General features: G+C 34.9%; 26 protein-coding genes, 2 long non-coding RNA genes, 1 other non-coding gene and 3 pseudogenes across 38 annotated transcripts; 17 read left to right on the top strand and 15 right to left on the bottom strand.

Annotated features, from left to right (window-relative positions):
• Positions 1-2,128: 2,128 nt before the first annotated feature.
• Positions 2,129-5,574, bottom strand: LOC149399366 (suppressor-like protein). Of its 3 annotated transcripts, none has more exons than XM_089613506.1 (6): positions 5,477-5,574; positions 3,679-4,860; positions 3,211-3,567; positions 2,974-3,101; positions 2,753-2,886; positions 2,129-2,574 (listed from the first exon to the last, which is right to left on the bottom strand). In XM_089613506.1, exons 2-6 carry the CDS (start codon positions 4,782-4,784, stop codon positions 2,401-2,403), a joined length of 1,899 nt encoding a protein of 632 aa, XP_089469632.1. In that variant the 5' UTR covers positions 4,785-4,860; positions 5,477-5,574; the 3' UTR covers positions 2,129-2,400. The 3 variants fall into 3 exon arrangements, with proteins under 3 accessions (XP_089469632.1, XP_089469631.1, XP_089469630.1); XM_089613505.1 differs by having other exon boundaries at positions 2,131-2,574; positions 2,753-2,889; positions 3,679-4,912; positions 5,477-5,573; XM_089613504.1 differs by having other exon boundaries at positions 2,131-2,574; positions 2,753-2,889; positions 5,477-5,573.
• Positions 5,575-7,821: 2,247 nt separating this feature from the next.
• LOC149399365 (protein SKIP34) lies at positions 7,822-8,334 on the top strand. Its single transcript, XM_089611288.1, has one exon. It carries the CDS (start codon positions 7,893-7,895, stop codon positions 8,193-8,195), a length of 303 nt encoding a protein of 100 aa, XP_089467414.1. The 5' UTR covers positions 7,822-7,892; the 3' UTR covers positions 8,196-8,334.
• Positions 8,335-10,210: 1,876 nt separating this feature from the next.
• Positions 10,211-14,737, top strand: LOC149399364 (Xanthine/uracil permease family protein). The gene is made up of 10 exons (XM_089611287.1): positions 10,211-10,967; positions 11,337-11,434; positions 11,512-11,682; positions 11,764-11,864; positions 12,354-12,489; positions 12,563-12,613; positions 12,731-13,021; positions 13,561-13,795; positions 13,877-14,157; positions 14,243-14,737. The coding sequence occupies exons 1-10, from the start codon at positions 10,436-10,438 to the stop codon at positions 14,462-14,464; spliced, it is 2,118 nt and encodes a 705-aa protein (XP_089467413.1). The 5' UTR covers positions 10,211-10,435; the 3' UTR covers positions 14,465-14,737.
• A 49-nt stretch (positions 14,738-14,786) lies between these two features.
• On the bottom strand, positions 14,787-18,712 carry LOC149399363 (U-box domain-containing protein kinase family protein). Its single transcript, XM_089611286.1, has 8 exons — positions 18,544-18,712; positions 18,354-18,466; positions 18,147-18,274; positions 17,600-18,050; positions 16,923-17,063; positions 16,210-16,749; positions 15,216-15,962; positions 14,787-15,099 (listed from the first exon to the last, which is right to left on the bottom strand). The coding sequence occupies exons 1-8, from the start codon at positions 18,710-18,712 to the stop codon at positions 14,902-14,904; spliced, it is 2,487 nt and encodes an 828-aa protein (XP_089467412.1). The 3' UTR covers positions 14,787-14,901.
• A 3,275-nt stretch (positions 18,713-21,987) lies between these two features.
• LOC149399362 (uncharacterized) lies at positions 21,988-25,287 on the top strand. 3 transcript variants are annotated; one of them, XR_016296751.1, is made up of 10 exons: positions 21,988-22,238; positions 22,339-22,398; positions 22,497-22,625; positions 22,760-22,920; positions 23,435-23,569; positions 23,653-23,807; positions 23,984-24,086; positions 24,257-24,422; positions 24,549-24,656; positions 24,980-25,287. It is a non-coding gene; the product is annotated as an uncharacterized LOC149399362 (long non-coding RNA). The 3 variants fall into 3 exon arrangements; XR_016296752.1 differs by lacking the exon at positions 23,435-23,569; XR_016296753.1 differs by lacking the exons at positions 23,984-24,086; positions 24,257-24,422; positions 24,549-24,656; positions 24,980-25,287 and adding an exon at positions 23,898-23,923.
• A 19-nt stretch (positions 25,288-25,306) lies between these two features.
• On the top strand, positions 25,307-26,779 carry LOC149399361 (uncharacterized). Its single transcript, XR_016296754.1, has 3 exons — positions 25,307-25,845; positions 25,954-26,023; positions 26,100-26,779. It is a non-coding gene; the product is annotated as an uncharacterized LOC149399361 (long non-coding RNA).
• A 1,528-nt stretch (positions 26,780-28,307) lies between these two features.
• TRNAA-CGC (transfer RNA alanine (anticodon CGC)) lies at positions 28,308-28,380 on the top strand. The gene has a single exon. It is a non-coding gene; the product is annotated as a tRNA-Ala (tRNA).
• Positions 28,381-43,508: 15,128 nt separating this feature from the next.
• Positions 43,509-48,431, top strand: AIL7 (AINTEGUMENTA-like 7). The gene is made up of 10 exons (XM_089612948.1): positions 43,509-43,801; positions 43,940-44,135; positions 44,697-45,207; positions 45,468-45,550; positions 46,633-46,641; positions 46,743-46,831; positions 46,940-47,013; positions 47,110-47,160; positions 47,266-47,342; positions 47,648-48,431. The coding sequence occupies exons 2-10, from the start codon at positions 43,970-43,972 to the stop codon at positions 48,106-48,108; spliced, it is 1,521 nt and encodes a 506-aa protein (XP_089469074.1). The 5' UTR covers positions 43,509-43,801; positions 43,940-43,969; the 3' UTR covers positions 48,109-48,431.
• A 3,434-nt stretch (positions 48,432-51,865) lies between these two features.
• On the bottom strand, positions 51,866-57,694 carry LOC149399358 (Protein kinase superfamily protein). The gene is made up of 8 exons (XM_089613049.1): positions 57,104-57,694; positions 56,283-56,849; positions 53,606-53,866; positions 53,233-53,384; positions 53,057-53,136; positions 52,551-52,686; positions 52,316-52,465; positions 51,866-52,241 (listed from the first exon to the last, which is right to left on the bottom strand). Exons 1-8 carry the CDS (start codon positions 57,114-57,116, stop codon positions 52,083-52,085), a joined length of 1,518 nt encoding a protein of 505 aa, XP_089469175.1. The 5' UTR covers positions 57,117-57,694; the 3' UTR covers positions 51,866-52,082.
• Positions 57,695-66,067: 8,373 nt separating this feature from the next.
• On the top strand, positions 66,068-68,802 carry LOC149399357 (UDP-glycosyltransferase 91A1-like). Its single transcript, XM_089613694.1, has 2 exons — positions 66,068-67,209; positions 67,989-68,802. The coding sequence occupies exons 1-2, from the start codon at positions 66,408-66,410 to the stop codon at positions 68,624-68,626; spliced, it is 1,440 nt and encodes a 479-aa protein (XP_089469820.1). The 5' UTR covers positions 66,068-66,407; the 3' UTR covers positions 68,627-68,802.
• A 1,734-nt stretch (positions 68,803-70,536) lies between these two features.
• On the top strand, positions 70,537-75,850 carry LOC149399356 (UDP-glycosyltransferase 91A1-like). Its single transcript, XM_089613323.1, has 4 exons — positions 70,537-71,427; positions 73,237-73,851; positions 75,172-75,398; positions 75,458-75,850. The coding sequence occupies exons 1-4, from the start codon at positions 70,632-70,634 to the stop codon at positions 75,740-75,742; spliced, it is 1,923 nt and encodes a 640-aa protein (XP_089469449.1). The 5' UTR covers positions 70,537-70,631; the 3' UTR covers positions 75,743-75,850.
• Positions 75,851-76,878: 1,028 nt separating this feature from the next.
• Positions 76,879-82,748, top strand: LOC149399355 (UDP-glycosyltransferase 91A1-like). The gene is made up of 2 exons (XM_089613695.1): positions 76,879-77,818; positions 81,923-82,748. Exons 1-2 carry the CDS (start codon positions 77,038-77,040, stop codon positions 82,540-82,542), a joined length of 1,401 nt encoding a protein of 466 aa, XP_089469821.1. The 5' UTR covers positions 76,879-77,037; the 3' UTR covers positions 82,543-82,748.
• A 360-nt stretch (positions 82,749-83,108) lies between these two features.
• On the top strand, positions 83,109-85,433 carry LOC149399354 (UDP-glycosyltransferase 91A1 pseudogene; annotated as a pseudogene).
• Positions 85,434-86,720: 1,287 nt separating this feature from the next.
• On the top strand, positions 86,721-89,004 carry LOC149399353 (UDP-glycosyltransferase 91A1-like). Its single transcript, XM_089613566.1, has 2 exons — positions 86,721-87,676; positions 88,287-89,004. Exons 1-2 carry the CDS (start codon positions 86,903-86,905, stop codon positions 88,920-88,922), a joined length of 1,410 nt encoding a protein of 469 aa, XP_089469692.1. The 5' UTR covers positions 86,721-86,902; the 3' UTR covers positions 88,923-89,004.
• Positions 89,005-91,366: 2,362 nt separating this feature from the next.
• On the top strand, positions 91,367-92,890 carry LOC149399352 (UDP-glycosyltransferase 91A1 pseudogene; annotated as a pseudogene).
• A 4,541-nt stretch (positions 92,891-97,431) lies between these two features.
• Positions 97,432-99,276, top strand: LOC149399351 (UDP-glycosyltransferase 91A1-like). Its single transcript, XM_089613224.1, has 2 exons — positions 97,432-98,538; positions 98,718-99,276. The coding sequence occupies exons 1-2, from the start codon at positions 97,550-97,552 to the stop codon at positions 99,100-99,102; spliced, it is 1,374 nt and encodes a 457-aa protein (XP_089469350.1). The 5' UTR covers positions 97,432-97,549; the 3' UTR covers positions 99,103-99,276.
• Positions 99,277-101,068: 1,792 nt separating this feature from the next.
• Positions 101,069-103,035, top strand: LOC149399350 (UDP-glycosyltransferase 91A1-like; annotated as a pseudogene). Its single transcript, XR_016296705.1, has 2 exons — positions 101,069-102,036; positions 102,394-103,035. The product of XR_016296705.1 is annotated as a UDP-glycosyltransferase 91A1-like (transcript).
• A 1,798-nt stretch (positions 103,036-104,833) lies between these two features.
• LOC149399349 (1-deoxy-D-xylulose-5-phosphate synthase 2, chloroplastic-like) lies at positions 104,834-109,647 on the bottom strand. 2 transcript variants are annotated; one of them, XM_089612051.1, is made up of 9 exons: positions 109,508-109,647; positions 109,218-109,373; positions 108,916-109,080; positions 108,497-108,647; positions 107,746-108,017; positions 107,399-107,675; positions 106,342-106,931; positions 105,505-105,792; positions 104,834-105,283 (listed from the first exon to the last, which is right to left on the bottom strand). In XM_089612051.1, the coding sequence occupies exons 1-9, from the start codon at positions 109,604-109,606 to the stop codon at positions 105,134-105,136; spliced, it is 2,148 nt and encodes a 715-aa protein (XP_089468177.1). In that variant the 5' UTR covers positions 109,607-109,647; the 3' UTR covers positions 104,834-105,133. The 2 variants fall into 2 exon arrangements, with proteins under 2 accessions (XP_089468177.1, XP_089468179.1); XM_089612053.1 differs by having other exon boundaries at positions 109,218-109,376; positions 109,514-109,647.
• A 6,630-nt stretch (positions 109,648-116,277) lies between these two features.
• Positions 116,278-119,318, bottom strand: LOC149399348 (Exostosin family protein). Its single transcript, XM_089613783.1, has 6 exons — positions 119,070-119,318; positions 118,681-118,995; positions 117,517-117,803; positions 117,122-117,354; positions 116,673-116,830; positions 116,278-116,534 (listed from the first exon to the last, which is right to left on the bottom strand). The coding sequence occupies exons 1-6, from the start codon at positions 119,220-119,222 to the stop codon at positions 116,433-116,435; spliced, it is 1,248 nt and encodes a 415-aa protein (XP_089469909.1). The 5' UTR covers positions 119,223-119,318; the 3' UTR covers positions 116,278-116,432.
• A 605-nt stretch (positions 119,319-119,923) lies between these two features.
• Positions 119,924-121,829, bottom strand: LOC149399347 (tRNA/rRNA methyltransferase (SpoU) family protein). The gene is made up of 4 exons (XM_089610943.1): positions 121,565-121,829; positions 120,843-121,143; positions 120,586-120,636; positions 119,924-120,516 (listed from the first exon to the last, which is right to left on the bottom strand). The coding sequence occupies exons 1-4, from the start codon at positions 121,783-121,785 to the stop codon at positions 120,139-120,141; spliced, it is 951 nt and encodes a 316-aa protein (XP_089467069.1). The 5' UTR covers positions 121,786-121,829; the 3' UTR covers positions 119,924-120,138.
• Positions 121,830-122,015: 186 nt separating this feature from the next.
• On the bottom strand, positions 122,016-128,315 carry LOC149399346 (methylmalonate-semialdehyde dehydrogenase [acylating], mitochondrial-like). 3 transcript variants are annotated; one of them, XM_089612093.1, is made up of 21 exons: positions 128,092-128,309; positions 127,874-127,963; positions 126,922-127,466; positions 126,586-126,680; positions 126,396-126,470; positions 126,138-126,299; positions 125,986-126,064; positions 125,743-125,897; positions 125,331-125,394; positions 124,823-124,902; positions 124,417-124,482; positions 123,965-124,015; positions 123,718-123,860; positions 123,539-123,629; positions 123,382-123,462; positions 123,215-123,292; positions 123,068-123,106; positions 122,920-122,963; positions 122,722-122,800; positions 122,567-122,618; positions 122,016-122,491 (listed from the first exon to the last, which is right to left on the bottom strand). In XM_089612093.1, exons 3-21 carry the CDS (start codon positions 127,460-127,462, stop codon positions 122,199-122,201), a joined length of 2,268 nt encoding a protein of 755 aa, XP_089468219.1. In that variant the 5' UTR covers positions 127,463-127,466; positions 127,874-127,963; positions 128,092-128,309; the 3' UTR covers positions 122,016-122,198. The 3 variants fall into 3 exon arrangements, 2 of the variants coding, with proteins under 2 accessions (XP_089468219.1, XP_089468220.1); XM_089612094.1 differs by having other exon boundaries at positions 123,068-123,103; positions 128,092-128,307; XR_016296527.1 differs by lacking the exon at positions 122,016-122,491 and having other exon boundaries at positions 123,068-123,129; positions 128,092-128,315.
• A 3,281-nt stretch (positions 128,316-131,596) lies between these two features.
• On the top strand, positions 131,597-136,959 carry LOC149399345 (Di-glucose binding protein with Kinesin motor domain-containing protein). The gene is made up of 19 exons (XM_089611849.1): positions 131,597-131,980; positions 132,063-132,361; positions 132,443-132,614; positions 132,700-132,770; positions 132,876-133,059; positions 133,177-133,286; positions 133,383-133,482; positions 133,565-133,651; positions 133,724-133,900; positions 134,191-134,464; positions 134,566-134,727; positions 134,832-135,047; positions 135,128-135,165; positions 135,256-135,419; positions 135,517-135,768; positions 135,842-135,907; positions 135,991-136,065; positions 136,154-136,225; positions 136,329-136,959. The coding sequence occupies exons 1-19, from the start codon at positions 131,782-131,784 to the stop codon at positions 136,800-136,802; spliced, it is 3,192 nt and encodes a 1,063-aa protein (XP_089467975.1). The 5' UTR covers positions 131,597-131,781; the 3' UTR covers positions 136,803-136,959.
• A 6,145-nt stretch (positions 136,960-143,104) lies between these two features.
• Positions 143,105-144,758, bottom strand: DOF4.7 (DNA binding with one finger 4.7). Its single transcript, XM_089610310.1, has one exon. The coding sequence runs from the start codon at positions 144,381-144,383 to the stop codon at positions 143,334-143,336; it is 1,050 nt and encodes a 349-aa protein (XP_089466436.1). The 5' UTR covers positions 144,384-144,758; the 3' UTR covers positions 143,105-143,333.
• Positions 144,759-151,160: 6,402 nt separating this feature from the next.
• LOC149399343 (putative inactive nicotinamidase At3g16190) lies at positions 151,161-153,827 on the top strand. Of its 2 annotated transcripts, XM_089611496.1 has the most exons (6): positions 151,161-151,548; positions 152,200-152,289; positions 152,369-152,482; positions 152,567-152,801; positions 153,048-153,164; positions 153,518-153,827. In XM_089611496.1, the coding sequence occupies exons 2-6, from the start codon at positions 152,242-152,244 to the stop codon at positions 153,592-153,594; spliced, it is 591 nt and encodes a 196-aa protein (XP_089467622.1). In that variant the 5' UTR covers positions 151,161-151,548; positions 152,200-152,241; the 3' UTR covers positions 153,595-153,827. The 2 variants fall into 2 exon arrangements, with proteins under 2 accessions (XP_089467622.1, XP_089467621.1); XM_089611495.1 differs by lacking the exon at positions 151,161-151,548 and having other exon boundaries at positions 152,095-152,289.
• A 718-nt stretch (positions 153,828-154,545) lies between these two features.
• LOC149399342 (putative mannitol dehydrogenase) lies at positions 154,546-157,229 on the bottom strand. Its single transcript, XM_089611493.1, has 5 exons — positions 157,030-157,229; positions 156,783-156,896; positions 155,503-156,016; positions 155,044-155,197; positions 154,546-154,944 (listed from the first exon to the last, which is right to left on the bottom strand). Exons 1-5 carry the CDS (start codon positions 157,131-157,133, stop codon positions 154,730-154,732), a joined length of 1,101 nt encoding a protein of 366 aa, XP_089467619.1. The 5' UTR covers positions 157,134-157,229; the 3' UTR covers positions 154,546-154,729.
• Positions 157,230-157,787: 558 nt separating this feature from the next.
• Positions 157,788-159,614, bottom strand: LOC149399341 (putative mannitol dehydrogenase). Its single transcript, XM_089611494.1, has 5 exons — positions 159,372-159,614; positions 159,127-159,240; positions 158,528-159,041; positions 158,286-158,439; positions 157,788-158,196 (listed from the first exon to the last, which is right to left on the bottom strand). The coding sequence occupies exons 1-5, from the start codon at positions 159,470-159,472 to the stop codon at positions 157,991-157,993; spliced, it is 1,089 nt and encodes a 362-aa protein (XP_089467620.1). The 5' UTR covers positions 159,473-159,614; the 3' UTR covers positions 157,788-157,990.
• A 3,429-nt stretch (positions 159,615-163,043) lies between these two features.
• LOC149399340 (putative mannitol dehydrogenase) lies at positions 163,044-164,540 on the bottom strand. The gene is made up of 3 exons (XM_089612264.1): positions 163,634-164,540; positions 163,390-163,543; positions 163,044-163,294 (listed from the first exon to the last, which is right to left on the bottom strand). Exons 1-3 carry the CDS (start codon positions 164,063-164,065, stop codon positions 163,089-163,091), a joined length of 792 nt encoding a protein of 263 aa, XP_089468390.1. The 5' UTR covers positions 164,066-164,540; the 3' UTR covers positions 163,044-163,088.
• Positions 164,541-164,670: 130 nt separating this feature from the next.
• Positions 164,671-166,477, bottom strand: LOC149399339 (putative mannitol dehydrogenase). Its single transcript, XM_089612263.1, has 5 exons — positions 166,245-166,477; positions 166,014-166,127; positions 165,415-165,928; positions 165,174-165,327; positions 164,671-165,083 (listed from the first exon to the last, which is right to left on the bottom strand). The coding sequence occupies exons 1-5, from the start codon at positions 166,343-166,345 to the stop codon at positions 164,878-164,880; spliced, it is 1,089 nt and encodes a 362-aa protein (XP_089468389.1). The 5' UTR covers positions 166,346-166,477; the 3' UTR covers positions 164,671-164,877.
• A 3,825-nt stretch (positions 166,478-170,302) lies between these two features.
• LOC149399338 (putative mannitol dehydrogenase) lies at positions 170,303-172,060 on the bottom strand. Its single transcript, XM_089611419.1, has 5 exons — positions 171,880-172,060; positions 171,667-171,780; positions 170,892-171,405; positions 170,648-170,801; positions 170,303-170,553 (listed from the first exon to the last, which is right to left on the bottom strand). Exons 1-5 carry the CDS (start codon positions 171,978-171,980, stop codon positions 170,348-170,350), a joined length of 1,089 nt encoding a protein of 362 aa, XP_089467545.1. The 5' UTR covers positions 171,981-172,060; the 3' UTR covers positions 170,303-170,347.
• Positions 172,061-176,477: 4,417 nt separating this feature from the next.
• Positions 176,478-178,346, bottom strand: LOC149399337 (putative mannitol dehydrogenase). The gene is made up of 5 exons (XM_089611362.1): positions 178,133-178,346; positions 177,929-178,042; positions 177,206-177,719; positions 176,956-177,109; positions 176,478-176,863 (listed from the first exon to the last, which is right to left on the bottom strand). The coding sequence occupies exons 1-5, from the start codon at positions 178,231-178,233 to the stop codon at positions 176,658-176,660; spliced, it is 1,089 nt and encodes a 362-aa protein (XP_089467488.1). The 5' UTR covers positions 178,234-178,346; the 3' UTR covers positions 176,478-176,657.
• A 9,127-nt stretch (positions 178,347-187,473) lies between these two features.
• LOC149399336 (putative mannitol dehydrogenase) lies at positions 187,474-190,785 on the top strand. Its single transcript, XM_089611116.1, has 5 exons — positions 187,474-187,703; positions 187,831-187,944; positions 188,663-189,176; positions 190,053-190,206; positions 190,301-190,785. Exons 1-5 carry the CDS (start codon positions 187,606-187,608, stop codon positions 190,501-190,503), a joined length of 1,083 nt encoding a protein of 360 aa, XP_089467242.1. The 5' UTR covers positions 187,474-187,605; the 3' UTR covers positions 190,504-190,785.
• Positions 190,786-197,776: 6,991 nt separating this feature from the next.
• LOC149399335 (putative mannitol dehydrogenase) lies at positions 197,777-201,647 on the bottom strand. The gene is made up of 5 exons (XM_089611117.1): positions 201,304-201,647; positions 201,063-201,176; positions 199,070-199,583; positions 198,415-198,568; positions 197,777-198,291 (listed from the first exon to the last, which is right to left on the bottom strand). Exons 1-5 carry the CDS (start codon positions 201,366-201,368, stop codon positions 198,092-198,094), a joined length of 1,047 nt encoding a protein of 348 aa, XP_089467243.1. The 5' UTR covers positions 201,369-201,647; the 3' UTR covers positions 197,777-198,091.
• Positions 201,648-203,759: the final 2,112 nt, after the last annotated feature.

Here is a 203,759-nt window from a genome sequence, read left to right as displayed (position 1 = left end):
TACACAATTAATCAAATCTGTCATCCCAACAAATTTGTCTGCCCATATATATTGTTGAAATACAGGAGATACTTGTCATAAAATCTGATAGGGGCCTATCTATGTAATAATTTATGAAAAATGAAGGATGAGTTTACTTCATATTTTATTGTTGACCAAGAGTCTACCACTGCGTGTGAATTTGGTTTCGGTAGGCCCCTCTATATCGTTAGATCATCAGATGAGACCACAATGGGTACTGAGATCTTAGCCGTCAATTTCCCTATTTGACTTTGTCGAAATACATGTGTTTTTCTTTATAACCCCTTTTTTTAATGTCTACGTCACACCGAAATTGAACTTATAGAAACAATTATTTGAGATTTTGTTATTTCAATTTGGTATTTTTTTCTAAATAGTTCAACTAATGTGATAAGATGAGACAACATGAAAGAAGTTTTGCGATCCCATGGAAATTTCGAATGGACAAAGTATCCATCTCTTTCTTTCTCACTTCTGTTCTATCTTCCAAATTCCAATATATAATAATAAGAGGGCGATTTTAGTGGAAATTTGCTTGTATTAATCCGTCAAAATATTTCCCCATGCACATTTTCAAACCAACTGCCATGACAAATATAGTAATACAAACAAAATTACTACTAAGCGCACAGACTTACATATTCGGAAAGGTGAAAATGAAAGAATTTGGTATATTCTGTATTTTATTAGTGCAACTTGGATGCACTTAGCCTAGGTGAAAATTACGCTACTAACGTCGATAAATAAAAAATAAAAACTCTAACAACAACAAAATAATGATATCATATTTATAAGGGTAATATAGTTAAATAGCCTCCCATATTTAGACAGTTTTGGATTTGGTCAACATTTTGTTAATTTCGGGTTAATAGACAGCCCAATTTATTTACACATATAAAAAATACCAAAATAGCCTCAACTGTTCCCACCCATTAACATGCTGAAAATAAAAACATTTAATACAAAATATTCTGATATAATTGCTCGCGGTTATTACGGACGTCATTAAGATCATTAATTAAGATCATTAAGAGAGAAGAAAGAGAGCCGAGAGAGAGTGAGAACCGAGAAAGAGAGATCGAGGGAGTGGGCACGAGGAGGAAGACAACGCCTCCGTCGGAAATCGGCGGCTACAGTAGCAGAATCCGGGAGGGGAGTGGTGATTCCACCGAGGCGCGAGGCTTTCGGTGACGCCGAGCTGGACTCCGGCGAGACATGTATCGTTGCCAGCCTGGCGAGCCGCCGCGACACGCGGGTGATCCACATCGATCCCACCACCGGCGCACTTGGCCTCGATCCCGCCGGCGATTTCGAATCTGAGAAGGACGCTGTGGAAGAGGTGACGCGGGGATCGCGGTGGACAGCGACGAAGGCGCGGGCCATTTTAGGGTACGCGACGGTGGGCGGCGTGAGGCTGCTGCTGGTGGCGACGAAGGTGGCAGCAACGATCCCGTGTCTCAAGGCAACGATCTATGATTTTGTTTTTCTCTCGACTAATTTTGGTTCTCGGGAATTTTGTTTTCCTTTATAACCTGAGAATCAAGTTTATTCTTGTTCCTGGAACGCATGTGCAGATCGACAAGCTTCTTGCTGAGAGAAGTTTATGGTTTTTTTTTTTTTTAATACAGTATGTTCGTGTAAATAGATATCATATTTACAGTATGTTCGTGTAAATAGAAAACATATTTACAGTATATTCGTGTAAATACGAAGCTTATTTACAGTATATTCACAGTAAATACAAAGCCTATTTACAGTATATTCGTGTAAATAAATTGAAAAAATTCTGGAAATATTTTGGGCACGAAAATTCTGGAAATTATGAATATATGGAAGACAAAATAATATCAATGAATGAAGAATATATATACAGATTTTATCCATAATGAATTGCAACGAAAATAGAAACTAATTATCTAAAGTCAACGCTGAAAATTTCTAAATACATAACAATTAACGGGCTGAGAACTTTCAAAATCTGCTCAAAATTCAAATTTCAAATTTGAAAATTTCCCTATTCGGTTTCAATATTTAATTCGAAATTAAAAAAAAAACTGCCTAATTAAAGCAAAAAGGTAAAACTAATTCAATTAATAAGCTGCCACGTAAACAAGATGACTATTTACGGGAAATTAACGAAAGGTTGGCTAAAACCAAATTGCTAGAGTTTTAGATGACTAAACAGCTAATTATTTGTATTTATAATTAGGGGAGTTCCCATGGCATATTTGTATGATTTTCCACGGTAAAACACCCCACCAATTCAAAACCTAAAAACAAAATAAAACCTATATAAACTCAATCATTCACTATCGGTAGGTAAGGTTCGAGAATTACAAACAGCTATAACATAAGACAAATGCAATAGTAATAACAAGACTATTTTGATTTGGAGTTGAGCTTCTTGGGGTCTTGTAGTTGCAAGCCCATAAGGCCAAGCAGATTTGAAGCCGGGCCGGGAAGGCCTTCTTGGGATGCAAAGGAATCGAGTAAGCTTTTCACGAGGTTCACGTCCACATCCACCGGACTGGAATCCATCTCCGCCGGCCCCGCCTACAAAAAGTCAACCCCTTTTCAATTCAAGATTGCTTCCGATTTACGGAAATCTTTTTCAAGCCAATTCGAAAAACTTGCAGGTCAAAAGAAAAGACTCTTTTTGTCGGCATTTCCGGCCGGATTTTTGCAAACCTTGATTCAAATAATAAAACATAAAAAGCAGGCAAATATATACCTGAGATTGTCCCGAGGCTTGTTCCTCGGCACGGGCAAAACTTTTCGGGAGTGACGTCCCTTTTAACTCTTCGTTCAAAGCATCGAAATACGACCGCGTAAAATCGGCGTTTTCGTTCTCATCTTCCTCCGAATCTTCTGCGAAACACACCACCGAAGCCACTCAAAAGAGGCCTTACCGAAAACGGACTGGAAAACAAACAAGCATAAAAAAGAACTTACCGAAATCCATGTCTGACGAGCCTTCTTCATCTCCATCTTCTTCTTCTTCATCATCATCTTGGGGATTCATTATCGATTCCATGTCTTTGAAGAAACGCTCCACGTCTAGGTCGACGTCTTTCATGTTCCTTCATAGAGAGAAGCATTGCAATTAAAATCACAAAAACCAACGAAGCACGTCTGTAATATTCATAGCATCTTCAAAAGTTTAGAACTTTAAAAGAGGAAAAAGCGAACCTGTCATTCTGGGGAACCTCGGCGCCTTCGTAGCTGGAAACCTTACTAACAAAAGCTCTCATGTTTTTCACAATTTCCCTCGGATCCATCTCGTCGTCGACGTTCGTACCTTCACGGCCACCACATTCCTCAGATGTTTTCTTCTTCATCTTCCTCTTATCCTTCCTTTCACATTCCGCGTTGTAAAGATCGAGCTCCTTTTGCCTCTCCAAAAGCTCGGCGTTCAGCTCGGACTCTCCATCGCGGAGCCAAGAATCGTCGTCCGATGGAGGGACCTCCACAGCCTCGAAATCTTCGGCCGAGTAAGGCGTGGCCAGAATCTCGTCGATGCGCTTCACCGGAGCGCTCATGATCTCACTGTTTAAAAACAAGGGTCAGCTCAAAGGTAAATACTTCGGATGAATTACATTTCCTGCCCCGACTGTTTAACTTGCTTCAATTTCCCCCTAGTCCTTGAACTATGAGTACCTTGTGGCGGAGAAGGCAGAAGAGTTGCGATAATACTCTCTGGCGGCGTCCACGAGCCTACGGTGGTCCTGCGAGCCCGGGAGCGAATCGCCGAAGAATCCGCTCTGCTCCAAGCTCTGCCTGAAAACCTCCCAAGCTCCACCGCCGGAGCTCTCGTTCTTCCTCTGCTGATACGCCATCTCGAGACCGCACGTAATCTTCATCCCGATCTCGGCCTCCTCCGCCGGAGCTCCGCCGCCGAGCCGCGGCACCGGGTAGCGGCTCGGAGCCCGGAATGCCTGCCCCGCCAGCTGCGCGTACATCGCGCGAGACATCTTGACGGAGACGAGCACGAGCTCGTCCCCGTAAAACCTCTCCATCTTCGCAGCGGACTTCATGGAATCGACGTCGCGGTCGTAGAAACCCTCCACGGCGAAGGAGATCAGGCACGGCTCGCGGCTCAGCACCGCTGCGGCCGCCGGAGGAACCCTGACCCGGACCCTGTGCATGTCTCTCCTCGCCTTCTCGGGGTAGTCCGAGACTCGGCGGCGGATCGCCGCCTGGACCGCCGGAGCCGCCAGGGTGGCTCCGGCTTCGGCTTCGGCTCCGGCGAGGAATCGGAGGGAATCTTCGAGAGTGGGGTTCGGGAGGAGGGTTCTCGGGACGATGTGGAGGTCTCCGCGGCGGAGGAAGACTCGGTTGTGGCTGGTTTCCGGGTCGAGCCACCGCGGGAGGTGGTGAGCTGCCTCGATGAGGAGAAACTCGCCGTCGGAGTCCCAGACTCTGACGGAGATCTCCGGGAAGGCGCGGGAGGCTTCGAGGAGGAGGAACACGACGAACCACTCGTCGGCGAGGTTGTCGCCGAATCGGAGCTTGCCGCGGAGGTGAGGGACTGCGGCGGCGGAGGCGGGGGATGGGGAGAGAGAGAATGGCTCGTGCTGCCATATGTAGTCGGAGGTGAAAGGGGCTAGGGTTTGGAGGATTCGAAGGTGGAGAGTCGGGATTGGGAGAGAAGAAGGGTCGTCGGGGAAGATTGCGTAGAAGACTGTGTCGTCGGGGGTTCTAGCGGCAGTGTTGAACGGCGTTGACGATGAGGCTTTGTTTGTTGGTTCTGCAAAAGAAGCCATTTTTTTTTGGGAGCCTCTGTGCTCTCTAGTTCTGAGCTCGTTGCTCTTGCTTTGGCGAGTCTTTTGGCTTCTCTTTCTGGAAACGACAAAGGGATATGAAACGACTATCAGTGGTTTCAAGTGTAATCCTGGCAACGCGATATAGAGCAAGTTATATTTTTTTTTATTTTGCTCGAAAGATAGAGCAAGTTATATGGAGCCACTATGGAAGAAACAAAGCACGTAAAGCTACAAGTCGTAAATTTATCAAGCAATCATTTTTCCACTCTCAGTGTCATTGCATGAATTCTATCAAACAAGATAACACCATAAAGGTATGTACTTTAAATTCTACCAGACATTTCCTCTCAAGATGTACAGTGAATTTTAAAGCTTTTCTACCCAGACGCATATTATCAAACACATGGTGAGCATCGAACAACGAAGTAATGAAATGCACAAAACCATATAGAAAAAAGAAGAAAACGTATTCTTAACACAATAAAGCTACCAGTCATATATTTATCAAGCAAAAATCATTTTCCCACTGTCTCGTTGCATAAATTATATATAACAAGAGAACACCATAAAAATCAGAATGCATATGATTTCACGGAGAAGTACTCATAAAAAGAGCGCATTTTAACACAACACTAATTTCGATTACAGAATAAATTAACTTCAAGATATTTTGAGTGAAAGAATGGGCTAACTTTTGACAATCAAAGTGGAATCGACGTTTGAAGGTGGCGGAATAGTGGCGCTGGTTGGTTGGGAAGAGACTAGAGAGCTCGGAATAAGAGAGGCGGAATATATTAGTTAATTTATACTATTATAAGAAAAACTCATTTATTATTGAAAAATAGTTTTTTTTTTTTTTTTTTTTTTTTGAAAAAATGGGATTTCCATTAGATAGGGGTAAAACACCCACAAATACAAGAGAAGTACATCTTAATACGAGGAACACTATCGACCTAAATCGAAGTGAATCTAACACTAAAATCAGATGAACGTCCAATCTTATGCATGCTTCCAACAAGAGGAAGAATACCGAGCACAAAAGAAATCGAGCCCACATATGGCTCTTTCAAAATATCCATAACGGATAATGGAGAAATCCAATCAACCTTGATCCAGTGACCAAGTAGAAAGAGATTCTTCAATCTGCATAGAGAAAATTCTAACAGGAAATCTATACCGAGGAGGACAGTTATTCCACCTCCATAGTAACCCAAAACAACAAAAACACAACAAAAACATAAAAACTTCTGTCCGGGGAGGATAGCTAATTCGTCACCAAAAAAACTTAATACAACCAAAATGCAAAAACTAAAAAACTTAATAGACAACTGAAAAAACGAAACTAAACAAAAAAATTCCAAATTCGCACACCAGCTTCGCACAAACAAGAATCCATGTACCACTCTTAAGCTCCAACAGAACCGATTGTCCGAAGTCGGGAACTGGAGGATAGGAGTGGCGCTCATCTAGGCTGACGAAGATCTCACCGGATAGAGATGTTGAATCGGGATCGACGGGGGGACACCGATCTGAAATGAAAAAACCCAGTGGAGACCGGAGCCAAGAGATAGGTTGGATTTCGTCGGAACGCTTCATCGAGGGGCGGCGGAGGCTTGGAGCAACGTCGATGAGGAGTGAGGGATCGGGGGAGGTCGGATCTGAGGGAACACCCAAAATCGCCAGTGGGTGAGACGAGATCGAGATCCACTGCGCCTCAAAAAAACGCCCACCAACAGCACCAAGAACCACCATCCAAAGAGAAGTGCCGGACTCCCAGAGGCACGGTTCGGCGTTGAGGAAGACCGCCGGAGAACCCCGACCGCAGCAGAGGCAGATCTGGATGAAAAAGAAAAAAAAAAGAAAAAAGAAAACAAAAGCTTCTGGGTAAAATGAAAAAAGGCCTCCCCCCAAGTCTCAGCCTTGCCACCGTTGTACGGACGGCCGGCGCTTGGGGGGAGTGGTGGCTGAGAAGGAGAGTGGGTTTTGAAACCCTAGTTTATGAAACTAAGAAAGAGAGAAACCGTGGGTTTCTGGAGAGAGAAAAGCGTTTTTGAATTATGAATGGGCAACCTTGAAATTGAAATTGCTAGTATTGAAAAATAGTTAAATACCACCGAATTTACGAAATTTCATTTTCTAAACCTCATAAGCTTATTTTCAACTTTTTTTTTTAAGGTTAACCGTCTTGAATTATTTGGTAAAAACAACTTTTCATAAAAATTATAGAAGCGTTTATGAAAAATTTAACGTAACTTTTCAAAGCTGAAATTCGTAATTTTTGGAAAACAACTTTTTTTATGCTGAATCTACTTATATTACTAGCAAAACTAATCTTAAAAATAGTAGTATGCTTTTTTGAAAACAACAATTTTTTTTCAAAATAAAATTTATAAAAAGCAAAACATCATCAAACGAAACAAACAAATAAAAAAGAATTTTACTTACAAACTTTCCTAAATGAAATTTTTTTCATATTTGTAGACAAAAATATTATTCTAATTTTTTTATACAATTTTTCTCATTCTTTCACTTTTCTATCTCTTGGTTTAACTTCGTTCCCACCTCCGACTATAAACAAACATGCACATAATCAATGTTTTAGAAAAAAAGAATTCATTTTAAATTATATCATTAAAAAAACATCTTAAATTTCATCGAAACGAATTAAAAATAATCAATTATAGTAACTAATAGACTTAAGGGCAAAAAGCAGCTAGTTTATGTCTAGATGAGTAAAGAGTTATTGTTGCTCTTAAATCTGATTAATTTCGTTTAATTCCGATTAAACTAGTATTTATTATTTATTAATTTTTAAATTAGTATTTATTATTTATTAATTTTTAAACTAGTATTTATTATTTATTAATTTTTAAACTAGTATTTATTATTTATTAATTTTTAAACTAGTATTTATTATTTATTAATTGTTTTGCGTCAATAGTACTGTTTATTACATGATGATGATGACGACTTCACTAAATTCAGGATCAGGACTAAAAGAAATCCCAAATTGAACCACTGTGTTTCTCTATGCAACAAGTTACCGAAAGGAAAAAAAAAAAAAAATAGAGAGAGAAAATTTACAAAGTCCTCCTCCTCTTTGTAGACATGTGTTACGGTCAGCAGAGACCCTTCGACGAAAACCTAACCCCATCGCGGACCGTCCGTTCTCCGGCGGACGCAGCGGCGGTGGCGACGCTGCGCGGTCGGCTGGCCGAGACGGAGGCACGGCTCGCTCTGGCGCGAGCGCGCGAGGCCGAGCTGAGCCGTCAGCTCGATGAGATGAAGCGATTCGTGGTGGTCATGGAGATCGTCGAGGAATTCCTCAGCCGCCGATATATCCAGCAGCGAGACCTTGCCCTCGCTCTCCTACTCCGACCCCGAAATCACCTCTCTCTCGCCGCCGATTAGGGTTCTTTGCCCTCTCCTTCTGATCCATTAGGGTTTTGTTTTCTGATTCTGTGGATTTTAAGATTGATTGTCTAATATGTGAATTAATTGTATACTTAACTTGAATTATTATGGAATTCGAGTGTCAGGATTTCGTTTCTCTGGTTCGATGAAATTCGTCTTTTTTATGCTACAGTGACTTGTTTGGAAAATTGATCAGAAGTGGAGGATATTTTAGCGAGTCTTCGTTTTGAATTGTTTAGCCAAATGATGAAAGCTATTTGTTTGATTTTAGTTTGAATAGCTAGCGTTGACTTTTGTACAGCCATCGGATTTTGACCCGGGATCGAGTGAACTTTGAGCTCGCTCTGGGTAGTAATGAAGGACATCAATATGATCTTTAAGTGTCTTTTTTGCAAAGACGTGGTTGTGAGTCAGCACTTCGTTTTCTTATTCATATGACAAAGCATTAGCCATTAAATGAAAAGTTGAGATCGCACATTTCAACTTATGTTTCTTCTCTTATGTCACAGATCACAGGGGAAGAAAATACTAAGCTTTAATTTATTTTTGGATTTAAAATTGTACACGCCTGTAATTATTTTCATTCATAATCCTTCAGTTTTACGGAAGTGGGCAAGCAATGGATTGATTACTTGTATAGTAAGTTAATGAGTGAGGCCGTCTTTTTGAGAGAAAAACTGATGTCTAAGAAATGTGGATCTCTAAGTTCTATAGTCGCGGCTTAAAAGTAATATTGAATTAGTTGGCTTGATATATATGTTTATCTATTAAATAGTACAAATCTTTTCCGTATGTATAAATGATTCGTTTGTATTGATTTTATAAGAAAAAATGTGATGAAGTAGCCTTTTGCAAAAGCTTAAGTTCTATTTAGTTATATAGTCGCTTGACCCATTTTATAACTATGTTTTTATTTATTATGTGTATTTAATGGTACCAATCTTTTCCGTATGCTTAAATGATTTGTTTTTTTTTTAATTGATTTTAGAACTTTTGCTTCACTGTAGAATCTTGTTGCAATGTATGAAATAAATTTCAACATATGAAACAAAGAGAAGCTTAATCATTGGAAAATTAAATGATATCTTATGTGCGAGGATATCAGGTTCAATTCCCCGAAACATCATTTATCTTTATTATTTGCTCTCTACAAGATTTTTTTTTTTTTAATTTGAGTTTAAATGTTTTAAGTAATCAAATATATAAATAAAATATAGTAAAAAGAAAATGATATCTTATGCAAGTAATTAAAATGAAGCAGTCTTTTTGTGAGAATATGCCTACTAATATACTCGGACATTCAAATAATGGGATGCTTTTTTTAGATGATTGAACATGGATAATACTATTTTGGATCAATTAAACAAAAAATAAAAGTTTTTGATATATTTATTACTAAATTTGTCACATAAAATCAGATTCTATGACAAATTTGTTATAAACAAATGAGATTTTGTGATAAATTTTTGGAATTTTGCGATAAATTAATGGAATTTTGTGATAATTTTCATAATATATATATAAGGGAAAAATAAATTTAGTTATAGTAAAAAAATTAAAGATAAGATAGTAATATCTATGTCGGATTCTTAAAAAATATTAATGTAAAAGAGAAATGAGAGAGACAGCTTAACAACTCATATTTGCAGTAGGTTAGACACAAACCCCAAAATCTAAATCTAAAGAGAAATGACTAATTTGTCAAACGGGATATTAAGCCAAAATAATCACACCACCTTTTGAAATGACTATTCAACAGCATATGATCATTACAATTTTGTGGTATACAATTGATTCCAAGATTTTCAATTCCATGTTTGCCAAAAACCCCTACGTCACTTAGATAAGCCCAAAATAAATCAAAAGAGGTTTAAATCAGAACTTAGATAAATTACTAACTAGTAATTATCTTAAGCGTGTTAGAAATAAATCTGGATAGGGTTTTACTACTCATTGATGCTTTTATAACGGAAAATGATATTTTTTGTAATTTGGTAAATAAATAAAAATAAAAAAATAAAAAAAAAACTAAAAGACAAAAAAACTTTGAAACCTCACTCACTCACTCAATCCCTCACTCACTTTCCCATATAATCTCGTTCTCATTCACACACAATCTTTGCACAGACAGACACACCAACACGATGACAGTCTTCGCATAGAAACAAAACACTCTTTAATGCTAATTCGCCGAGCTCGCAAGAAGAAGAAGAAGAACAAGGACAACGAAAACATCGATGGATAGAAAGAATCCGAGGGCGTCGGAGGGTACCGGAGAAGGGGACGAGAAGAAGATCGCGGCGTTCGCGCCGAGAAGAGAGCACAATCCAGGGGAGCTGAGATCTTGGGCCAAGCGAACCGGGTTCGTCTCCAAAAACTTCTCCGGCGAGACCAGCGCCGCAACCGAGAGGACTCAGCCTCAGAGCCAGAGCCACGGTGACTCGGAAAAGGGGTTTAGAGGGTTTCACAGGGGCTCCGGTGGCGGCTCGTCGCCGAAGATCGAGATCGACCCGGTTTTGGGTCGGACCCGACCCGGACGAGGAGGGCTCGAGAATGGGAACGTGATGGAGAGAGAAGAAGCTGTGGTGGTGGTGAAGGAGAAAGAGAGTGAGAGTGAAAAGAGAGATAAAGGTGGAGTGGAAATGGGAGTGAGCGAGAATGGGAATATTGGCGGAGAAGAAGAAGAAGAAGGGAGAGAGAATTTTGATTATGGAGATAGAAGTGGTCATTCTCCGATTAAGTGTGGCCTCAGAGATAATCCGGGTGTTGGTTAGTTTTTTTTTTTCTTTTTCTTCCTCTTAAATATCATGGCAAGCATAAGATTTTTTTTTTCCCCTTTTTCTTTACTTATATTAGTGGTGTTTGTTATGGAAATTGTTTTATGATGGGTGTTCTTTATGTGTGTGTTTATATGGTAAGTTGAGTGAGTGGTGAAATGGCGTGAGAGATTTTCCTTTAACACGTTGGAATCAAGAAAAGATTTTTTTTTTCTCCGCACACAAAGGAGCAATCTTGATGTAGGTCTCTAATACAAAATTGTCTATTAGAGTTCCAAAGTGTATTTATAACTATAATCTTGTCATATAAACTCGAAGAACATATGATAAAGATAAAGTACCATTTTGTTTTTAATCGCAGTGCCTCTAATTTGTTACGGGCTTCAACACTACTTGTCTTTGGCTGGCTCGCTCATATTCATTCCCATAATCATCGTCCCGGCCATGGGCGGAACCGATGTACGTCTTTCACTTTCTATCCATCTTTTTTCTTCTTTATTTGGGTACGTTTCGTAACTCGTATGAATGAACGACAGAAAGATACTGCGACGGTGATTTCGACAATGCTTCTTCTTTCTGGAATTACGACGCTATTGCACTCATTCTTCGGGACCCGGCTCCCTTTGGTTCAAGGAAGCTCGTTCGTGTATTTGGCTCCGGCGTTGGTCATCATGAACTCTAGGGAGCACCGAAATCTTACCGACCATGTGAGTTTTAGTTGAATGGTTTCTACATTTGATCATCCTCTTGTTCTTTATGCATTTTTTTCTTTTCTTTTTGTAATTCAGAAATTCCAGCTTATAATGAGAGAACTACAAGGTGCTATTATAGTCGGATCGTTATTTCAAAGCATCCTTGGGTTTAGTGGCTTAATGAACCTTTTGCTAAGGTGATGGGAAATTTTTTTTTTTTTGGTGTGTCCGCGCTGATATATCTTTTGTTCACGAGCCCTAAAATTCATTTATGTCACGACCTGCGAGCCGCGACGTTCTAACACCTGTCGTTTCAAAATCATGTATGGGAGCTGTGGGTGGCGGAGGCACTAGATGTGTCAAGTCGTAGAAAGACACGTTGTCCCAAACCCAACGGCCTTCGAACACGTCGCACCCGTCGGAGAACTGGTCCTCGGGCCCCACTACGACCGTTGGTCTTTGCCTTAAGTTTTTAGGAGTGTCTTATTATGTTTTTTTTGGGGAAGGCTTGTTTTGTACGTGAGTTTACTAGATGAAGCTTCTGAATGATTGTACCTCCTTTGAGATGCTGCGTGAGAGGGTCGAGTCTTTCTACTACTTGACACATCTAGTGCCTCCGGTGTGAGAACGCTCGCGGGTCGTGACAATTTATTTCTTTGATAACAATAATATGATGATTGTTGCAGATTGATAAACCCGATTGTGGTTGCACCAACTGTTGCCGCAGTGAGCTTAGCCTTTTTCAGCTATGGGTTTCCACAAGCTGGTAGTTGTGTGGAAATTAGCCTCCCATTGATTCTCTTAGTCCTAATATTCACTTTGGTAAGTGACTTTCATTCGGATTTTGATTACCAATCTGTTCTCTTCCATCATGTGTTTTCGTTTTGTCTTGAAGTACCTCCGTGGGTTATCGATCTTCGGGCATCGCTTGTTTCGCATTTATGCGGTAAGAATTACCGCTCCAACATTCAAAAACTTGTTCAAGCTTTATTAATACGTTACCATGATGAGTAAATCCACAATTGCTTCTCAATTAGATTTTGACGATTTCGAATCATGTCAGGTTCCTTTGAGCGTGATCATAATATGGACGTACGCGTTGTTTCTGACGACGGGCGGGGCGTACGATTACAAAGGGTGCAACGGGGATAACGTTCCGAGCTCGAATATATTGAACGACGCTTGTCGGAAACACGTGTCAACGATGCAGCACTGCCGTACCGACGCCTCGAATGCGTGGAAATCGGCGTCGTGGGTCGGGATTCCGTACCCTCTTCAGTGGGGAATCCCCGTCTTCCGCTTGAGGACTTCCCTCATCATGCTCGTCGCATCGCTCGTTGCGTCCGTTGATTCCGTACGTATTTCATAACTAACTAACAATTTCTTTTTTTTCGATGAAGAGATTCATGCTTGAACTTTTTGATTTCGTTCGGCATCCGTGGCCTCTCTGTTGTCCGTTCATATTTGTAGTGAAAAATTGCACTTTCTGAAACAGATAGCCAATTGATAAATTTGCTAAAAAAATCCAACGTTTCTACGAATTTAGTGAAATAGCGAAAAGTTACGAAAATGCACATGACTAGGTGTCATTATATTTACAACGGAGACGAATATCAAAAAATGTTAGATAGTATCAAAAAATTTATAGCTATTTTGCTAGAAAAACTGGATCGTTTGTTTGACTATTCTGCTTAAAACTTAAGGCATCGTCCATTTTGCTTATCAAATAGTTTCAAATGGCTATTTCGTATAAGTTTTTGAGTAAATTTTTTTTAACAGTTTCAACTATGAACAAGCTCTGGGGCCACCAATACCAGAAGCCCTTGTTTAAATATGAGTGTATTTCCTTGGGTCAAGAATTTGCATTAAAAGGCTTTCTTTCGTCGTCTTCAGATCGGTACCTACCACACTACATCAGTACTTATCGGCGTAAAGGCTCCAACTCCCGGAATCGTCAGCCGAGGAATCGCGTTAGAGGGTCTCTGTAGCATATTAGCCGGTCTTTGGGGTTCCGGGACCGGATCGACAACCTTGACAGAAAATCTCTACACTATCGAAGCCACAAAGGTCGCGAGCCGAAAGGCTTTGCAGTTCGGAGCTGGTTTCCTGATTTTATTTTCACTCATGGGTAACAAAAACTAGCCGTCACCGACATCACATATCGCTTTCTGGTTTGGACCCTGGTTTAATTCCTCGCGCGTTTTTACAGGGAAAATCGGTGCTATTCTTGCCTCGATACCCGTGGCATTGGCAGCGGCAACACTGTGCTTTACGTGGGCTCTCACGCTGGCTCTGGGTCTCTCCACGTTGCAGTACGCTCAAACGGCGAGTATCAGAAACATAACTATAGTCGGGGTTTCGCTGTTCCTTGGTCTATCGATCCCCGCGTATTTTCAACAGTATCAACCGGAATCGAGCTTGATACTTCCCAGCTACTTTGTTCCTTACGCCGCGGCCTCGGACGGACCTGTACACAGTGGCAATGACCAAGTATTTCACTTAATTCTGTTACTTGTATACCCCAAAAAGCTGCTTGTTAGAGACCTAACTGTTTTTTTTTTGTTCTTTTGTTCAGATTGACTTCGCATTAAATGCGCTTCTGTCTTTGAACATGGTTGTGACGTTCTTGATAGCCCTTGTGTTGGACAACACAGCGCCTGGGAGCCGGCAAGAACGAGGAGTGTATGTTTGGTCGAAGACCGAGGAAATAAAAAGTGACCCATCTTCGCTCGCGGACTATGCTCTGCCCGGGAAATTCTGTAGATGTCTTTGTTTTCCAAAGTGCCTTGGGGTTTGACACTTTGTATCTTTGTGACACCAAGATCGAGTGAAGAAGCTTCGTGTGGTCTTTATAGCACATCGTTATTTTTTACACATTAGAGAAAAATTCTTGCTGTGTTCCAGGTTAGTTAAATCATTTACTTTGATAACCATTTAATCTGTATTATTGTATACTAGTTGAAACATTATTTTTTTATCATTATTTTTTTCTCCATTGTATCAATCTATGAATATATTATTGTGTATATAAATTGCCATTCAAAATGATGAATATGTGCATTCTTGTGTATATCGTTGCTGGGTCTGGTATTCATTTTTTTCTTCTTTTCCTCAGGCGAGTATGTTTCAGTAATCTATTCTCTATTTTGTTGGAGAAAAAACATCATCAACAATACTAGCTCATCAAAATTAGAATAAAGCACTTGGGGAATATTTACAAAACTAGATGGCTATTTATGGAAGTGGGATAGATCTTTTGTTATGCCAATCCTGAATCAAAGTTCGAAGGCCGTGATTTGGGGTAAGGAAAGTATGCTTGAGCCGCAAGTTTGTCATCGGCGATGTCTCGTTTCCCATTCTTAGCCACTCCTCTATGGCCTCGAGCTCATATGAAAATCCATCAGAAGCTACATGAGGGTTCTTCATCACTTCCTGCAATTCATTAGTAGTACCCGAATGCAAATTAGATTCTTTATATGTGTAGAGATGTGGAAACAAGTTGGAATTTTTTTTTTTTATCAGAAAAATGAGATAGTTTGGTAATTAACCTGAAATATAGGGCATAGGAAACAACTCGGGGCATCCACGGTGTCGTCGTCTCCGTCAATAGTTTGATCAGCTGCGACGTCGGATTTTCCATCCACGACCACCTTATATTCTCCTTTAGCCACTAAATCCGCGGCTCTCTCTCTCAACTCATTGAGATTTTTCATCACTATTTCCAAACTCAAATCCGTTTTGGGCCCGCGGTTACTTGACAAGCACTTCAAGGCGAGATCCGCTAGTCCCTCCGCCAAATCCATCGGCCACTTTCCCGCCATTTCATCCATATCGCGGACCAAAGCAGAGCGGTCCATAGTCATCGCCTCGACAAGCCCGGCCCAATTTCTCCCGGTCAAGAGATGCATCAAGAGGACCCCGAAAGCCCTGATGTCCGATCTAACGTGGAGCTCGGTCCCGCTCCGGCTGAGCCCGAACCCGCTTATCTTGGCGACCAAGTTTCGGTCCAAGAGGATGTTGGAGAGCCTGAGGTGTCCGTGCACGATGGGCTTGGGCTTCGTCGTGTGTAGAAAGCCCAAGCCCGAGCATATCTCGGCGGCGACTCGAACTCGGTCATGCCATCGCAGAGTTCGAATTCGCTTCCCTGAGGTTTTTTTGGAGTATAGGATGTCCCTCAAGAAAATGTCTCTCAAGCTACCATTGTGCATGTACTCAAACACTATGCATTTTAGGTCAGCACAAAATCCCACCATGGAGACCAAATTCGGATGCCTTATTTGGCTCAAAAGTTGTACCTATTTTATCATAGACGAGTTCAATATCTTTAGGCGCCAAAAAAAAAAACATTCAAATCTACTTTTGTTATGAACTAGAAATAAAATACCCTTGAATCCATTGGTGATATGAGTTAGAGAGATGACCGTTGGTAATTATTCCTTGAATTCCAATAATGCTCAATTAGAAAGAAAATGCAATTATTTCTTTTACCCTTTACATGTGGTATGATTTAGATAGATGACCGTTAAATGAAAGAAAAGGTACCTTAGCTTGGAAGTCTTGTTGAGAGTTTCCATTGGTAGAATCAAGCATTTTGATGGCAACCATGGAATTGTTGATACGCCCTCGATACACCATCGTCCAATCGCCGTTCTGTTTCAAGCGGAGTCTCTCGGAAAACCCGTTCGTCGCAAGCCTAATCTGCTCGGCACTATACTCCTTGAACCCGCAGCTAAGCTCAGCTGATTTCACGGCCGTTCCTATATCGTCCCTCTCTCGACAAAACACGATCCTCCTCTTGAGCACGTCTCTCTGCTTCCTCAGCTCCTCGATCTCCCTCATGATAGACGAGCGAGCCTTCGCAGCACCCTCTAATTGAGCCTCCGCGTGTGCCTTGGCCGATGCGGAGGCTCGTAGCTTCTTCGATAGCTTAGTCTTCCGATGCGTCAACGAGTTTAGCTTCATTTTGCTCTCCTCGATCTCCGATGCAATGTCTCCGAGGCATTTTCTCCCGGAATCTAACTTGTTGCTTAGCTCGGTCCGGATCGTGACCTCTTCTTTGATCTTTGCCTGAATTTCTTCGGCCTAATTGAAATGGAACATAATAAAATGATTAATAGTTTGTCTGTCTCATCTCATTCTTAATGCATGAGAATTAATCACTAATTTTTTCTTACAAATTAAAAAAAAAGGTCACATTTTTCTGACTAGAAAAAGTATGTTATATACTAAATAAAGCAAGAATATAGCATTAATACCCGGCGATTGCATAACAAAGTTGCCCTTTTTGCTTTTGCCCTTCTCTCAGAATTTGACTTCCATTCAAATCGGTTTGCTTGGATTATCTTCTGAGCTTCTTTCAGTTTCCTCTTTAGAGGTTCTATCTTTTCTGCCCCGGTCTGATAATAATAGCGTCAAAGTTCATCATTTGTTTATTATAGTTTGAGGAAAAAAATATATTTAATAATGTAATATAATAATCGAATGCTATTATAAAATATCCAAAGCATGTCGTTTAGAATTAATTCATTCTTACAAGGCTAAGAGTGTTTGTCCACGAAGAAAAATTCAAACAAAAAAATTCCCACAGAATGTCCAAATTTTAGGTGTATAATTGAAGTTACAAAATAGCCCTCTAATATCCGATTATAATCACAATCATATCCGTTTACGGTCAATTAGAAGGATAAGGAAGGAAAACTTCAACGGTAGAAAAGAAAAAAAGCCAAGTGGATCCATTGAAAAATAATTCACATGATAGTCTAGATACTCCAAATTATTTTTTTAAAACAGGGTAATATAACATACCTATTTGTTAGGAAATAAAATAATAAATAAACAAATGTATAGATAGATCAACCGCAATTATAGCCTACAAGTACAACCATTTAAATTAATTAAAATAAACATATTAATTAAATTTTGATTAACTTACCAAATTCAAATCCGCAAGCAGGTCTGGGCTAGCCAACTCCACTATTGAACTTTTTTGAGAGCTTTGATCTTCATCCGAGTTATTCAATGACAACAAGTGTTGGAAATACTCCTCAACCTCTTGTGCATAGATTTCCCATTGGTTTTGTATGCTTGGCGATTCGAGGTTGATGGACGAAGAAGAAGAGAGAATATTCCGGCGGGGTTTCGGAGTTTTTTCAAGTGAGATCATCGCCGGACTCGGGACGAAAATTTTCCCGAGCCAGTCCTTGAAGCTTCCCTTGTTGTCTCTAAGCTTGGCAACCATGACTCCTTTTTCATCTTCCATGATTCCCTTGTCGTTCTCTCCTCTAATGGAAAATTGTTTCCCTCCATATATTATGAAGAGCTCACAAAAATCAGGCTTGTTTTTGTGCACGTAAAATGACCCACTAATTGCATTCTTGATTTTCCTACCATACAATATACACATGCGAAAATCAATCAAACAAACACAAGAGAGTTTCAATGCATTATTCATATTGTTATTGGGATTTTAATTTAACTACCATGATGAGGACTTTAATGATGAAAATCCAATGACCAATTTCGTAATCCCATGCCCAGAAATCATGTCTATCATGACCTTGTGAACTGGATCATCACATTTTTCAACTTTAAACAATTCAGCCTTCACCTATAAGAAAGAAAGAAATAAAATGAGGAACTATAAATTAATTATAAAAAAAATTAAAGCATAAAAAAATCTCTCAAACCTGGCCACAAAAAGATATGTACTTGGATAACAACTTGTCAATCTTTTCTCTCTCGTATGTCTTGTGAACTTCCACTTTCTCATCACTAATAGAACTTGCTGGCATTTTCCCCACTGAAACAAAAATATAATTAATACCTTTTTTATTTGGATATTTCAATAAAAAGAGACAAGAGTTGAAGATTGGTTACATGGAGTGTAGATAAAATCCATGGAAATGTTGCAGGCAACATGGAGAATTGTGATTGAGATTGGCTGAGAATTCCACTTCTTAAGTGTCCACTCTAAGGTTTTAAACCCATCTTGTAGGTCATTACCAAGTACCACATAGACCTTAATCTCTTCTTCAATACTATCCATTGTTTATGATCATTGACTAGCTAGCTTGGATTTGGGCTTACAAGGAAACAGCCAAGCAATTTACATATAGTTATAGAAGAGGAGGAAGAAGAAGCATTTTATTATATTTAAAATAAATTAATAAACTACTATAGTGCTAAGAAAAAGACATTAAAATTATTGAGTTTTTTTTGCACTGTTGACCACCAAATATTTCAGGTTTGACATTTTGGTCCTTTTCCTTTTTTTTCTCTACCTCTATCCTAGGCCTTGGTGACATTTGAATACGAAACTTGGTATTTTTGGCTCTCTTTTCCGATGTTTGCATTATGGATTATATATGACTGTCCGATGGCTTCATTTGATGGAAATTTTGATGGGCAGTAGGAATGCCGACAAAAATTTTATCAAGTTGAATTGAGAATTTCTCCTACTTTCGACTAAAAAAAATTCGTTTTTTTTTTTTTACAGAACATTGCTGTCTAGGATTTTTAGCCATTTTCGTAGGAAAAATTTTCTCCGGCATTTCCTTGAGGAACATATCTAAGCTACTAATCGCCAATTTTTTATCCTTATTTGTTCCCTTGATTTTCATCTAAAATTTATCCGAAAAGGGCTACACATATATAATACATTTTTAAGGCTGAATTAGTGTATTAATCATGCCATGTCATAATGTGCTAATAATGCTAAGAAATTTGTACCAGGCCCCGAATGTTAAATTAGAAAAGAATTGAAGATCGGATGTGCAAAAACACCTTTTAGAAAATGTTGAGAAATTAGAGGAGAAGGTAGCCTTTAAAACCTTTTAATTGATGATAAATAACATCAAAATTACGAATAAGTCTTCGTTAAAGCTTTTAGCATGTTATGTATGTTTTGTGACAACAAGGCAACCTAGTTATTGGACTTTTTTCTCTGTCTTGGTGGGAGAAAATCAACGTGGGACATATATAATTTTTTTTTTTTTTTTCATATGAAGTAAAAATAGAGGGGAAAAACAAAAGAAGAGGGGAGGTATCATATAGGGGTTTCAATGTAAATACATGTAATGTATAATACTTTTAGTTGTATACCCTATAATAAAATATATACCTCTACATAATTTATACTAAACTCATATCTAGATTATACCACCTTAATATATCAACATAACGTAACACATCTGTTTTCAAACATGAAAGAAGCAAGAGTACGGTCATCTAACTGGTTGATCGTGTTTTTCTTTTTGTAACTAATAAGAGCTTATTGATGAATATAATTTGGTAAGCAAAAAATTATTAATTTAATTGGGGATATTAATTATTGATAGTTTATTGATGCATGACACTGCACAAATTGTAAGTCCTCAAGGAATATGCTTGTTTGACCTTTTATAAAAGAGCATGTCTTTTGCCATTGACATCTATATTTCTTGCTTCCAAGGACCAATTACCTCGATGCTATATTGTAAGGGAACCATAAGAAAATTCAAAGAGCATATTTATTTATTAAATCGTGATCTGGTTGATTAATACAATGTATATAAGACTCCTAATTAATTTACTACATAAGAATATCCTTCAAAAAATTCTTTGGGATACCGTTTTGTTTCAAAGTGATGACACAACTCTTTAATTTATTCATTAAATGTGATGATCATTGACATATAATATTGAGCAAAGTACATATTTATATGTGTATGTTACGTGTAGAATCATTATAAGCATGTTTTAAAAATTTAAATTTGCGTGTATTGCAGCGCATAAGCAAATATGAGTGAATAATTATTGTCACGTACACTGCATCTAACTAATTTATTTTACTCTAAAAAGTATTTGTGTTTCAGAAATTAAAAAGAAGGAAGTACAATTTTTTTCTTTTTGTTAACCATCTTAATAAATCATTTTCTTTCAACCAACTTCCAGAATTAGATTATATTGATGGTCAAACATTTAATGACCAGACGCCACGTGTCATTATCCAAAAACCCCGGCAAGACCGTCTTGGTAAAGAAGCCCAGCTCATCTAGTGACCATAGACTGGGCTTGAGCCTGGCCTAATGGGGATAAGATGGGCCTAATTAGAGTTGGGCTTCGACAATAAATGCAGGTTTGGGTTTTGTTTTGGACACAATCTTCCTCGGATTTTGTGAACTATTACACAATCTTTTATTACCATGGTATTTATTAGACAACTAATTCAACTTTGGATCTACTTTATATATTTTGTTTCATTTCATACGGGATTGGAAGACAACTTTGAAATATCTGCTTGCTCAAATTGGGTTTTCCTGTGAAGTGGACAAGCTTAAATATCTTCCAAAAAAAAAAAAATATTACACTTTTTCCTCATTTGCAATTTATAAAGGTAAAATATCTAGAGTATCCCTCATGTTTAATCGAAATGCGAGATTTATCCCCTCTATTTCTAGAAATAATTCTAGAAATATCAGACATATCCCTTCAGTTTAATATAAATGACATATACCTCCCCTAAAAAAAATTTATATTACAAATATCACAATTTTCGTTTATTTTTTACAAAAAAAATAATTTGAACTCCTCAAAATACCCTTAATAGAATAAATATTTATTTACTATTTTATTGAAAAAAAATCAAAATCTCTCTTTATAAAAAAAAAACAAAAACTTTTTATAAATAAATTTTTTAATTTAATTTTTTTGTATATAGAATAGAAGATAAAAAATTATTTCATTAAGGGTATTTAGGGGATTTCAAATTATGTTTTGTAAAAAATAAACGAAAAATGGTGATATTTGTAATATAACATTTTTTAGGGGATGTATATGTCATTTATATTAAACATGAGGGATATGTCTGATATTTCTAAAAATAGAGGGGATAAAGATCGCATTTCGATTAAACACAAGGGATACTCTTGATATTTTCCCATTTATAAATGAGTCCCTTAAAAAAAAAATTCAAATTTTCAACTAATGTCTTAAAATGAATACTAAGCAGTTTGTTGGACAATATTATTTGTTTGTTGTAGTTTCTTACTTGGTTTGTTTATCGTTAAGATTATACAAATTGTCATTTCTTTGCAAACTATGTATTATACTCTCTTTTTTGTGCTTGAAGAACTAAAAAGATAAGTTCTATATATTGAACTCAAAGAAATAAAGTTTGCGAAGAAAGTGTGTGAATGTATTAAATCAGTGTCCGATTTTTTTTTTTTTTAAATGTAAAAAATATTTAACAAGTGATAGTCAAGTCGCCAAGAAGGTCAACAACAAAAAAACGATAGCCGTTAATGAGGGTGCGAAGTAACGATTATAATCCCGTTATGTCGAGGTATCATCGTCTTCAATGCAACTATGTCTCGAGTGTTAATCTCTATCTTTATGTCTTTTCTTGACTGGATTTCAATCTTATGGATTGGTGGGGATAAAGCATGCATTTAGAGCCAAAAAACTAGAAATCGAGACAATAACCCTTCAAAGTTAAGACAAAAATGAGTGTGAGAGGAACATGAACGAGCAATTTGGCAGCGGCAGAGGAGCGGATAAGGGAGTCAGAATCTTCAACAAGGAATCTGTTTCTGGTTTAGGACCATTTTAATTTTTGGTCCCGAGTTTTTTTTTTTTTTTTGGTTTCTATTTTTGTTTCGATTTGATGTAATTAAATGTGTATTAATTTTACAGGACGGATGACAACAAGTCTACCTCAAATATGTGCGTTTGAGTGCTTCAGCGGGATATATGGTAATCGAGTAATTTATTTTCTAGAATCCATGGAAACACCTAATCTCTCTCTCTCTCTCTCTCTCTCTCTCTCATGTTTGTATTTGTTTGGTGTGCAGAAAATGATGGCGCGAAGACGGCATACACAGACATTAATCAACACATCGAAGGAGACAACGTAGGGACCGTGGCTTCTGATCGTAAAGCTCTGCGAATGCGGTCAAGTTGAAGAAAATCCCCGATTCAAGGTTTCTTTTTCATTTATTTATTTTTATTTTCCTTTTTGGTTTTTGTTAGTCTAGTTTGATTTTCTCTTTGCAATTTATTTGTTACGAGTTTTGTTGATCATTTGCATGGCTTTCTTAAAGTGGCGTTATTATAGATTGTTTGCAGTTGACTGCTTCGTGAAGTCAGTCCGGTCTTGAATTCGAATAACAGCCACTTAACCTTCCGATGTTGGTCTGTAAAGGACGAGGAGAAAGGAGAAACACAAGGCGAAGAGATTTGAATCATCATATTGTCGAACAAAGAAAGCTATAACTAGTGAGTACCCTTTTATTTTCCTTGGCTTTTTCTTTTTGTGCTTCTAAGCTGGGTTGTGTATTAGAAAAGATGGTTTGAGATGATACAGTCAGATTTCACAATATCTATTAATTCGATTGATCAATTGTGGTGCTTACTTAGTACTTGTTTCGGATTTATCTATTTTTTATTTTATCTGAAATGTTTTCCATTGCATTAAGATTGAGATCATGAATCCTAATTCATGCCTAATCCCTTAATTAGTGTTAATATTGCTTATGTCTTTTCAATTTTTACATAAATAGTTTTGTTTGGTCTTTTTCTGTGGTTTGAATTTGAACTTAATCATCTGTTTTTTTATTTTATGTGAAATGTTTCCAGTGCAGTAAGATTGAGCTCATGAACCTTAACTCACGCCTAAACCCTAGATTATTGTTTACATTGCTTCATGTCTTGTGATATCATTTGTTTTTCTTTTCAATTTTCCATCTATAGTGCTTTTGTTAAGTCTTTCATGTGGTCTGAATTTGAACAGACAGAGGATTTATGTCAATCCTGTGGAGAAGGCGAAATTCTTTGTTCATGTGACACGTATTACATGTACCATTCCAAATGCTTGATTTTGCCACTGAAAGCTGAGAATCCTGGAAAATGGAGATGCCCTGAATGCGTATGAATGCTCAATCACGTCGTCGTTCGCATGCTATTTTCCGATTCATGATGATTTTTTTTTTTATTGATTACTATTTTCAGGTTAGTCCTTTGAATGAAATTGATGAGATACTGGGTTGTGAAATGTGACCCACTGCGGCTGATGACAGTGACACTTCAAAGCTTTGGTCGACTCAGATTTTGGTGAACCAGTATTATATTAAGTGCAAAGGCTTTTCTTATTCGCACCGCTCATGGTAATTATACAGTAAATTCACATGGCTCCTAGTTGTGAATGATTTTTGGATTAAGTTTCAATTTTGAGTGTTGTGAATACTTATGTTCAGGGGCCAGAGAGAGAGAGTTCCTCATTGGAGTTGTTATTTCCATTGCCAAACCGAGTGGACGTCTGTTGACTGGATTGTTCTTGCAGGTTTATGCTTTTCCCGAACTTTCTAGAATGAACTTCCCATCTTCTGCTCCAACAAGTCCTTTGGTGACAATTTCCCCGCTGCGTGCTTCCTCTTTGACCACATGTAAACTTGACCTTGGGCCTCTTCTTATTATCTTGTTTAGTTCCAGGGAAAACAATACAGAGCATTACATTTTTATATTTTATTTACAATATAAAATGTATATAATGTTTGATTGATTTATTTATTTATAATGTTTTCTGCTGCTTGGCATGTATGTTGGTGCTTCACAGGCTCGCACTGTTTGCCAAGAACTCCCAAGAAGCTGAAGCTGAAGAAATCTGCTCGGGTCAGTGATAGCAAGCAAGAACGAATCAAACTCGATGATATCTCTTAACATTATACAAGATGATAAACCTGGACTCGGCCTGACTAAAACCTATAAAGTGGGAAAGCAAGGTAATACCTTGTACCATCTCTCATGATTGCTGGGTCTTTTTTTTTCTTTTTCTTTTTTTAAATCCTTCATGATTGCTGGACTATATTTATTTTGGGCTCCAGCTCAATGATTAGATCTAAATGTAGATTGTGGATGAAGGTGCTCATCTCAAGTTCAAGGATTCAAAGCTATTTTCATCATTGAAGCTATACTCTAGTAATCTTCATGTGCTTTCGACTGGAACTCCACTCCAGGTTTGTTACCCTGTGCTAATATTCTATGCTCAATTCATCTTGGCTGTTATGAATCAGTTCTTTGTCTTGTTTTGATTACAGATGTTCTAAACAAATTTATTGCTTATTGCATACATCAAATTATTTACCCAAATTTACTCATGTTATATTGATCGACTTGCTTTTTGAACAATCTTGATGAACTATTTATGCTCATTAACTTCCTTGATGGTGAGTGCCAAGATGTTTTATAAATTGAATTATATTGGTTGCTTTGCTATTGGTTTTGAGATTAGATTTATCTGAACTCCTCTATTCAGTATTTAATGTTTATTGTGTTACAGTTTGGGAGTTTGGCGGAGTTTCAGGAGGAATTCAAGGACTCTACCACTTTGTGAAAAGAAATGCGGGCTGTCAATACAATAGGGGAAAGAAAAAAAACAATGATATGAAATAGGAGCATTAGAACAAGACTATTAGAACCTAATCCAAGACCTAAAATAAGAGGCAAAGACCGATATTTCCTATCCGCAAGACTTTCATTTATTTGAGAACCTGTGAAAGGACTCTTTTGGAAACATAACTGTTTTTTATTTAACACACTAAATAAAAGTTCGACCTCCCAAGGAAAATCCCGAATCGGATCCCAAATTGACGGTTATGCACTCTTCGAATAGGAATCCATTTTCTGACAGATCCTGGCTTTCGTGCTTTGGTGGGTCTCCGAGATCCTTTCAATGACCTATGTTGTGTTGAAGAGATATCTATCTGATCCGATATCATTTGCTCGATATAAAACAAGAGGAACGGATATAAAATCAGACTTAGAAGTAGATCTTGTCTTGTTTTTCATAAATATTAGGATAGAATTTGATAATTTGGTCTCAAGTCCTCACTTGATACATGCTAAATTTTGTCAGGCTGAAAAGTTTTAACCTTTTATTTTGTGGTATAAAAAAGGGCTTTCTGAAAACCTTATGAACTTGTAACAATCAGATCTTGTAGTTCTGAGCATGAAATTCGACATAGTCTAAAGTGTTTAAACTCATTGCTGATTCCGCGGGAGTGAAAAAGGATGCCATGAAAGAGTTACCTCCAAAAACGAAACTTTTATGATGCGGGTTGAGTTGAGTAGCAAGCAACAGGAATATTAGAAATAAAATCTTTCTTGTGACTATCAGATACTATGTCGCTGTGGTGGTGCGCACAGGTAAGGAATCCAGGTTACTAAAACAAAGATTTTTCATTTATATCTTTTAAATGTAAAATTTCGCAAGACATATTTTTGGTTGAACACAAATCTCACTTATCAACGTAGTTATGGAATTACGCAAGCTCTGATGTCATCCTTGCATGTCAACCTTGTTTCTCGAGGGGCTCATACTCAGGTGAGTATAAATGACACGATCCAATTAATCAATCTGTTTAAGATCTAAATTTGTGCTGTGATGGAACTGGATGCAGGAAGAAATTGTGTTTAGTATGGAACTGCGAATCCTGATGTCAGTGTCTCGGTGTCGAAGTCGATGGAGTTTCATATAGTGGCACATTTGTCATTTTTTTATCTATCAATTATCTAATGAAAATCCGTACTTGATATGTTTGTTACATCAGATTAGAGAATCGTACTCGCATTTACAGAGGATGAGATCACAGACCTATATCTCTAAATTGGACTCGTTAAGTAAATTTTAGTAGAGAATTTTTGCTCGTCGTGGAGCTAGTTCTCAAATGGCTTTTTGTCTTACAGATAAGATGAACATCTAGAATTGGCTTCGGAGGCTTTAGTGTTTTGTCCTTGTCGTCCTTTACGGTTATGAGCGTCTTTTAGATGTTGTGGGGATGTTTTTATACCATATGTGTTTGTGATGGACTGTGTAGTGTTTTTTTTTAAATTGGAAATGGACTTTTTAGTTTTGCTTTTATATATCTAATACCTTACTTTGATATTGTAGTCTAGGTATCTTTTTAGGCTTTGTTGGTCAATGAGTCCCGCCAATTTTTTTTCTCGATGTTGCCTTGTTGATTGTTTCGACTTCTTTACGCTGTCTTTACGCTGTTATGTTCTTATTTACCTGTTATTCAACTTTTTGTTTATTAAATCTGATGTATATAACCTTAAAGTACTGTATTTTTGTATCATCTGTGACCTAATCAGTTTTGACTCTACTCTTTTTTGTTGTTGTTTCATTTACTTGTTCTGCATCATTATGGCTGTTAATTTTGTGTACCTTAACATTTTTGTGTTGAGATCGTTCACGTCTTTTGGTAAAAAAAAAAAAATAATGTCAAACTTCTGTTGTATTTTTTTTTTATGTATTACTTCAGAATGTTACTTTTGTTTAGGTTCTTGTTATTGCTTTTTTTTTTTTTTTTTTTTTGTATGTGCTTTCTTCTCTGCTTACTTTTTTTTTCTTTCTGTCTTTAGTCCTTGCAGTAAACGGTATGACTTTAATCTGAGTTTTTGTTGTGTTTTACGTGCGTATTTTAGATTTTCTGTTGACCACGCACTTTGTTATTTTGTTTATTAAAGTCAATTCGGAGTTTCGGACCATCTTATGCTTAGAATAAAGCAACTTTTATGTACTTATTTTCACAAACTGATTACTGATATATCTTTTGTGGGTATCTTTATCCTATATGGTAGAAAACATATGAGGAGTTTGTTTTACATTCGTGCTTGGGTCTGATACTTTTTATAGGAACTTATGTAGGGATTTTTTGCTTACAATTTATTTATAAGTTAATTCGGTGTTCTGGGAAAAAACCAATGTGCCATTAAGGATTTTATACTATTAAGACTGTGTAATTATTTTTGTAGCCTTAGTTTTGTATTACAGTACCTTGATTATTCTAAGTGAACTTGCTCAAAACTGACTAATCTCTATTTTCTTCACCAAATTAGGTACAGTCCCAAAATCAATCTTTGAAGATTTATTGACATTCAAAAAAATTATTGACAAAAAAATCGATAAATCTTAAAAAAAAAAAAAAATAGAATCTTTACAAATTTATTGATATACATAAATTTTATTGACAAAAATGTCAAAAAAACCCTAAACCCTAAACCCAAATTGTGCAAAGGCTTCTAATTCTGCAAATTGTGCTAATTCCAGAGAAAGAATTTGCAAATTAATAAAACCTGGTGGTCGAATTGACTCAGTGAGTTCTTATTATCAATATACGAAGAGACGGCATTTCAAAATTTACAAACGGGGTCTTTTGTTGAATCTTTTTCATGGCTCGTTATTGTGTCTGTTAGGATATGCAAAACCTCATATGTTATTGTGTCTGATTCTTATTTCTTTGCTTTTATGGTGAACGCCCAAAACCAATCACAGGGAACAGTGAAGCTTCATAGGGTTTAGGGTACAAATTTTTTTCCCAAACTTACAAAAAAAAAAAAATAAATAAAATGAAAAACGCTTCGAATGCATTTTGTAACTTCACATACACATAGTGAACGTGAGCATTCATCAACTAAAAAAACAATTTATAATCTCTCTCTCTGTGTGTGCGCGCGTGTGTGTGTGAATATTAGTCAAGAGACTAACGATCTAAGGTTATGTAATAGCTAAAAGATTTGTCAATTTGTCTGAAACATATCCATAACTCTCAAGAAGATGAAAGAAATTCTAGTAAAATAATTTGTTTGTGGAGTTTCTTCAGCAAGGGGGTGTAGCTCATATGGTAGAGCGCTCGCTTCGCATGCGAGAGGCACGGGGTTCGATTCCCCGCACCTCCATCTCCTTTTTTAATTATTATTTTTTTTATTTTATTTCTCGTTACATTAAATAAACTGATTCATCGTATCACACTTTTAGGAAGGATAGAGATAAATCTCCTCCGTGATCTGTGAAACCTTTATACATCCTCACCTTCTTCGGTCAGTGTGAGGAATATTATACTTACTACAAACAAATAATAAGATTAAATATTACTAAAGCCTATGAATAAATACTATACTTCAAATCCCACTTTTTTTAAATTACAGTTTTCCATTAAAAGTATATATGCGACCATGTATTTTTAAAATTCATCGGTTCTTCTGCAAAATTTGTTTACTACATTAAATTTATCTCTTGTAGAGAAATATATAACCTTGTCTAATTTAAAAGATACTATGTGTAAAATGATTTAAAATAGCCATTGTTTATTACTGTAATCATCAGTTAGAAATCAAACGAAAAGGGATAAATCTTTCTTGGGCTAATTTCGTTGGGCCTTTTGAATAAACAATTTAGCCCAATTTCACTCTTCGATTTAGAGCCTGGTCCAGTGCTTTCGAAGAAAAGAAAAAAAAAATTATATTGCTATGTTGGACAGGAAATGCTACGTCAATAAATTAAGATGTTAAAGAAGTCAACAATATCTGCTTGGAATAACTTAACTGGAAAGGAAGACAATAAACTAGTCTGTTACGATAGAAATCACTCAAAATATATAAAATTACGACATTTCCGATTCATACAAGTTATTTGCTTTTAATAAATAGATGGATTCGTAGAAGCACCGTATTCATATATTCAGGTTCCATAGATGTCTTTATGTTTCCTAGTGCTTTCTAGTACATACTTAATTTACTAAAATTAGAAAAACATGTTTATCATAGAAAGTTGATTTACATATATATATAATGTTTCCTAGTACTTTCTAGTACATACTTAATTTACTAAAATTAGAAAAACATGTTTATCATAGAAAGTTGATATATATATATATATATATTTACAGTGAAGAGATTTAAATCAGTAAAATCAGGAAAACCATATAAAAAGTGTCATTAATTAGGATCAACAATATAATAAATATGGCATCTATTTTATATAATTCTTATATTGTCGAGGGTGATCAGATAGTAATAGCTAACAGGCGAGGGTTTTGAAGTAAGAAATTGATAACAATGTCATAATTCATAAATAGACGACGCCAAAATAAAAGGGCAAAAAGCCAAAAACCAATGGGCGTGTGTGTGCATGGCTGTAACTGTAAAACCTAGGCTGAGAAGTAAACAATATCTTATAGGCCTGGTCCTACGTCACACGTTATTTTCCACGCTCAATGATATCATTTTATTTGTACAGATTTTAACACTCATATAATCTCACTGTCTCAGTTTTCCAACTACTTTGATTCTATTTCTTTTCACACCGGTTAATATCCTCAGAAAGTTCATACTTAAACCTACATGACAGCTTCATATTTCTGAGCCCAGGATATTAAAATAATCCCCACCACGCTTCTTCTCGTTTTTTTCTCCTTCGCTATCACTTGTTTTTTATCAATCATATAATTATTATTGACGATTTATCGTAATATATTGATAATATTTTTTTGCTCACAAAAAAAGTGATATAAAAACAAGTAATATATTGATAATCGACTATCACAATTTAAATCTTTTAAAATGAATTCTATAATCGTAATGTTTTTTTTTTTTTATAGATTTCTACAATCTATTAAGACCAACATTTTTTTATGTTATCTTTCATTTTTCTTTTTGATTTTATCAAGATAAATGAGATTTTTTTTTTTTTAAATCTTATCTTGATTGATGAAGTGTACTAACAACATCAAAATGTTGTCCAAGTAGTGTCTAAACGACATCATAATACATATTTATGTGGAAAAAGTGTCATATTTATTTCACAAAGTGTCATAAAAGCATTGTAGTAACATCACAAAGGCATCGGAATAACATCGCAATAAGCGTCAAAATTTTATCTTACGAACATCTAAATACTATCGATTAAGCATAATAAAAGTGTCGTAATAGTTTCTAGTCAGCTTATTCTTATTTTTAGTATTGTGTGTTTTTCGACCGGAGATCTCTCAGAACTTTAGGCGCACAAGCTTTCATCAAAAAGATTATGAATTGTTACTTGATTTTGGGATGTCAATTATTGGATGGTTCTTGCTTGGGCATCATTGCATTTTAAAAGTTTATCCCTGATTTTGGGATAGGGTGATGTTTCGGCTAATCTTGAGTGGCTTCAGTCCTGCATTTAGCTAGGTCTCGGTGGCTTTTAGGCGACTCTTTTTGTGGCTTGCTTAATCGGCTTAATTTCGTGGAATTTCAATTGCATATAAATTGCTTCATGGTAATATTTTAATTTGAACGGAAATTATTTAACGCAACAAAAATGTTTTTTTTTTGTCTATTTTTCCGATACGAGGGAAATTACTAATCAAATTAACTGAAATTGAGTGTATGATATAGAGTGGTTTAAGTCAAAGTGATAGGGAGGGTATGATGAAAAATTAATTAGAAGAGGCATTCATAAAGTAAGAAAACATAGTTTTAGACTAAAACTATATATCCGATTAAGCCTTTGTATGTGTGAAAATGATAGTCCACCAATTAATATTAGCGATGATGTCGAACCATATTACCAACTTTAGCAAAGAACAAACTTTTTTGCGTCCATGCTTGTTACGGAAACGTGTTTTAGCTAAACTATTCAACCGCTCATTGTCAAAATGATTGTAATACTATTTATCTACTTTTATACACTTGAAATTCTATAATATAAAGCTGTCTTATATCATGACGTAATATTATATATCAAGAAGCAGAGTATAACAGATTTGAGAGGGATAGTGAGAGAGAGAGATTTAGTTTTGACTTTGTATTGAGTCTATTGATCAAAACTGAATTATCAGAGTTTGTTACAATGTATTAATACTGTGACTATGAGACTATTCGCAGCCGTTGATTGCATAGCTAAATCTAACGACTCTAAGAGCATTTACACTTATAACTTAATATTATATATCCAGTATTATGTGAAATTCTATAAGATGTGCATTTGAACTTTGTCTTTGTTACAAATCTAATATGAACGCCTAGTGGATTTGGTAACACCGATTTTTTCCACGTGTTTTATGGCCTTTTATGATAGTTAAGCACACAATACCTTTCTTCAGGCCCGGATTTAACAAGTGTTTCCACACGAGAAAAGAAAAGAAAAAAAAAATGACTAAGCCCATCGAATTCATACCATCAACGTGCAAAGTCTAAGGATCAATTAGTCAATTTAGTATGTGGACGGAAAAATGAGAAATAGTTAACAAATGTTTAGTAACATAACGGAATAGTAACATGTGTTAAAGTAATAAAAGAAATGAAAAAATGGTATAATATAATATAAAAAGACATAATTATTTGTGTAGATGTGGTTGTCGGAGAGAGGAAATGCACGTGCGTCACCGAAATCATCGAGCCAATATTTTGAACGATGAGATGCTGCGCACGTGCCTCTCGGTCAAAGGTCAAAAAAGCAGTGATTGTATTACACGAGTTGTGTGGGACCCCCCAACCCGAATTGAATAATAATATTTATAATAATAAGCCAAAGATAAGAACGATGATTAGGATCGTCTGCTCTTTTTGTTTCTCTTTTTTCTTTATATTTATTTATTTAATTAAATTTAAAAAAAAAAAAAAAAAAAGGAGGAAAGGTTATGTGCACTTTTTGGGACCATTGATATGTGTTATTTACATCGCGTTTTCACCGTCCAGCTCATTTTCAAGAGACATTCTATTTACAATTTGATGTTATTATACTAATCAAATATAAATATAAATCAAACAAATAATTTACGCCGATGTTAAATTTATCAATTGATAATCACCGTACAATTGCTATACATTTATTTTAAAGAGCCATTCTATTATCAATTAGAAAAATCAAACTAAGAAGAGGAACGCATAGCAATAATTTAAATTAGATTTATAACGTATAATTTTTCATAATTACGATGAAGTTCCTTTGTATTCCAATAATTAGTCGCTTTTTTATTCTTATCATATTGAATTGTTTCTCTATCGAGATGTTGTTCGTCTTTTCTGCAGAGTGGAAAATTTAACATTATTACGTGATATTCTTCTCAAGGAGGGGAAATGAAATACAATAGTGGGTATATATCACGAAAAAAAGCAGGGAATTTGTGTAGACAAATAATTACATAGAAAATCATTATGGTCGCTAATAATAGCAACTACGACCCATATACTTTAATAATTTTGTGTAATTATTGATGTGAGATCTGGTGTGATCAATATATAAAGAGCTACGTTACACATATCATAATCTTTCAAGATTTACGCTGTACTTGTACACATACTCAGATACTCTATATTCTATATGCCTAAAATATTATCATGGGTATGATAATTGCTGAATACTGCCACGTGTTCGCGACGTGGCGACTTGATATGTTACCTGTATATACAATATATAGATGTACGTAGTGACTAGTGATCATGTTTTCTCTATATGATCTCGTTTCTTTCCTGTTATATTTTACTCTCGTTTCACAATTCACAACTATACAAAAATTAACTCATGAAACAAACAAAGAGACGTATAGTTTAAGTGATATGTGTGTGTGTGTATATATATATTATTACATGTTGTGATTGCACATTCTCTTTGTCTGGGTTCACCACGTGTGATGTCACATGCCGTTTAGAAAGGACGTAGTAGTTGTACAACCAAGTCACCAAGATATGCAACTTGTTTATATATGCATACATTTTATATTAGATATATTGTCAAAGTTTGGTTATGATTATATATTCATAGTTATTTATATATAACTGAAACAAAGTAAATTTGCTTGTGAGATCTCTCCCTCTCTCTCTCTCTCTCTCTCTCTCTCTCTCTCTCTCTCTCTCTCTCTCTCTATATATATATATATATATATACATATATATATATATATATATATATATATATATATATAAAGTTAGTTTTGATCTGTATCCATTATTTTGAATGTTTTGGGTATACATTCTCAACTCTGTGACATCCAATTAGTCAAAAGTGGATGAACATGACTACGCAATGATGATAATATATATATTTTCTCATTTTCTTTCAATCATTCATATAATTGTGAACCAAATCGAATAAAAATCATGTTCAGATATATTTATTTATAAATACCATATATAATTAAAATTTAAGATAGACTACGTCTACAATTATATGGAGCTACAAATATAAAATATATCTAGAATTGGTGATCGTTCCATTAAAGCGACAATCTTAGTGGAATTAGGTCAATACATCAAATTTTTCCTGAATAAAAACCACTTAGTCTTGTACTTATGTTATCACATTAGTTAACAATCAGAAATTTAAAATAGCTTTGACGTAATCCTACATTTTTACTTTAATTCCGGAGAAAAGGATCTTATTCATACGAACTGAATATATTATTATATACACACCGATTGTATTTGTATGTAGTTACTTTTTTTTTCCCCTTACCTTAGCTGTTTTATTGTATATCGATCATTTATACTTTTCTTTTATATGGACTTGAATATTTTTTTAGACATGCGTATAATAACACTTTGACTACTGATGGAGACGAATCAAATTTATACTACATATATATCTATATATATGTGTGTGTATATGTAAAATAAATAAAACAAAGCTCATATATATATATATATATATTATATATATATATATATATATATATATCTTACCATCTGAACAGTTATTTGTGGTGACAGTGAACAAAAAAATTGAAATTAATAATGCGTTGACAAATGTTGATGTTCAACTTCGTTACTAGAAAAAAACCCGTGATATTTTATGGTATTTCCTATAAGCTTACTATTTATTTTCATTTTTATTTATCTTGAGCAGCATATATAATTTTTTTAAAAAATCAACCACAATGACTCCATTCATAATCATAACGGCAAATTGGCCAAAACCAAGCTTACAATGTTCGGAGGGACCAACCCCATCCAGAAAGAAACACCGCCAAAGTTTAAGCATATCTTAACTAACAAATGAGAATAAACATAACAACCCCTAAGAATAAGCAAAAACTCAAATCTATATAAAAATAAAGTACAACAAAAACTTTGATCTCTTCATTAACTAATCCGATTTCAATGGAGGGCGTAACTTGAGCGTTGATGACATTGATATAGCTTGAAGGCAGCGAAAATAGATATAAAAAAATAAAAAAATTGAAAGCAAAGACTAGAAAAATTTAGCAAATTTCACTACACCAAAATAGTGGATTATGTGTACTTGACAACGGTTCCTCAATAATCGTTGTATAAATGTAAACGTTTAAAAACGCAATAATCGTAGAATTTGGAGTGATTTACGCGGCAAATTTTAAAATCATCACGAATACTCCCATTCACGAGGCTTTGTATTTGCAGAGCAATTTTGAAAAATTAGCGTGAGAACCCATTTGAAGGAGGTTAGAACTACGGTTACTTAAAATCATTGTGCAAAATAACCAGACAATTTAAAGAAAAATTGCATTGTTCATCGCGGTGAACACATAAGATCGCCTAAGAAACACATTTGCACAAAGCTTTAACAAAGACTTCTGTACAAAACGTCACAAAATGAAGAAGCATAAAATATATTCAAATATTTCGCCGTGGTCAAATCCATATAAAATACACTTCACATGACATATTTGTAAAAAAAAAAAAATTGGAAATTAGTCACTCCTATTATTACTAAATTGTCGCATCATCAAGTTTTTGTATAAATTGAGAGATTTCGAAAGAAGAAAAAAATAAGAGAGTTTGAGATACATGTAGAGAGTTTTAGAGAGAACGAGAGCAATTATGAATGTTAAAAATGAGAATGAAAATGATACTTTATGAAAAAATGTGAGGATTAATTTCTTTTGAACATGGGCAATTATAAATGTTACTTTATATACACCTCGTAATTAAATAAATATAGGCAATACTGTTTGTGAGATTCGATCGGTAGGAGGAGAATTGATCTTGCCACTTGTCTCAAACAAGATTGAGTTTTATTTTCTTTATTGTTGTTTAATTATTATAATTTTTATCTGCATAAAAGAAGTCCATATTAGCTGTGTCCCTAACACACACACACACACACACACACATATATATATATATATACATATATAATCCAATGTTATTTTGTAAAAGAATAAATTATTAATAATAAATAAAACATGGTGTAATAAATGGTGGGTGGCGAATTCACCGAACATGTTTATCATAAGTGTAGTTTATGTTTGATATTTAGAGGGCATTGCTTTGTACAAAATCACTTGCCGTGAAAGCTGGGGAAAAAAAGTTAAAAATTTCAGAGAGAATAATCACCTGATGATCAGGCTTATTGTTCCCAGTTTTCCCGGTGACGTTGCAATATGTTTGAGTTACACACAAATAAATGGCCATTTTTTTCATTTTATAAATTCTTCTTAAACAATATACCTCTTCATCCGGCTTAGAGCCTTAGACCATCTCCAACTCATAACACAAAATTAATGTAACTTTTACACCAAATAAGTGCAATTGTCACATAAAAAAGTGTTTTCATCTCTAACACACAACACTAAATCTCAAAAAAAATATTCTCTTTTTATTCTTTTCAATATCATTTCATATCAATTGCATATTAACCACTCTATTAATTATCAATTGCATATTAACTCTTCTATTAATTTATTATGTCTATAATAATCTTATTAAATTTTAAATTATTTTTCTATATCAACAATATAGTATGATTTTATAATAATACTAAATATTATGTTAATACTACAAAATTAATATAAAAAATCACCCTAAAAAATAATTTTTTTTAGATTAAATTCATAAAATAAAGATTACATAAACATTGCATTTCATAAGTAAAATTAAATATTTAGATTTTATTTGTATTATTATTCGTATATTGAATGTGTATTTTATTTTATATGTATTGTGTTTAATTAATGTTATGTATTTTATGAATGTTATCTTATTTACTCCTTTTTTAATTATTGATAAGTATTTATTTTTACAAATTATTTAAATAGGGTAAAAAATATAATTTTTTTAGGGGATGAATTTGCAATTACAATTTGTTGCTTCAATTTGGTGTGGGTGAACAAACTCATACCAAATTTGTTGTTATACTAGTCACCACACCATTTTATACATCAATTCGATGTAAAAATATACGGAAATGCTTTGTAGCACGAGTCACGATTTCACACGAGCCCCACCCAAAAGCATTAAACACCAAAAAGTGTTTTAAAAGGTGTCATGTGTCAAAAAGTGTATGGATCGTTCAAATTCGTACTCGGGCTAAATAGCAACGCTAAAAAATATAATGTAGATTGGAGCACAACTCATGCTGGCTTTTCGGAACGGTACTTATCGGGAGGAAGAACTTCCGATTGTTTATGATTCGTCGACGTCGGAAATATGATTCGTCGGAAACGGCCCTTCCGGTACCGTCCGATTGCCAGGTTGAAGCACAACCCACACTATGTGTCAAGTCTAACACCAAAATAACGTGGGTTGAAAATGTTTTTAGAGCATATAAAATCACACTTCAAACACCAAATTTAACACTATATTTACTTCAATCACACGGTAAAAGACACACCAATTATAGTGTAGGTACTATATCCACATAAAAAATTTATTGTACTTTTAAAAATATTTTATATTGTAGTTCAAAGGCGTTTCTATTTGATAAACTATCAAAATATTTATTTTATTTTTAATAGGTTTAATAATATAATATTTGAAAATAATATGTTTATTGTGAAATTTGATGTTGTAGTTGGATTAGAAAAAAAAACATTGCTACTAAAATTTTATCGAAATAGTGTAATTTTAACTCCAATTTTAATATTGTTGTTGGAGATGCTCTAAATTTTTAGATATTGCATTATTTTTCTTTTAGTTAAATAGAAATGAAATAAAATAGAAAATGGCACAACTATATTTAAATATGTCTCTATATGTGCTTTTGAATTAAAAACTTTGGTCAAGACCGCCCAGTGTAACTTTCATAGAACTTTTGATTGCATGGGGACCGGAACCGGCGTTTCTAGTTATGTGAATATAAAACGGAGTGTCCGTAAGCGTTTTTAAAAAAAATATATATATTTCGGGTCTGTTTTTATATTTTTCAGTGAATAGGATAAAATTACCCAGAACGTACATATTTTCCGTGTCCTTGCACCGCGAAGAACTGATGATTTTTTTTATGCTTAATTTTTATCATTAATTGATGAGTTTTGTTATTTCTTTCTTAGAACCAATGACTTTTGGCTTTGGAAAGAAAAATCTTGTTTTAGACATCTGAGATTTCTGGTCCTTAACGGCCCAAAGTTTCCTTCCGGTAAGGATGGTAAAAGGTTGTTCTAACGGAATTGCAATGCCCATATTTATGTCAGACAGCATGTCAGATATAACACACAAAAACAATTTAAAATTAAAATGTATTATAAACTTCGTATGATGAACAAAAATAGAGAACAAAGCAAGAAAAAAAAATGTAAAGTTTCAAAACATTCAGATTTTAACAAATGAAACTTTATCAATTTTTTATTTGTTTATATAGTAATAAATGTATGTACAAATAAGTAACACACGAATATGAAATTGATTGCTATGTTTATTATTGATTCAGCCTTGAATATATACAGGCATATATGTACAACAGATTACACAAAATAATAGGAAACTAATTAACATAATAAACGCTACTAACAAATTAACGTGATATACAAACTGATAGCAGATTATTAGGAAACTAATTAGGTACGTATATGGTGGAGTGAATATCGCTCAATACCCTCATCCCCCTCCCCCCCCCCCCCCCCCCCTCTCAAGGTGGAGCTGGTGGAGAGATATCGAAGACGCCCAACTTGTGTAGTAGACGGTGTAGTGTCTGGGCACCAAGTGACTTGGTGAAGATGTCAGCAAGTTGATCGAAAGAACGTAAATAAGATGGCGAAATAAGTCCAGATAATATCTTCACACGAACAAAATGACAATCAATTTCAATGTGTTTCGTACGTTCATGAAACACGGGATTCTCATAAATGTGAATTGCAGCTTTGTTGTCGCAATGAACATTGATGGGTTGAGTTTGGGGAAAGCCAAGTTCCGACATGAGAGACTGAAGCCACTGAAGTTCAGATGTAAGGGCAGCAAGAGCACGATACTCGGCCTCAGCAGAAGAATGTGAAACCATTGGTTGTTTCTTGGTCTTCCAAGAAATAGGGCTTGAGCCGAGCATAGTGAGGTATCTTGTTGTGGAACTGCGAGTATTAGGACATCCCGCCCAATCAGAATCAGAATACCCGACAAGAGAGAGGCTACTAGAGGCAGGGAGGAGAATTCCATGGCCTATAGTACCTTTTAAGCAGCGAAGCACGCGGTGTGCCGCATCAAGATGAACAGAGTGGGGTTGTTGCATAAATTGACTGAGTGTATTGACAGCAAATTGAATGTCCGGACGAGTGACGGTCTGGTATAAGAGACGACCAATGAGGCGAGGGAAGATGGATGGGTCCGGAAGGGGAGTTTCGTCAGTGGGGCGAAGTTTGAGATTTTGTTCCATCGGGAATAAAGAGGGACGCGAACCAATCAGCCCGGAGTCAGTGAGAATATGAAGTGTATATTTTTGTTGACATGGAAATATACCCTTTTTGGAACGAGAAACTTCGATGCCAAGGAAATACCGGAGACGACCAAGGTCCTTAATTGAAAAGGAAGAAGCTAAGAGGTTTTTCGTTTTGTTTACAAAAACATCATTGTTTCCTGGGGTTCCATCTTAAAACCAATTGGCAATGATAGGAGTAACCCATGATATTTATAAGAAGCACAAATGATACATTCCCAGTCGATGTGGGACTTCCTGATACCTATTGAGCGATATTCACTCCACCATATATGTACCTAATTAGTTTCCTAATAATCTGCTATCAGTTTGTATATCACGCTAATTTGTTAGTAGCGTTTATTATGTTAATTAGTTTCCTATTATTTCGTGTAATCTGTTGTACATATATGCCTATATATATTCAAGGCTGAATCAATAATAAACATAGCAATCAATTCCATATTCGTGTGCTACTTATTTTTACATGGTATCAGAGCCAAACCCATTCTCGATGTTGGACCACCCGTTTCTACAAACTTCACGCACCAGTTGTTCAATCCTGGACGTGAGGGTGGTGTATCAGGAAGTCTCACATCGACTGTGAATGTATCCTTTGTGCTTCTTATAAAGATCATGGGTTACTCCTCTCATTGCTAATTGATTTTAAGATGGAACCCCATGATACTTTAACAATGTACAATACACTAAAAAGGTATCAAACCCTACACTAATTGCACTTACTTAGTGCATATATATGCAAGTATTGTTAGGTAAATCATTGAATTGGTACGACTTCTTGGATTAATTTTCAATTTTTATATTTATTATTTAGTCGTCGCCATTAATTTCCGAATAATTTTGGGATTCCAAATTGGAATTCCTTGTTATTAGAATATTATTATAAATGAAAGATGTAAAAATTAAGAGTAAAATTGATAAATAACATATGGTATTAAATTTTTCAAGGCCAAATATTGTAATTTCATAAACATAAAAAAAAGTCATTTTAACTACTCATGGCCAAATATCGCAATTTCATAAACATTGATCATTATGCTAATGCCAAAACTAAAATGATATATAGGCTAATCGCCCTTGTTTTTTGTTATCATATTATTTTGATTACAAATTTGAATAGAACTATTTGAACTTTAAATATAGTGGCTATTTAAACTGAAACACACTAAACAGACATTAATTTTAATTTATATATTAATTATTGTAACTTTCAAGTTTTTATATTAAGTAAAGGTTAATTGGTTGGGTATCGCTATATATTACCGTTTAGCTATCATTTTTTTGTACCTCAATGCATGTTTTTCAATTTTTTTTAACAATCAGTTGATCTAGTTTTGACGGTTTGAAATAAAATAGCAAGAGTAAAAACATCGATTTCTTTTGATTATTTGTGAACTCCGATTGCCCCTTCTCAAATTTCAACATAAAAATTAATCGTAATAGTAAAATATATTTTGATCGACACTTTTAACAGTCAAACAAACATAACTATAATTTTTTTTTAAGTTATTTAAATTTAAGTTAATGAAAGTTTTAATGAAATTCTTGATGATGGGTGGTTGAAGTAAAAAAAAAAATATACATATTGAAAGATGAACGATAATTAGTATGCTCCTACGATCTTTATGATAGTTAATGTGAATAGTGATTCGAAGTACATGTTGATGATAATTAGTATGCTCCTACGATCTTCAGGAAACTATGTTGAAATTTGAATATTAGGCAACAAAAATCACCATTTTGGTACGTCAAATGTTTGACTTTGCTTTGTTTTTAAAATATAATTTCGGTATAAGTAACATTCATTTAGTATTGATCGCTCTCTAATTTGGCTTCTACGTTTGTACTTTGTATATATATGATCAGAAATGGAAATTTCAACAAAGTTACCGGTCTTTCGTTTCCAAAAGAGTCCATTGATTAATTCAGTTAGTATTATTTTGTGATTATGCATTGTGTCTATTAAATTTCATTTTTTTTAATACCACATTCATCTTTTTCATTTTTAGTTCGATAGTAAGTTTAAAATCAGTCGCTAATTGTATGAAAACAAGTGGGTTAACAATTTGAGAGCAAAATAAAACTGGGGTAATAATGTCTGAAACCCTGTCTCGTCAACAATGCTAAAAAGTAAGAACATGAGATAAACCACAAAAAATATTTTCTCTCTCGTTGACAATATAATAATACAATATATTACGAACTTGTAAATTGTAATATTTATCTCACGACTCACGACCTTGTGCATAATCGATTTTGTAATAACGAAAATGACACGTATATATAAATTGAGTTATAGTTAAATATCAATTTTAACTTTTGATTTTAAAAAATATCGAGTTCATGCTATTTGTTTAACTGAAATGATGAAATTATAACATAAAATTAGGGGTGTTCATGAGAACCGACAAACCAAACGACCCGATCATCCAAACCAAACCGCACTATTTTTTAACCCGCCCAATTATAACCCGAAAAAATTTGGGTTGAAACCAACCAAACCCGCAAGTGTTTCGGGTTGGTTTGGTTTTTGATCGTCATGAGATTGGGTTGAACCAAACCAACCCGATCCCGTTAAAATAAAAAAAAATTTCTCTAAAAAAATGAAAAATGTTATCAAGGTAAAATAAAAAAAATAGAGCATATGCTTTATGGTTTTAGAATAAGAATATAAATGCATTTTTAAATTAATTAATTATTTTATAGGTGTATTTTTATGCTCACGACAGTTGATAAATAAATAATATAAATGGACTCAATATGATCATAAATACTTACTTATATTAGTTTCAACAACTCGTTTTTTTGTTACTTTACAGATTTTTCACGAGGTCTAGATTTTTATGGAGTATGAAATTTGAGATGTGACATAATTTATTTATTCTTAGTATTTGCATGATTTTTTTTTTTATGAATTTGATTCAACGATTCTATTTTGTACTTTTGTTGTGACAAATTAATCCGAACAACCCGACTTAAACCACCTCAAATAAATCAAACCAAACCAACCCGATTAATATCGGTTCGGGTAGGTTTGGTTTCATTACCATAAATGGTTTGGGTTGGGTTATAAAAATGACAAACCGAAGATTTCGGGTCAGGTTCATGAAATGTACAAACCCGAATAACCCAACCCGATGTACAGGCCTACCTAAAATAGACAACAATGATACGAATTTTATTTTTATTGAATTTTTATTGACGTTGGCTATAATATATGTATGTAAATATCAATTATCTTTTTTCATTAGCATCATATATGTAATTTATTTTAAAACTAAAAAATAAACAACGGTATCTTAATCGTAAAGAACACAGAAATATGCAAATTGGTGAAATTCGACAATTGATAGTCATCAAAGATTCAAAATCGCATATTCGAACATTGAATCAATGATTTAGAGTTACAATTCGAACACAGAATGGAGTCGTCTATTGGGAAATACGAATTTTTATATTCTAATTTCAATTTAAGGCTATTTTTATTTCAAAATGAGAATTTGAAAGTTAAAATACTGGTTTGGATTTGATTCAATTTTTCTTATATAAAAGTTAATATCAGTGAAAATGAAATTTGTGACATTGTTATCTATTTTAAGGTAAAATTTCGTTATTTTAGTTAAATAGATGATATGAATTCGACATTTTAAAAAATCAAACATTAAACTCGATATTTCAGCGAGGGTATTATAACGTAAGCGATTGTAAGAGCATCTTTAATGGTTTAGCTTAGGCTATTGCTTAGCTAAATAGTATTTTTGACACATAGATTTTCTAGAGTTAAATAATTAAGCAACTAGCTTAAATTAGCCAATTTGCTTAGATTTGCTTAGCTAAATCAATAGCCAATATGCAAAACAATGATTAAGCAACTAGCTAAACATTTTTTATATTTGCAAGCAAATCCCTATAATTCTTAAGCAAGAAACCATTAAAGATGCTCTAACACATATAACTAATATCAAATGTGAGATGATAATGTTGAAATATGCAGAAGAAGGGATAAAAAAGAAAAGTGCCACGTCGGATATCAGAGATGAAGCTCATAGATGGGTCCCCCATTTAGTAGCAAAGCTGCATGTAAGACAAGTGTTCAACTTAGGATACATTTTATCACCAACCAACAAATATCTCTCTTTTTCTTTATTTCGAATTAAAACGTTTACTCGAAAGATTTTATTTTTTAAATAATCACTTTTAATAGTTTATTCCCATTTTTATTTTTCCACTCTTATTAAATCCTCTTTGACCAAAGGATTAATCAATATCTACACAGAAAAAGAAAAGAAATGTATAACAAAACAAAGGAAAACGAAGAATTCATATCTCAGGCTTATACTTAAAATAAACGTAAGAATTATTATTAAAACACAATAGGTGTATGTAAAAGTGTATATAATATTGAAAAGGTTTGTACAAGTTTGCCCGGATCTTTCGCAAGCTTTGTTTTCTTCTCTCACAGACATATTTTCTTCTCCGCTGCGCTGCCCAAAACTCTCTCTCTCTCCTCTCTCTCTCTCTCTCTAAACACAGCTTAAACCGCTACACATAAAATATACACATCTATATATACATACATATACACACATATATATAGAAAGACCTGACCAGCTTGTTCTTCCAAGTCTCCAATCACTATATTTACTTGCATGTACTCATGGGTTTTTGTTCTTCGTGAATCCGTGCAATATCAAGTCTTGCTATTTTCTCATTCAGTTACAGGTAACTTAGAAACGGTGGTTTCTATTCTCTCTCTTTCATTTCCTTTGTTTTTTTTCCCGAGAGAAGAATAGTTATTGCTTAATACAGAAGTGACGAGAAGAGAAGTCTCAATAATCTTTTGTTGTTTTGATTTCAAAGGTTAAAAAAAGGGAAGAAAGGAAAAAAAATATGGCTCCAGCGACGAACTGGCTCTCGTTCTCTTTGTCGCCATTAGAGATGCTTAGATCTTCCGAGTCGACTCAGTTCTTGCCTTTCGATTCTTCCTCTTCCGTTGCGCCTCAGTACCTCATCGATAACTTCTATGTTCAGACTCCTAACAACAACACCGATACCGGTAATAAATACAAACTTTATTCGAGGCTCTAATTTTTTTTTTTTTTTTTTGGCATTTCAGAAATTATTTATATATATTTTATACATTTTTTTTTCCTTACTTTCTCTTCTTAACCGCCATTTCGTAAGCTTTTAATCATCGATTTTGTTATTTAGCAATCAATCCCCGAAAATATCGCTCACATCATATATAATATAAATACAAGTACATTCAAGTAATAATCCCAAACAAACACTGCACTGCTTTGTTTCACGTGATTATGCTCCGAAGTAAAAACTATTTTCAGCTTTCTTTCTGTTTCGTTGCCGAGAGAATCGAGGCTTTCTGAAGGAAAAGAAATAAAAGAAGTAATAGAATAGAAAAGAAAATCTATTATCTCTGTCTCTTGGGCGGTGAATAATAATAAAAACAAACAGCAAAAGCTCAATTTTATTCACTGCATGTGCTGAGTCTGAGTCTTATGAGAGTTTTATTTTTAGTTTTTTTTTTCCTCTTTCGTGATTTTTATTTTACTCGGGAAAGTTAATTCAGAGTTTGTGTTTCTTTGTTTGTGTGTGTCAGTGTGGAATAATCACAGCAATAACAATAATAATAATAATAATAATGCGAAATCTCAAATGCTGTTTGGAGTTGGAGAAGAAGAGAACCAAGGAAGCTTCGTTGACTCGGATCAGAACAACGTAGTTTATCCCTGTAACCAAACAGTCCCTAAGCTCGAGGATTTTCTCGGCGAGTGTAGCCAAACAGAGACTCAGGAATCGTCGTTGACTCAAATCTACGACCAGGCTGTCGCCGGATTTCAAGCGTTCTCCGGAAACTCCGGATCGGAGGTCGACGATTCCAACTCGGCCGCGCGACTCGCCGCCCACTCCGTTGAGTCGGCTCGGAGCGAGTTGGCTTTCACCGGAGGAGGAAGATCTCTCTCCCTCGCCGTCCAAACAACGAGTCAGACTCGGAATTCGCCGGCAGAGAAAGCGATCGTCGTCTCTGATAACGGAAACAATTGCTCGAAGAACAACAAGATCTCGGATACGTTTGGCCAGAGAACCTCCATTTACAGAGGCGTTACGAGGTAGTATTATTTTATTAATTGATTAAAACTCATAAGTATAAATAAAAAATTAGTTAAAATAACCTTTATAGACTATTTATGTAAGGTGCAAATATTTGATTTAAATTTTAAACATCATACTTAGGGACCTTTTTTCAAAATTTAGTTATTTTAATAATTTTCATAGTTCGATTAGTGTCAATTATCTACTTATATACTGCTTAAAGACTACATAGTATTATTTTTCGTGATTATACTTATATGTAAATAAATAATGACAGACACAGATGGACGGGAAGATATGAAGCGCATCTTTGGGATAACAGCTGTAGAAGAGAGGGTCAAGCCAGGAAAGGCCGTCAAGGTTAATAATTTCACTTCTTTTATCTTTACTTTTTATAAAATTGAATATAAATTAAGTAATTTGTTTGCATGCACAATTCATTTCAAACAAGAAGTTCTTACCATAAATTTATGACCAATTGATTGACTTACAGAGTGACTGATTGATGGTATACACAATTAGTACTAAGCGGTACTTGTTTGTTTTTTAATAAAAAAAATATTTATTTTGTTTTACTGAGCTTATTGATTTGATGATTTGATCAGATGTGCCGCCATTTTGTTGAGTATGTGTGACTGTGTGTAGGGTTTCTTCAGTTGTTTACTAATTAATTTAACTCAGGAAAAAAAAAAAAATTACCCAGATGATTTTCAAGTCTGTGTCTCTGAACATTGGGTCTGATATCATTTCATGAGCCTAGCTTTAACTTTTGCTTTTGCTTTCACTTGTCAGAACAAAGTCCTTGTTTGACCAGAGCACCGAATTGAAGTTGAAACAAATAACAATAGTAATTTTATAATAACAATAATTTAAATAAATAAATCTACGGTTTGCAGTGCACTATTGTCGCCTTTTTGTTTATAGACTTATCATTATAGCTTAGTGGAATAAGTATTTCAGGGCTTCATTGCCTAATATCATTATGTGCATGTACGGATGAGAATTTTGCTGCAAAGATTGGTAGCTTTTGGAAAAGAAAAAAAAATGTTTGTGTAACAATTAATCAGAAATTTAATTTGAATAGAATTTAAAGAAATTTTGCGTGTTTTTGTTGTGGTGGATTCTGTGGTAACAGTCTAACAGACATAAATATGACTAGAAATGGGAATTGGATCGCCACTTGGTACAAAAAGTGTTCCCATGCCTAGACTCATAGTCGTGTATATATAAATCTGATTTCTCTGAAAAAGATAAAGCTTTACCGTACATATTTTTTCAGAAGAAAGCATTACGTATATATTCCTTGCATATACTAATATTTATTGCATTCAAATTTGTCTTACTATCACTCTCATGACATATCTATTATTTTCCGAGTCCTGATTGTGTAATTTTCATTTTCATGAATTCGACTCCGATTGGCGAATGCTCGTTGTTCTCAGTGTACCTAGGTAAGTTAATCGTTTGTTTCTTGTTTGTTGCAAAATAATTATATTTGTAAAATTTTGGTTCTAAATGTTGTGATAAAAATTGATTTTTAATATACTTTCAGGTGGCTACGATAAAGAGGACAAAGCGGCCCGAGCATACGATTTAGCCGCTCTGAAGTACTGGGGTCTGAATGCAACGACAAATTTTCCGGTAAAACATAACTCGTTGATAACGTGCTAATAAGAATTATAAATAAAAATTTATATCATACGATTAACTAAATCGAACCGGTTTTTTTTTTTTTTTTTTTTCGATCAGGTATCAACTTATGCCAATGAACTAGAAGAAATGAAAACCGCAACAAAACAAGAATTCATAGCTTCTCTTAGAAGGTAATTGATCTTGGATTCCAAATCGAACCATACTTGCTTTCCTAATCCGATGATGCGATTTTATTTAAGCTCATTTTTTTTTGCTTTTGGTCTCAGGAAAAGCAGTGGTTTCTCTAGGGGAGCCTCGATATATAGAGGAGTGACAAGGTATGTCATTTTTATATCTATCATCATTATATTTTCGAAACGATTACTAACTGAAATCGTCCTACTAAATTGTGTTGTTGGTGTTAATAATAACCTTAATTTCAGGCATCATCAGCAAGGCCGATGGCAAGCGAGGATCGGCCGTGTGGCCGGGAACAAAGATCTCTACCTCGGAACCTTCGGTAAGAAATATAATAATTAGCATAACAAACCGATTTTTTCGAACTAATATGTGACTAACATTTTAGCAATCCAAACTAATATTATGATTAAAATAGTCATTTTTGAAAAATCTAAACAATTAAAAACAAGTTATTTAAATCAATGTCTCTAAAACCGCTTTCTCATAAATTTAAATTCAAAGACCAAAATAAATTTGGAAAAAAATATACTAAAATAATTTAGGGACTATTTCCAAAAAGAGAAAAAAATTACTTGTACTTATTTTTTTTATTGATGGACAATTAACGATGGAAATTTTTTACAGCGACGGAAGAGGAAGCAGCTGAGGCGTACGATATTGCAGCGATAAAATTCAGAGGAATGAACGCCGTGACGAACTTTGAGATGAACCGATACGATGTCGAAGCCATTTCGAAGAGCGCTCTACCCGTCGGCGGCGCCGCCAAGCGACTCAAACTCTCCCTCGAGTCTTCATCCTCGCCGTCCATCGAAAAACAGCCGACACCGATCGCCACAGTCAACAACAACGAAGTCAACGCCAACAACATTGACTTTTCGTCAAACGTCGTCCCTTGTGGCATCCCTTACGACGCCGCTTTTTACCAACAAAGTTACTACCACCACCAACAGCAACAACAACAACACTATCAGCTTCAGAACTACCTCGCGAATTCCGACGGTTCCGGCGGAACTTCCTCCTCGGCCGGCGGATCGGTGGTGGTTTCGGCGCCGGAGTTCTACATATGGCCTCACCAATCATACTAAGCTATAGATAGAGCTAATTTACAAATGTTTTATGGTATTATGCCGAGCGATGGAAAAAGCCCTTTTTGTTTTTTAGGCTTTTGCTCTTCTTTCTAGTAATTTAGCTTAAGCTCTCTCTGACGAAACAAAACAAAAAACTGAATATTGTCTAACCTTTTTTAGTCCCCAACTCTCTCAGCGCTGAGATTGAGTAGTAGAGAAAAAAGGCTTAGGAGGTTTTTTTTCTTAATTTTGCAGTCTATTTAGGAAAGCTGAATCTTGTAGTTTGAACTCTTTGTTAGATGGTACAATGTTGAAAGTTGAAGCTAGGAATTATTGTCTTATTATCTATCTTGTTGACAAAAAAACGGAAAATCTGTTTTGGGGAATTTGATGCGGGTACGAATTTCTTTATAGATTTTCGGTCAATGGTTCACACTTCGAAGTTTTCAACCCCAAAAACAAGGAAAAGAAGGTAGACCACTGCCGTAGTTTATTTGTTAATTGTTTATTAAGATATTTTCACTTTAAATACTCCCAAGGTTTACACAAATATTGCAAGCTTTGTAACTCTCGCGTGAGATTTTGGAGAGATTTGGACAAGATTTAGCGATGGATTATGTAAAATTCAGAGAGCATTTCTAATTTGTTTAGGGTAAAATAAAGAAAAATGGGCGAATTTTGTTCAAGCGAAAAATGGACTATTTCACGAGTTGTTCTCATTTCTCTCACGATTCTTCACGATTCTTCAAAACGTGAGATACCCCCATCTCGTGCAAGATTTTAAATTTTTAATCCTCGGGTCCAAGTATTTGGGGAAATCAAATTTACAAATGGTCACAACTAGTAGTGATTTGGAAAGTTTGGACCAAAATGTTGTGGTACATGTTTTTGGACAATTATACTACCAATCTGAGGAGAGATAAATCTTTGTTACCCTCTTTGCCCTTTAATTTTTAATTTTGTTCATTTTAATCCAAAACTTGCTCATAAAGCCAAAAAAGCTCTCACCTCTCACAGCTCTCTCTCTCTCTCTCTCTCTCTCTCTCTCTCTCTCCTCTGTTTTTCTCTCTCGTTCATTTTGACATACAAAAAAAGCTTACCTTTTTATGTTGGTCGTCCTCGCTCACCACCGACGAGCTCGAGCGCGTGAGCACATGAGGATGAACCTTGTTGAGATTCAGCACATGGCTTTGTTTCTAAATCACGACGCTGTTCATGGCGGCGATCCGGCGGCGATCCGGCGATCCGGCGACCGATCTCGAACCAAGAGCTTCAGCGATTTCAACCAATCGGAGAATCCTTCTCGAGTCTGTGTCGTTCTGGGTTTGTTGGTGCCATTACCCGCCGTCTCTGTGTTGTTTGTTGCTGGGTTTGTTTGTGTGTTGTTCTTCATGTTTTTGGACATTTGAGTTTTTTTTCGCGTTCTTGAATTGTAGATATACATGTCTACAATCTCTGAAATTGTAGACTGTCTCCGTCATACGTCGTTATTGTAATTGTAGATATACATGTCTACAATTCTTGTAATTGTAGACATATAGGTCTACACCTTCAGCTGTTGTAGACTTATTAGTCTACGACTGTTGAAAGTGTAGACCTATATGTCTACAATTACAAGAATTGTAGACATGTATATCTACAATTGGTGTAATTGTAGATATACATATATACAAATAGTCTCATTGTAGATATTATAAGTCTACAGTTACTACAACTCTAGACGTCGATATCTACAATTGTTGTTAACTGTAGACTTATAAGTCTACAATTTATGACAGTTTTTATTACAATTATACATATCAATCTAAAGTTATTCTGATTTTTGAATTTTCTTATTCAGGTATGAGAATGAACATATTTTATGTATAAATGAGAGACAAGCCTCCGACATACAGATCACGTGTCGTCGGTAGACCGAAGAGGAGACGGATACATTCTCAAGGGGAAGAGCCTATTCTTAGGAAGTGTTCGCGATGTGGAGAAGTTGGTCACAATCGGACTACATGCAACAGTCCAGTTCCTTTGTCCGAGAGGAATGGATGAATTATTATAGTTGTATGTGTTTTTGGAACTAATTTCAGTTATTATAGTTTAATGACTAATTATATGTCTTTTTGAAACTTGGAGTGTATTTCAATAATGGATGAATGACTAATTATATGTTACAATTTCAGTAATTTATGTCTTTTTTACGTCTTTAATTCCTAAACATAAATGACAATAGTTGAAATCTCATACGTCCCATACAAAAATATAACTAACAGAAACCCGAGCCCGAACGAAATATCGAATCTCGATTAAAATATCAACTCCCAAATCCATTTTCCAAATCATCAAACCAAACTGAGCGATTCATCAACTAAAACACAAAGAACTCCCGAGGCTCAGATTTTCTATCACAAGACACTAAACAACAACAACACATTTCAGAATTCCCAGCCAAAAGAACCACACGGCCAAAACGTAAAACACGGCCAAAAACAAGCAAACCAAGCTCACGGCCAACCTTAGCTCACGGCCAAAAACACACAAGCAAACCAAGCTCACGGCCAAGACCCAATCCAAAACAACACTCGCCCAAAACCAAGAACAAACCCATAACCGTCCAAAAGAATCATCACCTAAAGCAATTCAAATCTTCAACTAAAATCATCAAAACACGTTTACAACCAAAACCCCCAAATCAAAACCTAACCCTAATCAACATGGATTCCAATCTGAAGAAATCTCATCACCTCTCTATGTTCCTGAAATCCGGCCTCCTCCACAAGCTCTCTCTCCCTCCCGGCGTTTCTCCTAGCTCGCGGCGGCGCACACTTCACGGCGGTCGAGCGCTCGAGGAGACTCGGTGGTCGCACGCCTGGGCTCATTCCTTGGCAGCGATCCATGCGAGAGAGCTAAGCAAGGAGAAAATGATCGGAGTGGTCGAGGTGCGTGTCCAAGCTGGGCCTCGGTGGCAGCGGCGTTCTCCCTTCTCTCGTCCGGCACGCGCGCGGTGGAGGATCGGTGGCTGTGAGTCGCGCGGTGGAGGATCGGTGGCTGTGAGTCGCGCGATGGAGGAGACTCGGTGGTGGCGCGCGGGAATAGGAAAGGAAGAAGGAAGGCGAGGAAAGGTGGTGGTGATGATTTTGGGTGGCCGGCTTGGAATAGAGCTTGGATGATGTGGTCTGTAATTTTTTTTTCCTTGCTCTGTTTGCTCTCCAATGTCGCGTGGGTGAGGAGAGAAGAAGAAGAAGATAACGTGAAGAATGAAGAAGAAGGGCAAATATTTATTTGCTCACTTAAGCAACTACTAAAAGTGTCCAAAACAAGAAACTCAATATTTTGGTCCAAATCATTGAATTTAGTAGTAGATCCGGCCATTTCCCAATCAAATTTGGAGAAAACACTAAAAGCAGATGAAATTTGTGGAACTAATAAACTTGTAGCCGGTAACATGAAATTATTGTCCTTAATAGCAAAAGATGTGAAATTTATTTTGAAATTTTGATCCATACACGTCTTTTTTTAAAGCAAAAGATGATAATGTTAAAGTTTTCTTACCAAAATATTTTTTTCTGCACCCGATTAAACATCTGAAATGCATAAAAAAATCATAATAAAAAGACTCCCAAAAATATCTTTGACAAACTTCCACATTTTTATCTTTTCCCTTCAAAACACTTGCCAACTCCTCATCACTTGAGGGATTTAATATAGATTATGGACCTAATAGCTAAAGCCCAGAAAACTCTAAATATATTAATAAAAAAAAAATCAACACACACACACGAGATATTATAGCAAAACTATACAACACAACCACAACGGCGGTTTTCTTTTCTCTCTTTTTCTTCTATTTACTATACAAATTTAGGACGTCACAATTCACCAAATATAAGGCTTCCAAGTTGAATTCCACACGTTTGGAAGGAATAGAGAGCCCACAACGTTCAGGTATACTTATAATGGACTTTAACAAAGCCACCACACACATTCGTTGAGATTTGAAGTCACTCCATAACAAGTTGTCTATGGCGATTGAGGTCACTTAGGTATGTAGAACAACTGTAGTCTTCCAAGTCACAAGCGTCTAACATCACCGATCTCGTTGTTGATGATTTAGGCTTCAATTCCATTTGTCCATCCTCGCCCTTTAACAATTTCACAACCTATAAAAGCCGAAAAAGGTGTCAAATACTTGAATCTCGTATACATAAATTTAATATAATTTTTTGTTACATACCCTTGTCATGTATGGTCTCGTAGAGGATTGGTGGTGAATGCACATCGAGGCGGTGAGCATTACACGCTTCATTTCCACTTGGTCGTAATCGTCGCCTAATCGAGGGTCCGCGAGTGCTCTAACATTATTTGTGTCGAGCATAGGCTTTGCCTACTCGTCATTAATTAATTAAACGCTTAAATTTTTTACTAATCTCTACATAAAACTTGATTCATTAACGAGAGCAACTAGTTACCCATATGACAAGGCTTTGTTGACTCGAATCGACTGCGTGACGACCGGTTATGAGCTCAAGAAGCAAAACACCGTATGAGAAAACGTCCGTCTTCTCGTCTATGATTCCGTGCATAAAATACTCCGGAGCCAAGTATCTACAACCATATTTTTAAAGGTTAAATCCAAGGTAGTGTAATCATTATTTAGCAAAGTGATTTAAAATGGGAATTTGGACTTTAATAATAGTCAAATTGAAGATTTTTCCCAAAATCAACCAAAAAACATAATCAAGATACATGTATTAGTGGCCCCCATAGATTTATGTCAACAAATCCAAAATTTGTTGATATGAACAAAATTTGTTGGTAAGATGTCAATAAATCTAAGATTTAATGGCGTTTACGTTGACATACGCATCTACGGTGCCCATTAATACATGTGTGCTAACTATAATTTTGGTTGATTTTGGAAAAAATCTTCTATATTTGAATCCGTTTCCCTTATTATTGTGATTTTGAGACAAACCCGAATGTTCCTTCGATTGGAAATACGACATGGTGTGTCCATTTTTCCGGGAGCCATTTTGCTAACCCGAAATCAGAAATCTGCACATCTTGTCATTTTTTAGTTGTGAAAAAAAGAATTTGGTTTGACAAATGTTAATGTAAAGAAGAAAAAAAAAAAAAAAACTTGAAATGCACCTGAGCGTCATAGTCTTGTGTGAGCAAAATGTTGGAGGCCTTAATGTCTCTATGAATTATTCTCCTCTGGCCATTGTGGTGCAGATATTGTAATCCTTGTGCAACCCCAACTGCCACATTGAACCTTATTTTCCATTCCAAACACTCCGACCCTGAAATTTAAATTATATAATAATTATTTATGTATTAATCAATATAATGTATATCTAAAATTAGATAGTTTTTCATTATTGTGAGTATTTTCTCATATGTATCTTCTAATAAATTATCACACATAATCGTATTTTTTTTCTAGACAATGACGTGTCATAATTTAATTGGAGAGACATAAAATAAGACACGAACATTAGGTAAATTATCCGGGCTAATTTACCAAAGAGCATTGAAGCAAGGCTGCCATGTGGAGAGAATTGGAGGACTAAGTGGAAACCCCCATCGACGCCGAAACCGAGCAACTTGGCAGCGTTTGGGTGGTCGATGTGGGCAATAATACCGAGCTCAGTCAAGAAATCGCCGATCCTCTCTTCTTTCTCCTCCTTTTCTTTCTTCCTCAGCCTCTTCACCGCCACGATTTGACCGTCCGATAAAAACCCTTTGTACACCTCTGCTTGCCCTCCTTTCCCAATCAGCCTCTCTGCTCAAGTTTCTCACAACGTTAGATTCTTCAATTTGCTTTGTGATTATGTTCCTTAATTAATTATTTCTCTAATTCTTTGATGACCGGTCAACGATAAGTAAGTTATATCTACCAACTCCTTCCTACTTTTGGAGATCACACAAAGTAGTTAGTTATTAGTTTGGTTTTGTCAACCGTAAGAAGAATGACCATTGACTTCATGTTCCGTTTATTTTACTAAAAACGTATTAATGTGCCATATTCTAGTGCCATATGTGCTAATGAATGCTCGGAAATAATTTTTGTTGTGATTATATATCTACAATCTAAGGACTTACAGCCTCCAAAATATAATCTTAAATATCCAATACAATTTGTATAAACACGTTGTTAGAATAATAATTGAACGTTTATATTTGAGATAACTAAAAGAAAAAAAACGTTTATATTTGAGATTAATAATATAATTTTTTTTTTTTAAAGAAGAGTTCCTTTGGTTTTTTTTTTCTTTACATAAAAGAAGAAGAAGACTCCATTAAAAAAAGAAAAAAAGAAGAAGAGGAGGCTTCATTAAACTCTATTGGCCCTCTGTTACGTTGTCTGATATGTTTATATTTATATTTTTATTTTCTATGCCAAAAAAGAATAATATATATTTATGAATAAAGTTTCTATTTCTATATATATTGATAATACAGTTTGGAGAAAGATAGTATTAAAACTCGCTTATAAAAATGTATAAGCAAAAACACGGGCTGTTAATGGAAATAAATTGTATACTAATAAATATCACTGTTTTAGTGGTCCTATTCCGACCACCATAGGTCCATAGTTAAAGCATACGTGTATAAAAATAAAAACTATAAATATAGTCAAAAAGTGCGTCTCAAAAGGAAAAGTCTATCTAGCTTGTCCCCGAAATTTATTGATTTGTCTGGTAATTAGACCCTTTTACCAAGTGGACTCAGACGATGTAACCAATCAATATTTAGCCCCTCAAAATTATTTTTAGCTGCTTGGTTGGTGATATTATAAATATAGCAGTAGTGGCTTCAGCAAAAACAAACATTTCATAAATAAGTAGCACTAAATTGTCTAATGGAGAAATTCGACCTTTGACCCTCAAAGAAACGACCAAAAAAGCACTACTAGACTATGACCCCCCCTCAAGTCCCGGCTTAGTTTGAGGATATGGACTAGTTCATGTACTATGATACTATGAGACTCTAAATGCCAAAATTAATTTGTTTAAATAATACTATATCTTATTATCATTTTTTCTTGAATGTGTTGTCACCAATTCACTATTTCTTAGAAGAAATAGTACCACAAATCTCTACACGTAAAAGACATTTTTCTTGAATCAAAATGCAACCTTCTATTTATCTGAAATGAAATACTTCGGTGACAATGAAAAGTTTAACACATCATTATATGGTTAATTTGAACTAAACAAAAAAATCAACCATATATTGATTGTAATTCATTTGGATAAATATTACATTTGGATAAATAGCGTTTTCTTTGTTAAAAACTACTTTAAAATAAACCAATCTAAAAAACAAAGCACTAGGTATTGTTCATATTACTTTTCGGATACTTGCATAGTGAATTATCTTAATGATATTAAATAAGGTTAAACTATTTATCTTAAAAAGGAATCAACTTAATAAAATTAAGGAACCTTTCATTTTTCAGAAAAATTGTAGCAATATGTTTCCCGCCTTAGGAGTTAGGACTAATCAAGTATATTTTTATTGTATTTATGTCAAATAGTCGTATAGGTACCTCATTTAAATTTTGTATACCAAATCATGTTTATGTCTCACATAGTATAGTATGTCGTATGCACTTTTTGTCTTTTAAGTATTGTCTTAATTATAAGTAATTAGGGTAGATTTTTAAGATACTTGGTCTAAGTCGTCATATGCGCAACTGTTCTTAATTTTACTCATCAGTTAAAAATAGTCGAGGTCTGTCTTCCTTGAGAAATGTAAATATTAAATATATATATATATATTGCATAGGTGATGAATGTTTGACCATATATTTTCGAGAGGGCTATTTCCTATAAATGTAAAAAGGTTTCTATGTTAAAATATAAAGGTTAGTCATTGTAATGTATGCTTAAATGTCCAACATATTAAATTATGCTTCAATGTTACCACTAATTTACAATCAATGTCAAACTTTAACTATTTTGCTATAGAAGAAAAGCTTATAATTTTCAACTATTTTTCTCTGCCTTAAAAAAAAAAAAAAAAAAAAAATCCTATTTTTCTCTAGAAGAAAAACTTCAAAACAGTTTTTTTTTACTAAAGAAGAAAAACTTAAAACTTCAGTTATTTTGTTAAAAAGCTTTTTTCTTATTTAATTAGATTCGAATGTCTATTTTACACTAGTTAATTGAAGCAAATTAGAGTCCAAAATTTACCTGGACTAAAATCTGCTGTGGCGGCAGAGAGCTCAGCCCGATCATAGCTTCTCCAAACCGGCTTGGCAACGGACACCATAATCTCTCCGACGGCGGAGCAATCATCTCCGGCATCGGCGGCGCTCCTAATCCTGGCGAGATTCCGGCGAGCGGCGGTGCCACGTCGGCGAGGCATCTCCATAGGCATTGTGGCCAGCCTCCTCATCGACTTCCTCTTTATCGCATCGAACACGCTCTTCCACTGCATCAACCCCGCCGGAGATTTCTCTGCGCCGCCGTAACTTCCGTCGGAATCCGTCGAGCTTCCCGTCAAAATCGGAATCTCGAGCACTCCTCTCGGCGATTGCGTTTCCGAACTCTGTTGCTTGTCGTCTTCCGTCGGAGATTTCTCTGCGCCGCCGTAACTTCCGTCGGAATCCGTCGAGCTTCCCGTCAAAATCGGAATCTCGAGCACTCCTCTCGGCGATTGCGTTTCCGAACTCTGTTGCTTGTCGTCTTTTCCGGCGACATTGTTTATTTCCGGCGAGGATTCTAGGGTTTGCTTCTCTTCTTCTACAGAGGATTCGTCTGAACAAATACGTATTATTATTACACAAATAATAATAAATAAAAAAGATTGATTTTATAAAAAGTATTTAATCAAATTGCTTCGCCTGCTTTTTACAGAGCTTACGTTGCTTAAGAAATAAGGTGATCGAAAAAACTATTTTAGCTTTCCGATTCCTTTCTTCCCCGGGAAACTTTCTTTCTTTGATCAATTTTTCACACCAATATAAGAATATTATATATAAAAATAAATAAATAAATAAATCTTTCATTACCTTGAACAACCATGATTCTAGCTGCCTTTTCTTTCCACAAAATAAATTCTTCTCTTTTCTGGGCTATTTAAAAAATTTAATTGCTCAAAGATGTTAAATTGTTCACAGTTCAAAGAAGAAAAAAAGAGACAGTTGGAAATGGACGAAAAAGAACGGTCGTGAAACTACAGAGAGAAGTGGTTTTTTTTTTTTTTTTTTTTTTGAGGTTCACATAAGGCAAAATTATTTAATGGTGATAAAAGAAAAAAAAAACACGAGTTGAGTTGGTTTTTGAGAGAGATTGTTATTCTTGGAGGAACAGAGATCACTTGACAGATAGAGGAGATAGAGATTTGAGAGGGAAGGTTAAACGAGTTATTAAGAATTTATTAGACTCTGTGCTATATATATACACGTACTCTGTATTCTGTTATATTCACACACGAGGAGGACATATGTTCGTGATGAATATTGAATAATAATATGTGATTATGAAATAAAGAAATTTGCAATCGTGGCCGTTAATTTTACGCTCGTGAGTTTTGCCGTGACTAACGCGACGTTTGAAAAATGCTTTTGGATTTGGAGGCTTTGTTTTATGTATTAACGAACTAAACCAACATGGGAAAAGAAAGGAATAGTTGAGCAAGGAAGTTATCATATTTTTATTTATTTATTTACTTTAATAATATATTTGTTTCCCAATTTTTTAGATAGATTTGATTTTTATCATTTTTAGAAGTGGGACAATTTCACGTTCTCGAGGGTTGTTTTGGTGTCGTAACACACGTGGTTTAGATTATGAATGATTTTTTTTTTCCATTTGAAAATGCGCTCATCTTTTTATTAGAAATCGAGTAAATATTACGGATACATCAAACATATTGTCATTACAAAAAAAAAAAAAAAAAAAAAAACCTTAAATAAGATTATAATTTATCAATCAAAATAATTACAAATCTATTGCTTGATAGTTTCCAATATATGAAAGATTCTCCTCTTTTCAAACTCCTTTAAATTAAATTCTGAAGATTAGTGGATAAAACCAAAAAACTAATAAGGATCAGCCACATCAACAACTACAATGTAAAAAAAAAAAGAAGAGAGACAAGTAGTCATAACGAAAAGCTTCTTGAGCAAGCGACGGGGAAACCTTGTTCCTCTCTCGATAATATACACGATTGAAGACAGAGTCAGAAATATAAATTAGAGAGGCTAATGTGTAATTTTTTTAAGTGGGGGCTGATTTGTAACCTTTTAAAGTAAAATAAAAATAATTTTTTAAAAAATAGGCAAAAAATAAAAGGAAAAAAAAGATTGGCGTTCACAACGAGACCTTGTTACTTTGCGAAAAGCACTCATTTGCATATAGCGATGTTTTTCATATTGTTGGAACTCCCATTTAGAAACTCCCCGAAAACCATATCTAACGCCGATGATGGGAATTGAGGCGTCCACATATAGTTTCTTTCTTTGGTGGTTTCCCCGATTATGCTCTTTTGTCCCGACCCTTGAGCCTTTGACTCGCAACGAGACAGCGAGATTCACATGTCACCGTTGAGATTTTTTACGCATCAAAGTTTTAGGCTATTTCTCGTAAGGAAAATAATAGACTGAAAGCCCAATGTTTGTATAGAGTTGGGCGAAATCGTACCGTTTTTGTTTGATGAGAACCTCCAAAATATTGCTAGCATGAAAGACATAGTATCAAGTATTTTCTTTTAAAATGAACATGAAGTTATTCAAAAATTAAAAACAAATATGATTTACGAGCAATTGTCTAGGTTGTCTCCTCTTTACGTGAGGGTGTGAGTTCGAATTTTATATTGTGAACAGGAAGATAGACATGTATTTTAGGAGGCTGGATTTTATTTTTATTTTGGGGAGTTTAAATTAAATGATATCTTTGTAATGTATACTTCTATATCCAATATGTATGATTGTTTTTTAAATGATTTTTTTTTAAGAATGATATATTACCAAAAAAAAAAAAACAATATTATAAATGCTTTCTTACTCGGTGAAGAAAATATGGCGTGAACGTTAAACATGAGATCATAAAGATATATTGGAGCATGGATATAGTCTTACCTGTAGTATTCAATCAACTTAATTTGTTATTGACATATAGCCATACTATTTCGTGTTCATTAATTTCTCTGATTGTAATAATTTGATATGAAACCTTTCTAATTGTTGTTGATAGACAAAAATAGGACAATAATTGTCTTACGGAAAGTACTTGATTTCGAGCACGCAATCCCAAAATTCGAAGTTTCTAAACAAGATTGTCTTTAAATACAGACGAATCTAGTAAAAGAAATAATGTAAAACTTGTATGTGTTAAAAAGTGAAGTGTCTCGTTTCAGCGGTGTCCTCATGTATTTATAAGATTTTGGGTCGAGTACGTGAGATGATCAGTCACACGTCCCTGGTAGTTATTGGATAACTGCTCCCAAAACGTGCGTAGTGAGTGGTTATTTTCTCGGGTGTTCGGAGTAATCATCGATGTGTACGTTTTACTTAACTTTTAATTTATTGACACATGTTTTTCTTTGTTTGACTAGTCTTTGATCTATTAGTTTTTTTTTTTTCTCTCCGAAGTTCTGTTTGATAAGGTTCGTTTTTACCTTATAAACGGGTCGTTCCTTAAACTTTAAATCAACAAACTTATTTGACTCAGGCTCGATGTATGGTTGAATTCCTGGCGTTCTCGGAATTTCGAGCTCTTGCTCGGAACGTGCAAATGATATGAATAACACTAATTAAACTATGAAATCAACTAGCTAACTTAGGTCAAAATGAAAGTAAAAAAAAAAAAGCTAGCTTATAATAATTGATTACTTTTTTTTTCAACTACTTTGGTCGTTTTAAACACGGAGATTTGTGAATTGGACTAGCTTGCATAAGTAATGTCAATCCCAATATGTGATAACGTACATATGCAAACAAAATAGGCAATAGTATAAAGTGTAAGCCAATAATGTTTTTGTAGTCTAGACTCGAGACAAAGAAGCACTTTGTTTAATTGCACTTGAATGATCAATTGAATCATTGAAGCGCTGTTCTATCTGACAAGAAAAAAAAAAGATGAGTAGCTATTTTATTTATCGAATTGCATTATTTATTGTTATTCGAGGGTGACATAAATAACACTCGTATAAATTCGAATTTGACACAGTTATGTTATTACAATAGTAAAATTTAGACGAAAGTGTTATGTTGACCTATAATAATAATTAATTGATTTGTTTTAAGAAGTAAAAAATAAAATTATATTTATCCTAAAAATTGATAGGATATATAGCAGCCGATCCTTTTTGAGGTCAACACTCGTGAACTACAGGGAATTGATAGTTAAGTTTTATAAGATTCATCTAATTCAAGCAGGGACGAAATACGACCAATTCAAAGTTTTGCCTGCACTAAAGCAAATTAAAGAAGAAGAAGAAAAAAATGACAAATTTCACATGTAAAACTTGTACTTTGTGAGGTCAACAACGTGGCTCCCATTTTGCTTCGTATTATCACCTTGAACTTTAGCAAAGTTTTTGGGTAGTTTACAATTTTATAATGATTTTTTTCTAGAAAATTTACAATTTGTTAATTGATGACTGATATATCGTACTACTTAAATAATTAATAATAATAATTTACAATTCATTTAGTATCTTATTTATTTTTTGACTTATTGTATTTTTGTAATATTGTAACAAATCTGTTGTCGTGTCATCGTTGAAAATATTCTACGATGAACACGATAGTCGGCGTATTTTCATACTTATTGCACTGTAAAATGGTTTCATTAATAATTACAAACGAGAGGTGTTATGCAAAATAATTCATTTGTTTATAATCTTTTGCGTCAACAGTGTGTAAAGCCCTGGGGACATTGTATTTATTTTATGTTATTTTATTGATGGAAGATCAATCTAAATGATGATCCAGTACGTTCCCTTTTTGTATGAATCCCACGAATATGAAAGAGTGATAAGTTGGTTGATATTGAAAAAAAAAAATTGTAAAGCGATTGCCGTTCAGTATTGTTATTTTTCTACTTTAAGAGAGAGGATCATTTGTCTAAAACTTATTTCTCCTCAATTACATTGTCATTTAAGTTTAGACAATGGAAAATTACAACTTTTCTTTTTCTCTTTTATATATCTTTGCAAGATCTAGAGCCTTTTTTTTTCTACCTATGATATCAGGAGCTGAAAAAAGCTTTGATATATATAATTATAAAATATATATATATATATATATATATATATATATATATATATATAATTTCGAGCATAACTCTGTCACATAATTCCAAAAATTATGATAGTTAATTTTTTTTTTTGACCAAACCTAACAAAAAAAAATTTTATTTATAAAATTATGATTAAATTTATCAATAAACATAGTTATTTTTTGACGAATTTGTCAATAAATAATCATAGTTTTGGAGATAGAAGCAATTCATGAATTTTGATAGAAAAAAAGATTTTGAATGACAATAATTTTAGTTTAATCCCTAACTCTATATTTCGACAAGATTTGTACATATTGAAAATTTGTAAGAGCTTGCTTGAAATAAGACTGTACTGGATAGAGAATCACAAATGTAGTATTAGCTAAATACCAACGACTTATTTAATCATAATATTTATTTATATGAAAACTATATTCTATAATCACTGCGATGATCGATGTATATCTCGGTGCCCACTCAACAAAATTACAAGCACGCCATGAATAAATTAAACGAAATTGTTATCATCCATAATTATTATACCACAATGTATACACAAAATGCTCATATGATAAAGCTTGAAAAAAATTATAAAAAGAAACAAGAGTAATAGTAGTAGTCACTATCACTAAGGAGCAATTGGATTGGAGATATAAGGATTAGAGTGCAAATGGTTAAGTGGGTGAACTAAACCTGTTTACGTAATATTTTATTTGCACAAAATTAACAATCCCAAAGCCAAGACCCAAAGTCCCCACCAAACTCACCAAGTCCCCAATGTTGTCACTTCAGATAGACAAGTGCGTTTAACTGAATTCTCATCACCACACATAACGCTCATAAAGTCACTTGAGAAAATTAATTTAATAGGCTCCACCAAAACCAGATTCATTTGGTGTGTCGAAAATGGGAGAGAGAAATAACAGATCCATTTTAAAAGTAAACTTTATTAAGTAGAGACCATATGATAACTATATGAAGTTAATAAAATAAATAAAACTGCTAAACATCGTTAGTCTCATAACTTTGTCACTGAGATTTGTGACTGGTTTTGGTGCTCCAAACTGCTCGAGGTCGTGGTGGTGGGACAACAACCACGAGAGACATGGAGGGTATTTTTGTAATTTGGCGGGTGACAAGTTTAATAATAGGCTCTTTTTTGGATGATATCAATAAGCGTTAGTTTTTTTATGGGTCAGTTTGTTGTTCCACCTCGTAGATTTCCATTGTTTGGGTGTGTCTGAGATTTATTATATATCTAATATTATATGTTAAGATTTGATGTCGATAATATTATGGTATGTCGTACCAATGCGATCATTAAGTGAAGTCGCGCGCTAAAAAGGAGATCTCATATAATGGAGTAAGAAATTTAGATAAGTGTTGAGCAAAATGAATAAATCATCATATAGTCAAATACAAGCAAATGGTTCGGGTACCAATTTCGGATATATGTATAACAAATCCTATAGTCAATAAGGAACAGTTCAGGTACTAATTCCATTTTCTTTGTTCTATAAAGAAACACTTTTATATACTTGTAACAAAATTGATTATTAAAATTGCTCAAGTCATTTTATACACTTTTTTCGACATATCGACTTTCACCAAATTCATTTGTGAGCTTAAATCATACGGTATTATAATTTATCAGAAAAAAACGACAGATCGAGAGAAAAAAGAGTAAAAATGAGAAGAAAAAAAAAGTCTTACAAAATAGAGATGAATAAAAAAAACGACGGTAAAATTTTAATAGGACAAAAGGAAAAAAAAATGACAAAAACCACAGAAAAACAATGTAGTCTGTGAAAAGACAAAAACAGCCTCAAAGAAATCGTTGAAAACAGCGATGAAACAAAAAATATACCTTTTGTAAGGCAAAAAAAATGTTAGTTCGATGACATGTTCCAATATTGATAAGTTAATTGTTTAAACGAATACGGGAAATATAACCAAAATTTCATCAGGTTTAATAAAATGATGCAACATATATTACCATGAATTTTATAAATTCACGACCATGTATATATTACACAATATCATAATAATATCTCAGTTTTGATACATGTAAGTTTTGATTTGATAACATAATTCTTCCATGTGTAATACAGTCTATCACAATAGACACCAGTTTTGTTCATTTATAGTTACAAATATTTTTAAAATAACAATATAAACATCAAATTTTTTACCCGACAACCTCAAGTTATAAATTTTATTATTATTTATAAATATTTTGTTTATTTATTCATATGTTGTTCTTGTGGTTTATTTATAAATTTATCGTTTATTTATTCATTTGTATTTGTTCTTATCGTTTCTTTTATTAAAATGTCGTTTATTTATTCATTTGTATTTACTATTGTCGTTTCTTTTATAAATATGTCGTTTATTTATTTATATTTATTTGTCGTTTTTGCTATAAAAATGTCATTTATTTATTCATTTGTTGTTCTTGTCGTTTAGTTTTATAAATATGTCGTTCATTTATTCATTTGTATTTACTTGTCGTTTCGGCTATAAATATGTCGTTTATTTATTCATTTGTTGTTCTTGTCGTTTTACTGTATTTATTCTTGTCGTTTATTTATTCATTTGTATTTATTTGTCGTTTCTTTGATAGATATGTCGTTTATTCATTCATTTGTATTTACTTGTCGTTTCGGCTATAAATATGTCGTTTATTTATTCATTTCTTGTTCTTGTCGTTTTACTGTATTTGTTCTTGTCGTTTATTTATTCATTTGTATTTACTTGTCGTTTCTTTTATTGATATGTCGTTTATTCATTCATTTGTATTTACTTGTCGTTTCGGCTATAAATATGTCGTTTATTTATTCATTTGTTGTTCTTGTCGTTTCACTGTATTTGTTCTTGTCGTTTATTTATTCATTTGTATTTACTTGTCGTTTCTTTGATAGATATGTCGTTTATTCATTCATTTTTATTTACTTGTCGTTTTTGTAACAAAAATGTCGTTTTCAATTGTTATTCTTGTCGTTTCTTTTTTATATACGTCGTTTATATAATCATTTGTATTTACTTGTTGTTTCTTTTATAAATAAGTCGTTTATTTATTCATTTGAATTTACTTGTCGTTTACGGTTGTTATTCTTGTCGCTTATAAATAATTAATTATATGTCGCTCCATTTGTTGTTTATGGAGTTGCGAGGAATCGAACCCCATGCCTCTACTATATGAGCAACACCCCCCCGATAATAAGTTAATAACATTAAATGATCCGTTTAATATTTAATTGGATATTTCTATGACATTTATTATTAGGCCAGGACTCCTCTCCGTGTTTAGTTGTTATCTTCTGTATTTCTTTTCCTCCCTTTATTAACAGAAAAAAAAAAGGTAAAATAGTACCACTTTAATTTTTGACATTTTGAGTCCTTTTTCTTTTAGATAATCTTCTAGACTTTATTATAAAGATTTATTATTATTATTTTTTTTTTTTGTCGTTGTTGCATGATGTCTTATTCGGTTTGAAATTGCTCTTTGGTTGGGGGGGATGGACAATATTATCTATTTATATCTTATCTATATAGCTTCGAGGAACATTACAGATTACTGTGATCTTGATATCCGTGAGTACACATAAAATTATATACCTCGTGTATATATATATATATATATATATATATATATATATATTAAAGTATAAATATTTTACCATTTTGAAAGAAAAAAAAAATTAAACCAATTACTAGACCTTGGACACAAAAAGAATCTTCGTACAAATTAGTGGAAATTATATACAGTAGCATGTTTTGTTTTTTTTTACAAAAACGACGAGTGAAGATTTTTCATTACAAAAACAACGGATTTTGAATGTGAATGGTCGGTTTTTCCTTTACTTCGTTTATTTCTCAGTTGCTCTTAGATTTTGCTCCGCCCATCATTTATTTTACCGTGCTGAATATATAACTTAACATATGCAGTATACAGTTAATATACAATATAAATATATAATTTAATTTAATCAGTAGGATATATATATATATATATATATATAAATATAAAAAAAAATCTCTATCAGATATATTTTATTTAATCACATACTGGTTCTTGTATAAAGTATACTGATTATGTGATATTCTATACAATATACTGATAAAATGATTATTGTAATCTGGTAGCACCGGAGAGGACCGTCGGAGTATGGTGACGGCGGAGATATTGTACACAATATACTCATAATGTGAGACTTCCTCCCATGGGGGTTCGAGCTCTGACTTGGTGGTGTGGAGCTTGGGATGCTTTCGAAAATCGTAGACCTGATTTGTATACAATATACTAATACCCATATCCAATCTGTCGGGGCGTTGGAATCGATCGGCGAGGATGTAGAGGAGTGTCGAAGGCGACGCCTGAGACGGCCTCTCACGGACGTTCGAACTCCGACGTGGCGACGCGGAGCTCAACAAATTTTTTGCATCTCGTTAATATACTTTGTATAAAGGTATTTTGGTCATAGAAAGTAAAATCCGCTATTTTCGTAAAGTTTTAAAAAATTCGTTATTTTTGTAAAGTAACTACTAAAATTCGTTATTTCTGTATATTTTCCCTACAAATTACCCCACATTTAGCTGAGTTATTTTACATCAACAAACTAATTGAATTACCTCACAAATCATCCCACCAAATATCACTATATACATATACATCATTTAATACATTACATTTTTGTTAAGAAGAATTGCATTGAGGATTGTAGTCATCACATGCGTAATATGACTTATGTCTTGGTATTCCTTTTTTCTTTTCTTTCAAACTTGCATTCTTCAAGATTACACAGATATAGAGGCAGCCTAATACACATTACCGTACAGTTAGTTCAATTAAATATCAAGCACATTCCGCTCCTCAAAAAAATAAATAAAAAAGAATTCAATAAACTAGACATCCCACGACAGATACAGATGATCAATATAATTACTCCATATGATTAAAGCTATAAAAATCTGTATAGTTATCAGTTTTGGGCCAAGTTCATTTCTTTTCGAACTGATAAGCGAGAGAGAGAGAGAGAGAGAGAGAGAGAGAGAGAGAATCTATAGCAAGGTCAACAGTGTGACACCATGGCCGATCATGATTTCCTGAAAGAAGAAGAACAAGACAATGAAAAGAAGCTTCACATAGCCATGTTCCCATGGCTAGCTTTCGGCCACATACTCCCATACCTAGAGCTCGCCAAACTCATGGCTCAAAGAGGCCACAAAATCACCTTCATTTCCGCTCCCAGAAACATCGATCGCCTCCCAAAACTCCCGCCAAATCTCTCCCAATCCATAACCTTCGCGAAGCTTCCATTGCCGTCAATCCCGGGCCTTCCCCGCGACGCCGAGGCCACGTCAGACTTGCCTCCAGAAAAAATCCTAACCCTAAAGAAAGCCCACGATCTCCTCAAAGACCCGATGGCCAAACTCCTCGGGTCCATCGGGCCCGCCACGATCGACTGGCTGTTCATGGACTTCGCAGCCTTCTGGCTCCCCGGGATCGCCCGGGAAATGGGGATTAAGACCGTGTTCTTCAGCATCATGATCGCCTCGACTCTGGGCTACATCGGAGTCGACTTCCCGGGATACCGGAACAGTCTGGAGGATTTCACTTCGCCGCCGAAGTGGGTCCCGTTTCCGACCACGGTCACCTTGAGCCGCCACACGGTGGCTCGGATGCTGGCCGAGATCAACGGAGACGGCGATGACGTGTCGTTAATCCACCGGTTCTCGTCGGTTTGCAAGGGCTGTGACGTGGTGGCGGTGAGAAGCTGTTGGGAGATGGAGAGGGACTATTTGGATTTGCTCGCCGAGCTTCTTCGGAAGCCGGTTGTTCCGGTGGGACAGCTTCCTCCGGCGACGGCGAACTTGATAGGGGAAGGAGGTACCTCCGTAATCAAATATTTTTTTTTTATATATTTAATTAGTAGCTTTTAATTAATTATTTTTTTAGTAGAACTGTAGAAGTATTGACCAAGTGATCGGCATCTAAATAAATATCTTTAATTTTATATATTGTGTGCATAGTTCTTTTATTATATTTTAATTTATCTTACTTTAATGGGCATCTTCCACAATCCACTCACCAGTCACCACAATTGTCTTTTGCCCAAAAGTATATTAAATTTTATATATTGAACGTAGATTTTAGAAGGATTCTAGGTATATATCTTCTCGTTTGGGGGGCGAGTTTATATGGTGCTTATACTGATTTATCAACTTAAATAGTCTCTTTTTTTTTTAGAAATCAATTCTTAATCGTAGTGTCTTAGTAATTAAATTATTTTATAAAGTTTTAGTAATCGATAATAAATTAATCATAAGATTGCTAAGAATACATTACGATTGATATGCTTATATATACCGTTTTTTTAATGTATATTATTTATATAAATTACATTGTAATTAAGTCCTGAAAATGGTATTATAAATGAGAATGATGATTAAGATTTATATATTCCACATCGAAAAAAGTATAATTCAACATATATATATATATATATATATATATATATATATATATATATTACTTAGATTCAGATTAATGTACATTGACAAAAACACATATATCCAGTACATAGTTTCTAGAGATTACACCAATGTTGTAATAAGGTTATCACGTAAATGTTCTAAGTTCTAACATATCACCGCGTTCTGATCTAGTCAATAAAGAAGAGGGTGACACATGGCAAGAGATCGAGAGTTGGCTGGATGAGAAAGAGCAAGGCTCGGTGGTGTACGTGGCGTTCGGGTCGGAGGCGGAGTGGAGCGAGGCTGAGCTGGCGGAGATCGCCGTAGGGCTAGAGCTATCAGGTCTGCCATTCTTTTGGGTCCTCAGAACCCGACCCAGCTCAGAGGCCCATCTCCCGGAGGGCTTTGAGGAGCGCGTGGGACGGAGAGGGTACATCTGCCGTAGCTGGGCCCCACAAGTGAGGATCTTGGCCCACGTGTCGGTCGGGGCGTTCTTGAACCATTCTGGTTGGAGCTCTGTGGTGGAATCGCTTCAATTCTCGAAGCCCTTGATTTTTCTGGCCTTCTACAACGACCAGGAGATCAACCTCAAGGCCTTGGAGGAGAGGAAGATGGGTCTTCCGGTTCCCAGAAACGAAAACGACGGGTCGTTCACGAGAGACGCCGTGGCCGAGTCGCTGAGGATGGTGGTGAGAGGAGAGGAAGGGAAGGTCTACAGAGACAAGGCCAAAGAAGTTAGTGGGATGTTCGGCGATAGAGAAGTTCAAGACAAGTACGTTGACGAGTTCTTAAGCCTTCTTTGTAAGACTTCTCAGACGATGACAGCCTGAACCGAGGCTTGATAATCAGCAATTGGTGGGTCCCACTTGACAGGTAGACTCAGTACTTGCGAGTACCCTGGTGTATGTGCTCATTATATCATCTTTGATTTTTTTTTTTTTCTTAGCAGTGGTTCATTATAACTATGTATGCGTGACGAATAGAATTGCTTATTGTTGTTTTATGAGATCTAATCCACACGTCTCTGGAACCGTAGACCACACCCCCGATATATATAGAATGGAGAGGCAATATATGTATAATTTTTTGATGAAGCGCTTTCTCGAGATTTTTATTCCATTCAAAGCACTTTTTTTGTAGCTAATATTTTGTTTTTGTTTTTGCTTTTACTCTATTCAATCTGCTCCTAAACAAAGGTTATTAAATAAAAAATGAAAAGAGAAAAGATATCAATGATCGAGTCACCCCACGACAAGATATACAGCGCTGATCATAATAATTCAAGAGAAAAAGTCTTTATGTTATGATTTTAAATCCCTAAATTAATCATAATTCAATTCAAGAGAAATCAAACCATAGATCTTAATAGTGGAAGTGTACCTGAATACATGGATTGCAAACAACAAGAGTTGGATGGTCTTCTGATTCCAGTTTGCCTGAGTCTGGAGAATTCTTGTTGATGGGGATACAAGAAAAGATCGTACGTACTGCAATCAGTGACCTACCCTGTTATTAGTAATTGCCTAATAACTGTCAGACGTACTAATAACTATTGCTTATTTCTAATTTGGCCTCTCATCAAATTAGATTAACACTTATGGTAGCCACATAATAACTTCATGACAAATATGTCATTAAATCACAAATTTTATTCTAAATTAGATCACATCAATTTTGACTTAATTTATAATGACCCAACACATTTATTTAATAACATTAGTAGTTCCAAAATTTTTCTAACAATCTATAGTTATAAGTTTCAGCAAAGTCCGTGTCTTTTCCCATAGAGGAAAGTAGAACAAGACAATGGAAAAAAGCTTCACATAGCCATGTTTCCATGGCCAGCGTTCGGCCACATACTTCCATACTTAGTTCGCCAAACTCATCGCTCAAAGAGGACACAAAATCACCTTCATTTCCATGCCAAGAAACATCGAAAAATCATAAAGATTAATTTTGTAAATTCCTTTTGATTTTTTACAACGAATCAACGACAGTAGTGTGGCGGAAGTGAACAATTGGGTGGAATGCTACAGAGCTATGTTTTCAATTTTATTTTATGTAAACTAATATGTTTTCATGTATTTTGCATATATGAATTGGGATATAATTCGGGAAATATTAACTAACGGCGTTGAAGACCTAAATACACAGAAAATTCTAGAGTTAAAAACGTACATGATGATACAGGATCTGGTTTATCTTTTAAATTTCAAGAGTTTGGACCAAGCATTCTGCTTAAAGGTGGCCATATGAGATCTCGTGAGACCCCGTTTCCCGTATTATTGGTAACATATACGATAAATAAGAAAAATCGTATTATGAAATGTGGTACTGAGTCTTTTGTCCCAGAACCACCCGAGAAATGAGGCAGAACTAGAATGCTCGTTTAGCACCATTTAGTACTATATTTTTAAATTTAAATTTTTTTAATTGAAAATATATGAATTATTTATTTATTTTTAAATGCATTTATGATTAAAATAAATTAAAAAAATAAATATGAGAAATATGAGAATCTTGTAACCGCGAAATATGGTACCGAAAATTCCCGGTATTGTGAAAAATGGTTCCAGAATTTGGCGGTACCATTTTTTACGGTTCCGAGAGTCTCATTTCCCGTAAAATATGAGACGGGACCGGGAGATCTGATTTCCCGGATTTCATATGGTCACCTTTAATTATGCTCCATGCAAACGATATAAATAGTTTGGACTAAGCATTTATGAGTTTCAACCAATATTTCAATAAAAATCTCAATAATTATAAATTACAGCCAAAGTTTCTCTTTCCCAGCCTATAGGCGAGAGAGAGACATCGAAAAGCTAGCAAACCATGGCCGATCAACATTTCTTGAAAGAAGAAGTACAAGACAATGAAAAAAAGCTTCACATAGCCATGTTCCCATGGCTAGCTTTCGGCCACTTACTCCCATATCTAGATCTCGCCAAACTCATGGCTCAAAGAGGCCACAAAATCACCTTCATTTCCACTCCCAGAAACATCGATCGCCTCCCAAAACTCCCGACAAATCTCTCCCAGTCCATAACCTTCGCGAAGCTTCCATTGCCGTCAATCCCGGGCCTTCCCCGCGACGCCGAGGCCACGTCGGACTTGCCTTTGGAGATGGTACAAACCCTAAAGAAAGCCCACGATCTCCTCAGAGATCCGATGGCCAAACTCCTCGGGTCCATCGGGCCCGCCACGATCGACTGGCTGTTCATGGACTTCACAGCCTTCTGGCTCCCCGGGATCGCCCGGGAAATGGGGATCAAGACCGTGTTCTTCAGCACCGCCACCGCCTCCGCTCTGGGCTACATCGGAGTCGACTACCCGAGCTACCGGAAGAGTGTGGAGGACTTCACTTCGCCGCCGAAGTGGGTCCCGTTCCCGACCACGGTCGCCTTGAGCCGCCACACGGTGGCTCGCATGTTGGCCTATAGGGGCGGCGATGACGTGTCGATAATCCACCGGTTCGCGTCGGTTCTCAAGGGCTGTGACGTGGTGGCGGTGAGAAGCTGCTGGGAGATGGAGAGGGACTATTTGTCTTTGCTCGCCGAGCTTCTTCGGAAGCCGGTTATCCCGGTGGGTCAGCTTCCTCCGGTGACGGCGAACTTGATTTGGGAAGGAGGTACCTACTTCAATACACTCACATATAAATATAATAATGGTTACAGATACTTGATGTTGGCCTGGGCCACGAGATTTGGAGTGTGAATTTTTATTAAAATATGGGCTTGACGAATTGTAATAATATTTTACCTGTAACTAATATCTGGTAAAATATTATTACAATACGTTCTTATTAACGTTACTTGATAAGATAGTTATAGATATTTTATTTGTTTAATTTTATTTTCAAGTTAATTAACAAAATAAATTTCTATAAATTGTCATTGCTAAACATTTAATATGTTAATAAATAATTCCTTTACAGACATATAAATTTAGAAATTAGTTATTGGAAATATATTTTTATATAGAATATTTGTATTATTGATTGTAAATATTTTCAAACTAACTAAAAAATTAAAATTTCTGAATGAGTATATTCAGTGTGTTCTAGATTTTAAATTGGCATGTCCTAAACATTTAATATGTTAGTAAATAATTCCTTTACATACATATAAAATTATAAATTAATTCTTGTAGAACAAAATTATTCATTATTTAATATTTTTTGAGCATTTCTAACTTATAAAATTAGCTCATACATATTTAAAAAGATTATAACCTTAAGTACAAACCGCTTTTGCTGTTTTTGGATGATTACACCTATGATATGTTCATCATCAATGTAATCTAAATTAATATAACTTGAACTTACCATGCTATTTTAACAAAACGTTTTGTGTATTTTGATAACATTTTGATTATGTATTATTTATATTGATGAAAAAGTTTTATAAATTATGTACATAATCTATCATTAAAAAAATGTATCAATTATCTCGCATCAACGCCCGGGGCGTGCCGCATTTATAGAAAAGTAGAACAAGTAGTGTTTGGCATCTTTTGATATATATATATATATATATATATATATATATATATATATATATATTTAAATATACTATTTTTTTTTTAAAAACATATTTTCATATATTTTGAATTTGATTCCTTCTTTTAATATATTTTTATTGGTCTTATTTCAGTGGGCATCTTTCACTGTTGTTTCTCCTTTATTATAATTTTCAAATATTTTCTACTATATAAAATAATTTTTAACGTAGAAATACAGAAGGCTTATAGGTTATGTCGTATACATTCAATCCTTTATTTTTTAATCACAGCCAATCCATTATAAAAAGTGAAAGCAATTATCTCAATTTATTTTTGAATCAAGTTAGAGCACTTGCTAATTTTAGTTATCGATGATAAATCAACAATAAGATTGCTAAGAATACATTTATGAATGACATGCATATTATACTGTTTCTTGTGTATATATTAAATTGCAAGTTCTGAAAATCGTATTAGAAATGAGGATGATGATTAAGATTTATATTCCATATCGCAAAAACTATCATTCAAAATAGTCAATTTAAAAGAATGGTTAAAAGAATGGATTTGTAAAATTATCAAAATTTGTCTAAAATTAGTGAAATAAACAAAATGTGCAATAAACATATTTCAAAAAAAAATTTGATCTTAATTTTTTTAACTTAATATATTACTTATAATAATCCTAAAAAAATGTAATCTTGGTATAATTTTTTATTTTTTTTACAATGTAATTTTGACTATTTTGTGGAAATTTTAAAAATTTGACTATTTAACTAATTAATTAGTTTTAAATGACTACTGTATATTATTTTCCCATATTTTATTTAGATTAAGATACATGTAAATTGAACAATGCTTATATTCAAAAGTTCCCAGAGATTACATTGTTGTAAGATTAATATCACCGCATTTCAATTAATGAATAAAAATAAAGGAGAGGGTGAGACGTGGCAAGAGATCGAGGGTTGGCTGGATGAGAAAGAGCAAGGCTCGGTGGTGTACGTGGCGTTCGGGTCGGAAGCGGTGTGGAGCGAGGCTGAGCTGGCGGAGATCGCGGTAGGGCTAGAGCTGTCGGGTCTGCCATTCTTTTGGGTCCTCAGAACCCGGCCCAACTCAGAGGCCCATCTCCCGGAGGGCTTCCAGGAGCGCGTGGGACGGAGAGGGTACATCTGCCGCAGCTGGGCCCCACAAGTAAAGATCCTGGCCCACGTGTCAGTCGGGGTTTTCCTGAACCATTCGGGTTGGAGCTCCGCCATGGAATCTCTTCTATTCTCGAAGCCCCTGGTTTTGTTGCCCTTCTACAACGACCAGGAGCTCAACATGAAGCTGTTGGAGGAGAGGAAGATGGGATTTGCGGTTCCCAGGGACGAAAACGACATGTCATTTACAAGGGACGCGGTGGCTGAGTCGTTGAGGATGGTGGCGAGAGGAGAGGAAGGGAAGGTCTATAGAGACAAGGCCAAAGAAGGGAGTGCAATGTTGGGAGATAGAGAAGTTCAAAGCAAGTACCTTGACGACTTCTTGTGCGTTCTTTACAATGAGAGCCGTGATTGAGGCTTAATCATCGTATTGTTTTTCCTTCACCTTTTCTAGCAATGAGACCAACCTCCATTATTACTATGTATGTGACGAATAGAATCACTCATTGTTATTATGTTTTCTTGAATTCTGAGATTGAAGTGCTCCCTCGAGATTTATGTTTCGTTCAAATTTGTAGCTATTATTTTAGTTTTGTTTTTAATCTATTAATGATATAGACATCATATGTGGAGTAGAGATCTTTTAAAAATATCTCATTTTACAGTTTTTCTCCATTTCATACTTGATTTTACCATATTAAACAAATAGGTCAACGTGCATTAAAAATAAGGTGATTAGATAGTGAAGAAGGAAGGAATAAATAAACAAAAAATTAGCAAAATAGCCAAATCAAACCTTATGATTTGCTATTTAGCCAAGGTTTTGTAAATACTAAGTAAATAGCCAGGCTGATGACGTGGCCCAATAATATGTTTTTTTATTTCCGAAAATTGCCCATGTGCGTTTGAATTTTGAATTACAATTTTTGAATTTTCGGTATAAATGTTTTCCCGAATTTATTTGAATTGTTTCCCAATATAATATGAACGTGATCTGGTCAATTTATGTTTCCTTTATTTTAGGGAATAAATTTGCGTTGGTGTTATAATGCAGTTAAGCTTTTTGGTGTTATAAGTTCAGGATACGACAAATTATGCAGTAAATATGCGTAAATAAACACTTACACGAATCCAAAAATAAAAGTTCTTAATATTTACATACATTTACTACACATATTAACAACCATTACTGTTGTCAAAACCAAAGATTAAAAACTCGGATTTACTGCAAAGTACGTCAAAACCTATTCAAAACTACCAATATTTACTCTGATTTTTTTTCTTAATGGCGTATGAAAATGGTTGAGAGATATTCGGAAATCAATTGCAGTTAATGTTCCTCGTTTTTCGTTACACGCTACCTCATTTAATTTTTTTTTTAAGTAAACCATGTGCATGGGCGGAAAAGGTTGGGTTTTTTAGTAAATTCAGATATGTCTTTAATGATATCTGGTTATTTACTTAGTATTTACAAAACCTTGACTATTTAGCAATTTTAAAGGTTTGATTTGGCTATTTTGCTAAATTACCCATAAATAAAAGCATACAAACAAAGTCTGCTCTTATTTTTGCTTATCATGCCAAATGCTAGTTGGTGGCATATAAGATTATCATGTCGTATGGACACCCCTACACTTTTCCCTGCTGCCTCAGCGGATTGATTATAACATATATATAAGATTATTAAATAGAAGAAAAAAAAATCAACTGGCTGTTCATGGACTTCGCAGCCTTCTGGCTCCCCGGGATCGCCCGGGAAATGGGGATTAAGACCGTGTTCTTCGGCATCATGATCGCCTCGACTCTGGGCTACATCGGAGTCGACTTCCCGGGATACCAGAAGAGTGTCGAGGACTTCACTTCGCCGCCGAAGTGGGTCCCGTTCCCCTCCACAGTCGCCTTTAGCTGCCACACAGCGGCTCGGATGCTGTCCGAGATCAACGGCAACGGCAATGACGTGTCAATAATCCACCGGTTCGCGTCGGTTCTCAAGGGTTGTGACGTGGTGGCAATAAGCCCTTGATTTTTCTGGCCTTCTACAACGACCGGGAGATCAACCTCAAGGCCTTGGAGGAGAGGAAGATGGGTCTTCCGGTTCCCAGAAACGAAAACGACGGGTCGTTCACGAGAGACGCCGTGGCCGAGTCGCTGAGGATGGTGGTGAGAGGAGAGGAAGGGAAGGTCTACAGAGACAAGGCCAAAGAAGTTAGTGGAATGTTCGGCGATAGAGAAGTTCAAGACAAGTACGTTGATGAGTTCTTAAGCCTTCTTTATAAGACTTCTCATACGACGACAGCGTGAACCGAGGCTTGATAATCAGCAATTGGTGGTCCCACTTGACAGGTAGACTCACTACTTGTGAGTGCACTGGTGTATGTGCTCATTATATCATCTTTGATTTTTTTTTTTTTTTTTTTTTTTTACTTAGCAGTGGTTCATTATAACTATGTATGCGTGACGAATAGAATTTTTATGAGATCTAATCCACATGTCTCTGGAACCATAGACCACACGGTCCACACCCCCGATATATAGAATGGAGAGGCAATATATGTATAATTTTTTTTTTTATGAAGCGCTTTCTCGAGATTTTTATTTCATTCAAAGCATTTTTTTTGTAGCTAATATTTTGTTTTTGCTTTTACTCTATTGAATCTGCTCCTAAAAAAAGGTTTTTAAATAAAAAAATGAAAAGAGAAAAGATATCAATGATCGAGTCACCCCACGACAAGATATACAGCTGATCATAATAATTCAAGAGAAAAAAAGTTATCTATAGTTATCAGTTTCAGCAAAGTCCGTGTCTTTTCCAATAGCCAAGTCCATGGCCGATCATGATTTTCTGAAAGAAGAACAAGACAATGGAAAAAAGCTTCACATATCCATGTTTCCATGGCCAGCGTTCGGCCACATTCTTCCATACTTAGTTCACCAAACTCATCGCTCAAAAAGGCCACAAAATCACCTTCATTTCCACGCCAAGAAACATCGATCGCCTCCCGAAACTCCCGCTAAATCTTTCCCAATCCATAACCTTAGTTAAGCTTCCATTGCCGTCCGGGCCTTCCCTGCGACGCTGAAGCCACGTCGGACTTCCCTCTCTAGCAAGGCCAGGCCCTGAAGAAGTCTCTCCTCAAAGGCCCTCGAAAAATCATAAAGATTAATTTTGTAAATTCCTTTTGATTTTTGACAGCGAATCAAGACAGCGATGTGGCGGAAGAGAACAATTGGGTGGTACAGAGCTCTGTTTTCAATTTTATTTTCCGTAAACTAATATGTTTTCATGTATTTTGCATATATGAATTGGGATATAATTTGGGAAATATTAACTAACGGCGTTGAAGACCTAAATACACAGAAAAGTCAAGAGTTAAAAAATGGACACGATGATACATACATGATCTGGGTTATCTTTTAAATATCAAGAGTTTGGACCAAGCATTCTGCTCCACACAAAAAAATATAAAGATTTTGGACCAAGCATTTATAAGTTTCAGCCAATATTTCAATAAAAATCTCAATAATTATAAGTTTCAGCAAAAGTTTCTCTTTCCCAGCCTATAGGCAAGAGAGAGACATCGAAAAGCTAGCAAACCATGGCCGATCTACAAGACAATGAAAAAAAGCTTCACATAGCCATGTTCCCATGGCTAGCTTTCGGCCACATACTCCCATATCTAGATCTCGCCAAACTCATGGCTCAAAGAGGACACAAAATCACCTTCATTTCCACACCAAGAAACATCGATCGCCTCCCAAAACTCCCGCCAAATCTCTCCCAATCCATAACCTTCGCGAAGCTTCCACTGCCGTCAATCCCTGGCATTCCCTGCGACGCCGAGGCCACGTCGGACTTGCCTTTGGAGATGGTACTAACCCTAAAGAAAGCCCACGATCTCCTCAAAGACCCGATGGCCAAACTCCTCGGCTCCATCGGGCCCGCCACGATCGACTGGCTGTTCTTGGACTTCGCAGCCTTCTGGCTCCCCGGGATCGCCCGGGAAATGGGGATTAAGACAGTGTTCTTCAGCATCACGATCGCCTCCGCTCTGGGCTACATCGGAGTCGACTTCCCGAGCTACCGGAAGAGTGTGGAGGACTTCACTTCGCCGCCGAAGTGGGTCCCGTTCCCGACCACGGTCACCTTGAGCCGCCACACGGTGGCTCGGATGCTGGCCGAGCTCAACGGAGACGGCGATGACGTGTCGTTAATCCACCGGTTCGCGTCGGTTCTCAAGGGCTGTGACGTGGTGGCGGTGAGAAGCTGTTGGGAGATGGAGAGGAACTATTTGGATTTGCTCGCCGAGCTTCTTCGGAAGCCGGTTGTTCCGGTGGGACAGCTTCCTCCGGCGATGGCGAACTTGATTTGGGAAGGAGGTACCTACTTCAATACAGTCACATTATTATTATTATTATTATTATTATATATATATATAAAGACCCTATTAAACTCGAACATAAAAGCTAAAAGAAGCGAAGCAGCAATCCGTCAAATAATGAGAACAAATCAACCATCAAGATCAATGACAATGACCACGATATATTCCAATAATCCACATGGTTAAATTTAACATAATTAAAATGATAATCCACATTGTGCGAATGAGCATAGAAATCTCACAACAATGTGACAGTGAATCCAAATAATTGCGGAAGCAGGTGACTCAAAGTGGCTATAAAGAATGCAAAATATTTTGTTAAAAACTGAAAATCAATCGAAGCTAGAAAATAGCACTTCTGAAGTTATCAGTGGTTGTAAACTTATACCATACCATCAATAACAATGAAGTATATCCATTCCAACTGCTGTTTGTATCGCTTCATCAACAAAGTCGGAACCGAACTCGAGGACCACAACCACAACCTTCTATCCTCTCTTCCACAACGAGACCACCATCTTCGTCGGAGAAGCAGAACAAGATCGAAGATCACCAAGGCCGTGTTGGAGAAACGTGGCTCGCTTTTGGTCGTCCTAGTAAGTAACCACCGCGACGACAAGTGGTTGGTACATCAAAATAAATCAAAGAAGAATAGAAAAAGGGCTTACCTTGAAGTAGAGGAAGAGATGATTATGATTTTTTTTAACTAAACGTATTGACAATTCTTCAATATCTTGTTCATTCGCAACAAAATAGTTTCTTTTCGCGGCGATAAAAAAATATATGTTTTTTTGGATAGAGATATTGTTTCACCAATCGAGTTACAGGTGTCTAACATATTCATATTCAACGACAAAAATGTGACGAAAGGTATAATTTGTACAAATCTTTCCATTTTTCAATTCGATCCGATCCATTCGTTCGTAGAGCTGTTTACTTGATCGCATAGATTTCTGGAACACTTCTAACAAAGAGACAAATATTCAATTTTAAAAGAACTATCAAGATAGAAGAAACTAAAAAAAAAAAAAAAATCAATTCTCGGTGGTTTGCAGACCGTAGGATAATTACTAATCTAACGGTTACAAATAGAAAGTGTAATATGGTGAGGATTGTAATTTTATTTATTAGACTAAAAACTATACGTCGTTTTTTTTTAATATGTGATGTTCGCCCGGGCCACAAGGTTTGGAGTGTGAATTTTTATCAAAATATGGCCTTGACAAATTGTAAGAATATTTTACCAGAGATTAATTACAATACGTTCTTATTAACGTTACTTGATAAGATAGTTCTAGATATTTTTTAAATTATAAATTAATTCTTGTAGAACAAATTTATTCATTATTTAATATTTTTTTAGCATTTCTAACTTATAAAATTAGCTCATACATATTTAAAAAGATTATAACCTTAAGTACAAACCGCTTTTGCTTTTTTTGGATGATTACACCTATGATATGTTCATCATCAATGTAATCTAAATTAATATAACTTAAACTTACCATGCTATTTTAACAAAACGTTTTGTGTATTTTGATAACATTTTGATTATGTTTTATTTTATATTGATGAAAAGTTCTTATAAATTATGTACATAATCTATCATTAAAAAAATGTATCAATTATCTCGTTGCAACGCATTTCGCATTTATAGAAAGGTAGAACAAGTGGTCATTGGCATCTTTTGATATATATATTTTTAAAATATACTTTTTTTTTTTTTGGAAAAACATATTTTCATATATTTTGATTTTGATTCCTTCTTTTAATATATTTTTATTTGTCTTATTTCAGTGGGCATCTTTCACTATTGTTTCTCCTTTATTATAATTTTCAAATATTTTATACTATATAAGTATATTTTTTTTAACGAAGAAATAGAAGGCTTCTATGGTATACATTCAGTCCTTTATTTTTTAATCATAGCCAATCCATTATAAAAAGTGAAAGCAATTATCTTAATTTATTTCTGAATCAAGTTATGGCACTTGGTAATTTTAGTTATCGATTATAAATCAACAATAAGATTGCTAAGAATACATTTATGAATGATATGCATATTATACTGTTTCTTGTGTATATATTAAATTGCCAGTTCTGAAAATCGTATTAGAAATGAGGATGATGATTAATTAAGATTTATATTCATATCGTAAAAACTATCATTCAAAATAGTCAATGGATTTGTAAAATTATCAAAATTTGTCTAAAATTAGTGAAATAAACAAAATGTGCAATAAACATATTCATAAAAAAATTGATATTAATTTTTTTAACTTAATATATTACTTATTATAATCCTAAAAAAATGTAATCTTGGTATATATATATATATTGACAATGTAATTTTGACTATTTGGCAAAATTTTTGAAATTTTGACTATTTAACTAATAATCAATTAGTTTTAAATGACTACTTTATATAATTTTCCCATATTTTATTTAGATTAAGATAAGAATAAATCTCATTTTTACCCCCTGGACTCATACCTCGGTTACATTTCGCCCATTCTACTTGAAAAATGTTGCATTGAGAATCTCTTAACTAATGGCGTTATTACACGTTGCCACTTCTGTCTAATTTTGGACGTTAAATGTCATGTTTTTTTTGTTACATGAGATTTAAAATATGTGCAATTATCAATATACCATCGTTTTATTATTTTTATAATAATAAATTAAAAAAAAACTCTTATTTCTCTTCTCTTCTTCTCTTTCTCCTTCTCCGAGGCATGTTCCATCCATTTCTTCTTATTTTTCTTCTCTCCTAAACCAACCCTCCCACCGAAGCATTGATGGCCTTATTGCTCGCCTCTCCAGAGCTTCCCATCTGAAAACACAAAGAAAGCCCCAAATCGCAACACCAATAGCAATCCGAGCTCTGCTCTTATTCACCGAAGAAACTAGATTTGCGTCGCTGGCGATTGTTGTTACTTCTTCGGAGAAAGTACTTCTGAGCGTGACTTGCCACCTGAGTTGGCGTCCGAAGATATTACAATTCTATCTCACATAATCAAATAGAACCCGAGCCCAACAGAATCACGATTTATAAATCAACTCGATGAAACTAAAGCCCCGATTCCAAAATTCAAACTATCATATAAACAAGCAGACATTCGGACCAAACAAACAATTTCGGAAACTGATATGCCTTTCTCACAATTTCCACAAATTCGAGCAAAATACAAACTCAAGTAAATACAGTAAATCGCAGAATCAACATAGAAGCAAAAGCCCCAAATTCGAAATAAGAAAACCCTAATTTTCGAAGGAAAAACATGGATTTCCATGGGTTTTTACCTAGCTGTGTGAATCACCGAAGATATCAGGCGAAAATAACTTCCCTCCGTCCATGGATTCATGGCGAAGCTTTGATGAACAATCAAAATCGAACTGTCACGCCCCGGAGAAGAAACATAGGAAAAAGAAAAAAAAAATACACAAAAGAGAGTGAGGAAAGAACCATGACCGAAGAAAAAAAAAGAAAGAAGCAAAAGATGAGCGAGAGGGAAAGAAGAAGAGAGCGACATATAGAGTGAGCATGAGAGATAGCGTGGGTGAGGGCTTAGCGAAATTAAGAAGAAGAAAGAGAGAACTCGCGAGAAAAGGAGGGAGGCCGAGAATTCACGCCGGAGAAGAAGAGAAACGCTGGAAATCGCGTGAAGTGAATGGGTTTGCTTCCTTCTCCGACCCCTCTTCTTCTTCGTCCTCATTTTTTTTTTCTTTTTCCTATGTTTCTTCTCCGGGGCGTGACACGAACTGATGTAATAACAATTTGATAAAAAAAATTAAATATTAAAAGTATTTAGAATAACCAAAAATACTATTATACCTTTTAAAATCATGCCACATCATCAAAACGTGATAACTTAACGTCCAAATACTGACGGAAGTGGGGCCTTGTAACACGTATTTGAGTTTTGTAACATTTTCGAGTTCAGGGGGCGAAATGTAACGAAGGTACGAGTACAAGGGGTAAAAATGAGATTTATTCTTAAGATAAATGTAAATTGAACTACGCTTATATTCAATAGTTTCCAGAGATTGCATTGTTGTAAGATTAATATCGCCGCATTTCAATTAATGAATAAAAATAAAGGAGAGGGTGAGACGTGGAAAAAGATCGAGGGTTGGCTAGATGAGAAAGAGCAAGGGTCGGTGGTGTACGTGGCGTTCGGGTCGGAAGCAGAGTGGAGCGAGGCTGAGCTAGCGGAGATCGCCGTAGGGCTAGAGCTGTCGGGTCTGCCGTTCTTTTGGGTCCTCAGAACCCGGCCCAACTCAGAGGCCGATCTCCCGGAGGGATTCCAGGAGCGCGTTGGACGGAGAGGATACATCTGCCGCAACTGGGCCCCACAAGTAAAGATCCTGGCCCACGTGTCAGTCGGGGTTTTCCTGAACCATTCGGGTTGGAGCTCTGCAATAGAATCTCTTGTATTCTCGAAGCCCCTGGTTTTGCTGCCCTTCTATAATGACCAGGAGCTCAACCTGAAGGTGTTGGAGGAGAGGAAGATGGGATTTGCAGTTCCCAGGGGCGAAAACGGCATGCCATTTACAAGGGACGCGGTGGCTGAGTCGTTGATGATGGTGGCAAGAGGAGAGGAAGGGAAGGTCTATAGAGACAAGGCCAAAGAAGCGAGTGCAATGTTGGGAGATAGAAAAGTTCAAAGCAAGTACCTTGATGACTTCTTATGCGTTCTTTACAATGAGAGCCGTGATTGAGGCTTAATCATCGTATTGTCTTTCCTTTATCTTTTCTAGCGATGAGACCAACCTTCATTATTACTATATATATGACGAATAAAATCACGCATTGTTATTATGTTTTCTTGAATTCTTAGATTGAAGTGCTCGCTCGAGATTTATGTTTCGTTCAAATTTGTAGCTATTATTTTAGTTTTGTTTTTAATCTATTAATGATATAGACATCATATGTGGAGTAGAGATCTTTCAAAAATATCTCATTTTACAGTTTTTCTCCAAATTTATACTTGATTTTACCATATTAAACAAATAGGTCAACGTGCATTAAAAATAAGGTGATTAGATAGTGAAGAAGGAAGGAATAAATAAAAGCATACAAACAAAGTCTGCTCTTATTTTTGCTTCTCGTGCCAAATGCTAGTCTGCCTCAACGGATTGATTATAACATATATATAAGATTATTAAATAGAAGAAAAAAAAATCAACTGGTTGTTCCACGACTTCGCAGCCTTCTGGCTCCCCGGGATCGCCCGGGAATAAATGGGGATTAAGACCGTGTTAATCAGCATCGCGATGCCTCGGCTATGGGCTACATCGGAGTCAACTTCCCGGGCTACCAGAAGAGTGTCGAGGACTTCACTTCGCCGCCGAAGTGGGTCCCGTTCCCGACCACAGTCGCCTTTAGCCGCCACACGGCGGCTCGGATGCTGTCCGAGATCAACGGCAACGGCGATGACGTGTCAATAATCCACCAGTTCGCGTCGGTTCTCAAGGGCTGTGACGTGGTGGCAATGAGAACTGTTGGGAGATGGAGAGGAACTATTTGGATTTGCTCGCCGAGCTTCTTCGGAAGCCGGCTATCCCAGTGGGCCAGCTTCCTCCGGTGACGGCGAACTTGATTGGGGAAGGAGGTACCTACTTCAAGATAATTATGTACATATATATAATTAGAAGTATTTGTTTATTTAATAGAAGTATTTAGAATAAGTGATCGGCATCTTTTAATTTTCTTTGAAAAATAAACTTTTTGTTTTGGAAAATAAAAAAAAATATTTTTTATATATATTTTACACCTTTCTTTTGCTATATTTTTTTATTCGTCCTACTTTAATGGGCATCTTATCCTATTGTTTTTCGAGAAAATGCCGGCATAAATATCTGATGTTTGCGGGTTGTTGCACTTATATACCTATTGTCTAAAAGTCGCGGGATAAATACTTAATGTTGACTTTTGTATCTCCGTCACTACCAAGCCGTTAATTTTGGATGTCAATGCCACATGTCAAAATCTGGTAATTTTGATAATTAAAAAAATACATAATTAATCTATATTATTATTTTAATATATTAAAAAATTCAAAAAATCTATTCTCTATGACACACAAACATATTAATTTTTTACTCAAGCGAAAGACATTACTAAAATAAAGTGTTTTTTAGTTCGGAATGATTAGCATTAATTGATTGTCAAATATCTTTAACATAATTTTAAAATTTTCAACTTTTGTAATTAACTATACATATATTGACTTAAATTTGTGCCCAAATCTCTGGATCCGTCACTGCTCATGGACCAATAGAAATTTTTTGAAAATAATGTATTTTAAAGAAAATTAGATTAATTCTAAAATATTTAGTAATGTCTTTCGTTTGAGTAAAAAATTAATCAGTTTGTGTGTGTAGAGAGAGAATGGATTTTTTTTATGTTTTAATATATCAAAATTACCAGATTTTGACATGTGACATTGACATCCAAAGTTAACGGCTTGGTAGTGACGGAGATATAAAAAGTCAACATTAAGTACTTATCCTGCGACTTTTAGACAATAGGTATATAAGTGCAACAACCCGCAAACATCAGGTATTTATGCCGCCATTTTCTCTTGTTTTTCCCAAAAAGTATATTGAATTTTAAATTACTAGCTTTACATATCAATGCTTAATAGTTGTGATAGAAATTAACTTAATTTATTCTTAGAATCTAATTTTAGTTATCGACAATAAATTAATAATAATAAGATTGCTAAAAATATACATTATGAATGATATGCATATTATGTACAGGCTTTTGTGTATAAATTAAATTGAAATTTCTGAAAATAGTATTGGAAATGATAATGATGCTTAAGATTTATATTTTCATCGAAAAAATGTATTATTCAACACTTATATATATATATATATATATATATATATATATATATTTAGATTAAAATAAATGTAAATGAAACCCAACTTGGGGTGAGGTTATCACGAAGCTTTTCTATCATCACCACATTCCAAAACTAGTCAATAAAGAAGGGGGTGACACGTGGCAATCGATCAAGGGATGCCTGGATGAGCAAGAGATAGGCTCGGTAGTATATGTGGCGTTCGCGTTGGAAGCAGAGTGGAGTGAGACCCAACTGGCGAAGATCGCCCTTGGCTTAGAGCTCTCGGGCATGCCATTCTTTTGGGTCTTCAGAGCCTGGTCCAACTCACATGCCCTTCTCCCGGAGGGTTTCAAAGATCGGGTGGGACGGAGATGGTACATCTATCGTAGTTGGGCCCCACATGTGAGGATCTTGGCCCACGCGTCAGTTGGGACATTCCTAAACCATTCGGGTTGGAGCTCCGTGGTGGAATCGCTTCAGTTCTCAAAACCCTTGGTTTTGGTGGCTTTCTACAATGACCATGAGATCAAGCTCAAGGCCTTGGAGGAAAGGAAGATGGGTCTTCCGGTTCCTAGGGACGAAAACGACGTGTCGTTTACGAGGGATGGCGTGGCCGAGTCGCTGAGGATTGTGATGAGAAGAGAGGAATGGACCAAAGAAGTTAGTGAGATGTTCGGTGATTGGAAAGTGCAGGACAAATATGTTGATGAGTTCTTAGGCCTTCTTTGTAAGACTTCTCATACAATGAGATCGTGATCAAGGCTTAATCATATCGTCTTTGAAGTTTTTTTTTTTTTTTTTTTTTCCTAATAATCAGACCAAGCCTTTATTATTACTCTGTATGTGACGAATAGAATCGTCAATTTTTGTTTTGTTTTCTTATATTATTTAGATTTATGATATCTCCACATCTTTGGAACCATGGGCAACACCGATTATAAAATGGAGTGTTATATGATTCTAGTGGGGCAATAAATTTATAAAATATTTAGATTGAAGCACTTCCTCGATATTTTTATTTCATTCAAAACATTTCTTTTTTTGTAGATATATATATATATATATATATATATATATTTGCTCTATTTATAGTTTCTTCTTTCAGTAATAGACAGAGAGATTATGTACAACGACGGAGACACAATCAGCCCAAGGAGGGCTTTATGAGCGATGCCTATTTCATTGTTTTTTATTTATTAATATCAATGTTAACTTTTTAAGTGATGCCTATATCAATGTTAACTTTTTATTTAATATGAAAAAGTAGACAAAATTTTATAAAAAGAGAGGATTTTGATAGGTAAATATGTTTTAAATTATTTACTTTATTTAAAAATCGATAGAATAAATGCGACATTTCGATAAAACAGTTTTTTTTCCTTAAAAAAATAGGACATTTCATATTTTGCTATAATAAAGATCAAAATTGAATAAACGGTCAGCCGATCCAAAACGTGGCACATGCAGACTTTATTAATTCAAAACAATTTTAGTTACCTTCCGATAAATCGTTACATAGAAAAAAGAAAAGGCCAGATATATATTTATAAATAATTCTTCGTCATTGATGACATGTTTCTGCAACTTTATGAATTATGTTATTTTGGGGAACCATGAATTATATAATGCTTTTCTAAAAAAAAAAAAAGAACTATTTATATATATAGCTAGCTCCTTCAAAAAAAAAAAAAAAAAATATATATATATATATATATATATATATATATATATATATAGCTAGCTGTACACAACCACGTAAATTAATTTTAAAAAATAAACAAGGTGACATTGTGAGAGCTTTCTATTATGATTGCAATAATACATTGCAGTTTCATATTCATTTTCTTACAAGCTACTTAAATGTCATTTTTCCTTATGATTACAATAAATAACTAAAACAAAAATTAAATATAACGTCACGAAATCCAGAAAAGATAACATTGTTTTTCGACACTGACATAAAGGCTAAAACATATTATTTTAAAATGTTTCAATATCATATCGTATCGTATTCGTAATAAAAAAAAAAAGCAAGTGGAGCTGAATTATTGTCGTCAATCTGAGTCAGATCATAAAGAAAAAGTCACGACGCCACGATGTACTGCTCAGAATTTCAGTGGGATCAATCAAGTCCCAATGATATATACTAAAATAAGAAAAAGAGAACAACACAACACAATACAAGTATTCAACTCCAGAAAGATTGATCGATACAGAATATATCCATGGACATTTACACTTCAACGATGAAAGAAACAGAAGACGATGGAAAGAAGCTTCACATAGCCATGTTCCCATGGCTAGCCTTCGGTCACATATTCCCATACTTAGAGCTCGCAAAGCTCATCGCTCAGAAAGGCCACAGAGTCTCATTCATTTCCACGCCAAGAAACATCGATCGCCTCCCGAAACTCCCGCCGAATCTCTCCCAATCCATAACCTTCGTGAAGCTTCCATTGCCGTCCGTCCCCGGACTCCCCGGCGACGCCGAGGCCACGTCGGAGTTGCCGCCGGAGAAGAGCCCAGTCCTGAAGAAGGCCCACGACCTCCTCAAAGACCCGATGTCCCGGTTCCTCGACTCGGCCAGACCCGACTGGATCGTCCACGACTTCATCGCGTATTGGATCCCCGGCCTGGCTCGGGGATTGGGGATCGGATCGGCGTATCTGAGCATCTTCACCGCGTCGTGTCTCGGCTACTACGGCGTCGAGTTTCCGAGCTATCGGAAGAGTCTCGAGGATTTCACGTCGCCGCCGAGGTGGGTCACGTTCCCGTCCGACGTGGCGCTCCGGGCGTTCGAGTTTACGAAGCTCGCCAACGCGATCCACGGCGACGATGATAATATATCGATGGTGTACCGGCTGGTCACTTCTCTTAAAGACTCCGACGTGGTGGCGGTGAGAAGCTGCTGGGAGCTGGAGAGAGACTACTTGTCGTTGCTCGGAGATCTTCTTCAGAAGCCCGTCGTCCCCGTGGGCCAGCTTGCTCCAGCGGCACAGGTTAGATTTAACATTTAATTTAATTTATTAGTCGTACGAATATTAACTTCAATTTCTTCTTTTCAAATACAGTCTATCAAGTAATTTATTTACTATTTACTATTTCATTTATATTTCTTTTATCCTATTTACTATTTCAATTAGAATAGGTAACACATGTTTATGGAAGGATTGAAAATGCGAGGATTCTAGGAATTGTCATATTCATACTGTACTAGAATTTGTGAAATTTTCAATTTGATTCATTGTAGTACTCTGATTGGACTTGTAGATTAGAATAAATTAATTTAGTTTAGCTCACGGAATTAAGCTATATAGCCACACAGATATAGTGGATTGAGATATAGCCTACCTTTAGTTAATTTCTTGTAAATATCCTAGTAAACTTATTAACATATTAATAAAAGACTTATTTAACACAGTCAAACATATATTTTAGGTAATTAATAGGCTGACACATATGCAAGTTGGCTATTTACAAAGTATTTACCAAAGGTTGACTAATTTACAATTCCTATAGTTTAGGTGGCTTATGTAGCCAATTTTTTGTAAAAATTATGTGCACAATTTTTTTTTTTTTTTTTTTAAAATGAACATATCTTTTTAACAGTTGGATCATGGAGAGGGTGACACTTGGCGGAACATCGAGGGGTGGCTTGAGGAGCAAGAGAAGGGTTTGGTGGTGTACGTCGCATTTGGGTCGGAGGCTGAGTGGACCGAGGCTGAGCTGGCGGAGATTGCTCTAGGATTGGAGCTCTCGGGTTTGCCCTTCTTTTGGGCTTTTAGATCCCGGCTCAATTCGGAGGCTCGACTTCCGGATGGGTTTGAGGAGCGAGTTGGGAGGAGAGGGTACGTGTGCCGTAGTTGGGTCCCGCAAGTGAGGATCCTGGCACATGCCTCGGTCGGGGCTTTGTTGAACCATTCGGGTTGGAGCTCAGTCGTTGAGGCTCTTCAATTCTCGAAGCCGTTGATTTTGGTGGCGTTTTCGAACGACCAAGGGCTAAATCTGAAGATGTTGGAGGAGAGGAAGATGGGATTTGCAATTCCCCGGGACGAAAACGACGGGTCTTTTACGAGGAACGCGGTGGCTGAGTCGTTGAGGATGGTGGTGAGAGGAGATGAAGGAAAGGTTTATAGAGATAAGGCTAAAGAAGTGAGTGGAATGTTTGGAGATAAAGAAGTTCAAGACAAATGCGTCGATGAGTTTTTAGTCCATCTAAAGTCTCATAGGAGGAATGGTGTCTGAAACTAAGTGAAGATGTTGAATTAAACTTTATTTATGTGAGAAGGACATTGAAGATGTTGTTCATGTGTCAAAAATTTTCCCTCCCTATTTGCCTTCTCTCGTGAGAAAAAAATAATAATGTGGGTACTTACGGCGTAATTAAATATGTGATGGCTGTACAATGACAATGTAATGTTTTCCTGAGAGAACTATGTAATATTTTGAAGAAGAAAAAAAAATCTACACTTAAAAAAAAAAAGACTAGAGCCTAACCGGGCCTAATATCCCAGACTTGACCAAGCTCGACCAAACAAAAAGGACTGAAGCCTCACCAGAGGAAGTGAATACCTGACATATGGTTAGCAAGGACGAGGTGGAGATAACATTCTAAAGTGTAGAGTAAATAAGAACCAGAAGCGTGACTTATTAGTGAATGTAGTTTATTTAAATTTAGTAAAATAATAAGGAAATTAATTGGAAATTTTAATTTATACTTTAAATCCATTTAAAGAATTTATTTCACATCGAATAACAATTCGCATCAAAATTCAAGAAAGAGATAGACGAAAAAGTTCGAGATGACTGACATTGGGTTCAAATGTTAAATTGATTTTGGGGATTAATTTTTGGGCATTTAAATCCCCAATTTTAATAGAAAAGTTCTTGGAATTCTCGAGAAGACAACGATAAGGAAAATTCATAGAGAAAAATCAAGAAAATCATTTGTTCATCATTAGATTAGATTTTTGGATGTTGACTTTTTGGAATAATTTGCGAACATAATCTGCATCGTAATTTGATATTTCACGTTGGTGGTGGCGAATGATATTTCGATCATAATTTGTTCATATAATTTTAGAATTCTCAAAACCATTGATCCATTTTCTTTTCTTTACCAGCTTTATGTGTTTTCTTTTCTTTTATGGGTTTTACGTCTAGAAACCAATAATGGAAATATTCATGGAATTCTCTCGAAGAAAAACCAAGAGAATCATTTGTAAATTTATGGATGTTGACTTTGTGAAATAATTATAAACCAGTAATTTGGTATTAACGCTTGGTGCTTGGTGGTGGGGAATGACATTTCGACCATATTTTTCTCAATTGATTTTCTCTTAGTTACTTTTAAGTGGGAAAATATCAAGAATATCCCTCGTGTTTAATCGAAATACGAGATTTATCTCTTCAATTTCTAGAAATATTAGACATATCACTTCAGTTTAATATAAATGACATATAGCTCCCCTAAAAAATGTTATATTACAAATATCACCTTTTCGTTTATTACTTACAAAAAAATAATTTGAACTCCCCAAAATACCTTTAAGAGAATAAATATTTATTTACAATTTTATTAAAAAAAAAAATTAAAATCTCTCTTTATAAAAAAAATCCTTAAATTTTTACAAATAAATTTTTTTTTAATTTAATTGTTTGTATATAGAATAGAAAATAGAAAATTATTTCATTAAGGGTATTTTGGTGAGTTCAATTTTTTTTTTTTTGTAAAAAATAAACGAAAATTGTGATATTTGTAATATAACAGATTTGTAAGAGAGATATATGTCAATTATATTAAACCGAATGAATATGTATGATATTTCTGGAAACTAAATGTATAAATCGTACATTTCGATTAAATACTGGGGATGCTGTTGATATTTTCCTCTTTTAGAATTCTCAAAAAATCCAATTCATTTCATTTCTTTTCTTTTGTTTCTTTTTATGAGATTATTTGGTTATTCGATTCATCTAGGTTCATATGGATTCGACCTTTATTTGCTGCAATTATACTTTAATATTCGTTTAAGGAGTTTAAATTTGACTGCAGAAGAATACGCATCAGAATTCAAGAAAGACATGACGAAAGAATTCGAGATAAGCGATAATGAATTCAGATATTAAATTGACTTTGGGCACTTATTTCACACTTTATGAGTTTCAAGCCCCAACTTTTAATTTAGAGTCTAAATAAAGTCTATTTTCTAGAAGTCAATTCTAGAAAAATTCATAGAATTCTAGAAAATAATTTATAGTAAAAAATCAAGAAAATCATGCAATCTTTAGATTAGATTTGTGATACCAAAATTTAGTATTTCATTCAGGAATGCTACTATAAATAGCGGTGATGTAATTAAATTTGTATCAATCAAAATATTAATATTACTCAATAACATAAATAACTAGCTTTTCCTTTATTTATTTATTTTTTTTCTCTTAAACTCCTACCCTCCCCAAATTTCAAATAGTTATTTCCCAAGTCAAAGATTCCGATTTTCTCTAACAAGGTATAACAAAACTTTCAATGCACAGATGTCTTTTTTTTTTTAATCTTCTTTAATATTAATTTGTTTTTTTTATTCAGTAAACCCATTTTACGAAACACATATAAGTTTAACAAGAAAGTACATAGTTATTACTGATATTCGTGAAAAAAATTAACAAGGGTTTGAATTGTTACAGCAATGGCGAAAGAAGCAGGGAAAGAGGAAAAGAAGCTTCACATAGCCATGTTCCCATGGCTGGCTTTTGGGCATATGATTCCTTACTTAGAGTTCGGAAAGCTCATCGCTCAGAAGGGCCACAGAGTCTCTTTCATTTCCACGCCAAGAAACATCGATCGCCTCCCGAAACTCCAGTCCGATCTTTCCCAATCCATAACCTTCGCGAAGCTTCCAATGCCGTCAATCCCGGGCCTTCCCAGCGGCGCCGAAGCCACGTCGGACTTGCCTCTCGAGCAAGGCGAGGCCCTGAAGAATGCCCGCGATCTCCTCCGGGACCCGATGGCCGATCTCCTTCGCTCCCTCCGGCCCGACTGGATCCTCATGGACTTCGACCCCTTCTGGCTGCCGGAGATCGCCCGGAGCGCCGGCGTCCGGAGCTCGTTCTTCAGCATATTCACGGCGTCGGCGCTGTGCTTCATAGGCATCGAGACACAGGACAATCGCCGGGCGCCGGAGGACTACACGGTGGTTCCCCGGTGGATCACCTTCCCGTCCCCCGTGGCGGCCAAGAAATTCGAATCCCAGCGTGTCTTCGAGATTCACCATGGCTGCAGTGATGATGAGGTGTCCGGGGTCCAGCGCTTCAGGTCGGTCCTCCAAGGCTGCGACGTGGTGGCGGTGAGAGGCTCCTGGGAACTTGAAAAGGACTACCTTTCATTGCTCGGAGAGACTCTCCAGAAGCCGGTGGTTCCCGTGGGCCAGATTCCCACGGCAGCGGTGGAGAACGGAGAAGAAGGGGACACGTGGCGGGATATTAAGGGCTGGCTTGACGAGCAAGAAAACGGCTCGGTGGTGTATGTTGCGTTCGGGTCGGAAGCCGAGTGGAGCGAGGCCGAGCTGGCGGAGATCGCCCTAGGGCTAGAACTCTCGGGCCTGCCCTTCTTTTGGGCCCTCAGAGCCCGGCCCGGTTCGGAGGCCAAACTCCCGGAGGGTTTCGAGGATCGGGTGGGACACAGAGGGTAAGTGAAGAGACTTTTAAGAAATATAGGTCAAGTTACCTCTTTTTTTTTTACCTAAAGCTTCCGTTGATAAATGGTTAAAATGTTCATGTTTAGGTACGTGTGCCGGAGGTGGGCCCCACAGGTGAAGATCTTGGCCCACGAGTCGGTCGGGGCTTTTTTGAACCATTCGGGTTGGAGCTCCGTCGTTGAGGCTCTTCAGTTCTCGAAGCCCTTGGTTCTTTTGGCGTTTTCGAACGATCAAGGCACGAACCTGCTGATTTTGGTGGAGAGGATGATGGGATTTGCGGTTCCCAGGGACGAAAACGACGGGTCGTTTACGAGGGACGCGGTGGCCGAGTCGCTGAGGACAGTGGTGAGAGGAGATGAAGGGAAGGTCTATAGAGACAAGGCTAAAGAAGTGAGTGGGATGTTTGGAGATAAGGAAGTTCAAGACAAGTACGTGGATGAGTTTCTTCGCATTCTCAGCACTTATCCATGCATCGAGAATATTCATTCCGATGATAAGATTATTAGTAATCAATGATCATTGACTTTCTCACCATATGCATTCCTTTTTCTTCATGAGAGAATACAATATGTGATATAATAAAATCATGTTTCATAGGATGAATTACAATTCATGATAGTATATAGCTTGTATTTTCGGTTTGACGGTGATATTAATAATAAATAAATTGACAAGGAGTGTATGGCATATAGCAATTAGCAACGGTCGTGATCTATGGTGGGTGTAAAATATGGCGCGGTCTCTTTTCCCAATTTCATTAGAACTTTGTTTTCATGTGGATGCTAATAACAACGATTTAAAAAAAAAAAAAAAAAAAAAAAAAAAAAAAAAAAAAAAAGAGGCCAACTTCCAATGTCTAAATAAACAAATGTTAAGATTTCAAAAAAGCCCGACTCATTTCAAGATTCAGCTCGATAACGAGTCTAACATAGGATCAATCCGTTGACGGATTATCTACGAGTATTATCTCGATGATGGGCTATCGGTGGCAAAACAACTATAAATCGACCTAGAGAAAGAAGATCCAAACGAGGCTTAGATATATAACCGATGTAATAAATAGGTATACGTTACATATCAATGATTTAATGTAGATATGATCGTTAATATTGGGATTTATGATTTTAACGTTGATGATTTAAGATAAATACATTGAAAAGGGTCCAATAAAGTTGAGGAAGCGAGCCACACTATATTTCTTTGAGATCGCATATTTGGTATTATGTCGAGTATTTGACAAATTGTCAAAAAAAATTTGAGGAGACACCAAAGCAGAACCAAATGAGTTCATGGATCAATAATCATGTCTACATTTTTTTTAAAAGTGGACGGTACTAAGGGATTTATTATTATACGTTCTCACGTATGGCAAAGGAAAATCATGGCCACATTTTATTGAAAGAAAAAAAAAATATGAGGTATAGATTACACAAAAACTTATTATTTTTTTTTTAGGAAACGTGGACAGAATCATGGAAAATACGGAAAATAGCATTAAACATCCTCACTTATGGTAGATGAACACCGTGGTCACAAAGTAGACTCTAAACCAACATTGTTGGCGAGGACCGCTTGCCAAGCACAAGGCGGGACAAGAGTCAACCAACATACCTCCTCTCTAAACCGAAGGGAATATCGGGCTAATTCATGAGCAACCATATTACACCATTGCTCCAAATTTACCTCTCTCCTTCTGGGGTGAATGTATTTTGACTGCTGCTTATATCATAAATAAATTACCAACTCCATTGCTCCAATATAAATCACCTCATCAGATTCTTCTTGGACACGCTCCATCGTATTCATCTCTTCGTATTTTTTGATGCTTATACTTTGCTAAAAATATGCATCCACAACATAAGTTCGATTCCCGGGCTGAATTCGGAATTTTTGTTGGGTACCCTTTTGGTAAAAAAAGATACCGAATATACGATCCATCTACAAATAAAATCTAAGTTTCACGAGATGTTATTTTTTATGAACATGTTTTCCCTTTTCAATATATATTATCCAATTCATTTGATAACACACTTGCTATCACCCCACTTGATGATAATTGTGATGTATCTCCCTCTTCATCTCCACCAAATTCCATCTCTTCAACCACGTCTTTAGAGCCTACTACTTCCGCTCTTAATCAGCCAACTCCTTCTCATCTTGAAGAATTTAGTGTTCCTCCGAACATTCCCACTCATCCTAATTGTGAACGTCATCCACCTCGTCACCTAAGTGATTACATTTGCACTAATATATTAACAATGACAAAATTTCCCTTGGCAAATTATTTCTCTTTGTCACGATTCTCTCCGTCACATCGAGTGTTTGATCTTTCCAACTTCATTGACCATTCTGAACCACAGTCTTATTCACATGCCATGAAATCTAATGCTTGGTGTGATGCTATGGCCAAAGAAATAAAGACGATTGAATCGAACAACACGTGGTCCATATGCTGATGGCAATATTGAACGATATAAGGCGCGTTTGGTCGCCAAAGGCTATATTCAAATCGAAGGTGTGGATTTCATGATACTTTTGCTTATGTGGCCAAACTTATCACTGTTAATCTCTTGCTTTCTATCGCCGCCATCAAGAATTGGTCTCTTCATCATCTCAACGTTAACAATGCATTTCTTCAAGGAGATCTTAAAAACCTACTATTTTAATCGAGCCGAAACTACCAATCCATTAAATATGGACGAAAAGTCACGTCGTGACTCGCTATCAAATACTTAAATACCAAAAATTTCATCTTAGAGTTAAGTGTAATTGTTATGTTATGAAATAAAGTTTGTCTGTAAAAATCTACTCGAATATTTATGTAAGAAATCAAACCTTTTTTTTTGTTAAAATAGAGTCAAATTTAGCTTTTTTTTATTATTTAGAAAATAGCGGAATAAATACTTAATATTTCTTTATTATACAACCAGATAGTCAAATCTCATTACACGTGAATCAATTTTAGTATTTATAGATAGGTATCAGAAATCTAAAATATAAAAATAATTACTGATATGCTGTTTCTTTGTTAATGGGGGTTGCTGGTCGGTTACCGCGCGGGAAATCGCGAATAGGTGACTCCCGGCTACGATACGAACAAAACGGGAAGAGTTCCGTGAAAACGGGGTAACCGGTTCGAGAAGCGGTCCCGTTCTCAGTCAACTGAATCCGGTCAAATGCAGTGTAAATGTGACGTCAAACTGGGGTATAAATTCGAAAATCGGAACAAATTTTTAGAATTTTAGTTGAGAATAAGAGCTCCAGATCCCGACGACAACGACCCTGTTTCTCACTATTTTCCGCTAATTACCGCCGATTCACGTACATTTTCTCTTGTTTACTGTAAAAAAATATAAATAAAGCTAAAATTTTCAGACCTTCGATTGTTTCCTAAAGTTAATGTTGCTATATTATTTTAAAGTTAATGTTGTGGATGACTCAGTCTAGTCAAAAACTCAAAGTTGTACGTTATTTTTTTAATTAATATGTACGTTTAATAGTCAAAACTCTCAAAACTCATAGGCTGCCTACTTGCCATTTGTCACACGCTAGTATGTACGTTTTTATTTTATTTTTTTCCTTCTTGATTCTAAGTTTTTCGAACTATATTATATATAATAATTTTTAGAAACCCATAATAATATATGTAATTATTATATTTAAAAAAAGAGATTTATAACTGACTAAGTCTATTCAAACTAAGAATTTCATTCTGTTATACGTTTCAGATTTTTTTGATTTCTAGCCATTCTGCTTATGTGGCACATTGTTTATACCATTTTTACCCTTATTAATTAGTTAATATAATTTATTTTCGAAATTAATAAAATCTAATTTATTATTCAAAACCCATAATTATTAGGATCTCATATATATATATATATATATATATATATATATATATCTCTATTTTCACGTTCACTCTTTCTCTCTCTCTCTCTCTCTCTCTCTCTCTCTCTCTCTCTCGTCACAGTTTTTAGCCATGGACAAATGTCAAAAAATAAAAAATAAAAACGCAGTTAATAGTCGTTAATAATTGTTAATAGGTTTCTGCTTCTACTAATAGTCGGTAATAACTGTTAATAGGTTTCTGGTAGAAACCTATTAACGGTTATTACCGACTATTAACTGCGATGCTGTTTTTTTAAACTTTCGTTATGACTAAAAATGTAACGAAGAGAGAGAGAATATTTAGGTATAGATAAATTATTTTCATTTAATTTATTTTTGACAAAGAATTAGGAGAAAAAATAAGAGTAATTATGTCTTATTACATCAAAGATTGGCTAATTATCAAATATTACTAAATCGTTGACTATTTCACAATTCTAAGTTTTAAAAAGGCTAGTAAACTAGAGCGCCCTTTACAAAACTAGTAATATTTAGTTTATTTTTATATTACTAATGATTATATATATGTATATTTGAATATTTATTTGTCGCTGAAAACTTCTCGATAAATTGGTATCTTGTGGTTTATCCTTGCAGGATCGGTTTATCCATCGGTACGAGTTATCTTTTTTTCTCTAGAGATACCTGCAGTAAACTTTTACGGAAAGAGTTTATCCATAAAATTTGAGTTTCGATGCGGTAGCGATAAACGGTAACTAAAAGTCTAAAACCTTGGTCTAATCTATCATAGTGATGTTTTACTTAACGGGTGCTAAAAAAAGGTCTCGACCATAAAAGAAGCCTTCCCATAAATTAATGGGATTCGGTGAAAGGGTCGGACTATTTTAATTTAACTTTTGTTTGAGAGAGAGAGAGAGAGAGTCGGCCTATTTTTATTTAACTTTTTTGTAAACAATTGGACCTTTTAATATTTCAATGATAATAGTCTACTCTAGAAAATTAAAAAACATGCAATGATAGAATTTGAAAAATAGTAGCAGGTAGATTGCCTGGACGTCCATAAAATAATACGAAACCATACGGATAAAATAATCAATTATTGTATTCATCAGAAGGAATCAGATTCAGATTTTATATCAATATTATATACATGATTTTTCCCTCTTTATATCAATCTTCATAGAGATTAATTTATTTCTGATATAGCCAAGCCATTGTATGAAACAAAAAAAAAAAGGAAAACGCTAGCATATATATAATAGCCAAAGAAAGTATACACATATAAAATTCAAGAAATAACAAAAGGGTTTGAATTTAATAGTAATGGAAGAGGAAAAGAAGCTTCACATAGCCATGTTTCCATGGCTGGCTTTTGGCCATATGATCCCTTTCTTAGAGCTCGCAAAGCTCATCGCTCAAAAAGGCCACAAAGTCTCATTCATTTCCACGCCAAGAAACATCGATCGCCTCCCAAAACTCCCGCCAAATCTCTCCCAGTCAATAACCTTCGTGAAGCTTCCATTGCCGTCCGTTCCTGGCCTTCCCTGCGACGCTGAAGCCACGTCGGACTTGCCTCTCGAGCAAGGCCAAGCCCTGAAGAAGGCCCACGATCTCCTCCGGGACCCGATGGCCAATCTCCTCCGCTCACTCCGGCCCGACTGGATCGTCATCGACTTCGCTGCCTTCTGGCTGCCGGAGATCGCCCGGAGCGCCGGCGTCCGGAGCTCGTTCCTCAGCATATTCACGGCGTCGGCACTTGGCTTCCTGGGCTGCGAGGTGGAGGACTACCGCCGGACGCCGGAGGACTTCACGGTGGCTCCCAGGTGGGTCTCGTTCCCCTCCACTGTGGCCTATCGGAAATTCGAATCCCAGCGCGATTTCCGAGCGCTCTACGTCGACGACGACGAGGACGAAGTTTCGGTGGTCCAGCGCTTCTCGGGCGTCCTCCGAGGCTGCGACGTGGTGGCGGTGAGAAGCTGCTGGGAGCTTGAGAGGGACTATCTCCGCTTGCTCGGCGCGCTGCTTCACAAGCCCGTGGTCCCGGTGGGTCAGATTCCTCCGGGAACACCGCCGCCGGACGGAGGAGAAGGTGACACGTGGCGGGATATCCAGGGTTGGCTTGACGAGCAAGAAATCAGTACGGTGGTGTATGTTGCTTTCGGGTCGGAAGCCGAGTGGAGCGAGGCTGAGCTGGCAGAGATCGCCTTAGGGTTAGAGCTCTCGGGCCTGCCGTTCTTCTGGGCCCTCAGAGCCCGACCCGGATCAGAGGCCCGACTCCCGGAGGGTTTCGAGGAGCGAGTGGGACGGAGAGGGTATGATTTTTGGCTTAGAATAATTTTTTTAAAATTTTATTTAATTTTATCCTTTTTTATTTTACATGTAAAAAAAAAAATGCAAATTTAGCCACCTATAATTTTTTTTTTACATATTAGCCCCTCTCTCTCTCTAATGAATGAGTCCCTTGGTTGAAATTGAAAATGTCCAATTCTAGGTTCGTATGCCGAAGTTGGGCTCCTCAGGTGAAGATCCTAGCCCATGTCTCGGTTGGGGCTCTGTTAAACCATTCGGGTTGGAGCTCCGTCGTTGAGGCTCTTCAATTCTCGAAGCCGCTGGTTCTTGTGGCGTTTTCGAACGATCAAGGGCTGAATCTGAAGGTGTTGGAGGAGAGAATGATGGGATTTGCGATTCCCAGGAACGAAAACGACGGGTCGTTTACGAGGGCAGCGGTGGCAGAGTCGTTGAGGATGGTGGTGAGAGGAGAGGAAGGTAAGGTCTACAGAGACAAGGCCAAAGAAGTTAGTGGGATGTTCGGCGATAAAAAAGTTCAAAGCAAGTACGTTGATGAGTTTCTACACCTTCTCAATACTCATCCATGAGTCTTTAATGCCGGTATGATTAATGGTGTGCCTCGGATTAGTTACAAATCTTTTTATAAGAAGGATTTATTGCAGCAACAATATTATATTTATTAGTATATATTATTGTTGTGTAAGGACATTATTTTTCCTTTCCTCTGTGATTGTATTAAGAAATATATTACTCTCAAACTCTTTTTTTTTTTTTTTTTGGATAATCACGTTATCGTTAATATACCCCGAAATAAATAAAAAAAATGCAAACATTGATTTGTTTGTCGATCGATTAAGCTGTTGTTATCTTGGGTAATATTCATTAAGAAACCTGCTCTGCATGGACATAAATGAGAAAAGCATGGGTAATCGATACCGATATATAGTGTTGACTGTTTGTTAATTGTTATTGATTGATAAACCACTTACTGACAAACAGTGGCTGAGAGTCCGATGGACTAATTTGGGAAAGAAAATTAGAGAAGGTATACATGAAAAAAAATGTAAATTTATAAGGAAAAAAATTAAATAAAAAATTTGGATTAAAAATTGTAATTTAAAAAATTTCGGTGGAGCATATGCCCTGTAGTCAGTGCTTACAAAGAATTTAAAAGAAAATTATACAAAATTTGACCTTGCATGTGTGCGCATACACACAATATATAAACCCTATTATAAAATTATGAATTCTAAAATTATTTTGATGTGATGAGTCCCCACCTGCGTCTCAGTGCTATCCAATAAGTGTAGCGTCACGCCATTCAAGTAGATTACATGGCCAGTGGCCACAATATTACCTTTTGATTAGCGTGATAAAATATATAATAATAAAAATGAATGGTCTTTTTATTTTTTGGAAGAAAAATGAATGGTTAATTAGGTTATTCGCATGACGACAACTAACATGAAATTAGGGAGTAGAATCGCCAAATCGAACAATCCCATCCTCCAATACAATCGCACTCTTTTTTTAAACTGCATCATTAAAATCTGATGAATTATGAGTTGTAACTAATTTAAACCGCAATTGTTTCGGGTAAATTTGGTTTTTTATTGTCGTCAAATTGAGTTGAATCAAATAACCCGAAAGTATTAATCATTTAATTTTTTTTTAAGATTGCAAATATTTTATATGTATTATTGTTAAAAAAAAATATCACTTTTTAAGAATATTATAATTAAATAAAAAAATATTAAGTATTATACTTTATTATTTGCGAATACATGAAGATTTCGTAATTAAAAAATATGCGTAATTTTTATTTTAATATGTAAAATTTTTAAAGATAAGTAAAATTTTGATTTTATTTGACATAATGTATTAAATATAATATACATATATGATTTTCATTCGAGTTATAATGTCATTTGTCGAGAATTATAATATGAAAAAACCAACCCAAACCAATCCGATTATTTTTTAATTGGTTTGGTTTTGTTTTACATTTCAATCGGATTGGTTTATATTTTAAACTACAAAATTAGTTATAGCGGTTCGAGTTGATAGCACATGAAAAAACTAACTAACCAAATCCGATTACACCCGTACATGAACAACACAAATAAATAAGCAACGTTTTTCTAAAAGTAGATGAGTAGATAAAATGTGTAGTAATCAGGTTTCAAAAACAAAATTAATTTCAAGATATATATTTTTCAAAGAGATAAATTATTTATAATAATTGTCAAATTTTTTTAATATTTGTTTTTTTAAAAAATTGACAACGTAATTTTGACTAGTTGCTCCAAATTTGAAATTTGGCTATTTTACTAATGTATTAGTTTCAAATTATTATTTTACATAATTTTTCCTCTAAATATTAATCTTATTAGAGAATAATTTAGTTTTATTAGTTTAATCAAGCCGCTGCATGACACATCGACCGCCTCCCGAAACACCACGTATCTAAAAAAAATAAAACTTGCATATGTATATATAAAGAAAAAAAAAAAAAAAAAAAAAAAAAAAAGCAAACAAAAAACTTACAAGGAAATGGCGAGAGAGGAAGAGGAAAAGAAGCTTCACATAGCCATGTTCCCATGACTGGCATTTGGGCATATGATTCCTTACTTAGAGTTCGGAAAGCTCATCGCTCAAAAAGGCCACAGAGTCTCTTTCATTTCCACGCCAAGAAACATCGATCGCCTCCCGAAACTCCCGCTGAACCAATCCATAACCTTTGTGAAGCTTCCATTGCCGTCAATCCCGGGCCTTCCCAGCGGTGCCGAAGCCACGTCGGACTTGCCTCTCGAGCAAGGAGCGACCCTGAAGAAAGCCCGCGATCTCCTCCGCTCCCTCCGGCCCGACTGGATCCTCATGGACTTCGACCCCTTCTGGCTGCCGGAGATCGCCCGGAGCGCCGGCCTCCGGAGCTCGTTCTTCAGCATATTCACGGCGTCGGCGCTGTGCTTCCTGGGCGTCGAGACGGAGGAATACCGCCGGAATCCGGAGGACTTCACAGCGGCTCCGAGGTGGGTCACGTTCCCTTCCGCCGTCGCCTTCCGAAAATTCGAATCCCAGCGTGTCTTCGAGTTTCACCACGGTGGCGACGACGACGACGACGAGGTGTCCATGGCCCACCAGTTCAGGTCAGTCCTCCAAGGCTGCGACGTGGTGGCGGTGAGAAGCTGCTGGGAACTTGAAAAGGACTACCTGTCATTGCTCGGAGAGATTCTCCACAAGCCCGTCGTCCCCGTGGGCCAGATTCCTCCGGGAACTCCGCCGGGCGGAGGAGAAGGTGACACGTGGCAAGAGATCGAGGGCTGGCTGGGGGAGCAAGAGAGAGGGTCGGTGGTGTACGCGGCGTTCGGGTCGGAGGCGGAGTGGAGCGAGGCTGAGCTGGCGGAGATCGCCGTAGGGTTAGAGCTGTCGGGTCTGCCATTCTTTTGGGTCCTCAGAACCCGGCCCAACTCAGAGGCCCATCTCCCGGAGGGCTTCCAGGAGCGCGTGGGACGGAGAGGGTACGTGTAGAGATATGATTTCAACTTCAAGCTAATCTTAAGAAATAAAAAGTACGATGAATTACGCTTAATATTAACTTTTAATTTTCAGTCCCAAGTTAATTTTAATCCAATAGATAAATAAACGTTAGAATAAGTTTTTTGTTTGTTTGTTTTTAATTAAAAAAATCAGAAACACCTTAGAAATAAGTTAATTTTAAAAGAGCATTGCTATGTGACACGGGTCACGACCAGCGAACGACCCACTCACATTTTGACACGTGATACTGTGCTGCCACGTGTCAAAATGTGAGTGGGTCGTTCGTGGTCGTGACCCGTGTCACAGAGCATTTCCGATTTTAAAATGTTCATGTTTAGGTACCTGTGCCGAAGCTGGGCCCCACAAGTCAAAATCCTGGCTCACCTGTCAGTCGGGGCAGTTTTGAACCATTCGGGTTGGAGCTCCGTGGTGGAGTCACTTCAATTCTCGAAGCCCTTGGTTCTTTTGGCGTTTTCAAACGACCAAGGGCTGAACTTGAAATTGTTGGAGGAGATGAAGATGGGATTTGCGGTTCCCAGAGACGAAAACGACGGGTCGTTTACGAGGAACGCGGTGGCCGAGTCGCTGAGGACAGTGGTGAGAGGAGATGAAGGGAAGGTCTATAGAGACAAGGCTAAAGAAGTGAGTGGGATGTTTGGAGATAAGGAAGTTCAAGACAAGTACGTGGATGAGTTTCTTCGCATTCTCAGCACTTATCCATGCATCGAGAATATTCATTCCGATGATAAGATTATTAGTAATCAATGATCATTGACTTTCTCACCATATCCATTCCTTTTTTCTTCATGGGAGAATACTATATGTGGTATCATAAAATCATTAGTTTCATAGGATGAATTACAATTCATGATAAGTATGTTAGGCGACAGAAAAGTTCAAAGACACGTATGTTGATTAGTTTCTTCGCCTTCTCAGCACTCGTCCATGCATCATCAATATTCATCCAGATCATTAACTTTTAATGGGTATGCTCACATAATTATAATGGATTTCTAGAGTCTCTTACAAATGATGATATTGAGTTTTGCACTTTTGTTGCAGCGTAAGGATTATTTGAGTTGTACTTTTGATGCAAGTACAATTAAGCTCAGCCTAAGACAAGTCTTAGACGAATGAGTCGCTGTCGTACTACAAAAACGTAGATATTATTTTATTTTATTTTTTAATTTTAAACAATTAAATTACGTAAATGTTAATTGAAAGTAGCCATTTACTATTTTATATTATTTCTTCTATATATATATTATTGACTTATTGAAACCATAATTTGTTTTCAATTTTTCTTAACCTTTACTAGGAATACATTTTGAGAAAACATGGATCATATATCATATTACGCCTCTTTCCTCTTTTTTAATGAGAAAATAATTCAAGCAAAAAGATAAATGGGCTTATAGCCTTTTACATGCATCTTACAAATTGGCGAATTAAATTATATGGTGTGTAGCATTGTAAAATTAGTTTACATGCCTTAAAGGTAGGTCGGGCCTGCACCACATAATTTCTTATATATTATATGACCTCCATTAATCTTATAATGAATTAACAACTAATAACTCACAACTTGTATAAAGAGCAGGATGTGAGACTTTCTTATATGACTTGACTATCACCATTGCATAATCATTGTAATCTGTTGCAGGTCATCACCATTGTCGTTGTTGATGTCTCTATTGTGATTAATTTTTCTATATGAGAATACATGAATTGCTCTATAATCTGACATATTTTTGAAATTTGAATCTTTTATCCCTTTATTAAGTTTGGCCGTTAGTGTGAACAAATAAATAAAGGCCTTTACCCCAAAGTGATTTGAAAAAGGAAAAATGAACAAATTGAAGCAGGCATTTTTTGGTATATTGCATAGAAGAAAGAAAGTGAAAATAGAGAAGAAAAGACAGAGATAATTGAACTTTCTTTTAGGATTTTGAGCAATTTCGATAGTCAGAATGGTGTCTGATATTGTTAAATTTGGAGGAGAGATTCTTGTGTTGTACTAGTAGTTCCTAGTAGTATTGCTATTACTTATTCGCTCTCTATATACTCGATTTGAGTATTCCACAAACCGGTGAGATCGTTCTTCTTTTGTACAATCTTTATTTAGCTAATGATGTTATTGATGTTGTTGAGTCTCTATGTTATGAAGATGATTTTGGTGTACTCATTATATAATTGATCAGTGAAAGGTTTTTTAAGTTGTCTACGTCTGATCCTGCAAGACGTCTTGAGAATTTTTACGCTAAAATTACGTGTTTATTGTGCTTGATTATTTGCTTGAATTCTTGTTTTACTTTATAGGGGAAATTTATATTTGACATTGTTAAGGGTATCTTTTTTCTCAACATTTTTATGTCTCCTTTGTATAGCGAATTCCAATTTCTATGTAAAACTTCGAGCAGACCTATACCCATTTGCAATAGATTTTTCACATGTTTTGCGATAATAGCATTTTCTTTCCAATGTAGAGATGGCTTTATTATATATATTTTTAGGTTCTTTTACTACATTTTGACGGTCAAAGTGTAAATCATGTGTCAAAACTTTTTCTATTTCATATATAATTCATGTGTATATATATTTACTTGTTTATTGAGAGAGAGGTTATTTGTTTGGCCTACACTTAATAATTATATACGGGATTTGAACATGGTTATCTCATTTTTTTTTAATAGTAGGCATTTATACTCTATTTCAAGTTTATTTTCAAAGCATTTCTATTTCGAGTGGAAAATGATTTATGAATATGGAACATTCTAAGAGAAAAATAAAAACATTTTTTTAAAAGTAGGAACAATTAATGTCATTCATTACATCACTCGTCACGTACAAGTGAACGACAATCCAATGTTGTTGATTCAAGTGACACTACAACACATTCAAGCTCCAATCCAAAAAAAAAAAAACACACGCACACACACACACGCACAAAAATAATAAATTATCTAGGGTGATTGGTTTAATAAGGAGCAATTATTAGTAATTACACAATCCCCTCTCTTATGAATGATTCAGAACTTGGTAACTAAATAAAAGTAACATATAAAATAAATTAAAAGCTCAGCTAAAGTGAAGAGCCTCTTTATTAGGCCTGCCCAGCAGAGTCATCACCGTGGCGGCAATATGCCTGGAAGAAAGCCCCGCCTCGTCCACCTGATCTCCGGGTGATCCATGATCAATGTATCTATCAGGAAGCACCATCGCTCTCAACTACACAAACACACACACCAGAATCAGAATGAGAAAATACACATCATTAATATACTAACGTATAGCCAGACTCTCTAGTGAAAGAACGCCGATATGTAAAAAAAAAAAAAAAATTCAGGACTAAAATAATAAAATAATAATAATAATAATAAAACTCGAAGGGGGCCTATAGCCCCCTAGGCCTATAATGCATTAGGCTTGGCGTATATGTAAGTATATACCTTGAGTGGTCCGTCCAAAAGTCCGGTTAAGGCCAAGAAATGGGAGACATGGGAGCTGAAGCCTCCGATGGAACCCTCCTCAACGGTGATGAGGATCTCGTGCTCTTTGGCGAGACGTGTGATGAGATCGGCGTCCAATGGCTTGCAAAACCTGGCGTCCGCCACGGTCACTGAAATGCCGCGCTGATCTTTGAGGACTTTTGCAGCTTTGACGCACCGCTGGACGATCGAGCCGTAACCGAGTATCGCCACCCGACTTCCTTCCATCAACACCCTCCCCTTTCCAATCTATTCATAAAAAAGATATAAATTATTCATAAACTGTGACATTTTCAATATTTTTGGACTAAAATTCAATATGTCAAAATTAATCAAAAAGTATGACTTTCTCATATTTGTTGGTACAAAACCACCCTAGATGAAATATCATTTTATTTTTCTTTTATCTTTCGTCTGTCTAGTTTATTTTCATAGTCATCAATAAACTATCTGATTTATTTACATTGTCGACATTGCGATTTTTTTGGGAAATCTTGAAATATCCTTTATTTGATGAAGTACATAAATAATTTGTCACTTTTCAAAAATTTAATCAGAGAGTAAAAAATAAAAAAACTTCTTGCATATTTTTTCGTCGCTATTTCACTAATTTTAAACCAACTTTGGTTATTTTACAAATCTTAACTATTTAGCTATAGCACGAATTAAAAGTTAACACATTATATGACTAAAATAAATAATTTTATAATTTTTTTTTGAGAGGGACATAGGCCCCCACCACCACTCTCTCATTATTTAGTTAGAATCTGACGTTTCCATAATATAGTTTGTACTTACCTCAAGTACTTTGCCTTTGTTGTCGGAGGGAAGAACCGTCCCGACCCCGTTGCCTCGGGGGAACCTGAGACAGCTGGGCCGGTCGTCAATGGCGGCGGCAGTGGCGACCATGTGCATGAGCTCAGCCTCATCAGAGGGAGCCATGACCACCATGTTGGGCAGACATGCCATGTATGTGATGTCGAAGGCCCCACAGTGGGTGGGCCCGTCGGCCCCCACGAGGCCCGCCCGGTCCAGCGCGAACCGCACCGGAAGCTTTTGGAGGTCCACGTCGTGCGCCACCTGGTCGTAGCCTCGCTGGAGGAACGTGGAGTAGATTGCACAGAAGGGCTTTAAGCCCTCCGAGGCTAAGCCCGCCGCGAATGTGACAGCGTGCTGCTCCGCGATCCCAACGTCGAAGCAACGGTCCGGGAACTTCTTTTGGAAGTAGTCGAGGCCGGTCCCGCCGCCCATTGCGGCGTGGATTGCTACGATTGTGTCGTCTGACTCGGCTTCTTTTATTAGTGACTCCGCAAAGTAGCGAGTGTATGAGAGAGTAGGGGATTCGGGCTTGAATTGCTTCCCGGTCCTAGAGTCGAATTTTACAACCCCTGAAATGAAAAAAAAAAGAGAGGAAGAAGAAATTAATTGTTGGTGAGCGATTGGCGTTTGCATAGAAATCGTAAAATCGTAAATTGGACTAGACCACTGGTCTCGACCATATTGCCGATGGTTAACTTTTACAATTTTTTTTTATTTAAAACATAAGTTGAATATGTTCATTTTTAACTTATTTAAGTAATACTTATGAAAATTTCAAATTTTGGCTAGTTTTATTTTTTATATTTTTTTTTGGAAAGGAAATTTTTGAAATTTTAAGAAAAATAAGAATTACTTAAAATTGAGTAAACAGGACCGGATCGATGTAAGACGGTTTAATCTGGCTAGATTTATTTATTTATTTATTTCACAGTCTCAATTTTCTCAAGCTATTTAATTGGTCTAGCCCGATTTACGACTAGGTCGAACCATGGTAGACTTTTTCTTTAAAAGGAAAAAGAAAATTGAAGTGTATTACCATGCATTTTGTCTGCAGCTGCCTCGGCCGGCGGATACCCCTTTCCTTTCTCGGTGATGACGTGGATCAGAACCGGGCCAGGGGCGGGCATGGCTTTGACTTTCTCGAAGATGGTGACGAGATCGGCAACATTGTGACCATCCACCGGCCCAATGTAGTACAAACCAAGCTCCTCGAACAACGTACACCCCGAAGAAGCACTCATCATTCCTCTCGTATACTCATCCACTTTTGCCGCCATCTCGTGCGCTTGTCCTCCCATTTGCATTGTGATTGTCTATAATCCACATCAATCACAATTAGCTCTTGGACTTAAAAAAAAATTCTAAATACATAAAATACATTACCTTTGCAGCCTCTCGAAATTTGCGAAACTTGGCACTGGCCTGAATCTTGGAAAGGGTCCCGCTGAGGGCTCCGACGGGAGAGGCGGGGCCATCTAGTGTAGCGGTGGGCAGCGAGACTTGCTTGTTGTCGTTCAACACGATGATCATGTTGGTATCTAAATAACCCGCGTTATTCATGGCCTCGTAGGCCATACCCGCCGTCATCGACCCATCTCCAATCACCGAAATCACGCTGTTCCTCTTCCCGAGCAGGTCCCTCGCCACCGCCATTCCTAAAAATATTGTCTTCATTATTCCCCGAAAAAACTAAAAAAAAAAATTGAAATAGAAAATAATATCGAAGTAGAGAAATTTAGATTTTATTATATGTCTCTCCAATTAAATTGTGTCACATCTTTCTTCTTTTAACTATTTTTTAAAATAGTAATGACGTGTCGTGATTTAATTAGAGAAAAAAAAACCATACAAATTCTTCAAATATTAAATAAAGTATGAAATAAATAAAAAATAAATTTTGAATAGGAATTTAGATCCCAGTGATATGTCTCTCCAATTAAACTATCATATATTTCCTTTTCTTTTAATTACCTTTTAGAAAGGTACTTCTTTAGCTATTTTTTAAAATAATAATTGATGTGTCCACTTCTTTTTTAACTATTTATTTAAAATGACGACTTGTAATAATTTATTGGAGAGACATAAATAAAGATTAAAAAGACTAATATATTCCCCAATAAAGAATAATTCACACCAAGGCCCGCAGATATGCTTGTGGAGCTATGACCCGCCCCGAAAGCGTCGTGAACGCTCTCCTCTCTTTTCGGGAACCCCGCCAGCCCCGAGGTCTTCCTTATTGTCTGCATCCGACCCCTCCGCCCCGTAAGAATCTTGTGAGGGTAAGCCTGATCCACATTTTAACATTATGTAAACAAAAAATTCTTAGGGGCTATTATGTAAACAAAAAAATCTTAGGGGAGGCTAATTTGAATTTATTTTAATGTAGGGTAAAATAAAAAGTAATATTAACACAAGATTTTTTTTTTTTTTTTTGAGGTGCGTCCGTGACCGTGAATGAGCCTGCCACGTCATTTTTCGGTCATTTTTTTCCCGGATCCGGTCAAAAGAGAGAGAGAGAGAGAGAGAGAGAGAGAGAGAGAGAGATTATTGTACCTGATGTCCAACATCCCAAATGATCTTGTCATCGGGGGTGTTGAACACGTGGTGCAAAGCCACAGTGAGTTCCACAACTCCTAAGCTTGAACTCAAATGGCCACCGGTGGTTGACACCGTGTGTACTATATCAGCTCTCACCTCTCTCGCCAGCTGTTCCAGTTCCTGATGATCAAAACAAATACATCATTCATATATATTGATATAATTTTTTTTTTTTTGAAACTTATATATATATTGATATAATATAGTATTTGGTTACTAGTAAGATCTGCATTATTACATGGAGTTAATGGACTTACATGAGTGGAAAGATTTTTCATGTGAACCGGGTAATTGACGGTGTCAAGTAACGGCGTCGATGGTTTTTCACCCGAATAATCAATCTTCCATTGTTCTGTGTCTATCTTTTTTTCTCGCAACATATCTTCTTCACCGAGACCAGCTCTCAACCGAAACTGAATATATAAACCCAAATAAAAACAAAGTAACAAACACGAATGGGTAAATATAAAATTTTGAGAGCATATACATATATTATATATATATATATATATATATATATATATATATATATGATGATAAAACCGACCTGCTGTTTGTTCAAGCGATGATTTGGTAATGGTAATTTATTGAGACCTGAACAGAGATGTTTGTTTGGTACAATGAAGAAAGGTACTGAGATCGCCATGGCTCTCAGGAATTTTTATTGTTATGAATTTGATGAGTGCTTGAGACAATACATACAAAGTTTGTCTACTATTTATAGTACTTTCTAGGTTATCATAAATAAAAAATGCATACGTGGCATATGTTACAACAGAATTTGGACTCTTTTTTATTACTGTGAGAAATTCACTGAACTACAATTAATGGGAAGCGCAATTGGTAAGTTTTTTTTGGACACTATATAATTATTTTGTTACTTAATTTTGATCTGACTAAAACATGTGAGTGTTGCAAGAATCTCCATTTTCTTTTCTGACTTATGTATTTCCCGGTGGTGTCTGTTGAAATAGAGGAAACTTTTATAAGGAAAAAAAAAAGAAACAGAATCTTACACATTTTTGTTAGGGTGAAACTCAATTTTGATTCAGTTCACTAAATTAATTTAAAATTTAAAATGGAAAAGTATTTTAAAAGTGAAAATATTCAAGAATAGTAAATGTTTTAAATCTTTTCAAGTGTAGTGTTTTACAAATTTGAAAAAACAATAAACACTCATTTTTGTATATGTGAAACTGTAAACCGTAAATAAATTAATTAGTGCTCAAAACATTAAACAATTTTTGTTAAGTCATAAACATTAAAAAAAATTATTTACGACTTAATTTTTTTTTTTTTTAAAGCACATGGACAGTCAATTTCCACAAGAACAAATTATAGGCAGAGCCGGCCCTGATTATAGGTGAGTAAGGCCGGTGCCTTAGGCCTCTGACTGGGTTGGGACCCAAAATTTTAAATATATATTATATATATGCCTAAAATATTTAAAATTTTATATTTTTTCTTTTATATTTAAATTTTTACTATTATCGAAGGACCCCAAAATATTAATTCGCCTAGCGCCCTTAATGAATTGGGTGAGTTTGAGCCGGTCCTGATTATAGACATAAATTCGAGTCAATAACTAAGATAAAGTTGCTTAGAAAAACTTTATATTATTCTAATGATGTTAGAGCAACTTTAATGCTACAAGTTGCTTACTTTTACACATCACCTAAAAATTATATTTTATTCAATCTCTCTTCCACATGACAATTTTGTACAAAATCACATTAAAAGTTGTCTACCGTAATCTCAATTATTTTCTATAATGCCTTTTAAATATAAATATATATGTATATTCATGTAATATATTTATAAAAATACTACATGAATAAAATTGGAAATATATTGCTTAGAATTACAAGGAAAAATATTATTTTTCACAAATATTGGGAATATAGAAAATTTTAAAAATATGAAAAGTGAGAATATACAAAAACAAATATTAGGAATTTGGTAAACTAATTTTTTTTTTTGTAATGCTGTATTGGGACATGGTTATGATAAATTTTAGTTTGGTTAGTTAATGGATATTAGTAATACTAATTTTTAGTTTGGTTAGTTAATAATATGGTGAAATTAAAATTTTGAGAATATTATGAAATTAAGAAACTTGAAAATATTTGGGATATTAGCTAAAAAAAATTAGGGATATAGTTACAACTTACGATAATGTTTTTAGGCTTGGTTAGTTGGTTATATTATATTTTTTTTAATTGCTTGTTTATTTTTTATTAAAAAAAAAAGAAAAGAAAAAGAGGTGGGATAGGTGCCAGGTAGGAGCATCGATGCCCAATCTTTGTTGCCGCTCATGTTGCCCACAACGTCGTGGGCATTCTAAATTTTGTCCACGTCAGCGTTGGATTAACTCGACAATAACACTCACTACAAGAAATTACACTTTCACTTACCAGAGCTTGGAGTCATTTATTCTTTTGACATTTTATTTTATTTTAAAATATGGTAGATATGTAAACTACCATTTCACTTTCTTTCGTATTATCCAAACACGAAAAGGTAAATAAATGTGTTTTCACTCCTTTATTGCTTTTCTTTAGATCCAGCTCAGCAGAAAATCTACAACTACGAATCGGAGTTATTTAGGGTAAATGTTGAACGTATAGAAGCTAAGCTGAGTTTCACAAGTAACTTATTTGTCATGATATAGAAGACCCAGTCAGAAAAATATAGAAGACAACGTGATACGCGTGCCAAATTAAATACTATATGTACGCAAGAAACCAATTATTTTTCGGGTTTCCTTACTTTCAGATCTTGCATAAAAAAGTGTTATCAACAAAATCTTTCATGATATTACTTTGTAAATCAATGTGATTTAAAAATAAAAATAAAAATAAGGATAAATTACAAGAATACCCCCTGAATTCAAGGATCGGTAACGAACTGCCCTCTAAACTCGAAAAAGTCACAAAAAATCACCTGAACTCTCGTTCTGTTAAAGTATTGCCCCTTCTGTCAAAAATATTCCGTTAAAATTTATATTTTGAGCACATGACTCTCAAATGATTATTATTTGAAGGGAAAATTAATAATATTGCTTAAATAATTAAATAAACCATTTATTTATAAAAATCACAACTTTTTTTTTTATCCTTTTTCTGAAAAAACTTCTAGAAAGAGACAAAACATAAAACCATCATCCCTCTCAATAACTCTCACTCTTACTCAGCTTCGAGAACATCGGCAATGTCAGACAAAGAGGAACCAGAGCAAGACGGCGGCGGCGACGACTTTCAAGAAGCTCCTGCACTCGTACGTCGGCCTGAGCTTCGGCGTTTTCCTCGCCGTGGTCCGGCGACAGACGGCGGAGCTCCGTCGCGCGGAGGAGCAGGTCCGGCAGATGCGGTGACGGCAAAGAGAGGACGCGAAGGCGAACGCGAGAGTGGTCGAGATCTTCCCCGGCCATAGAAACTCATGACAGGCTGAGGAGAAGTGGCTTCTCCACCAGATCGACTCGGCGAACCAAGAGATAGCTCACCTCAACGCCACCGTCGCTGACCTCGAGAAGAACGCCGAGGAATCTAGGGACCGCCTCGGCAGACTCGAGGCCGACCTCGTCGAGCGTGACCAGGTCATCGGATACATGTCCAGAGCCGCCAATATTATTAATTTTCCCTTCAAATAATAAGCACGTGAGAGTCATGTGCTCAAAATATAAATTTTAACGGAATATTTTTGACAGAAGGGACAATACTTTAACAAAAGAGAGTTCAGGTGATTTTTTGTGACTTTATCGAGTTTAGGGGCAGTTCGTTACCGATCCCTGAATTCATGGGGTATTCTTGTAATTTATCCAAAAATAAAATAAAAATAAAAATAAAAACGTTGAAAAGGTTTTACTCTCCCATTCCATCACTGCTTTCGGAACCAATAATGCCGTCTCAATTACAATATTAATATATACATATCATTGGGTCCTGTCACGTACCACTATAGTTTATATTGCTCTCTTTTTCGAAACGATATTACTATATTAGTATAATTTCTTGCTTTTCAGATCCAGCTTGATAGAGTGTAAATTACGAAGTAACAAACATGATTTCCTCAGTGGATAGGGCATGTTCAGAATATGTCACGCCATCAATCTGCTTTAAAATAATTCATACTATTGCTGAAATTTAAGTTTCGGTTAAAAATATATATATATATATATATATATATATATATATATTTATGTTTTTTTAATATGTGTCTTGTCTTATATGCGACTTCTGTATTTGATTGTTTGTTGGTAAGCGTTTATTTTGATTGTTAGTCTTGAAATGATTTTGCTAACGACTTCAGGAAAAAATAAAATTGTTAACGATTATCAAATTTGTGTCTATTTCTTTTTTGTCTTTTGAGTACTATATTTTTCTTTATCATACCTTTAATTTTTTTTAGTTTAATATGTTATAGCACAATTGTCGGGAAAATATCAAAATTATCCATCGTGTTTAATCGAAATGCGAGATTTATTTCCTCTATTTCTAGAAATATCAGACATATCCCTTTAGTTTAATATAAATGACATATACCTCCCCTAAAAAAATGTTATATTATAAATATCACCCTTTTCGTTTATTTTTTACAAAAAAATAATTTGAACTCCCCAAAATACCCTTAATAGAATAAATATTTATTTACTATTTTATTAAAAAAAATCAAAATATCTCTTTATAAAATAAATCCTTAACTTTTTATAAATAAATTTTTTAATTTAAACTTTTTTTTATATATAATAGAAAATAAAAAATTATTTCATTAAGGGTATTTTGGGGAGTTCAAATTATTTTTTTGTAAAAAATAAATGAAAAGGGGTGATATTTGTAATATAACATGTTTTTAGGGGATGTATATGTCATTTATATTAAACTGAAGGGATATGTCTGATATTTCTAGAAATAGAATGGATAAATCTCGCATTTCTATTAAACACGAGGGTTACTGTTGATATTTTCCCTTATAATATATATATATATATATATATATATAAAATTTTTTTTAATATATTATCTTATAAAATATACACTGGTATCTCCATAAGTAACATGTATATCAGTATAATCAGGCCTTCGATATATTTATTCACATCATTATTTCAATCCTTGATTTGAAATGCATATTTTTTAACTGAAAATTATATTTTTTATTCAATAATTTTTTTCATTCCATCAACCATGAACAATATTTGTAAGTTGGATATCTTTAATTTTATCAATAATTATGATGTTCTGTTTTTATGTTTGTATAAATGTATTTAATATACATTTTTTTAATCAATAGTATAATGGAAATTTTGCCCCAAATTATAATATTTTTTTATGTTAAATTATGAATTATTACCAGTTCTTTGCAGCAGTGATGGAAAATATAGATCTTGACATGTAACAAATCAGCCACTCTAAAGTAAACCTCATGCTCTATATTTAGTCCTCGTTGTGAGTTATGATTTTTGTTACTATTTTTAGAGTGAGTATTGTTAATGCAACTGCTTTGCAATTATTGGCGATGTTTATTTGGCAAAATTGGTCATGAAAGGAGGATATTTGTTGCTGATGTAGAGCCTTCACGCGGCAGAGAATATTTGATTTGTTGCAGATTTTGTTGCGACATATTCTGCGACTTTCTCGGAATCATCAAATATCCGCGAGATTTTCCAGGGATCTGAAGATATGATATCCCTGATGGCAGCAACTGAATCACACGCCCTAATTCGCTTCAAAGACTATATGAGGCGTCCTCCTTTCACACACCTTTTTTATGCTTTTGGGGAAACACTTTTTGAGAGCTTTATTTTGTGTTTTAGCTGAGTATTGAACGACCTGTGTTCAAGCTCTTAAGGTGTCAGTTACCTCTGCTTTGTTGCCTATATACGGGTGATTGTATTAGAAGCAAAAGGTTAGGTTTTTCCTTTGTTTTGATCGGGAAACACTGTTAGAAGTCTTGGGAGAGAGCTTCTGTGGGAATCGAGGAGATCTCGTGTTTAGGGGGAGCCTAAGTTGCTGTTTAAGAAGATAGACGTAGGTTGGGTAGCTAGCGAGGGAGTCGTTTAGTATAAAACCTTATTGTACCACGTTATAATAGTAGATTGTTTTCCACCGGGCAAAGGTCCTCCAGACGTATGCACGAATTGCCGAACTGGGTTACCAATCTCTGTGTTCTTTATATTTTCGCACTTACAGCTTTCTCTGTTTGATCACTCGAATTTTAGTGTTTGTCACATAATCCGTCACAACATATTCTGTGACATACGCACAGATCACGTAATTTCAAGTATGAAAAAGACTATTTTTTTTTTATTAAACGTAAAAAAGTTCATAAATTAGTATCCAATCAATTATAATATACTATTTTTTTTTCCAATAAGGGTTAGAGGGCCAGGTTCCTTTTTTGTTTTGTTTTTTGTAAAACAATAATTTGATCATGATGTATGGTTCAATAAAGAGATATCTGTAATTTTATATAAATGGTGAAATATCTTATTAATATGTTAATGATTAGTAAATCACATGAACTACCCCCACTTCAAACTTTAGAATTGTATGGATCATGATCATTTGAAGAAGGTGAGAAGAAGAGAATGTCTGTGTGTGTGTGTTTGAGAGAGATGTTTAATTGACAAAACCATGCACATATAATGTACATGATTGCTTGCGATTCTTGATTCAATTCAATCATGTACACATTTGAATTCTCTGTCCCCACAACTTTGTTCAGGTCAAAAGAAATCAAACGACTACCTTAAAGAATGCCGAAACTAATTGAAAGATAAAGTATATTTCCTACTCCTAAGACGTTTATTCCATAATCAAGAAACTATTCTCAAGCTATGTATAACATGAAACCTTGGCATGGAAACATTGCAATATATTGATACAAAAACATAGAAACACCGTACTTAATGACAATACACAAATTTCCCTCACATTGGATTTTCCCTTCCAGTGAAAGAGATTCTCAACCCCATTAACAACCAGGTTAGATTTTTAGATCTCCTCTAATAATTTTATAAGTAGATTTTCGTCTTTATCCAAATTCCTAATGGAGATAACAAATTTTCCAATTTAATCACCATTACTACTTAGGATACTTAGGATAATGTATCTAATTGCACGGTTGTCTGACTAAAAAAAAAAGCAGTTTTTATAGCAAAAAATAGTGTTTTTCAAGTGGTAATTAGTAATTTTCCAGATTTTTAAAAATACTATCTTTGAAAGAATTTAAACACATACTATTTAGAAAAGGTTGCACTTTTAAAAATCATTTACGTAATTTTACCGTAGTAGTCAGAAATTGAAATGAGCTCAATAGTACAAAGAAGTTGAATCATTAACTTTGGCACAAAGAAGAAGAAAAAAAAACTGGTTAATATTAATACATGTTACGATACTTTGGGTTACTAATACTATGCTACAATGTATACAAAAATAATGTCAATTAAAAATAAAATAAAAAAACACAACACCCTAGTACTTGACAACATGATGGCGTAACCAAAGATCATACATTACCATATGAAATGCATCATATTTGATAGGAGGTGAATTCCATTGGAAGTGTTTCTGAACCTGGTGTATACATAAATAAACAAACAAACAAAAATTCTCAATTGGTCATTACGTAAATTTTACCAAGATTATAATCTGTTGGTTACATACAATTGGTTAACAAAAAAAATCTTGAACATGAAACAAATTTGAGGCTACCTTGACCAAGTTGTTGTGAAGCGTTCGAAACCCAGCATCAGGGATGTCCTTAAGAATTTGTTTAAGTTGATAGACATCGCTCTCCTTCAATACAAGGGTGAATTTTCTCCAATCGAGAATGTCGTTGAATGGAAGATCGTAGTAATTTGATAGTATCACTGCATAACAAACCAAATCAACAAGAAAAACTTTCTTATTCAAGAGAACCTTAATTTTATGCTCTATAACTACTAAGCACAGATTCTCGAGCTTTGAACAGAGGAGTTGTTTGGGGTTAAACGTTGTAAATGTTTCCAAGTGTTTCCGAAAGAATATTATTGTCGAGAAGAGTCGGGTCAGATTGGGCTACAGCTGAACCGATCTTTGGTTGGAACTAGCTTCCAACTTTATATTCTAATTATTACTTCAAATCCAATGAAAAAAAAAAAGATAAAGAAATGTTCTCTCACCAGGAATACATCCGTAATGTATTGAGTCTGTTATACGAGCACTGTTGACTTGAGAGCCACCGGGGCAAATGCAATACTTAGTGATGTAAAATCTCTTTTGGTATTCCAAAGTCCCAGTGGCTCTACTGATTCTAGAATTCAACACGTAAAGTTCGGTGTCATTTTCCCAAACCTGTGCCAGTATAGCTCGAATTTTAGAGTTCCGAGAACCTGCCCAAAAACCAAGGTGTGTCCTGCAAGTAATCATCTCCTTCAACTAATTATCAGAATGAACTGTGATTTGGTCATCATAACCGGGTACCAGCCACCAAAAAGATCAACCATAAAATTAAAAAAATTAAAAAAAATGAAAACAAAGAGATAATGAACGGTACTAGATATACCAGATCTCTTACCGATTCTCCATGTCATTCCCTCCAGCTGGGAGGGCAAATGGCTGCAATACTTGAGGCAAAGCGACATCTTTGTGTGGAATGAACCCAACATTGTAGCTCGGAGAGCATACAACTCGAATAGAGTTCTTAACCAGAAATGGAAGTCCTTCGGTCGCCCTTACACCGATATCATGACAAGTGACAAAAAAGTGATCCGCACCCAAGGTTCTATTCCAATAAGGATATTTGTAGATTAAGCTCTCCACATAGTTCTGGACAATTATTGTCATATTCTCATAACTTGTCCCCTGCATAATACATGTATCGAACCATCGTAAATCAGCACAAAAGAAATATGAGTCGTAAGATGAGCGAGAACTTTCAGCAATATTACACACTCATTTTTATAATCGAATAATCCTCGAGTTCTTACGAGCACAAAACTTGCAGTGAAACTACCCAATTCTACTTCCGTAAACTATAAATGCAACATCGAGGATTCCTGTTCTTCCGTAAATTGTAAGAAACTGGGCTAGTGTGGATTGATGAGTCGTTGAACAACTATGTTCTTGTATTTATATCTTTAATTATTATTAATTATTAGTAACACGAATAATTTCTTTTTGAAAAAAGAAACCTCTCATCACTACTCTATTATTAATTACATGGCTATTTATCAACAAGTATAAAAAAAAACTATAGAGTTCAAACCCGGGCTAAAACTAGTCCTGGAAAATCAATACGATACTAACGACCACTTCTCAAAAGTTCCGGATAAAATATCAGAGCCACGATTTATACCCAAGTTGCTTCTCTAATGTATAATCACAATATCGAGAGCACTAAAAACACAGTTATCCCCTACAACACAGAGGAAGGAGACGAGAAAAGAGCCATTTCTAATATTCGTTGTCAATCATCTGACTACACAGCCAACAGTCATACAGAACAGTCGACCTCAGATAGATCCACGAGAGCACATATCTGAATTATATAGCAATTAAACCGAAACCGTTCCTTATTTATATACATTTCTTTGTCTAAATCATAGGAATGCAATCCAAATGTTCTTAGATCTCGGAACTTCAAAGGAAAAACTTCACAGAGCTAATGCAAGCATTGCACAATTCAATACTCTAAGAACGAAAAATCTTGCTCAAATTGACTCAAAGCCGAAGCTCGTACCTTTCCTCGCATCTTGTGGCAGGAGATAGGGATGAAGAAGAGGTCTGCTCGGTCGGGATCGTCGGTCAGAAACCGGCTCTCTCGAATGTTCTGGAAGAAGTAGCCCTCGCTGGCGTATTTCCCGGTGAGCTTCCTCGGTGTCTGGTAGAAAGTGTTCGGATCTCCGTCGGGATATATGTACACCTTGAACTTCCTCTCCATTTCCGCGTAGTTCAGCCTGAAAACCTCCGGCGAGTGAAACACGTCAGACAGATCGTCCTTCTCTTCGTCGCCATCTTCCTCTGTCGCTTTCTCGAATTCGATTCTCGCGGTGACCTAAATCACACGAATAAAATGATCTGAAAAAGATTAACAAAACGATGAAGATTTGTTCTAGTTTTTCTTTTTACCTGACGTAGTGGAGAAGCAGGGTTGTGGAGAGGAGAGTTTAGGGGTTTGAGAGTGAAAGAGAGGACGGAGATCAAGCTGAGGACGGCGAGAATGATCAGAGATTTCTGCAATGTGCTAAGATTCGACGACGTCGATGGCTTCGCGCCAATCATCGCCGGCTATTTTCTGTGAGGTTTTCCAGTTACTGAAGAACAAGTTGATTGGACAGATTTGCGATTCCATTTGGCGGTGAATATTATATATTTAATTTTATAATATTATTGGGTCATCCGCTTTTCTGCTCTAGTAAGAATTAGGATAAAACGGTGTCAAAACAATTTTTCCGCTTAATTTTAACATTAATTTTCCCATTAGTGGGTCAAGCGGCTATATAGTCTAATAGAACTTAAGTTTTTACAAAATAATCATAGTTTGTCAACTATAAGTAAATTAGCTAAGTAAGATTAATTTATATTGGATTAAATTTAAGAGAAATTGACAGCAATAATACCAATTATTTGTCACTTACTAAAAATCACCCAAAATCCAAATATTGACACATTTAGTACTAAATGTGTCACGGAATCAACCAGTTCGTGATCAAATGTGTCACGAAATCAACCAGTTTGTGACACATTTGGTACTAGATATGTCAATATTTGAGTTTTTGGTAAGTGTCAAGCAAATGGTATCATTGCTGTCAATTTCCCTAAATTTAATCCCAATGAACTATAAAGACAGAATATAAACTTCATGTAGGCTGGATTGAAATTAATCGAGACAAGATTTAAAATCATAATACTCTCAATTGGTTATTTTGCTATACCTAATGAAACTATAGCTATTTTGCAAAAATCATAATTTGAATCGACTACTCATACCATTTTTTACCTTAAGGTAATTTATGAAAGCCAAAAAAGGTGCGGTGAATGGTGATTACCGATGATTACAAGTCTTTCCTTCCTTTTTACCAGAAAGAAGAAGCAAACCTAGTTTTGGGTGAGAGAAATAAGGGTGGTCATTTTTTTTTTGTTTTGTTTACAAACACTATAGTAAACGAACTTAAACGCATGAAGGGTAAATCCGTAACTAGAGTTGCGACGAGACGGCGGGGCCGAGGGAGTACAAGAAAATGGCTCCGGCGACGGAGACGTTGAGGGAGTCGAAGCGGCCGGGCATGGGGATGGTGACGAGCTGGCAGTCCCTGCGGGCCCGGTGGGAGAGGCCCGTCCCCTCGCTGCCCAAGACGAAGCAGAGCGGCGTTGGGGCGAGCGAGTGGGCGAGGGCGCGGGAGAGCTCGAGGCCGTCCTTGGGGTGGCCCGCCAGCATCCTCATGTTGGTCCGCTGGGCCCCGAGGTGGGCCCAATCCCCGCTCACCATCGGGATCTGGAATGCCGCCCCCCGGCTCGCCCGCACCGCCTTCTCGTTGAACGGGTCGCAGCACCCCGGCAGCAGATACACCCCGTCCTATAAATTAATATACGGTCATTTTGAGCCGCCCGAGTAATGCGATATTAATTAATCAACCAATGGTACCCATCCAAAGGCCATCGCCGATCTTATCAACGTTCCCAAATTGCCCGGGTCCTACATAACGACAAACAAACGAACATGTATTACAGATAAGTTTATGAGTTACTCCTCTCGTTGTCAATTCTTTTTTTTAAGATAGAATCCCTTTAAACTTAACATACTATCGTAGCTCAATACGTAAATTACATATGTAATTAGTAGTGTTTCTTGTTGTGAATTGGTTTTTGAGATGAAATTCTATGATGCTAAACATCTCTGACCTGGATGGCGTCGAGGGCTAGGATTCGATGGGTGACGGGGAACCCCGATGCTCTTTCGGACGGTGCTTCTCCGCGATGTGCGAGATCCACGAAAGTCTGAGGGAATCTCATCACGCCTATGGCTTCGGTGGAGTCGGAAGATTGCAATCCGCAAAGCTTGGTCATGACCGCATGGCTGACCCGAATGACCCGAACCGGGAGCCCCTCGATCTCTTCAGGCACCTCCGCTTCGTCCAGTAGAATTAGGCACTCTATCGCGCTCGATTTTTGCTCCGCTGACTCGTGAAACCTAAGTATCTCCCTGAAAGAGTGAAACACAGAGAGTAACAAAAACCCAATTCTTACTTCTACTTCTTCTTCTATTTTATTCTATGGAATCAAATGCAATGTTATTGAACCAAACAAGTCTACACATTCTCTGCAACAAAAAGAAATCCCCAGAAAGGCGACACCTTTTCGTCAACCATTTTCACACAAACCCATGTGAGTTTGTTTTAAGCTCGTTACAAGTATACAAATGATGATATCACAAATTATCAGGACAATTACAAGTTTAATAATTAAGTTACTTGTAGTAATCGCACTTTCTTAACCAAAAACCAACTTACCAGTCAGGGTCGGAAATGTTATTTTCTCTTTCGAATTAACCCAGAACGGAAAGATAAATATAAATAAAAAACAACACAAGATTTCGTAATTGCCGAGGGAATATAGAAGGAGACCTGAGTGGTGTAGAACCGAGGACGAGGACGGAGGAGTGAGAGTTTCGATAGGACGAGCTTTGTCTGAGCTTGACGCAGTGCTTCACAAAGGGGTTTGAAGTGCTCGTGATGGCCTTCACATGACTCGCCAAAGGAATCTCCGTGCCACAATTTGCGTTTCTCTGGAATTGGGTTTGCTCTGATGAGAGAGTTATTGGTGAATATGCGTTCGTGCACTGCATTTTCCCCCTCTTATCTCACTCCAACCACCGAGTCTCTTATTGAACGGCTTGGCAAGTAATGTTAATAAAATATATTTATTTTTTTAAAAAAAGAGTGTAATTAACAAACTAATTTAAATTAAAAGAGGCCCATTTTTTAAAATTAGTCGCTTGCAGAAAATTTCGGAACTTTAAAATAAATAAATAAAAATAATTATTAAAAAAATTTAATAAAAAATATTTTCCTGGCATATATATAACATATCACAACCAAAAAAAAAAAACACATATATGATATACACATTGCGAGTAATTTTTTTTTTCCATCTTCTATTTTGGGTTCTCACATTGTGTTTCCCTTAAAGGGAATATTTAATGATAATAATAAACTAAATAAATAATATTAAAACTCTCCTTCAACTCTCAGTCCTAGATCAGTGATTCGATCCCATTGTGCCAGGGAACTCCTCGATCGATGACATCATCGCGTTGACGTACAATCTCTCGGACCCAAAAGGCGCGATTAACGGTACATACATTCTCTCCAACGTCGAAGGCATAATTTGGTCCGCTTGTTGCTGAGACGGTCCCGAGACGTACATGTCGCTTGTCAGATGACACGTGGCAGTTTCGCCGGATACGGGTTTTAATAAGGCCGTTGGGGCATCGTCCTTCCACTGCTCCGCCACCGTCTTTATTCGGGTGTAAAACTGAACGCCCGACTTCCCTGCAAATCCCCGCATTTAATTATTTTTTATTTTTTATAATTAATCAGAGAATGTAATTAGGGTGTAATTGTTACCGAAGAGGCTCTGATCGGTGATGAAAAACGGGGCAGGAACGTTGATCCCAACCTGATTGATGAGATTTGAACCCGGGAGTAACTAAACTTGCTGGCATTATTATTATTATTATTATCATTATTATCAACACAAGTTTTTTATTCTATTGATTTACCAGCTCTGCTTCCGCTTCGTTTTGAAACTTCCTTGCTGCAGCACCAGATGCTGTGAATATCGAAGCTCTGCTCCCGAACCTGAACATGCGAAACCCGACGATAAAATATGCAGAAATAAAAAATAAAAAACCACTGCCGAACCATCTCAAAGTTTATATATGTAATTTCGGAAACGACTCGATGATAGCAATACTTGCCTGCTTCTGTTGACAACCGCGATCGCCTCTTCTAAGCTATCGGCCTGTTTTCATGATCACACATACACAAAGTCACTACGAAGTTGCAAATAAATCGATCGATGGATCCACTGAGAGGCTAAATAAATAAATTATAAAAAAAAAAAACCTGCATGCAGAGAAGTACAGGTCCACATATCTCTTCCTGCTTTCCAACACAAAAAAGATGTACTGCTGTCAGGAATACGTCAACGTCTTCTTTGCTTCAACTTTTCTCGACTCCGAAACCCAATTTCGAGAAGGAAAAATATAATACCTTGTAGCAATCCATGGTGGCCGTTACATCGCATAGTATCGTGGGACCAACAAAGTTACCACTCTCGTATCCCGGAACCTGCAAAGAAAGAAGAAAAAAAAAAGTGGAAACTAAAAAAAGTACATTAATATTTTGACAATTCACCTCATCGAACACAACGACATTACCACAAGTTCTGTGCCATCAACCAGAACTCTAGCACCGCCCTCGAGACTGTTATGAACTAATCTGCAAATCCGGTCTTTTGTCTGCAAATCTCATCATTCTCGTCACTCTGCTTAAATTGTGATATACTGCATATTAATAAGCAAATAAAAAAACCACCTCTTTGGTGACCACTGGACCAATATCTGCACTTGGATCGGTTCCTACGTTGACTTTTAGGGCCTTTGCATGCTCGACGAGTTGTCTCTCCCTAAAAGCATGAGAAACAACCAGTATTTTGTTAATGGCATTGGCACACAAAAGTAAAAATAATAAATAAATAAACGAACAAAAATTACCATGATTCGAAACCCCCAACAAAAATTGCGGTACTTAGTCCCTGTCCAGAACCGGTAAAACCAGGAGAGAATAAAGCAGTTAAAATAGCATCCACGTCAGCATCGGGCATGACAATCGTATGACTCTTCCCTCCTATATTGGACTAGACGGAGTCAACACATTTATCAGTTTCTCACACTTTGATTCACGCTGTAACAAACAAATTCTTCATTATTGTGAATGAAAAGAGATCGAGAGAGTTGTCACCTGAACCCGTTTTCCCCTAGAAGCTGCTCTACCATAAATGTGCATTCCGGCCTGAGATTAAGGTGGTCGACCGAAACTCACGTATCAGAAATAAAGATTTAACGAGGTTTATAAGATCATGATTTGTAATCCTATGAGATAGTGTACCATAATACTTAAAGATGGTATAATGGCCCACAAAGAGCAAACAAGCACCAGTACAAAGCAATAGGATTCGGTTCAAGATGAGTGAGCCCAAAGATCCACCGTCTTAAAGATCTCACATCAGAAAGATAAAAGGACTTAACAAGTTTATATGGTCATAAGTCAGTCTAATCGCTGTCAATTGGTTTTCAGATGGAATCTCATGATACTTTACAGAGAGGAACAAGATTTTGATGAACAAAACATCTAGATCATTTATATCAAGCCCTGGGGAAAAAATCGACATATATAGAAAGTTGGAGACTTACAATGCTTGAACTGACAAAGGAGATGGCTTTAATGTCGTCGTCGTCACAGATGTAATTTACAATATCCTGTTGACAAAACCACGCGAGTTAATCTATAAAAAGAAACAAAATAACATCATAGAGAGAAATGGATATTTGCTATCAAGTACTATTATAGATCATAATTGCTATATATACACCAAAATCAAGTGCCCTTTCTAAATATGTTGGTTGTGAGATTAATGATGAATTACGTTTTAGTCAAGTTATCAAGTCTTCAATATTTTATCTAAGGATCCATTTCATATTACAGATTCTGTTCAACAATCAATTTCTTCGTGTTTGAAATCCACATCCTGTAAAAAGCAACATCATAAACCAAGAACTTTGTATGTATTAAAAATAATGAGAAATATAAATAGCTTACATGGGAACCATGAACCATGTTTAATACTCCGTTTGGCAAACCAGCCTCCGCTGCTAGTGCTGCAACTATCATTGAAGCACCTAAAAGAAAATGACAGCATCAATAACACAGCCTTTTAATTTCGTCAGAGATTTTGTTCTTTTTTTTTTTTACCCAGTAAGATGTTACTATAAAGTATAAACAATACTGACTCAGCTATTTGAAACTTGGATTTGATTGAGCATAAGCTGAATAGAGCTTAAAAACCAATTCATACCTCACAACATATAAAAATATATAAATAAATAAATAAGCTTTGTACAACACAATCAACATGGAACATTGAACGGTTATAAAGACAGAACTTTTAGCATAAAAAAGCAAGTCTTCTTTAAGTAAAACTATTGATCAACTTCCAGTAAACTTTTAAGAAGAAATAAGATATCAAGTCTCTGTAAACTGAATTTATACAATCATATATTCCACCATGCTTACTCATAGATAAAGAAATCGGGTAAGAGAGAGTTACCTGGATTCTTTTCGCAAGGCTTGAGGACAAAAGTATTCCCACATGAGATTGCAATCGGAAACATCTGTCAACCACGTAAAAACTGATTTTCTTATTATGAATAAAAAGCCTCACAATTAATGTACTTGTCCCTAATACCCAACCATTGTGGTGTTTTCTTATATCCCCTCACACCCACGAAGCGTAAAATTTGTAGGAATGAATATCTAGACATTAAAACTAAGTCTGGGTTTGATACCAGAATTGAGCCTAACTCTCACCCAAAACAAGCTCAAAGGTGGAGAATTACCAAATCCACTGTTAAGAAGCACATTGCATGGGACTTTCTGATATTACCCACTTGACGAAATGCACTGACACACACACACACACACAAAAAAAAAAAAAAAAAAAAAAAAAGAAGATGACGTACCCACAACAGAGCGGTAGCGGGGTAATTGAAAGGAGATATTCCAGCACAAACACCAAGAGATTCTCTAATGGAATACGTATCGATTCCACTCGATGAGTTTGGAATAAAATCCCCAGTTTGTAAAGTTACGACTCCACAAGCCTGTTCGACCGCCTCTACAAGCAAACGCAAAAAAAGCAATCAGCCGATCTCCTACACAACAAGGGACCACGATACAGATAACAAAACATACTATATACTAACCTAGACCACAAAGTACATCGTCTCTAGCATCTTTCAATGTCTTTCCTTGCTCGGTCGTTATACTCTCGACAAGTTTATCCTAATAATTTGTGTTTTTTATTTGTTAGTACATGAAGAGTAATATATGTAATTGGGATCGGTGATATACGAACCATATCTCTGCGGATGAGCTCTTGGAGCTTGAACATGATGCGTTGACGAGTCGTGACAGGTGTGTTTTTCCACATAGGAAAGGCTTGCTTGGCCGAACTAACCGCAGCTTTGAACTCCTCGTACGTACTTAAAGGAACGTGAGAAACAACATCTTGTGTTGCCTATAGTCGAGACAAAAAAAATAATATTCTTACCGACTTTACAGCTTGAAAAACTGTACGAGGCTGAGAAAAAGCTTGAGAAGATTTTGAGCTTACAGGGTTAATGACATCAATGACCAAGCATCCTTGTGACTCCACATATTTTCCTCCAATGAAATTCGGAACCTTCATCTATATTTGAATCTCAGATAAGTTGCAATCCCCACTTGCCGAAACAGAGAAGCGGATTAATTTTTATTTTATTTTTTTATAAAAATTCCATATTCATATATACACTACATCTTACTGGCTGGTCATTCTGACTCAATGCCTCTCCATCCGAGGATATACTTGAACCTACGAGAACTGATCGATTAGGTCTCCACGAGTTGAAACTTTTTTCTGCAAGATTACCCCTCGGTTACGAATTCATGCAACTCTTGATCCATTATTGAAATTTAGCACCAAAATGCTAATAAAGATAAACACTTTGGTAACGATCAACTTTAGAACGATGAAGTAATTACGAAAAACCTTCAAACGTAGATTCCCACATTGTTTCTTGGAAAGCAAGAAACTTCTCTAACGAATGATGTAAAAAATTACGACAACTAATTAGTCCTTAACGAAAAAAAAAAAAAACCTGAAAGCGTTCCTTGACGAATCTTGGCCTTGAGATTGTACAAGTGCCTCGGGGTCGACTGAAGCTCCGGGTTGATCTGTTTGAGGGCCTTGAGCATCTGGCGAGGCTTGACTCCGGCCTCGGTCATGGACTTGATCCGCCGGACCTCCTCCTCGGTGAATCGGCGGCTGTAAGGGTGGTCCGACATGTCCTTCAAGGGCTCGTGGTTGTGGTCTCCGTTCTTGACCACGAGGACCCAAGTCCCATCGTCCTCTCTCTTCCCCACGGCCTCGAACGGGCAGTTTATGAGCTTCGAGCTCGCTTTCCTCTTTCGCTTGCCCTCGTCGACCTTTCGCCGGTTCCGGTACACGCCTCCTCTGTCGCACCCGAGGATGACCCGACGGTCCCGCCTCGACTTCTTTATCGTCACAATGTAGCCTTGGCTCGCGCCGAAGTCGCGGACGTGTTTTATGAGCTCTTCGCGGTCGTGGAACGCCCCGGGCTCCGGCGGGACCATCTGGGTTTGTCCCCCGTCGACGTCTCTGTGGCCATCGGTTTCCATTTTTCTGGGGAAACGAAGTAAATGTGAAATCCCTTCTTCTTCTTTTTTTCTTTCGATGAGCGTAAAAGTCGGGGGAAATTTGAGGGTTTTTTCATGACACATTGAAAATCGAAAAGTCCTTTTATGAGGCTCGATACAAGCTGAAAATGCTTAGGAATTTTCAACTTTCTTTTTTTACTTGAATTTTCAGGTATCCAAACAAAGGCCCACAAAGGCAAAGGCAAATGAAACTATAACAGCTTGATTTCAAAGCAAACTAAAAGATGAGACTTTATGACAGAAGATCAACCTGGGTCTGCTCAATATGCTTCTAGGAACACTCCATTACAAAATATAAAAACGATTCAACAAAATGTTGTATATCAACCACTTAGAGTGGTGCTGCGTTTTGAATTAGAATTGATCGCGTACCTGGCATATAGTGATACAACGAAGAAGAAGAAGAAGAAGAAATTGAGGTCCGATATTAGCAGGAATATGAGTGGAGAGTCACCAGATCACCTGAGTTCGAAGCAATTGATTCAAGGAAACAATTTATTAATCAAAGTATAATGACACAGCAGACGAAAGAGATCAATAACTGTAAGAATTCGCGAGAATGTCTAGAGTGGTGATTAGAAATCACATACCTTTTGACAAAACCCATCATTTCTGTATCTTTATAAAGAAACAGAGGAATTTTCTCAACGGAAAATATATAAAAATTAAATTTGATGGAAAGCTCAAACCACCAGTAGTGTTTTTCTAGTTTTTTCTATATTTTTATTTTTAAATTCTTATTATGACGTATCTATGTTCTTGGGTTGGAAAGAGCAGTGGATTTCCAGGTAAACAAAATTATAATTCAACCACGCGCGGCATTCTAACAAAAACTCATTTGGATGTTGACTAAACGCACTATGCTTTGGCTCCACTCGCTAATGGCAAATTAGACCCTCATTTTAGTTTAATCAGCACTAAAAATCCCAAATTAGGACTGATTACTTGTTATTTTTGTTGTGTCGTTTATTATTGTTCAACCTCATTTTGTTGTGTCGTTTGTTGTTTCAATAGTGTATTGCGCAAACTCATTACGTAAATTTTCTTATTCTGATACTTGAATGTGTTAAAAACGAGTAGCCTTTGATATCATATAAGTCAAAACGACAATGGATGTGAATGACTTGTCGCATTTGTCATGATCCTATTATAATGAGGGATATTATTGCGTTGATCTCGATCGTTGGATATATCCATTAATTATAGATGTGTTTTCATTTAGACGCTTGTGTGTTCGATTGCCGTATAGGCTAGGTAGTTCCAACATATTATTGATTTGTTTTAGATAATTGATTATAATTAGTTTGGGGTCGAAATTGATACGTAATATTTAATATAAAGGTATGTTCATTATAACCAATTATCTGAAACAACTTAATAATATGTCTATGTTCCTTTGCAAGCAAACCAATTTATCTATATTTCTTAAATAGTATTTAATATATTGAAATTATAAAATGCTATGTCCTTTTGCAAACAAGCCAATATATTTTTCTACCAGTATTTCGAAAATTGACTTTTCTGTTACCTCTCCTCCACGATCAATGCACTGTGCTTCCGCACTTTCGTTGTCCGACGAAGAGCTATGCCGCCGTTAGATCTCGAATATGTCCGTCCAACGCTCGGCGGAGACGAATAACTCTGCCGCTCTCGGAGTCCAGATCCCGCGGAATTCCACGCCAGTAAACATAATTTTCATCCAGAAAATGGGTATATTCTTGAAGCTCTCGTCGCCAAGAATCCATCGGATTTGGAGTCACTCAATCTCGAGTTCGTATGAGGAAGATATGTATTTTTAGAGTTTTGAATAAATAAAAAATGAAAATTGAGAGAGATAAAGAGAGATAAACATAAAATAGAATGTGATTAAACAAAAATATATTATGCAGACTAAACTGCATGAAACGTTGAAATTGCAAACTAATCAACGTTTTATATGTAGCAAAATAACCATAAAATATGATGTGGCACTTCAGTCCATTTTTTTATTCCCAATTTAGCCCTAATTAATATTCTTTATTATTTTTTAAACAAAATTTAGTCATAATTAAGAAAAATCGTATCTTGAATTATAAACTTATGCAATTACAAAACTCCATGCTCTCTCTCTCTCTCTCTCTCTCTCTCTCTCTCTCTCTCCAAACGACTCCGACGAAATCCACTCCTCAATCCTCTCGAGCTCCCACTTTGATTACCTCCTTACTCTCAATATATTATGCAGACTAAACTGCATGAAACGTTGAAATTGCAAACTAACCAACGTTTTATATGTTTAGCAAAATAACCATAAAATATGATGTGGCACTTCAGTCCATTTTTTTATTCCCAATTTAGCCCTAATTAATATTCCTTATTATTTATTTTTTAAACAAAATTTAGTCATAATTAAGAAAAACCGTATCTTGAATTAGAAACTTATGCAATTACAAAACTCCATGCTCTCTCTCTCTCTCTCTCTCTCTCTCTCTCTCTCTCTCTCTCTCTCTCTCTCTCTCTCCAAACGACTCCGACGAAATCCACTCCTCAATCCTCTCGAGCTCCCACTCTGATTACCTCCTTATTCTCTTGACGTCGATTCCAGCAGATTTCGCATTTTCTCCGCCGATCTCCTCGACGTTGAAACTGTCCCTGCCGCTGTCCAAGGCTGCCGAGGCGTCTTCTGAGTAGCGTCCCCCTGCACACTCAAAGACCCGCGGGACCCGCAGACGAAGCTGCTCTTGATGGCAGTTGATGGCACCTTGCCAGAGACGCAGATGTGAAGCGTGTGGTGCTCACGTGGTCAATTTCGATGATGCCGACAATTCTAAAAGTTTACGGACCTCAAGCTCGTCGCCGTAGAAGAGGTGATGGAGATTAACAATGGCTTCAATATTGGAGTTCTTCAGTATGCATAATCTTATTTTAGTTACATGATATCAACGTTATTATTTATTTGTTGTGATTTTAATTTTTTATTATTATTATTGGAATCGTGGTTTTTATTGTTATTAAGTTTGTATGTTGATTTTATGAAGGTACAAAAGGAAGAGGAAGCTAGGTTTATAACAATTGATGGAAAGAAATTTATATTGAAGCAAATGTATTGACATTGTCTGTTCGAGCACAAAATTGATGAGATTCAGTAATAATCCTCTCTTTCTCTCTCTCTCTCTCATTCACTCGCTCTAGGCTCTGTTTCTTTCTCTATGATCATAATGCCACTTTATGGTATCGACTATATAACGCCGTGAATTTCCTGGATGAAAGAAAGGCACAGAGTTTTTCATTTTCATTTGTGTTTATTCATGTTAATTTATATGTAAATGTGTGTTAATTTCAGTACATTTGTATTTATTTATGTTAATGTCCGTATGTTTGTTGTAAAAACACAGTATTTCGAGCGCTACCGTAATGCTTAGTCAGTCAGATCGACAGTGAAGATCCCAATAAATTTTTTCCAATTTGTTAGGGATTTTTGTAATTTATTATAGAAAGAGTTATTTTTTTATCGTGTTTTATTATTTTTTCCATTTATTTTTGTTATGTTAAGTTATTAATATTTTTATTACTGTTTATCTAATTAAAGGTATTTTTGTCTTTTTAATTTCCATTTATTTTGGTCAACGGCTATTATGCAAAATAAATCAAACGTTAACTATTTAGCGAATTTTAAATTTTGTAATGAGTACATAGCTACATCTTTCAATTTTTGTCTTGACTTGTCAATTTTTTATGACTACTGAAAAATAAGAGAAAAAGCAATTCAATATCCGTTGTTGCTATTAATGAAATAATCAAAAGAGTTAGTGTATTCCGTATATAATAAACGATCAAACAAGCATCAAACAAATTCTATATATATTAAAAGGAAACATCCGAAACTCATCTTGATTAATTCATCATTATAACTATCAGTATAGGAAAGGAATCAAATTTTTAAGATGAAAAAAAAAAAGATGAAGAAATATCAAGAATTTACAACGCTGCGTCAAGAGTTTTCGGAACCTTAGCGCATTTTTGTACCTCGTAAGGTAAAAGGACAGTAAAGTAATTAAACAAAATAAATAAATAAAAAACAATAAAATAAAAAGATTAAAGGCGAAATTGAATACTGGGAAGTGAAGAAAAGGGAAAGAAACAGTCACTTTCATTGCAAACCCAACGGCTCTCTAAATTCAAATTCGAACCTACTAACACAAACACATTTCGCACATCCACACTCTTCTTTCGTATTCTTCTTCTTCTTGGATTCGCTCTGCTCACATAATTCTTCAACTTTTTTTTTTCATATTACCATTTCCATGGAAGACGCACGGTTCGTTGATTCTTCTGAAACCCCACAAACCCTAACTCCAAGCTCGTCGCTTTCTTGGGTCACCAGAGCCAATCTGCCGATCGAAGAGCCCAACGATTCCGCTATGGCCGACGAAGCGGACTCGATGCTCTGCGACTCGGATTCGAGGCTCGTCACGACCGGATTAATGAGATCCGATTCCACAGGTCAGTAATTTTTTGTGGGGGATTTCACAGAAAACCTAAGATTAAATCTACCGCAAAGTCTAAACCCTAGTAATCAACACAGATGACTATTTGATGTTTGTGAACGCCGGTGGAGAGGGCGTGACCGAGGGAGATTCCGACGCGAAATTTCTGAAAGATGATTTCTTTGATGGCGGGAACGTCATGAGAACCAACGAGGAGATTATCGGCGCCGGAGATTTCCCGTTCCTCTACCGATCTGCCCGGTTGGGTGATTTCCGTTATCGGTTCGGAGATATTTTGCCAGGAGAATATCTTGTGGATCTTCATTTCTCCGAAATCATAAACACCAACGGGCCGAAAGGAATGCGGGTTTTTAATGTCTATGTCCAAGAAGACAAGGTATTTCTTGAGCCTCAAAACAAAAACCATGTAATTTTTAGTGTTTGGGATTTATAGATGTGTACCACTGAAATTCCTCAGGTTCTTTCGGAGTTCGATATTTTTTCTGTTGTGGGGGCGAATAAGCCGTTGCAATTAGTTGACTTGAGGGTCTCTGTGAAAGATGACCGAGCGATCTCTGTGAGATTTGAAGGGGTTATTGGAAGCCCAATTATTAGTGGGATTGGAATACGGAGAGCATCAAATGTTTCAGGTAGTCTCGATCCTGATTCTTTAACCAGCCAAGAATTGAGTTTTTTTTTATTATTTATTTAAATTTAACACTTTTTCTCTACTAGATACTAAGATGTCACACGAGCTTCTTAAGTGCGACAACTGTGCAGCGGAGATATTTATTCCTCCGACTCAGGTTCGAAGTGTTTTTTTTAGGATCCTTGTGAAAATGTTACTTTATTTTTGCCTTCCACTTTTCCTTGACCTTGATTTTTTTTTTTTTTTTTTTTGGTTTTTGCAGATGAAATTAATGCAAAAGAAGTCTACGGCAAAGTACGAGAAAAGGATAAAAGAGCTCACAGACCAATGTGAGCTTAAGGCAAACGAATGTTACGAGGCGTGGATGTCTTTAACTACGGCCAATGAGCAACTAAACAAGGTTCGGATGGAACTTGATGATGTGGCAGCCAAGAATCACTCCCAAGGTACTGTCTTTTATATTAGTAGTTCCAGAAAAATGTTTATTACAATGTTTTCCAAATGCGAGAAGTTTTTTAGTGTTTATTAACTTTTTAATTTTTTTTTGGGTTCTGGGTCATTAGATGAAGCTATGAGGAAACAATCTGAAGACTTGGGGAATATCTCAAATAGGTATGAGCATGACAAGAATCGATGGACACTGGCAGTTAATGACTTGCAAGAAAAAATTAAGGTGATCCTTATTGCTTTCATTTTTTGTTTTCTCTCTTAATTAATGTTCCTTGACACAAAGCTTTAAAACTTTAAAAGTGTTGTTGATGGTACACAGCTTATGAAGAGCGAACATATTCAGCTTTCATGCGAAGCACATGACTGCACCGACTTGATTCCCGATTTCAATAAAATGGTCTTTGCCATTCAAGGTTTAGGTATGCTCTCTATTTTGATCTTTCACTCTGTTCTAAATCACTCTTGCTTTTTAAACTTGATGAAATTGTCGAACTGTTTCAGTTGCACAGTGCGAGGATCTTAAAATGAAGTACAGCGAAGAGCAGGCTCAGAGAAAGAAGCTCTTTAACGAGGTTCAGGATGCTAAAGGTATTCTCTTGACCCTGTCTCAAGCTATAAGCTAAAAATCCCGCTTATTCTAAGTACATAAGAAATTTTCAGGGAATATAAGAGTGTTTTGTCGCTGCCGACCTTTGAACAAGGGAGAGATAGCTTCTGGGTGCACGACGGTCGTAGACTTTGACGCGGCAAAAGACGGGTCTCTTGGAATCATAACAAACGCTTCGACGAAAAAGTCATTCAAATTCGACAGAGTTTATACACCGAAAGACGACCAAGGTACCGATCAATCACATCTTGTTATCCTGCTGAAATAAGTGTGAAAAGAAGAAAAAATGTGGCTTAGTGTTAAGAACTGGTATATCTATATTAGTGGAAGTATAGAAGAAAGGAAATACAAAATTTATATTACTGTGGAAAAAAAAGGAAATACAGTGAGAGATGTGACATTCTAGAGGTTCATGCTCTTGCTAACTAATCCATTTTATTTATAAGCTAGCTTGACCTTAAAGCATTCCCAACACGTTGGTGATTTTTATTTTTATTTTTTTATTTTATTTTTGGGGCAGTGGATGTATTTGCGGATGCGTCGCCAATGGTGATCTCGGTGCTTGATGGCTACAATGTCTGCATATTCGCTTACGGCCAAACAGGGACCGGAAAGACTTTCACAATGGAGGGCACCGAGCAGAATAGGGGAGTCAATTACAGGACCCTCGAAAAACTCTTCGAGATTGCGAAAGAGAGGAGCGACACTTTTACGTATGAAATCTCTGTCAGCGTGCTTGAAGTCTACAACGAGCAGATCAGAGACTTGTTAGGCGGACCAACACAGTCTAAGAAGTAAGATTTACTCCTTTCTTTTTCTTCTTCTTCTTCTTATTATTATTATTATTATGAAGCAGGGACAAAGCTGGGCAGATTAATTGATTTTTTTTTACTAGGCTGGAGATAAAACAAGCATCTGAAGGGTCTCATCCTGTTCCCGGGATCGTTGAAGCGAAAGTCAACAATATCGGTCAAGTCTGGTCTGTGCTTCAAGCCGGGAGCAACGCTAGAGCGACGAGTAGCAACAATGTGAACGAGCACAGCAGTCGGTCTCATTGGTAATACAAATCTTTTCTTTTCTCTTTTCGGTTTTGTTGGGTTCATTTTTTTTTTTCTTCTGATTGGATTGATTATAGATAGAGATGATGGCTTTTTTGTTCAGCTTGCTCTGCATAATGGTTAAAGCTAAGAACTTGATGAACGGGGAGTGTACGAAGAGCAAGCTTTGGCTGGTTGATTTGGCAGGCAGTGAGAGGCTCGCGAAAACAGACGTCCAAGGAGAGAGACTCAAAGAAGCTCAGAATATAAACAAGTCTCTATCGGCTCTCGGAGATGTGATATCTGCGTTAGCAAATAAAAGCAGTCATATTCCTTACAGGTTTAGTTTCCTTTTTTTTATTTTTTATTTTATTTGGTCTCTTTTGATAACTCGATGTTTTTCTTGCGTTTCTATTTCAGGAACTCCAAATTGACACATCTTCTTCAAGATTCGTTAGGTAAGTTAAACAAAAGAAGAAGGTGTACAATGCCAAAACTCGAGATACACAACAGAGTTATAATGGCGTGTTGTTGTTTCTTTTTTTCAGGGGGTGATTCGAAAACGTTAATGTTCGTGCAAATAAGCCCTTCGGATCAGGACTCGGGCGAGACAGTGAGTTCTTTGACTTTTGCTACACGGGTCCGTGGGATCGAGTTGGTACCTGCGAGGAAACAAGTGGATACAGCTGAACTCCAAAAGACAAAAGCCATGGTTAGTGAGTTAGTTAGCGCTGGAATAACATGAATAAATAGGTGGTTTTATCATAGTAATTTTGATTTATCTTTTTTTTTTTTTTATCTCTCGAAAGCTTGAAAAGGCGAGACAGGAAGCTCGGTCAAAAGATGAATCGTTAAAGAAGCTCGAAGAGAGTTTGCATAGCTTGGAGAGTAAGGCAAAGGGGAAGGATCAAACCCACAAAAACCAACAAGATAAGATCAGAGAGCTCGAGAACCAGCTCGAGACAAGGACAAGCTTGCATAGCCAATCAGAAAAGCAAGTCTCGCAACTTTCCGATAGACTGAAAGGGAAGGAAGAAATTTGTTGCTCTCTCCAGTATAAGGTTTGACTTTTGACTCTTCTCGTTTTTTTTTTTCTTGGAGTACTGACCGGAGCGTTGAAAACTTGTGACGCAGGTTAAAGAGCTGGAGGTCAAGCTTAGAGACCAACACCAATCTGAATCCTTATCTTTCCAACAAAAGGTCTGTAATAAGCATAGCCAATGACTGAAACGAAAACAAGTCTCATGAATAAATTATTTTTTTTTCCCTTGTGACTGAATCAGATGAAGGATCTTGAAACCAAGCTGAAGGACCAAGTACAAGAAGCCGAATATCAAGCTTCTATGCTTCACCAGAAGGTCATAATTGTCTTCCTTCTTTTTTTCCTTTTTCTTTTTCCTATAACTTTGAAACTGTCTCTTCATTTTGGTTTTTTTCCTTTTACAGGTCAGAGAACTCGAGATCAAACTGAAGGAGCAAGAACAACACAACCAAGACTCCACTTTACTTCACCAAAAAGTAAACCATACTAACAAAAATCCCATAAAGATGACTTTTTTTTTTTTTTTTTTTTTGTCAAGTACTAATGATGTGTTGTATATAAAAACTTGTGATTGCCCAGATTAAGGAACTCGAAGAGAAACTGGATCAAGAGAGACAAGCTCGGCGCGCTCGCGATTTAGCCGAGGCCGCGATAAAGTCGACGCCCATCGAGGTGAAAGCCTGCATCAGAGACGAGCCGATGAGCGAGGTCGAGCCGTACATTCTGAGGTGTTCTGACTCGGTGAACCGGCCGGTGAGTCAAGGGTCAATGAGAGGGAACGATTCAGCGTCGGTCCAAGGGACGAGAAGGAAGAGAGAGTTCTTCAGGAGCGGCGGCGACACAGAGAACAACTACGTCACGGGGGTCTCGAGCGGATTCAACAGTAACAGCTACAAGATCAGGAAATCAGACCCGCCTAAGAGCACGAGAGTCACGAGAACGACAACGACAGCGAAGCCTGTTGTTGGTGCTGCGAAGCTGATGGGGGCTCAGAAGAGAGTGGTCGCCAGAGATCAGGCTCAAGATAACAAGAAGAAGATTTGGTCAAGATAATTTTTTTTTAATTCTTTCTTTCTTTTCTTTTGAGCACATCAACAGCATTTTCTTTATGCTGTTGTCTTTCTTTTTGTACATTGCTTTCTTCTGTACTGTATGGCTTTTTTTCTCAACAGAATTGTGTATGAGGTTTTTAACTAGTTTTTCTTTTTCTTTTTCAAATTGCACTGTGGGTTTGGCCATATTTTGGTCATTTAGCTCTCACTTACGTTTCTTACCTTTTTTTAATTAATTTATTTATGCAATGGTTGCATATGTAAAGCCTCTGTCTGCCTTTTAACCAACAAAAACAATTAATAAAATGCTCTAAAATGGATAGATTGAGTAAAAAAAATTGCTAACCACCACGTCGTTAATCTGATGATGTCAACTTAAGTGGAATGCGCAGAAAGGAAGCCATACAATGAACAATCTGAGGATAAAAGGTCAAGGTTTGGCAAAGAAACAGTCTCGAAGGAAATGTAAAAATGTTTAAAGATGTCCGAATCAGATGCCTAATTAGACAAACTTTGGTAAGTAGAGTAAAGAAATGAAAGTTCGGCGAATAAACTCTAACGAATCAGACCTTGTTTGGTGGTGGACAAGTTTCGTCGAGCTCGTCAATAATTTCTAATTCGGAAAATCATTAAAGGCAAAGTTGTCCAAATTTAAATAAAATCGGTAACTTAAATGAGCTAGTTTGTGTATTTGAAATATTGATATTTAAATGAGTATTTTAATCTCAATCCTCATGAAGTCGAGGGGACAAATTTGAATAAAGAAAATTCGGGGACAAATTTAAAAAATTCATATCTATATGAGCATATATTATGAATACATTTTATCTTTCATGGAATTTTTTTACTCTATGCAAATCCAAAATCTACTACAATAATCAATACTCGGTTTGAAACTCACCTAATGTAGTTATCAAACAGGGCATAACCTTCAATAACCCCTTAAATTAACAATCAATTTGTTGAACTGCAATATAACCTAAGCGCCGGCTACGAGTGGGAATTTTGAATGAGCATTCGAATAAATTAAGTGGTTGGTAATTCTATATATAATATGATGTCAACCTAACTTATGTTATGTTTATTTTAGCGTCATCTGTTTTATTACAGGACTAGCTAGTAAGTTTATTGAATGATATTTTGTGATCTTGTGTTGCTAGTTTGCGTGACAAAACTCAAGTGACAGCTCAAACCTATCTTTAACGGCTACAAATCATATATTTTAACCACTGTAAGTTAAGAACTATAAAATGGATTAAAGTTTTACGTGTATATACATACATATATATATATATATAATCTCAATTTATATATATATATATATATATATATATATATATATATATATATATATAATCTCAATTTAATCCAAGTACTTAAAGCATCTCTAGTTGAGAACTCTATCATTATATATAGAGTTCTCCAATAATAAAAATACTAAAACTCTAAAACTATATATTTAGCGTAATCTTGACATCAAATAAACAGTGTTACACTAAATTTAGTGTAACAATGTTCATTTGCTGTCAAGATTACACAAAATAGCATTATTATAATATAATTAATTCATAATCTTTAATTAAAAGTACATATTTTAATTAATCAAAGTTTAATACATATATGTTTTTAACCGTTTGAAGTTTTGTTTATAATCCAAATTAATTTCTTCAATACCATTTCAATTAAACCAATAATAAAAAAAGTTTATAAATATCAAACCAAATTAAGCCGATAATTAATAATAATAATTTATAGATATCAAAGATAATTAATTCGATAATTAAAAGATAATACTACAAATACTATTACTAAAATTACAAGAAAAATACTAATACAAAGATTAAAAAAAACGATAAAAAATAGTTAAACTTATAAAACAACAATAGCAATAAAAGTCCCTAAAAAAATAGCAATAAATTTTTTTTAATGGTGTATTATTTATTTCCTAAAAAATGTGGTATTATCTATATAATGAGCTTTATTAATTTTCACTTTTGTTAAGTACATTTTTTATTTTTAAATAATTTATTATTGATTTATACTACATGTTACACATAATTGATACATAAAAAATAATTCTTATATATCTAATTAGACATTACAAATAACTAATAAACTTAAGATACTTAATCTAAAAGCATTTAGATGAAAGAACCTTATCAAAAAGCATATTATTAGAATATTCCTTTTAGTTTAAGATATAGTGTAATACAATGGAGAAAAAATATATTTGATTTAAAAGTTACATCAAATTTGATGTAAAAATTACACCAAATCTGATATCTTTATTGGAGATGCTCTTAGGACCGAGGCAAGTTGAGAACGGGAGGTGTATATCTCCCTATTCTTTAATCCATTTTTAATTCAGAATTGTATGATTTTTATTTTTTATCTCTAGAAAAAAAATATCTTTATACATCCCCATCCCTAAGTTCACATCGGTCTATAACCGGATCATAATCAATTTATAATTGTGTTCACTGAAATTATGCGAAATAATATATTAAAGTAATAATGAATATTATAATGCATGATCTCAAGTCAGTACTAAATATTAAGTTTAATATATAATTTGATACACAGCTAATATATTCAAACAGGATGTTAGATGTTGCCTAAAAAATTAATATAAAATGTGATATTAAACTAAATTTGTCTGTGGATAATTGCTATCCAACATGAAGTCCCTATACTAGTGATAACCCTCAATAAAAAAGAATATATTAATTTATGTTAAGATTTTCATAGATTTTATTTAGTGACTATAGAATCCTCATTTAAAAATGGTATAATCTTCCGATTAATATAGTGAAAACACAACGAAGACGGCTTTAAAGAGAAGTATGGCAACTTGACTAGTGATCACATAGTGAAAGGTGAGAGAATGAGATATATATTAGTTCTATAATTTCTATTTTCTATTTGAAGAGATAAAAGAAGAAGTGACCGAAGTGGATTTTGTTACTTAAATTATGAGGAAGACGCCATAAAGGATATGATGATGATGATGCGATAAGTAACTATAGTATTTTTCTCGTTTCTGTGGGACCCACTTTGTCCCACTTTCCCAACACGTCATCACAGAACAAGAGCCCAAAACACTATCGGCCTAGAAACGTTATTATACCATGATGACACGTTTGATTAGTTAATTTGGCAGCGTTGAGAGAGAGAGGATAACTATTGTTTTTCTTCCTCTTTCTATATTCATAATAATTCGTTCACACTTGACGAGTTACATAATGTAGTTGGGAAATATACATTTGTGATATATCTAATAATTATAATCATAAATGTAATATTATTAATATGTTTTTTGTATTAGTATTTTAAATTAGTAGATTTAATTTGCAAGTTTAAATAGACTACTAAATATTATACGTTGAGCTAATTGAGAACATTTACGAGAACCCTTACTACAACGTACGTATTATATAATAAATCAATCAGTCGTTGTATAAGAAATAATAATTGAGGAAGACCATGCTATCACGCGTCAACGTTTATTGGTTCATTAGTTCATATGTTCATGCTTTCGAGCGCTAACATCAACGCTATGAATCTGGGTTTGTCTAATTTTTTTTTTATAATAATATTATTAGGTGTAAGTTTATTGCTATTTAGATCTTACATATTAAATCTAATACATAATACTGTACAAATAAATATATATCTATATATAGTGATGGTTTAAAAAAAATGGTATAATTCTTATATCTGGCTTCTACAATGATTATAAATAATCGACTAGAAAATTATCAACATTAAATATTTAGATTACACGTAATTGAAAAAACATCAGTTTATAAGCTTGTATAAGTTAAAACATATCGTAATTAGGAATACTAATTTAATGACGTGCATGATAAGATATAGTGTGGAGTAGAGTTGCACCATAAAATTCCTCATGCACAAATATATATATATATATATATACATATATACATATATATATATACATATATACATATATATATGTATATATATATATGTATATATGTATATATATATATATATATATATATATATATATATATATATATATAGTTCATGAGGTTCCTGAGGGATGTATCATGTATGTTGTTGTGACTTGTGAAGTTGACAAGGTGATATATATAGTTGACATCACGAAGCACAACCTAACCAATGAAAACAAAATACAAATAAAATATTAAATCCACTTAGACGTAGAAGTGTCATCACGTTAATCACGCTACTACATGCCCTAAAACTCTTTTTACTCACCCATCTCTCTCTCTCTCTCTCTCTCTCTCTCTCTCTCTCTCTCTCTCTCTCATGTTTTCATAAAAAAAAAATTATTATATTTTGTCCGGAAAAAGAAAGTAGTATGAGAAATGTATGCATATGAATTTTTGCAGAGAATAAAACAAAGTGTGTAAAATTAATGATTGATTGCCAAGCTTTAGAGGAGGGTTTGTGTATCAGTGTATGTGACTTTATTGAGATTGGTACGAAAAAGCACCAACAAGATGTAAAAAAGAAAAGTGGACCTAGAAGCAAGAGATATAGAGGACCTTTATTAAGTGTCGCATATTATTATAAATAAGCCTAAGGAATGTTGTACTAAATTTACACACACACACACACACATATACACGTATATATAATACATACGTATAGTTAATTCTAATCATATATATATATATATATATATATATATATATCAGAGTACATGATGATATCAACAGTGGCAGCCGAGACAAAGAAGGGTTTCGTGGTAGGAAGTCTTTAGTTGTTCGTACTTTGAAATTTTGAAATAATTGTCTTACTATTTTTTTTACGTTGTTAAAATTTAAGAAGGTAGGGTTTCGTTATATATAGCTATATTTAACATGCTACGAATACACACACATGTATAAATATGTGTACCCTATATCACACGACTAGATCAGAGCAATAATATAGAGATCCAACGATATTTACTGTTGGATCATTTAAGTAACATTTAATAATTACTGCTATATAATAATTTATCGAATAGTACGTCAATAATTATTGTTAATTACAGGCTGTACTGTTACTTATATATACGCGTACGTGAATGCATCTATGCCACAAGATAGCAATAACCTTTTCTATTAGATTTTATCTGAGAAATAAACAATTGAATTTTCACTTAAGGGAGTGTAAAAAAAAAACTACTAAACGCTCTATCTCTAAATACCTCTCGCTTATCTAGAGCGATGGCATTGAGAAGAAAAAAGATAATAAGATTCCCTATCATTGAAACCCCTTTGATCAGTATCGGCTCTGTGTTCAAAGAGTCTAAAAAGCTAAAACATACAAAACACATTATTTGAGTATAGTAACGTTTGTTTTTTTCTTTTTTGTGAATACACAAAATCACCGAACCCTAGAACGCTTTTTTCATTTTTATTCCCATTCAAATGTTGACAGTCTCTCATTGAATTCACTTTCAAACCACCACTTTTTCAGACACCACCAAATCACTACACTACACACTGCGATTAATTATTACCAGCCAAGTGAGCCCATACATGCTTATATATATACATGTGTGTGTGCGTGTATATATTATATATAGATATAGTGAGAGAGAGAGAGAGAGTAATATATAGGGTAAATTAATTTGGACACATAGGAAAGTAACTGAACGTTAATTTTACCCTGGCAAAATTGGAAGTACACACTGTTAGAGAAGTGAGTTTCTGTTTCATTTTTTTTAATTTTTCATCAGAAACATTGTGTATTATTCATAGATAGGCTGGTCAGAGAAAGACTCAGTTAAATTGATAGAGACAGTGAGGACAGTAAGAGAGTTTGATCAGTTCTGGATGGATAGAAAAATAGATACAGGTTCTGACTCATAATATTGAACACAAAACAAAACCAAAGATATATACCATTAATTAATTGATTCCTCTTTCCTAATTAATAACAGTCCAAAATTCACCACAGATCCCAAAGTCATCAACAATGAAAGAGACATATGATCATCCCCGGCAACTAAGGCCTAGAAAAAACAACATAGGTCAGTTTTTCACCCAACAGAAACTAAATAACAAGTATAATATATAATATATATACATATATATACACAAATACACATACTCCATTATATTGAACAAGATCATTGACTTTTTTAGTACAAATACGTATAATGTCGTTTAATATAATAAGATGATATAAAAATGAGATCCTCTTTTTTGGGGACGAAATGCTTTCTTTTCTCCTTTTGGATAATAGTTCATTTGTCATCGCTAATTATAAAACTTTTACACTTGGATATGCACCGAACGAAAAGCAAACACAACTTTCAAATAGAAAAAAGAAGGATTAAAAAATACATATTATATATGCCTAAATGGTCTTGTACAAATGTTTAAAAAAAAAAAAACCTTTGCTAAATTATTAATAACGATAATAAAAAAAACATAATATATTTGGTCAATACAACATCTTAATCGCCTATAAAATATTTAAGTACTTGATATAAAAAGATAACAATAATAATTAATTATGAGACCTGTTGTTGAATCGGATGGTTTTCCTAGGGCAAGGAAGCGCTGAATTGGTGCAAATCGGCACTCGTACTATTCGCAGTCCAATTCACGTTGTTATTGATCCAATTAGTACCTCCGGTCACGCTTTCAATATTCCCATCATTTCCCTGATGAACTGCGTTGTTCACATTCACACCTTGATGCTGATTATGATGATGATGGGCTTGAGCTAATTGCACCACTTGATCCGATCCGAAGAACCACTGATCCATATTTCCGGTGTGATTACTATCAGATCCGATGACCATCCGATCGTCGCGATTCCCCAACTTCCTCTCGCCGCCACCAAAGTCGTGGGGTAATAAGGGTTTCGAGATCTCCAGATTCTGAAACAGAATCGGCACCGCCGTCTGGTAAGGCTTATTCGTGGGCTTGGCCGCGTAAACGGCGTTACTATTGACGCCGTTATTACCGAACAGAAGAGCGAGCCTTTGCTGTTGGAGCTTCCAGTGGAGGTCTTGGTTGATCGAGCTCAACGACTCGATCGACGAAGCCAAGCTCGATGGGTTATTGTTGTTGTTGCTGTTGTTGTTCGAACCACTCGCCAGAGAAAGCAGTGAATTATGGGTGTTGATATTATTATTAGGGTTTTGATGGTAATCGAAGAGAGAAGCGGTGGTGTTGGAGGTGGTGGCGAGGTTGAAATCCATGGCCGGAGAGATTCCGTGGAAGAGCATGAAGTGGCTGTTGTTGTTGGCGTTGGAAGAGGACGACGAGTCTTTGCTGACGTGGCGGTCGTCGGCGGAGGAGGACTTGAGTTTCTTGTTTTTTCGGCAGCCGCCGCCGACGGGGACGTTACGGAGAGCGCCGCCACGTGTCCAGTATCGACGGCAGGTCTTGCAGAAGTGACGTGGCTGGGTGAGGCTGTAGTTGTTGTAGTAGCAGAACTTGGTGTTGGGAGAGTCGCATCTAGGGCACTTTTGCGGCGGGGCTTGCTCCGCCGCCGCGCGGGTCGCCGGAGAGGGGTTTTTACGGTGGCCGGACGAGGGCTGGGCTGTCTCCTCCTTCGGGTTGGTGGGCTTGGTGGCGTTGGACATGGCTTGGATTGTTCTGAGGGAAAGGAAAAAGGGAAGGGAAAGTTATGGTAAAGGCAAAATGATATATTATTATTATTATTATAATATTATATTATAGGGAGTGAAAATATGGTTTGCTTTTGGGAGAGGGAAATGGAGATGGGTTTTCAATGGGTTTCATGCATGATTTTTGAAGCGGAAGAGAAGAAGGGCTATTTGGGTTGAGAGAGTATAGTGGGTGGGTGGGTTTTGATGCTTGTGATCTTCATCAAAGAGAGATATGTGTGTATTTTAGATCTGATTTTGAAAAGGCTTTAGAGAGGAGAAGAGAAAGAGAGAGGCTAGAAACGGAAGGCGGTCTATATATCTATCTATATATGTGTGTATATATGAGAGAGAGAGAGAGAGACTGTGTGTTTGAGTAGTTTTACTAGAGACAAAAGAGACTAGACATGTATATGCGTGTAATATGAAACGGATTTGGAAAAAGAGGGTGAGAGATCATATCCACAACTTCCACTACTACAATAAGAGACAAGTAAACAGAATTTCATTGATGATTGTTATATAAATTAGCAAAAAGAACACACATGGATATGTAACTATATATATGTTTCGTTGCATAATAAATTCTCGATGCATATAAATGTCCACAAGCTAATAAATTTCATATCATCTAGTTTGTTTTTATAATATATTATATGTATATTGGCCATAATTGGAAATCGCTTTAAATTTAGAGGGTCGAATATTTTGTTTGTGTAGTATATGTAATCTAAAATTCCGAATTAGTAAAATTCTATGATCTAATCTAAAAGTAATCTACATTCTAACAAGGTGTGTATATATAGCTTAACTTATTAAAACCACAAAAAAAATCTCTTTAATTTAGACTAAAATGCGAAAAAACCAGCAGCCCAAATTCTATTTTAATATATGATTTTTCCTAGATGCCTCAGATTTAAAAAAAAAAATCATTCAAAGAAAAATTCAAATTCAAATTCAAATCCTAAACTAACCAATAAAAATCTCAATTAAACAGTGAAATTTTTATTTTATAACTATTGAAGTGGTAGTAATGCAATAAGTTTGGTAGAAAATTATGGAAAGAATATGGGCATGGATGGTAATATTGTATGATATATAAAAGTGGGAACATGAGAAAGAAGTAAGTGGTGATGGGGATAGGTGTAGCAGAGCAGTATTTGCAGAGTGAAGTACTGTAGAAGCAAAGAGAAGAGAAGTATAGTGAGAGTGAGAATAGTAGGGATATAGAGAGAGATATAGTGGTACTAGTACTAGTAGTAGTAGCTTAGTAGGGTGTTGAGGCTGAGTTAAAATCTGATCATCAAAACCAGACAGTTGATCATCAGAGAACAGTAAAGCAGTGGGTCTCTCTCTGCACATTTTGTCTATTCCTTCCCATGTAATGTCCCTTTTGAAACCCTTCTATGTTTGTTTGATTTATTTATTTTTATTTTTATTTTTATTTATTATTATTTTTTTTTTTATCCCTTACCCTTAAGACTCTCAGAGCATGTTGCCTATATTTTATATACTTTAAATTTAATTATACATGCTCACAACAAAAGACCACAAATCAGTTTCCCACCATATTTTTTTCGTTGACATATAACGAAAAAAATTGTCAACGAAAAAAATTAGAGAACCACCACAACTAAAAATCAACTTATTTGAGACTTGAAAAACCTTCCACGTGGGCTTGAATGGAAACCCCACAATAAAGTTGTTCCCAGACGAACCCAATGACCAAAAAAAAAAAAAAAAGAACTGCATTTTTTTTCTTGCGCTGTTAATTAAATTTTATAACAAATCTCGGCGATAAAAACTAAAAGAATATGGTCGGGTTACTATTAATTAACAAAATCCAGTGTTAAGTTAATAGTGTCAACGACCTGGTGTTTGCAGGTTGTGATATTTTAAGAAAAGAGAGACATATATATATTATAAGGATTTTGACTAAATACTCTAAATGAGTATTATAGCTCTTTTAGAAAGCACGTCACGATTCGAGCTAAAACATCAATATTAATAAACTAATCTTGAAGTCAAGTTACGTATACAAGCTAATCAGAACATATTCTAACAATAATCAATGATCTAGGACTACAAGCTAAGCTAGCAGCGCTATTGATTTCATTATTTATATGTGCTTAGTATTATTATAATTATTACTATTAGGCTAATCCATTAATCTGGCCGCCCGGTAAATCCAATAAAAAGCAGGTCTGGCGACAACTTAGGTACGTCCAGAACTCCAGATACATATGTGTGTGTGTGTGTATATATATATATATATATATTAGTTTATTAAAGGTTATAAAATGGTGTTTCAAAACGGTCGCGGTCATATATCTCTCTCTTGTTTGTTTTTATTCAATTTAGGAAAAACACACGTCTTTCTAGAAACTAGAAATCTACTATTTGAAAGATCAAAGAAAGCGAAAGTTTTTTTTTTTTTTTTTTTTTTTTCTTGTCTTGTTATATTTACAGCATTTTTCTGCAAATCTTCATACAGGTACTGAAAACGCTCCCATGCCTGAAGAGAATTCCTACTTTCGCTGGGTGTGTTTTCTATTATTATTGAATATATTCTATGGATACAGAAGCACAATATGCACTAAACTGTAATTTAAACTAATAATATTTAAGACTAAAGCTTGCGCGCGCGCAGACACGTATGGCCGCTCTCTAATAATTACTTGTTGTCCATAATACAAGGGCACATTAGAGTTCATGCATTTTTTTAAAATTAATTTTAAATTATTGCACTCATATTATTACCTCACATCTATATAGGAGCGATTCCGTAGTGACATATATAGTTAATGAAATAAGAATTAATGGACGCGAGCACATATTTTACTTTTACGCTCATAAAAGGCCAACAAACTTCATTATTGTTATTGTTCTCTTCGCAAGAAAAACAAATTTTGTGTATCTGTAGATTTAGAATATGACGTAATGTTTGTCTAACTAATTCCTTCAGAACATACATTAAATTTCCAAAACTTCTAATGTTATTCAGCTTCGCCTAATAATGCATTATCAGGATCCTATGACATTGTTATAGATGTTTTAATGTGTAATTTATATACATATATATAGGTGGAGTCTAGATATAAACAAGTTGAAATGTAGAAAAAGTAGATACAGTTATAATACAACCGACCAAAAGCGTACAAGGGAATAGCTTATAATTGAATGAATATATGGTGGTGTGGTGAAGAAACGTGTTTCCGCCGTAAGATGAACAGCTAATAAGATCGTATATGTGTACATATATATATATATGTATATATATATATCTGTGTTTGTGAGTGTGACAGCTAGATTATATTGAGAGAGAGAGCGATGTATATATCGTCAGTGAGCGATTGATAGTCGTTCACGAATTAACTAGCTATATATAAACAGACACAATAACACTCGATATTACATATGCAATACAGATCATATGGCTGAGGAACACGTGAGCGGCTTCGCTAGATTCCCGTGAGACAAAAACTAATTGTTTAAATTTATAAAATAATAATAAAAAAAAACTAAAAATATTCAACGTATCTACGTTACAAAACGCATAGTGATTGTTTATGTGCCAGTTATACCACATACGTTACATCTCACGGGTCGCTCTCTCGCAGCTTCTAGTTCCACAGTTATCCGTTATTTCAACCTCGTAAATAATTATATTTTTTTAACCAAAAATGTAGATATTATCTATTTTTTGCTTAATTTTCATAAATTTTCACTTTGTAATTACCTTGTTTAGAAAAGTAATATGTTTCTTATATTCAGTTTTTAGATCTCATTTCGTTGGTATCAATGTTTTCGTCTATATCAGATTTATTCTCATCTGTATTTCTGTTAATCTATACCTTCTTAAATTGAATTTTCGATAGATTTTCGTGGGTATCATAATTTTATTCTTTAATGATTTTGTAATTCTTGGTTACGACATAAGCATGTTTGATAATCATTACACGATTATTATATTATGACATCGGTAGAAGCACAGACACAGCTGATGAGCATATATATAGTGATTGTTAATGCGTTATTTGACTTGATGACGTGCCTTGGTGGGCCCAAAGTCACTATTAAGGTTCAAGAAGTATAATAGAGATAAGGACAAAAGCTCGAATAACCGTGAGTTTTGGAAGACCTTTGAATTAAGATTAAAAGGGGTGGATACGACTCCGTTCGAAGTCGGGAAGAGAGAACACTTTGGGGTCGAAACTCGAAACGTCACTCAATCCGCGGTTCTAAAAGAGGGATTAGAGTGTGGTGGTGATGGCTCCTCGCTCAACTTCACGCCGGATGTGAGTTCGCTCTTCGTTTAACTTCATGCCGGAAGTGAGTTCGTTCTTCGCTCGACTTCATGCCGAAAGTGAGTTCGCTCTTCGCTCAACTTCTCGCCGGAAGTGAGTTCGTTATTCGCTCGTCTTCATGCCGGAAGTGAGTTCGTTGCCGCGGTTTGTAAGAAAATAGAAACGTGAAGTATGTGGTGAAATGTTTAAAAGTCGTTTCTGAATTATATTTAGAAGCGACAAAATCGCTTCTAAAGATCAGCTTCTAAAGGTCAGTAAAAAATTAGAAGCGATATTAGAATCGACTAGTCGCTCTTAATGTTGCTGTTTTGTATTTTTTTTTAATTTAAATATATTTTATTATTCAATTAACTAATGAATTAACTAATAAATTACAAATTTATATTTACCGGTTTAAACTAATTACTAAGTTAATTAACCAACAAATTAACCTAACATATTTAACAAGTTAATTAACTTAATATTAATATTTGAATTATTGACTTAAATAACTAGCTCACAAACTTATTTACTAAATTAACTAAGTTAGTGAAATTAACTACTTATTAACAAAGTTATTAATCTAATATAACTAATTAGCCATTTATTAACATATAAAATAATTACCTAAATAACCAATTAACCAATTTATTTACATAAGTAATTAATTTAACTAAATAATTACAAAAGCACAGGTACTCAGGCTGAAGCATAGGCCACACAAAAGGAAAGCAAAGAAGAGCAGCGACATCGACACCTTGGTTGAGCTTCCATCAGAAGACCCACCCTCTGCCGTAGGTAGAGTTTTCGATCCAGTTCTTACCAAAAATAAAACAATAACATTACATCACAAATTACAGCATACATTAATTTTTTTTTCTTTTATTTCTTTTGGGTATGAAGGAGTGTTGTAAGAGAATAGAGAGAGAGAGAGAGTAAAAACGAGAAAAAAAGTCAAGAGAGAACATCCACGCTGGATTCGTTGATATCAATTTTTTTTTTACCATTGCAAGTGTTGTTGGGCGGGCCGGGTTTGAACTTCGCTGGCGCCGGGGAGAGCGAGAGCCTGAGTCTAGTTAATGGGAATGCCTATGGTGGTGGTGGTGTGGTGGTCGAGCGGCGGAGGAGGAGGTGGTGGTGTGGTGCAAATCTTATGAACGAGAGAGAGAAAGAGAGTAGTCGGAGGTGGCGGTGGTGGTGAGAGCGGCAGAGGTTGTGGTGATGTGGTCTAAGAGAATAGAGAGAGAGACTAAAAACGAGAAAGGGAGGGAGAGAGAAGTCGTAGAGGAAGAAGATAGAAGAAATCGGCCAAGGAAGAAGAAAGTCGCGGTTAATTTTTAGGTCAGACAAAATGGCTTCGTTTTTGTAAATTATTGAAAAATTTGGTGAATAAAAAAGGAGCGGAAAATTTTCAGTAGTTTAGAAGTGACTTCTAATTGGCAAGAAAATTTTAGAAGCGATTTTTTCGATACAAAATGCTTGGAATTTGGTTGATTACGTTAGAAGTGACAAATCACATCTAATAGAAAAAATCGCTTCTAATTTAAGGCGTTGCTTCTAAAACTTTTTTTTGTAGTAATGTAAGTGAAACACACGAGGATCGATTTCTCAAACTCTTTGACACTTTTATAAAGAGAATATAATTTGACTTGATTAAACTTTTGTTTGTGAGAGAGCAAGAGAATATTTACTTCTCTTTTTTGTTTTTATTGCGTGAGTGAAGTGGTTTTTCTAAACATTTTTTTTTAATCTCAAATGTGTCTGTGAGAAAAAAAAAATTAAGAGAGAAAAATTTTGACACGGGTGGAAATTTTTTGAGAGAAAAATGGTAAGGTAGGGGTATTTTTTATTTTTTATGTCGTCTTGTACTTTTGATGCAATTTATCTATACGGATACGACCAAATTAATTTCCATTTTCTTTTTCTTGATAGACAAGGTATCTGACTCTTCTACCCACACACAAAAACGTTTTTACATCGCTGTGTAATGCTCTGAATTTTAATATCGTAAAATTATTATTTTATCAAACTAAATTTTATTATTCACTTTTAATTTCTCTCTTGTAAAAAAAAATATTTATATATTTTTCAATATTTTATTTATTTAATTTTCAAAGGTGTTAGTAATATAAATTATTAAGGTTTCAATTTCTTATAATATATTTCAAGTATCCACGATGTAATGTACGTATATATATATATATATATATATATATATATATATATATATATATATATATATATAAAGAATTTTCAAAAACAGCCCTTGTTCTTATTGTACGTATATATATATATATAAAGAATTTTCAAAAACAGCCCTTGTTCTTATTGTACGTGTAAGTACATATATATTTATGTATGAAAATGTGTGTATAGTATGTATCAGTAAGACTGTAAGAGCAACACTCTTGCACAACAAATAGTCTTGCCACGAATAACAAATTGTGGCCCAGCTATTATTTTAGTCGAGCATATCCTTTCCTCCTAGAATAATTGTCCTTCATTCACTCTCTGGTTCGCGAAACCCGTTCCAGCAAGGAAAAAAAAAACCCGCACGGAGAGGAAGAAGAAAGGAAGAGCGAGAGAGGAAGAGATCGAAACTGAGAGAGTCTGAGCGCGAGAGAGTTTGGGAAAGCGAAAGAGGTATTTTGAAATAGAGAAAAACGCAGAGCTAGAGAGAACAAAAGAAAACGAGAGAAAGAGTGACCCGAGGAAGAGAGAAGGCTGAGATGGAGTTTTCTCCGGAGTTCATCGCTGGGTTTTGAAACTGAATTGATTGGGGCTTTTACTTCGTCTCGGTTTTTGAACGGGATTTAGGGGATTCAGAGGCAGGTACTAACCGAGTTCTGTTCAAGGTACGGCTTTGGATTTCTTCACGTCATCGTCTTGGTCGAATTTCTGAGATGGAAATTTAGGGTTTCAAAGTTAGATGTTTTGTTTCAGTGGGTCAGAGTAGAAACCTGAAGTTGGAACTTGTCTTGTTTAATTTGGTAATCGTTGTTGTCTCTATGGACTGAATTGATGGTAGTTCTCATATTATAGTGTTGGAGCGATCATGTGGATTTGAAAATATGGACTGATATTGTGAATTAACTAACCTTATGTTTTTCTGGAAATATGAATTGATGACCGGCCATTTGAAATTCGATGCAATTCCCGTTATTTGTTGTTCGTTTAGTGTTATTTTGTTGGTCTGAGTCTTTGGTTTTGGAATTCAGCTTGGCCGTACTTTGGGATTTATGCTCATGTGTAAAAGTGATTGAAGTCTCTGTTTAGTTTATCTAGCAGATGTACAAATAAGCTTTTGCTTTGTAAAAATTTGTTTATGTTTTCGTTTATCTTTCGACTTGTAAAGTAAATAACCGAGTACACGCCATGGGATAGTTTTGTAAAGTTTATTAGTGTTTAATTATAGTCGATATTCACAACCCCTTTCCCGGGGCGTGACAACCCGTCTTTCATTTTCAATACCAAAGGAGAATTTTTCCTTTCTCGAATTTCAACAGAGTGAAAGGCAAAGAGATTTCTCGAATTTTAAAAGCAAGAAGATGGGTGAGAAATGGAAGCACACTGCTCTTCTCGTCATCGACATGCAGGTTCATATCTCCCATCTCAATTCACCAAATCTGTTCAAAATTCTCATCAAAATCTCGATTCTCTCCGTGGATTGAGCAGAAAGATTTCATAGAAGATGAAGGTCTAATGCGAGTGGACGGAGGCAAAGCCATCGTCCCAAACGTCGTCAAGGCGGTCCAAGTCGCTCGTCAGCGTGGCATTTTCGTAATTTGGGTGCGTTTCTCGATTCTTCCTTCTTCCTCTTCTTGACTCTTGAGACTTAAAAAAAAAAGCACGTTGTCGTTTGCGAGATGAAAGGTGGTCCGCGAGCACGACTCACAAGGGCGAGACGCGGAGCTGTTTCGCAGTCGTTTATATGTTCCGGGGAAAGTGGGACCCACTGCGAAGGGGAGCGTCGGATCGGAGCTTGTGGATGGGCTGGTTATTGAGGAAGAGGATTACAAGCTCGTCAAGACACGTTTCAGTGCTTTCTTTGCCACCAATCTTCATTCCATTCTTCAGCGAGCTCAAATTCATCACTTGGTTGTCACTGGTAAATATCCGATGCCTATATGAAGCTCCTCAAGAAAGAAACACAACTATTTGCGACGAATCTAGGGCTGAAACCGATTCGGTTTGGTTTTGGCCCGTTTTATGAACCGGAACCGAATTTTACGATTTTTCGAAATTTTGAGATCAATGTCCTATTACTGAGATTCGGCCCGAATCTTAGAAACTGACCAATTTGAAAATCGGTTTTGAAAAGTGGTTATCCCGTTCTAAACCCGGTTATGTGTAGGCGTTCAGACTCCGAATTGTATTAGACAGAGTGTATTCGATGCCGTGGCTTTGGATTACAAGTCCGTTGAAGTAATTGCTGATGCCACCGCTGCTGCGACGCCGGAGATCCATTCTGGTATGTCGATTTCTGTTTCAGCTAACTTGGCGAATGGTTTTTTTTTTTTAAATTTATTTATTTATACCAAGAACAAGTGGGAAGGAAATATCCATTTTTAGGAAGGAAACATAGTGGAGTGGGTCTGAATTGGTTAAAGAACAAGTGGATATTGAATTTATGAGAGAGAACTATACCCATAAAATCCTAAAATGATACAGTACAGAGTGTAACAATGGAGAGAGAGAGAGAGAGAGAGAGAGAGAGAGAGAGAGAGAGAGAGAGAGAGAGAGAATCATCTTATATATGAGATTATGTTCATATATTGAGAAAAAAATGAGAGTTTTAATTGCAACAATATATTTGTGAGATAGCCAACATACTTGACATGAAGAACGTTGGAGTCGGTGCGCCGACCTTGTCAGAGTGGTGCGACGATGAAGATGCTTGATCACAGGATCATGAGAAAAAAAAAATATGCAAAGTTCAAATAAAAAATAAAAATAAAAGTGGACTTGGTGTGTTTGTTGACATGTATTTACTTTCTCTGTTTAAATTTTAAATTAGTGTCTCAGCGGCACAATGTTTATTTGATGCTATTGAAAAAAAAAAAAAATTGCATTTGTAATCCATTGACTCTTCAAATCCGAATATAACCAGCATCTTCTTGTGTTTTGGACTTGATCCTAACTCTTTATCCATGCTTTTTTTATTTTTTATTATCATTCGAATTGTTTAAGTTCGATTGTATTGATTTGCCATTACTTCATAGGTAATGAAGTAGAAACTCGGTATCTGGAATTTTGCATCCAAATTTTATCACAGGCTTTATTGTAATATATAAACTTGAATATGCTTGCAACAAAACTAAGCTTATTATCATTTCAAGATAACGAAATTTTGGTGCTAATTCAGCATATGGAAAATCAGAATACCAGTTCAAAATAAAAACTCAACACTCTGTTAAAATAGAGCATGAAATAGACTGTCATGGAGCCATATAGAATAAGGTTTCGTAGGAGAAGATGCAAATATGAGCATGGGTATAATGGACTGTCATCGTTGATCTTTGGCGGTACTTTTGTCAATGATACCTTGACATGGGTGACGTGTACCGATGAATTTTTCACCGCTAATACTCGGCTGATTTGTTGTGGCGAGTAACCATAGAAAAATGCAATTTCGTGGTAATTTCAACAAAGAAGTCTAAAAATTGGAAACCTTGGATAGCTATCATTGCTACTTTTCTTACCTTTGTGTCGTTTATCCCGACTCCAACACTCGTTTATATTCACAAAATTTTCCGAAAGAAAACGTGTCCAATATCAAAATCTTTGCTGTGTTCGAAATTTGAGAAATATTAGGTGGACAAACAACATGAAAAAAAAAAAAAAAAAGCATAGACAATAACTTCATAGGCAAAATACATAGGGCAGCTAGTGATAAACTTAAATATGCTTGTAAATCAAGCTAATCATTGTAAGAAAACAAACTATAGCTCGTAATTCATCTCACAAAAAAATAATTCGGAATCTTACTTGGAGAACAATCTAAATAGGTGCTTTTAAAATAACCACATCGATTCATTATTTTTCCATAATCTCATGCTTTAACGAGTTTGCAACATCGATGACGAATCGGTACTTAACGTCACCTTTGGATAAGCGCTCAAAAGCAGTGTTCACATAATCCATCGGAATAACCTCCACATCAGCAGTGATGTTGTGTTTCGCTGCGAAATCGATCATCTCTTGCGTTTCTTTCATTGATCCGACCCCACTTCCGGCAATAAGTTTCCTTCCTATAAAATATTATTTGCGCATTGCCACATAAATAAATATGTAAGAACAAATCATGATTACTAATAATAATAATAATAATAATAATAAAAAGTTCTTACCCATGATCAAAGGGAATACTGGGAGTTCTGGGGGCTCATTTGGTAGACCAACTAAAATTAATTTTCCATTGGTCTTCAAGAGGCCAACTAAAGGCGAGTAAGGATGAGAGCTTGAAACAGTGTCAATGATACCATCCATCGACCCCATAAAACCCTACAATTATATTCCAAAAAATTGTGCTCGTCTATTATTAAAACAAAAAATTAGGTAAATAATCAACTAAAACGTTTGAAGTTGTTATATAGTCAACGTTTTGTAAATTTTAGGTAAATAATCATAAAAATGGCGTGAACTTAATAAATGGAAGTGGATATTTACTTAAGATTTACATGTGTAAATATATAAAAGTAAGTATTTACCTAAAATTTATGAAATGTTGACAGTTATTTAGCAATGTCAAAATCTAAATGTGGCTATTTACCTAATGGACTTTTATTAAAATTCATAAATCCACTTACCTTTAATTGATCTTGGTCATGGCTAATCAAAAACTCATCGGCACCAAGGCGCTCCAAAGCTTCCTTCTTCTTCCCGGGAGAGGTGCTAATAACGGTAACTTTGGCGCCAAGAGCTTTTCCGAATTTGACTGCCATGTGTCCAAGCCCGCCAAGCCCAACAACGCCGAGGTGCTTATTGGGCCCAGCGAGCCCAAAGTACTGTATTGGGCTGTAAACAGTGATCCCAGCGCACAGTAACGGTGCAACGCCGTACAAAGGAAGGCCCAAAGGGATTTTGACGGCGAATTGTTGGTCTACAACAGAATTGTTGGAATAACCACCGTATGTTCGAGAGCCATCAGGGTAGTGATTATTACACGTCCAAATCACTTTTGGGCAATAATTTTCCATTTCTTGATTACAATTCTCACACCTCCCACATGAACCCACCATGGACCCAACCCCTGCAATGTCTCCAACTTTGAATTTTGTTGCATTTTCACCCACTTTTGTCACTTCACCGATAATCTCATGCCTGCCACACACAAAAAAAAAAGTAAAATAATAATTAATGATAATATATCATTTTGATCCAAAGAATTACATAATATATGGATATATAAGAAAAGTGTTGTTGCTTTCCACTTATTAACTATAAGTTGGATTATATTATGGATATATAAAATATTGCATTGTGATGTTTATAACCTATATCCATAATCCAACTGTTTTACTTTTATATATCGTTTTATTAGCTTACTAGTTATATTTTAAGAAATCTCTCTTGCGAAAATCGAGAAGACCCGCATGATTTGGACTATTTGAATAGTCAAACCAGCTAGCAAAATCAAAAATATCCACGTCACCATCAAATACGACGTGTCGTCTGACTGCTCGCCAGTGTTCTTTGACTTCTTTCCTTTTTTCCCTTTCGTATTCGTGTTCAAAATAGCTATTTTAATTCCTCTGCTGATCGGACACTTTCTCAGCGCCTTCTCAGGTTAAAAAAAAATTATACGATTTCGATTCCGTTTCGGATTATTTGATTCGAGGATGAAATTAAGGTTCGTATCATCGGCGACCGTGAATTTTTTATTCGATTATGATATTCCAAACGCACGAGCTACAAAAAGTTTGGAAACCAGATGTTAATTTAACCTAAAAATAAATAATAACTGGATTATTGCTGTTTTTTATTATTATTATCAAAAGTTAGATTATGCTGTTGACAGGACTGGCTGTTGATATAATAAATTTAAAATCTAATAACAAAAATATAGTTGTATGGATAGAGAAATTACCCAGGAACGAATGGATAGATTGTCGCGCCAAGTTCGTCTTTGGCAAAGTGAAGGTCAGAGTGGCAAACGCCACAATATAGTATCTTTATCGTTATATCGTTCTCACCATTTTCCCTGATCAGTTAAATTAAGATAAATTAAAAAAAAGTTGTCTTCTTTGTCGGTTATATTACCATCACAACATTTAGCCTAAAAAAACTGCATATAAAAAACAAATAAGCATTATAGTAATCATATTAATAAATACCTTCGAGTGAAGTGATACGGAGAGAGAATTCCCGAGGAATCTCTAGCAGCCCATCCTTTGGCATTATTGCGCTCCTCTGCTAATTCGTGGCCTAATTTAGACATTTTTTTTTTTATTTAGTCTATAAGAGGAATATGGTACACACTAGTGTAGAGATAGAGAGAGGGTTAGCTTTGGAGATGAAGGGTACTAATAAGTTGATATGCTTTGTTTCCAATCTATATATATTTATATACCTTAATTATTAAGCTGGCTCGGGGGACAAGAAACTGAAGATAAAAGGATATGACTAGTCAAACAAATACAAATTGATATCTTAATTGCATTGGTCAATCTGATTGAAGTATTGAATATTATTATATGTGGATATCCAAGTAGTTGCTTAAATGAATATTAACACCTTGTGACTTGCATGGTCAAACTAAGTCTGCTTTCCACGACGAAAATATTTTATGTCGTGGAAAATTACCGCGATAGTCAATTCTACGACGTGAAAATTTATTACGATGATTTTTACCAGTTGTGGAATCCACTGTTGTACTAACCAGTGATCAAGCACTATTGTAGGCTTGATTGTTTAACTTAATTCAAAAAAATAAAATCTATTGTAATTAGTTTTAAAAAAAAGCAATGCAACAAACAATATATATATATAAAAAAAAAAAAAAACAAACAAACAAACAAATTAAGCTGAGAATGAATTGGACGCACTTTATATCTAAGCGTAGTAATGAATAAACAACTAATAACATCATGCAAATGGAAATCAATAATTTATTATTGAAACAAACAAATTCCAACCCATATGATAAACATGAATGTGCTTGCATCAAGATGATTATCACAAGATACCAAATAACTTACACTACTGACTCTACCACACATGAAAAATCAAATACAGGCTAAACAAAATAACTTAGATGAATTGAAAAGCACGTAAACCAATAATTCCATGATCATTTCAAAAGGGAGAACTTAAGGTGTTTGCAATGTCGATGACGAAGCGGTACTTAACGTCGCCTTTGGATAAGCGCTTGAAAGCAGTATTCACATAATCCATCGGAATGACCTCCACGTCAGCAGTGATGTTATGTTTCGCTGCGAAATCAATCATCTCTTGTGCTTCTTTCACGGATCCGATTGAGCTTCCGGAAATAGATTTCCTTCCTATGAAATATTATTCGTACATTTCCGACATAAATATACATATAGTATAAGCGCAAATAATAATTCCCAATAACTATAATAAATCTTACCCATGATCATAGGGAATACTGGGAGTTCCGGGGACTCTGTTGGTAGACCAACTAAAATTAATTTCCCATTGGTCTTCAAGAGGTTAACTAAAGGCAAGAAAGGATGAGGACTTGAAACAGTGTCAATGATACCATCCATAGTGCCCATAAAACCCTACAATTATATTCCAAAAATATACAAATTAGTTGATTAATAAAAGAAAAAAAAAACACGAAACTCATAAATAAATAAAAAAAATTACCTTTAATTGATCTTGGTCATGGCTAATCAAAAACTCATCGGCACCAAGACGCTCCAAAGCTTCCTTCTTCTTTCCGGGAGAAGTGCTTATAACGGTAACTTTGGCGCCAAGAGCTTTTCCGAATTTGACTGCCATGTGTCCAAGCCCACCAAGCCCAACAACGCCGAGGTGCTTATTGGGCCCAGCGAGCCCAAAGTACTTTATTGGGCTGTAAACAGTGACCCCAGCGCACAGTAACGGTGCAGTGCCGTGCAAAGGAAGGCACAAAGGGATTTTGATGGCGAATTGTTGGTCTACAACGTAATTGTTGGAATAACCACCGAATGTTCGAGAGCCATCGTGGTAGTGATTGTTATACGTCCAAATCATTTTTGGGCAATAATTTTCCATTTCTTGATTGCAATTCTCACACGTCCCACATGAGCCAACACTGCAACCAATCCCTGCGATGTCTCCAACTTTGAATTTTGTTGCATTTTCTCCCACTTTTGTCACTTCACCAACAATCTCATGCCTGTAAATAAATAATAATAATAAAAAAATTAATTCCATCTAAACTAGAAGATCCCCTAGAGAGTTTATAGTGTGTAGAGATTTACCCTGGAACGAATGGGTATATAGTGGCTCCGAGTTCGTCTTTGGCAAAGTGGAGGTCTGTATGGCAAACGCCACAATATAGTATCCTTATTGCGATATCGTTCTCACCATTTTCCCTGTTCCATCAAAATCAATCACAACAATTTAGGCCTAAAACAAAGACATATATATATATATATATATAAGTTTTTTTATATATATATATATATATATATATATATATATATATTATGATAATCATAAATACCTTCTAGTAAAGTTGAAGGGCGAGAGAATCCCTGAGGAGTCTCTAGCAGCCCATCCATTGGCATTGTGCTTCTCTGCTGATTCCTCTCCTAATTTAGACATTTCTTTTTATTTTAGCCTAAGAGATATTAATAGTACGCAATGAGAGAGACTTAGAGAGTGAGTTAGCTATATATATAGATCAAGAGTAGTGATGAGTTGTTTAATATGCCGTGGTATTCGAGTCCCGATCTGTGGACATATATTCGAGTCCCGATCTGTGGATAGTGTATATATAATATATATATATATATATATATATATATATATATATATATATCAATTAATTTATGAGTGCCTAGGTCATTTATATTAAATATATTTTTGGTAGTACGTGTAAATCGAAGTATTGGGCATAAAAAACAATGAAAAAGCATAATGGTTACTTAATTTAGCTCATCACCTATGTCACCTTCTTATATTGCTCATTGTCTACGTCACTCTATCTTATTTGATCACTAGCTACGTCATCCTTTGTCTTTTCATTGTTTTTTAATTTGCTCATATTCATGGTCAAATTCAAACGATAATTTTCATCAGGTTAGACTAACCGTTAGAGAATTCATACAATATAGGAAAATAATTTTCATGCCGCTGATATGCGAGAACAGTGAAATCCAGCTGACATGTGAGCTCCACCTGTTCTCTCGCACCAATGATCAGCAATTAATATAAAATTATACAAATTAAATCATTTGAAACATTGATATTGTAAAATAGTCAACGTTTCAAGATTTTAAATAAAATAGTCAATTTTGATGATATGACAATTAATTCAAATTTTACATCTCAATTTTGTCTTTTTGGTATTATAATCCTCTTTTTTAATCGATTATATTTATGATGTAGTTAATTGTGCGATTTTATTTTATTATAAGCTTATTTATTTTAGCTATTCGTTGACTTTTATATATAGCAATTTTATCTTTTTTTTGTTTAGAGAGAGACGCTCATTTTATTTTACATTCTCTATCTTTATATATATAAGATAGAGAATGTAAAATAAAATGAGCGTCTGTCTCTAAACAAAAAAAAAAAGAGTAAAGTTTTGTCTTTCTTTTGTTATATGAGCAAAAGACTGTAGGGTTTTAGGTTTGAGGTCAATTATCAAACCTTGCTATAATATACTAGTTTGGATCCGTGTCATTGGCACGTATGTAATTTATTTATAATTTTCTATAATATTATATTTATTTAAAATTGTATTAACGTTCTATCTTTTAAATTATGGATGCATTTGTTGTATATATCGATGTGCGATATAAAAAATACTGAAATTTTATAACAAATACACCTGACTTTTGAAATTTTTATTATTATTATTGTCTAAAAAAATCCACACACGCAAGTGCACGTGTTGCACAATTAATATTGTGTACTAAAAGTATGGGTATCAAATCTCACGATGACCAACCTTAATTAATGATTAAATTAACTATAACGAATTGAACTCAAATAATTAAAGGAAGAAGGTTGTCACGAAATTTTGATAATAAATTTAAACAAACAAAGCAATTAAAGGATGGTTTTACGATTGTACGGAGGTAAGGGGCCATGGTTTTACTAGTCTATTCAATGGTTTGGATTCTCAGAAAATTTTCACAATTTAAACACTCATACTTTGCTAGTCATGTTCACAAACTCATCACTAAATCTCTCTCGAGCATTTAGCAACCTAAACCTATGCCGGAATTTTACCTCTCGATCTCAATTCCTAAAAGCAAGGCAAGCATTGAACACAACAACGTATAAACGACTCTGTAATAACCTATCTATCTCTATCATAGGAATGAATCACGGGAATTCATTTCGCGTACACTAACAACCAAATTTTCTCAAGCATGAAGTTGAATTCAAAATCATAAACGAGATTGTGAATCTCATAAAGCATTAAGAGTGGAGTTGAATCAAGCAAAGCAATATTGAAGGAATAAATTAATACTTCAATTAAATTGAATTTGAATCCATAATCATATTCTAGACTACCTATACAATAGCTCTTAAAGGGATTAGTTCAATAGCGCCATTAGGTAAGAGAATGAAATCCAAATTATTATTTTTTTGTATAGAAAATAAATCTCCAGTTCTTTTCGAGCGCGCAATATGTAAGTATGTGTCAGAGAGAGAGAGAGAGAGAGAGAGAGAGAGATAGAGAGAGAGAGAGAGAGAGGGTTTAAAGTTAAAAAAAGGGTTAATGGTGGCATAAATACTTAATGTTTTAACAAAGCCATACATATGTACCTAATCTTTTTTTTCGACGGCAATAATACCGAACGTTACGTTTTTGGGTTTCCGTCACTACCTCCCCCGTTAACTTTCAAAATGAACGGCCACGATTTGATTTTTGATATATTAACGTGGATTGTTATTTTTTTGTTATTATTTGATTGTATTATTAATTCAAAACAGCACAATTTTAATTACCATGACTCGCAGGGTGTCCATTGACGACGCGGCAAAAAAACCTCGGGCTCGGACGACTCACCGGCGAGGAATCGGAGAAGCTCAGCAGAGCCGGCCTCTTGTGCGAGCTCGAAGAGAACGACGATGGCGGTTCGATGGCAACGCTGAGGCCTCGCGTAGACGATCCTGCCACCACTGATTTCGCTCCAATCGCGAACATTGTCTCGTGGAATCGGAGAATATCGCCGGCGTGGAATCGGAGAAGCTCAGCAGAGCCGGCCTCTTGTGCGAGCTCGAAGAGAACGACGATGGCGGTTCGATGGCAACGCTGAGAACTAATTTGAAGGGACTACTATCTAAACTGTACCTTCGTTGATCCATCGAGCAAGGCCTTGACATTCTCGGAGGGATTCCTCTTGAAGATGTGACTCGGATCTTTTAACTGCTGAGGACGGCTTGAAGATAGGACTGTGCCGAGGCCCGGGATTTCAACGACGTCCGGATTTGGGGCCAAGTCAGACCCAAATCCAAACCCGATTGGGAGACGCGCCGCGATGCAGACGAACCTGACAGAGCTCGTCCGACGACGGCGTAGCAAGGAATCCCGAGCTCGGCGGCGATCGGGGAAGCTGATGACGTCACCGCCAGGTCGGCGAACACGGCAGAGATCGGTAACGTGGAAGATGACGTCAGCAGGAGTGGACGGAGTTGGGCGGCAGCGGAGCGGCGAGTGGCTTCGAATTGGAGGAAGAAAGGGTCTTGTTGTTGGTCGGAGTTAGGGTTTGGTTCAGAGCGGTTTGGATTTGGGCGTGACTTATAGAATTTCACTGGCACGTGGACATCCGTTAGAAGTTAATGGGGGAGGTAGTGACGGAAACCCAAAAACGTAACGTTCGGTATTATTGCCGTCGAAAAAAAAGATTAGGTACATATGTATGGTTTTGTTAAAACATTAAGCATTTATGCCACCATTAACCCTAAAAAAAATAAACAATAAATTTTATGCAGATGCAAAATCAATATGTAAACGTAATCATGAATAAACAATAAACATTATGCAAATGCAAAATCAATAATTTATTTTTGAAACATACAAATTGCCGCCCATAAACTTAAATATGCTTGTAAATCAAGCTAAGTATTACAATTTGCAAGATACCAAACTTATACTGACTCTATATATCACATGTGGAAAATTAAATACAGGCTCGAAAAAAATAACTTAGATATGTCTTCAAAAGCACATAAACCAATTCATTATAATTCCATGATCTTTTCAAAGGGGAGAACTTAAGGTGTTTGCAATGTCGATGACAAAACGGTACTTTACATCGCCTTTGGCTAAGCGTTCGTAAGCAGTGTTCACATAATTCATCGGAATAACCTCCACGTCAGCGGTGATGTTATGCTTTGGTGCGAAATCGATCATCTCTTGCGTTTCTTTCAGTGAACCGATTGCGCTTCCGGCAATAAGTTTCCTTCCTATAAAAAAAAATATTCGTACATTTGCGACATAAATAAACATATAATACAAGAAGAAAAAAAAAATCATAATAACAATAATAATGAATTCTTACCCATGATCAACGGGAATACTGGGAGCTCTGGAGGCTCTGATTGTAAACCAACCAAAATTAATTTTCCATTGCTCTTCAAGAGGCCAATTAAAGGTAAGAGAGGATGAGAGCTTGAAACAGTGTCAATGATACCATCCATAGTGCCCATAAAACCCTACAATTATACTCCAAAAATATACTATTTAGTAAATAAACTAACTACAGAAAGAAAGAAAAAACAGGAAACTCGTACAAAAAAAAGTACCTTTAATTGTTCTTGGTCATGGCTAATAAAAAATTCATCAGCACCAAGACGCTCCAAAGCTTCCTTCTTCTTCCCGGGAGAGGTGCTTATAACGGTAACTTTGGCGCCAAGAGCTTTTCCGAATTTGACTGCCATGTGTCCAAGCCCGCCAAGCCCAACAACGCCGAGGTGCTTATTGGGCCCAGCAAGCCCAAAGTACTTTATTGGGCTGTAAACAGTGATCTCAGCGCACAGTAACGGTGCAACGCCGTGCAAAGGAAGGCCCAAAGGGATTTTGACGGCGAATTGTTGGTCTACAACGTAATTGTCGGAATAACCACCGAATGTTCGAGAGCCATCAAGGTAGTGTTTGTTATACGTCCAAATCATCTTTGGGCAATAATTTTCCATTTCTTGATTGCAATTCTCACACGTCCCACACGAGCCAACCATGCAACCAATCCCTGCAATGTCTCCAACTTTGAATTTTGTTGCATTTTCACCCACTTTTGTCACTTCACCGACAATCTCATGCCTGTCAAAAACAAATGACGTTTATATATCCAAAGTACAAGGCCAAAAAAAAAAGGATATGACTAGTCAAACAAATACAAATTGATATCTTAATTGCATTGGTCAATCTGATTGAAGTATTGAATATTATTATATGTGGATATCCAAGTAGTTGCTTAAATGAATATTAACACCTTGTGACTTGCATGGTCAAACTAAGTCTGCTTTCCACGACGAAAATATTTTATGTCGTGGAAACTTACCGCGATAGTCAATTCTACGACGTGAAAATTTATTACGATGATTTTTACCAGTTGTGGAATCCACTGTTGTACTAACCAGTGATCAAGCATTATTGTAGGCTTGATTGTTTAACTTAATTCAAAAAAATAAAATCTATTGTAATTAGTTTTAAAAAAAAGCAATGCAATAAACAATATATATATAAAAAAAAAAAAAAAAAAAACAAACAAACAAATTAAGTTGAGAATGAATTGGACGCACTTTATAATCTAAGCGTAGTAATGAATAAACAACTAATAACATCATGCAAATGGAAATCGATAATTTATTATTGAAACAAACAAATTCCAACCCATACGATAAACATGAATGTGCTTGCATCAAGATGATTATTACAAGATACCAAACTTACACTACTGACTCTACCACACATGAAAAATCAAATACAGGCTCAACAAAATAACATAGATGAATTGAAAAGCACGTAAACCAATAATTCCATGATCTTTTCAAAGGGGAGAACTTAAGGTGTTTGCAATGTCGATGACGAAGCGGTACTTAACGTCGCCTTTGGATAAGCGCTCGAAAGCAGTATTCACATAATCCATCGGAATGACCTCCACGTCAGCAGTGATGTTATGTTTCGCTGCGAAATCAATCATCTCTTGTGTTTCTTTCACGGATCCGATTGAGCTTCCGGAGATAGATTTCCTCCCTATGAAATATTATTCGTACATTTCCGACATAAATAAACATATAGTATAAGAGCAAATAATAATTCCCAATAACAATAATGAATTCTCACCCATGATCATAGGGAATACTGGGAGTTCCGGGGACTCTGTTGGTAGACCAACTAAAATTAATTTCCCATTGGTCTTCAAGAGGTTAACTAAAGGCAAGAAAGGATGAGGACTTGAAACAGTGTCAATGATACCATCCATAGTGCCCATAAAACCCTACAATTATATTCCAAAAATATACAAATTAGTTGATTAATAAAAGGAAAAAAAAAACACGAAACTCATAAAAAAAAAAAGAATTACCTTTAATTGTTCTTGGTCATGGCTAATCAAAAACTCATCGGCACCAAGACGCTCCAAAGCTTCTTTCTTCTTCCCGGGAGAAGTGCTTATAACGGTAACTTTGGCGCCAAGAGCTTTTCCGAACTTGACTGCCATGTGTCCAAGCCCACCAAGCCCAACAACGCCGAGGTGCTTATTGGGCCCAGCGAGCCCAAAGTACTTTATTGGGCTGTAAACAGTGACCCCAGCGCACAGTAACGGTGCAGTGCCGTGCAAAGGAAGGCACAAAGGGATTTTGATGGCGAATTGTTGGTCTACAACGTAATTGTTGGAATAACCACCGAATGTTCGAGAGCCGTCATGGTAGTGATTGTTATACGTCCAAATCATTTTTGGGCAATAATTTTCCATTTCTTGATTGCAATTCTCACACGTCCCACATGAGCCAACACTGCAACCAATCCCTGCGATGTCTCCAACTTTGAATTTTGTTGCATTTTCACCCACTTTTGTCACTTCACCAACAATCTCATGCCTGTAAATAAATAATAATAAAAGAAAACATAAATTCCATCTAAACTAGAAGATCCCTAGAGAGTTTACAACGTGTAGAGATTTACCCTGGAACGAATGGGTATATAGTGGCGCCGAGTTCGTCTTTGGCAAAGTGGAGGTCTGTGTGGCAAACGCCACAATATAGTATCCTTATTGTGATATCGTTCTCACCATTTTCCCTGTTCCATCAAAATCAATCACAACAATTTAGGCCTAAAACAAAGACATATATATATATATAAGTTTATATATATATATATATATATATATATATATATTATGATAATCATAAATACCTTCTAGTAAAGTTGAAGGGCGAGAGAATCCCTGAGGAGTCTCTAGCAGCCCATCCATTGGCATTGTGCTCCTCTGCTGATTCCTCTCCTAATTTAGACATTTCTTTTTATTTTAGCCTAAGAGATATTAATAGTACGCAATGAGAGAGACTTAGAGAGTGAGTTAGCTATATATATAGATCAAGAGTAGTGATGAGTTGTTTAATATGCCGTGGTATTCGAGTCCCGATCTGTGGACAGTATATATATATATATATATATATCAATTAATTTATGAGTGCCTAGGTCATTTATATTAAATATATTTTTAGTAGTACGTGTAAATCGAGTATTGGGCATAAAAAATAATGAAAAAGCATAATGGTTACTTAATTTAGCTCATCACCTATGTCACCTTCTTATATTGCTCATTGTCTACGTCACTCTATCTTATTTGATCACTAGCTACGTCATCCTTTGTCTTTTCATTGTTTTTTAATTTGCTCATATTCATGGTCAAATTCAAACGATAATTTTCATTAGGTTAGACCAAGGTTTAAAATATCGATACCGAGGTTCTGATTTTACGGATATATCGAATATCGACGGATATATCAACGGATATTTTATAACAATTTCAATATCGATTACCGAGTATATCGGTGATATATCGATGATATATCGATTACCGACGGATATATCGACAAAAATCTTATAACAAAATATAATTTTAAAAAATCTAAAATATATATATTCAAATTTAAAAGATAAAATAGTTCTTAAATGCTACATATTAATATATATATATATATATATATATATATTCAAAAGCTTGATTTTTATTTTATTTTACAAATATATATAGTTAAATTGTAATAAATATATACATATATAAATAAGTATTTTCCATATATATGATTATATATACACTTACATGTATTATAAAATATTTACACGAATCTATTAAAAATAAAAACTGTACATTGTCATATACAGTATTTATAATCTTGAAGGAAATGTAATAAAAAGGCATGTCAAATAAGTCAAATAAAGTAGGTATATTCATTAAAAAGAAATAAAAAGTTGATGTGCGAACATAGACAGATACAAGTTTACAAGTTACAACAAGTGATAACATAGGCAATTGCTTATTTTCAAATGTCCCACATCGATTTATAATATGAAAATGTGTTAGTTAAAACCCCTATAAATGATGAAAAAGATCTCGGCCTCAACAAATAATAACGCCTTGTGAATTGGGCTTTATTGTGATTTGGGCCCTCTCAAAACTGGGATTATTTAAAGTTGTAAAAAAAATTTATTCCTGATTTCGGACGATATTTTCCCGAAATTGGACGATATTTTCCCGTTTTATAACGTTTAAAATATCGCGATATTTTGACATTTTTGTCGATACAACCCGATTTTTAAGCGATATTTTATAAAACGAAACGATATATTGAAGTTTTTTTACCGAGGTGTCTTCGGTAGCGATATTTTAAACATTGGGTTAGACTACCAGTTAGAGAATTCATACAATATAGGAAAATAATTTTCATGCCGCTAATATGCGAGAGCAGTGAAATCCAGCTGACATGTGAGCTCCACCTGTTCTCTCGCACCAACGATCAGCAATGAATATCAATACTGAAAAATTATACAAATTAAATCATTTGAAACGTTGATATTGTAAATAATCAACGTTTCAAGATTTTAAATAAAATAGACAATTTTGATGATATGACAATTAATTCAAATTTTACATTTCAATTTTGTCTTTTTGATATTATAATCTTTTTTTTAAATCGATTATATTTATGATGTAGTTAATTGTGCGATTTTATTTTATTATAAGCTTATTTATTTTAGCTTTTCGTTGACTTTTATATATAGCAATTATATATATATATATATATATATATATATATATAAAAGATAGAGAATGTAACATAAAATGAGCGTCTCTCTCTAAACAAAAAAAAAGAGACTAAATTTTTGTCTTTCTTTTGTTATAGGGAAAATAACACATTTATACCATGTGTTTTAGTGAAATGTCGAGTTTAACCCTCGGTTTTCAAAAATGTCGAGTTCATACCCTCTGTTTAACTAAAATGACGAAATTTTACCCTCTGTTTAACTAAAATGACGAAATTATATCCTGAAATGAATAACAGCGTCACAAATCTCCCTTTAATTGATATTAACTCTTATATAAGAAAAATCAAATCAAATATAAATCAGTGCCCTAACTTCCAAATTCTCAATTTTGAAATAAAAATAGCCTTAAATTGAAATTAAATAATAAAACTCATACCTCCTAAGAAATGACTTCATTCTGTGTTCGAATTGTAACTCTAAATCCTGGATTATCTGTTCGAATATGCGATTTTGATGACTATCAACTATCGATGTTTACATCTTTGCCTCTTTCTGTGTTCTTCACGATTAAGAGATTGTTGTTTATTTTTTTAGTTTTTAAGTAAATTACATATATGGCGCGAATGAATAAAGATAATTGGTCTTTATATATAAATATTATAGTCAACGTCAATGAAAAGTCAATAAAAATAATATTCGTGACACTGTTATCTATTTCATGGTATAATTTCGTAATTTTAGTTAAACAGAAGGTATAATTTCGTCATTTGAGTTAAACAGAGGGTATGAACTCGACATTTTTGAAAACTGAGGGTTAAACACGACATTTCACTAAAACACAGGGTATAAATGTGTTATTTTCCCTTTGTTATATGAGCAAAAGACTGTAGGGTTTTAGGTTTGAGGTCAATTCTCAAACCTTGCTATAATATACTAGTTTTGGATCCGTGTCATTGGCACGTATGTAATTTATTTATAATTTTCTATAATATTATGTTTATTTAAAATTGTATTAACGTTCTATCTTTTAAATTATGGATGCATTTGTTGTATATATCGATGTGCGATATAAAAAATACTGAAATTTTATAACAAATACACCTGATTTTTGAAATTTTTATTAATATTTTATTATTATTATTGCCTAAAAAAATCCACACACACAAGCGCACGTGTTGCACAATTAATATTGTGTACTAAAAGTATGGGTATCAAATCTCACGATGACCAACCTTAATTAATGATTAAATTAACTAGAACGAATTGAACTCAAATAATTAAAGGAAGAAGGTTGTCACGAAATTTTGATAAGAAATTTAAACAAACAAAGCAATTAAAGGATGGTTTTACGATTGTACGAAGGTAAAGGGCCATGGTTTTACTAGTCTATTCAATGGTTTGGATACTCAGAAATTTTTCATAATTTAAACACTCATACTCTGCTAGTCATGTTCACAAACTCATCACTAAATCTCTCTCGAGCATTTAGCAGCCTAAACCTATGCCGAAATTTTACCTCTCGATCTCAATTCCTAAAAGCAAGGCAAGCATTGAACACAACAACGTATAAACGACTCTGTAATAACCTATCTTTCTCTATCATAGGAATGAATCACGGTAATTCATTTCGCGCACACTAACAACCTAATTTTTCTCAAGCATGAAGTTGAATTCAAAATCATAAACGAGATTGTGAATCTCATAAAGCATTAAGAGTGGAATTGAATCAAGCAAAGCAATATTGAAGGAATAAATTAATACTTCAATTAAATTGAATTTGAATCCATAATCATATTCTAGACTACCTATACAATAGCTCTTAAAGGGACTAGTTCAATAGCATCATTAGGTAAGAGAATGAAGTCCAAATTTTTTTTTTTTTTTTGTATAGAAAGTAAATCTCCAGTTCTTTTCGAGCGCGCAATAGAGAGAGAGAGAGAGATTAAAGTTCAAAAAATAAACAATAAATTTTATGCAGATGCAAAATCAATATGTAAACGTAATCATGAATAAACAATAAACATTATGCAAATGCAAAATCAATAATTTATTTTTGAAACATACAAATTGCCGCCCATAAACTTAAATATGCTTGTAAATCAAGCTAAGTACTACAATTTGCAAGATACCAAACTTATACTGACTCTATGTATCACAAGTGGAAAATTAAATACAGGCTCGACAAAAATAACTTAGATATGTCTTCAAAAGCACATAAACCAATTCATTATAATTCCATGATCTTTTCAAAGGGGAGAACTTAAGGTGTTTGCAATGTCGATGACAAAACGGTACTTTACATCGCCTTTGGCTAAGCGTTCGTAAGCAGTGTTCACATAATTCATCGGAATAACCTCCACGTCAGCAGTAATGTTATGCTTCGCTGCGAAATCGATCATCTCTTGCGTTTCTTTCAATGAACCGATTGCGCTTCCGGCAATAAGTTTCCTTCCTATAAAAAAAAATATTCGTACATTTGCGACATAAATAAACATATAATACAAGAAGAAAAAAAAATCATAATAACAATAATAATGAATTCTTACCCATGATCAACGGGAATACTGGGAGCTCTGGAGGCTCTGATTGTAAACCAACCAAAATTAATTTTCCATTGCTCTTCAAGAGGCCAATTAAAGGTAAGAGAGGATGAGAGCTTGAAACAGTGTCAATGATACCATCCATAGTGCCCATAAAACCCTACAATTATACTCCAAAAATATACTATTTAGTAAATAAACTAACTACAGAAAGAAAGAAAAAACAGGAAACTCGTACAAAAAAAAGTACCTTTAATTGTTCTTGGTCATGGCTAATAAAAAATTCATCAGCACCAAGACGCTCCAAAGCTTCCTTCTTCTTCCCGGGAGAGGTGCTTATAACGGTAACTTTGGCGCCAAGAGCTTTTCCGAATTTGACTGCCATGTGTCCAAGCCCACCAAGCCCAACAACTCCGAGGTGCTTATTGGGCCCAGCGAGCCCAAAGTACTTTATTGGGCTGTAAACAGTGATCCCAGCGCACAGTAACGGTGCAACGCCGTGCAAAGGAAGGCCCAAAGGGATTTTGATGGCGAATTGTTGGTCTACGACGTAATTGTCGGAATAACCACCGAATGTTCGAGAGCCATCATGGTAGTGTTTGTTATACGTCCAAATCATCTTTGGGCAATAATTTTCCATTTCTTGATTGCAATTCTCACACGTCCCACACGAGCCAACCATGCAACCAATCCCTGCAATGTCTCCAACTTTGAATTTTGTTGCATTTTCACCCACTTTTGTCACTTCACCGACAATCTCATGCCTGTCAAAAACAAATGACGTTTATATATCCAAAGTACAAGGCCAAAAAAAAAAAAAAAAAAAAACTCAAAAATTAATGTATAACCACATGATGTAAAAAAAAAAAAAAAACATTACTTTGTTGTTTTACAAAGGTATAGTGTGATATCACCTTTTCTTACATCATTTTTTATAATTCATTAGCGTTAGTTCACGTTATGAAACTAAGCTAAATTTGTCCTTAATGAAAATAGTAGTAAAGAGAAATTATATATTTAGTTACCCAGGAACGAATGGATAGATTGTCGCGCCGAGTTCGTCTTTGGCAAAGTGAAGGTCAGAGTGGCAAACGCCACAAAATAGTATCTTTATCGTTATATCGTTCTCGCCGTTTTCCCTGCTCCGTCAAAATCAATTACAACAATTTAGGCCTAAAATAAATGCATATAAAAATATACATAGATATTAGATACATTATGATAAATATGATAAATACCTTCTAGTGAAGTTAAACGGAGAGAGAATGCCCGAGGAATCTCTAGCAGCAAATCCTTTGGCATTGTGTTCTTCTGCTAATTCGTGACCTAATTTAGACATTTTTATTTTAGCGAAAGAGGAGACACTGAGAGAGAGAGAGAGTTCAGATGAAGAGTACTAATAAGTTGTTTGATATGCTGTGGTATACTTTGTTGGTTCCAATCTGTATATATGCACTATCAATTATGAGCTAGCTTGGAGGAAAAGAAACTGAAGACAAAATGATTGGAAAAAGTTGTCCACGATACAAAGATATATTAATTAAGTTGTGAGTGCATAGGTGGGTGGGTCACTTTTATTAAATAAATTTTGAATAGTATCTGGAAATCCAAATAATGGGCGTAAAAAATAATGAAAAAGCATATTCCAGGAATCCTGACTTAATTTTGCTCAGCAACTATGTCACCTTCTTCTTTTGAATTTGTATTGCTCATTGTCTACCTCACTCCCTCTTATTTGCTCACTAGCCATGTCATCTTTTGCCTTTTCAATGTTCATAAAGTCAAACGAGAACTTTCATTACGTTGATTTCGGTCCACAAGAATCACGCAACTATATAATATATTTGTATATTATATTTATTTATATTTGTGTGAATCTCAATAATTCATCATATTAAAATCAAATAAAGTTGAACTGTAACGAAAGTAACATACAATTAATAAAAAAGAATGAATTGAATTATTATATTATAAATTGATCAAACTAGTACAACTGAGGTTAAGCACGACGTATTGAAAGGCGACGAACTCAAGTAAGTTTTGAATACAAAGTTGAGATAATAACAGGTTGAAAGTAAAAATCACGTCATTGACAAGACTTAATCTTCCTCTATTTATAGCTCAGGTCGTCTTTCCTTCAACTGTTGATTTGGAAGACACGTGATCGAACTGTAAGGCTCGGAGGTGCTACGTGTGCGTCGATTTGAACTAGTGATGGCGATAAGATCGGCTGAGGAGCGTTTCTCAGTTGTGAGGAATTGGACTTGGTCTTGGCGAAGAGCTCTTCAACACCTTGGACGGGTTGGGCTTGTGAGGAGGTATGATCATTTCTTTGGACTGAGCTGACAAACTGTTCTGGGCTTGTGAAGTGGTGAACTCGATCTGACGAGGTGAGCTGGGTTGAGTTGATCTCAGATGTTCGTTTGGGTTTGAGCCCAATTAAATACTTTCAGTGAGGAGGTCGAATTCTACACCCACAATTACTACGTCCCTGAATTAGAGATGTATTTTTTTATTTTATTTTTTTCATTTTTGGAAAATAGATGGATTACTCACTAATATAGATGGTGGATGAAAAACATCCTACAAAAATTTTAAAGATACAACGAAAGTTTAGGTATAGGCTCAAATCTAATCTTAAGTACGGGTGTCTTACCCAATCTGTGCATATGTTGAAGATAAAGTGCACATTAATATTCGAATTCTTTTATGGCTCTTTCAAAATAGCTTTGGAATTGGTAGTTGATAAAAAGATCTTTACAATTACGGTCTATTGACAAAGAAGAAAATTAGTCTTCAAAATGTGTATAACAAAATTTTTATTGAAGCTAATTAGCTATTTGAAAAAAATACTTTTTCAGTTATGATTATCCTTTTGATATAAAAACAAAAATCTAACCTAAACTTGCACTATCAAAAATAAATTTAAACATGGTCACAATGGTTTTCTATTTACGCTATCAAAATAATAAAAAACGCAGAGTAAATCTCTAATAAATATGACTATTTACGAAATATTTACAATAATTTTTGGATATATACATAAAAATTACAAAACGTTGACTAAAACGCAAACGCTTATATTTATGTGACTTATATCACTAAATTTTTAGACAAATGCTCTTTGGTGGCTGTTTTTTAAGCTAATATATATAAAAGACAGTGCTTAAAAGTGCTACCTATGTGAGCAGGGACGAAGCTAAGAATTTTGCTGAGGGAGGGCTAAGATTTATATGTGTGGCATTTCTTACAAAAAAAGCTCTTTTATTAAAATTAAATTATTAATAATAAAATAGTAAACTGATTTAAAATGAAATAGTAAGTGAGATGTTCCATTGAAATCAAATCTAATCTCATAATATATATATATATAGAAAGATAAAAAAGATAACATATGGTAAGAGATTTTAATAAAGATAAATAGTACATACACATATTTATATCACAAGTAGAGAAAATAGTTAAGATATATATATTAATGTTATGTGAATAATCTAGTATTAATTGGCCTATTAAATAAATTGTCTCAACAGTTGGGGGCTAAAGCTCTCCCTGGTCACTAGTGAGTGCTGCTAAAATTATATAATTTTTAGTAGCAGTCAAAATTTAGATGGCGGTTGATATTTAACCGCCACTATATATTAAACCATTTAATTAAAAAATTATTTAAAATTAAGTTTTTTAAAAAATTTAAAGTATATAAATTAATATTAATCAATTTTATTTAAATTATAAATTAATTATTAATCTACAGTGTTTTCACGAGTAATCCAATATAAAAATAAATCTTACATTAAATGACGAAAATTGTACAATAAAATAAGGGAAAATAACACATTTATACCCTGTGTTTTAGTGAAATGTCGAGTTTAACCCTCGGTTTTCAAAAATGTCGAGTTCATACCCTCTGTTTAACTAAAATGACGAAATTATACTCCATGTTTAACTAAAATGACGAAATTATACCCTGAAATAGACAACAGTGTCACGAATATTCTTTTTATTGACTTTTCATTGACGTTGACTATAATATGTATATATAAACACCAATTATCTTTATTCATTCGCGCCATATATGTAATTTATTTAAAAACTAAAAAATAAACAACAGTATCTTAATCATGAAGAACACAGAAAGAGGCAAATGGGTAAACATCGATAGTTGATAGTCATCAAAATCGCATATTCGAACAGAGAATCCAGAATTTAGAGTTACAATTCGAACACGGAATGAAGTCATTTCTTAGGAGGTATGAGTTTTATTATTTAATTTCAATTTAAGGCTATTTTTATTTCAAAATTGAGAATTTGGAAGTTAGGGCACTGATTTAGATTTGATTTGGTTTTTCTTATATAAGAGTTAATATCAATGAAATGTAGATTTGTGACGCTGTTATTCATTTCAGGGTATAATTTCGTCATTTTAGTTAAACAGATGGTATGAACTCGACATTTTTGAAAACCGATGGTTAAACTCGACATTTCACTAAAACACAGGGTATAAATGTGATATTTTCCCATAAAATAATGAAGTAGAACATCAAGAAAGAAGAAAGTTTACAGTAAACTATATACAATATATGCTTCATTGCAACCTTTAATTAATAGATACTAGAAAATAGAATATTTATACTCTCTAAAAAGTTTATGCTAATATAGTGTTGCCGTGAAACATTCTCATCTGGAAGGGATGCTATGTCACACAGTCACTGACGGAGTTAGGAATTCGATTGAAGGGTGACAAATTTGATAATAAAAAAATTTGTACATCAAGAAAGAAGAACATCAAGAAAGAAGTAGAACATCGAGAAAGAAGAAAGTTACAGTAAACTATATACAATATATGCTTCATTGCAACCTTTAATTAATAGATACTAGAAAATAGAATATTTATACTCTCTAAAAAGTTTATGCTAATATAGTGTTGCCATGAAACATTCTCATCTGGAATGGATGCTATGTCACACAGTCACTGACGGAGTTAGAAATTCAATTGAAGGGTGACAAATTTGATAATAAAAAAATTTGTACATCAAGAAAGAAGAAAAAAAAATATAAATTTAGACTAAAATTATAAATTTTTATAATATAGAGTAAATATTACAATTTTCAAAAGTTGAGGGGATATTGGATCCTCCTAAACCTACACAACTCCGACCATGCACACAGCAGCGACAGGCAGGCAAGTCATCGACTCACGATGAAAATGAAATTTATGTTATACTACAATATTATAAATTTTATGCTAATACCATACATATATATTATTAAATAATATAATATTGTACTAAATTATGCAGAAATAATTATATATGTGTGCTGATTGAAAGAATTTTGGGTGCGAAAAGTAGCACCCGAATGTCTTCCGCACCGGAAAACAGTATTTGTAGTAGTGATTGAAACAATAACGTATAAACGACTCGTAACAACCTTTCTATCTCTAGCCTATGAATAAATCATGGTAAATCATTTCGTGCACACTAATAATCAAATTCTCTCTCAAGCATAAAGTTGAATTCAAAATCATGAACGAGGTCGCGAATCTCATACAAGTATTAAGAGTGGAATTGAATCAAGCAAAACAATATTGAAAGAATAAATACTTCAGTTAAAATGAATTTGAATCCATAACCATATTCTAGATTAGCTATACGATAGCCCTTAAGGGGATTAGTTCAATAGCCATTAGGTAAGAGAATGAAGTCCAAGTTTATTTTATTAAAGTTAAAAAAAATAAACAATAAATTTTATGCAGATGCAAAAAATAATAATGTAAGCGTAATCATGATAAACAATAAACATTATGCATATGCAAAATCAATAATTTATTTTTGAAACATACAAATTGCCACCCATAAACTTAAATATGCTTCTAAATCAAGCTAAGTATTACAATTTGCAAGATACCAAACTTATACTGACTCTATTACATATGGAAAATATACAGGCTCGACAAAATAACTTGGATATGTCTTCAAAAGCACGTAAACCAATTCATTATCATTACATAATCTTTTCAAAGGGGAGAACTTAAGGTGTTTGCAATGTCGATGACAAAACGGTACTTTACATCGCCTTTGGCTAAGCGTTCGTAAGCAGTGTTCACATAATTCATCGGAATAACCTCCACGTCAGCGGTGATGTTATGCTTCGCTGCGAAATCGATCATCTCTTGCGTTTCTTTCAGTGAACCGATTGCGCTTCCGGCAATAAGTTTCCTTCCTATAAAAAAAATTATTCGTACATTTGTGACATAAAACATATAATACAAGAAGAAAAAAAAAATCATGATAACAATAATTATGAATTCTTACCCATGATCAAAGGGATTACTGGGAGCTCTGGGGGCTCTGTTGATACACCAACCAAAATTAATTTTCCATTGGTCTTCAAGAGGCCAATTAAAGGTAAAAGAGGATGAGAGCTTGAAACAGTGTCAATGATACCATCCATAGTGCCCATAAAACCCTAAAATTATACTCCAAAAATATACTAATTAGTTAATAAACTAACGACATAAAGAAAAAAAAAAACACGAAACTCATAAAAAAAAAAAAAAAATACCTCTAATTGATCTTGGTCATGGCTAATCAAAAACTCATCGGCACCAAGACGCTCCAAAGCTTCCTTCTTCTTCCCGGGAGAGGTGCTTATAACGGTAACTTTGGCGCCAAGAGCTTTTCCGAATTTGACTGCCATGTGTCCAAGCCCACCAAGCCCAACAACGCCGAGGTGCTTATTGGGCCCAGAAAGCCCAAAGTACTTTATTGGGCTGTAAACAGTGATCCCAGCGCACAGTAACGGTGCAACGCCGTGCAAAGGAAGGGCCGAAGGGATTTTGATGGCGAATTGTTGGTCTACAACGTAATTGTCGGAATAACCACCGAATGTTCGAGAGCCATCAAGGTAGTGTTTGTTATACGTCCAAATCATCTTTGGGCAATAATTTTCCATTTCTTGATTGCAATTCTCACACGTCCCACATGAGCCAACCATGCAACCAATCCCTGCAATGTCTCCAACTTTGAATTTTGTTGCATTTTCACCCACTTTTGTCACTTCTCCAACAATCTCATGCCTGTAAATAAATTAAAACATGACTGTTATGAAACAATATTACTTTGACTTGTTTCACAAAGGTTTAGTGTGCACAAACTTTTGATTTAAAACCACCTTTTTCTTTTATCAATTTTTTTTATAATTCATTAGCGTTGGTTCACGTTATGGAACTAAGGTAAATTTGTCCTTAATGAAAATAGTAGTAAAGATAATTATATATTTAGTTACCCAGGAACGAATGGATAGATGGTCAAGCCGAATTCGTCTTTGGCAAAGTGAAGGTCAGAGTGGCAAATGCCACAAAATAGTATCTTTATCGTTATATCGTTCTCGCCGTTTTCCCTGCTCCGTCAAAATCAATTACAACAATTTAGGCCTAAAATAAATGCATATAAAAATATACATAGATATTAGATACATTATGATAAATACCTTCTAGTGAAGTTAAACGGAGATAGAATGCCCGAGGAATCTATAGCAGCAAATCCTTTGGCATTGTGTTCTTCTGCTAATTCGTGACCTAATTTAGACATTTTTATTTTAGCGAAAGAGGAGACTGAGAGAGAGAGAGTTCAGATGAAGAGTACTAATAAGTTGTTTGATATGCTGTGGTATACTTTGTTGGTTCCAATCTGTATATATACACTATCAAATCAATTATAAGCTAGCTTGGAGGAAAAGAAACTGAAGACAAAATGACTAGAAAAAGTAGTACACGATACAAAGATATATTAATTAAGTTGTGAGTGCATAACTGGGTGGGTCACTTTTATTAAATAAATTTTGAATAATATCTGGAAAACCAAATAATGGGCGTAAAAAATAGGGAAAATATCAAGAGTATCACACGTGTTTAATCGAAATGCGAGATTTATCCCCTCTATTTCTAGAAATATCAGACATATCCCTTCAGTTTAATATAAATGACATATGCATCCCCTAAAAAAATGTTATATTACAAATATCACCATTTCCGTTTATTTTGTAAAAAAAAAAAAAAATTGAACTCCTCAAAATACCTTGAATAGAATAAATATTTATTTACTATTTTATTAAAAAAAATCAAAATATCTCTTTATAAAAAAAATCCTTAACTTTTTATAAAGAATTTTTTTAAATTTTTTGTTTTGTATATAGAATAGAAAATAAAAAAACTATTTCATTAAGGATATTTTTTGTAAAAATAAACGAAAATTGTGATATTTGTAATATAACATTTTTTTAGGAGAGGTATATGTCATTTATATTAAACTGAAGAGATATGTATGATATTTATAGAAATAGAGGAGATATATCTAGCATTTCGATTAAACACGATGGATACTCTGGATATTTTCCCTAAAAAATAATGAAAAAGCATATTGCTAACTTAATTTTGCTCAGCAACTATGTCACCTTCTTCTTTTAAATTTGTATTGCTCATTGTCTACGTCACTCCTCTTATTTGCTCACTAGACATGTCATCTTTTGCCTTTTCAATGTTCATTGGCAAAGTCAAAGGAGATATTTCGTTAGGTTTGAATTCGGTTATCAACGATCACAAAACTATATATAATATATTCGTATATTGTATTTATTTATATTTGGGATAAAATTATAAATTTTTATAATATATAGAGTAAATATTACAATTTTCAAAAGTTGACGGGATATTGGATCCTCCTAAACTTACACAGCTCCGACCATGCACACAGCGGTGACAGTCAGGTAAGTCATCGACTCACAGTGTAAATGAAATTTATGTTATACTACAATATTATAAATTTTATGTTAATACCATACATATATATTATTAAATAATATAATATTGTACTAAATTATGCAGAAATAATTATGTATGTGTGCTGATTGAAAGAATTTTGTTGTTAATTGAAGAGTCCAGATTAAGAAGCCTAATGTCTAAAAACTTGTCCAGAAAATCTTCTCTCTAAATTTTCGTAGACTATTACATAGAATTATCTAGAAGAAAAATCTAGTGAATCAATTACACTATTGAATCTTGGTCATCTATTAAGTGAATCCGCTTAATAATTAATAAATGGGTATGTTAGGAAAATAATTAATTTAAACATTTGATATTGCTAAATAACCAACGTTTAGTAAATTATAAGTAAACAATCATTTTCATGTATTTACAGACGTAAATCTTAGATAAATAACTACCTCCATATATTAGGCCACGTAATTATTTATGACTATTTATCTAAGATTTATCAAACTTTACTATTTAGTAATGTAAAACGTTTAAATTAACTATTTTTTAATTTTCTGTTAATAAAATAATACATAACTCACAATTAAATACTTTCAATTAGGAGGTCGAATCTTACACCCACAATTTCTACGTCCCCGAATCAGAGATGTATATATATATATATATATATTTTTTTTTTTTTTTTCATTTTTGGAAAATAGATGCATTACTCACAAATACAGATGGTGGATGAAAAACATCCTACAAAAATTTTAAAGATACAACGAAAGTTTAGGTATAGGCTCAAATCTAATCTTAAGTATGGATGTGTTACCCAATCTATGCATATGTTGAAGATAAAGTACATATTAATATTCGAATTCTTTTAAGGCTCTTTCAAAATAGCTTTGGTATTGGTAGTTGATATAAAGATCTTTACAATTACGGTCTATTGACAAAGAAGAAAATTAGTCTTCAAAATATGTCACTACTACAAAATTGATTTTCTGATGCGCAAGACTATCAGATGCGACTAGTCGCATCTAAAAGTCGCATCTAAATAACTTTTAGATGCGACTAGTCGCATCTGATAGTCAATCAGAAGCCGAAAAAATTCGCTCAAATTGTCTTTTGATTTTGACAATCCGATGCGACTAGTCGCACCTGAAAATATGATGAAATTTTCAGGTGCGACTGTGTCGCATCAGATAGTTTTAAATTTTAGGCGGGCCTCAAATCCCCCTCTTTTATTTCATTAATCTGACGTGGCGAATGAAATTTTTTTTTTATTATTATTATAATCAGGTGCGACTAGTCGCACCTGATGAGTTATCAGGTGCGACTAGTCGCACCTGATTATAATAATCAGGTGCGATTCTGTCGCACCTGATTATTAGGGTTTTGTTTAAAAACCCAGGTCGCGGTCCTTCTTCTCCAGCCGCTCAAACTCTCTGAACTTCAAAAAAAAAAGCCCTGCACTTAAAAAAAAAAAACCCTCTCTCTCTCTCTGACCTCGGCCGCGCTCCGCCCTTTCCACCACCTCCGCCGCGTCTCTCTCTCTCTGCCTCATCTGCGACACCAGCCACGCTCCGCCGGCAGCAGCTCCTCCGTCAAGCCGAGCTTCGATCGGCGGCCAGCAGCTCCTCCGCCAAGCCGCGTGCGCCACCACTCTCCGGCTCTCTCTCTGCCTCACTCTCTCTCTCCGGCTCTCTCTCTGCCTCACTCTCTCTGCCTCACTCTCTCTCTCCGGCTCTCTCTCTGCCTCACTCTCTCCGGCTCTCTCTTTGCCTCAGTCTCACTCTCTCCGACCTCTCACTCCCCGGCTCTCTCTCTGCCTCACCTCTCACTCTCTCCGACCTCGACAGCCTCGGCGTCTCTGCCCCGAGAGCCCCGCTGCCTCGACGCGTGCTCAGCCTCGGTGTCACTGCAATCCCGGTAAGCTATCTCTCACTGCCTCTCTCTCTCTCTCTCTCTTATTTTCCCTTTGACTGAACTGATGCGTTGTCCCGTGCTCAGCCTCGTCAAGTTGCTGTCCCGAGCTGCCTCGCGCGTCCCTGCTGTTTCGACGAGTCCCTATCCTCGACGAGTCTCTCTCCCCGCTGCACCGAACCGTCGCTGCCTCGATCCCTCCTCCGCCGTTTCACCGAGCCGTCCCCTGTTGTCCCGAGCTGTCCAAGTAAGTCTAGCCTTTTTTAAAAAAAAAATTGTTTGTGTTGTTAGTTTAGTTAATTAGGTTAGTTGATATAAAATGTTAGTTAGTTAGTTAATTAGTATGTAAATGTTAGTTAATTAAATAGATATGTTAGTAAGTAATTATTTAGATAAACGGAGCATAGAAAGAGGTTCAAAATTTGGTTTGAGAAGAAGGTAATAACACAATATCAATGCAATTTTTTGATAAACGCACAAGTGCTAATCAATGCTTTCTTTCGTAATCAGATTTTTGATATGAAAGCTAGTGGTTCTGATGTGCCAGGTTCGGTAGAATTTCAGCGACATCGTTCGAGCGGCAGCGCATCAGGCCGCCAAGGCGCACGAGCAAGATCTGGCGGAAGAGGAGGCCGTGCATTCCAGAATTGGCAGACTTCGAATGAAAAAGGGAAACAAAAAGAATAAATTGTAATTTTTTTAATTTATTGAATGTAAATTATCAAATTTTATGAATTTAATATTATTATTTATATACTTATTCTAATTAATATTATTCAAATTATTTATTTAATATAACAAAAAAAATTATTTAATTAATTTTTTAAATTTTAATTTTTATATATTTAAATGGCTTATTCTAATAGAATCAGCATTTTAAAAAAAATAACTACAGACAATCGGATGCGACTAGTCGCATCGGATACTTTCGCGGGAAGAGTATCGGATGCGACTAGTCGCATCGGATTGTACTAACACCCGCCAAATATTTCGCGGGGAATTACTATCAGATGCGACTAGTCGCATCTGATACTCTTCCCGCGAAAGTATCAGATGCGACTAGTCGCATCTGATACTATAATTCACGCTTTAATTTCTTATTTTGAGGGATATTTAGGTGCGACGTTTGGTGCGACTTGTCGCACCTAAAATGTCGCACCTGATAGTAATGACTTTCAGGTGCGACTAGTCGCACCTAATATCATCAGGTGCGCACTTTCAGATGCGACTTTGTCGCATCTAAAGTCGCACCTGATGATACTTTCAGGTGCGACATTTATGCTTTCAGGTGCGACTTTTGTCGCACCTGATGCTATCAATTGTACTAGTGTGTATATGGACAAAAAATTTATTGAAGCTAATTAGCTATTTAAAAAAAAAAACTATTTCAGTTATGATTATCCTTTTGATATAAAAACAAAAAATCTAACCTAAACTTGCACTATCAAAAAATAAATTTAAACATGGTCGTTAACATTAATTAGTAGACTTGCATTACTAGACAAATGCTCTTTGGTGGTAGTATTTTAAGCTAATATATTATATATATATATATATATATATATATATATATATATAAAAGACAGCGCTTAAAAGTGCTACCTATGTGAGCAGGGACGATGCTAAGAATTTTGCTGAGGGAGGGCTAAGATTTATATGTGTGGCATTTCTTACAAAAAAAAGGCTCTTTTATTAAAATTAATTTATAATAAAATAGTCAACTGATTTAAAATGAAATAGTAAGTGATCATGTTCCATTGAAATCAAATCTAATCTCATAAATATATAATTATATATATATAAAGAAAAAAGATAACAGATGGCTAGAGATTTTAATAAAGATAAATAGTACATACACATATTTATATTCCAAGTAGAGAAAATAGTAAAGATAGAGATATATATATATATATATATATATATATATATATATATATTAATGTGATGTGAATAATCTAGTATTAATTGGCCTATTAAATAAATTGTCTCAACAGTTGGGGACTAAAACTCTATCTGGGCACTAGTGAGTGCTACTAAAATTATATAATTTTTAGTGGCAGTCAAAATTTAGATGGTGGTTGATATTTAACCACCACTATATATTAAACCATTTAATTAAAAAAGTCATTTAAAATTATTTTTTTTAATTCAAAGTATATATTAATCAATATTAATCATTGTTATTTAAATTATAAATTAATTATTCAATTTTTTTTTTGAAATTTCACGGAGTTTCCAATAAAATTGGGTAACAAAACTCATCAATACAGGAGAATAACACCTTAGTACATGTAACACATCAAACCTAAGTCGAAGTGAAACTAACACTAAGTTCCGATGATCGTACGATTTGTGCATGCTTCCGACAAGAGGAAGATCGACGAGCACAATATGAATCGAGCGCACATAAAGCTCTTTCAAAAAAACCAATGGTTGTTGATGGAAAGATCCACTCAACCTCGGTCCGATGACCACGAAGAAGATGCCTCTTCAGCCTGCATAGATCAAAATCTAACAGAAAATCCACAACGGGATAGTGGACGACGGCTAATCCGCCTCCAAAACAAACCAAACCAAACAAAACGTTGTAATAAAATAAACGAATCTCAAATACTTTTAAAGCGAAAAAAACCAGAATAAAATTTAAACCCGCCACCAGAGATCGAAAGCCTACACCGAAGAGTCTCACTTTATCGTCCCCGTTGCCGAGGAGCCACGCCACTGCATCGTCGGGACCACGCCGCAGAAACCCCGTTGCCGAGGAGCCACACCACGGCGTTGTAGCCGATGAGCCATGCTGCTTTGCCCCCTTCGACGAGAACCTTCGCCGCACAGAAGTCGTCGTCGAGGAACCGCGCCGCACAGTCACCGGCTCCGGGGAGGCACGCCACAGCTCCGTCACTGAGGATTGTCGCCGCACCGACTCCGGGGAGACACGCCACAGCTCCGTCACCGAGGATTATCGCCGCACCGACTCCAGGGAGACATGCCGCTCCTCCGTCGCCAGCGTGCAACAACGCTCCACCATCCCCAGCGTGAAACGATGCACCGCCGTTGTCAACAAGAAGAACCTCGGTCTCATCTGCGATGTGCAAATCCACACAACCGCCGACGAGCAGCGCCACACCATGAACGCCAACAAACCACGAAGCATGGGCGCCGCCGGCCATGGCATCGCCACCGAGGATCTGCGATCGACGACTCCTCGCCAAACTCCCGCCGCCTTTCATCTGTCAAGCTTCGATGGGTCTCTCTCATACCGATGACGTTTCATTATTTATGTCTCAACCCCCAGAGGAAGAGTGGCGGCGACTGTGTTTTTCTTTGAAACCCTAGAGTTCTAGGATACGAGATGAGAGAATAAGAATTAGTGGAGTAATTATTCAAATACTTTGAATCGACAGTGTTTTCACGAGTAAACTAATATAAAAATAAATCTTACATTAAATGACGAAAATTGTACAATAAAATAATGAAGTAGAACATCAAGAAAGAAGAAAGTTTACAGTAAACTATATACAATATATGCTTCATTGCAACCTACAGATACTAGAAAATAGAATATTTATACTCTCTAAGACCAACTCCATCCGATAACATCATTTTCTACTCTATTTTACAGTACATGTCACATCAAATATTACCTCATCTCCAACCGAACTCTATTTTTTACACCAAATTGAAATATTAATTTTATATTCAACTTTCTCTTATTTATTTCTATACCCTTATATTTATTTAATATATTTTAATTATACCACTTATTCATTATTTAATAATGAAGTATTACTCCATAAAATTATTGAAAATACAAATTAACACAAAGTAAACTTAATATTTATTAAACACAAAATACAATACAATACAAAACAAATAACATAAAATAAAATATAAAAAAAGTACAATTACACATCTGAATTAGAATATCTCTCCCACAAATGGTCGATCAATGCATTTCGGAGCGTGATATGTGCATCTTTGTCTCTTATTTGTCTGTAGCGACTGAAAAACTCATGAAATCGTGTATCATCATTCTCCGCTAATTCAACCCCCAATGGTGGCGTTTCTATGTTAACTTCAATGGGCACGTTGAGATCACGATCATCTTCCATTATCATGTTATGCATTATTATGCATGTAGTCATTATATCTTTTAAGACATCTTTTCTCCAAAATCTTGACGGTCCCGCCACAATTGCAAACCGTTCTTGGAGAACTCCAAAAGCACGTTCTACGTCTTTTCTACAAGATTCTTGCTATTGAGATCAATTCAGTCCCGAATCCAAGTAATTGAGAAAGCAACAAGGAAAATGCATGCATGCATTCGGCAAATTGAGAATAGACACCCGAGCGGTGCTTCAACTAAAGATATTGTGAGTATTTTAACTATTTTTATCTTTTTTTTTTAATATTATGTTATTGTAATTGGTTATATATCGACTTGCAGATGGATCAAGCTAAAGTGTTGCTTGCAGATGATGAAAAATTCAAGAAAGGTTGGAAGTTTGATCATGTGTGGAACATCATCAAGAATTTTGAAAAATTTCAAGACGGAGCCTCAAGTGCGAGACAAACATCTCGAGGTTCGTGTTCTTTTTCGGAGTCCGAACAACAAACTCCTGAGTCGGTTAGACAACCATCTCCTTCTGAGCGACCGATTGGAGTGAAAAAAGCTAAACTAAAAATGAAAATGGATGACAAAGTAGCTTCCTCCATCAGCAAGCTTGATGAAGGAAATAAACTACTTCTTGAGCAGATGAAGAAGTCGGGTGATATGAGGGAACGCCTCTTAGAAAGTATAGATAGGGCTAATAATTTGAAAACAATCAGAGAAGAAAATAAAATAATGAAAATGAATTTAAATAAAATATCAGATCTTCAGGTTCGTGCATTTTGGGAAGCTGAACAAGCCAAAGTTTTACAAAAGAGAGCCGAACAACAACAATCTCAAACACCATTTCCTAATTCCGATTCATATTCGCAATATTTCACCGGTCTTGGAGGATCCGACGCTAATCTCCCTGAGTATTAGTTTATGTATTGTAATTTTATTTTGTTGTATTGTGTTTTTTTTAGTTTTTCATTTCGATGTCGTTGTAATGTTATTTCGTTTCGGTATTAATATTAATGTCATTTTAGTTTTTCCCAAACTCCAAATGTCAATGTTGTATTTTAAAATATTGTGGTCTTTTAAAATATTTAATACATAAAAATAATTTTTGAGATAAATATGAAATAATTTTATAAAATAATGACAATTGAGTAAATAATACATTTTACAAGGACTAAATAACAAGTAGAAAGTATTTTTGGCGTAATGAACAGTCAGCGCCATATATAGCGCAACAAAAAAATAAAAGTTACTTATGCGCTATTTTAGTGTTATTTTTGGCGTACGGCTGGAGTCAATCAGTACACCAAATCAGTCAAATAGAGTTCGGTTGGCGTTGGTCTAAAAAGTTTATGCTAATATAGTGTTGCCATGACACATTCTCATCTGGAAGGGATGCTATGTCACACAGTCACTGACGGAGTTAGGAATTCCATTGAAAGGGGGCAAATCTGATAATAATAAAAAATGAAAAGGGAAAATTAAAAAAAATATATAAATTTGAGCTAAAATTATATTTTTTTTTTATAATATATAGAGTAAATATTACAATTTTCAAAAGTCGAGGGGATATTGGATCCTCCTAAACCTACACAACTCCGACCATGCACACAGCGGCGACAGTCAGGCAAGTCATCGAAAATGAAATTTATGTTGTACTACAATATTATAAATTTTATGTTAATACCATACATATATATTATTAAATAATATAATATTGTACTAAATTATGCAGAAATAATTATATATGTGTGCTGATTGAAAGAATTTTGTTGTTTAAAGCCCATATATAATTATCTAGAAGAAAATTCTAGTGAATCAATTACACTATAGAATCTTGGTCATCTATTAAGTGAATCCGTTTAATAAAATAATACATATAACCCATTCTTCTAAATTCTTTGGTATTTTCCAGGTTTTTTTTATTATATATTCAGAGTTTCCAACCACCCAAAATTTTCCATTCATCACGTGCAAGTGCAACCGCAACCGCACATTTATAAATTGGAGATATATTTGCACAGCCAATAAATGATAAATTCTTTCTTCTTCTTCTTCTTCTTCTCTCTCAACCATATATAAATTCTCTCGTCTCTCACCCAGAGATATAAGCACTACATTTCATCTATATAAACTAATTGGTACCGTTGAAAATAATTACATAAAAAAAAAATGGGAAAATGTTGCGAAGACGAGCACCCAAACAAGGCTTTGGGATGGGCAGCTAGGGATTCTTCTGGTGTCCTCTCTCCCTTTAATTTCTCAAGAAGGTTATATATATGTACTTCTATTCTAATAATGTATGATATATATATATATATATATATATATATATATGTTGTAGTTAATTAATTAATTAAATAATGTATTAATTTAGTTGAAAGTGTATTAATGCAGAGAACCAGGAGAGAAAGATGTGATGTTGAAAGTGTTGTATTGTGGTGTTTGCCACACTGACCTTCATATGGTTAAAAATGATTGGGGAAATTCCATTTTCCCTCTCGTCCCTGGGTACGTATTTTATCATTAATACATTGCATATATACTTACGCATAATATTTGTTATCTCTAACTAACTTCTTAAATCTCACCAACCTTCATATCCAGAGTTTAATTTTTGGTACTTAGCATTCATGGCCTCTCTACTATTCGTGGCTCTTGTTGTTTTCTCTTGACAGTTTTCTATCTGAAATATTTTATGTGCGACTGTTTTGTTTTTATTTGTAATATTTTGAACAATATTTACATATTGTGTGCTTATGTATTTCTGTTAAGGTAAACTATATTATTTAAAATATATTTCCGTCTAAAAATATCTATATTTACATTTTTTGTTACTAATGATTATAATTTCTGCTAAATGGCAAAAAAGATGTCCGTATTTATATATATATATATACACACACACACAATAGGAATCACAAGTGATATAAAAGTAACACAATATTATCTTTCATGGAATTTGGGACTTCATTTATATGGGATCTCCTCCCTTGTGAAAGCATTGGTTAATCCACACGAATATACAAAAAGAAAATAAAAAGAATTATATATCTAATATAAGCTATTATATATTTTATAAATCTTATATATAGTTATTACAAATATTAAATATGATGATATTCACCTATTTTTAGTAAGAGAAAAATCCAAAGTAAGAAATCCGTAGATAAAAGAAAAATCTTGTACCAAAGCGTATTTTTTGATTTGGGTAAAAGTAAAACGACAGACACGAGATCGTGGGAGTGGTGAAAAAAGTAGGGGCAAAAGTGGACAAAGTGAAAATAGGCGACAAAGTGGGAGTGGGGTGTCTAGTCGGCTCGTGCCGCACGTGCGAGAATTGCAAAAACGACCTCGAAAATTACTGCCCCGAAATGACCCTGACGTACTCCACCACTAACCCCGACGGAACCGTCACTTACGGCGGTTACTCTGACGTCATGGTCGCCGACGAGCACTTCATCGTCCGAATCCCCGACGAGCTCCCACTTGACGGCGCGGCTCCGCTATTGTGCGCCGGCGTTACCGTTTACAGCCCGTTAATTTACTTTGGGCTTTGTAACGCTTCGGCCCATATAGGAGTTGTTGGGCTTGGTGGATTGGGCCATCTCGCCGTTAAGTTTGCGAAGGCTCACGGCGTTAAAGTGACGGTGATCAGTACTAGTCCGGATAAGGAGGAGGAAGCTCTAAACCGCCTTGGTGCTGATACTTTCCTAGTCAGCAATGACCCTGATCAAATCAAGGTGCTTAATTATTTTATTTACGCTTTTTTTTTTTTTTTTTTTTTTTTATCTCGTTTAAATTTAGGACTTATATCTTGGCCATATAAATGTATATGGTAATTTAAAGAATTAAAGCATTTTTCTTACATTTGATTTTGAAAACCATTAATTTTTTTTTTTCACTTTTGATTTTTGTTGCCACTGAGTTCAGTGCTTACCAATAAGCTAATCCCCTTTTTAATTAAAAAAAAAAATTGTACGACTGTCATTCAAGTTCATTAACATAATTCAGAAATAATTTTCGATGAATTTCAAATAATCTTATTAAAATGACACATTTGCATCATAATGTTCGAATATTACATTCGTACTATGAGCTTATCAAACAAGACCTAATAAAAATGTGAGCGTATATGTAAGTGGAATTTCTGTTTCTTTGAAATATTTAGAAAAAATAATCCAGTCATTTTTCTATTTTTTTAATTATTATTATTATTAAATCGTTTAATTATATTAAAAAAAATTGAAGCGTTTTTTCGAAAATTTAATTTGGAAAAACCAACTTTTTAATAAGTTCTGATTTTTATTGCCACCGTGGTCAATGATTACCGATAAGCTTATAACCCCCTCTCGTGAAATCATTTTTTTTTTATTAAAAAAAATTGTACGAAAGTCACTCAAATTAATTTTCATTATAAATAGATATAAATCCACAGATCATTTTCAAAGAACTCCCAAACACCGACTCAAATACTCTATTTTTAAATGACACATTTTTTGAATTTTGAATTACAATGTTCGAATATTATATCCGTACTATGAGCTAATTATCAAACAAGACCTCATAAAAATATGAGCGTATATGTATGTGGAATCATAAGCAGTGAATAAATGTAGGGTGCGATGAGTAGTATGGATGGTATCATAGACACGGTGTCAGCAAAGCACTCAATTCTGCCATTGATTGGGTTATTGAAGTCTCACGGGAAGTTGATATTAGTTGGTGCTCCAGATAAGCCACTCGAACTTCCTGCTTTACCCCTCATATTTGGTGCGTAATATTTAACTAGTTGATTAAAATCCGTACGTGTACATTTATTTTATGTGCAACAAATAATAATAATCATAATATATAAATACTGCAGGAAGGAAGATAGTGGTGGGGAGTTGTATCGGAGGTCTGAAAGAGACGCAAGAGATGTTGGATTTCGCGGCGAAACACGGCATAAGTGCTGACGTGGAAGTCATCGGAATCGATTACATAAACACAGCCTTGGAGCGACTCTCGAGAGGAGATGTTCGATACCGCTTCGTCATCGACATTGCCAACACTTTGAAAAATACCTAATATATATATATATATATATATATATGCATTATTCTCTGTTTAGCGTGTTGATTCTGCATGGGAATATTCAAATAAGGTTTTTTTTTTGGGTGCTCAGTTCTTGGGGCTTTCTTTTTGGATTGTATCACGATGCACTGTAAAACAATCAAACTTAATTAAGCATATAATATATATGTTTTTTACAATATTGAGGGGGTTGATCTATTCTAGTCACTTCATATAAGAAGTATGTCTGATTTTATCTTGTGGCCTTGTCGATGGTCCTAGTTATGAATATCATAAATAATCGCATTTATTATTGGAGATAATAATATGTAATTGGTGGTCTTGGCCCAAGGGATAGAAAATGCAGGTGTGCCATTACGGATTTTGTCAGAGACACCACTATCAAACAGCTATATTTTATCATATGAATTATATCCATGATCATTTTTTTTAAAAGATTTTTCTCGTAGATCTGAATAATATATTTCTTTTTGAAGAAAGTGATACCCATATTGTATATAACCCAATGGTAAAAAATTGGAGATCTGCTGGCAAAATAAAAAATATATATCCTCGAATCGATATGGGGGAATGGTTAGATCAAACATATATTGCTGTAACAACAATATAAATTAATGCGATCAAGGTATAAAATTATAAAATGACTACCTTAATTAATATTTGAACTGGAAATAGACTTACAAAAAAAGCTCCTAATAGATCCATAACTATAAGTAATAACGAATTTCCCTAAAGCAAAAACTAAACAAAAAATAATAATGCCTAGAAGTATGTATTTGATATAATTAAACCAAGTATAGTTATAGTGCAAAGATAGTCATTGATGAGAAGGTGCTTCGAATCTGATGTAGTCGTACATTAGTCCTCCGAAAGGTCCAACGCTCCGAGACTGAGTGAGGTACAGAATGTTACTTCCTCGCCGGAGGACATTTCCAGGGACGTTAACGGTAAAAAGCCAATAGAGCCCGTGAATCCCGTGCCTCGCTATCGAGTTGTCTCGACCAATCAAATGCGTCGTGAACATTGGTCGGTACGTGTTAGGGTTGTTGAAGCGAACCTAATTTTAATTCACATAAAATCATTAGTAAATTAATAAATTATGCAACATTAGAGAAAATAGAGATATGAAAAAAAAAATGTGATTAATTATTAAGTATTTGATCACTTTTGAGGGTTAAGATTATAAAGAAGAAAAACAAACTTAGAAGTGTAATTAATTTTAAATAATAAATTTACAACGGCATAATGCATAAATAAATAAAATATTTGATGCAAAAAAAAAAAAAATTATAGGCATGGGAATGAAATGTAAAGTTATTATATATAATAAATACTTACCTGCAAATCAGTGCCAGTGGCTGAAGCTATAGCAATCTGCAGAGTGTAAGACTCGCGAACCCTCACATTTTGCAAATTGAATCTGACTTGCCATGTGGTTGAATTATACGTCCCGTTCTCTGTTTTTCTGTATATTTAAAAATTAATTATGATAAATGTATTATAATTATGAGAGAAGATGATATTGAGCTGAAATCATTAAAATAATTTTAATTTAATTGAAATTTACCTGTTGACATGAGCATAGAACCAGTCACGACGGTAGTCGCTAGAGCCGATCGTGTAGACGATGTCTTCGTTCGGATATAAGTCGGTGTAACGATCCCACAACCCATATTGCCTAAACCTACAAAATTTAAATACGAACGAAAAGGGATTAATTAAATTTGTAATTCTATATTTTGGTGGTAAAGAAATTATGTACATAATTAAATAATAGGCAAAAAAATTATTTAGGGTTTGAATGGATTAATTACTTGTTGTTGGATTGGTTGTAGAATAACGGGTTTGCAAGTGTTGGCAATGGGTCGGGAATATAGTACTCCGCGGCGGTTCGGTCTGGGATTCCGATTTGCCATAGAGTTGGACCATTTCTTGGTGGTTCATAAACAATGCTATCCAATTCAGTTGTATTCCCTACATTTAAAAAATAAATAAATAAACAAATTAAACTGTGTAAAATGCTGAACTATATGATTATAAAAATTGCTGAGGATTAATAGAGAAAAAAAATTACGAATTATAGTAGTTTGTTTTTATAAGCATAATTTACCTGGTTTAATGGTGATTGAATTCTCGTACATATAATCCCCAATAATGCCTGGCACAAATGCGTAGAGGTTATATGTTCCGGGTCTTACATTATTTATTGAGAAATTTCCGTTTTCATCAGCTTTAACCCAAAACTGATAACCCTGAGAAAAATTCAACAAATAATATACATATTTCAGTACGTGATAGCGATAGATATTTATTATACGCAAAGAAATTATAAATAAATAAAAAAAAGCCACGTACTTTGGTTTCTCTTTGCCATGATCCTACTTCTCCCGGAGCAGCTAGCCCCACGTAAGCAGAATTAGCCCCAAAAGAGCTCTCGTTTATGTATCTGAAATAAATAAATAAAGATATATTTAATTTGTTTTATAATGATGATGATCCATTGGTGTTAATGTAATATTTATGATAAATAATAATAATAATAAATAAGACACCTGTCATGGACTAGAAGTTGGCCCTTTACGCTGCCACGTTGGTGAGCAGAGGGGAAATCATGGGATTGAACGAAATCATACGGCCATTTGGAAACTTCCTTGCTTGCCTATTAATAAACAACATAAAAAATAATTATTATGATTATTGTAATATGGGCTTAATTAATGATCTAAAAATAATAACTACTTACTTGTTTCTTAGCATTGTTCCATAGCAAATCATGATAATCTTGATCTTTATGGTTTGACTTTGACACTTTATTGAGATAAATAGCGACCGGACCGTACACTTTCTTCCACTCGTCTCCTTCTTCAAAATTCATAATCAGGTCTTTCCCCACATAGTGACAGCTCATAAAAACCTACATTAAATTATAATTATTAGCAAAGCAAAACAGAAAAAAAAAAAAAAAAAAGGAATGTTGGGTTAATGTGCTTACAGTGAGAGTTGTTGGGCCAACATGGGATGTTAGCTCTTGCTTCATAGGCCCAGTAGAGAGAAACTCATGGCTTGGTGTGATCATCCAAAGCCCAACTTTTGGGTTTGAGCTAATCCAACCATGGACCTTTATGTCTTTGTGATCACTTGAGTATTGGTATTTGTCATCAACCTAAAACAACCCAAAAAAAATCATTTTTTTTTTTCATATAACACTCATTGAAAAATAAACAAATAAATTGTTGAGTGAAACAATAAAATAAGATAAAACTAAACAAATAATTACCTCTCCTTTAAGATCATTGTTGGAAGGATTAGTTAAGAGAACTGCTTCCGGGTAGGCGAGTTTTTTTCCGGTAGAACGATCATCCGCGGCCGGCATTAATCTTCTTCTATCGTCCGAAACCGCCATATATTGAAACCTGATTATAAAAAAAATAACAAATTTAGTCATGGACATATTAGACATATAATTAATTTTTTATTTAATAATATTAATTTAATTAAATGTACTTACTCTCTTTGTTGAGCTTTAAAGACAGCCCTAACTACGCTGATCTGTGAAGCTGGAGCTTCTTTTGGGTGCTCAAGTATTGCGTACGTGTAAAATCCTGGATAGTCTCGCAATATTATGTACCTGTACAACAAAATTAATTAATTAAAATAGAAATTTGAAATTTTAGTTAAGTACATGATTGAGAGAGGAATGATATATATTCCACACACACACACACACATATATATATATATATATATATATATATATATATATATATATATATATACGTACTGTACGTAGTACATACCGTTTGTCCACATTGATAGGGTAAACATCAGAAGTTTGATTCCATGATCTCGTAAATGAAATCTCTATTTGGTTCTCATCTTCCTTTACGACCTTGAATTTCGCTCCTTGTAATCTATACATAATTATGTAACAATCAAGTTTATGTTGTTACTAATGATTATGTATGCAAAAATAATTTGCTATGTTATAGAAAATCAGGAAAAAATACCTGTCGTAGTGGTAATTAAAACCCCTGTCTGTTTTCTCACCCCACTCAAGGTCCCAATACCTAATTAAAATCACAAAAACCAATTCATCAATACAATATCATTAGGTAGCTACATATACAAACAATTGTAGTTCGAAAAATATATGAAAGATATATTGTTTACGTACCCTCTATTGGACGCTGGGTTTCTTGTCTCAAGCAAGTTATCGATCCCATTGTATTTAATTCCAGTAACATCACCGCCAGGGTTCGAAAGAGTAAGTTCCACAAGACCGTTATCCAGTATTACAACCTAATTGAAAAGAATAGAAGAAAAAAAATAAAGATTAAAAAAAATTGATCACAGTCATATATCTCAACGAATGGTTTGGATGATTAAAAAAGAGGTTAGAAAATAGGAAACAATATTTACATTGCCAGTACAAATTACAATCATATATACGGTTCAATGCCCTACCCTGACAACAAGAAAGAGAGAAGGAAAAAAATATTAAGTTGATCATCAGTAATATTTTAATAATTACCTTATCATGGTTATGGGATTGTAATTGCCTCAGCTTAAGAGAGGATGATGATGATGATGATGATAACTCTCGCCCTCTTGTCAAGCCTCCAAGAAGTCTTCTGCAATTAGCCGAGAGACAAAAAAAATATATATTTTGTTTTAAAAGATAATATATTTTTAAAGTTCAATTGCTACGTCTATAGTATACGAATAGTTCATAAACATGAGTAATTCGAACCTGATGTTTGAAGTGCTATTATTCGTGTTTGGAGAACCAGAAAGCAAGAGAAACAAAAGCAAAGCTGTGATCGACAAACCAAAAACCCAAGCGAATCGCGATCTCCAAGTCGAGATCTCCATCTTCAACACCAAACCCTATAATTTATAAAGAAGGTCGAAAGTGAGATAAGTGTATACTAATCAAGAAACTAAAGCTAAGTCGAATTCGTGATCAAGTGTAATTTATAATCAGTTTTTTCTAATGACCTCGTTTCGTAATAACTTCGAGCGAGCTAAGTGTAGTATAGGTTCTGAAACTGATTATCGTACGTTCCGAAAAAAAAAGAAAAAAAATAATTCTTTAACTTCTACGCACCAATGAACAATTAAGGAGGGAAAGTTAATTAACGAAAAGCAAAATAAGTTTTACTTTTATTCGAGGATCAAATAGAAGCTAGCGAGAGAGAGAGAGTAGTGAAGGGTATTAAGGTGTACTTTTATATTAAGAAACCAAGGCTAGTTAAACCGGATTCGAGTCGTACTACGATTCCTAAGTATAGTAGTAATTAAATTTTAATACTTTATCTGTATTGGTTTGAAACTAATAATCCTATATGTGTTAGCAAAATTGATTCAACTTATACACGTACCGATTGATTGGGGAGCAAGTTTTTTTTAGCGCGCGAAAAGGAAAACACGATTTTTTTTTCTCACTCGAGAATTAAAGCAGCTAGAGATAAAGGTTTGGAGAAAAGTCAAGAATGTAGGGTGTATTTATAAAATAGAAACGAAGCCTACTAAATTGTAAGTCGAATTCGAGCCAAACTACGATTCCTTAGTATAGTAGGATTCCAAGCAGTACTTTACAATATATAAACTAAATCAACCGTATATTATAAAACGTATATATATATATATTTTAAGTTAGAATACGTACGCGTACATGTTTTTAGCTTTTTCCTCCTATAAATATTATACTTTTTTTTTATAGTAAAAGTAATTATATTATTTTATTGACATTTTAGTCCTTATAGGCTTATTTTATGGACTGAATATGTCTCTTGGAGGGAAGGGGGTGATTGGTGACATTGGAATTGCGCAAAATGCGATGGAGTTGTTTGATCAAGAATCAAATGTTCTACGGGTGGACGAAGCACGTCGATACTAAACTACACTATATACGAGACGTGGTTAAGTTCTTTGATTGTTCAGAAAGTGCACGCGCGTGGTGAGAATCCAAAGGATATGGATACGAAGAAAATCACAAGGATCATATTTCGGCATTATTCTGACTTGATTAACGTCGTAAAGTTGAGCAACTAGAGGAGAATGTGTATAGTGATTTGACGCAGGTTCTCTATGTCGCTAGCTGTTGTTTGGTCCTGATTTATCTAACATCCAAAGTAGATATTTGTGAGCGTGCCTTAATAATTTGGTTTTTTCTTATAAAAAAATTTAGGTAACTAGCCAGCTTAGATGTTTGAGATTGCTATATAACCAACGTTTGGTAAAATTTGATAAATAACCACAAACATGACGTGGCATTCTTGGTTTATATTTTCGTTACAATAAAATGGTGTGGTATTTACTTCAATTAAGCGTGAAAATACGTGGATGTGTGTCTATTTACCAAATATTTATTAAACGTTTGGCTAAAATAGCGATTTCAAAGTGTAAATATATGTACTTTTTCAATAGGAGTCATTTATTATTAACATATGATAATATATATCATAAAAAAAAATTATGAAATTTTGTCTAATTTTTTCCATAACATATGTTACCATATGTATTTTTGTAATAAATAACTCCTACTGGATAATGAGAAAAACACTATCAAATATTAATATTTTTAGAATAATCTCATGTAAACTTTGTTATACTTCTTTTGTCTTATATGTAGAGCGGAGTTACATGGGGCCTAGGACGGGCCAATGCCCGGCTGCTTTTGAAAATTGTAAAATTTATCTTAATTTTTTTTAATTTATATATTTTTAACTTAAATTTATATGTTTTTTTTTTAATTTACTCCTCTGAATTTTTTTTACAAATTTGTTCCCCCCTGACTTCAATTTCTAACTCAGGCATTGTAAAAGCCAAATACATTTTCGTATTGGATTTTATATATGTACACGGTGAGAAGAAAAGTGGAAAACCAAAACTACAATGGGTTTTGAGAGAGAGTTAGAAAAAACAAAACATATTAAACAAGTTTGTGAGAAAAAATTAAAAGGAGAAAAGAAAAAGTGTGACTGTGAGCATGGAATTTTGTGATCTTAAATTGAATTTTGTTAGTAGAATTATATTTCAAGCAAAATGCAGGACATTATTCGGCTCGAACATGGATGAAATCGCTTGTTTAATTCTTTTATATCAGTCAATTATTTGTCTAACATATGAATTCATATGGATTATAGATTATTTGTGCTAGTATATTATTTTGTAATCCGTAGCTATCTGATCCCAAATCGAGCACCTAAACTTTATATGCGTGATTACTCTATATGCCCAACTACTCCAACTTCGAGTCGTGATAAAATACAAAAACAAACTCCTCAAAACTGTATATATAAGTTGTGTTTGCCATCAGATTGCATAACATCGTCCAATATTTTTAAACTTATAATTTTATAAAACAAATTTCACTATAAATATTTCTTACTCTTCTTTTTGACATTGCGAAATTAATCACATCTAGATTCCTGACAATATAGTGCAATGTACGTTTTGTTCACAACTTCTTCATAGCATAAATACATACATATGTTCTTACGCAGATGGCACAACTAGTTCTTGCGACCCATAGTAATTATAGCATGAAACAAACTGAAAAATCTTGTTGATTAACTATCTAATTCTTCAAAGAGTTTCCAACGTCAACGACGAATCGATATTTAACATCTCCCTTTGAAAGACGATCCATCGCAATATTGACATAATCAATCGAAACCACTTCAATTTCTGACGTAATGTTGTGTTTGCCCGCAAAATCGAGCATCTCTTGTGTTTCTTTCATCCCTCCAATTGAACTCCCAGCTACTATCTTCCTTCCTATTTAACAAAATTTTGTTACATTAGAGAATAACTAGTAACATTATTATTGTTACAATTTCATGTATTTCGTTCATCATAGAACATACAAAAAAAAAAATTAAAATTAAAAAAGTTACATACCTTGCAGCAAAGGAAAAACGGGCAGCTCTAGTGGTTGGGATGGTGCACCAACCATTATCAACTTTCCTTGAGTCTTCACAAGACCAAGCAAAGGCATAATAGGATGTACCGCCGAGACTGTATCGATTATTCCGTCCAAAGTATTCATCGCACCCTTCAGGTTAATATGTAAAAAAAAATTAAAAAGTTTGATAGATAAACAAACAATTAATCATAATTTTACATTTTAATTATGATTAATTTGTTGTTTGGATCCGCGTGTCAATCGGCGTTTCACCCATTGATATTCATAATTTTTGTCTTTAAATTCAATACATTACTAAGAAGATTTTTATTAGTGGAACCCTAATTGATACACCAACGACGATCCCGATAAAATGGTTGAATCTTGACTACACATTTAAATGTTAACTTCTAAATTTCATACCGGTGGCGGAGCTAATCATGAGGAAAATTTAGAAATATCATATAAACTAGGCTAAAATTGTAAAAATTTATAAAATAAAAAAAAAAAAAAAATTTATGATAAAAAGTATAATTTTCAAAACTTCGAGGGGGCAATTTGACCTCTTTGGAGCCCATGTAGCTCCGCCTCGATACACCCATATATACACTTTAAAAAATTAATGACTTACATGTAATACATTATATATACCTGCATTTGACTTTGGTCCCGGCTGACTAAAAAGTAATCAGCACCAAGATGTTGTATAGCCTCATCTTTCTTGTTGGGAGAGGTACTAATCACCGTTACTTTAGCCCCCATAGCCTTGGCGAATTTCACGGCCATATGGCCAAGCCCACCGAGCCCAACTACTCCGAGATGAATATCGGGCCGGTCGAGCCCAAAGAATTTCATTGGGCTGTAAACCGTGATCCCAGCACAGAGCAACGGGGCCGCAGAATCAAGTGGGAGATTGTCAGGAATTTTGGACACGTAGTGCTCGTGGGCCACCATTTTGTTGGAAAATCCGCCACAAGTGGTGGTTCCATCGTGGTATTTCCCGTTGCTTGTAGGTATGAGTTTAGGGCAATAGTTTTCGAGATCATTGTCACATGTTTTGCAAGAATTACAAGATCCGATCATATATCCCACCCCAACTTTGTCGCCGATTTTGAATTTTTTTACTTTCGCGCCTACTTCCGTAACCACACCAACCGCTTCATGTCTGCGGAGTATATATATTTTTTTTAATTAGTTTTTCGACGTGGAAAAAATATTACGAGTGGCTATGAGTTTCTGACTAAATGATATCGATATTTTTTTGGGGCGGAATTGAACCTGTATTATAAACAGCAGTAGCCCTTAAATGTGTTGACTAGTCGCACTTTGACGTGATTTCTTTTCATGAATTTAATTTTGGGAAAATAACACATTTATACCATGTGTTTTAGTGAAATGTCGAGTTTAACCCTCAGTTTTCAAAAATATCGAGTTCATACCATCTGTTTAACTAAAATGACGAAATTATACCCTGAAATGAATAATAGCGTCACAAATCTCCCTTTCATTGATATTAACTCTTATATAAGAAAAATCGAATCAAATCTAAATCAGTACCCTAATTTCCAAATTCTCAATTTTGAAATAAAAATAACCTTAAATTGAAATTAAATAATAAAACTCATACCGCCTAAGAAATGACTTCATTCCGTGTTTGAATTGTAACTCTAAATCTTGGATTCTCTGTTCGAATATGCGATTTTGATGACTATCAACTATCGATGTTTACCTATTTGCCTCTTTCTGTGTTCTTCGCGATTAAGAAACTGTTGTTTATTTTTTAGTTTTTAAATAAATTACATATATGACGCGAATGAATAAAGATAATTGGTGTTTATATTATAAATATTATAGTCAACGTCAATGAAAAGTCAATAAAAAGAATATTTGTGACACTGTTGTCTATTTCAGGGTATAATTTCGTCATTTTAGTTAAACAGATGGTATAATTTCGTCATTTTAGTTAAACAGAGGGTATGAACTCGACATTTTTGAAAACCGAGGGTTAAACTCGACATTTCACTAAAACACAGGGTATAAATGTGTTATTTTCCCTTTAATTTTTTATATTTGACATCTATAACCTTTCTATACATATTTACAACAAAATGTTACACATAACAAATAATATGTATTTTGACAACATATATCACTAACTAGTTTATCAAGTATATAGTACTAAAATAAATTTTAAAAGGTTTTTTTTTTTTTTTTTTTTTGGTAAGTACATGCTGTATTAAATATATTTAAAAAAAAAAGCTTGTAAATTAATTGTTCATGTTGCGAATTCGCATTAAAAAATTATGAAAATGTGAAATTTTTTAGTTGAAAACAATATTTGTAGAATGACTACGTATGCAACAATATAAATTTAGATTTATCAACAAAAAAAAAGAAAAAAAAAAAAAAGAAACGTAGAGCAGGGGAAAAAAATAAGAATCAAAGTAAAACTACAATTTCATAAACGTGTGTTTTGTGTATTTTATCCAATAATCTATATAAATATAAGGTTTAGATTTTATACCTCGTATCTCTCTAAACGTGTGTTTGTGTAGTTTATCCAATAATACTGTGTACTAATATATAGATTTACATATAGATATATATATATATATATGTATATTTACATATAATATATACATACCCTGGAACAATTGGGTATGTAGAGAATCCCCAGTCATTCTTAATCATGTGTAGATCTGTGTGGCAAATCCCACAATACAAAACCTTAAACACTATGTCCTTCGATCCTCTTTCCCTACATAACCAACCACATAAAACAAAACCAATATTATTAATTTTCTTATCATAAATTATGTATTACAGTACAGACTCAAAGTTTGGCAAGAAAACAAGGAATAATAGTTAATTATGATATAACAGACCTTAAAGGGAATTGAAAAGGAGAGAGAACACCAGAAGAATCTTTGGCAGCCCATCCACAAGCCATGATTGATCTTCTTCTTTCTCTTCTGATCACTAAAGTTTGTATTATTATTATTTAGATTTCTACTTATTCGGTAGCGAAAGCTGAATATATCTTATTAGAAGAAATTTTTTTTTTTGTGGTGTTGGAGACCAAAGGAGGCTATGTTATAGTATTTATAGAAAAGTAATACTAATCAGAGAGATATATCGCTATAATATTGTATGACTATGGCACTTCAAAACCTATGGACCGCAACATCGTGGTGGTCCGTAAAGCCAGTAATGGTACGTTTTTGCATACACACTATTTTTATGTGGTTCAAAAATAAGAAGAAAAAGAATTCAATATGTCATATGAAATATAAAGAAAAAGACCATGACCTGAGTTCACACACTCTTACGTGATAGGAAACCACATTACTTTGAAATTATGATCTCTCTTTCATTTTAATCTGGCCAAAGAGAGTTCAGATAATCTTTGAGATCATCTTGTATACGTGTAAAAATGTATTAGAGAGTGTAGGTTTGAGCAAAGTTTGGTAACAACGATATGCTTATAATTATTATTATTTAGTAACGTAGCTTACATAAACTAAATCTTGATCGCACAATTGTTCATTGATAACACAAACTATATCATTGTGTGTGAGTGCGGTACAAGTACAACAAGTATTAAGTCTTGAGTTTATTGACTAATTCATGTATTTTAGTTCATAAATCTCTTTTATGACCGCATGGGTCCGCATTTTCTACAACTTTTTTTTTTTTACGAAAATAGGAAAAAAAAATTACTCAAAATTAGACCATTTTGTATACAGAATAAGTAAGATAATAAAAATAAATTTACACATCGAAATGGGGTAATTAGATAGCTCCGAATTACTTGATTGAGTATAATAGTTTTTTAAGCTTTGAAATATATTTTTTTTTGTCAAAATGCACATAATTTTAAATTTTACATTATTATTGACATCGAAACATACATCGACCCATAGAAATGAAAATTTCTTATACATGTATCAATTTAAGTACTCTTATAAATTTTAGACGATTCGGAGACGCATAGTTGCAGATAAAGATGCAATTCGGTTAAAAGAATAGTAATTTTTTTTTAAAAAAACTAAATTAACCAGTTGAAATTAATCGAACGATATTAATTTTAACCGGTTAATTTTCGATTAACCCAGATTATAAGACTTATTAATTAAAAAATAATGCAATATATTATTTTTCAAATTATATTAATTTATTTAACTTTAATTATAACTAATAATATCTATTAACAAAATTTAAATTAATTATATATTTTTTATAAATGGCTCATCAAATGAATATATTGATAAAAGCCAAAAGCTTAGATTACAAAATTAGCGGAAAGGAGTTATAAATCTGAATTACAGAAGTTAGATCTTATAAATCTGAATTATTGAAACATAATCAAAACATATATAAAGTAAAACATGAAAAAGAAAATAATAAATAAAAATTATTTGCCGCTAAATCGAGAGTCCTCTATTGGTCGAGATCATTGGAGCCTCTCTATCCCAAAAGAAGAGAAGAAACCGAAAATTGAAAGCCCAAATTTTTTATATTTGAGAGAGAGAGAGAGAGAGAGAGAGAGAGAGAGAGAGAGAGAGGCTAAGGTATAGCATAAACATATCCACATTTCTGAAAATCTCTGTTATAAATTATAATAAAGGTATAGCCATAATATTTCTGGTAATTAAAAAATAATTTAGGTACGTGTACAACGTATCCCTTTACAAAAAAAAAAAAAAAAACAAAAAAAAAACAAAAACTGAGGGTATAATTGTAATGTTTCTGAAAACTAAAAATCTAATTTAATTCAATGTTTATATCCCTTTCAAAAATGTATATGAGCGACACGCGAATGGTCCTGTGAGTGACCATTCACGAGACTCTCACTATCATGAGAATTGTCTTTACGTATTATGATGCGAACTACCACAGACATACATAGTAATAAAGGTATAGCATAACATATCCACATTTCTGAAAACTCTGTTATAAATTAAAATAAAGGTATAGCCATAACATTTCTGGTAATTAAAAAATAATTTAGGTACGTGTACACAGTGACGGATCTAGGTGGGGGGCCAGGGTGGGCCAATGCCCCCCCTCAATTTTTGAAAATTATTTTTTTAACCCCAAATTTTTATATTTTTTATAATTTTACTTCTAAATTTTATTAATAATTATATTTTTGACCCAAATTTGTAAGTTTTTTTTTCAATAATGCCCCTCCTAAAAAATATTTCTCAAATTTGCCCCCCCTTGATTGAAATCCTAGATCCGTCACTGCGTGTACAACGTATCCCTTTACAAAAAAAAAAAAAAAAAAAAAAACAAAAACAAAAACTGAGCTATAATTGTAATGTTTCTGAAAACTAAA

Source organism: Urtica dioica, chromosome 4 (genome assembly GCF_054948205.1).
Source record: "Urtica dioica subsp. dioica isolate 48M chromosome 4, U.dioica_male_clone48M_v1_H2, whole genome shotgun sequence".
Lineage (NCBI taxonomy): Eukaryota > Viridiplantae > Streptophyta > Magnoliopsida > Rosales > Urticaceae > Urtica > Urtica dioica.
The sequence above is the reverse complement of the archived record's forward strand: the minus strand, read 5'-3'. Positions and strand labels throughout refer to the sequence as shown.

What these genes read in the sequence shown, in the direction of transcription:
- LOC149399366 (XM_089613505.1), bottom strand. Translation starts at nt 4,784, where the DNA reads ATGGCTTCTTTTGCAGAACCAACAAACAAAGCCTCATCGTCAACGCCG. An exon ending in CTCGTCAGACATGGATTTCG is followed by an intron (nt 2,890 to 2,973) that starts GTAAGTTCTTTT and finishes TGTGTTTCGCAG; the next exon opens with AAGATTCGGAGGAAGATGAG. An exon ending in AAGCCTCGGGACAATCTCAG is followed by an intron (nt 2,575 to 2,752) that starts GTATATATTTGC and finishes GACTTTTTGTAG; the next exon opens with GCGGGGCCGGCGGAGATGGA.
- LOC149399365 (XM_089611288.1), top strand. Translation starts at nt 7,893, where the DNA reads ATGTGTTACGGTCAGCAGAGACCCTTCGACGAAAACCTAACCCCATCG.
- LOC149399364 (XM_089611287.1), top strand. Translation starts at nt 10,436, where the DNA reads ATGGATAGAAAGAATCCGAGGGCGTCGGAGGGTACCGGAGAAGGGGAC. An exon ending in ACCGAAATCTTACCGACCAT is followed by an intron (nt 11,683 to 11,763) that starts GTGAGTTTTAGT and finishes TTTGTAATTCAG; the next exon opens with AAATTCCAGCTTATAATGAG. An exon ending in TAGTCCTAATATTCACTTTG is followed by an intron (nt 12,490 to 12,562) that starts GTAAGTGACTTT and finishes TTTGTCTTGAAG; the next exon opens with TACCTCCGTGGGTTATCGAT.
- LOC149399363 (XM_089611286.1), bottom strand. Translation starts at nt 18,712, where the DNA reads ATGGATAGTATTGAAGAAGAGATTAAGGTCTATGTGGTACTTGGTAAT. An exon ending in TGCTTGCGGATTTGAATTTG is followed by an intron (nt 17,064 to 17,599) that starts GTAAGTTAATCA and finishes TATTATTATCAG; the next exon opens with ACCGGGGCAGAAAAGATAGA. An exon ending in AACAAGACTTCCAAGCTAAG is followed by an intron (nt 15,963 to 16,209) that starts GTACCTTTTCTT and finishes ATGATAAAATAG; the next exon opens with GTACAACTTTTGAGCCAAAT.
- AIL7 (XM_089612948.1), top strand. Translation starts at nt 43,970, where the DNA reads ATGGCTCCAGCGACGAACTGGCTCTCGTTCTCTTTGTCGCCATTAGAG. An exon ending in TTCATAGCTTCTCTTAGAAG is followed by an intron (nt 47,014 to 47,109) that starts GTAATTGATCTT and finishes TTTTGGTCTCAG; the next exon opens with GAAAAGCAGTGGTTTCTCTA. An exon ending in TCTCTACCTCGGAACCTTCG is followed by an intron (nt 47,343 to 47,647) that starts GTAAGAAATATA and finishes AATTTTTTACAG; the next exon opens with CGACGGAAGAGGAAGCAGCT.
- LOC149399358 (XM_089613049.1), bottom strand. An exon ending in CACAGCAGATTTTAGTCCAG is followed by an intron (nt 53,867 to 56,282) that starts GTAAATTTTGGA and finishes AAACTTGAGCAG; the next exon opens with AGAGGCTGATTGGGAAAGGA. An exon ending in CGAGACCATACATGACAAGG is followed by an intron (nt 52,242 to 52,315) that starts GTATGTAACAAA and finishes CGGCTTTTATAG; the next exon opens with GTTGTGAAATTGTTAAAGGG.
- LOC149399357 (XM_089613694.1), top strand. Translation starts at nt 66,408, where the DNA reads ATGGCCGATCATGATTTCCTGAAAGAAGAAGAACAAGACAATGAAAAG. An exon ending in GAACTTGATAGGGGAAGGAG is followed by an intron (nt 67,210 to 67,988) that starts GTACCTCCGTAA and finishes GTTCTGATCTAG; the next exon opens with TCAATAAAGAAGAGGGTGAC.
- LOC149399356 (XM_089613323.1), top strand. Translation starts at nt 70,632, where the DNA reads ATGGCCGATCAACATTTCTTGAAAGAAGAAGTACAAGACAATGAAAAA. An exon ending in GAACTTGATTTGGGAAGGAG is followed by an intron (nt 71,428 to 73,236) that starts GTACCTACTTCA and finishes ATAAAAATAAAG; the next exon opens with GAGAGGGTGAGACGTGGCAA. An exon ending in TCTTTACAATGAGAGCCGTG is followed by an intron (nt 73,852 to 75,171) that starts ATTGAGGCTTAA and finishes TGGACTTCGCAG; the next exon opens with CCTTCTGGCTCCCCGGGATC.
- LOC149399355 (XM_089613695.1), top strand. Translation starts at nt 77,038, where the DNA reads ATGGCCGATCTACAAGACAATGAAAAAAAGCTTCACATAGCCATGTTC. An exon ending in GAACTTGATTTGGGAAGGAG is followed by an intron (nt 77,819 to 81,922) that starts GTACCTACTTCA and finishes ATAAAAATAAAG; the next exon opens with GAGAGGGTGAGACGTGGAAA.
- LOC149399353 (XM_089613566.1), top strand. Translation starts at nt 86,903, where the DNA reads ATGGACATTTACACTTCAACGATGAAAGAAACAGAAGACGATGGAAAG. An exon ending in AGCTTGCTCCAGCGGCACAG is followed by an intron (nt 87,677 to 88,286) that starts GTTAGATTTAAC and finishes TCTTTTTAACAG; the next exon opens with TTGGATCATGGAGAGGGTGA.
- LOC149399351 (XM_089613224.1), top strand. Translation starts at nt 97,550, where the DNA reads ATGGAAGAGGAAAAGAAGCTTCACATAGCCATGTTTCCATGGCTGGCT. An exon ending in GAGCGAGTGGGACGGAGAGG is followed by an intron (nt 98,539 to 98,717) that starts GTATGATTTTTG and finishes GTCCAATTCTAG; the next exon opens with GTTCGTATGCCGAAGTTGGG.
- LOC149399349 (XM_089612051.1), bottom strand. Translation starts at nt 109,606, where the DNA reads ATGGCGATCTCAGTACCTTTCTTCATTGTACCAAACAAACATCTCTGT. An exon ending in ATCGCTTGAACAAACAGCAG is followed by an intron (nt 109,374 to 109,507) that starts GTCGGTTTTATC and finishes TTATATATTCAG; the next exon opens with TTTCGGTTGAGAGCTGGTCT. An exon ending in ACAAAGGCAAAGTACTTGAG is followed by an intron (nt 105,793 to 106,341) that starts GTAAGTACAAAC and finishes TTTTATGAATAG; the next exon opens with ATTGGAAAGGGGAGGGTGTT.
- LOC149399348 (XM_089613783.1), bottom strand. Translation starts at nt 119,222, where the DNA reads ATGATTGGCGCGAAGCCATCGACGTCGTCGAATCTTAGCACATTGCAG. An exon ending in CTGCTTCTCCACTACGTCAG is followed by an intron (nt 118,996 to 119,069) that starts GTAAAAAGAAAA and finishes CGTGTGATTTAG; the next exon opens with GTCACCGCGAGAATCGAATT. An exon ending in TTCACAACAACTTGGTCAAG is followed by an intron (nt 116,535 to 116,672) that starts GTAGCCTCAAAT and finishes TGTATACACCAG; the next exon opens with GTTCAGAAACACTTCCAATG.
- LOC149399347 (XM_089610943.1), bottom strand. Translation starts at nt 121,785, where the DNA reads ATGCAGTGCACGAACGCATATTCACCAATAACTCTCTCATCAGAGCAA. An exon ending in CTCGGTTCTACACCACTCAG is followed by an intron (nt 121,144 to 121,564) that starts GTCTCCTTCTAT and finishes TCACTCTTTCAG; the next exon opens with GGAGATACTTAGGTTTCACG. An exon ending in CGGCGATGGCCTTTGGATGG is followed by an intron (nt 120,517 to 120,585) that starts GTACCATTGGTT and finishes ATTAATTTATAG; the next exon opens with GACGGGGTGTATCTGCTGCC.
- LOC149399346 (XM_089612093.1), bottom strand. Translation starts at nt 127,462, where the DNA reads ATGGAAACCGATGGCCACAGAGACGTCGACGGGGGACAAACCCAGATG. An exon ending in AGCTCATCCGCAGAGATATG is followed by an intron (nt 126,065 to 126,137) that starts GTTCGTATATCA and finishes ACAAATTATTAG; the next exon opens with GATAAACTTGTCGAGAGTAT. An exon ending in ACATGGTTCATGGTTCCCAT is followed by an intron (nt 124,483 to 124,822) that starts GTAAGCTATTTA and finishes TTTTGTCAACAG; the next exon opens with GATATTGTAAATTACATCTG.
- LOC149399345 (XM_089611849.1), top strand. Translation starts at nt 131,782, where the DNA reads ATGGAAGACGCACGGTTCGTTGATTCTTCTGAAACCCCACAAACCCTA. An exon ending in GGACCAACACAGTCTAAGAA is followed by an intron (nt 134,465 to 134,565) that starts GTAAGATTTACT and finishes TTTTTTTACTAG; the next exon opens with GCTGGAGATAAAACAAGCAT. An exon ending in CACAGCAGTCGGTCTCATTG is followed by an intron (nt 134,728 to 134,831) that starts GTAATACAAATC and finishes TTTTTTGTTCAG; the next exon opens with CTTGCTCTGCATAATGGTTA.
- DOF4.7 (XM_089610310.1), bottom strand. Translation starts at nt 144,383, where the DNA reads ATGTCCAACGCCACCAAGCCCACCAACCCGAAGGAGGAGACAGCCCAG.
- LOC149399343 (XM_089611496.1), top strand. Translation starts at nt 152,242, where the DNA reads ATGGGTGAGAAATGGAAGCACACTGCTCTTCTCGTCATCGACATGCAG. An exon ending in TTCTCGTCATCGACATGCAG is followed by an intron (nt 152,290 to 152,368) that starts GTTCATATCTCC and finishes TGGATTGAGCAG; the next exon opens with AAAGATTTCATAGAAGATGA. An exon ending in GTGGCATTTTCGTAATTTGG is followed by an intron (nt 152,483 to 152,566) that starts GTGCGTTTCTCG and finishes GCGAGATGAAAG; the next exon opens with GTGGTCCGCGAGCACGACTC.
- LOC149399342 (XM_089611493.1), bottom strand. Translation starts at nt 157,133, where the DNA reads ATGTCTAAATTAGGCCACGAATTAGCAGAGGAGCGCAATAATGCCAAA. An exon ending in ATCTATCCATTCGTTCCTGG is followed by an intron (nt 156,017 to 156,782) that starts GTAATTTCTCTA and finishes TGTGTGTGGCAG; the next exon opens with GCATGAGATTATCGGTGAAG. An exon ending in AGTATTCCCTTTGATCATGG is followed by an intron (nt 154,945 to 155,043) that starts GTAAGAACTTTT and finishes AATATTTTATAG; the next exon opens with GAAGGAAACTTATTGCCGGA.
- LOC149399341 (XM_089611494.1), bottom strand. Translation starts at nt 159,472, where the DNA reads ATGTCTAAATTAGGAGAGGAATCAGCAGAGAAGCACAATGCCAATGGA. An exon ending in CCCTTCAACTTTACTAGAAG is followed by an intron (nt 159,241 to 159,371) that starts GTATTTATGATT and finishes TTGATGGAACAG; the next exon opens with GGAAAATGGTGAGAACGATA. An exon ending in ATGACCAAGATCAATTAAAG is followed by an intron (nt 158,440 to 158,527) that starts GTAATTTTTTTT and finishes ATATAATTGTAG; the next exon opens with GGTTTTATGGGCACTATGGA.
- LOC149399340 (XM_089612264.1), bottom strand. Translation starts at nt 164,065, where the DNA reads ATGGTTGGCTCGTGTGGGACGTGTGAGAATTGCAATCAAGAAATGGAA. An exon ending in ATGACCAAGAACAATTAAAG is followed by an intron (nt 163,544 to 163,633) that starts GTACTTTTTTTT and finishes GTATAATTGTAG; the next exon opens with GGTTTTATGGGCACTATGGA. An exon ending in AGTATTCCCGTTGATCATGG is followed by an intron (nt 163,295 to 163,389) that starts GTAAGAATTCAT and finishes TTTTTTTTATAG; the next exon opens with GAAGGAAACTTATTGCCGGA.
- LOC149399339 (XM_089612263.1), bottom strand. Translation starts at nt 166,345, where the DNA reads ATGTCTAAATTAGGAGAGGAATCAGCAGAGGAGCACAATGCCAATGGA. An exon ending in CCCTTCAACTTTACTAGAAG is followed by an intron (nt 166,128 to 166,244) that starts GTATTTATGATT and finishes TTGATGGAACAG; the next exon opens with GGAAAATGGTGAGAACGATA. An exon ending in ATGACCAAGAACAATTAAAG is followed by an intron (nt 165,328 to 165,414) that starts GTAATTCTTTTT and finishes ATATAATTGTAG; the next exon opens with GGTTTTATGGGCACTATGGA.
- LOC149399338 (XM_089611419.1), bottom strand. Translation starts at nt 171,980, where the DNA reads ATGTCTAAATTAGGTCACGAATTAGCAGAAGAACACAATGCCAAAGGA. An exon ending in CCGTTTAACTTCACTAGAAG is followed by an intron (nt 171,781 to 171,879) that starts GTATTTATCATA and finishes TTGACGGAGCAG; the next exon opens with GGAAAACGGCGAGAACGATA. An exon ending in ATCTATCCATTCGTTCCTGG is followed by an intron (nt 171,406 to 171,666) that starts GTAACTAAATAT and finishes TGTTTTTGACAG; the next exon opens with GCATGAGATTGTCGGTGAAG.
- LOC149399337 (XM_089611362.1), bottom strand. Translation starts at nt 178,233, where the DNA reads ATGTCTAAATTAGGTCACGAATTAGCAGAAGAACACAATGCCAAAGGA. An exon ending in CCGTTTAACTTCACTAGAAG is followed by an intron (nt 178,043 to 178,132) that starts GTATTTATCATA and finishes TTGACGGAGCAG; the next exon opens with GGAAAACGGCGAGAACGATA. An exon ending in ATCTATCCATTCGTTCCTGG is followed by an intron (nt 177,720 to 177,928) that starts GTAACTAAATAT and finishes ATTTATTTACAG; the next exon opens with GCATGAGATTGTTGGAGAAG.
- LOC149399336 (XM_089611116.1), top strand. Translation starts at nt 187,606, where the DNA reads ATGGGAAAATGTTGCGAAGACGAGCACCCAAACAAGGCTTTGGGATGG. An exon ending in ATTTTCCCTCTCGTCCCTGG is followed by an intron (nt 187,945 to 188,662) that starts GTACGTATTTTA and finishes GTAAAACGACAG; the next exon opens with ACACGAGATCGTGGGAGTGG. An exon ending in TGCTTTACCCCTCATATTTG is followed by an intron (nt 190,207 to 190,300) that starts GTGCGTAATATT and finishes TAAATACTGCAG; the next exon opens with GAAGGAAGATAGTGGTGGGG.
- LOC149399335 (XM_089611117.1), bottom strand. Translation starts at nt 201,368, where the DNA reads ATGGCTTGTGGATGGGCTGCCAAAGATTCTTCTGGTGTTCTCTCTCCT. An exon ending in CCTTTTCAATTCCCTTTAAG is followed by an intron (nt 201,177 to 201,303) that starts GTCTGTTATATC and finishes TTGGTTATGTAG; the next exon opens with GGAAAGAGGATCGAAGGACA. An exon ending in ACATACCCAATTGTTCCAGG is followed by an intron (nt 199,584 to 201,062) that starts GTATGTATATAT and finishes TATACTCCGCAG; the next exon opens with ACATGAAGCGGTTGGTGTGG.